At 41.2% G+C, this 280311-nt stretch overlaps 9 protein-coding genes, 3 long non-coding RNA genes and 10 other non-coding genes across 22 annotated transcripts; 15 read left to right on the top strand and 7 right to left on the bottom strand.

The window, feature by feature from the left end:
- Positions 1–2955: 2955 nt before the first annotated feature.
- LOC145429914 (uncharacterized) lies at positions 2956–4471 on the bottom strand. The gene is made up of 2 exons (XR_013910254.1): positions 3364–4471; positions 2956–3257 (listed from the first exon to the last, which is right to left on the bottom strand). It is a non-coding gene; the product is annotated as an uncharacterized LOC145429914 (long non-coding RNA).
- Positions 4472–4547: 76 nt separating this feature from the next.
- Positions 4548–9020, bottom strand: LOC113027221 (uncharacterized). Its single transcript, XR_013910255.1, has 4 exons — positions 8959–9020; positions 5903–6023; positions 5576–5652; positions 4548–5232 (listed from the first exon to the last, which is right to left on the bottom strand). It is a non-coding gene; the product is annotated as an uncharacterized LOC113027221 (long non-coding RNA).
- Positions 9021–13517: 4497 nt separating this feature from the next.
- Positions 13518–18887, bottom strand: LOC145429915 (uncharacterized). Its single transcript, XM_080304042.1, has 4 exons — positions 16510–18887; positions 15439–15587; positions 14576–14740; positions 13518–14498 (listed from the first exon to the last, which is right to left on the bottom strand). Exons 2-4 carry the CDS (start codon positions 15493–15495, stop codon positions 14409–14411), a joined length of 312 nt encoding a protein of 103 aa, XP_080160168.1. The 5' UTR covers positions 15496–15587; positions 16510–18887; the 3' UTR covers positions 13518–14408.
- A 74-nt stretch (positions 18888–18961) lies between these two features.
- LOC145429916 (uncharacterized) lies at positions 18962–26063 on the bottom strand. The gene is made up of 2 exons (XR_013910256.1): positions 21052–26063; positions 18962–21020 (listed from the first exon to the last, which is right to left on the bottom strand). It is a non-coding gene; the product is annotated as an uncharacterized LOC145429916 (long non-coding RNA).
- Positions 26064–49835: 23772 nt separating this feature from the next.
- Positions 49836–59010, top strand: LOC113025122 (uncharacterized). Its single transcript, XM_026172565.2, has 3 exons — positions 49836–50271; positions 53538–54172; positions 55994–59010. Exons 2-3 carry the CDS (start codon positions 53609–53611, stop codon positions 56579–56581), a joined length of 1152 nt encoding a protein of 383 aa, XP_026028350.1. The 5' UTR covers positions 49836–50271; positions 53538–53608; the 3' UTR covers positions 56582–59010.
- A 234-nt stretch (positions 59011–59244) lies between these two features.
- anpeplb (alanyl (membrane) aminopeptidase-like b) lies at positions 59245–79836 on the top strand. The gene is made up of 20 exons (XM_026172566.2): positions 59245–60824; positions 63070–63212; positions 63335–63483; positions 63639–63759; positions 64308–64462; positions 64716–64829; positions 64923–65066; positions 65152–65217; positions 67148–67213; positions 67607–67773; positions 68289–68371; positions 69153–69286; positions 70283–70338; positions 71422–71569; positions 71728–71819; positions 72751–72861; positions 75085–75252; positions 75371–75511; positions 77219–77282; positions 78804–79836. The coding sequence occupies exons 1-20, from the start codon at positions 60196–60198 to the stop codon at positions 78963–78965; spliced, it is 2913 nt and encodes a 970-aa protein (XP_026028351.2). The 5' UTR covers positions 59245–60195; the 3' UTR covers positions 78966–79836.
- A 231-nt stretch (positions 79837–80067) lies between these two features.
- On the bottom strand, positions 80068–93168 carry arpin (actin related protein 2/3 complex inhibitor). Its single transcript, XM_026172568.2, has 6 exons — positions 92933–93168; positions 87737–87812; positions 87413–87545; positions 86792–86998; positions 83904–84067; positions 80068–81208 (listed from the first exon to the last, which is right to left on the bottom strand). The coding sequence occupies exons 1-6, from the start codon at positions 93022–93024 to the stop codon at positions 81200–81202; spliced, it is 681 nt and encodes a 226-aa protein (XP_026028353.1). The 5' UTR covers positions 93025–93168; the 3' UTR covers positions 80068–81199.
- A 523-nt stretch (positions 93169–93691) lies between these two features.
- fam169b (family with sequence similarity 169 member B) lies at positions 93692–107846 on the bottom strand. The gene is made up of 9 exons (XM_026172569.2): positions 107678–107846; positions 105728–105858; positions 103373–103475; positions 103205–103290; positions 102407–102557; positions 101687–101869; positions 98425–98550; positions 98239–98309; positions 93692–95441 (listed from the first exon to the last, which is right to left on the bottom strand). Exons 2-9 carry the CDS (start codon positions 105851–105853, stop codon positions 95076–95078), a joined length of 1212 nt encoding a protein of 403 aa, XP_026028354.1. The 5' UTR covers positions 105854–105858; positions 107678–107846; the 3' UTR covers positions 93692–95075.
- Positions 107847–108550: 704 nt separating this feature from the next.
- Positions 108551–158653, top strand: ldhd (lactate dehydrogenase D). The gene is made up of 11 exons (XM_026172570.2): positions 108551–108712; positions 112266–112378; positions 150927–151068; positions 151210–151351; positions 151986–152145; positions 152227–152426; positions 153875–154003; positions 154436–154563; positions 155428–155518; positions 156014–156125; positions 157913–158653. Exons 1-11 carry the CDS (start codon positions 108620–108622, stop codon positions 158091–158093), a joined length of 1491 nt encoding a protein of 496 aa, XP_026028355.2. The 5' UTR covers positions 108551–108619; the 3' UTR covers positions 158094–158653.
- Positions 109194–109264, top strand: trnag-gcc (transfer RNA glycine (anticodon GCC)). The gene has a single exon. It is a non-coding gene; the product is annotated as a tRNA-Gly (tRNA).
- trnag-gcc (transfer RNA glycine (anticodon GCC)) lies at positions 109522–109592 on the top strand. The gene has a single exon. It is a non-coding gene; the product is annotated as a tRNA-Gly (tRNA).
- On the top strand, positions 109821–109891 carry trnag-gcc (transfer RNA glycine (anticodon GCC)). Its single transcript has one exon. It is a non-coding gene; the product is annotated as a tRNA-Gly (tRNA).
- Positions 110109–110179, top strand: trnag-gcc (transfer RNA glycine (anticodon GCC)). The gene has a single exon. It is a non-coding gene; the product is annotated as a tRNA-Gly (tRNA).
- On the top strand, positions 112888–112958 carry trnag-gcc (transfer RNA glycine (anticodon GCC)). Its single transcript has one exon. It is a non-coding gene; the product is annotated as a tRNA-Gly (tRNA).
- On the top strand, positions 115370–115440 carry trnag-gcc (transfer RNA glycine (anticodon GCC)). The gene has a single exon. It is a non-coding gene; the product is annotated as a tRNA-Gly (tRNA).
- Positions 119128–119198, top strand: trnag-gcc (transfer RNA glycine (anticodon GCC)). The gene has a single exon. It is a non-coding gene; the product is annotated as a tRNA-Gly (tRNA).
- On the bottom strand, positions 119721–122710 carry LOC113013702 (uncharacterized). The gene is made up of 2 exons (XM_026154836.2): positions 121851–122710; positions 119721–121714 (listed from the first exon to the last, which is right to left on the bottom strand). The coding sequence occupies exons 1-2, from the start codon at positions 122660–122662 to the stop codon at positions 120787–120789; spliced, it is 1740 nt and encodes a 579-aa protein (XP_026010621.2). The 5' UTR covers positions 122663–122710; the 3' UTR covers positions 119721–120786.
- Positions 147728–147798, top strand: trnag-gcc (transfer RNA glycine (anticodon GCC)). The gene has a single exon. It is a non-coding gene; the product is annotated as a tRNA-Gly (tRNA).
- Positions 149526–149596, top strand: trnag-gcc (transfer RNA glycine (anticodon GCC)). Its single transcript has one exon. It is a non-coding gene; the product is annotated as a tRNA-Gly (tRNA).
- Positions 150135–150205, top strand: trnag-gcc (transfer RNA glycine (anticodon GCC)). Its single transcript has one exon. It is a non-coding gene; the product is annotated as a tRNA-Gly (tRNA).
- A 3368-nt stretch (positions 158654–162021) lies between the features above and the next one.
- On the top strand, positions 162022–225842 carry znrf1 (zinc and ring finger 1). Its single transcript, XM_026172571.2, has 5 exons — positions 162022–163892; positions 207251–207346; positions 220267–220372; positions 222894–222985; positions 223169–225842. Exons 1-4 carry the CDS (start codon positions 163499–163501, stop codon positions 222949–222951), a joined length of 654 nt encoding a protein of 217 aa, XP_026028356.2. The 5' UTR covers positions 162022–163498; the 3' UTR covers positions 222952–222985; positions 223169–225842.
- Positions 225843–231549: 5707 nt separating this feature from the next.
- gins3 (GINS complex subunit 3) lies at positions 231550–241817 on the top strand. The gene is made up of 3 exons (XM_080304043.1): positions 231550–231882; positions 232477–232710; positions 241002–241817. The coding sequence occupies exons 1-3, from the start codon at positions 231712–231714 to the stop codon at positions 241230–241232; spliced, it is 636 nt and encodes a 211-aa protein (XP_080160169.1). The 5' UTR covers positions 231550–231711; the 3' UTR covers positions 241233–241817.
- Positions 241818–280311: the final 38494 nt, after the last annotated feature.

The following is a 280311-nucleotide window of genomic DNA, read 5'->3' on the forward strand; positions in this document are numbered from 1 at the left end:
CGTGACTGCGCTACACACTGAAAGCAACCTACTGATAAGCTTCATAATTCGGTTACAAGAAACGTTAAAGCTCCATAAATGCATATCTTTGCCTAATAACAAAGGCATAAATGTGTTTGGGTGTTTTTTTTCCCCCCCACGTTATATCAGTTGCACGGAAGTAGCTGGCAACGCAAGTAATCCGGGCGCTGCAGCTTTAAGCAGCTGCGCGCTCCCGCGGATGGCAATCAGTTTCTGGCAGACAAGGAGGGTTGGGCGTGGGGCTAGCAACCCCACCCTTTAAAAACTCCAACTGCTACGGAAACAGCAAGTGAATCTCATTATCGACTGAATCAGGGCGAAGATGATCGGCAACCCTTAATGACGGCAGTGGAGAAAAGCCCTCGGGTCGTCCACTGCCCGACGCGTCGACCAATTTTCGACCCAAAAGAAACTACTCGTTATGGAATATGGAATGTACGGACTCTGTACCAAACAGGTAAATTGGCCCAGCTTCTATATGAATTTGGGCAAAAGATGACAGTCAATAAAAATCTAAATGATAATTTCTTAATACAATGATCCAAAAATGAAGGATTAAACAGTCCAGTGTCCCACTTGAGTACAAAATAAAACACACAGTCCAAGGCCAGAGCCAGCTATCCCACAAGCCAGTTGCACTTCACATGTCGACCACTTTAACAGGAATCAGCAGTTGTCTTCCAGGACCCACCACCCTGTAAGTAGAAGGCCAGTAATCACTCCGGCCTCAGCAACTCAACTCTGCCTTTAGGCTGCAGCATGTAGTAGGATAACAGAGTAACAAACTATCCATCATAAACATATCAGGTCATCCTAGATTTGGTCATATTACATACCTGCACAGAGAGACAAAATATCACAGCAGTGTTTGTAGTGTGGGCTATAAGTAGATTAGAGTATCAATGTAATCAAATACACTTAACTTCAGTTGGTCCAACCTCATCACAGCAAATGTGACACACAAAACCACTGCCAAACCAGTACAACTTCACACAATAAACATGGAGATGAATTAACACAGGCAACACTAGTCCACCATGTTACACTTACCATGCACTGGCCATTTCCTCCTGTGCACTATAAAGCAGCTGTTAGTATGCTTTAGCTCTCCATTTAGTGTTGGATGATGATGTTGAACAGCTTTAAGCTCAACCCCCAAAAGGTTGATTCTGTTCATCTGGTCGTAATGTTTTCAGTGGGAGAAACGTTTCGTCACTCATCCAAGTGATTTCTTCAGGTTTCCCTAACCTTATAAACAGTACATTGCATAATGACCGAAGGCACCTAAAGATAGTTCCAGCCGATCCAGGAGAAAAGGGCAACCGCTGCCTAAGCGAAAACTCGTAGTCATCCTGTATCTGAACAGGATGACTACCTGAACATCTCAACTGTTCAGGTGTTTCGGAACAGTTGAGATGCATTTGAGTCTCTGTAGCTTTTAAACCCCAAAACACGCTGCGGCAAAAACCGGTCCTCCTCAAGGATCGGGTCCCCCGACACAGTAATATAGTGGAGGATTGCCAGGATTTGTACATCGGGGAAACCAAACAACCTCTGGTGAAGCAGATGGCACCCAATCAGGCCAGGACTCTGCAGTCTATTTACATCTGCAGGCCAGTGGACACTCTTTCAAAGATGAGGATGTACACATCCTGGACAGGGAGGAACGCTGGTTTGAGCGCAGAGTCAAGGAAGCCATTTTCGTGAAAAGGGAAAGACCATCTCTGAATCGAGGAGGGGGCCTAAGGGTACATCTTTCGCCATCTTACAATGCTGTGATTGCAGCCGTTCCCCAACTCTCTGTGAATGGTAGTGGTTGTTGACCAATAGTCATGAGAATTTGCATTTTAATGATCATCATAATTATGATGAAGGAACTGACCTCCCAGCCCATTGTTCCTTCAGTGGGCTGGTTTCAGTCATTATGCAAATGTACTGTTTATAAGATTGAAACCTGTAGTCAGCTGAGACTGAAGAAGTCACCTGGATGAGTGACAAAATATTTCTCCCACTGAAAATGCTGCGTCCAGATGAACAGAATCAACTTTGGGGGTTCTGTTTACGTTTGTTAGCCACTTGGATATGATAGTAAACAGTAGACAGACAGTAGACACTGATGTGGCTGATTGAATCTTTTGGACTGTGTTCAGCATAATTAGCCATTAATTGGAAGAGGTGTATTGTTGATTTGTCAGCTATTCTCAATGTATGATGAATTATAATGGGTGTTTGTTATCTATTTGTATACTCACTATGGAGAGAGAGTGTGTATTATTGTCATGGTGTGGTGTGTGAGAGTAAGGAAGCAAGATGCAGACAAAAGACTGTGATGCGAGTGAGCGTTTATTTACAAAATGTGAGACTATTAACAAAGTGAGGGCCACAACGGAAACTAAGAAAACAAACTGCAGTGGGTGAGCTAGCATCAGAGGGAGGGTTCGCCCAGCGCATCAAAAAGGCCAGGACCGCCCCTGACTGTATATTTATTTTTTGTTGCCCTAACTTAGTCATCGTAAGTAAGCCTTATTTAGTTTTTCAAGGCAACGAGTTTAAGTTCTGGGAACTAATTAGATTTGACAGCGCTGGTGCTCAGTTTGGCTTATACCTTTAGTAGTATTGTGAAAATTAACTATATACCAGGTTTTTATTATTGTGAGCTCAAATACAGAAATTTGCAGGAGTGCTGGACTTTTTAAAAAATTTTAACAAGCTAATTATAATAAATGATAAATTGTTTATTGTATCTGTTACAAACAGAATTGTTTTGTATTGACTAGAATTTGGATTTTTGTTTTATTATGGTTTTAATGGTTTTATTATGGTGATATGTTCACCTTTATGGACTAAATTTAGTTTGGTTTGTGGTTGTGGCTCACATCTTTGACACAGAGAACAAGAACACATGGATTTAAATGCAGACTCAGACGAGTGACACAAGTTTCAATGATTTTTATTATAAGTAAAAGATGGCACAGAGCCAGAGGATCCAGTCCAGCACACACACCAGGAAGGAACTGAGAAGGAGACAAGAATCCAAAATAAGGAAACTAGGAGAGTTTCCTTCTACAGAGAGGTGATGTAATCCTGATTTACTGCTTCTGGAGTGTAAAACATCGTGTAGGATGGAGGAGAAACCGATGTTTGAGCACACTGCTGGTTGTTGAGAGCAGGTCTGTTGACTGAACTCCACCAGCTGATGGAGCTGTGCTCACTGGACTGGAGAATCCTGCCACTCACTAACACACAAACCAACAGGAGGAGGCAGCAAGACAGAGAACAAAGATGAGATTTTTCTGTTCCAAGCTACAAGATATTATTACAGTTTATAACTCATCAACTCACCTTTGGTGTGAGCAGCCTCGGCCATTAATGATCAGCGCATCAGCTCTGCTACCTCGTAGGAGTCCTCGTTGAACACCTCCAGTCTCAGCTCCAGATTCAGCCACAGATCCACGTGAGCCCCTCGGCACGCTACAGTCACCAGGCTGTTTGCTCTCAGAGTTCAGCTCCCCTGGATTACTGACTACCTGACAGGCGGCAAACTGCAGTCTACGGCTGTTACTCTGGACGTATATAAATATCTATTAAATTATATATCTTATGATATATAATTTAAAAAATTTTTTTTTAAGTATTTACGTTTTCATTCACTTTGAATGAATTAAGTTAATTTTAATTTATAATCCATTCCAACCTATTATATTATGTAATAAAATTCTTTTTTTTTCTTTTTTCTTTTTTTTAATATTCATGCTTAATATGCCTCCCAATCTAAATGATTCAGAGGAATATGGCAAAGCTTTAAAGGACTATTGTTCCCACAAGAGGACTTCAGATTTTGGTAAATAACTTCAACTACCGCAACATTAAAATCCTTGGTTATTTGTTTTATAACATTTGATTTGGCACAGTCATTCACAAGTGCTGACCAATCGTCTAAAAGACTGTCTCTACATGCATCTTGGATCATTGGGGGAAATACGAAAGAATAAATTGTGTTTTCACCACATTGTAAATGTGTTTCACGTGAACAAAAGGAAATTTTTGCCAGTGTTTTCAGCACAGACACGTAAAATTCAATTTTCTTACGGCAGCTGTGTTTTTCTTCTTTTTTAATAAGTTTCCTGATATTTTGGAAGATTTTACTGTTGACCGTGAAAGACTTCAATTTGAAGGGATTGCTCTTGCATTTGTCAGTACTTTCATGAAAAACGCTCTTTGGATCCAACATGTTGGTATATGAGCAGGTAATATTTTGAAAAAAGTCTTGACCACTCAATCCCCAAAATTGTGTGAATCCTACAGTTGTTGAAATTCCATATTCTCTGTGCCAAGAATACGCTTCTTTACTGAGTACAGACATACAGTTCAGGCAAGGACTATTGAGCGTATAAACCAGAATTCTCTCCACAAAGGTTCCAAGCTGTTGCAAAATAATTTCAACCTCTTGACATAAAAGTGGCTCAGTATGTGTGTCATTTTCATAATCTACCTCAAATTCCGGTGAAACAAAGACGGTCTTACTGCGTTTCATGAAAAAAATGGCCAATGCATATTGTTTACGTTTATGCATCTGCAGATAATCTTTGAGGGAATCAAAAAATTTATTTGCATCGACACTTGGAATTTTGTCTGCCTCTCTCTGCATTTCTTTGATTTGATGATAACAGTCCTCTTTCTTTTTCTTTTTAAATCCTCGAATCAAATCACAGTTTTTCTTAAACAGTTCAATGTTTTGCTCGAATTCCAAACGGCAAGAACTGAGTTCATTGCGTTTCAAATTTGGTAAACCGTTTAAGTGTGGCATTTGAAGTTTTGTCAGTATCTCCGAATAATCATTACAGGTTTCAAATTTAGGTAAAAAAATGATCTGATGACCGGATATGTTGAGAATGTTTGAAGTAAGAGGATTCACGGAGTCTGGGTGTGCATGAGATCTTTTTGGTTTCTTGATAGTTATATACTGATCTGGGAATGAGTCTTTCCTTTTGGTCGAGTGATCGCCTTTGGTTTTGGAAACAAAAGAAGCCGTTTGTTTATTATAGCGATTTTTAAAGAAGATAATCTTTCTGATGTTAAATTGGCATTTACACGATAATATCTTTGTTTTTTTGCTATTAAACATCCTGCTTTCTTTTGGTTTATTTAAGTCATATTCTTTGTGTTTCAAGCTCGATTTTATTTTCTGGAGCCAGTGTGCTCTTCTTTTCACTAAAGAAAGAGAGGAAAAAAGGCACAATTTGTGAATTTACAGCTGTTAAAGTCGTGTTATTTAAAAAACGTGGCTGGTCCAAATTACAAATAAGATATTCTGTTTGGCATCTCACAGTAAATAAAAACACAATCCATCAATTTGCAGGTAACTGAAAACACTACAAAGATGGAACATACAGTGTTGAAGCAGAGGTATTTTGCTGTGTTTAATTTACTGACTTTTAATTTGCTGCCAGTAAATGGCCCCGAAATACCCGCCTCTAGCGTTCAGCCCAACCGCCCCAAAAACAGAAAAATTGATTCATCACATTTTTCCAGTTTTATATAAGCATTAACTCACCTTTGGTACGAATAGCCGTGCAGCTGTAACGGGCCGACTTTCTTGTCTTTTTCAAATATTTCATTAACTTGTCTGACCTGAAACAGGACAAATAATTGGGAAAGAATGAGTTCATCTTAACCTGGGAAAACTGCATACAGTCAGATCTGTAATTATTTGGATAATGACTCTGTAAGTATAAAAATGGCAGTAATTCCTAAGCTGCAACATTTGTGTTATGTCCAAATACTTAAGGACCTAACTGTATGTGCTACACTTGGAATCCAAAAAGTATTTTTAGAGACTGTTACAGTTAATATCCAGACTGACATGATGTAAAATACTTGCTTTTTATGGATGATAGACGGTTTTTTCTTTGCCATGGCAAACTCTCAGATGATTTGTGGTTTCGGTTGTAGTTGGTTTGCGTTGATTGGATTCTCCCAAAAAGTTGTTAAAATTTTTCAATCTAAACAGAAAAAAAATATTACCTGTATTACCACAGCATGTTAGATACCACACACTGAAAGCTCTCATATCACATGGATACTCTTGTATCCATGTAAAATTACATGCAGCAGGTATCTGACCTACTTTTATAGATGTTTCTTGTTTTTGTCCTCTCAACAGTTTCAGTTTCTTGTGCAAGGAAAGTGTTGTCCTATCAGGCTTTCTTTTAAAATTGCCCGAGGTGATTAATGTGTGTGCATATGCACGTATACATATTAGTGATGCGCGATACCACTGATTTCCTTTCCGATCCGATACCAAGTAATATTCAGGGTGCTGATCCGATACCGATACTTTTTACAAAAACGTATTTTATTTATTGTATCTCAAATGATAGCGTCATAATGATTACAGAACATCAGATTACTTGTTCTTATCACTTAATAATGCAGAGTTCATCACATAGAAATAAAAAACTGAAGTTGTGCGCTATTTGAACACCTTGCCTGCTTGCAGCACTAAAGGACTCCATGAGAGAGGTCTGTCTCGCCCTAGCACCACCTGTCCCTGTCCTCCTCTTCAGTTCACCTCAACATACGCTCGTCATATTCTGTGATGTGATTTACTCTGAGGTTAGTGATGTTGCCACAACCATACATGCCAACCCTCTCGATTTTTCCGGGAGAATCCCGGAGCCACCATTCTCCCGAATTTCCACCTGGACAACAAAATTGAAAAACCATATCGCAGAATTCCTATCATGGCCCAGCCAATTCCAGTTTCCAACAATGGCGGCAGCTACTTAGTTTTAATATTACTCTTATTTCTCTTTCTGGGTCGCAAAAAAACCAAAAAAAAAAAAAAACCCCAAAACATTTTAACATATTGTCAGGTGAGAATGTAGCTGTGGAAACTTCAAATATCTGAGCCGACCGACACATCGTCTTCAAACCCCCGCGGGCTTTCGCTACTCGGGTTAAACATGATATATAAGTCACTTTGATAACTTAAAAATGTTATTGTTTGCCTTTTTCAGTGTTTTATTTGTTCGTGAGTAAATCGGTTTGGCTGAGAATAAATTTATTAGATTAGATTAAATTAAATTTAACTTTATTAATCCCTCGGGTGGGTTCCTCCGGGGTTTTCACACAGCTGAATAAACATCAAACAGAAAACTAATTAAAGAAAGTCTGAGACGGTCGAGAGTTTACTCCAGCGCCCGGTTATATTTTAGATAGCAAGGAGCAGACGGCTGAGTTTCACTCCACCGAGGGATCCTGTGACGTACTACCCGGCTTTCTTTAGACCGCGAAGGCCGGGTCCTCAGGTGGAAGCAGCCTCTGAATTTGGACACCCCCGCTGTTTCCGGGCCGGTGTTGTGCCAAAAAGTGATTGTCTGCCAAAAACTGATTTCCGGTATTTGCCAAAAAGCGATTGCTCATATTTAAAGTGCTATAAGTAACTTGTTGGGCTATAATATGTTAAACATATGTCAAATGCATCCCTTATGGATGACATAAAGTCATCTTGAGCCACAAACAACATTCGTGTAGCAAGATACAAGCCGCAATCAGTTTTTGGCAGCGACTTTTATATAACCTTTATTTATGCAGTAAAAAAAATCTCATTTTCTCACTTTGAATGACGCTGAAAGCTGCTAGCCCCATATCATGACAGACACACCTCGTTGTTTTGCATCATTCACTGTTGTCTGCATGTCCAAGCAGGTTACCGCCCTGCAGTTTTACAGAAGTTTCCTGACTCAACTTCCTGTTCCTCTTAAGGTCTTACACAAAAGAAACTGAATGCCGTGAGATGACTTGTTGGGAATATAAATGACGCAGTCATGTTGTGCCATTCATATTCAAAATGTAATGTAGTTTTACCCAAATACTGAGTAGTCCGTACATCTATATGAGAGAGGGTGTCAGGAGCATCCTGAGCTTATTGCATGTTGCTCTTTGTATCATATTTGTATCGAGTTTTTTGGTTTTTCCTTTATTATGATTTATTCCCTGAGGTTTCTCTTGTGTGTTTGTCTCCTCCCCGTGTGTTTGCATTTGTCTCTCGCCCCTCCGTGTGTCTTGTGTCTCCATGTTTTCATCTCTTTTTGCCCGCTCTGTGTCTTAGTCGTGTCACCGTGTTTAGTCTCACCTGTCTTGCCCTGCTCCTCTCCTCGTGTTTCATCTTTTCCCTCCCTGTTCATGCCGGCCACTGTGTCAAGCCTGTGTGTTTCCTGTTTTATTTTGACAGTCTTGCGTCCCATGTTCAATGTAATTCCCCGATCACCCTCTTGTGCGTATTTATTGTGTCAGTTTCGCTTCGGTCTTCGTCGGTGTGTTGTGTTCCTCCCGGGAGTTGTCTGTGTTTCTTCCAGTGAATCCCTCCTCGTGTTTCCGTGTTGCCTCCAAGATTTTTCTAGTGTTCCAACTTTTGTGTTTACTTATTTAGTTCTCACAGTTTAGGTGTTTCTCGGTTTAGTTTTTTGTTATTTTGGATTTTTCCTGTCTGAGTTCACATTTTGAAAATCTGCCTAAATAAACAGCACGCCCTTAGTTAACCACTACCTTGTCTCCTGCGTTCTATGTTTGGGTCCTCGTACAAACCTCACACGATCTGCACTCACCAAGAGATCGTGACAGAGGGACAGAGCTCTGTATTCATATAGACATATAGAGAGATTTATAGCTGTATGAAAAACTAACACATTTACATTAATAGTTTGGCTTCTTTTTGTCTAATAGCTTTAACCCTGAGTGTTTTGTGCTGATTCAGCCACGGTTTTTTTTTTTTCATCCGACTGTCTGAGCTGCCCCACAAACTCTTATTTGTATCTTTAACCCTTGTGACATTTCTCTAGTAATTATAGTCACAAGAAGGAATAAGTCAGATTATTCCTTCTTGTGACTGGATTATAATTCAAAGAAAAGATTCAAATAAACAAAGAAACTTACCTTCGAGGTAGCAGAGCTGATGCGCTGATCAAAAAGGGCAGTTTTGGGAGGCCGGACAGAATTTATGAGGATTCCTGATCATGTGGTCAGCCTAACTCCTCCCCTCCTTCCTGGTTTTTTCACAACTCTCACAGCTTTCTAAACAGCGCTGTGTGTGTTATGTGATCACTTCTGCTAACCACTGAAGGCGTATCTACTATGTAGGACTTTATTTCAGTAAAAAAAAAACCAGACATTACATGTTTACAAGCTCTCAGCACTCAAACCAGGAAACCTTAATGTACAACACTCTGACTTTCAGTTTTGTTTCTCTGAAATCACTGTCGTCATTGCAGGAACACTCTGGACATTCTTAAGTGCTTTGTGGGCAAACTGAAAAGTGTTATATTGCCTTCATAAGGTCTACTTTAGAGCTGGGGTGAGTCAATATTAGTGTACACTCTGCAAAACACCATTGTAATGTTCTGGGTGAACCACAATGAGTCTGAAAAAAAGAGTTTAAATGTTACTTTTAAGCTGCCATCAGCAGGTTTAAACAGAATGCAGCATGACAGTGATGCTCACACACTCTTTGTAGTGTTGTAGTTCTGTATAGATCTCGTAAGTAGTTTGACTGAACGACCAGCAGAATTGAGAGCTACGACTGTCAGTTAAGCAAACGAGCTGCAGCTCATGAATTAATATTTTAAAACAAAATGAGAGCAGCACACAGTGCACACACAGTGAAGTGCACTAACACCAACACTACATTAAAGCTTTGGAGATGAGGTCGAGGCCTTTTTCAGGTTCAAAAAGTCATCTTTGATTCATCACCTTCTCTTATTCTGTCCAAATGATCACGTTACACAGATTTAATTTAGTGAAGCTGAAACTTTAGCTGAAATGCTCTGTAACACTTCAACTGCTGAAGAGATTAAAGGGAACAGGTACCTGTGCTTAATTGAAGTAAATGAAACTGTAAAGAAATTTGTCCTTTGTCAATGGAAACTTGTACTTAGTAGTCAGTATAAGCTTTTAATGATATAAGTTTACATGTGATAGAATACTGCATGATGACCTTTTTATGACTTGTTCTGTTTTATAAATTCTTTCCCACAGAGATAGTTTTTTCACTCCCTACCAGGAGGAGGAGAGCTGGACACTTTTATCTGCACTCCCTAACAAGAAGAGGAGCCGCGTCCTTCAGAATCACACACACACACATGCATACGCACTAACATTCCTCTGTCTATCAATAGACATATTCACCGTTGTATTATTTTTGTATATAAATAAAGACAAGTGCAAGAACAGAGTGCACATCGCAGGGCCCCCACTCTGGTGTGAGCGCTCTGCAAGTAAAAACTGCAGCGTGTGTGTTTCTACTCTCTGACTCTCAGCTGAAGAAGTGTCTTTAGAATAAATCTCTTGACATCCTTTTATACTACAAAGAAGAATCAGCTGCTGAGGAGGATTAATGAATGATGCCAGGGACACGTTTCTGTACTTGGTCTCCATGGTCTCCGGTTCATCAGCTGACAGGAAGTAAAGATGCTCTGTGTGGTGAAGTATCTGGTTCTGTAAAGGTTCTGTAGCACCAGCTGGAAACCTTCGACCAGTCGATATGAGGACAGTGTTGTGCAAAAGTCTTGACCTGCTCCTCATTTCTTTATATATATATATATATATATATATTTTTTTTTTTTTGCCAACCAGCCGTTCTTGTAAATTTTTTAAGTGGTCTTGAGTAATAGTTCATCAGGCTTTCTGAAGGTCTTTCAATTTTTTTTATTTTTTGGGTCATTGGCTGCTTTTTCACTCATTCTCAATCCAGTCCTTTTATCATTTTCAGATTAATTTTTTTAAGCCACTCAGCATTAAACTTTGAATCATTTAAGCATTCAAAAACACACCAGATATTATATCTTGATTAGCCCTCAGTGAGAATTATCACCTGAACCAGGAAACAATAATGTACAACACTCTCACTTTCTGTTTTGTTTCTCTGAAATCCCTGACATCATCACGAGAAAAACCTGTGTGGGTGTGCTTTAATGCTTTGTCAGTTATTTGAATAGATAAAGCTAAATGTGTTCCAAAAGGAAGAAGAAGGATATTTTAACTTGAACTGCGAACTGCAGTGTAGAAAAGTGCGAGAACCTCAAATTTGTAATGAGGCACAGCCGAGTACTTGAACAAATCGGTGAGGCTGAATATTTAACCTCAGTTTTAATGGTCTGCTGTAAGTCCATCAAAGTCCATCAAAGAAAGTTTTGCATTCTTCCTGACAGACACCTCAGAGTCTGCCTGACCTTCTCCTCATTCTTCCAGGTAACGACTTCCACAAAGCAGCAGGCTGGAAGAACCATCAGGTTTTGTGTTCTTACAGCATGGTCAACATGACATGTGAAATTAAATATATTAAAGATGAGCCCACCTGGCTTGTCTTGGGTTTAGCTTCTTGGCAAGTGAAGGAACTTGAGGTTCTTACAGTTAGTTCAATCTAGGAAAAGCCTCTCTGCTCCCTCTGGGTGGATCTATTCCTCCAGAGCCACCGTGAGTAGGTTATAGTCACCCACCCAAAGAGGACTTCATACAATTTTCCATCTTTTTGACAAACATTCAGGCTTTTGTTTTACTATAGATTTTTCATACCCATTCTCTTTGCAATTTTTGCCTTTATGGACTAAATTTAGTTTGGTTTGTGGTTGTGGCTCACATCTTTGACATAGAGAACCAGAACACATGGATTTAAATGCAGACTCAGACGAGTGACACAAGTTTCAATGATTTTTATTAAGTAAAGGATGGCACAGAGCCAGAGGATCCAGTCCAGCACACACACCAGGAAGGAACTGAGAAGGAGACAAGAATCCAAAATAAGGAAACTAGGAGAGTTTCCTTCTACAGAGAGGTGATGTAATCCTGATTTACTGCTTCTGGAGTGTAAAACATCGTGTAGGATGGAGGAGAAACCGATGTTTGAGCACACTGCTGGTTGTTGAGAGCAGGTGCACTCAGAAAAATAAAGGTGCCAACTGGAACCAAAAGTGGTTCTTTAGACTGATGCCATAGAAGAACCTTTTTTGGTGCCACAAAGAACCTTTCAAACAATGGTTCTTTGAAGAACCATTTCTTTCAGTGGTTCATTGAAGAACCTTTAAAGGTGCCCCAAAGAACCATCAAGAAATGGTTCTTTGGGGCACCTTTAATGGTTTTTCAAAGAACCTTTTTAAAAATGGTTCTTTAAAGAACCATTTTTAAAAAGGTCCTTCAAATGGTTCTTTAAAAGAACCATTTGAAGGACCTTTTTTGAGTGGTTCTTTAAAAAAACATTTTAAATCTTTCAAAATAAAATGCATCATAAATTGAATTTGAGTAGGGTAAAAATAAATACGAGCACAGCATAGACATATATTAATGGTTTATTATCATTTTGTAGTTACCAAAAGACAAAAAGGCATTTTAACCCTCAGCACAACATCACTACTAATACATGTCACATATTAGTGTTTTAAACAGTAATAATTAAATATATTTGCTATACTATAAATAAATATATATATAAATACTATAGCTACAGATAACACAACAATACATGTATTGTTTAATTAATAAAACATCAGAAAGTGATAAAACACATTAGAAATAGCAATAGCTTCATAACAGACCAATAAATCAACACATTTTCATCAGCAGATGTTTGCATGTTTAGTAAAAATATTTCAACAACAAGTTTATGATTAAAATGATCAATGAACTTTAGCATTACGCCATGTAATGTACGTTTCATGTTGTACTCATGGTCCTTTGTTAGTCCAGTTTAGGATAATGTCTCTGACGTATGTTTCATATCAAATACAGGGAGTGCAGAATTATTAGGCAAATGAGTATTTTGTCCACATCATCCTCTTCATGCATGTTGTCTTACTCCAAGCTGTATAGGCTCGAGAGCCTACTACCAATTAAGCATATTAGGTGATGTGCATCTCTGTAATGAGAAGGGGTGTGGTCTAATGACATCAACACTCTATATCTGGTGTGCATAATTATTAGGCAACGTCCTTTCCTTTGGCAAAATGGGTCAAAAGAAGGACTTGACAGGCTCAGAAAAGTCAAAAATAGTGAGATATCTTGCAGAGGGATGCAGCAGTCTCAAAATTGCAAAGCTTCTGAAGCGTGATTATCGAACAATCAAGCGTTTCATTCAAAATAGTCAACAGGGTCGCAAGAAGCGTGTGGAAAAACCAAGGCGCAAAATAACTGCCCATGAACTGAGAAAAGTCAAGCGTGCAGCTGCCAAGATGCCACTTGCCACCAGTTTGGTCATATTTCAGAGCTGCAACATCACTGGAGTGCCCAAAAGCACAAGGTGTGCAATACTCAGAGACATGGCCAAGGTAAGAAAGGCTGAAAGACGACCACCACTGAACAAGACACACAAGCTGAAACGTCAAGACTGGGCCAAGAAATATCTCAAGACTGATTTTTCTAAGGTTTTATGGACTGATGAAATGAGAGTGAGTCTTGATGGGCCAGATGGATGGGCCCGTGGCTGGATTGGTAAAGGGCAGAGAGCTCCAGTCCGACTCAGACGCCAGCAAGGTGGAGGTGGAGTACTGGTTTGGGCTGGTATCATCAAAGATGAGCTTGTGGGGCCTTTTCGGGTTGAGGATGGAGTCAAGCTCAACTCCCAGTCCTACTGCCAGTTTCTGGAAGACACCTTCTTCAAGCAGTGGTACAGGAAGAAGTCTGCATCCTTCAAGAAAAACATGATTTCCATGCAGGACAATGCTCCATCACACGCGTCCAAGTACTCCACAGCGTGGCTGGCAAGAAAGGGTATAAAAGAAGAAAAACTAATGACATGGCCTCCTTGTTCACCTGATCTGAACCCCATTGAGAACCTGTGGTCCATCATCAAATGTGAGATTTAAAGGAGGGAAAACAGTACACCTCTCTGAACAGTGTCTGGGAGGCTGTGGTTGCTGCTGCACGCAATGTTGATGGTGAACAGATCAAAACACTGACAGAATCCATGGATGGCAGGCTTTTGAGTGTCCTTGCAAAGAAAGGTGGCTATATTGGTCGCTGATTTGTTTTGTTTTGTTTTTGAATGTCAGAAATGTATATTTGTGAATGTGGAGATGTTATATTGGTGTAACTGGTAAAAAGAAATAATTGAAATGGGTATATATTTGTTTTTTGTTAAGTTGCCTAATAATTCTGCACAGTAATAGTCACCTGCACACACAGATATCCCCCTAAAATAACTAAAACTAAAAACTACTTCCAAAAACATTCAGCTTTGATATTAATGAGTTTTTTGGGTTCATTGAGAACATGGTTGTTGTTCAATAATAATATTCCTCAAAAATACAACTTGCCTAATAATTCTGCACTCCCTGTATATGTCATATCAAAACAAGCCCACACCTGCAGTTGTTTCAGTTTTTCACTGGTGTTTCCTGTCAGCTGGTCAACCTCACATCCATATCAGCCAACCAAATGACAAGTTCCTCCCTTTGTGCTTCAAATCCCTCCCACTCTGAGACAAGGAGCTGAAAGAGATCGAGAAAAGAGTCAATTATAAAGAAGAGAAAAGTGAAACCCTCCTCAGAAGGTCTGACTCGCATACCTGCAGTTGACCTGTGATGGACTCCAGTTTGGCGTTCACGTCATCCCTCGCCGATGCCAGCAGCCGAGTCTGCAGGGTGCCCTGGAAGAGCTCAGTTAATGTTCGACTCCTCCTGGTCAGGCTCTCCAGCTGGATGAGCCGAGGTCTCCCCTCTCGCCGCTGCCTCTGAACACAGAAACACAAATTGCATCTGAAGCAGGAGGTGCAGATTTTTTTGCTATTCTTTTCTAAATCCAGGCTAGATCACGTGGAGGTATTTGGAAAACTTTTTTGGCCAGCGGACAACTGTTGTCTTGCAGAAAGTCAAATCAAACATATGCGATACACAATCAATTCACAAGAACACATAAAAAAATAAGTCCAGTTCTTGCCTGATTTCAAGTGAAATCTGCATCAAAACAGGGTGACAGAAGTAAAACGAGAGCACAAAGCCTCACTTTTTACAAGCCTGCTATTACAGTTCTCCTCTATGCAGACGACTTTCCTGTTTTCAAGGCACAACTTGGATCTGCTGTACGAATCTTATGGATACACACTAAATGAAACAATAGTGTGCATGACTCCAGATTCTGATCCCTCATCCTAATATGGTCCCAACATAGCAACAGCAAGAAAGCAAATGTTGAGGCTTCAAAATACAAAGTCCATAAACCAATGGCTGACATGGGTTTTATCATAAGGGTGATAAATATACAAATTTCAGTCTGTCTTAGAGATTTGATGTTCATTTACCTGCAGATGCACTATACGTACCTGCTCCATGGTTTTTCACAACATTTTGCACATCACTATTTAATACAGGAAGTAGGTGAACTAAAACAAGTCATCGTTCTTTGTGAGAGGACCATATTAATGAAACCAACCTCAATGACATCATAGGGATCCCTAAAGATGCTCCTGCTGCTTTTCTTCCTCCTCATCCTAAGCTTCCTTCTCCTTGTCCTCGCCTTCCATCCAATTGTAATTCAACCTAATTGTGTTTCTCCCCCTCCTCTTCCTCATTTTGTTGGAGCTGTGAACACAATTAATGTGAATCTGGATTAATTTGTGCAAACAAGAAAAATCTACAGCTTTTTGGTTAGAGGTGCTCTTGTGATTTAAGCCGGGTAGAGTAGATTTATGTGTTGATGCTACCTGCTTCAGCTCTGGCTGCTGAGTGATATTTACACCCTGGCTGGACTACAAACTTTAACCATGTGCTGAACTTTGGCCCGGCGTTGATACCTCTTGTTAGTATAACGACCTCTTCTTAGCTTGTATGTATGATGTATGATGGTGGATAAATGAAATATACAAAAAAATTAACTATATTACAAAAGAACATCTACCTTGGAAACATCAAATGACCGGAGCATAACTTGTCAACTAGTCCGAAACTAAGTTATGCAGGAACAGTCAAAGACACACCTTCTCATGTCACATTTCTATTCATTTCTATATAATTCGATTAGACAATAAAGAGTCATCTAATCTAATTATTCATTCAAAACACTTATGCATAGCTGTATTTTATACAGCTCATACAGAATTCAAAGTACAGGTTCATGTGAGTATTTAATGTACGGCTCAGATCTACAGAATTTCAAGAGTTTCTAGAGCAGACACAGAGCTCACATCACAACAGGCTTCAGGCGCCATTTTAGTGACTTTAACAATATATTAAATTTTAATTTCGGTCTAGCTGACATTAGGTTATGTACGCAGCACGCAATTGAACCACATATTTTAGAAGCCAAAGGTTCAAATTAGCTAAGAGCACCTTCACTTAATTATAACAGTGGTTTTGTTAGGAAAACCGTTGGATACTAAATTGCGTTGACCTCAACGGCTAACGTATCTAGCTAATCGCTACTGTTAGTACAACATTAACAGCAAGCTACAATGACGAGTAACAAAAACAAAACAGTAATAAGGTTTTAATGAAAATGTTTTACCTTTTCTAACAGTCCCAGAATCCACAGCTTCAAAGTCCAGCAGGTACTGAAGACTGTTATCCGTTTCGCTGTCACCGTCCGTGAGTTTTTTTTCCCGAAGGTCAAGGCCCGCCGCTCGCACACTCTGTCTGCGCATGCGCATCCCAACGACTGACCCCCTCCGTCTGCTCCCGGGAGGTTACAGTATGACCTGTTCTGACGTCACTCTCTCTCTCCCTGTCATTTATTTGGCTCGAAACACATATTAACAAATTGATCAGTGATGAACAACTACTCAGATCATTTACCTAAGCAGTGTGCTTTGTCAAAACGAAGTCTGTGTCCATTACACTGACATTCTGTTCTGCAATTGTGTTGGGGGAAAACTCTGTAAAAGACCCAGGAGAAATAAAGACACAATGAGACAAAGTTACTTTCTTTATCAAACGTGTACACGGGTGAGCTGCTAAGAACAACTCACACCATGCACAGTGGCTTGGTAATTTTTATAGGAAAGACAGTGAGAACAGGATAAGAAAATACAAAACAAATAAAATAAACAACTCCATATGTGGCGCTAGTCTCGTCAGCAGAGAGCTGGGAGAAGGCTGTGAGAGATAAAACAATCTAAAACAATATGTCCCAAAACAGTATGTCTTTGCTGAGAAAGTCTAAAAAGATAATTCTAAACTAATCTAACCATAGGGAGAGGGCAGACAAAAGGCATCTTTGTACATTTAAAAGAAGGTAAAGAAACATAGAATCATTTTTCCTGTAACATTCCCTCCTGTTTTAACTTATTTTAAATGTATACAATAATTGTCTGTGAAGGTTATTTATTAAGTATCTTAAGCAATTTTTTAATTTTCAAAATGTCAGCATAGCAGAAATGGAAATCATTTGGTCTAAAGATTAAAACAAAATAAAATAATAAAAAGAAAAAGAAAAACATAGTAAATGAAAATCATAGTAAATGAAATAACAAGTGGAATAAACAAGAAAAAATAATAAAACTAAAACTACAAAAAATAAAAGATAAAAACCTTATATTTTAAAACGAAAACTACAAAAAATAAAAGGGTGAAAAGTAAAATGAAAACTTTATATTTAAAAATGATGAAAACCTAATATGTAAAATGAAAACTTCAAAAAATACAAGGATGAAAACCTTATACTTAAAATGATGCAAACCTTAAATTGAAAACTTTATATGTAAAATAATGAAAACTTCATATTTAAAATGAAAACTTCAAAAAATAAAGGATGAGAACTTCAAAAAATAAAAGGGTGAAAACCTTATATTGTACCTGCATAAACTACTAATGTGTTAATCAGTGCATGATCACTTGAAAAAGGCAGAAGTCATTTTTAATCACCACGTCATTCATTAGCAGTTATTACAAGTTCTCCTCTAACAGAATTGCAACGGGATGTTGTTCTTCTTTAGGCACGGCAACATAAGCAGTCATTGTAGTTGTTATCATCTTTGAAATCATTACTCTTAGACATGGCGGTGTAGCTGCTCCAGATGTGTGGTCAGTGACATATTTTTGCAGAATGGACAAATTCTGCAAAGTTTCATAAATGTCTCCTCCAGTTTCGTATCCATCAGGGATAAAAGTGCAACATGTTTCCCCGATCAGCTTGCAAACTCCTCCTTGTGATGCTGTTAGCAGGTCTAGTGTCAGTCTGTTCTGCAGCACCATCGTTCTGATGGCCTGCTGTTCTCCTGCTAAGGCGGTTCCAGGGCCTTAGTTAAGTTGATGTGTCGTAGCAGAGCATATCGGTTGATTTCCACATGATCCCGCACCTCGGCAACTCCAATGCCGGGGATCAAGCTCTGTAAGAATTTCACTCCTCCTCAGATGCAAAACTCTGGTTCCTTTACTGCTTGGTGCCGTCCGTGCACATCCTGTCTGGTAATGAGTCTTTGTTTGTAGTATCATTCGGTAGCTGTAGTTGGAGCGACAGTTGAGGCTCATCAGTGTCGCATTACTGGCACAGGTTTCGTTGAGTGAACAGTCCATACACTTCCTCTCGTTCCTTGGTGGGCAGAAAGTGTATATGTATTTGCATAGCAGTCAGTTTTATTATTCAAGTAAGCTGTAGTGTTCATAAACTGCCACCAGAAATTAGTGGCATAGCCATGGGGAAACTTGGTGTACTTTCCTTTGTCATACAGTGTCTGCCTTTTCTCCATATAACGTGACTTGTTGTCCCTCACGGAAGCAAAGGTGAGGAGCCCGGCCATGGTCAGGGCCGCTGCAGTTGTTAAGAGCCACCACCTCATGACGACGGGACACACCCTCCTGTCGCGAGTAGACCCCCCGGCCAGGAAAGCTGACCCCTCCACCGGGCGAGATCACAACAAGTGGGCGAGCCTGCCGTCAGCTGTGTTTAGATGGTGTTAAGATTCATTATTGAGGAAGGGTACAAGAGGTGATCGAAGAATAACCACACCGATCCGGCCGGGTGAAGTCAAACGATGATTTTAATGAATACACGCGTGGGAAGACACTCTGTACGCAGACAGCCAGTAGTCTTCAACTTAATCAAAGCATGAACAGATATTTTATAGCATCAGGGTTTGTTTACTGACGCCCCTTCATACGTCACATACATTTTATACATAGATCAGATCAACATCATCCTGACTTTTCACCTAGAAAATCATCTTCTATTTTCATGGCGTGGTACTTTCCGTTCTTATCTTAAAATGAATTGTTCCTCTTTCTTGCTGAGACAACAAGGACGGTTCCTCTAAATAAATTTAACTCTATGTGTGTGTGTCACGACCTCACATGCTCTTTCTCAATTCACCGGTTGCACTTCTGACCTTTTACCAGACCAGAAGCTCACTGAGACTATGTGTATGTCTTCTACTAAATAAATGTTTTAATCAAGAACCTCTACTAAAACCTTAATATAAAATGATCTGATCTTAAGGCCTTCTTAAAGCTATCTGTTACATTGTTAAAGCCTCGTCTTAGCCTGCGGCTCAAAATAACTTCCTGGTTTCACTTCTGCATACAACTTCCTGTCAGCCTGCAACTCAGTCTTTCTGAAAGAGACACTGTTTAAACCTTGGAATGCAATATCCATGCTGCAGATTATATTATTAATGCAATGACAATTATTTAACAATAGCAGTAAAATAATTTCCCTCCTCGACACTCCCCCTTTTGACCTCTGGAACACCAGAGGTCACAATACATTGTGTCCTCACGCAGACCCTTCTCTGGTGGTCTCGAACCTCGAGATCTCCAGGATCCTCGCCCCTCCTGTGGTCGCCGAGATCTTCTGCAAAGGAAACAAAACACCTTTTCTTGCATCTCCCTAACTTATCCTATCTGGGACTCTTTAATCAAAAGCATGATCCTAATTATGCTCTTAACTTATTGACTTGTATTTATGTATACTCTTCAACGTTACTCATCACTTTAAACTCTTTGAGCGCTGGTTTCACATCCGGTTGCTCGCTCTATTTTCCCTTATCTGATCATCAACATCCTGTGCACAAGTTGTCGCTGCTGCAAGTTAATCTACTCCAAAAGAAAACAACCACTTTAATCAATTAAGTTCAAGCATATAAGCAATTACTCCTGTATACATTTCATCATAACTAAATGCTGCCTTGAAACAACTCCTATGTGTTAACACTAACTTCATTTTAAAACCTCACATTTCCTATGTTATCACCTGTTTCGGTATAGCCTTTTTATTTCATTTTGCTCCTTTTAATGTAACAATACCTTCTAATTCTAATGTATCAGACTTAACCAAAACATATGCTTTCCTTCCTCTTTGGTCCTTCTTTAAGTTCAGTTAAAAGCTAAATGAATTTAAGGCCTTTTGCCTGGAATCAATACTGTCATGTGTGTTTCTTAACTCTGTGTCTGTAAGCGTGTGCAATCCTTCATGAACTCATATTATCCTCACAGTAGATTGGCTAATCATAGCGCTAGCCAAAGGCTCGTGACCCTCCAGAGACAAATTTGAGCCACAACTCCTTTAAAAGCACAAAATGCAATATGTATAAAAATCATTTCTATTTATAAGCTCCCCCTTTTATCCTAAAAATACCTCCTATGTAATATCTGTATGTGTAAGCCTACATTATAACCACTTCTTCTAAAGATCAAAAAATCAAACCTGTTCTACCCCTTCAACCCTCACTAATTTTCCCTCTAAGATTTATTCACAGCTTTGAAAAACTGGCATTGTATCTTCTAAACAGGATTCATGGTCCTGGGCCATGTTGGCCCAGCATTCTTGGTTCCTTGTATTTTCGCTCCTTATTTAGGCCAGGTTTTCTGAGGTGTCCTGTTGTGGTGTTCCCTAAGTGTTTTTTCCCTTTGTGACTCTTACCCCCTTGTGCCCCTCTGTCTATTTATGAGCTCTCGTCTCTCTTTGTGTTTATTCCATGTTTCCCCCAGCCTGTTATGTCTGTGTTCTCCCCGTGCTCTGGGTGTATTTAAGTTGTGTCTTCTGATATTGTAGTTCCTGGTTCGTCTATATTGTTTCCCCTCGGTCTCCCTGCGTCTCTTGTGTATTTCCCCGGACCTCCCTGCATCCTCGTTTCTGGTTTGTGTTATTAGCTTACCCAGTTTTCCGGTTTCTTGTTTTTCCACCAGTGCTGTTTTGTGCCCACCGTTGTAAATAAATATTCACCTGCACCAGAGCTGCCGCCTTTTGGGTCCTTTTCTACAACTCCACACGGCTTGCCTCGCAAACCGTGACAAGTTCACTTTTAATCCTTTAACCTTAACTTAAAAATACCAGTTTCAGTTTTACCATATCCAAATGATCAAAAACCCAAAAGGTCCTAAAATGATCCTAAATTATTAAACAATTAAATTATTAAACCCTAAACCCCCCTTTATCTTGATACATTTCATGTGTCAAGATACTATACAAAACTTAAAACTGCTCAGTTTTCCCCACTCATGATCCAATCTATGTCATAAAAATAAACTTAAAACAGAACAGTTATCAGTCATGTGTTTCTACAAGTAATGGTAACTGAGTTACATCAAAAAATATTTCCCCTTTAGCATTTGGCATTCTCCCAACAATATACTATAATCTCATAATCTAACCCCAGTCAACAAAGCAAAACAGAAATTTTTCTGGTAAAAGCAAATTGTTTGTCCACATTAATTCATCCTCACTCACATACAGTCTCACATTCACTCACATGCAGTCACACCATGTATTTGCTAATGGTGGAGCTTCCCGCGTCAGATTCTCCACCCTCAGCAAAATGAGCTCCGTCATGTTTATTTTCCATAGGAAAATATTTCTTCATGCTTTTGGACTGGATTGACTCGCATAAAATCCTTTTTACAGGGACTTACGACCTTGATCAGTCCCCACAGGTAGCTCTCCTCAGCCAATTGTAATCTGGAAAGCCCCCTTATATTTGCTCCTCCCGAGAATTTTCAGCGCCGTTATTCACTGTTGCAGGCCTGCTTAAAACAGAAATGAAAAATAGAGCTGATTGTTAGCTCATAAAAACAAAACAAAATCACCTGACAGGTTTTCTTTAAGTGCACTGTTACAAAATAATGGGCCCAATTTTTTTTTGACATGTCCATGTTTCCTAAAACTCCCTCTATTAAAAACAAAACAACAACAACAACCTACCTGACAGAATCAACCCATCACCACAACAACCTTAAACACACAAATCTTGCCACCACATAATTTCACCTCCTCAATACACCAAAAGTCTCATTAAAACCACACAATTTGCAAACAAAAATCACCCCCTTATACTCTTAAATTCAGCATAAGACCCCTTACGACATCATATAATCACTAAACTATAAATTCCCTACCCCAATCTGCACTTCTCGTCTCTGCTATGCTTCCTCTTCCTGAAAGTCACAGTCACACACACACTCCAGCTAATTTGCATACTGAGTCATCTCTCAAGAAGCTGTAACAACAGAAACATATGTTTAAACATTCCCAACTCATTAAATCATTTTATTTCTTCCAACAGTGATCACTAGTGTTGATCACTCAGTACGAGAGCACTCCTAAGTCACTCTTTTTTAAAACTACTTTAATCCCTTTTTCGTTTTCATAACTCCCTTTGTCATATGGCTTATTCTATTCCTCAATTACAAACTCAAATGTATTTTATTAAACATTCACACCCTTGTATCATTCATACAAAATAGCAAGCTGTTCTTCATTGCCTATGTTTGTGTTCTTAGCCAGGTTTAATCAGTGTCTATGCATTAAACTCCATGAGCTTGTCTTGTCTTTATAAGTTTAATGCATTTTCTGTTTGTGTGTGTGAATTTGCATATGGTGCTTTTACAGTGTGTCAGACTCCTTCATAATTTTGCCTTTAAACAGTCAATTTTCTCCTCCCCAAATTTACTAACCCAAATTCTGATTTCCTACCTTAAATAGCAGCATTCCTTGTCCTCAGCCAGAAGGTAGGGCTCCACTTGCCACTTTCCACCTCCACCCTAGCCCAGCGGCCTTACCCGTCAGGTCCTGTCTTCTTACTGAAGCCGAGTATTCGTGACTGTGCCTGCCTTAGGTTGTCCCAGGGTTTCGAGGTGGGATCTTACCCGTCATGGGCTATCCAGCCTTCCATACTCGCCTGATACGGGGCCCAAGTGGGCAGGGGAGGGAACACACTGGCTCTGGGAATTAAAGGAATGTAAGCTGCTTCCTTCATTGCATCTTATGTTAAACTATCTCTATAATAAGCTATCTCAATTCTGACTCCTTCCTAGAATAATTTCACATATGGCACTTTGTGTATGTGTGTTTTCTATTCATTAATGTAATTGTCAGTTATTTTCTCTCCCGGTCAGGGAACCACATTATTTTCTCTCTTCATTTTACCTTCTTTTGTTTGTTTGTGACATTCTACTTTAGCTCTACTAAACCTTGATGTAAAAACAATACTCCCTTATTTCACGCACACACTCTGCCTTTTGCCTACGCACACACTTCTCTCTCAGACTTCCTCTGTTCACACATCACCTTGCACTCACTCTACTATCAACTTTCATAGTGTTATTATTATTTAGTATTTTGTACACCTCACACAGAATCATTCAAATCGAGTACTCACAGCATTCACATCACAACCTTCAACTTTCACTTTCGATCCTGCAAGACGCAGAGATGGACATCTCCTTCACCTAACATAAAACTAAATTACCATATCAACATACAATTACTGAAATTCAAACTCAAATACACCGTTTGTTTTAATAAAGTCAAAGAGTAAACCGGTGTACCAAGTGTATGTACTTATGTGTTTTAAACTGAAAGAAAAAGAAACTCAAACTCTTATAACATCACTCATGCCTCTCTCAAGTTAAAAACACTTCCGAACTTTAAGACATCCTACTTTACATCACCAAAGAAATACCTCTCACACCTTTATTCATCATTCAAAACCTTCTAGTCACCGCATTCACACTTAAACTGTGACTAGAGTTAAGGAATATAACTCAACACACTTTCCTAAGAGTATTTTAGACATGCTTGTCATAATCAAAAAGAGCAAGTAAAAAACAAACAAACAAAAAATTGAAACCTCCATTAATTCTCACCGCACACACAAGAAATTGAAAAAATAAAACCCACCAGCAACTAATGCTGGAGAAAAGTTACTACTGAAAGTGATGTGTTAGTCTTAAGTATATACAGTGCACTCAATATATTTATATATCTACATCCAAACTCAGTCAATTACTATACATCCACTACGGCAACTCAAAACTTTATTTATAGTCCTCTAATAAACATGAATGGCATTTTAAACACACACTCAACAATGTTTGCAGCAGTATTTGTAAACCCAACTGTGGCTTAAACAGTTCACTGCTTACTCATTTGCATTTTCACTCACACACACCGTCTAAAAATAGCAGCAGCATTGCCTCAGACTCCTTTCACACAGAGATCTATTATTTTATATTCACAAAGACGTCTTATATTTACAACTGCACAGATTTTATGCCTTTTAACACCTACCGAATTTCGAAAAATTTAAGTTAACGGTCTAACCGATAAAAGTCCAACTTTTTGTAATCAATTAACCAGTATCTGTCCAACAGTTTCTGGCCTCATCTCTAAAGTCCCTAACTCAATTTAAAAGTGTCCAACACCCAAGGTCCAACCTTTGCTGCCCAAAAAAGCGCAGATACCGTTCCAAACGGTAAGGAGATTCTAACTCCTAGTTATTCTGGAGTGCCCCAAACTCCACAGTGACCAACTGACTATCCCTCTTCGAGGACAATGTCTAAGCGTCCTTGACATTGGCAAGCGTTACCTCTGAGCACTGCGCTTCCTACCAGTCCAACTGGCGTTCTAGAATAATTTATAATACTTTGAAACAACAATAAAACACCCAACAAAGTGTAAGACTGAAGCAGGTCCAACCTTATAACCAAAAAATAACCAAATTCCCTAACCTACTAAAATCATTTCCAGCAGTCCAACTGCTTCCCGCGGTCCAACCGCATTAAATCCTTTCCAGCAGTCCAACTGCTTTAAATCCTCAGTACTGTCATGAGATTCTCATCAAAATCAAAACAGACATCCACCAGTAACTTCAGTGAGTAGACTTAAATTTTATCATATCCAATTTGGCACACTTTGGAAATAATTCAACAGGTAGTGCCTTACCTTTTGGATAAGCCGGCTTATGCCCACTCACTTAGACCACTGGAATTCATGTCTGCCCGTCAGACCACCTAAGACCCCGGATTTCTCCGTCTAAACCTCCAACTCTCCCTCCTCAATAACCGGACGAAGCCCCCAAATGTTAAGATTCATTATTGAGGAAGGGTACAAGAGGTGATCGAAGAATAACCACACCGATCCGGCCGGGTGAAGTCAAACGATGATTTTAATGAATACACGCGTGGGAAGACACTCTGTACGCAGACAGCCAGTAGTCTTCAACTTAATCAAAGCATGAACAGATATTTTATAGCATCAGGGTTTGTTTACTGACGCCCCTTCATACGTCACATACATTTTATACATAGATCAGATCAACATCATCCTGACTTTTCACCTAGAAAATCATCTTCTATTTTCATGGCGTGGTACTTTCCGTTCTTATCTTAAAATGAATTGTTCCTCTTTCTTGCTGAGACAACAAGGACGGTTCCTCTAAATAAATTTAACTCTATGTGTGTGTGTCACGACCTCACATGCTCTTTCTCAATTCACCGGTTGCACTTCTGACCTTTTACCAGACCAGAAGCTCACTGAGACTATGTGTATGTCTTCTACTAAATAAATGTTTTAATCAAGAACCTCTACTAAAACCTTAATATAAAATGATCTGATCTTAAGGCCTTCTTAAAGCTATCTGTTACATTGTTAAAGCCTCGTCTTAGCCTGCGGCTCAAAATAACTTCCTGGTTTCACTTCTGCATACAACTTCCTGTCAGCCTGCAACTCAGTCTTTCTGAAAGAGACACTGTTTAAACCTTGGAATGCAATATCCATGCTGCAGATTATATTATTAATGCAATGACAATTATTTAACAATAGCAGTAAAATAATTTCCCTCCTCGACAATGGCTTCACTTACTGGCTCTGATGGATGCAAGATGGTCGTTCCGCTATTTTGCAAGCTCCAGTTTTTCCTTTGGAGCACTTTGATCAGAACCCAGTCACCGGGCTGTGATCTGCAAGACACTTGATAGACATCATTACATTCTTCGTCATTTACAATCATCTCTTTATTTTCCTACAACTTAGACATACATTTTGCTACTGAAATTGTATCTGCCTTTTTCACTGGGTAGATTTCTGGCCACTTTGAGAATACATCTATAACCACTAGGGTGTATTTTTACCCTTGGCATTCATTTAGCTCAATAAAGTCCATATGGATTGTGTGGTCTCAGGTTTCCCTGAGCATTACATTTTTGACACGTCATGCATGTTCTGACAAATTGTTTTGCTGAGGTTTCAAAATTTACAGTGTAGAATTTACAGTGTAGAAATGAGAGTATTGTGTAGAATTTACAGTGTAGAAATGAGAGTTGACAATACTGGTCAGTCCCCCCGTTGACAAATGCGTACAGCCATGAGTCACTAATGCCGCCATTTTGTGGAGGAATTTTGGCAACACTGGCTTGCCATAACACATCATTAAGTCGTTTGTCAGAACTGCACCGTGTTTTAGCCATTTTGCCTGCTCTGCTGTGCTTGCTGCTTTTTGTTCATTTTTCAACACATCCAGTGGAATCTGATGTGTGTTTACTGCCATCAATGTGATGTTTGCCTGTTGTGCCGCCTATTTTGCTGCTCTGTCAGCAAAATTGTTGCCTGTAGTAATGAAAGAGTCAGTAGGCGTTGTAAGAGGTTGGCATGGTGAACTGGTTTGCCAGTTGGTGTAATCATTCCTCTGGTTTTCCAGATTTTTTGCAAAATGATGCACAGCAGAGAAAACATACTGGCTGTCTATATAAATGGTTATTTGTTTATCTTTGTGTATTTGACATGCGCAACAATCTCGTGTGAAGTGACCTTCCTCTCCACGGTTCTAGCAGGCGTTGTCTCTATGTTATCTGCTGTTTCTGCGTGGCTGTCTGCGGCCTTGGTGTTTGTGACTTTGCTCGCCTCTCTGTTCCTGATAGCCACCTGCGAATTAGTGTTTTAGTCTGTTGTCAACAGTCAGCCTTATTTTTAAGTTACAGAATGCTTCTCCCTTTTTTTGTTTTTTTGTTTTTTTTGTTTGGGAGAATAGATGCAACTCTACATTTTCACTTAAGGCAGTTTAAGATAATTTCTAGTTCTTCAAACAATGCATGGATCTCACACATTTCAAACTTTCAAGTTAGGGTTGTTTCCCATTTATACAAATATATATATTTAACTTTGCATTGCTCACAGCTCATAGCTCACAGCTCTAAACCTAGGCATTTTTCAATCATATGCCTAATCACTATGTGTCACTGTGATTCTCAAGTATGGTCACAAGTTCGTTTAAATTCATTTCCAAAACCAACAAAATAATCAAACAAAACCAAAAAACATAAACGTGTCAGGACACAAAAGAAAAAAGAAAAATGCTGCCACCCGAACAAGGCAGAAGTCTGCATATGTTGGCTTTTAATAGCATGCAGCTTGTAACATAGTAGACTAATGTGCCTGTGTTAATTCAGCTCCATATTATTGTGTGAAGTTCCACTGGGTTGGGAGTGGTTTTGTGTGTGTCACATTTTTGGTGAGCCAATGGCTGGAATGAGGTTGGACTAATTAGAGGCAGGTGTACTTGACTGCACTGATACACTGGTCTACTTATAGCCCACACTACAAACACTGCTGTGTCGTTTTGTCTCTCTGTGCAGGTATGTAATGTGATGAAATCAGATATGTTTGGGATGGACGGGTTTTGCGCTATGAATTTTATATTAAGTGTGTCGTTTTGTCTCTCTGTGCAGTCCAGGGCCTATTATATGCCACAGCCTAAAGGCAGCAGAGTTCCAGAGGCTTGAGTGACCACTGACTATATGCTTGCAGGGTGGTGGGTCTCCAAGGACAACTTCTAACCCTGTTAAAGGCAACATGTGGGGTGCAACTTGGCCGTGTGGCATAGCTGGCTCTGGCCTTGGGACTGTGTGTTTTTATACAATTCTTAAGTGGGACACTGGACTGTTTTATCTTTTATCTCTTGATATATTTTTCGTCAATAAATTATCTTTTAGAATTTTATTGACTGTCATCTTTTTGCCCACGACTGAGACGGTTGGTGAGACCTAGAGTCTTTCTTTGGGTGTGTTACAGCAGCTTCTGCTCTAAAAGAAACAAATAAATAAAAAGAAAAGAAAATGTGGAACATGCTCATCAGCTTAGCAGTGTCTACATATTTAATTCAGCTTCTCAATCCTGTAGTTTTAGCTGTTGTCTACAGGGTTTTGCTTATTGGTTGTTATTATAGGTGTGCTCTATATCTCAGCAATGTGTCATTCTAGGATGATAGGTTTCAAGCTGGTCAAGTGCCTCTATGCACTTCATTAGTTTAGTTATTCTCCGTATTGTCTTCATCTCACATGTCATTACACTGAGTTTCAGCAAACCTTAAGCTTGATGCAGACTACTGTTTAACAATTATCCACCTCACATCATAACCGATTAAGGTGCCTCTTCATATTAATATTGTCATTGTTAATATTATCCTCTTTGTCTTATATAACAGCAATAGCATATTATAATATTTTATCAGTGTGTACCACTATACTACTCCTGAGCCAATTTGTTAGTTAGGATCATCTTATTCAGCAAACAGATAATTTAGAATTCATCCAATCTACGGTCACATTTGTTCTCTCTGTTGCATGGCGGACCAGGCAGTTCTATTATAATATATTATTTATATTTTATTTTGTATCCATCAAGGGCTTCAGATGACCTGCAGTATCATCCTTTTCCCAGGGTGGAGACAGTTACTTTTTCGCACACTGTCCTTGGCTGAACAATGACACAGCCTTAATATACTTTATTTATGTTATTAAAATATTTTCGTGTGAATTATTTGCTTTATATTCATTTTATACATGCTGGGCATGGTCATCATGCCAACTGTGTTTCATTGTTAATATCACTTTACAGGTTGTTATCCTTGCTATTATTAATTTCAAATACTCTAAAGATCATTTCTACTGTAATTTTCCCTTTGTTTATCTTTATTTCGTACTTTTTATATTTATATCTACTCAGTGGGGTCTGTTTTCAACCCTTTTAAACTACCTCAAACTACTGTGATCTCTAGTTTTCACTTAATAAAGGATTATTATGTTCTTCCTGATATGGGTGGTGCTGCAGATGCGGCTGCAGGAGTGAGTGATGGTTTACTAAAAGGATTGTGGGAACTGCACAGTGTCTCGTCTTCTGGTTTTACTAAACTGGCAGTTGAGTTCTGTTCTTCTGACTGTTTATATTTTGTTTTCTTAAATCTCTCAGTTTACAGACACTGTTTTTGTCCGGCGTCTGGACTTTTCTTTTCTCACCACTGCTCGTCAGCAGGAATGAGTTTTAATTTCACTTGCTTGATTACCCATCTTATTTATGTATTTACTTATTTTTGTTTATTAAGTAATATATACACGATACAGCTGCTATCACCTTCGCTGGTATTAGAGACGAGAGTGGTTGCTCACACGCCCTTCTACTTTCGGACTATTTCCAAAAGCGGTGTGAACTTTACGAGACGGAACTCGACCGTTCTCTCAACTCACCAGCACGTCAGTGAATAGCAGTAAAAGAAAAACACAGTAGGAGCAGCTCAGTCTCTTATTGGACCGTGAAAATTCAGCTTGCTCCGTTAATTAAAACAATACACACACACATACATTCACATTCACACTTATTCGCGCGATCGGAACCCTTATCATAAGGGGAGCTGCCAGTCTTTCTGTAGACGAGCTACTTATTCCCTTGACCCAGCTGGGGGAGCTACCCAGAGCTCCAAACCTAACCCACAAGAGTGGGGAGCTTCCAGTCGACGAGCTCCAAGCTACCAGCCGACGAGCTACTTTAAACCCACAGAAGTGGGGAGCTTCCAGTCGCGACGAGCTACTTTCGCTATTTTAAATTCCCTGAATTTAAAATACGATTTTACGCAAGATTGTGTCAGTGTGTCTGTATCTACCTGGTCAGTGTCGCCGGGTCTGGTCCACCTCGATCGGGCCCCACCACCGTGGGTCGCTTTCTAAGAACGTTGGCCAAGACTCGAATTTAACGCCCTTGGTCTTTGACCACACACCTAGTGTGTGGGCTGTCGACAGACGAGCAACGTGGACTGGTCACGGAGATGGGACACGATGGAGGCGCTCCGGCTCCGAAGGACCAAGAAATGTTGGGGGAAAACTCTGTAAAAGACCCAGGAGAAATAAAGACACAATGAGACAAAGTTACTTTCTTTATCAAACGTGTACACGGGTGAGCTGCTAAGAACAACTCACACCATGCACAGTGGCTTGGTAATTTTTATAGGAAAGACAGTGAGAACAGGATAAGAAAATACAAAACAAATAAAATAAACAACTCCATATGTGGCGCTAGTCTCGTCAGCAGAGAGCTGGGAGAAGGCTGTGAGAGATAAAACAATCTAAAACAATATGTCCCAAAACAGTATGTCTTTGCTGAGAAAGTCTAAAAAGATAATTCTAAACTAATCTAACCATAGGGAGAGGGCAGACAAAAGGCATCTTTGTACATTTAAAAGAAGGTAAAGAAACATAGAATCATTTTTCCTGTAACAAATTGTTATTTACTTGTATTTTATAATTTGACTTTACATACTGCTGGGTGGTTTGTAAAGTTTACAATAACTAGTATTATCATTATGCTATATTTTCAAAAATATATAATAATCTCAAAAGTAATGCCTTGGAGTAGAAAATAGTAATGCTTTATTAAAATTTAAAACTAAAGTACAGTATTTGAATGTGTGTATTGTGTCTATTGTTTGCAAATATTTCTAACTTTTATTTGAATATTCAGTTTCCTACCATCTTCTCTTAAAGGGTAATTGCCAGGTATCCCGCCCTTCCCCTTCGCACACACATGCACACAAAGAAAACACACAGTATAATTCACAGCCTCATTATAGTGAATAAATATTTATGCCATTTACACCATCAAACTTAGATTGCTAAGGATAAAGAACCTTTTGTTCTTTAAAGAACCATTTGTAATAGCTGAAGAACCATCCACAAAATAAAAAGGTTCTTTGACGTATGATGGTTCTTTAAAGAACCATGAAGACATCTGAAGAACCATTTAAGAACCATAATTTTTCTGAGTGTGTGTTGACTGAACTCCACCAGCTGATGGAGCTGTGCTCACTGGACTGGAGAATCCTGCCACTCACTAACACACAAACCAACAGGAGGAGGCAGCAAGACAGAGAACAAAGATGAGATTTTTCTGTTCCAAGCTACAAGATATTGTTACAGTTGATAACTCATCAACCCACCTTTGGTGTGAGCAGCCTCGGCCATTAATGATCAGCGCATCAGCTCTGCTGCCTCGTAGGAGTCCTCGTTGAACACCTCCAGTCTCAGCTCCAGATTCAGCCACAGATCCACGTGAGCCCCTCGGCACGCTACAGTCACCAGGCTGTTTGCTCTCAGAGTTCAGCTCCCCTGGATTACTGACTACCTGACAGGCGGCAAACTGCAGTCTACGGCTGTTACTCTGGACGTATATAAATATGTATTAAATTATACATCCTATGATATATAATTTAATGTATCTTTTTAAAAATGTTTTCATTTATTTTGAATAAATTAAATATGTTTTTAATCTATTATATTATAATTAAATTTTTGATTTAAAAAATACAATTTTAGATTTATAGAGATATAATATCATCAATTTAAAGGGCCTATTGTTCCCACAACTACCATAACATTAACATTCATGGTTATTTTTTCTCTAGTGTTTGACATGGCACTGTTTTTCAACAGTTCCAATAAAATTTTAAAAGTTGTCTCAGTGTTTTTGATCAATGGAGGAAATTTCAAAGAACAAAGTGTATTTTTACCACATTGTAAACAAATCTCGAGTGGACAAATGTCTGCTTGTCCAGCAGAAGTACAGCCACCGAAGATTCAGTTTAGTTATAATCATTTTCCCCCCTTCTGTTGGCAGATGATGTGATATAGAAAAAAAGTCTATCCATAAAATTGTGTGATTGTAGTTGTGGAAAAGTAGCGATGTACAACCCAAACAAGGACCACTGAAAGTATAAGTCAGAATAGTTTCCACTAAAATTTAGGTTCAGTTTCTTTGCATTAAACAAGGGATTTCTATGCTTTGTAATGCTATGTATTCTGTATAATCGAATTTAAAATTGCAATTATAATTAAGGGATTTGGTAAAGCTTTAGAGCGCTGTTGTTCTCACAAGAGGACAAGAGGATGTTTTGTTAACAACTTCAAGTAACCTAACATTGAAAACCTGTTCTATTTGTTTTATTATATATGACTTGGCATTCTTTTCAACCAGTTTTTTCCAGTCCGTTAAAAACTTCTTTTGGATATATGGGGGAAAACTGAAAGAAGAAATTATGTTTTCACCACATTGTAAATGTGTTATACAAAAGAATTTTGAAGCCAATTCATTCAGCTTGAACACACAACGTTTCAGCTTCTCAGCACGTATATTTATTCTTCCTTTTCCAGTGATATTATTGATATATTTGTCTATTTCAGTTTCAGTTTCAGTTTCAGTTTTAGTTTCCTTTTTAAATTGGTCCAGTTTGAAGGGATATTTGTTATATTTTTTAATAAAACCATAAAATACACCCTTTGGATCTAACAACTCTGTAATCGAGTAGTTATTTAGTTTTGATTTTACAAACCTTCGACCTAAAAATGGATAAAATTTTGTGAAAACTATAGTTGTTGAGAATCCATATTTTCTGTGCCAGGAATTATTTTTTTTATTGAGTAGAGACATACAGTTGGAGCAAGGACTATTGAATGTATAAATCACAATTCTGTCCACACAATTTCCAATCTTTGTTAAAATTATTTCAATTTTATTGCATAAAGGTGGCTCAGAGTGTCTGTTATTATTGTCATATTCTACCTTAAATTCTGGAGAAATAAGGATGGTCCTATTATCTTTCATGAAAAAAAAGGCAATGGCACATTGGTTATGTTTATGATTTTGCAGATATTTTTTGAGCAACTGCTGTAATATTTTTTCATTTACTATTGGAATTGTCTCTTTTGGCATTTTTGTAATTAGATCAAAATATTCTTTTCCATTTTTCGTACTGTGGCTGTGAATGTTTGCGAATATGTCATTCTCAGACAGTTCAGTGTCTTCCAAATTCTGAGTACTGGGTTCATTGGGTTTCAAATTTGATAAATTTAATTGCATTTCAAGTTTTGTCATTATATCTGAACAGTCACTACAATCAATACAATTTTCAGATTTGCATGTGATCTGATAATAAGAAGCATTTTTTTCATCACAGTCATTTTTAAAAAAGTTAGTTCTTTTGATGCTAAATTGGTGTTTAATGTATTTTGTTTTTAGATGATATTTTATTTTATATTTTTTATGGATCCAGAGTGCTGTTTTTTTCACTAAAAAAAAAGAGAGTGAAAAGAGCATTGTTGTCACAGGTGTTAAAAATGCATTATTTTAAATGTTGGCTGAAAAAAAAGAGCTTTTCTGTATTAGTTTTCAACATTGTGTCTCATGTGCAGAACAGAGAAATATAAAGAGATAAAAATCATCAACCAGGACAAAAACCAAACTTTAGCATGGCTCAGAATGTTAAAATGTAAAAAGGGGATGTAAGTCTTGCTCAGTCTCAAAGACAAATTTATATTCATTAACTCACCTTTGGTACGAATAGCCGTGCAGCTGTAACGGGCCGACTTTCTTGTCTTTTTCAAATATTTCATTAACTTGTCTGACCTGAAACAGGACAAATAATTGGGAAAGAATGAGTTCATCTTAACCTGGGAAAACAGTGCATACAGTCAGATCTGTAATTATTTGGATAATGACTCTGTAAGTATAAAAATGGCAGTAATTCCTAAGCTGCAACATTTGTGTTATGTCCAAATACTTAAGGACCTAACTGTATGTGCTACACTTGGAATCCAAAAAGTATTTTTAGAGACTGTTACAGTTAATATCCAGACTGACATGATGTAAAATACTTGCTTTTTATGGATGATAGACGGTTTTTTCTTTGCCATGGCAAACTCTCAGATGATTTGTGGTTTCGGTTGTAGTTGGTTTGCGTTGATTGGATTCTCCCAAAAAGTTGTTAAAATTTTTCAATCTAAACAGAAAAAAAATATTACCTGTATTACCACAGCATGTTAGATACCACACACTGAAAGCTCTCATATCACATGGATACTCTTGTATCCATGTAAAATTACATGCAGCAGGTATCTGACCTACTTTTATAGATGTTTCTTGTTTTTGTCCTCTCAACAGTTTCAGTTTCTTGTGCAAGGAAAGTGTTGTCCTATCAGGCTTTCTTTTAAAATTGCCCGAGGTGATTAATGTGTGTGCATATGCACGTATACATATTAGTGATGCGCGATACCACTGATTTCCTTTCCGATCCGATACCAAGTAATATTCAGGGTGCTGATCCGATACCGATACTTTTTACAAAAACGTATTTTATTTATTGTATCTCAAATGATAGCGTCATAATGATTACAGAACATCAGATTACTTGTTCTTATCACTTAATAATGCAGAGTTCATCACATAGAAATAAAAAACTGAAGTTGTGCGCTATTTGAACACCTTGCCTGCTTGCAGCACTAAAGGACTCCATGAGAGAGGTCTGTCTCGCCCTAGCACCACCTGTCCCTGTCCTCCTCTTCAGTTCACCTCAACATACGCTCGTCATATTCTGTGATTTACTCTGAGGTGTTTGACAAGGTTAGTGATGTTGCCACAACCATACATGCCAACCCTCTCGATTTTTCCGGGAGAATCCCGGAGCCACCATTCTCCCGAATTTCCACCTGGACAACAAAATTGAAAAACCATATCGCAGAATTCCTATCATGGCCCAGCCAATTCCAGTTTCCAACAATGGCGGCAGCTACTTAGTTTTAATATTACTCTTATTTCTCTTTCTGGGTCGCAAAAAAACCAAAAAAAAAAAAAACCCCCAAAACATTTTAACATATTGTCAGGTGAGAATGTAGCTGTGGAAACTTCAAATATCTGAGCCGACCGACACATCGTCTTCAAACCCCCGCGGGCTTTCGCTACTCGGGTTAAACATGATATATAAGTCACTTTGATAACTTAAAAATGTTATTGTTTGCCTTTTTCAGTGTTTTATTTGTTCGTGAGTAAATCGGTTTGGCTGAGAATAAAGTTATTAGATTAGATTAAATTAAATTTAACTTTATTAATCCGTCGGGTGGGTTCCTCCGGGGTTTTCACACAGCTGAATAAACATCAAACAGAAAACTAATTAAAGAAAGTCTGAGACGGTCGAGAGTTTACTCCAGCGCCCGGTTATATTTTAGATAGCAAGGAGCAGACGGCAGAGTTTCACTCCACCGAGGGATCCTGTGACGTACTACCCGGCTTTCTTTAGACCGCGAAGGCAGGGTCCTCAGGTGGAAGCAGCCTCTGAATTTGGACACCCCCGCTGTTTCCGGGCCGGTGTTGTGCCAAAAAGTGATTGTCTGCCAAAAACTGATTTCCGGTATTTGCCAAAAAGCGATTGCTCATATTTAAAGTGCTATAAGTAACTTGTTGGGCTATAATATGTTAAACATATGTCAAATGCATCCCTTATGGATGACATAAAGTCATCTTGAGCCACAAACAACATTCGTGTAGCAAGATACAAGCCGCAATCAGTTTTTGGCAGCGACTTTTATATAACCTTTATTTATGCAGTAAAAAAAAATCTCATTAACATTAAAAATGTATTTTGTAAGAGTAAGTTGCCCAACAGGACAGCAGAAATGGCAGCAAATATTACAATAGTTCTGTAAAAATATTTTAAGTGGGGATAAAGGACCGGATTGGTTATAATGTAAGTACAAGTTGTAAAGATACTTAAAAAACAGATAATTTTTTAATTCTTTATGTAACCCCTTTGTATCCCCTGTTCACCGAAGTCTATTTACGAACATACGTAAAGATATTACACATAAAAAATACACAGAAACACTGGAAATCAGTTTTTGGCAGACAATCACTTTTTGGCACAACACCGGCTAACAATAACGGTGACATATAATATCGACATTTTAATGTGAGAATTGATTCTAGAACATAAATGACTGCTATCGGAGGAATCGATATTTCAGGATCGATCCGCACATCACTAATACATGTAGCTGTAAGAGACAGAGAGATCCATATCTGTGTGTAGACAGATAAGATAACTGCTCTACGGTACTGAACAGGTTTACTTCAAGAAAATATCTGAGCCAAATAAGCTGATACCAAATCATTAGGGTTTGTTGTGTTCTAATAGTAGAGTTGAAAGCTGAAACATGCTTTTTTGATCCATAGAGTTTGTTACATTGTTCACCTCACTGCCTAAGCTGCCACAGAAACTCAGATTTTTATTATTAACCCTAATATGTATCAAAAACAACACACAAAGAACAAAGAAACTTACCTACGAGCAAGGCTGGACTGGGACAAAAAATCGGCCCGGGCATTTTGACTAGAGACCGGGCCACCAGGATAAAGATTGAAAATGTGACGTCATTCAGGGGTAAAACCGCAAAGGATTCTGGGAACTTGTGGCAAGAGGTACTAGCGCACGCAGGCTTTCAATTGAACTCAGTTACACAGCGATAAAAAGAAACACAAAAAATGTCAAGAAGCTGTTGTATTATTAACTGCAATAGCCGGTCGCATGACAGCCACGGGAAGCCGACGGGTAAAGAGATCGTTTTTTTTTTAATCGGATTACGTTGTTGAAGAGAAATTTTTTAAGCCATGTTTCCGAAGTAAGAGCAGACGGATGGTCTGGATATGCCGAATATAACGTCCCAGAACACTCCAGCTCACATGTTAGTCTGCTCCAAGCATTCCCACAAAGGTCAGAGTTTTGTAGTAGTTAATGCGTCATTTTTATAACATAATTGGTGATATAGGTTACAAGCAAGTCTGGCTCTGAACAGAAATTGTCGCGCTATGCTCCTTTGTTTATTGTGCATAAATAGTAAATTGTCCTGACACAATATTGCGCTTCGCTTCTGTTATTACCATGGTACATTGACAAAAACATATACTTTTATTCACAGGATAAAACAGTTGTTTTGTATCACTAATTGTCCAGTACGATTACAACATACAATATTATTGTCACTGCTACATTTCTGTGATGCTACCAGAGATTATTTCCACTACTAATTAATTACCGTTGAGCTCAAAGGTTATATTAATAAACGGTTAACGAATGTGTATTTACCTTTGTTCGTACGATGGTCTTTCGTTCTACACGGTGCATTTCAAGGTCCTGTACCCATCCGTCGGCAAACTGTACCTGGGCTTGTTGCAGTGACCTGAAGTTACTAAACTTCATGAGTGTATGCACTCACTCCAAGAACTGTATAATTATAAATCTGAGCGTGGTGAAAGTTGGGCAGCACGCTGACATCTTTTGTCCACTCTGTGTGCTCGTAAGGGTCTGACCCTTTCACTCCTTTGATTTTTCCTCGTATCTTTTCTTTGTCTTTTCGTCAAGTCTGTCTTTGTACGGACCGGCATTGTTCTCCTTGTTTTGTACATTCCTTTTTTGTGCGGCAAAGAAAAAAAAGAAGGTATTGGAACCGGAGAATGAACGTTTTGCGGTGCTGCAAATGCTTGCATTTGATGCGGTACTTGGATTGTTTTGCCACGAGTTCCCGGCATGCAATGCGTGAAAGCCACGTGATTGCTAAACAAGGGGGAGGGTCCATCCGGCCTCCTCGGCTGTAATTGGTCCAGCCCAAAGTCGATCATGACCAACTGGCCAATCCAACACCTTTCATTATATATACCCTTCCTATATATATATATATATATAAAAAAATCTATCGGCCCATTAAAAACAAAAAATCACCAGCGGCCCACCGGGCAAGTGCCCGGTATGCCCGATGGCCAGTCCAGCTATGCCTACGAGGCAGCAGAGCTGAGCAGTGGTAAAGTAGATCTGACACGATTTTATAACCATACCTGAGCATGTGACCACTCTAACCCCTCCCCTTTCCTACCTGATCATATTACATTTATACTGACACAAATTACCGTAAATGGTACCCTAACCAGGGAACAATAATCCACATCACACCCACTTTCAGTTTTCATTACTCTGAAATAGCACTAAAATTTTTCATCATTTAATTGAAAAGTGTTAATAATAAAGTCTATATTTTATTATTTCATTATATAATATTTAATATATCATATATTAAATCTATGTAACAAAGTCAGCCTTTATAATGTCTATTTTAGGGAGGTACAGGAGCAATGTGTCGGTTAATGGACTTATTGTAGTATCACTACAGTGGTTGATAAACTGTTTACTTATATTACTTACTAATTATTATTATTATTACTTATTGCTTATTTATTATTACTTATTTATTTATTTAGTAATATTATTACTTATTACTTATGTATTTCAAATATGAAACAAAGTAATCTTGATTACTGTGAGTGTTATCTGAACCAGGTAGCAAAAATGTACAACACTCACACACTCTCAGTTTTGTTTCTCTGAAGTCACTGTGGGTGTGCTTAAGTGTTTATGAGTTAACCGGAAAGTGTTACATAGCCTCCTGTCTGCCACACAGCGCTTCCTGACACTCAGGAAGACTGCAACAGCAATTACTTATGATGTTCAACATCAGGGAAACAGTCATGTTGCAATAGTGTGCAAAACCAGACCTAAGAATGACTGACGTAACAAGTTAACAGAAGTGACATTTATTCACTATAGCAAAAGTCATCTGTAATGAAATACACACATTTTATTTTATTTTTATTTTTATTTTTTCTTTCCTTATTCTTTAAGAGGACCAAAATGTGCCAAAACAATATTCCCAACAATATTCAGCCTGGACTGCTGAAACAAAGCCAGGCTGGTCAGTGGACTCATGCTGCTCATGCCAAATTCTGATCATCTGCAGCCTCAGTGACGTTTTTTCCTGTCTTCAAATCTCCAGTTTTACTGATCCTGTGCCCACTGCAGGCTCGGATTTCTGTTCTTGGCTGACACAGCCTTCTGCTGTTGTAGTCCATCTGCCTCAATGTGTTGTTTCACTCTGAGTTGCTTTTCTGCTCACCAGGGCTGCACAGAGTGGTTACTGAGTTACCATACTCTCTGTTGGCTCCAAACACTCTCATTTAACTCTAGAGACTGTTGTGAAAATCCCAGCAGATCAGCAGTGTTTAAACCAGCCCGTCTGGCACCGCCAATTACGCCACAGTCACCGAGCTCACATTTTTTCCCGTTCTGATGTTTGATGTGAGCATTAACCGGAGCACCTGACCTGTGTGTGCGAGATTTTATCAATTGTAGTACCGCCACATTCTAATCTGACTGGATAATCACATGATTATCCAGGTGTGCAGGTGTTAGCCAAGCTGTATTTTTTGGCTTTTTTCACAGCAGATGTTTCATAGCAGGGGAAGCACAGGTGTAACTGATTGCACCGAAAAACAACTGTGCTGTGTAGTTGAGGTAATTACAGGGTCGTGGTATTGTTCATGCTGGTTCACTGTCATGGCTTACTGGGATGTTTGTTGGAAATGAGCCATCGCTACCAAATCTGTTCCTGCTATGACAGTCAAAAAGTCTGCTGTGTACTGAAAAGGCTTCAATTAAAATATGGTGATGTGGTCATGTTTTCACACATGCTGCAATAATGATTAATGATGGAGAAATATACGTGCAGCGTATTTCATAATGTAACAGCACATATGCAGCATCACAATCAACAGATGTCCATGGGCGATGTTTCTGGGCTAAATCTGGCTGAGTGAGAAAAGTCTTTTGTTTTCAGACTGGTATAAAATATCTTTTTTAATTTTCTCTCAAACATTTGAAGAGGCTGAATGTTGGAGAGCTTAATCATGCAGGAGGGGCTAAGTGTACAACAATAGAAACCAAATGAGGCGCTTTGGGCATTTGACGCCTCCAAAATGTCAGGTTTTGGGTATGTTTTCTTTTTTTTTTTTTGCCTTTCCCGTTTGGCTCTTTTGCATCAGAATTGTTGTCTAAAGGCAAAGAAAGATGTCCAACGGATTTACTTTACCAAACTGACCATCCCAGCCTTGCCGTAATGGTCCATTTGATTCACCTTTTATTGTTTATTTTATTTTCACTTGCTGAATACGGGACAGACTTGACTGGGGGAAAGAAGGGGAGAAAGAAAGAGGGAAAGAGAAACAGCTGAGAAGAGGGACGGGGGAAAGGGCAAAAGACAAAAACCAACAGAACGGGCAGAGAAAAAAAAATGCATATATCAATCACCTGGATCACCTGCTGAGAAAGAAAAAAGAAAGCAAGCAGAAGAGAACAAGAGTAATAGAATAAACAACATCACAATGATATATGGGAATATGACAGTAAATACTAAATGTTAAACATTATTGTGCAGCACATAAGATCAACAGAACACAGTGTGCTTTGAGGTAGGAGCCAAAAAGGGTGTAGTTTGTGGGTGTGATCACCCGTGTGTACACCTGTGAGCATGGACGCGCTTGTTTTTAAAAGGTTCCTTCATGTAATGATCTGCTAGAGGGTGTGGGGGGGCCACTGCCCCGTCCTCCAGAGCATGAAGCAAGTATGGAGGAGATCAAAACTCCAGACATCCAGAGGCCCCCAGAACACAAGAGACCAAGGAAGACCAACAGAGGGGCAGCTGCGCCACTGTCCCAGAAAGAGCTGAGGAGAGTCCCAGATGAGGGCTCACTCAGCAGCCGCGGAGCAGAAGCCAGGGGGAGTTGCAATGACGCGCCCGTGAGCTCCGCCGGCAGCCAGCTGTGCCTGAGTGATCGAGCCCCAGGCCGAGAGGTCGGGGGCACCCCACCTCCGAAGTGGCCCGAGCGAGCCCCAGGCTCCAGGCCCCGATAAGCGGCCGCCAAGGAGTGAGCCGGTGTGTACCTGGACGCCCATCCCCAGACACAAAGAACCACCAACGCACCGATGTCTGAGGGAGTCCGCCACTGGCAGGGGAAGTGGTGGGGGGGGGGGAGATAGGCCTCCAAACCTTGGAGGGCCTGAGATGTCCCCAGAGAGGTGGCGCCTGACACCCAACCTGACATATAGACACAGACATACAGGCACACACAGACACAAACATCCATTCCCACCCTCATGCTCTCATTACCTCCACAAATACACACATTTTAGATGTAAGCACAGGAGGGAAAAATGAAAGCGGGATTGTTTTATTATTCTTAGAATAATAAAAGCAATTTAATGTCATTAAAGAGTGTCTATTCTAAAGAGTAGACAATTACTAGTCTACTCTCAACATTCTATTCTACAATACATATCTTTGTAATATAAAAGAGAAAACATAAATGTGATAAAAAAAAATTATGAGATAATTGAAAAATATAAAATAATGACATGTCCAGCTGGGATAATCACACCAGGGTCTTCTTGATGTGATGTTCGTCTATTTCTCTGGCCGCTGCATCTGTGGGGACGGCGTTCGCTGATCCATTTGTGATGGTTTATGGTACACATCAACTTTTAAATGCCCCATTATTGATGAAAATCTCACAGTCTAAGAAGCCTAACCTGCCACTTTTCATTTCCTCCCTGGTGAATTTGATGTGTTGGTGCACCAAGTTGATGGAATCAGGGAATTGTGGTACGTCCTGAGACTTGATTTTCACCCAGGTGTCAATGACTTCCAGGGTAAAATAACAAAGCCCTCTTTTCCACTTCTTCCATGTACAAATTGAGCACAATGGGTGAAACTAGGGAACCCATGGACATCCATGTTTCTCCCTGTACTGACCCTTGTATGTAAAACATGTGGAATTAAGACACTGTTCAAAGAACAAACACACTTGTTTGGTGCTGAGGCTGGGGTCATCCTCACGAACTACCTCCACTGCTTCAGTAATAAGTTTTATTAGGTTTCTGTTCTTAGAGTGATATTTTAATATGAGTCTAGCTGTATGGGCTTCCCCAGAAATGTGATTTACATCTTTAAACCTTGTGCTAACACTCTGAGAACTATTTCAAAAGAATCAGAAAAAATTTAATCTATCAACTATTTTGAACACAAATTATATTAAAATTGTACAAGTATATAAGACATGTTATTTGCTCGCTTCTTCTAATCACAGTCAGGCAGGAGTTTAATTTCTGTTAAAAAAAATATACAGACCTGATTAGCCCGTTATAAGCATCAGCACCTGAAGCAGGAACAATAATGCACAACACACACTTTCAGTTTTGTTTCTCTGACATTCCTGCATCACCCGAGGAAAATGAATGTGTGTGCTTTCACTGCTTTGAGTTGTTATGTAAAAGTTTTACACAGCCTGGATTCAAGGGAAAGAATCAGCATCACTGCAATAGTTCATAAACTTAAAACAGGTTGTGTTTAAAAAATGTTGCCTAGCTACACTCACCCTGTACACCACCTTACAGACTTCAGATTGCAGTGTTTGCATAAGATGTTGTTCACCTGCGTGCACCTTCCTCCACTCTTACAGTGTCATGAAAATGTATTTGACCCCATCCTGATTTCTGATGTCTTTTTTAAAAATATTTTTCACACTTTACATGTTTCAGATCAAACAAACATAATATTGATGGTAAATGGCCTGTATTTATATAGCGCTTTATTTTGTCCCTATGGACCCCAAAGCGCTTTACACATTCAGTCATCCACCCATTCGCACACTGGTGATGCCAAGCTACATTGTAGCCACAGCTGCCCTGGGGCGCACTGACAGAGGCGAGGCTGCTGGACACTGGTGCCCCCGGGCCCTCTGACCACCACCAGTTGAGCTATTCAGAGGTGGACTGTGATCACTGTCCTGCTGCATAACCTGAATGAGCAGTTACAGCAAGTTGTCCAGATCCTGAAGCAGCCCCAGACCATCACACTGCCACGACTGTTGGAATCTTGGCAGTGACACCTTGTGGCGAAAGAGTTAATTACAGCCACATGACTGGCTGCCCTTTGACGTATGGCAACACAACAGCATAGAAAAGCCTGATTTTCCAGATACCTGCTGCATTTTAATGTTTGACTTTGTGCTGACTTTAGAATAACCACCATGTTTGACTGTTGGTTTCTTCTTATGAAATGCTGCTAATTTATGCCAGATGTGACAGGATGTAAACCTTCCAAAACCTTTTGTCCCTTCAGTTCACATAGTATTTAAATGTGGAATATTTGTGGAAATATTTCTTTATTTTATTTCTTTACTTGGGCAGCGGTGGCTACCACCACAGAATTCATTTTTCAAGCCATGTGCCAATACAGAGCAGAGCAGCTACAGTTAGGTCCATAAATATTTGGACAGAGGCAATTTTTCTAATTTTGGTTCTGCACATTACCAGTAAATTTTAAACAAAACAGCTTAGATGGAGTTGAAGTGCAGACTCTGAGCTTTAATTGGGCCTGAACAAAACAATTACACAAAAATGTGAATAAAGCATTTGGACAATTTGCATTACTCAAAATAAAATGTTCATTTCTAATATTTGTTTGAAAACACTTTGCTGTAAATGACAGCCTGAAGTCTTGAACTCTTGGACATCACCTGGGTTTCCTCCTTTGTAATTCCACTACTTTGCTTTAATAAACTCCTCTGTGGAGGTAAGCATCAACGACACAGAGCTCTCAGTTCTCACTCCTTTATTCGTCTCCAACATCAACTGCGCATATCGCGCCACAAAACACAGGAACACACTTCCTATACACTGGGTCTGAGTGGAGCCCTCTAGTGGTCCACCACACATGCCCCCCCGAACACCCAGCAGAACTAGTCCAGGACCCGGGGCTTAAGCAAACGGCCGGAACGGCTGAACTGGGGGGGGGTGGGGTGGGGAACTGACAGAGGGCAACCCAGCCCGGGAGCGAGGCTGGCACTGGCGGTCAGAAAAAGCTGCAGACGACTCGGACTCCGTTGATTTTGGGTCGCTCCTGGGGGAAAAAACAGAATCCATCAGCCCGGTGGCAGGTGGGCGGCCGCGGCGAGGGGCCTGGGCCAGGACCACCTGATCCTCTTGCATAACATGTGCAGGCTTAAGTCTAGCAACAGAGACAACTTCCTGCCGACCGCCAAAGTCCAAAATGAAATGTTTGTTGCCTGGTTTAAGAACCCTGTATGGCCCGTCATATGGTGGACGCAGCGGAGTCCTATGGGCATCGTGCCTGACGAAAACGAAACGAGCAGAGTCCAACGAACTCGGAACAAAAGTGTCAGGCAGGCAGTGGTGCACAGGACCAGGAACAGGAAATGAGTCTCTTGGGGGGCGAAAAGGCAACAAAGAGGTATCGAAACATGGGGGAGGGCTCTCAGGTAAGAATTCCCCGGGGACCCGGAGAGGCTGGCCGAGCACCAGTTCAGCTGGGGAAACCCCGAGGTCTTCTTTAACCGCACTACGCAATCCCAGCAAAACCCACGGAAGACGGTCGACCCAGTCGCCACTTGTTAAGGAAGCCTGGAGCGCGGCCTTAAGTAACCGGTGAAACCGTTCGCACATCCCATTAGCTTGCGGGTGGTATGCTGTGGTGAGGTGGACCTTGACTCCCAGGCTGTCAGCCATAGCAGACCAAAGCTCGGAAACAAACTGGGGGCCCCTGTCCGAGGTAATGTCAGCAGGGGGGCCGAAACGTGAAACCCACGTTGACAAAAATGCCCTGGCCACCGTCGCCGCTGTCGTGGACGCCAGGGGTACCGCCTCCGGCCACCTGGTTGTGCGGTCCACCACAGTCAAAAGGTGCGTGAAACCCTGTGACTGTGGCAAGGGACCAACAAGGTCCACATGAACGTGATCGAAACGCCTATCCGGGACACGGAAAGGTTCGAGGGGTGCCTGTGTGTGCCGGTGGATTTTCGAGCGTTGGCATGGGATACAAACCGCCGCCCATTCTTTCACCGTCTTGCGAAGGCCCGGCCAAACAAACCTGGCGCTGACCAGCTTGACCGAGGCCCGGACGCCGGGATGAGAGAGGGCATGCACCGAGTCAAAAACACGATGACGCCACGAAAGGGGAACCACCGGGCGGGGGCGGCCGGTGGAAACGTCGCAAAGAAGGTGCGGACCGCCGTCCCACATCGGGGTGTCCTCCAGCACGAGGCCCATTTTTGTTGACTGAAGGGCAAGGACGTCCGGGTCAGCACGTTGCTCGGCGGCCATGGCAGCGTAGTCGATGCCGACATACACCGGAGAAACCAACACACGTGAGAGACAGTCAGCGACGTGATTGGACTTACCAGCCACATGCTGAATGTCTGTGGTAAACTCCGAAATGGCCGCCAACTGGCACTGCTGGCGTGCGCTCCATGGGTCAGAGACATTGGACATCGGAAACATCAAAGGTTTGTGGTCAACGTACGCAGTAAAGTTGCGACCCTCGAGGAAAAAACGAAAATGTCGTGTCGCGAGGTGCAGGGCTAGCAACTCCCTGTCAAAAACACTGTACTTGCGTTCAGCATCCCGGAGCATACGACTGAAAAAGGCGAGTGGTTGCCAGAGACCTGAAACCCGCTGTTCCAACACCCCACCCACTGCCACGTCAGAGGCATCGGTGGTCAACGCGATCTCCGCCGATGGAAGCGGGTGGGCCAGCAGGGCTGCGTCAGCCAGCGCAGACTTGGCTGCGGAAAACGCACGGACGCGTTCCGGCAGCCAGTCAACCGGATCTTTGGCTGTTTTACCTTTTAAGGCAGCATAGAGTGGCTGTAGCAGCTGGGCAGCTCTGGGGAGAAAGCGGTTGTAAAAATTTATCATCCCCAAGAACTCCTGCAACGCTTTAACCGACGTGGGACGCGGAAAAGCCGAAACGGCCTGGACTCTGTCAGGCAACGGAACCACACCTTCAGCGGAAATGCGGTGCCCGAGGAAATCCAGAACAGGCAACCCAAACTGGCACTTGGAAGGGTTGATGATCAGGCCGTGCGCTGCCAAACGCTGGAAAACCTGGCGCAGATGGGACTCGTGCTGGCTCGCTGAGCAGCTGGCCAATAATATATCGTCCAGATAAACAAAAACGAACGGCAGCCCACGCAAAACTGAGTCCATCAGCTGCTGAAAGGTCTGGGCGACACCTTTCAGGCCAAACGGCATGCTCAAAAACTCGAACAAGCCAAAGGGGGTGATGACAGCGGTTTTAGGAATGTCTTCGGCGCGCATGGGAACATGGTGATACCCCCGCACCAAGTCAATTTTTAAAAATCGACGTTCAGGCGAGATTGGCAGAAAAATCCTGAATGTGGGGGATGGGGTAACGGTCATTCTCCGTGGCATTATTTAAACGGCGGAAATCTCCGCATGGCCGCCACCGACCGTCCGATTTGGGCACCATGTGAAGCAGAGAGGCCCATGCACTGTTCGAACGCTGTACAATGCCAAGGCGCTCCATGGCTGCAAACTCTTCCCGAGCGACGGACAGTTTCGCGGGGTCGAGGCGGCGCGCGCGCGCAAACACCGGGGGCCCGACCGTGGGAATATAATGCTCAACCCCATGCTTCGTTACCGTGCTAGAGAAATTAGGGACAGACAGCGATGGAAACTCTAAAAGCAAACGCTGAAAAGCATCCCCGGAGGTCACTACATTAGCCCGAATCAGGGGCTCGGCGGCCCGAGTAAAACAGGGTAGCGAAGAAAACGAGAGAGCATCGATTAAACGTCTGTTAGCGACATCGACAAGTAGTCCATGAGCACACAGGAAATCAGCACCTAAAATAGGTACAGAGCTAGCAGCAACAACAAAGTTCCACTGGAAATCCCGGCCATGAAAACAAACAGTCACCAACCTTTCCCCAAACGTTTTGATGGGAGAGCCATTAGCTGCAATGAGCTGCGGCCCACAGTTCGCTGCTAGTCCGTCGGCAGCGGTAGGGGAAAGGAGGCTCTTCTGGGAGCCGGAGTCCACGAGAAAACGTCTCCCGGAGCGCGAGTCCTCTATGAAGAGCAGCCTTTCTGTATTGCCAGCGGTCGCGGCTGCTACGGCGCGCTGGTGGGTCCGTTGGCGGCAGGCCAAAACGCTGATGGTAGAAACAGATGCTCTTTCCGCGGTGCCAGCGTGTAGCAATCCCTGCCGTCAGCAAGGGGGCGGATGCTCCGGGGGAGGCAGGTGGAGGCGTGTCCGTAGCCAGGGCGTGAAAGTGCGGCTAGCCAGGAGAATGCGATCCGCTTCTTCAGCCAGGGAGCAATAATCCTTCGCAGGCAGAAGCGGAGAGTTTGCGAGGACAGCTCTCATGGCGGCCGGTAGTTGGCGGAGGAAGAGGTGGGCGAAGAGGAAACCACTGTCATCCGGCCCGAGCAACGATAGCATGTTCTCCATGAGCTCGAGCGCGGTACCGCCACCCAAGCCTGACAGGTTGAGGAGCTTTTCGGCTCGTTCAGCGTCGGAGAGGGCATAAGCAGCTCTTTGAGGGCGGCGTATTTCCCTTGGGCGGGTGGGTCCCGGAGGAGCGCCATCGCGCGACAGGTGGCCAGCGGGTCGAGCGAGGCCACCGCATGGTGATACTTCGTGTCGTCAGCCGAGATGCCGCGAAGGGTGAACTGAGCCTCCACGTGTACAAACCATGACGGGGGGTCATGGAGCCAAAAGTCCGGCAGTTTAAGCGCCACAGCGAACGCAGCTGCAACAGGAGGCGGAGGTCCGGCGGCCGCTGATGCATCCATAGCGGAGTCTGCGTTATCTGCGGCCCGTTGCATGCTCGAGTCAGGGGTCACCAATGTGGAGGTAAGCATCAACGAGACAGAGCTCTCAGTTCTCACTCCTTCTTTATTCGTCTCCAACATCAACTGCGCATATCGCGCCACAAAACACAGGAACACACTTCCTATACACTGGGTGTGAGTGGAGCCCTCTAGTGGTCCACCACACCTCAGTTGTTTTGGCTATATGTTTGGGTAATTCATCTGTGTTACAAAACACCACCCCATCAATGTGACTGCATTTAGCTGGATGTGAGCAGACAGTATGTCTGTTAACACCTCAGAATTCATTCGGGTGCTTCTGTCCTGTGTCACATCATCAATAAACAGTAGTGTCCCAGTGCCACTGGTATCCATGCTCGCCTAAGGTAGGCTTTGAATCATGAGCTGCTCCATGTTTTCTCCATATTTTTTTCTTCCCATCAGTGTGGTAGAGGTGGATCTTGGTTTCATCTGTCAAATGAACTGTGCTGACTTGCACCTTGTGGTGAATCCTCTGTATTTACTTCCATGCAATCTTCCCTTTGTGGTAAACTTAAATATATCTATACACCTACCTCCTGGACAGTCTCGTTTACTTGGTTGGCTGTTGTGAAAGGGTTTCTTGTCACCGTTGAAATGATTCTTTGATCATTCGCCAACAGTGGATGAGCCGTGGACCTCCAAGTCTTTTTTGCATTGCTGAGTTCACCAATGCTTTCTTTCTTTCCCAGGATGCAACAAACTGTAGATTTAGTCCAAAGATCCAGACTTGGAGGCAAACCTGACCAATGGAAGATTGGCCTTTATTTACATGGTAGCAACAAATCCACAGCAATAGTGAAAACAGCTCTGTAATGAATCCAAGAGCAAAACACAAGGGCACACAAACAGTACATCACAGAAAAGAGTTAAGAAAACTGAGGACTTAAATACACACAAGGTAATAGCTGGCAAAACAAGATCACATTTAACACAACTAGGACAAGAGATTATTTAAAAAAAACAAAAAACAAAAGAAAAAACAGAAAAAACAAATGCTGAGACTTGACAGGCCAAACTAAACACAAAGGCTAAACTGACTAAACATAAAACATATGACAGAAACACATTAGACATGAAGAACATAGGCGTGCAGGAAAAACTTGAGAATAACAATGAAATCGATGAATACAAAGGTATTTAAAAAACTGAAAACTACAAAAGTAGTAAATTCATCCCACTCCCATCCTGTTTTCTAGCTTCAGGAGCAGCAAGAAGACAGCTGTAGACTTTCAAAAATAATCAGGAGGCAGGTAAGGTACAAATAAGTGCAGAGGAGTCCAAAAGACAGTCCCCTTGTCTGTCACAGGCATCTCATTTTGTTTTGTTTTTTTACTCATGTTTAAAGTGCCTTTGGGTTTCTTACAAATCTAAGTAATTCATCAGCATCATCATCATCATTATAATAATAATAATTATTAATAATAATCATTAGTATGACATTCTCACTGTGGACTCCTCAGTCGTTCTCCTTAGGAACAATGGAAGGTGAGATGAACTGTGTCAGTGTGAAGCACTGAATTACAGGCTGATGTCAAAACAGGTGACAACTCTACTATTGGGGATGTTTCAGAGAAAGAGGAATCAGCACTGCTTCTGCCCCACCTGGAAATCCTCCTATATTTTGAATGAAAAATGCAAAATCTTGCATAAATATTTTTCTCATGCCTAAAGATGAATAAAAATACTTGAATATGAATAAAAAAAAATTTGTCCCCATAAGTGACTGTTGGTCCCCACAACCATAGTTGAGTGCTAATTTTTCTGTCCTCACAAAGATGTCTAAACATGCGCGCGCACACACACACAGAGCTAAGGCAGCCTGTCAGTACTTTATTTTATTACTTCCAGCCACCGGGGGGCGCTTGTTATCGTTTTTTCTCTGAAGCCAATGCCTCCGATCCTCAAATGCTTCATAAAATATCTTCGTAACTGTTTTGTTTACGTTTCATGATTCAGGAGATACGATATTTTAAAGATAGTTCTCTTTCTTTTCTCTTTTTTCCATTAAGCCCCGCCCAGCCGTGCAGCGTTGAGAAACAAAACGTGCGGCCGAACGCATGCTGATGACGACACCGTCGACGATCCACAACAACAAAACAACAACAGAACTCAGCTGTTTGCTAGCTAACTAGCCGGCCTGGTTGTTCAGCGCTGTTCTCGGCAGTTTCCCGTCACTCTTGTTTAGCCGCAGAAGTTTTAGAGCTGCTAATACGTCTGGCTATGAAATGGTTTCTAGAAAACCCTCAGTTATGTTCTGCAGTTGGGTTTAATTTTAACTTCCTTTGTCTCCTTTTTGCGGGCTTCTAGCTGATTAGCTTTACGATTGAGGACGGAAAGGAGGCTGTCTGCTCGCCATAAAGGTAACCACTCGCAACGCGCAAAAAACAAGCGCATAATGTCCAATGCGGTGTTAGTGCGCAGACTGTGAAATAGTCTAAATGTTGGCCTGTTGAATTTGAGAGAAGCTGGAAGCGAAGTATGAGTGATGGTGGGCGAATAACGGAACATTCAGCGCACCTGTGCTCAGGTTACGCTGTCACGTGATCTATCCTGTAACTTCACTCCTGCACGTTATCTGAAGTTATTAAATGTGGAAGTAGTAGCGTTACAAAAACCTGGTTGTTGCTCTATGTGCAGCACCTTGATCAACCTGTGTCGTTTTTAAATACATTTACTTGACAGGATTTCCCAGGAAAAGCAATAAAGTTGCACTTTAAAGCAAAAAGACAAATTAATGGGAACATGTTCTACGCATGTCTTTCTGCTCTTTATTTATTTTTAGTTTTTTAATTTAATTTGTGGACTCCTTTTCGCTTAAGGCACCTTTCTTATGATTGGCTGCACCAAGCAAAGTGGAGGCTTGAACGGCAGGTGGGTGTGGCACACGGATATCCTCATTCTGTCAAGGCGTAACAGAGCTGACCTCTGACCTTTTGGCTCACAGGAATTAGTTGTATGTACACTGACGTCAGTATTTGAAACTTTGTATTTAATGTGACAATACACTACTGAAAGAGCATGATGCATATGACAGATAAAATGATATTTTGGCAGTGCTCTTTTCAACTTACAGAATGGGTTGACTTTGTTCCTATTATATGTTGTTGTTTAAGGTGTTTCCTCCTGGGTTTACATTTCTATACTTTATACGTTATCATCACACAGGCACAGTTAATGGTTTATATCTCTCAGAAGTCAACTTGAAATGACCCACTGGCCAAATTTAGTTGGACAAAAAGCAATATCTTTAAGAATGAGCCTGGTATTTCTTTAAAAAATATCAGTATCCACAGCAGGGCTTATAAAACTGCAATGTTACATATTTGTAGTGTAGAAGTGGCTAATTATTTTGAGTGCTTCATTTGTATGTTACAAACTGATTAGGCCTCAGTCACACAGGCTTAGAAACAGAGTAATGATGTGAATTGCCTGACCAGTTGGCAGCTGTGCACCAAACCCTCCCTGCAGGCCTCGACTGGGACAAAAAAATCGGCCCGGGCGTTTTGACTAGAGACCAGTCCACAAAGTATTATAGGAAAAGCCATAAAGCCTTTGAATGAAAACAAATGCTGCTGTGACGGTAATGTACACGCTCTTGTTGGTATATATGATTTCTATACATTTTATATCAGATGACCACTTTGGTTTTAAGATTTAGAATTAATTATTTATTAAAAGCGAGATATTTTAAATGAGAATAAGAAAGAAAAGTATTTCTTTGTGCCCCCCTCTCCCTGTTAATACCCTACCTGGCCCCCTGGCAACACTTTGCCAGACCCGCCCCTGCACAGTTACCAGCTGTCAGCTACTTAGAAAAGGATCCTGGTGTTATTTGTCTCTCAGAAACAGTTCATAACTTCCCTTCATGTCACCTTAAAGGTAAACATGTTTCTCAGTCACCTGTTGATGATTCAGTAAGGACATCTCCTGGTTTCATCCTCATGTTTCCCTCTCACCAGATAACCAAACCATATCATAACCAGCAGCTTTTACAGCTGTGGCTCCAGCAAACATCAGCTGATACTAGAAATTAATATTAAATAAATTCTAACAACAGCTGATCAAGCTTAAACGTGCTGCTGTTGTTTAGCGTGACATCTGCTGGTTTCCTCTTTCTGGCACAAAGTGGGCGATAAACAAACAAGAGAGAAAAGCCGATCAGCTGATCATTGATCAGTTTCATGATTGAAGTAGCAACAGGAGAGGGAGGGGAGAGAATGAGAGAAGAAGAGGCAGCTGCAGCGTAAAGAGATAAATAAAATAAATCCAGATTTGTGTCTTTTTCTTTTTCATTCTAGCTGAAGTACGGGACAAATCGCGTTCCTTTCCACCTCAATACCATCTTCTTCTGTTTGTCTGTGATAAGACTGCTTTCAGAGCAAAGGGGAGGGTGTATCTGACCTCGGCTGTAACCACTCCAGCCCAGAGTCGATCATGAAACACTGGCCAATCCACCATCTTTCATTGTTTATACTGTTACAAAAAACAAAACATTGGCCCACCCGGCAAATGCCCAATGGCCAGTCCAGCTGTGCTTCCCTGTGATTGGTGACTGCAGTCACTTGTAGCTTGCATGGGAGGCATTGACTTGTCTGCAAGAACTCACCATTTACTCTCCAAGCTGCAGTGAAATTTGCAGCTGCCATCAGCCTCCTGTAACCACTCACTCATACACTTTTTACCCCTCAGCTGTAAAAGGCTGATGGGCGACAGGGACACCCAAGATTGTGAATGCGACAACTCGAGAAAATGGCAATGAAGGACTTTCAAATTGATACCATGTGTGTATCTAGTAAAAACAGACGAGTTTGAATCTTAGTGACATCGTCCTCAAGGTCAGGGGTCAGAGGTAAATTTTTCTGACTATCTTGAGAATGCGATAACTTGAGATGGAAGTCACTTAGGATTATTAAATTCATATCTACTAGCAGGCTGAGGGGTACCACTGGCTACTTGTTTCCTTTACCATTTGGTGGTTGCCAGCTGGGTCACTTATTGGTCTGTAGCCCTGGGTGACTGAGGCCTCGAGCAGCTTGTTTCATGCTCATGAACTCCAGCGAGTGTCATAAAACTGTTTTCAGTTACATTAAAAAAAATTGTGGGCATTGACCAGAGAAAACAAAGAGAAGGTGCTTAAGGTCTTAATCTACGTTGTCCATAAGATTCTGTAACACTGAGAAGGCTTTAGAGTCTGTTCTGTCCAAGGGAGCCCACGACAGATTTATTGGTGAGATTTAGGAAAATCAGCGAAGGTATTCACGTACTTGGTGAAGGCAATTAAGCCACAGTCTTTCAGGAATACTAAGGTTCAGTAAACAGCTCCACAAACCATCATCAGGCAGGCCGCGTTGTTAAGTTTTACCAGACTGGCAAAGACTGTAGCTGAGGACGTTTCCATGATGTTAAATGTAAAAACTCTTACTGACACTCTGAATTTAAGGAATTCAGCGAGAATATAAACATGAATATTGGCGTTGATGATGAGGATAAATGATGCGTACGAGACACATAGTTTAGTATAAAAATCACACAAACTAGCTCCTGCAGAGATTATTTTATTCCATGTTATCATCAGCAACTTGGAAAAAAAACGTATTTGTTTCTGCTTCATGTTTTTATCTTTAAGGCACTGATGCAACAATGTTTATGGCAAAGTCTGACTCCAAAACCAACTGGTGGAGATTCTGACCCCCACCAATGACCACGAATATTATTTCTTCACCGTTCATCATGTCCCCACGAAAAAGAACCCTCGTCCCGGTAAGCAGCCGGCGGAAAGCAGCGGACGACTACTTCCCCTTCAACTTGCTGCCGGTGGAGTGCCAGCTGCACGTCCTGTCCTTTCTGAACGAGGTGGATAAGTGTAGCTGCGCCCTGGTTTGCGCAAGCTGGAGCTGCCTCGTCCGCTCGTGGAAGCTGTGGCGGGTGGCCGACTACTCCCGTCGTGTTGGCTTCCACCTCGGTCAGGAGGGGTTGCTCGTTTCCAACCGGGAGTTCGAGAGGTGGAAATCCTGGGTCCAGCACTACACCTACCACCTCATCTCCCGCCGGGCCAGCCTGCTCACGCTGAGGGCCAGCTTCGACCTGGGGGATCGCTGCAACAAGTGGGGCGAGCTGCTGAGCCACCTACTGGACAATGTCCACTGCAGAGACCTCAGCCACCTCGACCTTAACTGGACTTTTACTCTTTTAGAGCCGCTCGACCTCAGGGTCCACTCCAGCCCCAGTTCCCACCAGGATAACATTACCAAAATGGACAAGGTAATTTGTTTCTACTGGTTTTATTTTCTAAGAACTGCCACCTTACACATTAGTTCAGGTAGAAAGAAATAAGTTTTCTTTATATCAAGCTAGAAAGCAAACAGTATATCAGGTATGAGTAGTCATTTTTTTCTTTATTTTGTGCTTTTTTGTGCTGTAGAATAAAAGAGAACAAGAGAAAAAGAATCAGGCATATTGTTGCTCTCTGGAGGTCTGAGCACAAACCCACGATTATATGATGTACAGGAGAGCATGAAGTCCTTATTTTTAGCAATCAAATTTTAACAGAGGCCATCCTGAAACAGGAAACAAGTAAATACCCCAAAACAGCTCCTCCTATTGTACATGTCAGTGCACATCCCACCTAAAAATCCACAGAATCCCATCTGACTTAAACAAATAACTACATGGTCTATAACAGATAGATATTTCTGTTAACTCTGCATAAGTCAAATCTTTTCACGTGGCTCTAAATGGGTCCCCAAACAGCTTTGCCTATTTTGCGGTTTCTACTGAAGTTTGCAGTGTTTTTTGACGTAGCGATTTCAGGCCTCAGTGGATGAAATAACTTCAACAAGGATCAACTTCAAGGCGACTACTAATTAGAGCACAGGAATCTGCTGATTGATATGTGATAAGGTAGTTCCTGTGTCGACGCCCATTTACCGAGTGTTCATTTTAGTCCATTTTTCCCCAAGCGAGGCCATTATCTTTGTGCCTTTTTAAAGTTTGTTCAGTTTTTATCATTAAAATATGGAAAACATCCTAACTCGGCAAAATAAATACAAAACCATAAAGATGGAAAAAAGGAGACAAATTACATTTTAAAAAATAAATAAAAAAAACCTAAATGTGATGCAATAAGGAGCCAGTCCAGTAAGTGATGCAGAGGGTGCTTCAGTTAGTGTTTATTGTCTTTTTGGAAATTCTATTTGTGGCAACTGTCAGGTGAACAAAAAAGACATCATATTCACAGACGATACATGCATCAACAACAGCTGGAATTTCACCAAGAGTCAGAGCATCACAGCGTACAAGCTACACACCTCATGTCACCACAGTCGTTCATTAGATTTATACTAGAAGGTAGAAAAGAGGTGGTTCCCTGTACCTGGGTCCTCATGATCGTAGCGCATCATACAGTCTTATTGAGGGTTTGGGGGGGGTTTCTTTATTATCTACATTAGCGAAAAGTAGCAGGCAATAAAACAGAGTCAGAAGCACGTAGGTTATTTGTCCATAATTGTTCGTGATGGCTGCAGCCGTTTGGATGAGCTCTGCGTTAGCTGATGAAGGAATCCAACCAATGTGTTGATTCAAAATGACCTAAAACAGCAGCAAGTTTGGATGCATTTCACGACAAGCAGATGAATAATCCAGGTAACAGAAACATTCCTCCACAGTAACGTGTCCGGGATTAAACTACAAACAGTGTAATCCCCCCACATTCCTTCTTGCAGCTCAGATTAACACCCAGCACCTTTAACTGCTTTGCAGCTGTTATAGGATTAATGCATTCTTATGTTGTGTATCGTGCGGTCCGTGTAACTGTAGATGTTTTATTTTCTTAAAGATTTTTACTCAGTTTGAATTTATGCTTGAATTTTTTATAAAGGGTGTGATGACATCAGTATTCAGATGGTTTTGAAGCCTTTTAAGGTCTGAAGCTCAAATATAGCATCTGCTGTCCCACATGGTGCAACACTGAGACGGAGATATGTTTTACATTTGGAGTACCAGTCCAAATATGAATGCAAGCATCCATGACCGGCAACGCTAATGTGTCACTTGTTTTCTTTTCTTTTGTCTTTGATTTGTCAGGTGACCCGCTTTCAGGAGCTGCTGAGCAAGCTGACCCAGAACTGCCCACGCATCTCCAAGATGCGCCTACATTTTGACTGGTCGGATTTGTCCGTGTCGCTGCTCACGCAGTTCCAGCAGCTCCGAGTCCTCGAGCTCAAATACTTCTGGGTCTTTAAATGCGTGACTCCCTCAACGCTGCAGATGCTCATCAAATCCCTGCCTAACCTCAAGTCTCTGACGTTAAACATCTTGGTGCCGCTGAGGAACCTCGGCATCTCCTACACCCTGGAGTCTCAGTCTCTGGAGTTTTTGGACGTGTCTCCGAGCCGAGGCTTGGTCTTCTCCTGCCTTAAGCTGCCAGCCCTGCGTGAACTTCGAGCCAAGAAGATTGTCCTGCGTGTCACGCTGGACCGCAGGACCAGGACGCGCATCCAGAGCCGCTGGCCCTGCCTGTACCACGTCCTCCGGGAGGGGACGCCGAGGCTTCAGGCTCTAAACAACGAGAGGCTCCTCCCTACATGGAGAGAGAAAAGTTACGGAGAGCTGACTGCTATCCTGGAACAGTCCTGCTACTGTGTTCAGCATCTAGACAGCTGGCTGTGGTAGTCAAACGCATGACATTACATGAAGTTCTTACATTTCTCATTTTATGGTGAAATCTATAAAGGAGCTAAATATTGCTTTTACGTCGCATTTTTTTATTATTATTGTTTAAAAGAACTGAAGACTCAGAATAACAAACTTGTTGCTGACAGAAGCAGATAAAAGCTGAGATTTGATAGAAAAGTAGTTTCCAACTCTTTAACAGAAAGCTGCTGTTCCAGTTGGAAACGCTGTCCAAATCCTGACAAGGCAATCACCCACAACACAGCTTTCTTAATTTTGTCCAGTTTTCTCAAAGCTTAATGTTAATTATGTGATTGAAAATCTGCTGGAAACATTTGTAACGCCCACAAGCGGATATGCATACATTGTAGCTACAACTACACCATGAGATGTGTGCAATGAGGCCCAATACCAGAAGACAGCGTGTACTGGTGACGATTAGAGAATAAAGGCAAAATGTTTTAGATTTATTTATAAATTTTATTCTTAAGAAATAGAAATCAATATGGGGGGAAAGCTGTCAGCACTAAATTCAAAGAAATGAAGGTAAGAAAATATTGACTCTGGTAAAGTCTTAAAGTATGACTGCTTCATTCTGAAATTATTAACTTTTGACTGGGAAAGACACTTTCTCCCTCATGAAAATATTTTAGCTCTATTCTATGAACATTACATTTGCAGATCTTACTCTAAAACTATTCTCTCGCTCCTCAGTATAAATACAGAATAGGCTTGGTTTCAATCCCAGAAATATTGTGGCTCTTCTTAATATATCAAAATTTAATTTTACAGCTAAAAAATTGCAGTTTTTATTTGTATTGTGTATATGTATGTATGTGTGTGTGTGTGTATGTATATATATATATATATATATATATATATATATATATATATATATATATATATATATATTTTATAATTCTATTTTTTTTTTAATTTTCTTTTAAAGACTTTGTACATTACTTTGCCTTTATTCTCAGCATCAGATTACCAGCATATTTCCTCCACTGTAGAAAGCAGATGGTTATTGTACTGTATTTTGTACTCAGTCGTTCCTTGAATTCGGTTGTATTTATTAGCGTCGATTACTAACTCAAACGGAAGACACATCGAGTCTTTTGCTAGAGAATTGCACAGATGAACACATGAGATCCGTGTATGAATGCAGTAAATGGGTAAGAGTGTGTGGGAGACGTGGTGCAGGACCAAAAATGCCAACGTGAAGCTCTTCTTCCTAAAAAGCAGCTGAAGAACATCAGCTGTTTCGGTGTGACTGCTCTGACTCGGCTGCTGATTGCTTTCGTTAAGCTGGTGTAATTCTGATCACAGGCTGCCGGGAATGCAGAAACAGTTCATTCCAGTGCTGGGCCACATTATTTTAATCTCGAGTGCCCCCTCTGTGGGCAGGTTTATTGTTGATGTGCATCATGTAAATGTGTTTGTCTGAAGAGGGAGCTAATGAGTTTCAGCAAACTTTACCCTGCCCGTCTTTAAAATTAGTCAGCTTCTGATGTCTCGAAACTTTTTGCACATTTCCTTTGCTGTCACAAAAGGCTGATTATTTCAAGTCAAATTCCAGCTGGTTTTTTTTTGTTTGTTTGTTTGTTTTGTTTTCAGCTTCATTTGTCTGCTTGTGACAGCAGAGACAGTCGAGTTAATGCACTTGCAGTTACCCTTCTTGTCAGCAGAGGTCCTTATTATCAAAGATTTGCCCTTGAAGATTTCTGTCCCTGTTTAAACCTGCACTGGTGTAACTGGTGGTTTACCTGATGGGCTCCTGTTTGTTTGTTTGTTTGTTTGTTTTTTTAATGGCTGAAAGAAAATGCTCCTGAACAATGTAAAATTACCAAGATTTTGCCTTGATTACCTGTAACACGGTCTGATTTAGATCCAAGTTGCAGTTATAATCTGAATGTGTTTCAACTGGACAAATGCAGAGTAAAAGTAAGAAAAGTCTTTGTAGCTGCTTATGAGACTGAAGCAGATGATTTTTACATTTTTCCTTCTACTTAACTCTTTAAGACCTCAGCAGCTCTTACCCTGTGGTTATCAGAATTTTTGTTACAATTTAGTCGTTGTAAGTTGTAACACGCATAAAATGATGTATTTTCCACCTATAACGTGCCTTTTTCTCTCTCCAGATAATACAGAATTAGAGTTAGACCTAACCCCAGCTGTGTGATGGATTGGGCCTTCAGAGCGTTTATGAGTGCAAAAATCTTGGTAATTTAATTAAAGCTTGTTTTTTTTAAACCAAATATCCTTGAGAGAATGTGTGTGTATATACGCGAGAGTGCTTGTAGTGAGAGATCTGGTTGACATTTCACAGATTTCTTCCAAAAGAGTTGTGCTCTGTATTGACACGTGAAAGTTCCTGTTGCTGCCTCGCTTGCACGCATCAATCCAAATTAAATGCATTATGAAACTGATGACCTACCTCTTCCTTTCTAAGGAGTAAATCTTGAACGTAAGAGCAGAAACCTGTGACATTCAGGCAGATGTTATAACATCTGGTTCACTTGTCTCACATAATAAAAATGACAGTTGAGTTTTTGGGTTTACTTGTTTTATTGTTGCTGGGGTCTTTATTTGCTTTGGTATCCGATGTTGATGTAGTTTTAATGTGAACAGGAATGTGGCCTTGCTGCCTCAGCTGCTCATCCACCTGACTTTGGCCTCAGGGCGCTGATGGTTGGTCTCCAGTGTTATCAATATGCTCAGGATGATTTGACCACCTTGACCCTCCAACAGCAACATCTGTTCTCAGTACAAATAACCAGCAACACTCCCATCTCCGGCCCTCTTTTCCTGCATTATTCCCATTTTGCCTATTAGTCTCCCTCCTCTTTCCTCTCCTGAGATGAAGAATATGTGCACAGTGGTCACGGTGGTCGTCGTTACCCGCGGTTGGAGCTTTCCAGGAAGTTCAGTGATGTACCAATCATTACGGTCTATGTTCTCCTCCGTTTTTTTTCTTCTGTTTTATTCAGCCCACTCAGCAGTCCTCTCTTTATATACCGTCTTGGTGGGAGAGACTTGCATGGTCTCTGTTTAGATAAGAACCCTTGGACCCCTCCTGCTGCAGAGACTTGCTTGCAGAAATTTAAGGAAGAACAGCTGTATTTCGAAACTTTGAACACCTCTTACAATCAAAAGCGGCGATGCTGGATGTGTTCCCCACTGAGGATTTTGTTGTGCCCGGGGGTGTTTGTGTGTGATTGTGATGGTTTGAGGAGTGTTCACAGAAAGGGAATGTGAGGAAGTGTGGGATGGGGTAGGAGAGTGCAGTGTGAGGACTTGCGGTTTACCTAACCCCAGCATTAGTGGCATGACCGCAGTAACCACCTCCAGATGTTTGGGAGCACAATCTGACTGATTATTTACAGTGAACATCGCCCTCTTCACACTGCAATGTGTACTCTTTGCTCCTTTGGCAGTGTCAAAGTTAATGCTTAATCCAAGTACAGACCCTTAATTGCTAAGGCCAAGCCCTGTTTATTGGAGGGAGGTTACATGCCTGTGAACAGATCAGACAGCACAGACCAGAGGCAGACTCACTCAGGGAATCATCTCTACCAGGCAAGCAGCAGGACGGACCAAAAGAAGCAGCTACAATGCCACTGAAGTTTGGAACGTCGAAGGCTATCGCCATCGCCTTTGGTGTTCTGACCGTCTCTTCCATCGGCGGCATGTTCACCATGATTATTCTGTTCAAGGCTCAGACCCAAAACATTACCATGACGCCACCTCCAACCCTGCCACCCACCACCATGGCCCCACCGCCAGACATGCGGCTGCCGAAGAGCTTGGTACCTCAGAAGTACGAAATTGTACTCGCAGTTCACCTCTACACTAAAATCATAGAGGAGGGGAACGGCTCCAATCCCAACATCACCACTCCGAACCAGACCATGATCTTCACGGGAAACTCGACTGTCCACTTTCAATGTGCCCAAAAGACGATGAGCATCTTTCTCAACAGCAGATACCTGAACGTGTCCTCGCCGGTGGTGTTGAACGAAAATACAAAAAGGAATATTAAAGTGTCTGGAATGAAACACCGCGATGATGAAAGTGACTTCCTCGAGCTCGAATTGATGGATCCCTTGGAGACAGGAGGGAACTACTCTTTGTTTTTGTCTTTCCACGGCGAAGTCTCGGATAATCTGGAAGCACTGTATCTAAGCAGATATACTGATGGTATCTTTGACTATGAAAGTGTAGATGATCCAAATGCGGACAGGTACGTATAAAAGCTCTGCGTATAGAATATATATCAATACATTTAATTATTTGTTGAATTTGGAGTTTCTAAAACAATTTCAGAGCTTTTCATTACTGCAACTTTAAAGTTTATGGTATTCCGTACAATAATCGGCAATTAGAGCTTAGAGGGTTTCTGAGAAAGTGAAAGAAATGTGGTCGTGTTTATTCCAGTTGGAAAAATAATCTATATTAAATTAAATCTATATTTAATTTATTTATTTTTTTTATCTGAAATCTATGAAAGTTATGTAAGTATTCTGTATTTAATGCTATTTTTAGGATTTCAAGATTCCAATTTTTTCTGGAGTGAAAAATAAATACAAAATTTAAATTTAAGTGTTTTGTTTTTTTTTATAAGAAAACTATTAAGGGAAAAATATTTGGAAAGGTTTCAAGGAAAAGGACATAAAGGCTGGATGCTAAATACAAACTGAAAAGAGTCAAAGTTATATTAAGAAAAATAAATAATTAAGTAATTTCTTAAATCGATATTTCAAGAAGATGCAACTCCAAATATTAAATGATTAAATAAGTAAATATATAAGCCTTATTTTTGATTTTTAGCATTGTTCAAAGTGTAATTCCCTTTTAATATAAAGGAGAGAAAAAAATATCTATACAAGCTTACAAACTTTATCACTCAGCCATAATAACTGTAATAATTCATAATAAGCCATAATAATATTCCATCAGGTTACAGAGATGTTCAAGTTTCCACAGTGAATTAATTTCTCAACTTGAGTGTTTTTTAGAAACAGTGAGTCATCTGGATGACTAAACACAGTGATAGCTCAAACACAAAGTCATTTTCTAATATAACAATGATGCATCCCACATTTTTTCAAATCACTATTTATTTTCCACTGACGTGCAGTTCTTTGTGTCAGTTTTAATCTGACATGTAAAACAATAACCCAAACTGACTGTTCATCGTACCCTTATCCTAGATGTTGCACAAACCCATAAAAAATAATTCACAGTGGAACTTTGGCATTAAAGTTACAGAAACTGCAGCCAGGACATTTTTGTCTTTTGATAAAACTGAGTTGGCTCAACTGATTTACACAGCTTAAGATGAGGCCTAATCAAAATGCAGTTAAGCTGGAACCAGTAAGTATCCAACAGAAAGGACAAACAATATCTTTCAGAATGAAAAAACCTGTAATAATAGTAAAATAATCCATTCATAATCAATGTTTGTTACAACACGTCGCTGGGGTAACATCACTGATTGGTTACATGTGTGCTTGCACCTGCAGTGGTGTAATAAGTATTTAGTTACAAGTAAAAGTCCTGGCTTTAAAATGTGCCGTAAAAAGAAGTACACAGGCAAAATTTGCAACAGTATCAAAGTAAAAGCAATCATTCTGCAATACGCTCACGATTTTTATAAATATAATCACAAAGATCTTTTTTCAATAGCATCTTAATCTAAAGACCAGTAGCTTCAAATAAATGTAGGGGAGGAAAAAGGTCAAATTAAACTCTAAGAATAAAAGAAGCTATAAAGCAGCAAAGAAGTTTTTAAAAAAAAAGTAGCTTATTGTTTTTCTGCCTTCTCAGTTTTTGATTCTTGGATATGGTGTCTCACATTGAACTTAAAGAGTTGTACACTTATATGTTTACACATTTACAACCTCTGATCACGCACTATTCTACAGTGAAGACAATAATTTAATACATGTAACCAGCCCGTTCAGGTGGGGACCTCAACTTTTCAACCGCTACACTTGTACTTCATGTATCCTTTCGTCTTTTTCTTTTTTACAAGAGTACTGCTCACAACTCTCTCACATCTTTTTGTTTTTACACATTCATACTCATATGAATTTGTGAGAATCAGGCACATCCAAAACCTAACCAAACCAAACCAAACCCAACATACATGAACACCTAGACATAGAACACAATGAACACCTTGGGATAGTTACACACACATCTTTTTCTCAGTTGTTGTTAACCAGCTACACTCTGTCTTTTCCATTTCTCACTCATTAATGTTTTTAACAAGTTATTGTGCATTCTTTAAATGGTACAATATGGCCACAAGATGATTCACTTGCAATTAATGTAACAAATTAGTCAAAAAAGTGCAGCAACATCATAGTCAAAGACCAATAAAAGCTGTTGATAAAAGCGATGATAAAGAATATGTTGGGACATTTTGATCCAATTAAAAGAGACCTGAACACTCTCTCGCTCTCTATTCCCTGTATGCTTAGATTCATTGCTGCCACCAATCTGCAGCCAACAGATGCCAGGAAAGTGTTTCCTTGTTTCGATGAGCCAGACATGAAGGCTGTGTTTAAATTGACCATCATCCACAGGCGAGAAACCAGAGCTCTGGGAAATGCAGCCCCTTATGGTAAAAACAAGTTCCTGTGTCAATACGCGATATAGGTCACCTGCTGAGGAGTCAAACATTAACTTTAACAATAGGAGTAAAAGATGTCCTCATTATGTATTTCCTTGTCTCCCTTCTTTCAGAAAGCAACATTTTAGATGACGAATGGCAATACACTATCTTTAGAGCAACACCAAAGATGTCCACCTACTTATTCGCCTTCGCAGTGGTCGACGACAGCTTCAAATCCATCACCTCTCCAAGCTCTGATACTGATCGTGTGGAGATAAATGTAGGCTACATGTCCTGCAGGATGAATCTGATGCAGTGTTATTGATGTTTTTGTTTTTGCCAGTACACTTTGAAAGTCAGCAAAACGGGGCTAGTAGCCAGTGAGGTTTTACTATTTTTACCACTCAGTGCCATTTCTGTGTTTTGTTTGTGCAGACGTATGCTCGTCCTGAAGCCATCAATGCAGGACACGCTGATTATGCCGGCGACATTGCCAGAAAGCTCCTTCGATTCTACGAAAGCCAATTTGAAATGAAATATTCAATGGAAAAAATAGGTAAACTATACCTACTTACATCTGTGAAGGGTCTCAGTCATCCAGGTCATTGTAGTCTAAGCAGCTTGGAAAGAAAGGTGTCTGGACTTCTCGGATGAGAGGTGAAACGTCTTCAAGAAACTTAAAGAAGTCCAGGCGCCTCTCTTCCCAAACTATACCTACTTACATTTCAGTCTTCTTCTTTTATCAGCTCACTTTTGGGGTCACCCGCACAAAACGGTCTTTGTTCAGTATGTTGCTTTTATTGTGGATATAAACTCCCATGAATTAAATGTGTTGAACCCACACTTTGACTTGTTATCCACATTTTATGGCTCACAAGTACTGTTTTTGATTTTTAGATGCATCACTTACTGCTTAATCAAAATACTGTATTGAGTAGCTCATACATGTCTCATAGGGGATAATCTGGTTTTTAATACTGAAGGGTCTTTATGCTCTGATATGAAGCACCTTAAATTATGTTGTTGTGAATTGGTGCTATGTAGACCGAACTGAACTGAACTGATTTGAACAGAATTGTGTCCATTTCTTTGTGATCTCCTTAGACCAGCTTGCACTGCCAGACTTATACCCTGCTGCGATGGAAAACTGGGGACTGATCACATACCAGGAAGGATTCCTGCTCTATCAGGAAGGCGTCTCCTCCCTGTTGCACAAGGAAGATATTGCCACTGTCATTGCACATGAACTGGCACACCAGGTTAGAAAGCAGTAAAACGAATAAAGCATCTGATTTCAATCCTCTGAGTCATTTTCCTGTTAAGACCACAGACAGGAGTAGCAAAACATATGGTTTTAGCAGCAAAAGTAAAGATCATTCAACATTTTCACATGATAAGAAACACCGTTTTGGATTAAGGAAGTTGTTTTTAAGTTTATTACAACTTTTACAACAATATTGAATAGCAATGCAACCTTTCCTGTGCAATGATTTATTTTTATTTTGTTGGCAGTGGTTTGGAAATGAGGTGACAATGAAATGGTGGAACGACCTTTGGCTGAATGAGGGCATTGCTACCTACCTATCTTACATTGCTGTGGACAGTGTGGAGCCTACGTTCAATATAGTAAGTCCAGCCTTGCAATATCTCTGGAGTTCTGCTAAATGCTCAGGCAAAATTGTTTAAGCTTACAGTCTCGTCCATGTTTGTTTTCTACAGAAGGAAATATCTATCATGAATGATCTCCACGATGCGTTTAGAGAGGATGCTTTGGCCTCATCCCATCCTCTCAGTCCTGCATCAAAAGAGATCAATACGACAGATCACATCCTTGGAATGTTTGATTCGATCAGCTACAGCAAGGTAGCTAGTCAAAGCTGTTAATACACAATTTGCCACCGTGTGTTTTCTACTAACAGGAACATGTAATCTGTGTTCACTTTGTTAGGGCGCAATTGTGCTGAGAATGCTGGCAAACCATGTGGGAGAAGTTGTTTTCAACAAAGGGCTCCAAGTAAGCAAAAATGATTTTCCTTTCAGGTCCTTCCCAAGGCTTAAACGATCGTGGCTCAAGAGTTGGCAGTTCATCTTGTAATCGGAAGGTTGCCAGTTCGAGCCCCGGCTCTGACTGTCTTGGTCGTTGTGTCCTTGGGAAAGACACTTCACCCTTTGCCTGCTGGTGGTGGTCAGAGGGCCCGGTGGTGCCAGTGTCCGGCAGCCTCGCCTCTGTCAGTGCGCCCCAGGGCGGCTGTGGCTACAATGTAGCTGCCATCACCAGTGTGTGAATGTGTGTGTGAATGGGTGGATGACTGAATGTAGTGTAAAGTGCTTTGGGGTCCATAAGGACTGAGTAAAGCGCTATACAAATACAGGCCATTTACCATTTAAACTTAAAAACAAACAATAAAACTAAAGGGTTTCACTTGACTGCCAGTCTGCAGTTGAAACTCACTTCTGCCAAGACAATCCAAATGCAGAATCCTGGAAACGTTTTCATGAGAAAATCCAACCATTTTGATGATGTCATGGCTCATGTATCTGGAGCCACGACAATATTGAAAGAGGACACAGATGTAGCAATCGTATGTTTGATGCTTTAATTAGCTATTAAATCTCATCTAATATGCATATAACTTGTTTGCTTTTGAAACCAAAGTCTTGGCAAATGTAAGGAAACGGAACATTTGTGAAGTCCCTTGTGTGCTACAAAACTCTGAGCGCCTCACAGGCTTTTGAGATGGATGGAAAGGAAGAGCAGATTTGGCTGGCCATAATTGGTGCCAGATATTGACACATAGGCTTACGTAGCCACAGCTTGTGGCATTACGAAATGAACTCACTAATTTTTGTCCACAGGATCAGGATTTGTCCCACTGTAGCTGTCATCCCTGTTAGTCTGACTTACTGAACTGGGCCACTTCAGCCCCCCTGCAACTCTGATGTTGGAAGAAAATAGATGGGTGGAATTTATGAATGCAGCTTAGCAACAAAGCTTGCAAGTGTTAGCTGATAACTTAGCACTCCAGCCTTTGATCCAAATATGGTAACTTCTGCATTTAAAAAAAGAAAAAAAGACACGGTGGTGGCCAAAATGCTAATAAGGCATCACAATCTGCACTCCAAAACCAGTGGGTGGTGTCACAGTGGTTACGCCCATCCTTTGAATACAGTCTTTGATCCAGCGGTGTATTGTTTCAGTTTAGTCGTGTAAAATGATCTTTGGAAACTTTTGAAACAACTGAAAAAATAATAATAACACAAAGTTGTAATTCCAAAATGGATCAGGCTTCATTTGAAAGGCAACACTTTCTAGTTTCATAAAACTTGTCTGTATATCATGTGGCTAAAATAATCCCAAACCCTCGACAGGTTGCAGGTAACCTGGTGTATTCGAAGAGGTTAACCTTTTTTTTTTTTTACCATCAATAGACACCAGCTTCTGTCATACATCCAAATTGAACATGTTGAAAATAAAGCCCTCAGTGCTGCTCTGAACGAAAGCATTCCAACATCTGGTTCGTGTCTGCAGAAATGGGGAAGGCACGCAGCTTTTGTCCACTTGTGTTTTCCACTGCCTCATGCAAAATGAATAAGGGTGTTGTGTTTTCCTTGTCAGATATACAAGGAAGAGGCTAAATGTCTGTTCAAACCTTCATTTTTGTAACACACCAAACTCATTGTGAATGTTCACGTGTATCCGGGCAGAAGACTAAAAACAAAACAAACAAAAAAAACAAGGAAAAACTAAAACGTTTTTTGCTCAGAGATTTATTACAACATCACATCTCCCTCAGGTCCAACTGCTCACAGCTGCAATTGAATCTTTTCACCCAGCTCTTATTCCAACAGCTCCACGGGGAAATAATTCTTTTTTTGTGCCTGATGCAACTGTGTCCACTGTTACTCAATCGTTCTGATTTGCTCTGCTTTCATATATTTCATAGATGTATCTCAAGGCCTTTCAATATGGAAACGTAGAAAAGGATGACCTCTTGAAGTATATACAAATGGTAAGATGATAAATTATCCAGGCTGTTTTATTCTGCCAAATTTCTGTTGCTTACTCTATGCGTGCCTTGTCATCAAAATCATTCCCACACTTTCATTGCCTGAGGATTAATCACAACATTGTATTTATCCCAGATTTTAAGTATTTTGGACAAATCATAGTTTTTGGTCTGTGTTTTAGCTCATTTAATTTAAAACAATGGCTAGCACATTAAAATGCCAAACAGCAGCTTTTAGAAAGCAAAGACCTGCGTGGTATATTTAGCTCTTTTAAAGCAAAGGGTTCGAAAATGTTCAGATACTAATGAATTCAGTTATCATAAATCATATTTACAAATACATCGGGTTTGGACTGCACATGGAAAGATATTCATTGGCTTGTTTAATGTTGGCAGGCTGCGAATCAGAACCGCGGTAACAAAGCTGTCCGCAACACTGATGACATCGCTGGATTCATGAACCCTTGGACCACCCAAAGTGGCTATCCTGTCATTACCATCAACACTACCAATGGACAAGTCTACCAGAAGCAGTTTCTCTTCAATAACTCTGCCAATTCCTCGTAGGTGTCTTCCACATCTTTCTACAAACTTGACCTAACTTTGTGTAAACCAACTATTTTTTTTCCAGCCTAGACAAATCTGTAATAAAATCATCTAGCTTGAGTTAACATTTTGTACCACTTTTAATGATAATACAGATTAAATAACCATCTGTGGTAAAAAGTCAAGTTATTCAATGAATAACTCACATCGTTAAGAAAGTATTGGGCCACAACTGATTTCATTGCTTTTGGATGCGCCTTTGCCTTCGAACTCCATGATGCTGCCATGATGAATCATACAGGGTCCAGACTGGGATACCTCCAGATCCTGGAGACTCTGGCATGATAGTGGCACAGATTAGGTTATTACAAAGGAAAATAGATTTCATGCTCATGTTTTTGTCTCTAAAATGCTTCTTTTCAGTTTGTGAGCTTTAAAAAGTCTGTAAAACTCACAATTATTGCTCACTTTATTTTCTGGGGCATGTGAAACTACATCCAGTGTAAGATCTACCTGTTCTTTTTCTGTTTAGCAATTCATGGACAGTGGAGATTGAGTTCATCTCAAATGCGTCGTCTAAATTCGAGAAAGTGTATTTGTATAACAACAAGCCAGGTAAGATGCAGGAGAACACAAAGTATTTTTTATTTTACATCTTCTGTTTCAAAGGGAACCAGAATAATGTTTTATTTTATTATTAATGTGGGATGAGACATAATCAAGCCATTGGTTAAAAAAACAAACAAACAAAAAAACCACAAGATTTTTCAGTGAAATGTTTATTTGCCCCAAAAGTTCTTAAATCAGCTACAAAGGCTTTAGATATTCCTGGAATGGAATTTTCTTTAAATGCACAAAAATAAAAATTGGCCAAAGAAATGTTTTGCATATATTTTAGGAGGTATGGAAAACCATTAATCACATACATCGTTAATCATCCTTAGTGTTGCTGAATTTGAATGACATTTGTGCATGTAATGTTGCAAACACATACAGTGTCAGAATAGTTAATCATACAAACTGACTTTCAAGACACAAAAAAGCATCAAAACAACTACAGATAAACAGATGTGAATCCCAAATGCCACCTGACGTGTCCGTGAAAAAATACAGAACAAAAGGAAGCGATAATGGGAATTTATCACAAAGAGTAAAAGAGTTGCAAAAATGACATCAAAGATATACGAACCAAAAAACGGAGATACAAAAACATCTGGGAGAAGCAAAATGACTGCACACAGTGCATCTGCTTTCAGTTTGGTTGTCTTCATGTTTTTACTTCTTAAGTCTCGTCTCAGTCTCTGTCAAGTTTCCTTTTTCTCCATTCAAGTGCTTCATTTTACTCACTCGCAAAAAAATTTAACACATTTTCAACTAATTGATGTCTCGTGAACAGTAAACAAAGAAGCTTTCATAGCTAAGAATGGTGAATGGATCCTGGCAAATATCAACTGCATCGGATACTACAGAGTCAATTACAATCCAGAGAACTGGGAACGCCTTCTAGCACAGCTGCAGAAGAATCGGCATGTAAGTACTGGGCCACTCCAGTTTTACACATTTTACTGGGTGATTTTTACTGGAAATATTACGACATCTTATCTTCTGAAGCTTCTTTGTTCCATACCAGGCAATAAATGCAGGGATTTTGTGAGTTATTGGTTAATTATCAAAATAAAATCTAATTACATTTATATAAACTGACAAGGTTATATTGAAGAGAAATAACTTATTGTCGAAGGCAGATTCATTGGACTGCAAAGGTTTTCTAGAGGCTTTAAAGAGCAACAATAAAAGCATCCAAGTTTGCTTCCTTTATTACACAGTGAAGTTTGATAGATTGTGTTGGAGGGTAAGCCAGAGATGCTGTTTGAACAAAGTAGACCAGACCAAGAATTGGCCTTGAACCAAAAGCTCAGAGGTTAACTCAATCCTTCAAAGCGAACATTTGTCGTCGTAGATCCCGAGTTACACAAAAAAGGCCTTACTTGTGCCTCACGTATAACTTTTACAACTAACCTGCTTTTTTCTGGATGTACGAGTCTGTAGTTCTATCAGCAATGTCGTCACCATGTTCACGGATTGTTTGGTTGGTTGATCTACCACTCAGTTGTTCATGTTCTGTCATCAATAATTCGCGGTGCAGAGAAAGAAAGCTTTCTTAACGCCTGTGACTTTCCATCCAGTGCAACGAACGGGGCAAGGGTTACTATTGTTACAGTTTCTGCTACAAAGCACACACTGACTAAGGCAACTCCTCTTAAACACTTGTCATAAACATACCTGAATTCCCTATGACACTGATTGGGGAACAAAACAAATGGTGGAGGGAGAATAATTTTGTGGACAAACACGGGATAGCAGGAGTAGAGAATTCCAGGTTAGTGGGTGGGAATCAGATGGCAAGGAAAGTCACGTTCAGTAACCTTTAAAGTCATTTTTAATAACTTTAAAATGGCAGCTCCCAGGTAAGAAAGAAGTAGCGCTCGGTGGCTCTCTAACTTTGAAACTCTTGTGTTTTTCCAGAGTATCCCGCTGTTGAACAGAGGGCAACTTATTGATGACGCATTTAACTTGGCAAGGTACTGACTGTGACCTGTTCATTTAATAAAAAAATAATAATGCTGTGCTATTAATATATTAGATATGTTAAGCGATAAGAGGAAACTAGAACGTCATTAAGAAGTCCACTTAACTTAACATGCAGCTTTGCATCAGGCAGTGGTTTGCTGAATATTTAGATCTGGCCTTTTGAAAAACTCTCTCATTCTTTCAGTATTAATCACAAACCCCCTTCCAAACCAAACAGCCTAACATTATTAAATGTTATTTGACATTTATTTTACCAAAGAACGTGGCTACTTTGCTCCAGTTTCTAGGGAAGGCATTTATTTGAGATAATGAAGTATATTATATGTGTTTTATTGAGATATTGGATTAGCTGGAGCCTGTCATGGTAGGCTACACCCTGGACAGGCTGACACGCTATCACAGAGCTAACACACGCTATTGACACCCTGCTGCTTATTGCAGCTAGCTGGACATTAACCCTGTGAGCTCTTGTTATGATCGGTGTTATCCCCAGCTCTAACCCTAGTCTTGGCAGTCGGGGTAAAAAAAAAAAAATCCTTGTAACTTACAGGCATTACTTACATTTTTCCCCCAAAAATGCCCTTTTGTTTTTCTCCAAAACTCAGGGTTAGACATGCCAGTGATTTCAACTCATACCTCAGAGAGTTAAATGCAAATAGATAATTTTCTTTAGACAACAACATTTGTCAGCCATCATTATTTTACTCATCCGGTCATCTGTCCAGGATAGGGTTGAGTTTTGTTAGAGCCAATTATTAAACAGGCAAATCCCGACAAGTCACAGCGGGCACTTTAAATAAAGTCTGAGACATTTTGCCGCTGCAGTATTTCTAAAAAAAACATTTTCCATTTGATCTGATGCTAACCAAAGACGTCCCAACCAAATTGTGGAGACTTAATTTTTTCATAACATTTAGCTGTAAGAAAATGTGATTGTAGAAGCAGTCCCATTGGAGGTTGTATAAATAAAAATGGCTAAAGCACAGGCGGTGTGTGGATGCTCCAATATTGCTTTTTTGTGAATTTTGAATAAATGGCTGTACTGACTGAGATCTCACTCTTGTTCTAATCAGGGCTAAACTTGTCAACGTGACTCTGGCTCTGAATTCAACCCTTTTCCTCACAAAAGAGACAGAGTTTCTTCCCTGGGAGTCAGCGGTCAGGAATCTCGAGTACTTCATCCTCATGTTTGACCGCTCTGAGGTGTATGGACCCATGCAGGTATCTGTCATCTGTTTTCACTAGTTGTACAACTTGTCTTATGTTATTATATTTAACAGGCTTAATGTGATCTTCTGATTTTGTTGATGTTCAATAATTGGAACAATGTGCAGAAAATATTGTATACATTGCCGAAACTCTGCCGTCTCTTCCTGCAGACATACCTGCGGGAACAGGTTAGAGAGCTGTATAACGTCTTCAAAAACGACACGGACGATGACCGCGTCCCACAGAACGATCACTCCTTACAGTAAGTAAGATCTTTATTTTTAAGACGGAATTCATCCTGAGTTAATCGTCAACAGATTTACACATGCTTGCATGTAGTTTACGGTTCATAAAATCACACTCGAGTCCAAAGGTGCTAATAAAAAGCAGATGTGTGAGTTTGTATTTTTGCCTTTGTGCTGTAACAGATGTGTGGTGTGGACTGTCAGTGTTGTTTTAAAGGAAGCAGTTCTCGTGTCATCAAGGATCATTTAAAGTGGTCTGCTTTTTTCTCATATAAACTGTTGCAGGGGTGGATGTTCATGTTAAACACGGCCAAGGTTTCAAATAATGACTTCATCAAAAAACACAGGTCTCAGAAAGAAAGAGTGGGGATATCTGTTAACTGGACTGTTCTAGTAACGTATAAGAATAAAACTGTAGAGCTGGAAGTAAGAATGATAAACTGTAAACTGATTATTTGATAATTAATCTTTGTTTATGTGGCACAACAATATGGCATTATAGGTCGACGTGATAATGAGGGTAGAATTAGTCTTAGTGGTATCATTTTCACCTTTCCTTAGAAATTGCCACTTGTTAGTCATTTATTCTTCTGTAACTGCACTTTAAGTGTCACTAAGAGTACATTCAGCTGCTGAAAATTACGCCCCAAGTTAGAAACATTTACCGGGTAAATGCTGAGCAGTCACTGGCTGTATGGCTAGACCACAAAGTGCTACCAAAAGATGACATAAAAGAAAGAAACTGGAAGCTTTCAATGAACGCGTAGGCCCTCTCGGTTTCAAAACCATTGGTAAAACAATTCGTTAGAGAACTGTCAGTGTTAGATGAGTAGTAAGAGTCCATTTAAGGGTTAAAAAACTCCTGTCTCCAAATTATTCTCATATTTGGAAACACTCTGGCATTTCATACCTTTGCATTTATCATACAAAATGTTGTTCCATCCTAAGGTACACCCAGCTCTTAGCCATAAAGCTGGCATGTTCCAATGGACTACCAGAATGCGTAGAGATGGCTAAGCAGAAGTATGCCGCCTGGATGGAGAGCAACAATACCAACAGGTGTGGACTTTTCTAGAATAAGTATCTTTGTTTTCTGTGTCACACTTTCTGGAATTATCCAATGATCATCTAACTGTATTAGCTTTCCATATATTCTGTAGCTTTGCTCTCCGGTAATGATTTAGTAAAGGTATGTGTAATCTAATCCCTCTTTCATGTCAGTTGTTGGTATCTGTGCATTGTGGATGTTGGTAAAGCTGCACTTGGTGGGATTTTCAAGCAATCTCACTCTAATTTTCAATTCCAACATCTTTTCCCAAGCAAGTGCTCTGGTGCGCTTACAGCTAGCATTTTTGAAAAGTTTCCAAGTGCAACTTTAAAAAATTGGGACTAAGACTGTATATAAAGGATGGACGTAGCCACAATGACATCACTAATTGGTTAGGGACCTTGAGGCGTGGATCTGACTAAGAACCTAAGGAACAACACGACACTCATCTGCAGTGTCGGGGAAAAGCAGACAGTGTATTCTCTCAACCCCAAACTGGTTGCAGTAAATAGCTGCCCCTCTCCAAGCCTGCTTCTGCTGCAGGTGTCTTTCTGTAAAAAAAGGAGTTCTTCCTTCCATGTTTCCACATGTTTGTTCATAAGGGATTGTCTGATCGCTGGGGTTTTCTCTGTAATATTTGTAGGACCTTCGATTTCCTATACAACAAGCTTTGAGGCTACGTCTATCTTTTATTTACAGTTAAATACGTTCACTGCATGTGCTTGTTACTTCAATGTGGAAATGCCTTTGTGCTTGACTGCAATACTGTGTGGATATGTATGCTCCATGTTATACTGTATACGCATTATAAATTAGGGCGGGGGGGCATATTCTGGATTTGTTATCTTGTGTTCAAGAAAATCAAAATCATCTTCAGAGAAGTCACAGAATAGTAACCAAAGTCTGACATCCATGGATTCTTTTATATTCTTTAGCCTTTATTTTGTCCAAAAATGCTCACTTGGGCCGTGTATATGTCTGACTTTGCCAGATGTGACAACAACTTCAATCTAAAATGAGTACATCAAGGATAAAATGAGATTTAATTAGATTTAATTATGTCAGACTTAGACATTCTGTCAGTTTCTTTTGCTATATCACTATACTAAAAAGCAAGACTGCAGAAAGACAAACAGACACTTGTCTCACACTCATGACTCCAGCATAGTGAACCCAGCACTTAAGCTCTCAACTTAATCACTTACTGTAAAACCGCTAAGCACACTTTGTCTTTTTAATCTGGGGGTGTTGAAAGTCAAGAGGTCGAAATAAATATTTTCGCCATGCAAAACCTGAACATGAAATGGGAATATAATTCAGATGTGGATACACATGAATACCATATTTCCTTTATCATGCAACTCAGACATTTATGATGGGATACAAATAGACTATAAAAGAGGCTAAAACAGGTCTTGCATGTAGCTGTGCCTCCAAGATCAATAAATGGCCTTCAGATTATTTTATCCCAGTTAATAGATTTCATGTTCCATAACAACAGCTTTTTGTATCAGAAAGAATTAAATAGCCAAAGCTCAAAGTGGTTTATATTTGCTTTATCGCTCCCGCATTCTTGGCCTGCATGTTACTGCAGTGGTTAGCACAGTTGCTGCAAAGCAGAAGGCTGTAGGTTTGAATCTGCTGCTCTGCACGGCGTCTCTACCAGTGGTATTTGTGGAGGTAGGGAAATGAGCACGATTCGTGATTTGTCTGTCTCTACGGCTCTGCCAGGATACCTCAATAACACAAGTTGAAGAAGTCCTTAAGAACCTGGATGGATGGGACATCATTTCACTTTTCAAACTAATTTAGACATCAGGGGACATTTTCTCTTTTAGCATATGGACTTTTCCAAATCTTAAAAAATCTAGCAGTGTTGTGTTTTCATTGAATTTTTGATGGGTGGGCAGATGTTGGACCATGCCATTGGATGTCTTCTTTTTCAATTGTCAACAACGTCAATAATTTGAGCATTTTCTGTGACTTCTGTAAACATCGATATATAAACCACATACATAAACTGACAATGTTCACAGTCTACTATACTGATGAGCCATTTCTATAAAGTATAATGGACTGCATTTTATTTTGGCGGGTAGAGTTTTTTCTTATACTGCTGATGAGATTCCTTCTGAAGCAAAAACATGTGATGTCAGCCGTCCAGCACAAAGAAAAAAATGTGAAAATTAGATGGTCCTGAAACAGGAAAAATAAAGTGTGTGTGTGTGATTCAGCATCCACCCAAACCTGCGGTCTGAAATCTACTGCCAAGCTGTGGCTGCTGGTGAGAAGGAAGAGTGGGAATTTGCCTGGGACATGTATCAGACCTCCAGCAACACCTCAGAGAAAGAGCAGCTCCGTCGTGCTCTGTCCTGCACCAAGAAGATCTGGTTGCTCAGCAGGTAAAGCATAAAATCCTAAAGTGTATGCCACATGTGTAAACTGTTTTAATAAAGCAGTTCCCAATACACATGGGTTTTATTCATTAGGTTTCCAGTAAGAGCCTTCCTTATCTTGCAGATACCTTGATTACACTTTGGACCCTGAGAAGATACGTCTGATGGACGTCGCTTCTACAATTTACTACATAGCCCAGAACTCAGCGGGGCAGGCGCTGGCCTGGAACTTTATCAGAGCAAACTGGGACTACGTCAGCCAAGGGTAGGTTACTATTTAAACTGCTTTTAGTCCCTCTCATATTGGTTTTTACAGATGCCATCTCATTTTCTGAGTCATCTCTTTTGCACTGTGGATTAGACAAACATACATGATGCCAGTATTCTTGGGTTGAGGTTGATGATAGGTCACATTTCCTTCAGTGATGAGTGTTTATTTAGCCTTTTTATTCCAACAAATTTACAAGGAGTTTAAGAATTCATGGCTTACCTCAGAACATACACTTATAAAGGTGGAGGAGTTTCCATAACACCCCAGTTAGATGTGTGAAAACTCTGGATGAGCTCAGTTTTTGGCAGTATGACCTCATTTCAGCTGGCTTGTAAAAATGTGAATTTGCTCAGTGGCTTCCTGTTGTAGAATTGCGAGTATATTTCAATGGTGTTGGCACAAAGCAACAAAAACAACCAACCCACAGCAGCGTGTTTCTTTTTTTTCCTCCTATTGATTTAGTTCAAGAAGACAATAAAATGCAGCACTGTTGCAACCATTGGTAGCTATGTTTCTGACTATTTAACAGGAGGGACAATGCAAAAAGAAAATATCCATATATGGGATTACCTGGCTTGGTGTGGATATGATCTTGTGGTGTCTGCATTGACCTTATGGCTCTAAGTTTAATGTGATTAAATATTATCTCCTTTTTAGATCTGTTTATCTATGATGGCCTTCTGGAGTGCAGTTTGAAGGCCATAAGTTTTCAGCCAAAAAATGACCTGCCTTTAAGAAGACGTGTAGCCTGTTTTAGGTCGTGGTTTCAGGTTTTTCCTCCTGAATTCGACATGTTCATTCAGTCTCAGCTGCGCCTTCAACCCACTTGCCAGCATCAAACAGACTAACCAAGACTAGATAAGAGAAATCTTTATTGGTGTCCACAGGGGAAATGTAGTTGCTTGAGAAACTTGAAGCTAATGAAGAGCAAAAAAAAACAACATTAACAGTACAAGTTTTGCTAAGAAACAAGCCAACAGTGTCAAGATAACTACAATATTTTTTCAGGATTGGGTGGAGACCAAAACTGAACTAACAAAGTAACGTTACCAGTTTTTGGTTGAAAATGAAAATATGGCGAGGGCTTGGGGTTATATGGCGCCACCACATGTTTCTCGATTATGTTTTGGCTTCTGCTTTATGCGCAGAGGAGACATATTTGCTGCTTCATCACAGAGAGTCGAGGGCCTCGGCTGGTTCAGGGGCCAGATGTTTATAGAGCACTTTTAGTGACCTGTGAACAAACTAGCTGGGCCATAAAAAAATCAGGCATTTATAAACAGTCGACTATAAAAATCCTGCACTGTGTCATCAAGTGCAAAGGTCCTGTTATTTAATCACTTCTTATCATTACCTCTCCTGTTTGTGCTGTTACCAGGAAGTTAAAATAAACTGTATCACAGTATAATTAAAGGGCGGCGGCGGGGGGGGGGGGGGGGGGGGGGGGGGTGTCATTTCGTGGCCACACTGACATGCGAACGTTATCTAAAGTAAATTATTTAATCAGCAGGGGATTGAAACTCAATTTTTCCTTGACTAATCATTACCTGTCATTACCAAGTTCATAATGTAAAACAAATGAAAACTAACTAAAACTAACCATCAGTATCAACTTACGGTAGTTGATACTGATGGTTAGTATCAACACTTATAAATGAATCACTTGAGTTTCACTGAAAACTGTTGCTAATATTTTACCAGGGACGGGGCGATGCTGATTGCAGGAGTGACCAGCAGATTCTCGACAGAGTTTGAACTGGAAGAGGTAATTTACCAGTCATTTTTATTGCTAAAATGAGTATGAGTATGCAGGAGTATGAGTTGTCTTTCTAATCACAATCCAGTAATCTGCTCACACCAAATCAGATACACCCCAATACTTCATTTATTTATGACTCCATAATTAATCTTACTTACCTTTGACAGATGACACAGAATTTGTGTCATTAGCTTTATTTCCCTTGTACTAATCAGCAGTTCTCAAAACTCTTCTTCATTAACACATTTAACACGGTCATTTTTATTTGTATGAAGTTAACTGCTACAAATGACACATTAGTTTCTGAAATCTCACTTGACAAAAGCTGAATGTCTTATTTTTCAACTACGTTTCAGCTCATATTTATTCAATTACATAACAGGTTACTCACATATTATTTACCTTCAGCCACCCTTTTATCTTTTTCAGCAAACATTTACATTTAGCCACATATCAACATTCTTTATTTTAACTTTATATTAATGTTACTGTTTTACTTTAGCTGTTCTAATCATTGCTTTTAGTTTTTTTTATATTACTTCCAACTATTTCAGATCTTTAGCTTTTTTTTTTAATTGTTGAATTTATCATTTACATTTAGCTTTTTAAACATTCATAACTTACTTTTAGATATATTTTAAAAATGGGAACTATTGCTTTTCACTTTTTCAATATCATGTCATGTTTCAGGTAATTAAATTATTAGCTGTTGTTTTAACTAAATTACTTCGTTGTATCTTTATCTTTCAATACGTATGTAACTTACATTAGTTAAATATTTTATTTAACCGTTTTTCATGATTATAAATATGACATTTTCTTTTTTAACCTTCTGAAGATAATTTTAAACATTTTACCTGCCAATACTTTTGGCCTTTAAACATTACTAAATGAGTATTATTTAAGACACTGTCTGTGGTGTTTTCATTATTTATGCTACTTATTTGAGCTTTTTCAACATTTCCAACATTCACAGCTGTTCAGAAAAGGGAAAGAAATGTAATTTCACATGCTGTTACTTTTAGCTATATTTTAACAGTGGCAACAGCTGCTTTTAGCTCTCTCTTTTAGCTTTTTTTTTTAATCTAAATGCTAATTACAATATTGTAGCTATTCTTTTAGCTAATTACTCCAACATATCTGTATCCTTTTCAATATGTGTAAATTAGATTCAATATTTTATTTAATCATTTTTTTCATGAGGGCATAATTACATTTTCTTTTTTATCTTTTAAGTTTATCTATGAATTATATTTTATTTTTAACTCCAAATATTTTAACTGTTGCACCAATTACTTTAGGCCTTTCAACATTGTTGAATTATGTTGAGATCATTGTTTTATTCACCGTCTATAGCATTTTCATAATTTATACTACTTTAGCTTATATTTCAAGTATTGTATTTAATTTAATAATGTTCAAAAACTGATAGCTGCAGAAAAAAGAACAGAAACGGTCTTTCACATGCTGCTGTGTCATGCCAACACCTAACTTTGTGTTTTTTTTCTCACCCCTTTGTGTCTACAGCTCATGCGTTTTCAAAATTACGACCTGGGTGGTGCCTCCAGGGCTGTGTCTCTGGCCATCGAGCAAACCCAAGTGAACATCCAGTGGGTCAAAGAGAACAAAGACGATGTTCTGCGGTGGTTCGAACAAAAAACTTCTTCTGTAAGACAAAAGGAGTACTAACAGGTTCAGAGCCTCTGATCTGATTGCCAGCTTATTCTCTCGAAGCTGCACATTTTTAGTCAATATGACTTTACAAGAAAAAGAATTGAATGTAATTCAATTCCAAGCTGAAATATGACTTGTGCAGCACATAGTATATTATAATAAGTACTAAGAGAAATGTTCAGTATTCATGTATATACTTCTGTGCATTATTTATATCATACACTCAATGAAAATGGAGAAATAAAAACCAATCTGTTCAACATTTGTGAATTTTGCACATAATGCTAATGAAGGATGTATTAGCTGTATGGCTGCATGTTAAAAAATTGCATTTATCCTAGAAAATCCATTGTTGCTTTGCATAATTGCTTTTTAGGGGTTTGTTTAGTTTAGTTTATTTTAAGTGAAAACAAACGTCTCTTTGTTCCATTTGCTTCTGTTGCCACTTTGTCGTTTGCAAAATCTATTAAATGTGCTATAATCAAGAAGCCAAACTGATCTTGCGTTGCTGAAATTGTTATATTTAATAATAAAATACACACGAGCCTTTTAATTGTGTTACTTTGGTTAATGGGTATTGCAACAATGTCACAACTGGAATGCTTTTGGGGTGTGACTGCTTACAGTTAGGAAAAACGAAAAGTTTGTTCCTAATATGTTTAAAAGTTGATGTCCCTTACCCAAAGAGACTATATGTGTGAAATTTAAATTATACAATTTTAGGGGAAAAAAAAAACCAATATAAAACTTGAAAATCGTCAAAATTTGTCTGTTTCTTAGTCTGTATCTGCAATACAGGCACACTCTCTGAAGTGCATCAAGTTTGGTCTCAGTAGTTCTTTCCTGAAAATATTGAAAGCATTAAAATAAAAATTGTTTCCCCAAATTTTGTTGCATTGCTCCTATGTTCTAAAATGCATTAATGATGTGAATGTGATTGTGATTTGAGGCTTTATAACTGACTTTCCCTGAAGAAGAACCCCAGCTGGGTTTGTGACATTAAGCTCTAATTAGGACACTGTATGTTCCTCTGCACACAGTGAAACTTTAATTAGCTGAAATCCCAGTTTTAGATCCCCACCTTAAAATTTGACACAAAAACAAAGCGCAATCGTCATTTAACACACATTCATTGGTTTTATTCAAAGCACAAAGTCATATTGTCCTTTAGCTCAACCACGAAGGAGTATTAGAGCCACATTAAGAAAAAAAGAAATTAGCGTTCATTTTGAGATTAAAGTCAGAACTTGTAGATGAAACTCAAAATACTAGTTTGAGAATAAAGTTGAAATGTGAAGATTACAATTGTTGTTTAAAGCCAAACAACTGCCACGGCTCCTGCAACCTCTGCAAAATGCCTCGTGTAGACGATTTAGTGAAACAACTCGATCAGCTGTCTCATCGTGATATGACATCCATCTTTATTGCATAGCCATCGGTATCCTTGCATGCGTCCACTGCCAGACATTGGTTCCGGTTTGTTTTTTTAACTTCTGATCAGCTGCAGATTTCTGCACCATCTCTTCAGTGTTTTTTAATTATCACCGCTCCGTGTTTATGAGCTAAAAGACAAATAACTTAACGCAAGACATTTTTAATTTCCACATTTCTTTCCTTTATTCTCAAAATATTATTTAAACTTTAATCTTAAAATTTTGTTTTTATTCTTAAATTGATCAATAATTTTTTTTCTTAACGTGGCCCAAATAGGTCCTTGTATTCAAAGCCAAAAAGCACTTAAAAAAAAGCCAGTTGAGAAAAACAGGTTTGCAATTTGAGGGCTCTCCACTTGTGTAGCATGCTGCATCTTTATTTAGAAAACCATAATGCTCAAGCCTGTGCTCTTTAATACTGCACACTGGCTGCACTTTAATATAACAGATGGTTGGAAACATCATGTCTATAAAATTCATAAAAGTTAAACAAAAATAATTTGTAAAATCGTCACATGAAAGTCACTTTTTTCTCAGTTAAAATTAGAATTTGTGATATTACAAACTTCATTACTACCATGAATTCTTTGCAGGCCTCCATATTCAAAAACATGAACATGCAGGTTGACTCATGTAAATGTGGTGAAGCATACAAGAGAAGAGCACAGTTTCCAAGACAGCTAGTCCCATACTGTAGAGGTGACGCGAGGTTTCCAGCCCTACGGCAACATATGCAAGATATAATAGTCAAAGTCCAGTCCATGCTGGAGATTGGATCGGGGCCCTGAGTTCAGACTGGTGGGAAACACAGTTTTCTCAATCATCCTGTGGATAAAACAAAGCAGGGGCAGTGAGTGCTTTCTGGTTTCTGTTTGTCTAAAGCTTCGATTATGTTCTGAATAACAGCCGCAGAAGGTTTTTGCTGTCCATTTCACGCCAGGCCAAATCATAGCTCGTTTTCCAGATCACACTATAAAAAGGTGGAGTTCCCCCATGCAGGCCTGATAGCTTGTGCAACTCACTGCATTTCTCTCACTTCCTTAAATAACTGATGTTATGAGTCCACAAAGCAAAGTTCTTGCAGGAAATCCTCGGCACAAAATTCTTGCTCTCCAGAAGGTCTTTTATACGTCTCATAAATTTTAGCAGGAAATATTGTTTGAAACCTTTAATCAAAGTCTGAGGCAGTAAAGAGGATTTGCACAGGTCAGGTTGAGCAACAGCCTGTCTGGTTCTGTTTGTACTAAAAAGTCAAGAAGGAAGTCAAGAAGCTAAATATGCATCTGATTTAAAGGGGAAAACCTGTTCTATCATTAAAGAACTCGTGGTCTTAACGTCCACCAGGTCACCGGTGACCCGTTAACAACCTGTTTTTAACTCTAATTTCAAAAATCAAAATAAACCCTGACCCTCGTGTCTGACCCACGTCAACAACGAGCAAAGTAACTGCTGAAGTATATCGACCGTATGTGCCAAAAGCCAGACTATTAATACTAGTTTTCCACCAGTGCGGTGCTAAAAGCTGGCTACAGTCAGCGACACAAAATTAAGGGACTCAAACCGCTGACCTCAGTGGTGATGGGAGAGGCAACCGCAAGAGAGGAGCCCTACAGATTCTTTCCGACATAACTTTGTTCTCATGGAAATTGCTTTAACGTTTTCGGTGTAACACTGAGTAACATGTGGGTCCAAAACCTGCTGACTGCTCCTCAACAGTTACTGAAACACAGCTAGCTTTGATTCAGAGGCTAGTAGAGCTTCTGTCATGTTGAAGCCGGTGATCCAGCTGCTGTGAGGCTGCCAGTGGAAACTGAGGGGCTGGCCAGATTTCTTTCTTCTCACATATTCATTCAGGAAGGCACCTAACTCAGGTCTACCTCAACAACTCTATGGATATCGAGCCATCTGCGATAGAGTCATGGGTTACTCATACACTAGTCTATAAGCGAGAGGTCTACAGTGTTGTAACAATCTGAAGTTAATTACTACTGCACATCATCTTAAAGCTTGATCAGATACACATGCAAACAGCGTTTATTCAGAGTCCAGTTGTGACACCTGTTGGCAGCGATACAAACTGCATTTCGCTATCTGCATACACTTTAGTATAATAGATTCAAAGGGCATCACCTACTGATGAGGCCAGTCTAAGGATGCTAGTGACACTTCAAAGTTGGATGCAGTGAGTCCAGGGAGGATGAGTATCAGATCTTTCCAGCCCCTCAGTTTTCACCACCAGCAGCACATAAAGTCTATGAAGCTCTGATGCACACACAGACCTGTCAAACCTCCAAACAGTCTTTTGTTTTTTTCCCCTTACATCCCTCGTCTGTGATGGCCTTCGATAGCTACACCAATATTCAATTCAATTTTATTCATACAGCACCAAATCACAACAACAGTCCCCTCAAGTAGCTTTATATTGTAAGGTCGACCCTACAATGATAAATACAGAGAAAAACCATCAGTTATATGACCCCCTATGAGCAAGCACATTGGCAACAATGGGAAGGAAAAACTCCTTTTAACAGGAAGAAGGTGTGTAATCAATGCACTACGATGTCTAAGAATATACAGTATTCATCTGTGAATCATCTGACCTGTAATTTCCAGCTAATTTCCTATAATTTAGTTAAAAATCAGCTTGCATTTGGCTGTACAATATCTCATAAATTCATACACAATGCATTACAAACAGAGGAAAATGAGTCTTTGCAGCTGCAGTAACTCGACCTTTTTGTCACAAGAACTTTCTTCCAGTAATTAAAAAGTAAGTAAATTGGATAGATCATAAAAGCAAACAATCCTGAGCACGTAGCACCTTAGCCTGCCAGCACCTCCCCCAAGGTTGCAAACTTTTTGCGAATGAGTCACATTGAACAGAGTAGAATAAATCTCCTGGAAGTTAAGTTAACCCCACGGCGAACAGATCCTGGTCACTGGGAAGTTTGTGCAGTGGAAAAATGGCTTATGTTACATGGTGGGCTGTGGAATTAGGCAGAAATATGTTTGTTAGTATAACTGCTGCACGACTGAAATTTTTAATAACGTTGGTATTTGAGAGCATGATATCATTTCCACTGCAGCTGAAAAAATGATTGTTTGAGGAAAGCCACAAAGCTCAGCCTTAGCTGCATTCCAGCCAGACCAGATCCTAATGCTCGCCCGCATCAGCTGACGGCTCACCTCATGCCCTGGGTAACTGTCATACAGGGCAATCAATTCAAGCTACTTCAGCCTTCCTGCAGTGGCTGCACATCTGCAATCAACTTTACAACGTACCCCCGCTCCTCCTTCACGTTGTCTCCGACTCCATGTCACGCCTGTTGTCAGAGATACCTGATCTGTTCTTGCGAGGGCCTTGGCGGCTGCTCTTTATTTTGAGTTAGTTTTCAGGAAATTAAAAGAAACTCTTTCAGGAATTTGTAAGAAAAGGAAAAATAAATGACAAACCACCGATCTGGGCTACATCCCTGATATTATGTGAGTCATTTCATTTGTTTAGAGATTTGGTCCTCACCCATTCGTCCTCCTCTGCTCCCTCGCCTCCTCCTCCAGGCTGCCGAGTGCTGCTGGTGTCTGATTTGTTGGCCATTATTTTGTCTGTCCATGAAGCTCCAGCCTTATCGTCTCCAGCAAAGTTACACTTGGTCACTGTGCCGCCATCAATTCTGGCCAAAGAGACTGGAATTTGAAGAAGGTAATGAAGTTATTTACGCATGACACAAAACAAAGAAGTACGTAAGGTTTTTAAAGGCATTTATAGAACTTAAACGAAGTGAGCTACCAACTTTGAATTCTACTCTTTAAGCTTTATCACCTCTGTAAGGATATGCCAACTTGATTATTAACCGTTCACTGACTTTGATAGAGAAGAAATCTGAAAAATCTGAGAAAGTTTTCAAAACTTTGAATGTCAGATTCATGTTTAAGTTCTAACTCTACACAGAATTAAGAAAGCAACAAGATGGAGACATCTGATAATAAATGTTCAAATATCCATCACATCTGAATAAATCCAGGCTAAAAACCAAAGGACAGGTATTGATATCAGTCTAAACCAGAGGTCGGCAACCTGCATGCGGCTCTTTAGTCTTTATACTGCGGCTCCGCCTGGTTTGGGGAAATAAATTACAAGTATTTAGCTAAAGTGTAATTTATTTCCAATTAGTTTTTAAAAGTCAGGTCAAGGCTCCAAAAGCACAAAGGCGATATGAGGGTGGTGGCTCACAACAGTTTTTGTTTGCTACATGGATCATTTTAGTTCAGCTGGGTGTCTTTCCTTTTGTTATCAAAGGAGCTTGCAAAGAAAAGCGTCTGGACTTCTTTAACTTGCTTGAAGACGTTTCACCTCTCATCCGAGAAGCTTCTTCAAGTCTAAGGTCAAATGGTGGAGAGTCCCAGATTTAAACCTAGTGGGAGTATCCCCCCAAAAAGGGGGATGGAGATGAAGCATCGCTGAATATGTTTCCAAACCAACTTCATTCTAAGCCAAAGACTAGAAAATATGGTGAAGCATATCTGCCCTTTGGCTTCACCTGCACAAGTACTGAGGTAGGTCTCCCCTGCACAATTGGTTTTTCCTTCGTCGGGAGCAGCGCTGGGCTGTTCAAATCACGGACTAACAGTATCCCACAGCTGTTTATGTTTTTAAACCCATTTTGCACAGAGAGGCATTTTTTGAAAAATGTATTGATAGCAATGTTGAATATTATTACACATGAAAAAAAAAAAAAAACTACATGTAAAATAATCACACCATGACGCCTCTGCCTTTGTAAATGGAGGGACAGTAACTGTATGTGTGTAAAACCTGCAGATAGTCAGATTAACAGTATTTTGTCTCCATCTGCTATTCTGCAATTCATCTCATGTAAAAAACTAACGTGTGCACAGCTGATGTGAACAAAGGCCCATACCTTTGACTTTTCGTGACCAACTCTGTATTCCTCGTCCACACGTAAACGGAAAAAAGGAGTTTTAAAAGTTTTCAGTGATTCGAAACGGCGTTTACATGGACTGCATTTTCAAAAATACCCGTGTAGGTGTGGACGCAGCGTAAAAGAGTTAGTAGCTTATTTTCTTACTACCTGTAATTTACTGCAGATTAGTTGTATTTGCTTAATTGTTTACTAAATGTTTGAGGTGTGAAATTAACCGCAATGGAGCAAAATATGTGCACGCGGGGGGGGGGGGGGGGGGGGGGGGGGGGCGAACATTTTTCTTGTAAAACAAAGAGGGCCCAGCAAAAAAAGTTTGGGAACCACTGTGTTAACCGACAGTTGCAGTCTTAAGGATTCTTTACATTTACAGCTCAATGTGACATACAGGGTGTCTCCAGGTACAATTAACTGAAGCATGATGTGAAATTTAGGACTAAACTTGTCATGGAAGCAGACAAACCAGAAATATACTTATTTAACCAAGTGAACACATGCATGCCACTTCAAAATGAACAGTAAAGTAAAATGAAAGCATTTGGTTAGGCTTAAAAACTCCAACTGTGTTAACTTAACTGATAAAGATAGACAAAGGCAGACAGCCTTGACCCAAACCTCCTGGCCGTAGGCTGTGAGAACATGTGGTTTTTGGCTTTGCTCTCCCAAGTCTTGGCAATCGGGAAAGAAAAAATAATAATCACATAATAACTAGAGCTATTCCAAAATAAACCAATTTCTCTTTCTGCAGAGAAATACAACCCGATGTTCATTTTTGTCCTAAACTATGTCCCCTCGTCCCAGTTTTGAAACACATGGAGCATGTTGCTTTGTATTTCCAGGCACCAGTTTCAACAAGTATTATTCGTTTTTCTTCTAACCGTTTCTTTAAGCTAGTGAGCAAGCTGGTGGAAATCTGAATCAAATTAAAGACTGTGAAGCTCTGAAGTGTCTTTTATATTATTTCATCTGCCTTTACAAAAGGATTAGATACACAGAGGAAAAGGTCTCAAAGCATGTGATGACAAAAGAAGGCAAACCTTGAACCTTTAAATCATGCATCCACACAATGTCTGCAGTTCATCAGTGACAGAACAGAGTTTACTAAAGCATACCACAGAAGGTGTAAATCAGAAGCTACCCCTTCCTGTTTTACAACTCCAGATGCAGATTCAAGTTCATATACAAGTCAGACAATAGTTACACAAACAAAGAAGACGACTGCTTATAAGCAGCTTTAGGTGTAGACAGTTAAGCAGTGATTCATTTCTATTAACTTGTATTTTTTACTACACTGACTAGCAGTTTACAGCATAAACAGACCCTTTGCTGGGCCGATGTCACCAAACTCAGACCCAACCCTAACCGCAGACAGCACAGACGGTGTACATGGATGTTAAGATCTTAGGCAGGACAATTCACAGAAAGGCTCTACAGGCAAGTAAATAACAAACATCAAGTTCAGACTCACATACGAAAGGACTGTTTCCTCTAGTCTTCAACCGTACATCCTGTCCTGTTTCCAGGTCCGTTTTTTCCATGTCTGCCTCCGGATACCAAAAGGCCCAGGTCCCAGCGGGTCTGTGCTTCTCAGTTATCTTCATTAGCTCGGCTTTGTTCACCGCGGCTGACAGCTGCTCCTCAGACAAACGGTCCGACTCCCCTTTAGCTTCTACCTCTGTAAAGACGGAAAACACAATGAAGACAAGTAAATGAAGGGAATTAAGAGCTCCGCACCCACGAGGCTTTTTCTTGTTACATATCAGTGGCGTATTTAAGAAACAGAGCTAGCATTAGCATGCAATCATCGCTGCTTGCCTTCCTGTAAAAGTCGCTGCATGAAGTTGGTGAATTGTAGGACAGGGTTAGACTTTTCAGGTTTGCATGCTGCACTACTGATCTGTTCTACTTCAGACCTCAACAAAAAAGTATTTATTACATCTCATCAATCAGACTGAGGAACTGAACTGCAGCTAGTTCTCGTCATACAAATAAATGGAGATTTCTAGAGTTTGCACCTGACCGCACCTCATGTCCTGCTCGGCCTATTCTGACACTGCACAGCCAGCAGATCCAACTCCAGTGTACTCACTGTAGGAGGACATGAGGAAACCAGTGTTGACCTTTTTGGTGTCACTGAAGTTGGGCTCCACTTCCTTTCCACTGGCATCAAACTTCCGCTGATGGATGCGGCTCGGTTGGATGTACAGCACGTAGAAACGTACCTGCAGGTGACAGAAGGATGAATAAATACCTTCCAGTGGTTTTCAGCTTTACTTATTTCTGCTTATTATCACCAATGCCTGCTCCTCGAATAGTGACCTGAAAACCCTCACAGTCTTTTTACAATTATTTGCATCTACTGAGAAGAAGGCGTCATGCTGGGCTCTTATAACCGATGGTTTTATTACTGTACCTTTTGATTGTTGCTGTCAGTGATTGCATGTCTGGAAACATCGAGCAGCTTCCCTTCTAAAAGCACTCCAGGGCCACTGTGTAGAAAAACAATAATGAGTATCTAAATGTGTACTGGCGAAATAAAGTGCTGTTTTATTGGGACTGAGTGCTGAATAGGGACTCAGTTAAACGCAGAACTAGAACTGCAGGGAGGATGATTCATAGCACACATAAATCCTACAGAATAAAGGCATTCAAACGTTTTTCAGAACAAACCAATGCAGTAAAAGTTCGACTGTGCTCTGAAACCCAAACTCACCATTTCCATTTGCTTTAGTCACATGACAGTAGTTTTGTTACTGGATCTAGCAAAGATCACGAACTGGCAGCTCGTCCACACACTGTGATCAAAGTTACATCACTTTACATCCAGCCAGCAGCAGGCAAGCAAAATGAAGGGGAAGTCTTAGCCCGGCATGTCTAAAGTCCCTGAATTTTACCACATGTTAGCTGTTATATCAAAACCTCAGGGGATCAGTCTGCAAGCTTGCTGTAGGCAGACAATATGTGCAGTTCCCAATATTACATTTTTCCCCTACTGGCCTCCAGCACCAGCAGTTTTACTGGCCACATACTGTAATATCTACTCAGAGTCATATAACTCTTTCCTAGTCTTACCGACTGAGTTTAGAATTACAAAGGAATAGAGCCTGACTGATTACCGGTAGACTCACTCACTTCCTTTAAAGTGAAAATATTGTCAGCAAGAAGAAAAAATGGCTTCTTAGATAAAATAAAAATAACTGAAAAAGTATATAGAACATAGAACGTATGTAGAACAAGTATAGAGAGCAGTGTTGGGACTAAGGCGTTATTAAGTAACGCGTTACAGTAACTACGTTATTATTGTGGTAACGAGCACGGTAACTAGTTATTATGCCAAAACCGGGAACGCGTTACTCGTTACTGGGATTTAGGTAGGCTCGTTATTCGTTACTTCGTGTGGTGGCTATCGCGGAGCTTCCACAAATTCAGTAACATTAGCAAGTGGTGGAGGCCAGCAGGTGGATGAAGGAAAAGGCAGGCAAGAGGAGAGACCCGAGGCGCCGGTCCGAGTGTGAACTGAACTTCAGGTAAGAAGTTATGACCTGCAGTCTCTCTGGGTCAGATATAAACCAAGTTTAGGTGGAGTTTATTTTCATTATGCTGACTTTTCCGTACTGCATACTAGCTAGCATGACGGAGTTTATACAGCTGGATGGGTGCTATGATGTTACTGATGTTGAACTTTATTTTGTTCATAAGGTTAATTATTAGAGTTGCCAACCGTCCCGTAAAAAACGGAATCGTCCCGTATTCAAAGAAAATATTACGCGTTTCGTATTGAGGTGAAAAGGAACATTTTGTCCTGGACTTCAGCTACAATGAAAAAGACACAAAGCTGGAGTTATTCTGTGTTTACGATGCACAGCTGCCTCTTCTTCTCTCATTCTCCCCCCCCCCTCTCCTGTATCTACTCAATCATGAAACTGATCAATGATCAGCTGATTGGCTTTTCTCTCTTGTTTGTTTATCACCCACTTTGCGCCAGAAAGAGGAAACCAGCAGATGTCGCGGTAAACAACAGCAGCACGTTTAAGTTTAATAAGCTGCTGTTAGAATATATTTAATATTAATTTCTAGTATCAGCTGATGTTTGCTGGAGCCACAGCTGTAAACCTGCTGGTCATGATATCGGTTTGAATATGTGATGAGAGTGAAACATGAAGATGAAACCAGGAGATGTCCTTACTGAATCATCAGAGATGGGCAGGTGATGGAGAAACAGGTTTACCTTTTAGGTGACATGAATGAGTTGAAGGAAAGTTATCAACTGTTTCTGAGAGACAAATAACACCAGGATTCTTTTCTAAGCAGCTGACAGCTGGTAACTGTGCAGGGGCGGGTCTAGCAAAGTGTTGCCAGGGGGCAGGTAGGGCATTAACAGGGAGAGGTGGGCACAAAGACATACTTTCTTATTCTCTTTTAAAAAAATAATTATCTGAATCTTGCAACAAACAATTGATAGATTGATGCATACAGTGGGGCAAAAAAGTATTTAGTCAGCCACCGATTGTGCAAGTTCCCCCACTTAAAATGATGACAGAGGTCAGTAATTTGCACCAGAGGTACACTTCAACTGTGAGAGACAGAATGTGAAAAAAAAATCGATGAATTCACATGGTAGGATTTGTAAAGAATTTATTCGTAAATCAGGGTGGAAAATAAGTATTTGGTCACCTCAAACATGGAAAATCTCTGGCTCTCACAGACCTGTAACGTCTTCTGTAAGAAGCTTTTCTGTCCCCCACTCGTTACCTGTATGAATGGCACCTGTTTGAACTCATCATCTGTATAAAAGACACCTGTCCACAGCCTCAAACAGTCAGACTCCAAACTCCGCCATGGCCAAGACCAAAGAGCTTTCGAAGGACACCAGGAAAAGTATTGTAGACCTGCACCAGACTGGGAAGAGTGAATCTACAATAGGCAAGCAGCTTGGTGTGAAAAAAATCAACTGTGGGAGCAATCATCAGAAAATGGAAGACATACAAGACCACTGATAATCTCCCTCGATCTGGGGCTCCACGCAAGATCTCAATCGCGTGGGGTCAAAATGATCATGAGAACGGTGAGCAAAGATCCCAGAACCACACGGGGGGACCTGGTGAATGACCTGCAGAGAGCTGGGACCAAAGTAACAAAGGTCACCATCAGTAACACACTACAACGGCAGGGAATCAAATCCCGCAGTGCCAGACGTGTTCCGCTGCTGAAGCCAGTGCATGTCCAGGCCCGTCTAAAGTTTGCCAGAGAGCACATGGATGATACAGCAGAGGATTGGGAGAATGTCATGTGGTCAGATGAAACCAAAGTAGAACTTTTTGGTATAAACTCAACTCATCGTCTTTGGAGGAAGAAGAATACTGAGTTGCATCCCAAGAACACCATACCTACTGTGAAGCATGGGGGTGGAAACATCATGCTATGGGGCTGTTTTTCTGCCAAGGGGACAGGACGACTGATCCGTGTTAAGGACAGAATGAATGGGGCCATGTATCGTGAGATTTTGAGCCAAAACCTCCTTCCATCAGTGAGAACTTTGAAGATGAAACGAGGCTGGGTCTTCCAACATGACAATGATCCAAAACACACCGCCCAGGCAACAAAGGAGTGGCTCCGTAAGAAGCATTTGAAAGTCCTGGAGTGGCCTAGCCAGTCTCCAGACCTCAACCCCATAGAAAATCTGTGGTGGGAGTTGAAAGTCCGTGTTGCTCGGCAACAGCCCCAAAACATCACTGCTCTCGAGAAGATCTGCATGGAGGAATGGGCCAAAATACCAGCTACTGTGTGTGCAAACCTGGTGAAGACCTATAGTAAACGTTTGACCTCTGTAACATAACCTTTGTTGGCAATAACAAAGTATTGAGTTGTATTTTTGTTATTGACCAAATACTTATTTTCCACGCTGATTTACGAATAAATTCTTTACAAATCCTACCATGTGGATTCATGGATTTTTTTTTCACATTCTGTCTCTCACAGTTGAAGTGTACCTCTGGTGCAAATTACTGACCTCTGTCATCATTTTAGGTGGGGGAACTTGCACAATCGGTGGCTGACTAAATACTTTTTTGCCCCACTGTATATACCATCAGAACAGTGAACATCACTGTCAGAACAATGTTTGTTTTCATTCAAAGGCTTTATGATTTTTACTATAATGGCAGCCGGTCTCTAGTCAAAATGCCCAGGACGATTTTCTGTCCCAGTCCAGCCCTGTATGCAGCTCATCTGCAGTCTGGTGTTACCTACATCTTCCTATTCAGAAGGCAGAATTTCCGAGTTCTGAGTACAATCGAAAGCACCACGACTGCAGTTTTTTTGTTGGATGTAAAAAGCAGGCTAGGATAGAATCAGGTGTGGGATTTCTCTCGTGGAAATGTGCACATTATTTTTTCCTTTCTATTGGTAGGTGGCACAGTGCACTTGTGGCAAGTAAGCAAGCTAGAAGACTGCAAAGTTATGGAAGCAACACATTAACAAGAGAATTCTGAGTAAAACCAAAGTTACTTTCCCTAGTAACTAGTTACTGTGAAAGTAACAAGTAACTTGAAGTAACCGAGTTACTTTTGATAGAAGTAACTAGTAATGTAACTAAGTTACTAATTTAAAGTAACTTACCCAACACTGATAGAGAGCATTTTATTGATGCATTCCCTCTTAGTTATGTTAATAACATACTAAGATATATTAACATGTTAATAACATACTAGAATTCCACGTGAAAGTTTCAAATTTCTTTGATGCTCTGTACCTCACATTAGAGCAAATATTTCCCAGATAATTACATCAAAATGCTGAAAAAGGCCCAAACGGGGTCAAGAGGTTCAGTCCAGTGACCCCTATTAGCCTGGCTTTGTTATAGTCAGGCCCCACGGTCCGGGCTCATCCAAAAAAGACACCGTGACCCTCAGTGGAATTATTAGTTTCTTTCTAACTATAAGTAAAAGGAAGCAATACAGTTTTGTAATAAAAAAAAAGTGAAACATCTAAACTGATGTTAAGTCACTCCAGTATTAAACCATGTTAGCTGTTTGGTTAACAGCTTAGTGTCTCTTTGAAGCTACAACGCAGTCACTTATCAGGCGGTGCGGCTAGCTTTGAAGCATGGTTTTCCTTGAAAAATGCAAAACAAATAGAAAAGCGTTGAGGAGGAGTTCACACTTGTGGCCCCAGCTGCTCTAGTGTGTGATGAGTTTGTTAATTCACTTCTGCACCTTGAGAAAATGCGTCGTGTTAGTTCTACAATGTCATCTAAAGCACTTCGATTATCGCAGCTACAATTTTACCATGAGTGAAATGATCTGTTTTTGTACCACGTTGCAAACGTGTTTGTTTTTTTTCCGTTTATGTTGAACACGGGAGTCAATACTGTGTCAGCCTCTAGTGGCCACAACAGGAAGTGCAGCCAGGGCGCTCTGATACTGCTGGTCGTACATCCACCTACACTGCGCTGTGCTGCATATACCCGACATAATTTCATTTTTAAAATGTTTTGAACAGTGTACAACTCACAGATCTGCTCTCTGGGAACACCGAGGGATTTATTGACGGAGTCTGGTGCTGCCCCCTCACAGGGGAAACACTGTAGCGTGTGAACGCGAGCACATACCTCTCAAACGCAGAGGGACACCACGCACGGTCAAACTTTTCACTGTGGACCGGCTTGTTCTGCAGAGACGTGTTGTGATAAATGCGACTCATCTTTCATAAAATCGTAACTTTTCCCTTCCCTCAGATTTTTCCTTTTTCCGGACTTCCTGTTCGTCCCTGAATGAGAGGTGCGCTCGGTTTTCTACACAGCAGACGCCGGCGGGTAATAGTGCAGAAGAGAATGCGTGCGGTGAGAGTGGACGGACAGCCCGGACTCTTCTCATTTATGCAGAAATTGCCTGCAGATCACCTAGGGGGCGCATGATGGCCCTCATTGAACAGCAGTGAATGCAGCGCAAGTACATGTAGTTTTTTTCTTTTTCATTACTAATTAGGCGCTAATTAGTATTCTTAATGTTTGTTAAAGTTGTTTCTCGTGCGGTCTTTAGTGAGGGGATCATCCTCTGAGAAATACCAGTATCTGAACAGGGACTCAAACCAGCAACCTGCAGGTACAGCTTGTATTTTCAGGTGTCTGCACACACAGCAAGTCCAGATTTACGCTTTATTTCTACACAAAAAGCTTTTACAAGTATCTGCTGATTATTGTCAGAACTGTTGATTTTACACGTTAAATGCAAGCATTGTGCAAACTGTTGCACCATTTCTGAACACCAGAACTACAAAGTTAGCAATGATTCAAGGGTTTGTACTCTCATTCCAGCACATTTATTCTTAGGAGGTGAAAGGAAAACTTGCACTCATAATCCAACAAGAATACAAACACACATAGATTTTTATTTAATCCCACTCTGGGGGAAATTCATTTATTACACCAGCACGAGGGAAAGGAACAAAAAGTGAATTAGAGATATATTAGAAAAATAAAAAACCAAGAAGAAACACAATGAGAACAGTGTACAAAAAAGCCGAAATACTATGTATATAGATGGTTGCTTTAAACAAGGCAAGGCAAGGCAAGGCAAGTTTATTTGTATAGCACAATTCAACAACAAGGTGATTCAAAGTGCTTTACAGAGACATTAGAAACAAGAACAAATAAAAAGCATGATTTAAAATTGATTAAAACAAGCAAATAAACTAACTAACTAATTAACAAACAAACAAACAAACAAACAAACAACAGTATATAAAACCAAAACAGATAAAATCAGAACAGTAGATAAAATCAGTAGTTAAATGTAAGTTTTGAAATTTAAGCTTAAAGTGTGGATTTGGTGCTTTATTCAAATGCAGCTGAGAACAGGTGAGTCTTCAACCTGGATTTAAATAAACTGAGTGTTTCAGCTGATCTGAGGCTTTCTGGGAGTTTGTTCCAGATAAATGGAGCATAAAAGCTGAATGCAGCTTCTCCGTGTCTGGTTCTGACTCTGGGAACTGATAAAAGACTGGATCCAGATGACCTGAGGGATCTGGATGGTTCATACTGGGTCAGGAGGTCACTGATGTAGTTTGGTCCTAAACCATTCAGAGCTTTATAGGCCAGCATCAGAACTTTAAAGTCTATCCTCTGACGGACAATACACCAAGATTTTTTCTTTTTATATGTACCTAAAGTGCAGTGGGCGAGATGATAATACATCTGTAGTTTTAAACAATTTTTCCTCCGTGAGCACATCAGGAGCAACTCAGGGTTTGGGATACTTTGGCATGCAGGCTGGAGCAGTCAAGGACCAAACCACCAACCGTCCAATGAGTCGACGGGTTGCTCTATCTCCTAATCCACACCAAGCCTCAGAAGCTGTGGTTTTTTATGTGATTAGTGCAGAAAAAACTATATTGTAGCTCTTTATTGATTGATCCTGTGCATTAATAGTTAAGCATAATAATCTGAGGTCACCGTATGAACCCCAACCTTGCATCTAAAATGGGTTGAAATGCTGTGCAAGTTGTACCCACGGAGCAAATGCATATGCTATACTCTAATAATAATCTGTGTGGATGTATTTATGTTTGAAGGCAAAAATCAATAACTCAGACACATGGTTCTTATTTAGCACAAACACTATTAAGTAGCCACAAAGAAACACGATACTACAAAGACACACAAAAAGGTTTATTGTGCATGTTTAGGTACATGCAGTCTGCTGTTCATTCAAAACTCACTTTGATTTGATGGATGAATGTGGATATGGTTTCGGTTAAGTGTCCGAACATTCTCTGCGGGCTCTGCTGCTGAATGCAGTCTTTGTGTGTACATGTTTCAACTCACTTCTGGCTCGTTTGGGAATTTTCTGCATGTCCTCTGGTTCCTGTCTGTGGTGCTTTGTAGATTTGGAAGCCTTGGATTTCAAAGCCTGTGCTGTGTTTAGGAGCCGGGTGGGAGGTCCAGATTGCACATGGATAGTTTGGGCTGCAGGGCTACATCCTGTTCCAGGGAGCTCGCTGCTCAGGGACCATCTTCCTTGGCTTGGCTCACATGATTTAAATTGCTGTTCAGCAGAGTCCAACACCACTGCGGTGTTTACACCAGTGCTTCCCAGTGTGCCCAGGTCCAGTATACAAGTCTGCATGGAGATAAACAGAATTGGATAAATTATTGCTGCTTACACAAAATAGCTACAGGAGACATTAAAAAAAAACTACAAAGAGTCACAACATGAGAACAAAAATCCACAAACCCTCTGAAGTGGGTGAGAAACATTCTCGGGGGGCATGAACGTCAATACAAAATCTCACGAAAGCATTTTCTGTGCCACAATTTGATGTGTGGTTTACACAAGTTTGAAGCTTATGGTGTGAACCTCCTACTGCTGGTAACTCTCACTCTGTTATTGACATATATGCTGGTCTCTATAAAGTTACATTGTAAGAGAAGATAAAATAGATAGCAGGACTCTCATATGGACGTCGTATAATACCAGATAATAATAATGTCATCTCACAGCATATGGTAAGATTATTGGGAGGAACATAGCATTTGTTCCTAGAGCAAGAACATGGTATGATATCATCTCGAAGAATCATACGCGGCCCTGATTGTCAATGCAAAATATCATAAAATCATTTTCTGAGCCATGAGCTGGTAGCTTGTTTGACGTTTAATATCTCAAATGTGCCAAAAGAGATGCAGGGCTTTTAGCCAGCAAGCATCTGGCCCTGTAGCAGTGACAGGACGTGGCATTGGTGGTTCAGTGGTAGATGCAGGAGACGCAGGGCCAATTCCCGGCCAATGCGCTGCTACTTTTTAACAGAATCAGGTAAAGGAAAAAAGTGTGCAAATTTACACACTCAGCCGTACTGGAACTCATTTCACTGCACTGTGTTGAACATGCCAGTTCTTGATACATGCAATCTCAAAGCATATTACATATTTGGGTCAAGAGCTGACAGACAAAAAGGTGAAAACCCACAAGTCTATGTCTGGTTTCACATTGTTTAAAGTCTGAAGCTCTGGGATTAGTCACTCTGCTTTCATAGTGCCACCAAGTGACTCAGTGTGATTCTCCTCACTGACACTTGCACATAATTCAGTTTCAGATCAATCTATAAAAGCACTGAAAGCTTTGAAATATTAATAATCTTGATTTCATCTCAAGTGATCAGTACAGTCGATGACATTCATCCTCTGGTGACCGTGAAAGTAGAAAAGTCAGAGGCTTGTTTTCACATCCTCTTCTGTTTAAAGCAGTATGTCTGAGAGCGGTCCCCAAAATAACTGTGCTTCCGTTGTTAAAGCCAGACGCGCTATTTTAGCCTTCTAGTGAGGCTCAGTGGTAGAACAAAGCGCCTCACAGTATTGTGAGGTAAAACCCAACAATTCCTCAGAGAGCAAGAACATGTAGCACCTAAATCTAAGCGTGAGGCCATACAGATCATAACAAGTCCAAAATCAATCATAAAGTCAAGCACTCGATACACTAAACTGCAACAATTACAAAATCTCATGGAATCGTTTTCTAAGTGTACCGTGTGATGTTTCGTGTCCATGAGGGTCTGCTTGGATCCCCGTTGGGCAGAGAGATGGAAATTTGTCATCAGAGACTCTTTCACGGAGACATTACAACGCACAAACTATGCAAGCACCCTTCAGGTGGACTCCATGGAAGTGTAACAGGAATGACTACAAGTCCCAAATGTCTGCAGCTGTCGACACACCAGAATATTATTCTGGTCATACCAAATCAGTAGTGGGTCATCATTGCTGCAAATTACAACATTTCTCTGGGAAACTAATTAGACATTAAGATCTCCTTAGCAACACTAGAATAGTCAGTAAAACAGGTAAATTCACTGTTAATAAAACTATAAAATATCAAACTAAGCCTTACTGGACGTATTTACTTTCATCCATTTATTTTCAAAACTATAAACCTCAGAGGAGCCTCGAACAGCCATCAGCTGAAATTAAAGTTTTCAATGAAAACGCCGGCTTCAACAAGCTCTTGATATAGCCATGAACAGTGTTGGTCAAGTTACTTGAAAAAAGTAATCAGTAACTAATTACTGATTACTTCCCCAAAAAAGTAATCCTGTTACTTTACTGATTACTTATTTTAAGAACCATGTGTCTGAGTTACAAGTAACGCGTTACTGTGGGCAGTACTGATCTCTGGCCATGAATGTGAAGTGTGTGACGAGTAGCTGTTTCAGTCTAAGTTGGCTGAAGATGTTTTTCAGTGTAATCGTGGAGAAACTGAGGCCATGTCCACACTAATAAGTTTTGGTTTGAAAACGCATCATTTTGGCCTTCCGTCCACACTGAGACGGCGTTTTCGGTCAAGGAAAACGCAGCGTTTTGAAAACGCTCTCCAAAGCGGATACATTTGGGAAAATGTTTTTGCGCGTCGCAGTGTTGACAGCGAACTTGGAGCCTTTTCGAAAACGATGACGATGCATGTTAGTCATGTGATGCAGTCATGTGACCAATTAAACTAAAATAGCAGAGGGCATTATACAGCAGTTGTTTTGCTTGCGCTCAATTTTGACAGCCCTATTAAAGGTTAATATCAGTCTGTACGTGCTCCAGAGAGCTTTTCTTCAAATTCTTTAATTCTCACTCTCTTTTACAACTTTGTACTTTTGTGTTACTCGCAGCAATAACTCCGTCTCATTGTTGGTCCATTTAAAAAACTCGGTGCTTTTCCTCAACGTTTTGCTGCAACGTTTCAAAGAGCTGAAAAGTAAATAAACAGCAGATGGATTTAAGGCAGGTTGAATCGTCTTGCGTATCACGCATGCGCAGTACTGAAACGCAAGCATTTCTGTGAAAACAAATGAAAACGATAGTGTGGAGGCGGAGCGTTTTCAGACGCCATTTTCAAATTCACCCAGGCTAGTGTGGACGTAGCCTGACATTCTTACCTTGTGAAAGGAGTCCTTGAGTGCATTTCTCTGTGTTTCTCCTGATATTGGGCTGCTCTCCTTATCAGTACCTAAAAGATGTGAGTCAGATAAGGACACGTGCCGTCTTCAAGACATTCCCACGTTAGCAATTCAATATAAATCTGAAAATATTCTTAAACCCATAAAAAACAAACCAATGTTTACCGAGGCAGTAGCGTCCGAGCAGAATGTTAAGCCAGATGTTTCGTCGTTGAGTCCAGCCCCCTGGAGCTTCCACCTCGTACAGACGCTCTCGATACTGCTGGTGCTTCTGCAGGAACCTTTTGAACACTGAACACACAAACACATGTTTTGTTGTATTTCTGTTGGAGCATGGATAAGTCTGAGTGATTATATGAGTAGATAATGAGGCTGAATGCGCTTAGAAATCCAAGACAGCATTTTGTCCTGCAGATTTTTTCTTTGCAACCTGTAGGAACCATGTTTTTAAGGCTTCACCACGGGATGGAAGCTTTGCCCTGTTGTCTACTTTGGGTATAAAATCATTTAATGATCTATTCTAAGGGCATTTTCTCTTCCTTTGAACAACTTGAACAATGAAACCCACTTTTTTGGGTACCCACAGGTCTGTAGCTTTATTCGAGGGATGACACCTCATTTTCCCTCTCAGCCTTTAACCCCACTCATTGAGACTCTTTTGCGTCCACCTCCAAATTAAAACGGTGCTGCTTCATGCAGCTATGAAGAATCCTTTATCTCCGGAGTGTCCCAGTGTTAACTATTCAGTCGCTTTGGGAGCAGGACCTTGGTAAGGAAATCACCCAGGACTTTTGGGAGGATATACTCTTCCGGGTCCACTCGTCATCTATTAGTGCCGGGCATACACTGGTCCAGTGCAAAGTGCTGCACCACACCCACTGGTGAAAACTCGCACTTTCCAAAATCTACCCTGATGCTGATCCTGTCTGTGATAGATGCAAACAAGCCCACGCCTCACTGATGTTGTGGTCCTGTCCCTGCCTTACTAGAGGTACTTCAGGAGCACTTAGATCTAAATGTGTCGGTCTTTGCTGTGACACCTGGTGAGACTGCTTTGCTAGCGTTGACAGATTTCGTGGCTTTTTTAACTCTTTTGGCCAGATCTCTGATTTTGCTCCAGTGGAAGTCAGTCACCCTCCTCTCTCTGAGGCCTGGATTACAGGTGTTCTTTTTAGCAATGTGGAAACGGTAAAACATACTCTATGTGGGTCAACGGCAATATTTCTGAATTCATGGAAACCCTTTTTCAACAATGTAGAAACAGTGCAGTTGTCATGGTTGGCTGTGTGGCAGGCAGGCAAGCAGGAGTGGTGGACCCAAAATGCAGAACTCAGACACGGAAGTGGGACTTAAAGCGCAGCTTTATTGCTGGGAGAAACCTCGTACTAAATAAACTCACTAAAAGACAAACAAAGGTCATAACAGAGGAACTGAGGACTGAAACACTAAACTGGAGCAGGTGACTAAACACTAGAGACGCAAAATACACAGCTAGTTGAGAGTACAACGCAACACTGACACAGAGAAACACAGGGCTTAAATACACAGATGGCAGTAATCAAGGGATGAGAGACAGGAGGGGAACACACCTGGGAGAAATCACAGCTGACGAGACAGGGGAAACGTAAACTGAGCACACTCACATAAGACACAGACCTTCACAATAAAACAGGAAACTCAGACACAGGGAACCAGACAAGACGCTGAACTGAACAGACAGAATCAGAATCAGAAAGGGTTTTATTGCCAAATGTTGAGCAGGTTTACAACATTAGGAAATTGCTGCGGTGCTTCAGTGCAAACATACTGTCATACAGACAGATTCACAAACAGACGGGGTGACACCATAGACAGACAGAGATACAGACTCAGAGGCAGACCGAATATAACACATAGAACTCAAACAATAATCATCATCATAATAATAAACTAGAAAATGATAATAATAAACTTAAAGCGCTGGGTCACCGACCCAGGACCATGACAGCAGTTCTGTGATATACCACTGTGAATCTGGCTGTCCCTATTTTATTGTACTTGGTTCTATGCTACTCTACTGCTTTTATTTTGTTTTGTTTTTGTTCACTCCTGACTTCTTTTGGTCATGAGGTACTCTATTATTATTCTGTTTTTTCTACCAAAGATAATCTTGAGTTGCTGTGGATATCCCGTACTGTCTCCACTCTGTGGTTTGCTGTGGGGACCGCGTTTATGACATGGTTAGGTTTCTTTTACATGTATAGCCACAATGTCACTTTGACCGGCACTTTTGGGCACAGCTAAGTCTTTTTTGTCTTTTTTACATGGTGTGCAATCACTCTGTTGTTGTACTGTAATTTGCTGTGATTCTGAAAAATAAAAAGAGTTTGGGAAAAAAAGGAATAAAAGAAAGCAGCAAAAGTCTGGGAAACAACGCTTTGCACACAATGAGCTTTGGAAAAATGGTCTATATCACCTTAATCTGGCACTTTAAAGGAGATCTGTGTAACCTTGTAAAAACCATTGTCATTAATCAGTGAAATGAAGCAATTAGTGAGTCTTCCCATGAGTGTTCAGGCTCTCTCTCCTTCAAAAAGGACGTTTTGGTCAGATTCAAGTGTTCCTTAAGTGTTCTTTCCAGCGCCTGACAATATCTTTAGTTCTGGACAGCAGTTTTTATCCCTGACCGAGCCTGAGCCCAGCCCTGCTTTCCTTTCCTGAGCTGCCGGACAGCTTGCCAGAACTTTCATGAGGCCAGCTAAAAAATCTGTTCTCCATGGTCTCCTCAGACTTTTCCAAACCCAAGTTTCTGCTTCTGTGAAGCTGCAAAACTTCAGCAAAACTCTTTGATACCAATCGGCTGTTTCAGGCGACCTCTGAGCCAACCATTCAGACTCCACATCCACAACCACTGCTGGGACCCAAGAGACACGATTATAACAGTTATGTGCCACCATACGCTTTAATATGGTGATTGTTACGGTCACCCGTGCTTAGCGCCAAGGTATAATAACAAAAACAGTAGAGTATCCTGACACCTGCCGGGCACATCTCACCAGGAGACACTCTGGGAAAAGCGACGACAAAAAACTTCAAATGAAACACTCATTGGTTGACCAAATGCCTTTCATTTAAATGAGGGGCTAAATCATCAAGTTCACCTCTGTTTCCAGTTACAGTCAGTGTCATCTTGGATTTCTGTGTGTTTCACTTGGGAAATGCAAATTCCACTATTAAAAAAAACCTATTACATTTTTTTGCGTCATGATGTACAGGTGTGTGATCAGCTTTTAGCTATAACTAGATCATTAGTGCGTGAGTCTACTGAACATTTCTATTGAACAAAAGCGAAGAAAACATGCAGTTCCTTGACCAGATACAGCAAACTGTCTGACAGAGACCTAAAGAAACAAGTATACAAACAGGTCAAAGAAGGACCCGAGCTGACCTGCAGCCATGCTGGGGGATAATGGAGAGCTGACTCCCAGAAACTCCTCCGTAGAGAAGGAGGAGCAGAAATCCTCCAGCATCTGAAGGCCGAAGCCTCTCCTCCTGCAGCTCCTCCTCACCAGCACAGTGTCCAGAACAGGCAGCAGGTAACAGCAGCTGCTCCAGCCGTCACACAGACTCCCTGAAACAGCAGAGGAGGACATGGATTGCATTTAAGAGGTGGATGTAGCTTCCAGGTCTGAAAAGCTAAGTCAGTGTAACTCCTTCAAATAGAAGGACAACAGAGGGTATGATTTATCCATAGAAAGAGATTTGTGAAGCTTCAAAGTGAACACCTTCCTAATAGTCATCTTGGCGTGATTAGTTAGGCCTGGATGTGATCAGAAAATTGAGGAATTGCTCGGTCCTGGAAGATCATCTGATGCAAATTCACATCCAACTCATCTATCTCATATAAGATATTTTAGATCATCCACACTTGCTGCACATCTGCAGGCCACTTTGCAGCCCGCCTCCACCCAGCTCCTAATTTCATGCTGTTTCTGACTTAATTAAAGTTTCAATCCGACTCAAGCCAGTCTTCTGCCCTTAACTTTGCAGCTTTCTTCACATTTGTCCAAACTCCTGCTGGACATACACAAAATATAAATCGCAACCTGCAGATGTGTATGTTCACTGATACCCTGTTTGCCAATCACTCTCATCCTCCTCTGCCCACCTTTGTGCTTCACGGTGTAAAAGCCGACCGCCTGGTTGTCTTTCCACAGCACTTTGCAGCTCTCTTTGGGAGGATGCAGGGAGAACAGTGAAGGCCTCTCCATTATCTGACTGAGCAGAAATACAATCACCCTCTCCATAACAGACTGGACCTGCGGACAACATGCAGAAGTTTCCAGACAGTCGGCTCTGGTAGATTAACGATTCAGCAAATCTTCATTTAGAAATTGATAGAACAGACTTTTTCTGTGAATTTACACCTGAAGCCTGTAAAACTATGGCAAGCTTCAAAAGCCAGTATAACATAGGTTCATGCGTTTTCCAGCTTCACACTCCACTGCACAGCTTGGTTGTATGTATTTATGGTTGTATTTATGTATGTCTTAAGACTTGGAAAAAAAAGAAGGCAACTTGACTTCTTTAAGTTTGTTAAGACATTTCACCTCGAATTCAAGAGGCTTCTTCAGTTCTAAAAACAAATAGTGGACTGTGTCAGGTATTTTATTCCTAATGGGGGCTGTCACCTCTAGAGGTGGTCCTGAGGGTCGTTGACCACTATTTTTATCTTGCACGTCACCATATTGCTGAGTCTGAAGTACACTGAGATGAGGTGGTTGGAGAAAATTCTCCCGAGTTTCTCCCGCAAACCCGCTGCATAAGCTGCTACCGACCACACCTACAATGCAATCTTGAGATGATTCTTGTCATGAGTAGACTGATTTATTCTCTCACTGTTCACACCTGTGTACGAGCCATGAAGTGACATAGTGTCTAGACAAATGTACTTTAACACAGTTACCGACACCAAACCACTTCTGGATTTGCTTGACGTTCGCAAGACGTCATCCAAAAGCCACCACTTCCCGTGCAGGTATAGGCTGACCACTGGAAGGTAACATCAGAGCAGAGAGCGTCAGTCTGTGTCTGAGGCTGGAACATCTCACAGAGCAGCGTGCTGAACCCAAACCTTGTGTTTGATCATCCGAAGGGTGCAGTGCCAGCACCGCGCAGGCAGGCTGGCCATCCTCAAACAGCTGCAGCTGGCTCACATTTGTTGCCGTTATTGCCACCTGAGCAGACAGGAAGATAACATCAAGCCAAATGTTGGTAAGGTGGTAAAAACACTTCCACCATAGTTCCCGTTCGAGAGTCACAGTAACCACACAGAGAGTTAATTCAGGGCATCTGCACGCCAAAACAAGTTAAGTTTAATGCTTTAAAAGATCTGTTGTGTATTTCAATACCAAAACATATGCATGATTAGGTGTTATTACATCCAACTCTGTTGTATTTATATAGCGCCAAATCACAACAGTCACCTCAAGGCGCTTCAAATTGTAAGGCAAAGACTCGACAATAATACAGAGAACAATGAGACGATCCCTTATGAGCATGCAGTTGGTGACAGAGGGAAGGAAAAACTCCCTTTCAACAGGAAGAAACCTACATCTACATAAGATTTCAAAGTTTACACTTACTAACTCAAAGTTTTGAGAAAATAACTTGAAATGTAGACGATAAAGTTACATTTCGAGTTACTAGGAGAACACAGTTAATGGATAATATGGATGCTAAAAGATTTTAGGCTCTTGATTTAAGAATGTGAAGCTGTTTATGGTTAGCTGAGATTTTTCTAGATTTTACTGTAGACTAAATAAACAAGTCCGTGTGAATAACTGCAAACATAATTTCATTTACAGCAGACCTTGAAGAATATACAGGGAGTGCAGAATTATTAGGCAAATGAGTATTTTGTCCACATCATCCTCTTCATGCATGTTGTCTTACTCCAAGCTGTACAGGCTCGAAAGCCTACTACCAATTAAGCATATTAGGTGATGTGCATCTCTGTAATGAGAAGGGGTGTGGTCTAATGACATCAACACCCTATATCAGGTGTGCATAATTATTAGGCAACGTCCTTTCCTTTGGCAAAATGGGTCAAAAGAAGGACTTGACAGGCTCAGAAAAGTCAAAAATAGTGAGATATCTTGCAGAGGGATGCAGCAGTCTCAAAATTGCAAAGCTTCTGAAGCGTGATCATCGAACAATCAAGCGTTTCATTCAAAATAGTCAACAGGGTCGCAAGAAGCGTGTGGAAAAACCAAGGCGCAAAATAACTACCCATGAACTGAGAAAAGTCAAGCGTGCAGCTGCCAACATGCCACTTGCCACCAGTTTGGCCATATTTCAGAGCTGCAACATCACTGGAGTGCCCAAAAGCACAAGGTGTGCAATACTCAGAGACATGGCCAAGGTAAGAAAGGCTGAAAGACGACCACCACTGAACAAGACACACAAGCTGAAACGTCAAGACTGGGCCAAGAAATATCTCAAGACTGATTCTTCTAAGGTTTTATGGACTGATGAAATGAGAGTGAGTCTTGATGGGCCAGATGGATGGGCCCGTGGCTGGATTGGTAAAGGGCAGAGAGCTCCAGTCCCACTCAGACGCCAGCAAGGTGGAGGTGGAGTACTGGTTTGGGCTGGTATCATCAAAGATGAGCTTGTGGGGCCTTTTCGGGTTGAGGATGGAGTCAAGCTCAACTCCCAGTCCTACTGCCAGTTTCTGGAAGACACCTTCTTCAAGCAGTGGTACAGGAAGAAGTCTGCATCCTTCAAGAAAAACATGATTTTCATGCAGGACAATGCTCCATCACACGCGTCCAAGTACTCCACAGCGTGGCTGGCAAGAAAGGGTATAAAAGAAGAAAAACTAATGACATGGCCTCCTTGTTCACCTGATCTGAACCCCATTGAGAACCTGTGGTCCATCAAATATGAGATTTACAAGGAGGGAAAACAGTACACCTCTCTGAACAGTGTCTGGGAGGCTGTGGTTGCTGCTGCACGCAATGTTGATGGTGAACAGATCAAAACACTGACAGAATCCATGGATGGCAGGCTTTTGAGTGTCCTTGCAAAGAAAGGTGGCTATATTGGTCGCTGATTTGTTTTTGTTTTGTTTTTGAATGTCAGAAATGTATATTTGTGAATGTGGAGATGTTATATTGGTTTCACTGGTAAAAATAAATAATTGAAATGGGTATATATTTGTTTTTTGTTAAGTTGCCTAATAATTATGCACAGTAATAGTCACCTGCACACACAGATATCCCCCTAAAATAGCTCAAACTAAAAACAAACTAAAAACTACTTCCAAAAACATTCAGCTTTGATATTAATGAGTTTTTTGGGTTCATTGAGAACATGGTTGTTGTTCAATAATAAAATTATTCCTCAAAAATACAACTTGCCTAATAATTCTGCACTCCCTGTATTATTTGCAATAATAATCAGTCACCCAAATGTGGTTAGGTACCTTTGAGGTCTGCGATGACTGAAACCACTCATTATCACAGGGGCTGGACTCCAGAGAGGACATGTACTGTTCAGACGCAGATGTCAGGTCATTGTGATCCACAGATGGCAGGTCTACAGGGTACATGGCCTCTTGGAGAGGATACAGATGTTTAAGATGTACTTACGCATTTACACAAGATACAAAAAATAGAAACAAAACGTGAGTCTTGACTTTATGGATCTGATTACATTAGTATTCTCCCGTGTGCGACCACCAGATTGTCTTTAAAACGGTTAATCTTTAAAGCTGTGTCCCCTTCATTTAACACTGCAAATACACGAGAGAATGAATTATGAGTCCGCACAAGCTGTCCGGTCCTCCCGGTAAAATCGGCGCATAAGTTAATGCAACGGTCCCCAGTCCCCGGGCCACGGACCGGTACTGGCCCGTGAGTCGTTTGGTAGCGGGCCGCGAGAGTTGAGGCTCGAGTGTGAAATTTAGGGGTTTTATTTATTATTTATTTTTTATCGTTAACTTGGTTTCCCTGGGTCTTTTCCCATGTGTTATGAATAAATTTTCTTGTTTTCTGGTACCGGTACTGGTTTTATTTTGTTGTATTTATCCGCGACACCTTAAAGGCTGGTCCATGAAACTCTTGTCGGACATAGACCGGTCCGTGGCGCAATAAAGGTTGGGAACCGCAGGGTTACAGTTTTTTACAGACTTAGGTCACTTTTGCAAAACTCTTCACACAATCCTCCTAACTGACCGTCAGCTTGGCAAAGCAGTTCATTTCACATTCAAAATGCACTACAACTACCAAAACACTTCATTCAGGTCTCAAATAAACTCATTCTTCCAGAACACTAGCAAAGGTTGACAGCCGACAAACACACTTTGTCACCCACAAAACAATGACCTAAAAAACACTAACAACATGTAGCATTACACAGTGTTTACTTGTGTAAAACAAGGACACATCTCTTTTTATAATTTCAATATATGTTACTGGAATGAATCAGACATCATGCAGAATTCGTTAATATTTGTTTATGTATTTTTTATTTTTTTGCACTAATTAATCCCAAAATACAAGAATTTGTATACACACCATCCACTGATACACATACAATAGTAATGCTAATCTACTCGGTCTTCTCCATTTGGCCACAGGTTCTCATCCACATCACATCTTATGTCATCTAGGGCAACACACCTAGGAAAGAATCTTCTGGCTGCCAGAATTGAAGGAGTTGAAAAATTGAAGGAGTAACACCTGTGTAGATGTTCATCTACAATGAGAATCAGCTGTGGCTGGTTAAACTGCATTTTTAGATTTAAAATATGTTTCAATAAAATATTGCTGTTGGATTTTGCTGTCTTTTCAAGTTTTGCATTGTGTTATTGTTTTGGCCATAAGTTTAACAGTTTTGAAAACAGTATGTAAGCACATGCAAAATGTCCTGTACGTACAAAGATTTTTGGCAGTTGTTGTGTCTGAGTGAGAAGATGATTCATGAAATTTGAGAGATGTAGTCATTGAATGCATTTTGTGCCAAAACAATGATAACTGGTCCTCAGTTTAGCCCACATAGACTTCTGTTGTGCTCACTGTGTGAGGAGTTTTGCAAACGTGACCTAAGTATTGGGAAATGTGTCCTAGCGTCTGTAAAAAACTGTAATGCAGATTTCTGCTAAACAATCGGTTCACACAGCCAAATCAAACCAACTCTTATCGGTGGATCTGAAGGAAACAAAATCAAAATGTAGCAGATAGCAACCTAAGAACTGTTTACTTCAATCGTTTCATAAAAAGGCTGCAAATGATCATACGCTGCTTGAGCTGCTTTTAATCTGAGTGCTGTAAACAGCTGTGTGAACCTTGAACTGCAACGCAAACAAGAACACGTCACGACAAAGGCTTCATAACAAACTCGAACATGAATTTATTTAATTTCGTTAACTTACTTTCTATGGACCGGATGAGCCCTTATTGCTTATCAGCAACGTCCCTACAGTCCCGAAATGTAACTTTGATGAGCCTACTCAACCACTAACATCTTCTTTTCTTCGGCCCGGAGCGCCATCCTCTGGTCACAGAGAGAGTTACAAAAATACACGCCATTGTTCGCGGTCTGACTCCATTAACCAATCACAGCAGAGTGTACCTTCGGCGATGACCCTTTGGGCGATGTAATTTAGCACTGGCATGGAATACAGGCATGACGGGAAATGCGCGTTGACGGTTTCAGAATAAAAGAACACGCTTTACCAAGCAAGCACAAAAGGACATTGTTTTTATTTAGCTCATGTTAAAATCTTGCAGTAACAGTCAATCTTCGCTATCTGTTATTAATTTGTAACTTTTTTTTTGTTTAACCTCCTAGGACCTGGCGTCCACATATGTGGGCATCACATTTTGGGTTATTTAGACCAAAATACTAAATTTTGCTCTGCAAGGGCCTGATATCCACTTACGAGGACATTATACTGTTACTGTCCTATCGAAATTTCAAACGAATATTCTTATATGTGGCTCTCATTTTCAGGTCCCAGGTCAGCATTGGTGGTTCGGGTCTCAGGAGGTTAACACTTAGAAAATCCTTGAAAAAACAGTTTTTACCCTAACTTCCCAAAAATGGCTGCAAAAATATTATATAGTGATATTTATTTTCCATTATAAATGACTCAGTCTTTTACAAATGCTTCATCCTGGAATATACATATTTCATATTACATAGTTTATTATATAGTTAGATGGTTATAGAGAGAGAGAGAGAGAGAGTGAGTTTTGTTTTATTTTGAAAACAGAGTCCCGGAAGCGGTATGCTAGAAGTAGCTTTTATGTTGTCAGCGGCAGTCTGCGTTTGTGTTTCGCCGTCGGTGACCTGTCGGTGACATTTGCAAACAATGCTCCTCGGGCTGACTAGAGGGCGGGTGCTGCCGTCTCCTTGGCGCTGCCTCCTGCATTGTCGCCACATTAAATCTGCAGCCACCGCTGCGGTGAGTGTTATTTAACGTCCTTCATGTTGGTCGTTTAACTTCAATGCGTGTTGTGCACGAAGTCACGTGCACAGCATGTCTTACCTGCGTGCACGGTACAACCTGCTAGCAAAGCATTAATTAACAAGGCTAATTATGAATAAGCATTACTTAAAAGGGTTAATAAAGCACGAGGCCCAATACCACCGTGTACAAATGCTAATTATTATCTCTGCGCATTAAACTTGAGTCAGCGAAACCTGTAAAAGTTTAGGCGGCACTAAAGGTCTTTGCGAAGGCTTTTTATATGTTAGCATACACTACAAGCGAACCTTAAATTGCAAAATACGGCGACCCGTATTTTTTTCCGAAATGAAATATGAAATTGTCACACCCTTCTGAGCTATTTAGACGAAATATTGAGTCCAGAAAAACAAGCAATTCAACCCTTGGAATGTGTCACAGAATTTTTCTTGATTCTTGATTATTCTTGTCTATGTGCGCATTGGTGGTTCAGTGGTAGAATTCTCGCCTGCCACGCGGGAGGCCCGGGTTCGATTCCCGGCCAATGCAACCTTCCTTTTTCTTTGTCAGAGGCGACATAAAAATTATGCGTCTACTTTCTCGAATCAAATAAATATGAATAAGTATTTGGATGCGTTCATAAAAGGTATAAATTCTCTAAGCCTATTGTAGAATGCACCGTTTTTCCTGTTTGCTGGAAATGTAACATTGATCTCTACCGTCTACTGAGTGTTGAAATAGTGTAAGAATTGCGGAAGGGGGCGGCAATCGGTTCTTATTCTGTTGTGCAAAAATCCTTAGTGTGCGCATTGGTGGTTCAGTGGTAGAATTCTCGCCTGCCACGCGGGAGGCCCGGGTTCGATTCCCGGCCAATGCAACACCTAATTTTCTTTTCTTTGTGTCATGAGAGGTGTGCAACTATAGCAACTTTAAAATATTTGACACCATATTTCTTTTTCTGAAAGAAATATGGTGTCATCTTATCACCCAGTAGGATTAGCCTGATGGTGTTAAAGGCACTGGAAATTTCAAAAAGCATAATGCTTAGTACATGCCGACTGACCCAGAAAGCCCTCCATTTCCTGTGCGAAAGTCACAGCAGCAAGCATTGGTGGTTCAGTGGTAGAATTCTCGCCTGCCACGCGGGAGGCCCGGGTTCGATTCCCGGCCAATGCAAGGCTAGTTCTTTTCTTCCGTGTGTGGGTATTTAGAGCAGCTATGAATATCTACGTTTAAAACTGCTTCTATACTTACTATATAGGACTGAAAGCTAGTGTGGTGAACTTTGGATAGAATGCAGGTTAAAGTCACTTTTGCATTTGCTTGCTCTTTGTGGCACAGAAATTGGCTGTGGGGCCATGATCTGTTTTCTGTTCAAAGGCCACAGTGTCAAGCATTGGTGGTTCAGTGGTAGAATTCTCGCCTGCCACGCGGGAGGCCCGGGTTCGATTCCCGGCCAATGCAAGGCTTACTTTTCATCCCCCTCTCTATTATTTATGTGTAGGCATTCAGACGGGCTATAAATTCTTTAACTGTCTTGTGGACAGCACACCTTAAATTCTACTTATCTGTTAGCCAGCAATCAAACTTTGAGAGATGCTGTACAGCTGGCTCATCTGCAGAACTGTAGGTGAGTCCCCGCCCCCAGTGTGTTCGCTTGAGAGGTAACATCTTCCTGAACTTGGCTCAAAATGAGCCCACAGACAGTTTGCAGTTATTTGAGAATAGGGCTGTGCGATATGACCAAAATCCCATATCCCGATATAAGACATCTATCGTCCGATAACGATATAAGTCACAAAAATGTAACATTTTCTGTAAATTCTGTGAATCTCAGGCAGCTCGACCTGCGTGAAATGTTTCCAGCTTGGCGTCGTGTACCTGGAGTCGAGTGTTTTAACCGATGCATGAAACGATACATTTTTAGACATAAGTTGTAACGGCCGTTGTTTTCTTTGTGAGTATTTATTACACAGTGTGCTACGGGGAAAAGCCTGTTCTAACGTTTGAGTCTAAGGTTTATTTTTTAGCACCTGACGGCTCCTTTTTGCTTCTCATCCGTAAACAGTCTGCATTCTCTTTCACATGATTCAGTTTATTTTGAACAGTCTCAACAGGATCTTGAGCTTTATTCTGAAAGGTTTATGTGGAAAATAAACAAGCGGACACATGGCGCGATGGTTTTACCGTCGTTGTTGTTAACGACAACACATAAAAACAGGCACTTGTCCGTCCGTGTGGTTATATTAAATATAAGAGAAAGAGAGAACTTTAAGAAATTAATATAGCCACTACAGTGACCATCAAAATGATGAAAAATATCGCCGTGAACAGTTTAGTTTATTTTGCGACATCACGAAACAAACGATAGCGTAAAATGAAACGATAGACGTTTTTATATCGTCATCCGATATATATCGTTATATCGAACAGCTCTATTTGAGAATGTGCTTGTTTTATTGATTGTAACATGGGAACATGTACAATCATACAGCTTGTTGGAGACACGCTTATTGGGGCACAACAATGAAATACAGTGGGAACACCTGATGTGGTCACCTGTACATCTAACACATCCTGACAGAGTGATAAAACCGCAGACAGTAAAAAAAAATTTTTTGTGTGCAGTGCCTTCTGGGACCGACAACCTGAACAGAACTTAAGGGGCACCTCTTGGTTGTCAACAGATGGGGAGCATCTCCTTGCTGCTAGAGTCCCTCCCCACTGAGCCCCTCTCAGCAGGAAGTCAAGTAGGCCATTTACATAAAAAGGGGAAGACCATCTCTGAATCGAGAAGGGTGCCTAAGCCCATTGTTTGTCAGTGGTGCTAGTTTCAGTCATTATGCAAATATATTGTTTTTAAGGTTGAGGAAATATGCAGTTAGCAATGGTTTCTCTGTTTCCATTGCCAGCTCCTTCAGTCTCAGGAAAACCAGGGCCATCACAGGTGACCCCTTGCACCCTACCCACCACTTGTTTGCCACACTGTCCTCTGGTGGGCACCTTAGATCAGTCAGGTTCAACACCTGCTGACTCCTTTCGATGTGTAGGAGCAGCAGTTACATCTATTACTATTACATCTGGTGCCAACTAGTGAGATCAATGATGGGTTTGTTGACTAGTCGCACACATCCCTAATATAGACAGTATAAAAGACGTAGCTACCACATTGTCATCCATTGATTACTGAAGCATTTCTGCTGTCTTGTTTTTTAAAAAAAAACTAGACAAAACAACAATGGGTGGGTCTTTCTGTGAAATGGCTCACTCATTGGCTAATGACCATAAGCATACCATGGATATCCTTTTTTCTAAAACACGATATGCCCAAGAATTAAAATACAGACAATTTTTGTTATCCAGTGTGACTCAAAACAAGTGACCGATTCCAGTAATGTAGCAGAAAAAATCTACAGAGGTCAAGTCAGAAATAAATACAGGGTATTTCATTTGTATTATTACATATTATCAGGCTATCATTATAACAAGTAGTGGATGCTCTTGGTATTGTATTGTGTGTAACTCTGTATTCATTTATGTGTCTGCACAGAGTGGTGTTGGAGACAGCGTGCTCTCTGCATTTAGGTCTATATGTGGCGAGGACGGCGTCTCATTGGGCGAAGCTGTTAGAGAACAACATGGCAAAGATGAGTCTGTACACAGGTCAGCATCTCCCATCTCACACACAAAAAATCAAACATTGACCTATACTGATTTACAGATAAGCAGAGGAGCTGCCATATTTCTTGTGTTTTTCTCCAGACTTTAACTTTTTTTCTTGTTTCTGTGTCTTTTACTCAGTATCAGAGTGTTTTGTCGTTTTCATACCTTTCTCTCAAACATGTATTGAGAGAGTTTTTGTTGTTGTTCTTGTTGCCGTGGAACTGTTACTTTCATTGAGGAATGGGACTGTGGTGTTTACTCTTTTGTTTTTTAAACTAAACTTTTTGTCATTGGCAGACAATCAAACATTGATCTGTACTGATTTAGAGACAAGCAGAGGGGCCACCATCTTTCTTGTGTGCTTAAGTTGCTGACTGTGTAGTTGGCCAATTTTAGTTTCACAGTCAGATCCACCCTTGGTCGTCCTACATGGGCCTGAAAACAATGCTAAATGTGCTAGTGGCCTGTGGGGCCATCATGTGTTTTCAGTGGAGAAGTTTCTGCAGCAAGCATTGGTGGTTCAGTGGTAGAATTCTCGCCTGCCACGCGGGAGGCCCGGGTTCGATTCCCGGCCAATGCAACACTAATTTTTCTTCCCTTTTTTATTATATATGTGTAAATCTGTTATAGAATCATAACTTTCTGTTTTCAGTGGATCACCCATGCTAGCACCATTGACCAACAATGGGCCAGCAGGTCAGTGTCATAATCATTAATATGCAAATTATCATGATCATTGATCAATGGCTATAGTACCATTCACAGGGAGTTGAACAATGGCTCCAATCACAGCATTATAAGATGGTGAACGATGTACTCTTAGAACCCCTCCTCCATTCAGAAATGGTCATTTACATTTTCACATAAATGGGCTCCTCGACTTCCTGCTCAAACCGCAAATCAAACAGCACCAGTCGATCCAATCGCACATTTTTAGCCAGTGAAAAATCACCTGATTACTTACATGTAACTGTCTGAGTGTGGGTTCGAGTTCTGATTGGGACAAAGCTTGTGTTACATTAACACAGTGGTTCCCAAACGTTTTTTGCTGGGCCCCCCTTTGTTTTACAAGAAAAATGTTCGCGCCCCCCACGCACAAACACATCCTCCAACCACACACACCTATATTTTGATCCATTGCGGTTAATTTCACACCTCAAACATTTAGCAAACAATTAAGCAAATACAAGTAATCTGCAGTAAATTACAGGTAGTAAGAAAATAAACTACAAACTCTTTTACGCTACGTCCACACCTACACGGGTATTTTTGAAAACGCAGCTGTTTCGTCCACATGTAAACGAGATTTTTTAAAAACAGAGTTCGTCAAGCAATGTCAAAGGTATGTGCCTTTTTTCACGTCACGCTGTGCGCCACGTTATTGTTTACATGAGATGAATTGCAGAATAGCAGATAGAGACAAAATACTGTTAATCTGACTATCTGCAGGTTTTACACGCTTACATACACACGCAGTTACAGTCCCTCCATTTACAAAGGCAGAGGCCGGGTTCGATTCCCGGCCAATGCAGTCTAATTTTCTTCTTCTTTTCTTTGTGTCATGAGACGTGTGCAACTATAGAAAATTAGACTGCATTGGCCGGGAATCGAACCCGGGCCTTAACAGCTTTTTTGTACTCCAAGTGCTTCTGCTTCAAATGATGAAATAGGTTTGTAGTGTTTCCGCTCTTCGCCACGACGGCCCGCTTGCATGTTCCACGAAAAAATTGTGCTTTGGTGGGTATCGGATGGACGAAAACCAAACCACTTCCACACCACCGAAGTTGCACCATTTTTACTGACCAATTCTGCTTCACCCGTTTCATTCAAAGATGCGCTTTTGTCCATGTCATTGTCCATCGCCGCCATACTTTTTCTGCCATGTGCGTATGAGCGTATAAAAACAAAGGCACTGCGCATTTTACCCATATTCTATTGCGATATTTCATTTTCTTATCGTTGCCTAACGTTATGCCAGTATTACCGTGAACGGTATAATGTGGCCCAGCCCTATTGCTGAGTTTTGTGAAGATGTGTAGGGATCGAAGGCAACGTGCTATGTTGTTAGCAAAAGAGGCTCTCTGTGTGTCCCAGGTTAACACGAAGAAATGGTTTGATAGTAAAGCACTAAAAAGGCAATTTCAGCCTGGGGACAGGTCTGTCCGTCCCTGCTTCTGCTCTTGGGCCCCTATTTTATAGTGAAGAAGGTGACAGGTGTTCACATTAAAAAAATAAGAGTTTGGCAAGGCAACAGTAACGTACCTAGGTAAGCAGGTTGGTTTTGGACAGGTCCACCCGGTGGAGGCAAAGATTGTCGCAGTCTTGAACTATCCGACTCCGACCACCAGGCAGGAGCTAAAGCAGTTCCTCGGTATGATATTACCGGTGTTTCTGTAAAAACTTCTCTGCCAATGTGGTTCTTTTAACCAGGTTATGTAGCCCAAAGGTACAATTGGAATGGTCTGTAGAGTGCCAGCATGCATTCGAGTGAGCAAATTCCTTCCACTGCAGCGCCCCTGTCTTAGCGGCTCCTGATTCTCTCAACCTTTCAAGCTAGATGTTGATGCTAGTGCCACTGGAGCTGATGTTGTGTTATTGCAGGATGATGAGGCGTGCGTGTGTCATCCTGTCTTGTTTTTTCTATATCAAGTTGAAATGCCATCAGCAGAACTATTCTACTGTAGAGAAGGAAGCATGAGCTCTGCTTCTCGCCCTGCAGCATTTTGCAGTGCATGTTGGCTCCAGCTCCTCTCTGGTAACTGTACTCACAGACCACAATCCTGTCGTTTTTCTTCACCGAATGTACAATGATAACCAACGACTGGGCACTGCTGGCACAGGATTATAATCTTGTGATTAAGCATAAGAAAGATACTGACAACATAGTAGCTGACGCACTCTCATGCAGCTCACAGTGAAGTGTTTTGTAGCCAACAATCCTAAATGTGCTACTGGCCTGTGGGACCGTCCTCTGTCTTCTGCGCAAAGGGTGCATTGGTGGTTCAGTGGTAGAATTCTCGCCTGCCACGCGGGAGGCCCGGGTTCGATTCCCGGCCAATGCAACACCTACTTTTTTTTCACACACACACACACTATATAACAATATATACACAGTTAAGTCTGTAATTATCCATACCCCTGGCAAATTTTGTCTTACAAAGTTACTTTTATTCAACCCGCAAATTTATTTTTTGTTTTGACTGGAAAGGACACAGGCAGACACTCACAACTAGAACAAAACTGTCTTATATACAATATCAACTGTTTCTTCCTCATTAGTTTTTTTTCCTTCCATCCATCTAAGTCTCTCTGTCTCATAGAAAGCAGACTCCTGAAACTCCTTCCAGGTCATTTCTTTGTCCATGCCTTTGTCTCTGTATAGAGTACACTTTCAAAGGGCAGCAAATATAGTTTTCCTGCCACTTCAGGGAAGCCCGTATGAATGTGTGGACTATTTGGTCCCTGTGGCTGAATCTGCAGAGGTAGCGTCCGGTTCCCTCTGGAAAAATTCTGTCTGAACAAATTCTTCAAAGGGCATTTTAGGGTTACCGATTCCCTCAGCAGCATAACTTTGATGTATCTTCTTTGAACAATAGAAATACGGCACAGGCCCTCGATGGTAAAAAAAAATAGTGGATGGAAGATCCACCTGTCTCATACTGGGACTTGGGCTGTCCACAGGCAAGACAAATCTTTCTGCCTTCCTTCCTCAGGTTGCTCCTGCTGTTGATTCTCTAAGATGCGTTCCACAATCTTCTCTATTGAGTCTTGTGTCAGAGGTGTAGACAGGGCAGGAGGAGGTGGGTTTAAGTAAGCTGGCTCCATGGTGACCACAGGAACACTGGTTGTCTCACTCCCTTCAGTTAAAAAGTGCCACAGTTGCTGAGTCTGCAGAAGTTTTTCTGGGCTTGTGTTCAAAGAAGTGTTTAGAAGCTTAGCCAAGTGTTTCACATAACGGGATATGTGTAGCTTGGATGTGGGTGCAGCAAGCTGTTGAGATCAGCACACTAGGTCCTGCTTCACAGGTGCAGACTTGTCCTGAAGCTAATTTTTAATTCTTGTATCTTCATCCGATGGGTCCTGGAGAAGGTATCGAAGTGGCTCCTTGTGGAACGCCACCGATTTTCCCTGAGTAGAATACAACTTTCTTGTGAATCTTGACATACAATCATCAATGGTCATGAAAATTTGCATATTAATGATAATGAAACTGGCCTCACAGCCCATTGTTTATTTAGTGGACTAGTTTCAGTCTGTGTGCAAATGTACTGTTCAGAAGTTTGAGGAAACCTGCATCCAGCTGAGACTAAAGAAGTCATTTGGATGAGTTACGAAACGTTTCTCCCACTGAAAACACTACGTCCAGATGTACAGAATCAACTTTTTGGAATTTACTTTCCGGGATGATTGAGCATACATCAAGACAGAATAGTTCATAATTTACCATGCCTTTTTATCACAGCTGATAAAATGTAACCGTCTTTAACCAAGTGATGGACGTTTTCTTACACTAATCAAGTAAATGAAATCACAGTGAACACTTCTCTTACCTTTAAAATATACCTGCAATTTTTAATCTATTGGTTTACTCTTATTTTAAACAACGTTTATTACCTTTGACGAATGAACAAGGATCGCTGAGATCTGTTGCAAGTGGTGCATAACTTGTCTTTTTTCCTGAAATTTAAAAGTGGAAATTGTTTAAAACTGCCAGGTCTCAAACTCGCAACAGCGCCAGAAGGGTCACAGTGGTGAATAATATATTAAATCCGTAGTTTAGCACTACCATAGAGAATGAATGGGAAACTGTTTAGACCTGTTGAGCTAAACAATCCCAGCCTCCCATGCAGAGGCCCGGGTTCGATTCCTGGCCACTGCAGAAATTCCTACAGCAAGCAATCCTTTTTAAATTCAACCCAGTAACTCCAAGTAGGCTGGTGTTACATCCTGTGAGACTGTGGTAGTGTGTGGGTGTGGTGTTGCTCTCTCTCTCCCCCTCCTCCTCTCTAGCTCCACCCCTCTCTGTCTCTTTTTCTCTCTGCCCTCTCTCCACGACGGAGCTGCTGCTCACTCCCTCATTTGGCACCAGGACCCAGTCAGCAATTAACTCTCAGATGTTATATAGGGTTGGGGAAGAACTGTGTGGTTTTGGGTTTTTTTTCTCTTCATCTTTGCACTGCTTTCTATTGAATGAAGAGGTCCTATGGTGTGGTTGTCCTTGCTGCAGTTTGGAGTTGTGAAAGCAGTGGGGAGGTTGCTACATTGGTAGCGTGGGCTTGTGGGCCTCAGCAGCAGTAAGGTGTGTGTTGCTAGTAATGGTTAGGGTGGGCCTGTGGGCTCCAGAAGTGCATTTTTCTTTGTTGTTTGTTTGTTCATCCTCCTTTAGACACATAAGACTTAGTTGTGACCTTTTTTCTTTTTTTTATCTTATTGATAAAGCAGTGTTGCCATCTCTTTGTGTTAGGATTGTTTGTAATAAAAACGTAATATTTGCCATACTGCTCTGTTTGGCTCCCTTCTCATTCTTTCCCGGTTCTATTTGTTACTGTTTCCCACGTCTTTGCTGAGACCTTATTTGTGGGGACGTAACAATGTGGGGGTTCGTCCGGGATCTCAGTGAAAGGAATTGAAACAGCTTTGTATGAGTTTTGGTGTCTGTATGTTGTTCTCGGGTTGCTTGCTTAACTCTGGTGTATTTGGAACTCTCTCCCCAGTTAGCGCAGGTGAGTGTCTAGCTGAGTGTAATCTCTTCCTTCAGACACTCGTTCTTTATTTTGCCTTTTTTATTTTCGGAGTAATCCCGGGTGGGGATTAGGTCCCTGTCGGGGGTAGGCTTTTCAGTGCTTTGAGCACTGAAGGTTCGCCTTTAAAGTTGCCTCGAGCCTGGTACACTCCAGAAGCTAGGTAGGCTAGCATTCGAGGGTAGGTAGGACTGAGGAGAGGTTCCATGGTATTGTTATTCATTGTTTAGCCCCAAGGGTATATGTTTCCTCCTTCCTTTGGAGTGTGTGTTACATGTCTCTCTTTTATTGGTATTGTTAGCCCTGAAGTATTGTTGATAAAGTGGCTAATGGTGCCTAAGAGCAGGCGCAAAGTGTGGTTGAGCCAGCTACTGAATCTGAGAATCCCTCCACTTACCCATCATTAGCCAAATGTCTTACCGCTGCGCCTGAAGATGATGGTACAAAGGGGGGTAAGTAGCAAACATGTTTGGTTTCTGACGGTTTGTTGATACACAGGTGGAGTCCAATGTCAGGAGACAAGTACAGTTCAGCAGATAGTGTTTCCAATATTCACCAGCAGGTGCTACGGTTAGCACATGAACATTCATAGTCCGGTCATTTGGGTGTTACAAGACATATGACCGCATATTGGAACATTTCTTTTGGCCAGCAATGAAAGCAGATGTGGTGCAGTTATGTAACACAGCATGCAGTTCCAGCATGCGTTCGAGTCAGCAAATTCCTTCCACTGCAGCGCCCCTGTCTTAGCGGCTCCTGATTCTCTCAACCTTTCAAGCTCGATGTTGATACATTCACCGAATGTACAATGATAACCAACGACTGATGCACTGGGCACTGCTGGCACAGGATTATAATCTTGTGATTAAGCATAAGAAAGATACTGACAACATAGTAGCTGACGCACTCTCACGCAGCTCATAGTGAAGTGTTGTAGCCAACAATCCTAAATGTGCTACTGGCCTGTGGGACCGTCCTCTGTCTTCTGTGCAAAGGGTGCTGCAGCGTGCATTGGTGGTTCAGTGGTAGAATTCTCGCCTGCCACGCGGGAGGCCCGGGTTCGATTCCCGGCCAATGCAGCACCTGTTTTTCTTTCCTCTTTTTACACACACACACACACACACACACACACACAAAATAACAATATATACACCGTTAAGCCTGTAATTATCCATACCCCTGGCAAATTTTGTCTTAAAGTTACTTTTATTCAACCCGCAAATTTATTTTTTGTTTTGACTGGAAAGGACACAGGCAGACACTCACAACTAGAACAAAACTGTCTTATATACAATATCAACTGTTTCTTCCTCATTAGTTTTTTTTCCTTCCATCCATCTAAGTCTCTCTGCCTCATAGAAAGCAGACTCCTGAAACTCCTTCCAGGTCATTTCCTTGTCCACGCCTTTGTCTCTGTATAGAGTACACTTTCAAAGGGCAGCAAATATAGTTTTCCTGCCACTCCAGCGAAGCCCGTATGAATGTGTGGACTATTTGGTCCCTGTTTCAGGTCCCTGTGGCTGAATCTGCTTTTCCTCCATCCTTCTCTTCTCCCTCTTCTTGGTAGCATCCGGTTCCCTCTGGAAAAATTCTGTCTGAGCAAATTCTTCAAAGGGCATTTTAGGGTTACCGATTCCCTCAGCAGCATAACTTTGATGCACCTTGTTGGAACAATAGGAATAGCGCACAGGCCCTCTCTGGTAAAAATAATGGACGGTGGATCCATCTGTCTCATATTGAGACTTGGGCTGTCCACAGGCAAGACAAGTCTTTGTCTGCCTTTTTCCCCTCAGGCTGCTGCTGCCTTTCCAAGATGCCCTCCACAATCTTCTCTATTGAGACTTGTGTCAGTGGTGTAGACAGGGCAGGAGGAGGCGGGTTAAAGACGGCAGGCTTTATGGTGACTACAGGGACACTAGTTGTTTCACTGCCTTCAGTTAAAGAGTGCCCCAGCTGCTGAGTCTCCAGAAGTTTTTCTGGGCTTATGTTCAAAGATGAATTGGTGTTGAGAAGTTTAGCCAAGTGCTTCACATACCGGGATACGTGCACCTTGGATGTGGGATGCAGCAAGCTGTTGGGATCTGTAGCAGAGCGATGGACCATGTCTGCATAATCTTGATCCACAAGCTTCAGGATGTCCTTCTTCCCATGGTGCTTTAGCAACAGATCATCTATTGCCTCTTTCATGGGTCGTGTCCAGCGTGTGTGGTCCAGCACAAAAACCTGTCCACCTGTCTTTATAGGTCCAGTGTGAGCACTCCTTGGTGAGGCCCGCATCGGCAGAGGTAGAGCTTTAGAGATTTCTGGGAAACAATAGTAATAGTTACTCATATATCATGTAATAATAATAATAATAATAATAATAATAATAATAATAATAGTAGTAATGACACGGAATTCTTTGACAATACCATTATGTTAACTTACCCATGACTGTTGTAGGTTACTGGGTGTCTTCTGATGCTAACTCCTGCTTTAAAAGTGCACCAGAGAAAGGGTGGGTGACAAGTGGTGCTGGTGCGCAGGATGCCACACCTAGCGGTGCCATGCTGGAGGAGGGTCCCGCTGCTGGAACCTGAAGTTGGGCAGCCACAGGTTTTGGAACCGAGGATGGGGGCTGAAGGGCAGCCGGTTCATCTTTTCTCAAGGTTTTGTGTTTGTCCCAGTTCAGAGTGACTGGATGGCAGCCTGGCTCTCTGTATTCAAGCCCAAATCGCTCACCAGTGTCTCTGTCAGAGAGGTGAAGTGCAGGGTCACTCTCCTGGAGGCTGCATTCAACTCCACCACTAGAGCTGGATCAAAAACAGAAGGGAGAATGACATCTGGCTGCTTACGGTCCACCAGTCTTTGGTAGTTCCATCGTGCCACCCCTGTCATGCCCTGGGCCTGGAATAGTTTAGTGGATACGTGAGTCCCGGTAATCCACTGGGCCTGGTGGAAATGATAACCCTCCTGCTGTGAAGTGCCTCGGACAGGAATCCAGATGGGGACCTTGGCACCTTCACCAGGGACATGGTTAAGCTGAAGAGTCCCACCGTACCTAAACATTACACCCTCTGAGAGCTCAGGGTCACTGAGGCAGCCACGCAAAATGTGGACTCTCTGAACGCGCCACGCCTTCAGCATGGTTGGCTTGAAGAGTGGGAGGTTGTTGGGGTCTGTGGCCAGGTGAAAATGGTTCAGGATCTTTTCCACTCTGTTCAGCAGTTCAGTGGGTTGTGGTATTTGGATCCTGCAGTGCTCCCGTATGTGTTGCTTTGTGGGATTAGCAGGATGGATGCCACAGAACTTATAAGCATGGAGCCTTTTCAGGTCTGCCTGATCAACCACTGAGAATGCAGCAGAGAGAAGCTGGCAGAAAGTGCTGAACAGAGGATGATGCTCAGAGGTGCAATCTCGCAAAAATCGCCTCAGGCAGTGGAACAGGTTCAGTTTTACAATAATGTTCTTATTGTAGTGGGTTCGAGAGGCACAGCTGTTTGCCACTGGTCCAGATGTGGCCGCAGCAATAACAGCAGGAGTAGTTTTCCAGGCATCCCACGATAGATTTTCACCAGGGATACAGTCTGGGTTCTTAAATGGAGCACAGCAATCCCTAAATGTAAAAAATACAAATACATGTAAGTATATGGAATATTATATGTGTGCATCAAATTGATCTTAAAAAGGAAAAACTCAGTTTGTCCAGACAGATTAGCAGTTTGAATGACAAGGATGATTACGGTTTTTACCTGTCCACCCAGTGGTAGCCGGCCTTTTCCACTCCTGCATCACTGTACCTCTTGGCCATTCCCTGGTACATGGGCTCCAAGGACCTTTCTGTCTCAGACTGAACCATGACCCACGAAACAATCAGCCAGTTTTCATTCATTATGGAATAACTGGACATGACCCCAGATGCCAGTGTGACTTTTCGTGCCGCCTTCCTGGTGTGGTCAGACCTGAAGATGTGGCCAAAAGTGCCCGGGCGGAGTTTGGATATGGCTGGATGTTGACGTCGGAATTCGTCGAGCAGGCAGTCTGTCAGGTAATGGCTGGACACAGAGACGCCACACCAGGCATGTGGGTCTTCATAAGACCTGAACTCCTGTGGCTTATTTTCCTTCCTCAGGAACTGCCCAATGGTCCTCTGTCCATGAGCTCCTGCCTCAGAATCCCAGACCGATCCTGTGGCATGGAGGTACGCCAGGTGAGCTCGCTCGTACTTGAGGTGCATGAGTTCATTTATTGGGTTTGCCATGTCTGCTGGAGGTTTGCCAGTCCTCCTGAGCTCATCCGTAACAGACTTGCAGATGGCCTTTTTGTATGTAAGAAAAGCAGGGAGAAGGTTGGTAAACCTTTTGGGCAGTTTCTCTAGCCATTGTTGATTGTCAGCAAACCAGTTCCTGCGACAAGCCCTGCAGCAGAGTCGTGAGGAGAGGATGTAATACTGACCACTGGTGCCAACAAGTACTCGTGGCCTGCCCACACCAGCAGAGACCACTTGTGAACGAAAGCAACCATGGATACATGGCAAGATATAATTATTTCTTAACCTGACCATGATAGCACTTTCAGGTTTCCAACTAAAGAAGGGGTGGAGCTGGAAAAAAAATTGGCGATGGAAGGTCAGCCACTGTATCTATGAGCTCAGGCTGTGGAGGGAGACGCCAGAGTGAAATCGCGTTCCCTGCGTGACGCACTGGTCGAGACCCAGGCCACAGTCCAAGGTCCTGAAGCTCAGTCTTCATCCACAGCTTCTTGTGCGGAGAACAATTCCAGCTGCTGAGGTCGTGCTCAGCATTTGACTCAGGTCTTTCTGTTTGACTGACCTGTGGTCTCCTTTAGTAGAAATGCCGGCTCCTGTGGGAGGGGCACAGGTGACTTCCTCGTCACACCTGAGGCTGCACTTACAGGTATAGTTTCCCCCCCCCCTCTTCTTCTTCTGCCTGTCCCGTTTGGTACTTTTGCCATCAGAATTATTGTCTAAAGGTGAGGAAAGATGCCCAACGGATTTACTTTACCAAACTGACCATCCCAGCCTTGCCGTAATGGTCTATTTGATTCATCTTTTATTGTTTTTTTTTTTTGTTTTTTTTCCCCACTTGCTAGATACGGGACAGACTTGAATGAGGAAAGGGAAGAAAGGAAGAGGGGGGGGGAAAAAAAAAAAAAAAACCAAAAAAAAAACCCCACAAGATTACTAAATAAGCAGACAAAAAAAATACATATATCAATCACCTGGATCACCTGTTGAGAAAGAAAAAAGTAAAACAAGCGGAAGAAAACGAGAGCAATACAATAAACAATATCACGATGATCTATGGGAATATAACAGTAAATACTAAATATTAAACATTATTGTGCAGCACGTAATATCGACAGCGCACAGTGTGCTTTGAGGTAGGAGCCAAGAAGGGTGTAGTTTTTGTGTGTGAGTGTAACACTTCTGGAGTCGTTACAGTATACTAGGACCAGTTAGGTTCGACTACTAGAGCAGTAATGAGTGTAGCGTGTAATAAAGACCACAGACCAGTAAATACGTTTAAATTGCTGGCTTGTTATTTTGTGAAGACAGAATAGACAGTTATAGACACATTACATAACACATTCAACATCACACATTTAAGGAAAACAAGATATTTTCTTTCCCCTTTTTAGTTCAGTATGTTCTGTTCGTTCATCCTATTTATCTCAAAACCTTTTATTTGGCTTTAGAAGGATGTTATTTTCAACCTAGGTTACTGTCTTATTTATTTCAAGTTCTAAGTTCAAGTTTATCCTATTCTTGAGTTAACACTGTGTTATTTTAAATCAAGTTCAGTTCTTTAGGCCCAAGATTTAATTTAATCTTGGTCTAGGTTCACCTTTAAATTTCAACCAGTTCTTATTTTGTTTTAACCCAACAAAATTATTTACATTTCCATTAACACCATTACAGCATTAAAATGTAAGGTTGACCAAAATAAATTACAAAAATAAATAAATAAATGCAAAACTGAAAACAATTCAGCAAAAGGCTGAATGAATCCCTTAAACAAACAAACAAAGAAACAAAAGAAAGTTTTCTTTGTGTCCTTTAACTATTAATCCTGGAATTACTCCAAATGGTTATCCAGTGCTTTGAAAGTCCGCTGTTCTTTTGCAGAGGTGTATGGATTATTCCTACCAGTTTTTTTCAGCGAAAGAGCTCAACGTCCAGCAGGGGGAGTTTTCCTTTTTTCCTGCTCGGTACAGTTCAATGGGTCCGTGGGTGGCTCGCCATCTTGTTTCTCGCTCAGCGGATCAAACTCCGATTCTAGCTCGGCATTTCCCGATCCAAACCTTATTGGCCTACCATAGCAACAAAATAAAGTGCATAAACATTCGAAAATAACACAAGGATAGCCCTTAAATAACAGTAAAAGTCAGTTTTTTCCAGCTTATTTATTTAGCCGTAAATGAGGTGACGCCAATATGGCGTGCTGAAACACCGTCAAAGACCTTTGAAGTACAGCCTGTGTGTCGGTTAAGCATGAATCCACCATTTTTAACATAAAACAACAAATCTGCTACCTTGGCTCTCCATTTGCATGAAATGAGCAATATAATACAACAAAACATTTCTTGCATGAAATAAAATACAACAATACAAATAAAATTTCTGAACTCACCAAGTCCCGTTCGGTTATGTTTACAACGTCACCAAGGCAAGGACAGGTCGGAAAAACAAAAATACATTCTCCAGAGTACAAAAATGGCTTTATGTAGATTTCTGGCTTGTTTTTACTATTTTTTCACTCATTTAAGCAGCAGCTCTGCAAGGACTGTCTGCATTTCTCTCTCTCAAGCATCAAAAAGAAGGAACAACCCGATTGGGTGTGGCTATCACAGGAGTCACGCTGCAGCGTGCCCTTTCACAATAAGAGTCTCAATACATATTTTAGCCATTTTACCTGAATTAACATAAAACACCATGAATTAGCAAGTTCTGCACCCTTTTAACATGTTTTTAAACACAAAAGAAATCCTATAACATGAATTATATCATTGCTGATGTTTTTAATGAATTTTCTAACCATTATGATCTATTTATTGACTATTTATCACCTGTAATATATTTCTTATGACTGTTTTTACTAACAGGCTTTTATTTATTGACAGCTATGTTAACCAGGGTTACATGAGCACCCGTGTGTACACCTGTGAGTATGGACGCACTTGTTTTTAAAAGGTTCCTTCACGCCCCCCAAGCGATAGAGTACATCGCTTGGGGGGCGTGAGGTCGCGGACCGGGAGACCACGTCCTATTGTGGCCAAATTCGGTCAATTCAAACAGAAGGAACAGGTGAAGAGTCGCGGCAGAGAGCTGAAAGGAACGGACTTCAGCGTGAACGACCAGTTCCCCAAAGAGATCCTGGAACGACGCAAGGTCCTGTTCCCAGTTCGACGTAGCTCCCGTGCTGTCATCGCCGTGGACCGGCTCTACGTGGACGGACAGCTGTACCGCGACCCCGGCACCACACCGTGGTTATATTGACTGCACTCCAGATAAGAACCCGCTACACTCTTTTCTTATTCATTCACACTTTCTCCTTTAACATGGGTTTAACCTAGTAATATCAGTATGATGTCATAGCAGATATAACACCGTCACCCTCCGTCATTACTTTAATTGGAATGTTTCCGTTTCGTTTCTTTTTTTTGTTGTTGCTCACAGTTCATGTGGTTTCTTTCTTTCTCTTGTCTTTCACTGCTGTGATCACCCACTTCCCCACTCACCTACAAACAACACCCTCTATTTCTCCATATTTTCACACCACGATCACGCAAACACATCCGCTCAACGGCAGCACATTCACAACAGCCTCACAGCACACACAGACTTGCAGGACACATAACACAAGCCACGCTTGTTCATATTAGTGAATATTCACACACATAGTCAGACTTATGGAGCCTCTCACCACACTTTTTTTTCCTCTCTCTCTTTCTATTTACAAACAAGGGATGTTTCCACATTCTCTCCACCTGTCTAAACGAAACACCCAGCATACTTCATTAGACATACACACACAATTATGGGCATGCTGAGGTTTGTCACATGGAATGTAAATGGAGCTGGCACCAGAGGAAAGAGGTTAAAGATATTTAACCAGCTTAAAAAACTACAGGCAGATGTTGTTTTATTACAAGAAACTCACAGACCTGTCACAGGTTTAAACGAACTTAAAACACCTGACGTGTTTGCAGCCTGTTATAATTCTAGACAACGGGGAGTAGCAATCTTAATACATAAAAATGTTAATTTTACAGTACTCGATACAGTTATAGATCCAGAGGGTAGATTTCTAATTATTAAACTATCAATATTGAACAAAAAACTATGTATTGTAAGTATATATGGTCCAAATGTTGATGAACCCTCATTCTTCCACGGATTTTTTAGTGCACTCTCTGAACACCTCGAATGCACACTCATTCTTGGCGGTGACCTCAACCTTGGACTAAATGAAGAAATGGATAGGCTCAACACAACAGGAACTCAGCGCAATTGGCAATCCACAAATATAATCAAACAGTATATGAGCGACTTTGGCCTTCGCGATGCATGGCGCTCCCTTCACCCCAACAGTAAGGAATATACTTTTTTCTCGCATGTTCATCACTCTTACTCTCGTCTGGATTATTTTCTGGTCAGCAGCTCACTGCTGAGTGACATTTCAGACACTGAGATTCATCCTATAGCTGTCAGCGATCATGCTCCTGTATCTTTAACACGAATGCACAAGAATAATACTACGCCAAGTAAAAACTGGAGATTTAATACATCATTGCTTAAAGATGAAGACTTTATTAAATATTTTAAAAAGGAATGGACTTCATATTTAGACTTTAATGACACTCCCGGAATATCTGCTTCTGTTCTATGGGAAGCAGGGAAAGCTGTGATGAGAGGTAAAATAATTTCTTTCTCATCACACAAAAAGAAAGAAGAAAACAAAAATATTCAGGAATTAAAAAAAACAAAAAACATCAAATCACTAGAAGAAGCCTACGCGTGCGACCAAGATCAGGAAACATTGAACAAAATACGCAAAACAAAACTAGAATTAAATGAAACTATTAATTAAAAAAAACAATTCCTTATACAAAGACTTCGCTTGCAGAATTTTGAACACAGTAACAAATCAGGTCGATTTCTAGCTAACCAGTTAAAAATAAATAAAGAAAAAACAACTATGTGCTGCTAAAGATTTATCGGGGAACACAATATATGACCCTGGAAGAATAAACAACATTTTTTGGGATTTCTATGAAACTTTATACTCACCACAAATAAACCCATCTAAAAAATGAAATTGATCTGTTTCTTGACAACGTAACTCTTCCAAAATTACTAGACAGTCAAGCAATGGCACTGGATTCGCCACTGACGCCAAGTGAACTCCAGGAAGCCCTGATAAGTATGCCCAATAATAAGGCTCCAGGTCCAGACGGCTTCCCTGCAGAATTCTACAAAGAATTCTGGACAATTCTGGCACCAGTATTCCACGGAATGTTGCAGGAAATCGAGGAAAATGGCAGACTACCACCAAATATGAATTCTGCCAACATTAGTCTCCTGCTAAAACCAGGCAAAGACCCTTTATTTCCCTCAAGCTATCGTCCAATTTCTCTTTTAAATGTAGACCTTAAAATAATCTGCAAAGCTCTCTCAAAGAGATTAGAGAAAATAACCCCCCTCTTAATTCATCCTGACCAAACTGGTTTCATAAAAGGTCGGCACTCCTCAAACACTCGTAGATTACTTAATTTAATAGACTACTCATACAATAAAAACATCGAAACCATAATATTATCCCTAGATGCAGAAAAAGCATTTGACAGAGTTAACTGGAAATTTTTATTCGCAACTTTACACAAATTTGGTTTTGGAAACTCTTTCATAAACTGGATAAGAATATTATACAACTCCCCTACAGCTCATATCAGAACAAATGACCAGACATCCTCCAGTTTCTGTCTCCTGAGGGGCACCAGGCAGGGATGCCCACTCTCCCGTTCACTTTTTGCAATTTTTATCGAACCTCTAGCAGCAGCATTTAGACAGGCTACAACAATTAAGGGCATAAAATGTAAGAACATAGAACATAAAATCAGTCTCTATGCAGATGATGTGTTGCTTTTTCTGCAAAGCACACAAACCAACCTCTCTGAGGTAATTACTCTAATAAACTGGTTTTCAAGAGTTTCAGATTATTCAATTAACTGGCCAAAATCTACAGTTCTCCCCATTAACTGCTCCTTCCATAATTCTTCCTCTGCCCCACTGCAATCCGGAAATATTAAATATTTAGGTATTAATGTTTCTCCTAAGCTTTCAGACTTAACTAAATTAAACCACATCCCACTTCTAAAGAAAGTAGAAGGCGATCTGACTAGATGGAAATCTTTACCCATATCACTCATGGGAAGGGTCGCCACTATAAAAATGATGATCTTGCCAAAAATAAATTACTTATTTTTGATGATCCCTAACAAACCATCACAAGCTTGGTTCAGATCTCTGGATTCATATATTTCCAAATTCCTTTGGAAAGATAAACCCCCGCGTATCAGCTTAAAAACGCTACAAAGAACCAAGGAGGAGGATTAGATCTGCCTAATTTTCACCAATACTTCTTAGCCAACAGGCTTCAGCTCATCTCAGAATGGTCAAAACATACCTTCTTAGATGAGCCCTGGCTAGATGTTGAACAGGCACTATGCAAGGATCTAGAGATTTCAGACCTACCATTTATTAGCTCAAACATCAAAAGACATGAATGCTTTAAAAGTATCAACATCAGCTTCTCTCTGACAGCATGGTGGGAGTTTCTAAAAATAACGGAGTCTTCATTAATCCCATGCAAACGTACACCTATCTGGAATAACCCTGACATATTACAAAACAATAATATGATTAATTTCCCAGAATGGAGTTGTAAAGGAATTAAATACTTAGAACATATATTAGAGGGAACAGAATTTATTCCATTTGACAGACTAGTTGCACAATATGGGATCAACAAGAAAAGATTTTTAGAATATCAACAAATTAAATCCATAGTAAAAAAGAAATTTAACCTCAGTCAAGTTTAATTACAAACACCACCAAGTGCGGCACATTTTCTTACTCTTAAATCCCCCAAATTATTATCCAAAATATACAGAACACTTTCTAAATTAGATGAATCAATATCCCTTCCTATTGCAAAGTGGGAAGCAGATCTATCAGTCAGTTTAGACAGAAACTTCTGGTCTCAGGTATGCTTAAAAACCTTTAAATTGATTAAAAATCCCAGTCTGCAATTAATACAATACAAAATACTACATAGAGTGCACTATACAGGTCATCGGATGTTCAAGATGGGCTTTACATCTTCCAACAACTGCTCACACTGTCAAGGCAATACACCAGACAATTACATTCACGCTCTTTGGTTCTGTCCACCAGTGCAAAAGTTTTGGCGCGAGATATGTGAAGACTTATCAAAGTGTCTGAAATGTAACATTCCAACTTCCCCCTTAGTGTGTTTGTTGGGCAGCTTAGATGTCACTTCAGAAAAGAATATAGCCCATATGGTTTTCACTGCCCTATGCATAGCCAAGAAAACTGTCCTCATGAACTGGAAAAATAAAAACAATCTTAATTCTAACCAATATAGAAATTATCTATTAGATTACATTAGTCTTGATTAGGGATGGGTACTGGTGGCACCGGTTCTGACATAAACTGTAGTAACCAGACCAAAAAGCAGCGCACATTTCGGTGCTTTTTTTTCCTGAGCTGTGATACACTTCTAGCCAATCATTTTACGTTTCCGAGGATAGTAGGCGGGGCCAGGTACGTACGTTCTTTTATGCAGAGTTACAGATTAAAAATGCCCAAGGCGAAGCGGTCAAAAGTCTGGCTGTACTTCACAGCAAAATATGCAAACTCAGCAGCCTGCAACAAGTGCTTTAAGATGATACTGTGATACTGTCAAAGGAAGTAACACCTCGAATCCGATAAAACACCTGGCGACGCATAGCATTTTTTTTTTTTTTTTAAAAGCCGAGAAATGCGCCGTATTTGATGGCAGCAGCAGCCGTTCTTCTCTGCGTGAGTAGCTTAATGTTGTTTGTGTGTAATTTACGTTGAGTAGGCTAACCACGTTATTACATTAATGCATGTAAGGTGAACTAGCAAACATCATCATAGCTACATGCGGCTGTCTTCTTGTTTGATGGCAGATACTCCCTTCACCCTGGCCAAAAAGGCTAAAATGACCAAAGAAAAAGAGGGAAACAGCTAAACATGAGAGGTTTTTGGACAAAGTTTGTATTTTTTCCATTGTTTAAGCACTGCTTCCAGCTAAGAGTGATACCATATATGCCCCATAGCTGCAGAAAAGGCTAACATTGTTATCTTTTTACAAAAAACCAGCTGAATATGAGAGGTTTTTGGACCAATTTTGTGTTCTCCATTCTTTAAGCACCGGTTTGAGCACCGTTTGAGCACCGGCACAGTTTCAAAAGTACCGATTTGGCACCGGTATCAGATAAAACCTAAATGATACCCATCCCTAGTCTTGATACAGCCTCTGCCACCACATCAGATCAATTGCTCTGGGCTCCTTTGATCAGCTCCATCACCTAGTGGGGGTGGGGGGGTCATAGTTTGGTCCCGCCTTCACTGTTGTGATTGGTGTGGGGGTAGGGACAGGCTTAGGGCGTCGGGGGGGTTCCCCGGAGGCATATTCCTTGGGGGGCTCAACCCGGGGTAACGGTCATGTCCGATTGGGGGCTCTTTTGGCTCTCAGGTGACCGTTTCCTCGTGGCTGTGTGCAGCGGGGCTAGGGGAGGGTCTGTGCTGACGGACGTGGGTTACTGACCTGGTAGCCTGTCTGCCCCTGGGTGGGTCCGGGATGGGCGTGAGGTTCTGGGGGTGCTCCGTCTCTGGGCTGGGGCCCTGGCCGGGCCTCGGGGCCTTGGGTCCTGGTTTGTGTGTTGCTGGGGTTGTGGGCGGGTGGGTGCATGGGGGCCCATCCCTGGCGCAGGGTGCCGCCGGTGCGTCGAGCCACCTGGGGGGCTCTTCAACTGGTGGGGGAGATTGTCACACCTAGCAGGAGCTTTCCTCTCCCCAGGAACTCTCTGCAGGAGAGGGGAGATACAGGAGAGGTGGAGGAAGATCTCAGCCTGGGCGTCTATTGTCTCATGTAGTCTGGAAGATGAGTGGATGGTGGGGTGGGTGCAGTTTTCTCTGTGGTGGGGCTGGGTGGACTGTCCCGGGCTCTGTGGGGCCGGGGGGCGCTGCTGCGCTGGGCCCTGGTCTGGATGGGCCTGGGCCCTTTCCCTGGCGGGTCGCGGAGTATGGGAGTGCCTACTGGGGTCAGCGGGGGAGCTGGCCCCAGGGAGGGGTCACCTGCCCCTCCCTTCCTTCCCTCGCCATCTCCAGCTGCCTCCCTCCTCCCGCTCCACCACAACCACCCACACATGCAGGGCCTTGGAGTAGGGGTATGTCACCAGGGTGCAGAGGAGGCTACCCCCCCTTCTGTCCCCTTCTGGCTGCCTCTGCCTCAATTTTATCCCACAACTTAGACATTCACATTACTCACACTCTCATTACACATACATATAGGATCTTGGGGGTGGGCACGATACACGGAGTCCAAATTACCATCAGGGTGTACACCTTACCCCTGGCGTCGTTGCCCACCTCTCAATTTTGAATACACGTAGACATTGAGGGCTAGCAGGAGGGACTATGCGCTTACCTGCTGCTCTCTGGCAGGTAGCTCCATGCCCTCCTGGGTTTTAATTGCACCTTAGAACACACATGCATCAACACTACAATGAGCGGGTGGAGGGAGGTTTGGAGTCTTCTCTCACCCCCGTTCTCTGCGGCCTGCTGGAGCGGGGGGCTAGGAGGAGTTGGCCGTCCGACTGCGGTCTGGAGTGTGGGGCCTCCCTGCTGCTGCGGAGTCGGGGCGGTCTGCCTCTCCCCACCGCAGGGAAAAGGGTAACACCACCTGGGTCTGGGTGCAGTTCCCCCCTCCAGGGGCAAGGGTACCTAGACCTGGTTCGTAGAGTACGCTTGGGGAGTGTGATCGTGTGTACAGCGTCTCTTTATGTCTGTCTCCACGTTGGTTGAGTGTGGAGTAAGTGCATATGAGAGCATGAGGGTGGGAATGGATGTTTGTGTCTGTGTGTGCCTGTATGTCTGTGTCTATATGTCAGGTTGGGTATCAGACGCCACCTCTCTGTGGACATCTCAGGCCCTCCAAGGTTTGGAGGCCTATCTCCACCCACCACCACTTCCCCTGCCAGTGGCGGACTCCCTCAGACATCGGTGCGTTGGTGGTTCTTTGTGTCTGGGGATGGGCGTCCGGGTACACACCGGCTCACTCCTTGGCGGCCGCTTATCAGGGCCTGGAGCCTGGGGCTCGCTCGGGCCACTTCGGAGGTGCGGTTCCCCCGGCCTTTCGGCCTGGGGCTCGGTCACTCAGGCACAGCTGGCTGCCGGCGGAGCGCGCGGGCACGTCACTGCAACCCCCCCTGGCTTCTGCTCCGCGGCTGCTGAGTGAGCCCTCATCTGGGACTCTCCTCAGCTCTTACTGAGACAGTGGCGCGGCTGCCCCTCTGTTGGTCTTCCTTGGTCTCTTGTGTTCTGGGGGCCTCTGGATGTCTGGAGTTTTGATCTCCTCCATACCTGCTTCATACCCTGGAGGACGGGGCTGTGGCTCCCCACACTCCCTAGCAGATCGTTACATGGAGAAACCTTTGGAATGCAAGCATGCTGATCCACACAGGTATGCACACAGGTGTACACACGGGTATTCACAGACGCGGACTACAGCTTTCTTGGCTGCTGCCTCAAAGCACATTGTGCGCTGTCTATCTTGCGTGCTGCACAATATCGTTTATTACTTAGTATCTACTGATATTTACTGCTAGCTAGTTTATTGTGATGGTGCCGTTTTTTTATTATGTTGCTCTTTGTTGTTTGCTTTCTCTTCTGTTTTTTTCTCTCTGTACAGGTGACCCAGGTGTTTTTTTTTGTTTTTTTTTTTGTTTGGGTTTTTTTTTTTTTCTTTCTTCCCCCCCCTTCTCACCGTCTCTTCTCCCCTTTGGTTTTCTTTCTCTCCCTCTCTTTCTTTCATTCTTTCTCCCTGTCCTATCCCCCAGTCATGTCTGTCCCGTTTGTAGGAACTGAAAATAAAATAAATTCATAATTATAATAAAGGTCAATCAAATGGACCAATATGGCAAGGCCATGATGATCCACTTGATAAAATAAATCCGCTTCTTTCTTGGCCTTAAGACAACAATTCTGATGGCTAAAGATCCAAACGGGACACACAAAAAAAAAAAAAAAAAAAAAAAAAAAAAAGGTTCCTTCATGTATGTCTGTGAAGGTTCTCAGTCATCCAGGTCATCGTAGTCAAAGGAGCTTGCAAAGAAAAGCGTCTGGACTTCTTTAAGTTGCTTGATGTAATGTTCCTTCATGTAATGATCTGCTAGAGGGTATGGGGGAGCCACAGCCCCGTCCTCCAGGGCATGAAGCAGGTATGGAGGAGATCAAGACTCCAGACATCCAGAGGCCCCCAGAACACAAGAGACCAAGGAAGACCAACAGAGGGGCAGCCGCGCCACTGTCCCAGAAAAAGCCGAGGAGAGTCCCAGATGAGGGCTCACTCAGCAGCCGCAGAGCAGAAGCCAGGGGGGGTTGCAGTGACGTGCCCGTGAGCTCCGCCGGCAGCCAGCTGTGCCAGAGTGACCGAGCCCCAGTCCGAGAGGCCGAGGGCACCCCACCCCCGAAGTGGCCTGAGCGAGCCCCAGGCCCTGACAAGCAGCCACCAGGAGTGAGCTGGTGTGTACCTGGGCGCCCATCCCCGGACACAAAAAACCACCAACGCACCGATGTCTGAGGGAGTCCGCCACTGGCAGGGGGGGAAGTGGGGGGAGATAGGCCTCCATACCTTAGAGGTCCTGAGATGTCCCCAGAGAGGTGGCGTCTGGTACCCAACCTGACATATAGACACAGACATACAGGCACACACAGATACAAACATCCATTCCTACCCTCATGCTCTCATATGCAATTACTCAACACTCAACCAACGTGGAGACAGACATAGAGAGACACTGTACACACAATCACACTCCAAGCGTGCTCTAAGAACTGAGTCTAGGTACCCTTGCCCCTGGAGGGGGAAACTGCACCCAGACCCAGGTGGTGTTAGCATAATGCCAGCATACAACTATACTATTAGAGGAACATCGCCAGAACACACAAAAACAAGAACAAGACAATATATAAAAGTTAAAGTTCAGGCTCAGCTTTGGAGAACAATTCATGTAAAACAATTGTACTCCAGTTCTGAAACCTTTCATTTGAAAGCCTGTGTTTGCTCCGGAAGATCCTCTGGGTGTGGACCCTTTTGCTGCTGCTGGCACAGTGACTAGTTATGCAGAGACAGAGGCATATGAGATAGAAACAGACTTAGCCATTATCACGTCTGACATTAGTAATAGCGCAGTACTTACAGCTCTGCATTTGTAGTTTTACAGGTGAGATGCTCAGCATTGCGTCCTCCAGGGCTTTATCCTCATCCATCCCTATGATGCAGGCAACAATTAGATAAATATATACTGAACTTATTTCACATCAACAACGTTATTAAATATTATTAAAACAATTTACCCAGGGGTTTAGTTGGAGGATTTTTGCAATCAGACGCAGACTGCTGCTTCTTCCGCAGGTACTGCTGCAACTTATGCATCCATGTTCCTTGACTGCAGCTCTTGCTCATGATAAAGGCTGCATAGCCGTCACCTCTGCCATCCCAAATATCCTTCCAGGTGCTCTTGGTTCGTGAGCCAAAGCCAACCAGCTGATCATCCTCAGAGGCATCTGCAGCAACACTCACTCTGCTGGTCTCGCAGTTCAGCAGAGTCTTTCTCTGTAAAGCTGAGGGCATACTGTACAAATGAATGCAAGCTCTCCTTGCCATGCCTTTCTTCCACAGAGGTCCCTGCAGCCTCTTCCTTCTGGAGATCTTTGATCAGGTACATGGTGTACCCGACATCATTCTCCAGAAGCCACCGGAAAGATTTCCCTTTATACTTTCCAAACTGCAGGATGTACTCTCTCCCTGCACTTCCTTCATGTCAGACACATCCCCTCCTCTCTGATAGACGTCAGTCAGAGCATTCTGACGTACAAAGTCCTCCCTCACAGGTGCAGACTTGTCCTGCAGTTTGGGGTCATTTTTAATCCGTCGAGCTTCTTTTGACGGGTCCTGGAGAGTGTATCCAAGTGGCCCCTTGCGGAACACCACTGAGATTTTCCCTGGATATGGCGCAACTTTCTTGTGCATCTTGACATGCAGTGAAAAAATAAACAATTATATTAAACAAAATTGATTCCAAACAGAAACAAAGACATTTCAGGTTATAATCTTGCTGCACATTGTGGCTGGGTTTAACAGCAGGATGCAGGAGAACAATAAAGAGAAAATCTGAATAAACATTTGCGATAAGTGTTTTTTCTCCAGGCAATACAAACTGTGTCGCAGTGTTCGTTTGATTTTGGGACCTGAAGCAGACGGAGTTTTGGACCCAGATTACTCTGCGAGGCTCCTGCCTACAGTAGCCGTAATGCTCCGGCAATCCACCAAGCGGTGCGCCTTCGTAGCTTACCAAAGTTGTACTAAAACATTGGACAGATTTCTGCGCGCCATGTACCATATAAAATCTGTTCGAGGTCAGTAAGCACAACCAGAATTCATACATAAAGCACACTGTCGATTTTTGAGAAAATTAAAGGATTTTAAGTTCGCCTTACAGTGTGTAAAATACGTTATACAGGGGGGGGGGGGGGGGGGGGGGGAGGAAAAAAAAAAAAAAAAAAAAAAAATCGCGATATATATCTATCTATTTTAGGCCATATCGCCCAGCCCTTGTCCATTGCATCGCAAATGATATTGCAACACATCTGTTATCTTTAAAATACACCTGAAAATTTATTCTGTTCGTTTATTCTCATTTCAAACAACGTTTCTTATCTTTGATCAATGACCAAGGAGCCGATGGTGCTCTTCGGGCTCGATCTCCTCCATGCCTCTTTCATGCCCTGGGGGACGGGGCTAATGCTCCCCACACCCCCTAACAGATCGTTACATGGAGAAACCTTTTGAATACAAGTGCGCTCATCCATACAGATGCGCACACAGGTGTTCACAGACAAACTACACCTTTCTTGGCTGCTACCTCAAAGCACATTGTGCACTGTCAATCTTGGGTGCTGCACAATAACATTCAATATTTAGTATTTACTGTTATTTACACTTAGCTAGATTATTGCAATGGTGTGGTGTTTATTATGTTCCTCTCTTTTTTGCTTGTTTTCTCTTCCCCCCCTTCTCTCAACAGGTGATCCAGGTGAGTTTTTTTTCTTCCTTTCTTTTAAGTCCCCTTTCTCACCGTCCCTCTTCCCCTCTGTTTTTCTTTACACCCCTCTCTTTTGTTCTCTCTTACCTATCCCTCAGTCATGTCTGTCCCATCTGTAACAACTGAAAAATAAAAATAATCATAATAACAACAACAAAAAGGTCAAATGGACCAATATGGCAGAGCCGTGATGATCCACTTGGTAAAGTAAATCTGTTGGGCATCCTTCTTGGCCTTCAGACAATAATTCTGATGGCTAAAGACCCAAACGGGACAGGCAAAAAAATAAAATAGAAAAAAAAAAAAAAAAAAGAACATAAACAAGGATCGCTGAGATCTGTTGCAAGCGGTGCATAATTTGTTTTGTCTTCTGAAATTTAAAAGAAAAAAAAAAAAAAAAAAAAAGCCGTATCTCAAACTCGCAAGAGCACCAGAAGACCATAGTGGCCAAAAATATATTACATCTGTAGTGGTTTAGCACTACCATAGAAAATGAATGGAAAACTGTTTGGGGCCGTTTAGTTAAGCAATCCCAACCTCCCATGCAGGAGGCCTGGTTTTGATTCCCAGCCAGTGCAAGAGTGTTTACACCAGTATAAAACACCTGTGTTTTTAGTGGATGGCCGACGCTAGAACCATTGACCAACAATGGGCCTTCAGGTCTGTGTCATAATCATTAATATGCAAATTATCAAATCAAATCAAAATTTATTTATATAGCACATATTAAAAACAACAGTGTTGACCATAGTGCTTCACAGTCAATAAAAACATGAGACAGTTAAAACAAACAATAGAAGAGGACAACAAACAATAGGTAACAACGCAACAAGCTAAAACAGCCAACTAGACAGAATCAAAAGCCAAAGTAAAAAAATAAGTTTTAAGACGTAATTTAAAAGACTGGATAGACTCGGCAGTGCGAATATGAACGGGGAGGTTATTCCAGAGTCTGGGTGCCACGGATGCAAAGGCCCGGTCGCCTCTCGACTTCATTCGAGTCCTAGGTTGTGCTAGGAGCCTATGGTTGGATGATCTAAGTGCCCTGTTGGGATTGTATGAATGGAGTAAATCAGAAAGATAACTGGGCGCTAAATTATTCTAAATATTAGAAGTGAACAAAAGAATTTTAAAATGTATACGATATTTAACAGGGAGCCAATGTAATTTGGCTAAAATTGGAGTTATGTGTTCATGAATTCTCGTACCTGTTAAAAGACGCGCCGCTGCATTTTGAATTAACTGGAGCCGGCAAAGAGAGGAGTGTTGGAGGCCCGAGTAGAGGGAGTTACAGTAGTCCAATCTGGATGTAATAAATGCGTGGATAAGCTTTTCAAGATCTTTTAAAGGAAGGAACGGCTTTGCTTTGGAAATCTGACGCAACTGGTAAAAGCTGTTTTTTACCACAGTGGACACCTGTTTCTCGAGTTTAAAAGAGCCATCCAGGAACACTCCGAGGTTTCTTACAGTGGACAAAAGATGGCTAGCGAGAGGGCCTAGGGCATCAGCTAACTGGTCTAGCGGAGTGTGACTACCAAAGACTATGATTTCGGTCTTATTCTCGTTCAATGTAAGAAAATTATGTGATAACCAAATTTTAACTTCATGCAAACAGTTGAACAGAGGTTGCAAAGAAGCAGTCACATCGGATTTCAAAGGTAAATAAATCTGGATATCATCGGCATAACAGTGAAAGGAGATGTTATGTTTTCTAAAAATTAATCCCAACGGCAACATGTACAAAGAGAAAAGAGCAGGACCGAGCACGGACCCTTGAGGCACACCACAATAAATAGGGGCAGAAGCCGAGGAGTGTTGCCCCATAGCAACAGAGAACGACCTCTCTGAGAGATAGGATTTAAACCAAGATAAAACCTTTGAGACCAACAACATGTTCCACTCTTGATAGAAGAGTGTTGTGATTAACCGTGTCAAAAGCAGCAGACAAGTCAAGTAAAACTAAGACCACAGAATATCCAGAATCTACAGTTAAAAGAAGATCATTAAAAACTCTAAGTAAGGCTGTCTCTGTGCTGTGGCGAGGTTTAAAACCAGACTGAAACTTTTCATTAATACCATTTGCATCTAAAAAGGCCTGAAGTTGTTTTAGAACTACCTTTTCCAATATTTTGGAAATAAAAGGGAGTTTAGAGATCGGCCTGAAGTTAGTGAGAGCATTAGGGTCAAGATTTTTCTTTTTCATAATAGGTTGCACAACAGCATGCTTAAAGACAGACGGTACACAACCTGATGACAATGATGCATTCAGCAGAGATAAGATACAAGGACCAATAACATGTAAAGCTTCCTTAAAGAAACAAGAAGGAAGAATATCATGCGGGGAACCAGAGATTTTGAGATGATCAATTATATCTTTTAAAGCAGAATAAGACACTGGCTCAAACTGTTGAAAGACAGTCAAGCATTCAGAAGCTGGAATTGGGTCTAAAACTGATGATGGGTGAGATGGATGAGAAGCCCTTAGAGCTGAGATTTTATCAGAGAAATACTTTAAGAATTTATCACAAAGAGCAGGGGAGGCATCCCTATAAGTGGTAGTGCGAGGGTTTATCACAGAATTAAAAGTATTAAAAAGTGCTCGGGGGTTGTGGCTATTAGTCATAATAATGCTAGACAAAAAGGCAGATTTGGCAGCTTTAACAGACTTTTGATACTTAGATAGACAATTATGGAGGATGTCCAGAGAGACGTGGAGTTTGTCTTTCCTCCATTTTCTTTCAGCACGACGACATTCACGCCTAAGGGTGCGAGTAGTATCATTTAGCCAGGGTTGTGAGGATTTGGCACGTTTAATTCTCAGAGGTGCCACAGAATTAAGGATTTCAGCGCATGTAGTATAAAAGAGGTTAGCAAGCTCATCCGCTGATAAAACCCCATTACAGTTAGCATCAGAGAGGGGAGAGTCAAGGAAAGCATCAATGAAGTGGGCGATTGCCGCACAGGGCCATCACTGTTCAAATCCACATCGCTCGCTACAGTATTAAACAAAACCGGAAAGTGATCTGAAATTATCATGATCATTGATCAATGGCCATGAGTACTACTCACCAAGAGTTGAACAATGGCTCCAGTCACAGCATTGTAAGATGGTGAACAATGTACTCTTAGATTCAGACTCTTAAAAATATTCAGCAGTCGATCAAAAACACAAGAAAACCATGAATCAACATGCTCTGCTTTAACTTTACCTGATGCTGCTGAAGTAGAGTTTTTATTAGAAACACAGAAATTCTTTTATCATGGTTTGCTGTATGGGAGGCAGGATGAAGGAACCAAATGCAGAACTCTGAGACACTAGGGTGAACTAAAAGAGGCAGCTTTATTGCGCTGTAGCAGAAAACGCCATAAAATAAACTTGCAACAAACTAACGTGAAAACTGGAAACTAAAACTAAACACTGGGAAGCTACAAAACTGGAAACGACAGACTAGGAACAAAGATAACAGTGAGTACTTGGGGACGGGGGGAAAAACAAACAAACAAAAAAAAAAACAAAAAAAAAAAACAACACACAACAACAACACAGATGTGGACCCTGAGACAGAGGCATGAACTGTGGGACAGGAAAAATAAGTGGAGTAGACATAATACGGACACAGGGAAGGCACATTGTTGTTCTAGCTTCTAGTTTCAAAAGAACTAAAACCATTAATAACAATACCCAAGAAATATAAATTAAACACAAAACACTGGGTCACACCCAGGACCATGATATTGGCATAAAAAGTTTACATTTCTTCGGCATTGAACAGCAGAAATTAGGATCTCTTGTCGGAGGTGATTTCTTTCTGTTCTTGAAGTACACAGAGAGAGAAAGAGCTGTGCACGAAGTGCGATTTTATCGTGGTGGAAGCAAAACGGCAAAAGTAAGAGTGAATTAATGATGATATTTATCAAATGTGAAGCTTAGTTTGGATCTTTTGCTGCTGGTTCAGTGAATTTTGGTTGGAGAGAGATAAAAACCTGCAGCTCAGAATCTGTGAGATGTCAGCTTTCAGCCTCCAGTGTGTCTGCGTACGTGCCGTCGGGTGAGAACGCAAACATCTTATAGATTCTGATGCATCGGGTGCGCACTCTCCTTTTACGTCTTTGTGTGGAATCCATTTACCTGCTCTCGTTTGCCGTTTTACCTGTTTAGCGGTTGTTGAAATAGTTTTGTGAGCTTTAACCAGAGATTTGGCATTTTTGGCAAAACACGCATGTAAAAATCGATCCAGGATTTAATGAATCAATATCGCTTTATTCAAATTAAGAGATTTAAAATCAATTATTTAAACCCACCCCTATGAAACAGACAGAAACATGACTGCTTGACTTTTAATATAAATAAAACAAAGGCTATAAAGATACAAACTGTGAGACCCCTCTAGAGAAAACATGGTTGAAATAATATATAAGATTTAAAGCCAGCACTCACAACTTGCTTAAATCAACTTTTTCAAAACACTGTATGCTTACCTGATGGTAAGCATACAGTGTAATATGAACATGTAGGTGAACTTTTTGCTGTGCTCAATTTAGGATCCCAGACTGTATCCTTGGTGAAAATCTATCGTGGGATGCCTGGAAAACGACTCCTGCTATTGTTGCTAGGGCCTTAAACCCACTAAAATAGCAGCATTATTGTGAAACTTGACCTGTTGCACTGCCTGAGGCGATTTGTGAGAGTTCACCTCTGAGCATCATCCATTGATCAGCACTTTCTGCCAGCTTCTCTGCTGCCTTCTCAGTGGTTGATCAGGCGACCCTGAAGAGGCTCCATGCTTATAAGTTCTGTTGTATACATTCTGCTAATCGCACTAAGCAACACATACGAGAGCACTGCGGGAGCAAAATATCACAACCCACAGAGCTGCTGAACAGAGTGGAAAAGAGTCCTAAACCATTTTTACCTGGCCACAGGCCCCAACAACGTCCCACTTTTCAAGCCATCCATGCTGAAGGTGTGGCGCATAGAGAGAGTGCATATTCCTTGTGGTTAGCTTAGTGACCCTGAACTTTCCGAGGGTGTAATGTTTCGGTATGGTGGGACTCTTTAGCTAAACTATGTTCCTGGCGAAGGCGCTAAGGACCCCATCTGGATTCCCTTCCGATGCACTTCACAGCTGGAGGGTTACCATTTTCACCAGGCCCAGTGGATCACCGGCACTCATGTATCCACTGAATTATTCCAGGCCCAGGGCATGACAGGGGTGGCACGATGGAACTACCAAAGACTGGTGGACCGCAAGCAGCCGGCTGTCATTCTCCCTTCTGTTTTTGATCCAGCTCTAGTGGTGGAGTTGAATGCAGCCTCCAGGAGAGTGACCGGTCAGGAGAAGTAATAATAATAATAATAATAATAATGGCGCTTTTCAAGGAACCCAAAGCGCTTTACAATACCACTATTCATTCACTCTCACAATCATACACTGGTGGAGGCAAGCTACAGTTGTAGCCACAGCTGCCCTGGGGCAGAAGCGAGGCTGCCATATCGCGCCATCGGCCCCTCTGGCCAACACCAGTAGGCAAGTAGGGTAAAGTGTCTTGCCCAGGGACACAACGACCAGGACAGAGAGCCCAGGGATCGAACCGGCGACCTTCCAGTTACAGATGCGATTCCCAACCCCCTGAGCCACGGTCACCTCTCTGTCAGACACTGGAGAGCGATTTGGGCTTGAATACAGAGAGCCAGGCTGCCGTCCAGTCCCTTTAAACTGGGACAAACACAAAACCCAGAAGGTGAACTGGGTGCCCTTCAGGCCCCATCTTCTGTACAAAAACCTGTCTCTGCCCAACTTCAGGTTCCAGCATTGGGACCCTTCTCCAGCTAGCCGTGGCATTACATGCATCAGCACCACCTGTGACCCAACCATTTTCTGCTAGTGTGCTTTTAAAGCAGGAGATACCATCAGAAGACATCCAGCAACCTACAGTCATGTGAAAGTTAATATATTAGTATTGTCAAACAATTTGTCATTATTATTATTATTACATGATATGAGCAACCACTGAACTATTACTATTGTTTCCCAGAAAGCTCTACTTTTGTCGATGTAGTCCTCGTCATCGAGTGCTCGCACTGGACCCATAAAGACAGGTGGACGGATTTTTGTGCTGGACCACACACGCTAGACACGACCCATGAAAGAGACAATAGATGACTTTCTGCAAAAGCACCACGGGAAGAAAAACCTTGTGGATCAAGATTATGCAAACAAGGTCCATTGTTCTGCTACAGATCCCAACGGCTTGCTGCACCGCACATGTAAGCTACACATATCCCGTTATGTGAAACACTTGGCTAAGCTTCTAAACACTTCTTTGAACACAAGCCCAGAAAAACTTCTGCAGACTCAGCAACTGTGGCACTCTTTAACAGAAGGGAGTGAGACAACCAGTGTTCCTGTGGTCACCATGGAGCCAGCTTACTTAAACCCACCTCCTCCTGCCCTGTCTACACCTCTGACACAAGACTCAATAGAGAAGATTGTGGAACGCATCTTAGAGAATCAACAGCAGGAGCAACCTGAGGAAGGAAGGCAGAAAGATTTGTCTTGCCTGTGGACAGCCCAAGTCCCAGTATGAGACAGATGGATCTTCCATCCACTATTTTGTACCAGCGAGGGCCTGTGCCGTATTTCTATTGTTCAAAGAAGATACATCAAAGTTATGCTGCTGAGGGAATCGGTAACCCTAAAATGCCCTTTGAAGAATTTGTTCAGACTGAATTTTTCCAGAGGGAACCGGACGCTACCTCTGCAGATTCAGCCACAGGGACCAAATAGTCCACACATTCATACGGGCTTCCCTGAAGTGGCAGGAAAACTATATTTGCTGCGTGAAGCTTGTGGATCAAGATTATGCAGACATGGTCCATCGCTCTGCTACAGATCCCAACAGCTTGCTGCATCCCACATCCAAGGTGCATGTATCCCGGTATGTGAAGCACTTGGCTAAACTTCTCAACACCAATTCATCTTTGAACATAAGCCCAGAAAAACTTCTGGAGACTCAGCAGCTGGGGCACTCTTTAACTGAAGGCAGTGAAACAACTAGTATCCCTGTAGTCACCATAAAGCCTGCCGTCTTTAACCCGCCTCCTCCTGCCCTGTCTACACCACTGACACAAGTCTCAATAGAGAAGATTGTGGAGGGCATCTTGGAAAGGCAGCAGCAGCCTGAGGGGAAAAAGGCAGACAAAGACTTGTCTTGCCTGTGGACAGCCCAAGTCTCAATATGAGACAGATGGATCCACCATCCATTATTTTTACCAGAGAGGGCCTGTGCGCTATTCCTATTGTTCCAACAAGGTGCATCAAAGTTATGCTGCTGAGGGAATCGGTAACCCTAAAATGCCCTTTGAAGAATTTGCTCAGACAGAATTTTTCCAGAGGGAACCGGATGCTACCAAGAAGAGGGAGAAGAGAAGGATGGAGGAAAAGCAGATTCAGCCACAGGGACCTGAAACAGGGACCAAATAGTCCACACATTCATACGGGCTTCGCTGGAGTGGCAGGAAAACTATATTTGCTGCCCTTTGAAAGTGTACTCTATACAGAGACAAAGGCGTGGACAAGGAAATGACCTGGAAGGAGTTTCAGGAGTCTGCTTTCTATGAGGCAGAGAGACTTAGATGGAAGAAAAAAAGAAAGAAAAAAGGAAAAGAAATGAGGAAGAAACAGTTGACACTGTACCTAAGAGTTTTTTTTCTCTAGTTACATTTCTTTTGTTTATATAAATAACATTGTAAATGTAAAAAAGTAAATTGTTTTCTGCAAAAGTATCACTCTTCTTTATAACCTGTTAGAGTTCACCTACATGTTTATATAACTGTATGCTTACCATCAGGTAATCTGTTTTAAAAAATAAAAATAAAAAAAATAAATAAAACAAATTGTTAGTGCTGCCCTTAAATCTTGTACATTATTTCTAAGTCACGTCATGTGATGATAACAATCACACTTTCTCTAGAGGGGTCTCACAGCTTTTATCTTCATAACCTTCTGTTTGATTTATATTATTAGAAACACGACTGCTTGTCTTTTACCTGTGTGACTGTACAGCCTATGTCAGACATGTCCACCAGACAGAAGAATCAATTCAGGACAATGTCTGAAGTTATCTTTAATACATGCAGCGAACAGCTGGAGATGGTCCAGACACTTTGGCTGTCACACACAACGCGCTCTGTTTAGACCCAGACCAAACAGTATTGTTTGACTGATGGCCTTAATATAAAGACTTAGGACTTTATGTTTCCCAATTTTTGCTTTAAGTTATTTTGTTATTTACATAATAATGTAAATAACCTAATAATTATCCTTATTGCTGTTTTAGAGGAGCGGTGCTTCAAAGGATAGTTGCAGATTTCTGTCAGAATCTGCAGATTATATAGTACAAATAAAATGTTCACGTTTCTCCAACGTTGTCTTCCCAACAGTTTCACTGACATCTACACTGGATGGCCAGGAAGCGTTCGCAATGTCTTATCGGCTGATAATTGGCATCTGTCTTGTGTCAGTGACGTAAAAGACGGATTTAATGCGACATGACCGTTCAAACAGCAATCGCTTTCTAAAACATCGGATATGTATCGGATTCAGTACCACATATGAAAGTGACCCAGATCGGATTTGTGCCGTTCACACTGTCATACCATGATCGATATGGGTCGCATTGGGTCCAAAAAAAATAAAATAAAATAAAATTCCCTTCCTCTGTAACTGCCCAATGTTCCCCTGTCCTTGTGCTTCATGCCTCAGAGTCCCAGACACAGTCTGTGGCATGGAGGTATGCCAGGTGAGCTCATACTCGTGGTGCATGAGTTCGTCGATTTGGTTTGCCATGTTTGCTGGAGATTTGTCAGTCCACCTCAGCTCATCCGTAAAGACTTGCAGATGGCCTTTTTGGATGTCAGAAAAGTTCGGTAAACCTTTTGGACAGTTTCTCCAGCCATCGTGGATTGTCAGCACACCAGTTCTTGTCAGTCATGAGGATAGGATGTAATACTGACCAGTGGTGCCAACAATTGGCCTGCCCACACCAGCAGAGACCACTTGTAGACAAAAGCAACCATGGAGTCATGGCAAGATGTATTTGTTTCTTAACCTGACAATGATAACACACTCTGGTTTCCATATAAAGAAGGGGTGGAGCTGGAAGAAATTTGGAGATGGTAGGTCAGCCACTCAGGTTGTGGAGGGAGACGCCGGAGTGAAGTGGCGTTCCCTTGGAGTTACGCACTGGTTGAGACCCAGGCCACAGTCCAAGATCCTGAAGCTCAGTCTTCATCCACAGCTTCTGGTGTGAAGAGAAAGTCCAGCTGCTGAGGTCATGCTTATAACCAGCCATAGCTGGCTGAACTGAAGGAGCTAAAATTTAAACATAAATATTTGAAAAGCAGTGTTACTCTTACATTGTTTCTCTTAGAATACATTAAAAAATATATAAAATTTTTAAAAATCAGCGTTACAGCAGCATCACTAGTGCTAAAAATCTAGGAACTTTTCACGTGCTGTACACGCTCACCTTCTGTCCACAAAGTGCTCACTTTTGAAAACAGCAGTGAAGATGTGCAAGCAGCATCTGTACTGGGTCCTGAAAAAAAATGAATGCAGTCTCTCTGTAATTAATTTGTGCAAATTCTGAGCGAGATGAAAAGATGAGAAAATGTAAAAGTGATTTTGAATAATTAATGATCTATGCATTAAGCAGATGTTTAAGTGAACATCAACCATAAATGAAAATGGAGAGAGACCGGGATTTGACTCAGGCCTGATTGAGCATGCATCAAGACAGGTTCATTCGTCATTTTCATCATGCCATTTTACCACAGCTGATTAAATCTAACCGCCTTTACCCAAGCGATAGAAGCTTCCTTAAACAAATCAAGTAAATGAAATCACAGTGGACACTTCTGTTACCTTTAAAATACACCTGAAAAGTTAATCTGTTGGTTTACTCTCATTACAAACAACGTTTCTTACTTTTGATGAATGAACAAGGATCGCTGAGATCTGTTTCAGGTGGTACATAAGTTGTCTTGTTTCCTGAAATTTAAAAGTGGGAAATTTTTAAAAAGTGCCGCATCTCAAACTCACAACAGCACAAGAAGGATCACGATGGTTAAAAATATGACACCTGAAGTTTAGCACTACCATAGAGAATGAAAAGGAAACTGTTTAGGCCTGTTGAGCTAAACAATCCCAAGCTCCCACGCGGGAGGCCTGGGTTTTATTCCCAGCCACTGCAAAAGTTCCTAGCGCGCAATAAGCAAGCAATACTTTAACTTCAACCCAGTAACTCCTAATACGCTGGGACTCATCTTAATGGTCGTGCATCATAACGGTTTCCTGATTCTTTTCAAAAGCTTCACTTTTTATATTTATCTTTCTGAGAAATCCTTTCATGTCCTTATTGATACAGCCCATATCAAAGTACATTTCGTGTGAATTAAAAAGCGTAGACTAAAGCAACGTCTACAAATTCATTGTTCTCTCTCACTGACAGTCCAAAATACAAAAGACTAAACGTGTTAAATGTCATGTTGTAAAAGACAATTGCAGTGCTGTAAAGATAATACTCTAACAAAATGTTTTATCTTATAACCATATTCAGTCAGTCAAGTTTACCAAACTTTACCATGAGGGATGTGACATTCAGTAACTTGGAAATTCTATTGTGACGACAAACGTTAGATCTGTTTAGTTAATTTGTTTTATTTAGTAGACTTTTGGTTATTGTACTTTCTCTCTAGCTTCTCTTCAGTTTTTCGGTTCACTGTCCAGTCAGCTAATCATTTACCTCCGTTAATGAACACTTTCAAAAGCTTAGAGCTTCCAGATTCTCTGAGTAGTTGAGGATACCAGTATAAATCCTAGGGACACCTCAGTTTTGTTCTGTACCCAACTGAAGTAGGATCCAAGGAAGAAATGTAGTATATGACGTTTGCCATTTAAGATTCATCAGGCATTGGTACAGTAGTGAGCACTTTTTGAAAGGTGTTCATTGTCTTGTGACTGACTGTGTTGTTAGCCAATTTCAGTTTCACATTCAGATCCACCCTTGCTCTTCACATACAGTTCCCAACACTTAGAGAAAACCCTAAACAACGTTCTACTGGACTGTGGGCCGTCCTCTGTTTTCTGTGCAAAAGTTGCTGCAGCAAGCATTGGTGGTTCAGTGGTAGAATTCTCGCCTGCCACGCGGGAGGCCCGGGTTCGATTCCCGGCCAATGCAGGGCTTACTTTTCTTCCCTCCATCTATATATTTTTAAATCTGAATCTATAAAATGCACACCTTTAAAACTGCTTCTCTCTTAGTCAGAAATCAAACATTGACAGATGTTGTGCTACCTAGGGGTTAAAATGAAGTGTAAACCTATTGTAACATTACCCTAAAAGGTCCAGGGGATGACGGGGAAGTAACAAAAGGTGTCCAAATTGAAAAAAAGGAGACAGGGAGGCAAATGGTTAAATTAAACTGAAAAAGAGGCAAGCCGCTATCACCTTTTAGAGAAGGAAAACAACAAAACCCAGATGTTGGTCAATAAACTGAACAGAACAAAGAAAAAAAAAAAAAAAAAGGGTTAGTCACCAAAACAGTCCTCTCCACAGAGCAGGGGAAACCAGTCACCATACGCACAGCTCACTAGCTACAAAAACCAACGAGGCCCTCTGGCACCCGCTGCATATGCAAAACCACCAGCATTGTGGAGGACCCCACACACCCCTAACATACAATCTTCAACCTTCTGGCAAGAGGTACCGGAGCAGTAGGGCCCTCACTGCCAGACAGCAAAACGGTTTCTTCCCCCAAGCCGTCAGACTCCTAAACAGATCAGTGACTGGACTGACACACACACACACACACACACACACACACACACACACACACGTCAAGTCACTTTTATCACAACCCACTGTTGTTGTTGCACTTTTCTATTGCACTGTCTAGTGTCGGCGTTATTCTGTTCTGTCTGGTGTTGTGCTGTTTCGTTTTTTGCACACTTACACTTTATGTAGTCCTTTGTTGATAGCCTGTTATATGTAGCACCATGGTCTTGGAGGACCGATGTCGCATTTCACTGTGTACTGCACGACTGCTCATAGTTAAAATGACAATAAAGCCACTTAATGTGGCACTAGAGCTCGCCTTAAGTACACTTAATTGCTAATTAGAGTCAGCTTAGGTAGCACCTAAGGCAGGAGAGATGGCAGGACACACCTACACGTCGTTCCAGACCATACTCCATACCAGTTGGTGGCGGTAATGCACCTTTCACTTGTTTGCCAACCGCCAATATAACTGTAAGAAAGAAAGAAAGACACACCCACACAAGGTCAGTTGGACAGGAGCCCCTGCAAGGGCCATAACACTATATTCTTATGTGAATAACTGGCCAGAGGGACCACTGTCTGTCTTCTGTGCAAAAGTTCCTGCAACTATTCCCCATTGAAGTAGGATCCAAGTAATCGTTGGTTTTAACTTACATCGAGAAACTCCAAGTAGGCTGGCTACACTGAGCTGTGGTTTGTCGCACAAATAATATGACCCATTGGGAAAACCCTAATGTACAGTCAGTGAACCAGGTGGAAACAATTATACACACCGCTGCCTGTCGTCTCTTACCTAGGGTAACTCTGGAGAGAAATAAAGTCCAGCTACTCTCCACGAAATTAGTTCTAGAGCCCAAGCTGTGTGTGATATTCAGTAACTTGGAAATTGTATTGTGACGACAAACACTGAATCTGTTTAGTTAATTGATTTTGTGTAGTAGACACAGGGCTGACAACAATGCTAAATGTGCTACTGGCCGGTGGGGCCGTCTCCTGTTTTCTATGCAAAAATAAGCTTATCACCCAGTAGGATTAGCCTGATGGTGTTAAATGCACTGGAAGTTTGCTTCGTACATGCCGACTGGCCCAGAAAGCCCTCCATTTCCTGTGCGAAAGTCACAGCAGCAAGCATTGGTGGTTCAGTGGTAGAATTCTCGCCTGCCACGCGGGAGGCCCGGGTTCGATTCCCGGCCAATGCAGTTCTTATTTTTCCGCTATATATGTGTAAATCTGTTATAGAATGCACCACTCTAAAACTGCTTCTCTGTTAGCCAAAAAACAAACATTGACAGATGTTGTGTCCCTAGTGTTAAAATGAAGTGTTTCAAGAAAGAAGACCTTAATCTATATACTTGCATGTGCAACTGGCCAGAGGGGCCACTGTCTATTTTCCCTGCAGAAGTTCCTACAGTAAGCAAATAACGGTGAGCGATAGAACAAATATACTTGATGTGGAAGTTTTTCCATGTACGATGGCAAACATGGCTTTATTGTAACCATGAGGTATAACAGGACCAGGATCACTGGGTCTCAGCAGTCCTTTTAAGGGTTATCTGAGCAGGTCTTTGTCTAGCCTCTAACATCACTAAAATGTCAGCTGTTCCCCAGTTTTAGTTTCACAGTCATAGTCACACTTAGTCTCATAATCCTGAAATACAGAGAATGCTTGAACAATGTGAAATACACGCGTGCCAGCCGGCTCACCCACTGTCTTCCGTGCAAAAGTTGCTGCAGCAAGCATTGGTGGTTCAGTGGTAGAATTCTCGCCTGCCACGCGGGAGGCCCGGGTTCGATTCCCGGCCAATGCAACTCTAGTTTTTCTCCTGCTTTGTGTTATATTATATAAAGCATGTAGTACCCAATAATCTGGAGAGGCTAAGTTGTCGAGGCCCCTCTCTCTGACCTAAGGCCAACACGTCGGTTGTGTCTGATGACGATTTTGACCGCACATCCTGTGTCGCGTGACGCAATCTTTGCGGCGTGTCAGTTGGTCATGCAACTTTTGCAACTGTTTAAAAACTTGAGCTTGTGGAAAGAACTTTGCAAAAACCTTGACAAAGTACTGGCTTCTGGTTTTGTCTCTTTCCCCTCCTTATCAGCACACATGCCACAATATTGTCTGAGTAGCGACCCCTTTGGTTTGGTAGAATACTGCAGCGCCTTAGTGGCAGGTATAAATGGCTGCATCTGTGTGATGACAGCATGGCGGTGAGCAAAGCGACCTCTGCAGCTAAATGCTGCCTCAGCACATTTGCAAAGGTGCGAGGAGTGAGCTGATCTGTACTGTACTGATTATAGCACGAGAACATGTAGATTCATACACTTTTATTGGAGAACAACAACGAAACACCTGATGTGTTAGCCTGAACATCTAACACACTCTTACAGGGAGACACAACCTGAGGCAAAAACGTGTGTGGTGAGCTGTGGTTTCTGGCTCAGCTGCTGGGAGCAGTGGGAAGAATGGGTGTGGTTCTTTGGAGAAGTAGAAAAAACAGAATGTGACACCATTGCATTATTTTTGTGCAGATGCCGTCCTCCAGATGTGGTGGTGTTTCCACGTTGTGTGGAGGAGGTCAGTGCCTTGGCAAAGGTCTGCCACAAGCACCGCCTTCCCATCATCCCTTTTGGCACTGGGACTGGCTTGGAGGGAGGGGTTGGAGCTATGAAGGTGAGATATTTGTGTGGTCATACTTTCTCCCACTTAGAACAGTTAACATCTTTAGTAACAACAATAACCAGCAGGATGTCATCTTGGTGATAACTGTCATAAGTCTTATTTCCTGTGTTTGTTTGTGTCATCATCCTTCAGGGGGGAGTGTGCTTCAGCTTAAGGAACATGGAACAGGTTCTGGATCTCCACCCAGAGGACTTTGATGTGACGGTGGAGCCTGGTGTGACTCGAAAGACTCTCAATGCATACCTGCGAGACACAGGCCTCTGGTTTCCTGTTGGTCAGTCAGGATGTTCACAGGGATTCACACAGATTAAGCATTAAGTCAACACTTTTGACATGAGTGTTCAGTTTAGGGGCGGTGGTCGGGGTCTTTGTGACCGTCATAGCACCAAGAGAACAGCTGCTAGTTATCTTGGCCTGTCAGCACAAGTTGTACCAAAAGATGAAAGAAAAACTACTGCACAGAATTAGTGATGTTGTATGATGTTGATGCTGATTTGTTAAAAAATATATTGATATTATATAATATAATAATATAATGTGATGATAAAACCCCCAACTATGATGGTAGTGTTAAAAGGAATGATGAAGAATACCTAAATAATACTTCAATGCAGGATGTTTTTAGGGTTTTTTCACATGCACAGGAATCTTTGCTTCTCTGTAAACAAGTACAAGAGAGTAGGTAGCAGCCAGATCATTAACTGATCATCAGCAACTGTGAGCATGTGCTACAGGCCTCAGTTAGCATGTTAAAATATTAAAGTTCATGACAGCTGCCCTCTTATTCACAAGTGGTCACTGCGGTTGTCCCAAGTTGTAAATATCTGGGTTATACAAAGTTACTGTCAGATTACAGATGTGTCCTTTTTTAATAATTGACCCAACCCTGGTTATGTGCTTTGTCTCAGATCCTGGAGCTGATGCATCTCTGTGTGGTATGGCTGCCACCAGTGCATCAGGTACTAATGCAGTGCGTTATGGGACTATGAGGGAAAATGTTATAAACCTGGAGGTAGTGTTGGCTGATGGGAGCGTCGTACACACTGCCGGGAAGGGCCGCCGTCCCAGGTACTCACCAGGCAAATGTGATGTATCGTTATGATCTTGAAAGCCTCTTACCTTTGCTTCTGTCTTGGTTTCTCTCCTCAGGAAGACGTCAGCTGGCTATAACTTGACAAACCTGTTTGTAGGCTCAGAGGGGACCCTGGGGATCATCACTAAGACCACATTACGCCTCTATGGCATCCCAGAGGCCATGGTGTCAGCGGTCTGCTCATTTCCTTCTGTCCAGGCTGCTGTAGACAGCACAGTGCAGACGCTACAAGCTGGAGTACCCATCGCTCGCATCGGTGAGCAGGAAACTTGGAAATAATGCAAAATAACGGCACACTGTGATTCAGAGGGCTCAATGTTAAGGGATAATTCTGGATTATTTTGAACTGTTAAATAAAATGATGTTAGCAAAATGCACTCAAAAACAAACATTTCAAACATTGCCAAAGTTTCACAGAATAAGGTCCGTGTATCAAACGTTGAGGATCCAGTACTCTAATGTAGAAAGTTCGAAATACTGTTTAAAGGTGAAAATGGTGAAAACATAACTGATCACTTAAATATTCCTTATTTATGTGTTTCTCTCAATTCTATTATTCCCATCATCATCTTCACTGTAAACGCATTGTTTCCTTTCTTAGCGTAAGCCTCAGTCATGGAGAAAACAGACACATAAAGATTTATAGACATAATGAGGAAGAGACAAAACTTTATTGCTCTTTTCAGAAACGCGATTTTTGCAGTGGTAGTGGTAAAACGGTCTGACCTCAGGGTCCAAACTCTGCTTCAGGTCCCAAAGTCAAACAAACACTGCGGCGTCACTGAGAGTTACAAATTTTAATAAAGTGATCAGTGTGTAACAATTAGGTTTAACATCCAGCCATCCATGAAAACAGGATTTATGAAGTTTAACGGAGTTCAAAGTTAGCAGGGAGTTAGCTCACTACTTTCCATCTAAACATAATATACTATGTTCTGACTGAGAGATTTCTGAAAAATTCAAACGTACAGCTCTGCTATCACTTCCAACATAAATGAAGACAGGAAACTAAACAGCAGTGACGTTTGTAGGGTTACTGAAGTTGGACTAGCTGGTATATAATGATGTGCTACGTGACTGCTAGTGACACAGCTATGTTAGCATAACATAAACACAGTAATGCTGGAGGATGAACGCTAACTTTTTTCCACTCGTTAACGTGAGGGTTCCCAATGATTAGGGACAAATGCAATCGCATGGCAGGATGCTGTAAACGGACCGAACTTCAGTCAGGAGAACAATAGAGATAATCCATCCACAATACGAGGTTAGTCATTCATATACTGCTGCATGGGCTGGGCTGTAGTTGCATTGTAAGGTTTTAAAAACTGAGCTTTAAAATGTATAGTGGTAATAAAACCCGAGAGAGGCCGACAGTGATCACTGACTGTTTTTAGAGGCTTGGTCAGATTAAATAGAACAAGATACAAAACATTAAAGCATGTTAAAACACAGCAGCCTTAATAAACGCAGAGTAGTTTAGGACCTGGAGGCAGGGTTCATACAGCATCACTTAAAAACCGTATAGAATCCAGGAGGGAAGAATTTATCCTCAAACTAGAGATGAAAATGAGATCAATACCAATTATTGACAGCTGGAACCTACGCAGCAATGATGCAAGTGAATGACTTTAGATCATCTTACCTACATTTCCTTTAATCGTGTGTTTGTCCTGTGTGTGTGTGTGTGTGTGTGTGATCCAGAGTTTCTGGATGATGTGATGATTGATGCGTGCAACAGGTTCAGCTCTCTGTCCTACCCCGTGACCCCAACTCTGTTCCTGGAGTTCCACGGCTCAGAACAAAGCCTCGAGGAACAGGTCAAAACAGCCGGTGTGTGTGTTTGCTGATATCAGACCAGATGTTCTCCCATTAGATAAAGCAGTTTCTGAAAGATATTGAGCTTTAGTGTTAGTTTCCCAGATATGGCCAGGATATGAAAAGTAAAGAGTCATGAAGTCAGTGAACCATTTGTAAACATTTCAGGGTCCTCGGTTTTGTTGTAGACTGTCGTAGATGTTAACAGTAGTCACAAATATTTGTCTGTGAGGGGATGTGTCCAACAAAGCTTATTATTATTTGTAAACTGGTTGGTCCATCCACTGGATCTCAGGAGAGTGCTTCTGAAAACTGCTTAACAGTCACATAACAGTAGTGTTGTGGAAGTGGGAGCAGATTTTCTCTCTTTGGTTAAAGTTTGGATGTAATGTGATTTATTGAAAGCAAGCAAACTCCCATTGAAGGTCAGTGTGTGTGTTTCTACAGAGGACATCACTCAGAGTAACGGAGGGTCAGACTTTCAGTGGGCTCGAGATACGGAAACACGGAATCGGTTGTGGAAAGCTCGTCATGATGCCTGGTACGCTGCTCTGGCTCTCAGACCGGGCTGCAAGGTAAACAAAGTCACCTGCTTCAGAGACCGGACTTCGAGCATGATTTTCTCTGTAGGTCGATTATTTTCATTTCCATCAAACAATGTGGCATCCTTTCTTTCCTAACACATTACCCAGTCCATATCATTATAGACATCCAGCACGATTTTTTTCCATTGAGGCCTCAAAGTGTTCCTTTAATTTTTGAGCAGTGAACTAAACAGTGCGTGGTCGTATCTTATTGGCTACTGCAGTTCTTGTTTGTGTTTTGTTTGCTTGGTATCTTGAGGTTAGAGGGTCCCGCCCCTAATAAACTATGGAAAAGGGAAAAAAAATGTGTGACAGTCTGTGCTGTGCCTTGTTTCTCTCCTCCTGTGCTGTTTCACCTCGTTTGTGGAATAAAGAGGTTTAATCATATTTTGACAGTTTGATTTAAAACCCACTGTGACAGAAAAGAGTGTAAGCGTCCAAACATTTATGGAGCTAACTGTACACTAAAACACCTTTCCTCGGCACTGACACTAAGGAAGGTAAAAAGAAGAAGGTGTATTACAGCGTGAGAGGGCTCTCGTGTTGGGCAGATGTAATATTGCTCCAAAGGGATTACACACAGCCTGCAGTGTGATATTATTATAACTTATCACTGCTGTGTGAAAACTCAGTACCATTCGAGTTGAGGTTGTTGGATATGTTGCCTTTTAATAGTGAGGCTTTGTGTGACAGCGCTGTGCTACACAAACACAGTCACTGCTCGGAGGCACTTTTATGTCTCACTTTATTAACGTTTTAAATCCTGAAGATTGCTCAAGACACCTGCTTGATGCCTTTCCAATATCGTGACCTTATCTTCCCTGTGTGTGTGTGTGTGTGTGTGTGTGTGTGTAGGCCTACTCTACAGATGTGTGTGTTCCTCTGTCTCGACTGCCTCAAATTATTGTGGAGACAAAGGAGGACCTGATTGAGAACAGACTTACAGGTGAGCACACATCCACTTGACTTCACGCTGAAAGCGCACCCACAGCTGAATTTTACACCATGTTGTTCATTCAAGGCACTTGAATCTCTCTTATTCCTCAAAGCATTCATCTTTAATGTTAGAAAAAAAATAATAGAAATTTATGAAAAGAAAATAATTTCTTTCTTTTTGGGATTTCAGTGAACCAGTTTGAGTGAGCTTTCTGGTAGCTGGTCAGCTGACCCGTGTGGTGGAGTAGAGAAGCTGCAGGAAGGTTGATTAAAACGTGTAGTTTGAGGTGCATATTTTAACTGAAGGAAGCACTTTGAGGTCTAAGGGATCAATGAATGAGACTTAACTCCTAATACTACAACTTTTAAATACAGGAACTCTTGTTAAGCTCCAGGATGTAGGGGTCATTCTGGTGTATCATCACAAGAGCACAGAAGAAGAACGTGATGTAAAAAGCTGATGTTTTTTGGCACTGTATTGAATGTGGATGGCTTCTGCCCTCAGGTCCCATAGCAGGCCACGTGGGAGATGGGAATTTCCACTGTCTGATGGTGGTGGATCCAAACGACCCCGAGGAGATGCACAGAGTCCACCTGTTCACTGAGAGACTGGCTAGGTATGGTGTCACCTCGCACTCACTCACAAATCTTCTACCAATCAGGATTTCACTTCTTTTTCTGGAAGATTGTCGCCATCCATCGAGCCGTTCACTGCTTCAGGGTTGACAACAACAGGATGTGAGGACACAGTTCATATCTGTGACTCATTCATACAAATAAATGTACAGTGTTTAATCAGCAGACATTTTATTCTAGTTTGTCATTTTTATTATGACAAACCTACAGTAAGCAGACCTCACTCTAACTGGAGTCCCTGTATGGACATATCTGATGGGTAATACAGTTGTCCAGGAAGTTAAGCTGCATCCATTTGAGGCGACTCGCACTGGACACGCTGCTTTGAAGCTGACAGTTGGTCACTAGCCTGACATATGTTGTCTACCCTCTCATGTTTTAGTCAAAGTTGTCCCACGCCCCCACTGGTAGTTGCGTCAGGCGCTTGCCTTGAAGTTAATAAAAGTTTATCTTGTAATGTGTGCAGTTCTCATTGCCAGTATTTTGTTTTTGAATGTTGTTGGCTATCTAATATGGCCTCTGGTATCGTTGTGCATTGCTTCCTATGTGGACTCTCCCACACAGCACATACAGTTCATGCCCACATGGACCAGCTTCAAGTAGAAACCAGCCCTGCATTCTGTGCAGCTCGAGGAGAGACTTTAAAGCTCCGCCCACCCCCGTGACTGAGCTCGCAGATGTCGTTAACATGATCAAAGTGATAAAATGATTACAGAGTAATCTTGACTGTTTTTAACGTGTATCTGAACGAACACTCTGAAAAGGTTATTATCGCATACAGTAGTAATCAGCTACATGGTAACACTAAAATTACCATTAAAAAACATTTATTGTACTAGCAAAAGACATAGACAGGAGCCTCGAACCACCTGACAGCTGCTGTAATGTTTTATTTATACTTCCTTCCCATCAAGCAGACACACATTGTTACTGAATACCAGATGTTCTTACTAACAGTAATCTCCTTTTTTTTAAGTCTTATTGGTTGAGCGCGTATGCCTCATGTACCTGTCAGGCAGCCTGGCCTCACTGCTCCATTTTAGCAACTTTCCTTGTTATTACCTTCATTGTCAGTCTCTCTTCAACACGTTTCTCTTCACCCTAATCCTCCCCACACTCGCCGTAATCCTCCTTACTCCGCTTGCTTATCTTCAAACAAATTCCTCCCCGTTGGAATCGCGCTCTCGCCCATCTCTCTCGGTTAATATTGATTCCAGAGGGCCAAACGTTTAAGTCTTGGGACTTGCAAAGACTTGTGGGCTGTCTTTCTATAGATGGAGGGGTTTAGCTATGTACCAATACAATCTTCTCAAAATCTGTTTTCAAAGACTTTAAACACCACCAGCTATGCCAGGGTCAGGCTCAGACCACAGAGGGTAATGGCATAGAGGATTAGATGGAAGAAAGCCACAGCTCACCTGAATTAGACCTGAGCGAAGGCAGCGGAGACTCCAATGCACAAAACAACTCTAACTCCCGTCCTTCTCCTTTTAAGCCATCTTTCTTCTGATTGGCTGCCCCTTTTCCAACAGCAGGTGGGTGGGGCTTCTGTGCTGTGGACCATGAATTGGCCATATTAAAAATATACACTCTGTATTGCGTCATATAGAGCCAAGAAAACACAGCCTGAAGCCTGAGCTTCTGGCTCACAGCGATTACTTTCGTATGAATGTTTGTGGATAGAAAGTGAAACATTTTGAAACATTTGTAAAGGTTTCAGAAAACTTTCAAACTTTTTGCTCCTAAAAAATGTATTTGCTTCTTGCAGGCGAGCCTTGGCCATGGATGGTACGTGTACAGGGGAGCATGGAGTGGGTTTAGGAAAAAGGGCGCTGCTGTGCGAGGAGATGGGGCCTGTGGGCATCCAGGTCATGCAGAGTCTCAAGGACGCCCTCGACCCAAACAACCTGATGAATCCTGGGAAAATCCTGCCGCGAGAAGAGCCATGAGCAGCGTGTCCATCTGAGTGAAGTTTGTGGACACACCTCTGTTAAAGGAGCACAAGCAAACATATGAAATCATTGAAGCAGTGATTTGCAAATTCAGTTAAATCAAGAAAGCTATACGTGTTTTGTGGGATTTCTCACGAATGTTCCTACATGCACCAGAAAACCTGACTCTTGGAAAATGATGAGTGTTAATAGAATCCTTTTTGCTAACTCCAAATTTGAGTTTTTAAGGAAGACCTGGTCTGTTGTTGCAGACCAGCAAGCATTATGTAAAGATTATCTTCCACAGATCCTTTCTTTTTGTGTCATTAAAATTAATGTCTAATATGTGGACTCACTCCAAGTGCTGTTCAACCTGTTTATTGCCTGCTGAATACATTTCATTGAAAGTAGACACTACAGTTTATTATGCTTTTGCTTTTGTAAACACTTTACCTAACTGCAGATGAGCATTTTGACACAGGACTCCATTATTCTATTGATTTGCATAGCTGTTTAAAGAGTATCTAGAATTCAGCGACTATATGTTGTATACTTTAAATAAATCACAGTATGCAATGGTTTCAGTGAAATCCTTGACCATGATGACCTACATAAAGAAACTGAAAGTTTTTGTTAATTCACAGAATGTAATGTAGGATGAATGTCCATGGGTGAGGTCTGCATCAGCAGGAAAAGCTGAAAAACCTGTTAAGATATATTTAAAAGTCCAAAATCTTTGCCCTCTTTCACATTTTTCAAAGCTATACAGTGGGACAGAGCCATCTTTGACGACCTGATTCTAGGCCCCAGGCCTTATCTTTGACCTCCCTGATATAGGTTGTCAGGAGGTCATTAATGACAAAAGTACAGTAACTTCTAATAATTTGGAGCGCTGCATTTGAGCGCTACAAAGTTGGCTATTGTTAAGAAGCTACATAAAAGTGAGAAAAGCAAACATGTTAGCTTTTCAGCATGTTAAATTCATTTCACTGTCCGCTAACCGGAATGGAGGCAGCTTTCAAGGAAGCGAGCAAACTTCAAGTAATTTAAGTTGCCATCATTTGGATTCACTGCGTTTTATGTCACAAACCATTAAACAAGAAAATTATCAGAGCCAAATGAACCTTCAGGCGTCTTTGTACCTGGATTTCTTCCTTCTGTCTGTGATGAAGCAACGCTCTACACCACCACACGGTGTCAGTGGTGCATCCTTGAGAGACAAACCTGCAGCGTGTCAGCCAGAAGATCAAAATATAATGCTCATTTCTGCCTCGGCAGCTTTGTAACTATTGTTTTCCCAGCTTGCAGCCACTAACTGAACATTAAGAAAGACGTGAAGAGCACTAACACACTCGCACAGCCACTGAGCTACAATCAAATCTCCTTTTAAATAAAAACACTGCGTGACTTTGTTATAGCTCACTCTGAGTTCTGTTTATTTTATTCTTATTGATTTGCATAGCTGTTTAAGCAGTCTACAGTTCAGTGACTATTCCCTGCAGCCTTTCTAATAAGTCATATTTGTTTTCCGTGAAATCCTTGACGATGGTTCAGGAGGCCTTTAAAAAAGATGCATTGAAACTTATAATTAATAACAACCACAAAATGATCACAAAGAGACCATGCATTCATTTAAAAAGACAAAAAGAAGAAAATAAATAAGTGCAATATACATTCTAAAGTTATATTTCATGTGGGTTTGAAAAAAATCCACACATGCAAAAGAAAAACGCTATTTTCTCCCCATTTTACCTGAAAAAAATATACAAATATAGCAGAAATGGGCTGGTAATCCAGTTTTCACCACCTCTGTTAAGTGGCCTTTTATGACTAAACTAACTAATGATGATATGTTGAGAATGTTATTAAGGGTGTTAATGAATCCTTTACTTCATTAGGGTATTTTTGGTAATCCACTCATTGAGAGTTAATGTTTAGTTATACTTTAATAAACAGATTTTTGACTCAGATTCTTCACAGCTGCGGACCAAACATGTCAAATTTGTTAACATTAAATAAAGTAAGAAGTCACGTTTCCTTTATAAATGTATTAAATGTATATGGGCAACTTGTTAAAAGGTGGCACTAAAATTTTCTTGGTTATGGATTCGCTGGAACTATTAAAAAGAAAACTGGCTGAGAACCTGCTTACACTGTGTTTTTGTGAGCTTGATTTTTTTTATTATACTGGTGCAGTGTGTGTGTGTGTGTGTGTGTGTGTGTGTGTGTGTGTGTGTGTGTGTGAGAGAGAGAGAGAGAGAGAGAGAGAGAGAGAGAGCATGAGAAGCAAGGGAAGCATTTTAGTTTTACTAACACGTTGATTTCTTATCCTCTGTGTCAAAAAGCAGTTTTTCCTCTTCTAATTTTTCCTGTGTGGAGACTGTGTAGCAAACCTTGTTTCTTTTATTCATTTTACATTCTGTGTGTGATGTTGTCTGTTATCAGTGTTACTAAGATCTCATGTTAAACCTCTACACCAGTGATTTCTACTCATTTTGGGCCTTTTATCCAGACCTGTCATATTAGTATAATCACCAACACACTGCTCATGTTTCAGTGTTTTATATTTATCTAACATGGCTCATTTTTTTTGCTTTGTTATTATATACTTTACATTTACTTAACTGTTTTTACATTTTGAATGCTGTCATCATAACTGTTTTAAGCGTTCATCCATTACCTTTATGAGCATTAATACTGAAAATCAAAACTACAAGTGAATTAAATATTTCATGTCTAACTGACTAATTGAATCCATATTTGCTTATTTATTACTTCTTAGTACTGCATTAGAGCCTATCACAGCAGCTGTAATGGGATGAGACGTGGGGCTATTCTGAAATTAATAAAATAAATAAATAAAAATCTTTATTTTCTTTGGAAGAAAATAAATTTTACATTTATATTTATTATTTCTGTATGTTGTTCTGGTTCCCATATTCCTTGAATTTGCAGGGTCTGGACAGCAGCCTTTGTAATCTTATAGAATATTCAGGTTTTTAATCTTCCTCTAAGATTTCTCAGTGTTTTATTATAAATGTATGACTTTAAGCCCTAAAAAACATTTTTCTCGAAATATTACCCCCAACTCCTTCTACCCAGTTTTTTTTAATTATTGTGAGTTCATGAGGAGCCCTCACAGTTTGTGTTGTACATGTACAATGACAATAAAGGGCTATTGTAGTCTATATTATTCCTTTATCTAGAATAGTCACAATATGTCATCATAACTTGGTGCCTTTAGATAATTATTTATTAATAGTAGCTAACCATGGAGCTGTACATTACCACTGTTTCTTTAACAATGTATTCATTAGCCTGATTTAATAATGTGGCCTGTATTTTGACCTTTGCCCCTCATTTCAGGGATTTTTTACTTTAAGCTGTATTTTTGTTTTTATCCCTTATTCCACTATTTTGCAGCGGTGCTTTAAATCAGCTGGAGCTGATTGTGTGTGTCTGGCTTTGTGTGTGTTTACATGCCTGTGGAGCAGAGAGGGATCCATTTATAGGCTTGCTGTCATTATAGCGGGATAGATTAACACCTACTGTACTGTAAGTACTCAACAATAGTTTACCTTATTGGGTAGTAAACCCAAGAAGGCTGCACGAGTCTGACTTTGTTTTACTGTGGAAGAACAAAGAGCCAAGGAGAATATAACCAGCCTAATTACACACACAGACACACACATGCAGGATTAAACGGAGCAGGCCTAATCCCAAACCAAACATGGTCACCAGTGATCCCAATAATTTAGCATACAGGATGGTGGCAAAATCTGTGAATAGCCTGGTAATGACATCAGTCTGCAGGACTAAAGACTTAAGGCCTGACCTTGTGGGGCAGCAGCAGAGGAGCATCGACGATGCAGAAGAAAAGGGGTTAATTAATGTTTTAATTAAGAATTTAATCTGAGAGGGGATTCACCAACCATTCAGATATATTCCCAGAATGTTTTAATCCAGACTCTTTAAGACCTGTGACTGTTTATATACAGTGCTTTCCTCCTCAGTGCATCATTGTAAACCATAGTTTTATAATGGTGAACACAAAAATATGATATACAGCTCTGGAGTTGTAAAAACAATAGAGTTCAAAGTTTTAACAAACAAGGACTCCCCTTCATAAACCTCAAAGTGGTTCGGTCCACATCCTGCTGCATCTTTTACCTTGCAAAGGTGAACTGAAAGGATGTCAGTGGAATTAAACATATTAATGCTGCTGTACGGACTTTATTCTGGAGGTCAGCCCACCATGAAAATCATCAGAACTTAAAGACTTGACTGGATTTTCAAATCATTTTCAGACTGTTTCGTGACATTTTTTAATTTCTCATATAGATAGTTATTCCTCAATTCGTCCAAAATCCAGCACGATACCACGATAACCATAAAGTGACTGTCTGATAATGTAGAAACTTCATAGCTAGAGCCGATATATCTGTGACAGGACAGATACTGGACGATAACTAACGAGCGATCAGAGCAGTTTAAAATTATTCTGTCTTTGTGTATTTTTATGTCAGTTCTTTTGTTTCCTTTGTTTGTTTGCTTTTTCTTTCGGCTACCTGGTGCGTTCCCCCTCCACCGCACCACACCTGTCCTGTCCTAAAATGCCCCATAATCCAACATGTGAAAAAAAAGAAAGAAAAACAGGCCAATCCCATGTCGGGGAATTAGAAACGGCGTGCATCTGTCTCCCATACTGTCTGTATTTATGATCCGAGCCTGCGCACTAAGCGCGTCCATTGTCTGGCCAGCAGCAGCAGCAGCGGCTGAGGCGGAGCGGAGAGGAGCGGAGCGCCGATCTGAGCGCAGGGGAGCGGCTTCACTGTGACCCCGATCTCCGGGGGGTGGGAAAAAAAGCGAGCCCACCAGACCGGACGGACGACGTCATTTATTTGTGTGTGTGCGCGCGTGTGTGTGTCAGAGACAGACCGTCGTTTTGCTGGCGGTCAGACAGACAGCAACAGTTGTCACGATGTCTGAGATCAGATGAGGGCAGAGCAGCGGAGGGAACACTGCGGCGCTGCTGTGATCCGGGCCGGCCGCCTGCGATGAGACAGCCGCGTTAACCAGCCGGGACAGCAGGGCAGCAGCGCAGCGCGCGCATCTGTTCGCGGAGCGCGGATTTCGGCGTCAGTCAAACGCTCTCCGCTCGTTCCTCCCGGTGGTGTGTGCGGGTGAGGTGAATCCAGACGTCAGGGCTGGCTCATGTTCCGCTCAGCAGGGAAACGGGCTGTTGCGTCTGCGGAGAGTCAGAGCTGACGAGCCTGCCGACACACACGGACGGATAGGCAGGCAGGCAGGCCGACAGACAGACAGGAGCGAGGGGAGGGGGGCACAGCCTGCCCTCTGCGGATCGAGCCGAGCCCCCTCCTGTACCCACCCAGAACCCCCACCCACTCCTCTCCCCGCTTTGGATGGGGGGAAAGCAGAGCACGGCGGGGCGGCCCCGGGGTGCTTTTCCCGGTGTCTCTACGGATGACAGCGCGGTGCCACCCTCGGCCCACTTTGGTCACTACCGGCCGAGCGGCACCATGGGCCTGCGGAGCCGCTCGGTGAGCTCCGTGGCTGGGATGGGCATCGAACACAGTCCCGCCGTGCCCTTCGGCTTCTACACCCCAAGAGGAACGGACTCGGATCGAGCCGGAGGGGGGTCAGGGGGCACTACCGCGGCCCCTCACGGGACCGGCTACCAGAACACTGGGGGCGGAGGGCACCACACGGACGGGGTGCTGTATCTGGGGTCCCGGGGGTCGCTGGCTGACACCTTGCCCCTGCACATCGCACCCCGCTGGTTCAGCGCGCACAGCGGTAAGGTCTGCAGGCTACACACACACACACACACACACACACACACACACACACACACACACACACACACACTGTTAACCAGCAGATATTCGGGGGACGGCTGACGGATTAATCATCACACAAAAAAGCACGAACACATTCCCACGGACACCTGCTCCTACTGCCAGACACCTACCTTGTTTACCTGCAGGTAGGCTGCTGAACGACACCAATGCGGTGCCCATAAATTTCACCGCCATCACGGGGAAGTTAAGCCCGAGGACGCACTCAGAAACAAGCAGAAAGGAGGCTTTTGTCTGAGAAAAATAAGACTGCCCTGTATGGAAAACATGTTGTGCTTCACGTTCTCTCCGCTGGCTGTAGGGAAAAAAAATCTGGGGCACTGGGATGAATTTTTTCAGCAAGAAACTGGAGATGTCGATGTTTCATCATTGGTGATGAAATGTGTTTAAAGCTCATTTCTGTGTGCGGATGTTTTGGGGAGAACATAGTCACCGCTGCGCCGTCTGCGTAGGTCATTGCTTGTTGTGTGAAATGACTCTAATAAGCCTGTTGCCAAATCTGGCTGGGTGAATTAGCCCAGCGATTATAGGGGAGAGAGGGAGGGAGGATGGATGGGGGGGAGGAAGGGCTGAGAGGGCTGTTCATGCTCATCATCGGCTTACCACCCTGCACAATATGTCTGTGTGCGCCTGAACACAGCTGCACACTCACAGGTATATGTAGGTCTGATGTCGGGCGCCTCCTCACACTCACAGTGAATATCAGTTTGGCTGTTTCCTGTGGCGCTTAGAAGGAACAGCAGCACTTCAGAGACGAAAAGAGAATCAGCTGGCACATAAATCTGATCCTTCTGAAATCTTAGAGGGTCATTTGCACTTAGAAATGCCAATCTCACCGCTTTCAGTGGTGTTAAAACACAATTTATTGTTATCATCATTATTATTTTACAGCTGGTCATGTAACATTATAAGCTGTGTAGACCTGCCATGTCAAACTCATTTGAGTTTATGACCAAATCACATTGGTTATACGTGATTTATGACCATACATAACAAATGTGATTTCAGTTGATTAGTAGTATGAACTGCACAAACTGAGTCATCTTTTTTAAATACAAGTGCAAACGTCTGGGGGTTTAGGGAGCCAACCTTACCCACCAGAAACAACGCTTAGCCACATATCCATCTTTGGATGTAGTATAACTTTGTGTATTCAAATATTTAATAAGTAATTGAGGAACCTTATAAACACTGTCTTCTCTCCATTACACAAAGCAGCCTCAGCCTGGTCCCCAGGCTCTCATTATCAGCGCTCTGACCGGCTCATGGAAAGAGAATAACAAGTTGGATGTCAGTATACATGTTGTTTGCACCTGGCCTACATTGTCCGGTGACTCCAATGTGCTCTCATAACCAGGTTGGAGGATCGGAGTGTAAAACTGGAGAAATGAGCAAAAATATGTAAATATTAAACAGACAGGAAGCAGAAGCATGGTCACGGCTGAACAACCTTTGATTTTCAGCAGATCTATTGGGTTTCTGTAGAGTTCACCAAGTTAAGCTTATGACTCACACCAGTACATTCACCATTACAATAAAGAATGGAAGGATTACTGAAGGGCCTGCTGTGCACAAGGCTAAGGGGAACATAGGTCCATTAGTCCACCACAAAAAACCACAAAGAGGTCCAAAGTGTCCATAAAGAGATGCAAAATCACTGGAGAAAGGAGAAACAAAACAACCATAAACATAAAGTTATGCAAAAATACAAAACGTCAATAAAGAGACTGTGCATAATAGCTACAGAGAGAAATAAGATGTCCATAATGAGATGCAAAATAACCATAAAGATATGCAAAGAGACACAAAACGAATGCACAGAAAAATAAAACGCCCACAGCTACAAATAAGCTCAAAATAGAGATGCAAAGCATCAATACAGAAAGTAGAAACAGTTACAAAGATATGGACAATAAATATAAAGAGATGCAAAAATGCCATAAAGAGATGTAAAAAAGCCTCGAACATACAAAATGCTCATAGAGAAGGCAGAAATCATGATAGAGAGATGGAGAGTATTTAAAAAGAGATGCATGACAGCTACAGACAGATCCCAAACTTCCATAACACAATGTAACGTGACTCTGAAGAGATGCAGGGTAGATGCAAAGAGCTGCAGAAACATGCAAAATTATCCGAGTCAGAAAACAGCTCCAACTACAAAACGGCAGAAAAAGTGACACGAAGGTTGCAAACTAGCATGTGAGGAAGGCAGCTCTGACCAAAATGTCACCGTTTTAATGCTGTAATAAAAAAACTGGTTGCTTTTGTTGCAAGTTTTGCTATTTTTCATCTGTCTACGCTTTAGCACGGCTTTTGGTTTATAACTTTTCTCGGCTGGGTTTTATTCTGGGTGTTTTTCTTGGCTGCATTTAGAACCACAATAGAGCTGTGTCAGAAAATCCAGGACCCTCATTTATTTCCACTGCGAGCGCACAGTGGGGTGCCACCGCAAAGGGCCCCGGCAAGAAAACGCCCGTAATCTGTCAGAAAAAGTCCATCCCGGTTCAAAATGATCAGCGTCACTGAGCTTTTCACCGTCAGCCAAAACCATGCGTGAAACTGTCTGTATTTAATAGACAAGATCAAAAGATCACTGTCGCCTGCTTTTTTAGCTTTTATTCTCATTTATTCATTGACCTGAAAATCTTTGGTCACAACTTGTTTTCAAAGGTTAGCAGGAACTTTTTTGTCAGGTGGGAATTTGTGTTTATTCCCGTCGTGCACAGATGCTTTATGTAATCACGCAGCTCGGAAACCGTTACACTGTCGTTCTGATCAGGACTCTCATCAGACCACATCCTAAAGTTCAATTAAGCTGTTAGCACGTAGCATCATGCTACATAATACTATAGTCCTAGTAGTGTAACTACATAACATTATTTTGCACAGTATGATTTGTTTTCTTCCTTTCTCTGCACATTTATTACCAAAAGCCTTGAACCATTCCAGCAATCAAAAGAACTGCCCTTGAAATCAGACAGCGTAAAGGATTTATTACTCTAATTACCTGAGGTCGACCCCATCTAGCAGATTCTCTTTCTTTGAAAACAGCAGGGTGACAAAAACATCACAATTAAATCTTAATGTTCAAAGCAGTGCGTCTCACCTTGCTGTCTGTAATCAAAGGCCTCACACGCAGCCGCTGGTCTGTAGGGAAAAATGGCTGTGACTGGTTGGTGCGTGGCTGGAGGTTGCTGCCATTAATTTGGTACTAAAGAGGTGTACAAGGCTGCCTGCAGATTGCTGCAGTTGGCAGCAGTCAGTATGGAAAATGACAACATGTCAAGCAGGTTGAAATCTCTTAAAAGTGTGAAAGCAGAAACGGAGAAGTTTGCTTTTGAAAATAAAAGTTCCGCCTTTTCAAATGCATTGGTTGCAGCGGTGCAGCACGCTCTTTGCAGCAACCACTTGGCAACTGGTTGGGGAGTGGAATATGTGTTTTTTCTTAGTGGCCGGTGTTTGCTGTGTCTGTAGTCTTCATGTTTCTGCACCTTTGGGCTCATCTGCCTCCATCTCACCCAATCCCAACATCCTCTCTGTCACGATAAACGCTCTGCCCGTCCTTCTTCCGTTGTATTCTAGGCAAAAGACGGATGCAACTGAATTTTAACAAGCCTCTGTGTGTATTTAAAAACTGCTGTCAGGGAGGCGCAGTTACAACATAGTGATGGGAAAACATGTTTTATCAGCTCACCATATTGCTCATGTATCTGTATCTGTTTTACAGCTCAAATTTAGGAAGGAAAATATTTAAATATAAAGTTTATGGTATACACTATTTATTTATTGACATGACTGGGATGAATAAAGTATTCTGATTCTGATTCTGATTGCTGCTGGGAATGCTAATTTAAAGTGTTATCAGAACAAGTCTGCAGCTCCCCCAGGGGGCAGCTCCCAGCTGTGAGCGTGGTGTAGAACTTTGGGTTTTTCCTGCAGGCTGTCACTCTAAATGTTTAGAGCTGCTTCTACAGTATTACATACAGTCTGGGAAGCACATGGATCCAAGCTACGATTACCTCGCACTAGTTTTTATAAGTAAAAAGCTGCGCCCATCCCGTCCTTGTGTTTGGACACAGGTTTTTACTTATTTGTGGCGCTATCGCTAAATCGAGTTAGTCGTTATTAAAATAAACTAGTTGTGTCAATTTTCTCAAATTTCACGTCATTGTTAGCTTTGCTAAGTTTCCTCTCACACCGACATCAACCTCACAAACTCTGTTGTTGTGATTTTCTGCTATATAAATAAAGCTGAATTAAAAAGATTGTGATGCAGGTGAAAAGTAGCAGTTCTGACAGAACATGAGTTACTTTGTTTTGATTTCGTGGACAAATATGGACAAAAGAGTAATTTTTAAAGTAAAAATAACGCAGTGCAGGAGCAGCAGAAATATATATATAGTTTTCATGGTGTTCATGGTGTTAACAGGTTTGGGTTAAAGACAAAGAGCAGACTGTCGGCTGATCTCGTTAGACTGATTTGCTCCATTACAAAATCACCAAGTTATGTCGAACTCTGTGCAGCATCAGCTCATGTACATGTTCTTCTTCAAACACACTTTATGATCCTTCAGCGATGATTTAGAAAATTTTTTTTTCCAAAAAAACAGGGAAACTCTTAAATACCAGAGCAGATAAAAATACTCACACTTCAAACGAATGCTCATTTGTGGCTTTTGTGGACCATGAAAATGCCACATTTCTTGGTAAAATGGATTACTTAAATTTTTTTATTATGAAGCTTAACTGTAGCATTACACAGATGCAATAATAAAATGGGCTTTGAAGGAATATCTTCTGCAAATCAGGTCTGTTTAGGTGTCTGAGACGAAAACATAAGAGCCACAGGTGCGACTTGGAAAAGCTCGATCGAGTTCGCCAGAACGGACTGACCATCTTTTTAAAACAGACAGTTTATGATTTGTTTGTTGCTCTCTATGAATCAGCTGTCAGATTTGCTGTATAGACGTTGCTGAAGTACAAGAGAACGTTTGAAGACACTACGGTGCCCCTGTGCCAGTGCAACAGGATTAATGGTTAATACAGATGTAAATATAAGAATCCTTCCATAGATTCCTTGAATCACTTGCCTCTTTTTATATGAGGGCTCTGCTTTACCACATTTGGAAGCTCATTTGAAGTTTGGGCTCCTTGTACAAATGTCCAGAGATGCAGATGTCATCATTATTTTACAAAATAGCCAACGACAGTGCTGGGATGTCCTTTCGGTCCTTTTAGCTACTTAGATAAGTCACCTTTTTTATTACAAGGACAAACATGTCTGTGCGCCACCTCTACTACCTTTGGTATCAACCTGGGACTGAAGTAGCAATCCTCACTTTGTCCCTCTAAGGATTGTATAGGAATTTCTTTTACTTATGTATTAATCACATTATTTTATTGTATGATGTCTTGGTGCCACTGGACTTTAACATGTCTCACACTCACACAGTAAGACAAATGGTGGGGGTCCAGTAAGGAAGTTGGGGGAAGCAGACAGCTCCACAGGTAGAGTCTTTTGTCTCTTTGAGGACTCTGGGAGGTAGCAAGGGAGTGTGAACCTTAAGGTGTGAAACAGCTGTGTACTGCCTTTTGTTCCTGAAGAAGGTATTTAACTGAGAGCCATGTTAGACTCAGGGAGACTCTGCTGATCGTCTGCCCCGCGGTCATGTAGGCTCTCCACAGGCTTGGTTGTCTGTTCTTTGTGTGTTTTGATTAAAGAATGTTAGCTATCGCTCACCGCACGTCTGCAGGCTTTATTTCATGGAAACCTTCCACAACAGGGTCCAACAGTATCTATACGTCTACATACACAAATCCTTGTTTTATCCTTCGATGAAAACACATCTGCTGTGGAAAATGTCTGTTAATCAGACAGGCCACACGTGCCTCCATCCCTTTGCCCTTGGGAGGTCGGTGTGTGTTTGTGAACACGGTAGAGAGCGAGCGCAGGGGGAGAGCAATGCCAGCCTCAAAATCATCATCACAAGGGAGAACAGATTGTGTCTTTGAAATTCAAGTAAAGGCCAGTGATAACGCAAAAGTGTGTGTGTGTGTGTGTGTGTGTGTGTGTGTGTGTGTGTGTGTGTGTGCGCTGAGCTATTCAGATGCTAAGAGATCCAGGCTAATGTTTATCATGACACAGTCCAGTACGAGCTTTGCAATTGCATTTTAATATGACCTCGCCTCACGTCTTGCCTCAAGATCGCGTTAGGTTGCTTCATCCTCGCATCCATGTTCGGTCCCCAGCAGGTGGAGGTCAAACAGGCCACACGCTGAGCCGCATCACGTGGCTTCTGCTTGAGTCTGGATTTGGGGATTTTTACAACGTTCATTCATGTTTTTGCAGCAGCTTCATCTCACTAGCCCTCTGCTGACAGAACACATGGCAACGGGCATCTGTGCGAGTCGGACCCCACAGCGAGGAACTGCTGTGTTGTGTCTGCAGCGGGTATTTGGATATTCAGTAACAAGCGGCGTGATGAAGTGTTTCATGTTTAAAGAAGAAGTGATCCTGCAAACTTCAAAGCAGATTTTGATAGCTGTTTAATGGCTTCATATATTTAAAAATAGCTCAAAAGTGCTTATAATATCAGCTTTTCTCAATCAATATTTGTGGGGTTGGATTTTAGGTCATTCAAACATGTCACAGATCACCTTTTTGATGTTTTATAGTCTGATTAAGGTTGGATTTCAGGAAGATGCTAAGCCATGTATGCATGTACAATACAGTTACAATAATTTAAAGTTCAACAATGGATAATAATTTGTTTTTTTTTCATGTGAAAAGTGCAAAGTGTTGCATAAGTTAGCACGGATACAATTTGAATATTAATATTTAAGTAAGTAAGTTGGGGAAAAATGCATTTTGTGTTCACTCCGACGTATCCAAGGCAGAAACGGTTTTTTATGGACATAAAAATGTGGCCTGCAAAAGTTAAGTAGCAGAAACCAGTCTTGTTTCATAACACTTGTGTTTTTTCTGCTTCGCTTTGGTCTTGTATGTAAAAGGCTTTCTTCAGTTCTTAATTGCTTTCATTACTTCCAACGTTCCACATCTGCTGCCAGTGAGAAGCATGAAAGGCCGAACAGTTTGAAAAGGGTTTGAACTTGGAGACCTTCCTTTAATGCTGGAGTGTCTGTAGTTAATATGTCAAAAAAACAGACAGATGTGACAGAATGGCGAGGCCAGAAGAGAGGCACACCAGACTGAATGAATCATTAAAGGAAACGGACAGAAAAGAATAAATCTGTTCATTGTTGTGAGATGTCAGCGTGATGTAACTGAAGGACAGCAGAGAGAGAGCGCAGGAAATGTTGTGACGAATAAAGACAGTTTAACTATTCAGTCCCCATTTTTACACTCATGCTGCTCTCATCTGTGTACTATAGCGGTAGCACAACTAAAACCCAAGTTATGACATCCATAAGCGCCGATATTGAATCTGAAATTGGTGGAGAATTTTGAACTTGAATTAGGTGTAGTGCAAAAAAGTTTAGAATGCAGTTAGAAAAATATAGCCTACTAATATTTAGCTAAGAGCACAAAAGGTAGGCTACTGATAAAAAGCTTCCGGTTGTTGTTCTTGTTGCTAGCAGGAAAAAGTAGAGTGCCCTCTGGTGGACAAGCCGTGCAATGTCAACACTCAGAGCACGGATGAAATCCTTACTTTTTAAATTAGAATTTGTCAGCTATTATAAATATTGATACTGATGGATGTTTGTGGAGGAGCGTGGGGATAGTTATAACATTTCTTAACATATTTTAATAATAACAGTAATTAATTAGTCATACAATTAATTAACTAGACCCCCATCCCTGAACTGGATAAGCAGAAGAAAATGGATAATGAGGCTTTGGCTCAGTGGCCCTGTTAGGATGTTGGTGGTCTTTATCTACTCGACTGACATAGATAGGTTAGAACCGTCTCCACCTAAAGCAAATTCAAAGACTTTATGTGAAGTTTGGTGAGGCACAGGTGTACAAGAAAATTTGCAAATCTCTCAGTGAAGTAACACGTCTGACTTCACAGTACAGCCTAGCGCTTTGGCGAGCCTTTTATTACTGTATCCATCGGTCAGAGTCACAGTCATCCTTAGACCAATAGGCCTCCCCTCTACCCTCCTGCCTCTTTATCGGCATAGCCTTTCAATACAGCATCAGTGCTTAATCAATACACCATTTGCACTTTTTTTCTGACCAGCAAGTTTAATCCCTGCCGGCTCTGACTGCGAATTCCCCAGCGGTAAATGGTTGCCAAATGGAGCGATCTGATTGGTCATATGGAGCTTGATCAAAAAAAAAAAAAAATCTGAAAATTTATCCTGTAAAATTATGTTTTTGGTTTTAACAGCTCCATTAAGAACAGGTGAGTAAAAAATATTTTTCACAAATTGTGTTTGGTGGTCTGCTGTGTAAAACCTTTACTAATATATTCATTGCCAGGGACGTCCCCATCTTTATATGGAACACATTCGATTATCTAATGCTAGCTAGCTAAGCAAATAACGTGAAAATGTAAAAGTAATTTTGATGATTTAAAATTTGATTTATTTGATGTATAGTAACAAGTGAAAGCTGCAGAGTTTGATCCTTAGAGGAGACACAAGTCAGTTTGAGGTTGCGTCAGGAAGAGCAGCCTGCGTAAAAATGGCAGGACAGAAGAATAAGACATTGCAATCATGTAGTTTATACTAAAACGCACACCTGGAGCGTACAGGCCTCTTAGTAGCCCAACTTTAAAGAAATTCTACTCGCAAATCTCATACTGGGTTTAGTATCTAAACTGCTTCAGCCTGCATACAGTTTCTAGTGCCTCTGCTGCTTTGCAACCCACCTCCACCTCACCTCCTTTGTGCTAGTTAAGCTGTTTTGGATTCAACAGTTTGTTGTCACTGATGCCTGTTTTGTTCTCTGAGAGGGTCTTAGGGACCTCTTCTCTGATCTTTTAGCTCTTTGAACAGGCGCCACACTTACAAACAGAACTTCAGTGATGTACATTCATACTATATTGGTCCTGACAGGATTATATTCCCTGTTATTGTTGACCATTAACAATAGATCTGTGCTGTTCACATGCAGAGTTATTAAGTATGAAATAAAGGTTTGTAAACTCGTACCCAAATCAGTGAGTGTAGAAATCCATGGGCAGAGGAAAACACAATTTCACACTTCCACAAGCACACATACTGCAAAAATGCTATTGCACTGTTATACACACTCATAATAGACACAAACACACAGGAAAACAAAGCTTTTCTCTCTCTCTCTCTCACACACACACACACACACACACACACACACACACACACACACACACACACACACACACACACACACACACACACACACACACACACACACTCTCAATGTCTCTCTCAGCTGGCCTAAACCAGGCTAGAGGATGACTCTTTTCACGACGCTGCATGTAATCTCCTGCCTCAGAGTTCACTCACCCATCTGAAATACAAAGCAATTACTCAGCAACCCCATCATTTCCTCTGACCCCTCTGCCCAGCCCCCCTCCCTGCACTCATCTCATGAGTGGATGTCTGCGTGCTATTGTTCTTAGATTACAGGCACATAAGCGAAGCTGTTGCCTTCATGGAGAGGTGCTTTTTCATTTAAATGTGATAAGCAGAAACATGCACACAACCGTTCGTTCCAAGACCCGCTCTCAGCTTAGACTAATAGGAAGGGTATTGAAAAAATAGGCGTGGCAACAGCAGAGAAGCACCTCCTACAGTCCGATCTGCCAAATCTGATTTTGGCTGATTTGAGTTTTCACTCTAAGAAATACAAATGAGAGCAAACATGAGTTGTGTAGTTTTTCTTGAAGGGAATTTTTATTTCGTGCCTATAATAAAACACAGACTAAATGAGTATTTGTAAATAAAAACTGAATGACAGCATGACGCTCTTTATCTTACATGTTTCCCACCTCTGTGTGGGGGGGTGTTGGGGGTGGAGCTTCTTACAGACACGTGTCAGACACAGGTGGCTGTCTGCTTCATCCCTTCATCCTCCGTGAGTCACAAACTGCTTTGTTTGTACAGTTGGGCCCTTTTGGAGCATTTTAATGAAATGATCTGAAATATTCTGGTGTTGCTGTGTGGAACAGTCCACACACGAGCGTCAGCTTTTGTGAGTGAAATTATGGTATTTCTTTAGTCTGTATGCAGCAGTAGATAACAGGTACATGCAGAACTGAGTGCTGAGTTTAAAGACCTCCAAACCTCCTCTGACAATAACATCAGCACATCGTTTTGATCTTAGAGCATCATGGGATGGATTTGCATGAACGAGGAGCTCCTGTAGGTGTAAAGTGTCGGTGCCCAAGCATTTTTTTCCACATAGTTTACTGAGTGGAACAATCCTGTTGCCGTGTGCGGTGCAGCAGTTACAGTTATGAAGGCGACAGCTCATGAACCACTCACAGTCAGTCAGCCAAAAACCAGCCGATTCTGTTCAGAGGCCACTCTGTCGGAGTAATAGTTAAGATTAATATCCAGGTATGTAACATGCAGCAAGTCTTATTTCTCCCCTTACAACTGTGGCAAAGTTAACTTATTGTTGTTTTTCTTACATAAGAGAAAGAAATTCAGTTTCTCTGACTAAACGCATATATTAAAGAACACAAATGGTTATGTAATAACTCCTATATTGTTTTAAAATGAGCTGAAAAAACAATGAAACGAGGAAGCAAGGAAACAGAAGTATGATGAAACAGATTTACAAGGATACAGACAACAGTTTGAGGGCTTTGTGTTTTTATTTTTACTAAATTTACAAAGAAGTGCGGTTTGGGTTAAATGGTTCTTTAACATAAGATGCGAGAAATGCCCAAGAAAAGACAAAATAATCACACATGTACTGGTAACGACAACAGAGAGTCCCAAAATGACCACAAAGAGACAAAAAGCAACCATAAAGAGACACACAAAGACACCCTGGATGGTGAAAGTGGCACAAAAGCCCACATAGACACAACATAAATGAATAAGAAAGAAAAAATAAAGAAACAAAAGCAAACTGAAAAAGTTGGAAATATGATTTTCTGTAATGGGTTTAGATTCTACGAGGCAAAAGGGAGTATTTCTATAATAACACAAAATACATAAAAATATGCAATAACACAAAAAAGGAGAGTGCAGGTTGAGTCTGGTAGACAGTGAGATTAGACGCTGCTGCTCGGGCCGGTGCTTGCATCATCATGTTCAGGATTTGGAGGGATGAAAAGATGCAGATTATTGACAAGTGTATAACGGCGTCCATACTCTGACACATGGATATGAAAATCTGTGAAGTGCTCCTTTGAACACTAAAATAAATCAGCACAGATCCTCCCACACATGCTTGCAGCAGCGCACACAAACAAATAAAAACACCACCCGCTGATGCACGGCGTACGTGGGACTCAATCAGAGCTGCTGCCGTCCATGCGATCGGTGAGTTGTGGCTGGATTTCACAGCAGAGGGTTTCAGAAACACGGGGATGGGGGGAACATCTGTGCCGCTGAACCGTCTGGTTGCGGGATTCGAGAATATAGGTCAGCACTGCAATTTATTTCTGTTTCCTCTGCCGCGCTCTCGCACACACTTCCCATCTTTCCTTGTCTCTTTCCTCTCTGTTAACTCAGCACACTGAATTCTCAGAGGAGGTTTGTAAGGACACACACAGACACACACAAATGCACACACACACACACCTACACACACAAACACACACAGACACTCTGAATACATGCAAGGACAGAATGAGATGACGGGGAATGAAGGAGAGTCTGCGAGGTTGGGAGATGGGATTTTTGTTGCTGTGACAACTACAATGCTGCCTATCGCTGTTGGTTGAATAAGCTCACTATGCACATGCACACACGCACACGTGTGCATGTACACACACATGCATGTACACACACATGCATGTGCACACAGACACGTGCACACATACAGCGTCACCTTTAGGAAAAGTTATCTCAATCCGACTATTCCTGAATTACTTTTGAAACAACCACAGTCACACACACACACACACACACACACACACACACACACACACACACACACACACACACACACACACACACACACACACAAACAGAATGCTACTTATCATGGCAGAATTACCCAAAGGGTCTAATGGGCAGAGGCCCTTTAGACACGTATAAAGGAACTAATAATATTCTTTTGTTGACCATAAAATAATCACAGTGAATAAAAAAAAGACCACAAAAGGACTTAAAATGGTTACAAACAGACAAGATGACTACAGTTAGACCACAATCAACCTTTGTTGTTACAGCACTTTGTGCACAACACAGCCATAAAAACAGAGAAAGAATCAGATATACAACTGTAGCACAAAACAAAAACTGCACCATTATTTAGCTCATTGTTCCTGACTAACACAGCCATCTTGTAACCTGACTCGGCTGCGATAGCTGGCACTGGGAGTGTGTAATTATGTAGAATGACAGCAAAAGGTGCTGTCAACACGTACAGTGCCAAAGCTTCGGGTCCATCCTCTAGTTTGTAGCTGAGTCCTCACTCTGAATGTTTAGAAGCATACCGGGCTTCATTCCTCCATGCACTCTGCATGGACATCTTTACTTTTCTGTACTGAATTCTTGGCCGAAGAATTATAAAATACTAATACTTGCATAACTAAATAAAAATTTGGTACATTACCAAAAAATAATTTACTGTTAGGTGAGATGAAGTGGTGGAGAAAGGTTTTTAGAACTATTACTTTAGCAATAAAACGGGATGAAAACACCTTACTACACATAAAGCTGTTGTGTTGGCAAGTTCTAGATAATGTATAAAAAATTAAAGTATTTATTCTGGAGAAAAATGTTCCCCAGCAGTGGTAAATGAGCTTGAGCTCATTTTAAACACGTCATACTCTAGTTAATCTACAGCAATTCATCTTATTCTATAAAGGATATAAAAAGAAGCTGCTAATGAGCTCAGAAACAAATGTCGAGGTCTTGATTTTTGAAAAATTATTTTAAAATATTTTAATAAAAAAAGAAAATCACTGCTTGTTAACTGTCAGATAAAAGCATTAATGAAAAATGAAGATGTGTTGGGAAAACTGCTTGTTAAACTTAGATTTATCCTATATGCTAATCTGACAGTGATGACTAAGGCTGCACATGTTCCACTGCCTGTTTTATTAGACTGGATTTGACCTCTTCTCTCCATCATCAAGGCTAAAATACAGAAGACATCCAATTGCTAATGCTAGCTCTGCTGGGACATGAAGCAGAAAGCAGAGCTGGTGACAGCTCGGTCCCCTGTCAGTCACTCATCAAAGATTGGAGGTTTATCCAGAATGCACATGTGGCCTCTCAGCTCCATGAAATGGAGACGCGCTACAGTTGCCAACAGGATCCACGGCAAGCGGAGCTTCCAGCGACAATAGCCAATTACAGCCACAAGATGGGAGTAATGTAATCGATGCAAACAGAAGCTTTATGACAGGACGCTATGCGAGATTAATGGACTAGAGAAGTTGGTGTATTTTAATTGATGTCTATTTTTCGATTTCGCTGGTCAAGCACTGCTTGCCTTGCTTTCCCTGACAGAATGCCACTGACTGAATGTAATTCAGATTTTGCAGAAAAAAAGTTTGTTGCCTACAGAGTGTCATGTGTGCATTTGTTGTTTGTCATGATAATAATGATCACGTCAGCTGTCAGACACAACTTATTTGCAACAAAGCAGCTCGTTTCCAGCTCAGTTCTGCTCACTTTCTGACGCTCCTGTATCAATAAATATCGACTCTCTGTCCTCTATATGCTCTTCTGGAGAGAAGCACACGCTGGAAATCTGTGCTGACTCTGTCCCATGTTTGTCACATTACAATTACACAAGCAGCACCTGTCTTGTTAGTAGATTATGTGCTCCCTTAATCAGTCTGCCTGTTTGCAACCTGCTAATTTGCGCTGCTCTTGGTACATTGTGATGGTCATTACTGAAACAAACTGCCTGCCTCTGTGTTCACAAAGTGGCGCTTTGTTAGTGGATCACATGCAAATATTCCACTATCATTGCTACAGTTTTTGATTGCAGCATCCTTTTAATTTGCTCGCTTAGTCATTCTCACACTGAGTAACCACAAAAAGAGAGACAAAACAAAGCTGCTGCTTTCACTGTGTTTGTTGCCCCTATAGAGGAAGAAGTACAAGGCCTGTAACGTGTCTGCGCACGGGCTTGGTGTTCCTATTATACATGCATTTGTTTTAAAAAAACAAAACAAATGAGCATAATGTAAGAAAAAGAGACAGAGCTAGAAAATAAGTGAGGAAGACACTCTGTTCTGTCCGCAAGCATTCATAACACCGTTTAAAAAGGTCATCAAAGGTTGGATCAGCCGTGCGGCTGCATGTCAACACCTTATGCACTGTAATTGCAAAGGCCTGGGCAATTATGAGCAGCGAGGGTTCAGCAGTCACCGTAGCAGTCAGTGGGCACGGCGACCGTTGCTATGGACAGCGCCTTAATGTCGTCACAGCAGAGCAAAGAGACTTTCTAAAGATAAATCTGTGACTTGGGCAGCGAGTGGAGCAAGGAAAGGCAACTGCTTACAGGCAACGAGAGCGAGATATGAACACTTAACTCAGTCATATAAAGGCACGCTTGGATGTAGTGGCTTGCTTCTGTTATGTTTTTCACAACAACCTTGCTGCAGCGATCGTACTTCTATCCTTTTAATACATTCATCAATAGAAATCTTACAGAACATGAATATCTTTAAATGGATATTAGTTGGTGTGTGCAAACATTTTCCTGTTGTGATAAATCACAGTGTGCTTCAGAACGGGCTTGCTTTCTCACGTATAAATCACTCCCCTATTAGCATCAAGTGTCTCTTGAGTCAGAGCCGCCTTCTGCCCCCATAAATGGGGACAACGCAAATCCTCAGTTTGAGGCTTCGTCCTCTATCTTTTATGTACAGTCTCTGGCCTAGTGTTTGTCAAACATGCAAAATATTTTCTGGTTCTAGCTTTTCAAAATGCAAATGATCAAAGTTGCTGATTTACTGATTAGTTGAGTGACAGAAAATGAACAACTGTTGTGTAACTGAAGATCTTTGAGTTTCAAACTGCAATCAGATAAGAAAACGTTAAAACAGAAGGACATTGAGGTCGTCGTTTTCACTGGAATCTGACATTTTATAGACTGAACATTTGTCTAGCTCACAGTTTAATCAATAAATTATGATAGACAAAATCATGGTTCACTTTAAACTGCACTGACGAAACAAACAAACGTGTCGTTTGCTGTGTGACATCGTTTTCATGTCAGCAGAGAGGCTTTTTGATGTTTCAACATTATTGCGATGTTACATGTTGTGTTAGTAAGTTTCAACTGTACTCTGAGACCTTAAACTTGTTGCTGTACTACTTTCACAACCGACAGATATTATCAGTGTTTTCTTTCTCTGGTTGCTGTGTATGAAATGGGTTATTATTACAAGAATTTGGTACAAATTCAAGTTAATGCATCCAATGGATTGCAATGGAAAACCTTTTTGAATATACGAACAGATCGTCTGCTCAGTTTCATATCGATAGTCTATCCAGTGCAAAAACTCCACTACCAGTGGCATTAAATATTTGAATAACTAGTGACGTTTATGAACTTCAAGCTAAAAAGCAGAAAGTAGCATTAATAACAGTCACTGGAGAATATTATTCAACCTTAAACTAGTTAAAGAGGATCAGACTGATGTGGTGTAGCACCTCAAATAAACAATGAGGCAGAAAGTGTAACACTCACCAGCCAGAGCGAGTTATTTAGCCCGTGTATTTTAAATGGCACTGGTTCATTTTAAATCTGATCTGACAAACTATATATAGACAAGACAAAGACACGTGTCAAATGGTGTAAACCATTTTAAGACACCAGCAGAACAGGAGCAATAGTTCTGTAATAGGAGTGCGTAGACAGCAAAATTGCAGTTTCTGTATGTTTCTGTGCAGGTACATGCTCGCACATATCTGATGAATCACGATGTGATGCACACTGTTTTTACACAGAGTCCAACAAAGAAAATGTTTCCAAGCTTTTAGTGGTTTTTACCAGATGGGGGAAAGAAGCTCAAACGTGATTATTGCACAGAGTCATTTCTTTCTAGCTGGAGCTGAAAATCAAATTCAATTTCTCAGTTAGCCGTCTATGGCATGAATTCTGAGGGGATTTTTGGAGAAGAAAAATATTTCCACTATCATTGCTGCAGGTCTTGATTGTGACATAATTTGAAATGACCTATAACTGACTTCGGATCTTCTAACAGTTACTCAAACTTGATTCTGGGCTCCGCTCTTACTCACTGTTATTCTTTTCAAGTTCACTGAAGAATGAGTTTAACTATCCAGTCACATCTGTCCTCCAATCAAAGGTTCTTGTGCCCATTTTCTGTAAGTTAGTACAAGTTTATGTTCGTGCATGGTTTGCCTACTTATCCTGCCACTCCGTGCTGTCACAATGTTTAAACAGAGATTCTCCTGTAGATCCCAATCCCTGCTGCAACCAGAGATGGGCAGTAATCTGATTACTTTTTTCAAGTAACGAGTAAACTAAGGGATTACTATTGCAAAAAAGGTAATTAGATTACCGTTACTTTCCCGTAAGCACGCTGCGTTACTAAAACCGTGATTTTTTTGCGACAGTGTCTCATGACAATGATGTAAGCGAGTGAAACGTTTGTGGCAACAGCTGTGTGCAGATCAACAATGGATCATGTATCGAGTGCGGCAGCGAGTATGAGCGTGCAGCGTTTAAAGCGTGGAAGTACTGACCTTATTTTGAGTTTGATTCCGTAAAAAGTGACAAAAACATTAGCGTCCGCTGCTCACTGCGTGGGAAGAAAACTTCTTTTACACCGAAAAAAAACAACTTCCGAGCAAGTACCGACAGTACGCTGCCACGGGAATGTGAAATCCACAGATCCTTCCACTGACCGCTACGACACACCTGCACCAGGGTAAACCTCCGCCTGCCCCACTCCTGCTATACAGGTGAAAATAGAGCAACAGGACCGCTGAGACTTTGATTTTATTTATTTTCTGCTGTGTTTTACTTGCATCTATTTGAAAGAGTGAGTGTAAACACAAAAAACTATTTTATTTTATGTGCTGGAATGTGCAGAAAATAGGTTTAAATGTTCAACAAATTTCTTCCAGTCAGAGAATGTTGCATATAATTAAATGTTTGCTTCATGCGTTAAGTTAAAAGATTAAAACTAATAAAACAATTTTCAAAAAGAGACTTTTTCATTTGATTACATTTTGTATGATGGATTATGTAGAAAAAATAGAATTGGGCTGAAAGCTCTATCGCTTTATCATCTATTCAGGCTGTAAATCATGTTTTAAAACAGAAACTAAGTAACTAATTACTTTTGAAAATAAGTAATGAGTAAAGTAACAGGATTACCTTTTTTGGGGAAGTAATCAGTAATTAGTTACTGATTACTTTTTTCAAGTAACTTGAACAACACAGGCTGCAACACACCTGAACCAACCGAACTGAGTATTTTGACCATATGTGAAGTGATTATAAAGTTAAACAATTAAAAAAAGACCAAAATATATTTTATTCCAGGCTCCAAACTGGATTTTAATGCCATTCATGTGGACATTTTAACCCTGGAGTCTATGAGGTTTGGATCTTTTGGAACTGGCCTCTAGTGGCCATTATGGGAACTGCTGGATCTGGCACTTCAGCGCTTTGAAATTCATAATCCTTATTTACTGGATGTGTAAGAAATGCAACATAATGAGAGGGAATGTAACGGGCATTTTTAAAAATTCATTTTTTGTTACCTTTAAAGTAATCTACAGATAAACTGACAGATTTAAAAAAGGAGGACGTTGGAGCCCTCACTGATGCGTCGCTCATCTTACAGCTCATCTACATTTAATCGGTGTTGGGGGAGGAGCACGGTGTGAAGCTGCTCTGCGAAGGCTGTTCAGAGCCAGTTATGTTCACTGTGTTGTTTACTGTTCCCGTTCAGGCCCACTGTGGTCCCCGGAGAGGAGGGCTCGGAGGGGTTGATTGAGCATTCAGGGACTCTCGTTGTTGCAAACATCCTAATTTAACCCCCGGTGACGCTGGATTGCACAGACCCAAAGCGCAGTCCGTGCTGTCTTCAAGCTGCGGCCCGTCCTTTGTTTTTCCACGGTATAATTATCCTTTTCTCTGTCTTCACCTCCATCTGAGGTTACATTACCTCCCCGTGTAACAAACAAAACACGTTTCTCGCTTTTCTCGCATTTCTCCTCACACCCCCAACATCCATCCTCTCCTCTGTCTCTCCATCTCTCTATTTTCTCTTGTTCTGTCCTGTTCCCATGGAAACTGCTGGTCTTTCCGGTAAGGTAAGGAGAGTTTGTTGGCGAGAGTTGCGTTAGTTGTAAGTTGTGATGTAATCAACCTAACAGTTTCCAGGGCTGCCGTTTATGGTCACGACAGTGGTAGGCTGCTGACGATCGGGCCTCCTCCTGTCTGACTGTGAGGCTCAGTGCGGTACAGATCCTCCTTTCTGATTCCCATTATGTCTCCTTTTGTGTGTTCTTTTTGTGGAACCTTCATAAATTCCCTCGTTCAACACTTTCTATTAGTTATAAACTTTGAGGGGGAAAACCACAAGCGAGCTTAACCTCTCTTCCATTGTCCTGTTCTTCACTCACACTGGGTTTTTCATTTTCCTACAGGTACATCTGTGCTGCAACGCTGTCTCTTTCTCATTTCCCCTCTTAGTGGTTACCTGTGCATCTTATATGCTTTCAGGCCTGTTCCTCCACTGTCCTCTGTCACATTGGCATATGGTATATGTAACAAATCTAGGAGCTTCTTTGACAAATTCAAGACTTGGATATATCCTTAGCCAGGTAGCCTAAAATTGGTCTTTTGACTCTACCTTAATAATGTTAGTGTTACCTGTCAGAAGGTCTTGAGGATTAATGTTAACCTAATTAAGTTAGGCATTTGCTTTAGTCCTTTGTGTGTCTTTTTTCTTATCATTTGCCTTTTTTGCTCGCAGCTATGCTTGTCTGGCCTCAAGTTCACATCTTGTCTCTGTATGCTACCCACAGTTCCAGAAACCACATAGAGCGTGTAGACTTGCAGAGAGAGGAAAAGAGGTGTTTTCCAGGTTGGATGTCCGTGTAGGTCCATTCCTGTAGCACGTCTGACCAGCTGATCTGCATCAGTACAAACATTTGAATTTTATTAGATCCCTGTAATGTTTTACTTGCAGCCCTGCACTGAAATTTAAGGTCTGGCAGATAAAGTGAGCACAGTTACAGTAGACTTTGGAGTAAAATTAGAAAGCCATGATACAGAAACAAAAGTCTTTATTAAGGACTGAGCATGAAAGGTCTTACTGAAGCTTTGATATGATACAGCAGTTTGCTTTAATCAGTTTCCATTTTTCATTCCTTTTTTTAAGCTCCTACCATCCTCAAAAAGATAGGAAGTGAAGCTGGGAGTGACCAGGATGGAAAAGATTAGAAATGAGTACTACTACTAGTACTACTACTAGTACTACTACTACTAGAAGCCTTATTATTTCATCCCAAATCTATCCCTATAGACCAGGGGTAGGCAACTCCAGGCCTCGAGGGCCGGTGTCCCTGCAGGTTTTAGATGTGTCCTTGAACCAACACAGCTGATTTAAATGGCTAAATTAGCTCCTCAACATGTCCTGCAGTTCTCCAGAGGCCTGGTAACGAACTAATCATGTGATTCAGGTGTGTTGACCCAAGGTGAGATCTAAAACCTGCAGGAATTGCCCACCCCTGCTATAGACTCTAACAACGCAAATACAGCTGCAAGCACCAATTAAGGTGCGGAGCAGTTCAAATGATGCAAGATTTGTGCAACCAAAGAAACACGTGGCTGTCTAAATGTTCTTTGATGAAATTTCGCTTGATGAAATTTTAAAGAAGTCTGAATACAATTTGACACCCATGAATGGTTTTTAACCTTCTGTTTTTAGGGATATGAACCCTATCTATTTAAACTGAGTGTAGGAATCATATCTTTGAGGAAAAAGCTCATTTAAAAAGCTTAACAGTTCATTCTTGCATCTTAAAACTTTGCAATTAAAACTGAATAATAAAAATATAATTTAAATATGCAAAAACTTGTAATGGTCACTCGTGCCTTCCTGTGTCCTGGTTAGATTACTATAAATCACAGTATTGATATCGTAGTCAGTACTCAATGTCCAAACAAGAACTTGTGCAGAATCCACCAAGCAGCAAATCTCACCACTCGGCAACAATATTGAAATACTTCCAGGTACATTTTTGAGCAGTCAGTTTGAAATATTGTCTAAATTAAGCTTAATTTCAGCGGTCACTTGGACCAAAAAGAATCACCTGTCAAATCTGATTTAAAAATTGCCTAAAATATATGAACTTTTCTGAAAAATCAGATTTCAAAAAGCTTTTCCTTTTGTTTGCTTCTCGAAGTTCTACATCTACAGCAGTCTTTGCTGTTGAAGACTTTTTCCCACAACCTTTTTAATGCAGGACTCTTTGAATGACTTCTGCTAAATCTGATAAAATATTTCCAAAATACAAACTACTATTTCATTAGCTGGACAAGCTTACACTATGTGGTCAACTCTGTTCAGTTTGGAAAAACAAAAAGTATACCTACCCCAACCTGGGGACCAGAATTGAAGATTAAAAGGTGATACACCTGAAGGACATGCATTTCACTCATTTGGTGTTTTGGTTTGTAAGGGAACAGGCTCCAAATACTACAGGAAATTGGTTCTCATTCTTTCCACCTGTATAACTGAATCAATTTCAACCCTTCATCTTTGGGACAGTATTGGAGGACGTGGATTTTCAGTCGGTTAAAATGACTTTATTGTCTGCGATCCTCCCAAGCACCAAAGCATTACTGTAGGCAGTGAAATGTAAAAGTTCAGCCGAAGGCTCGTTGTGTTTGGACACTTTGGGATACCAGGAAAAAACTGTCCAGCCAACATTGTGCTAGAGTGTGATGGGAAACAAAATGTGTGATAAAGAGCCTTCAGTGATCTGTCATACTGGGGGGAAACATTTTATATAATCTAGATTTAAAACACTGCAGCTGGTGACCAGCTTCGATCTGAACTGGGTGTCTAGTATTGATGGATTTCTGGTGATGCTCTCGGCCCACATTGTTACAGACAGGCCGGTCCCCAAGTCGTATTGCTCTATACTTTATCTATTGGAGATTAGAAACTAGGTCTGAGGTACAAAGATACAAATAAGTGCCTCCTGCCAGCGTCACAAGTCAGAGATATCTTAGATGAAGCCATCACAATGATAAAGACACAACAAGGCTGAGACTTACCTGAGACTTTGGGTAACTTTTGCCACATAACAGATACTAATCCTGTACAACACATTGACTAATATTTAAATTGAAGCACAAACAAAGCCCTTCTAGACTTGCTTACTTAATGGAAACCATTAACAGGTCACGAAAGGCGGGGAAACCAGTCATTTGTAAAAGATTCCAAAGGATGCATTATGATGTCAAAAATGCTGTGATCACAATGTATGATCTGTAGAAAGGGAAGAAATGGGAGTTGGGAAGGTCACATTCATGCCAGAGCAGAGTTAAATAGTAACTGACAGAAGTTTCAAAGGGCTTATTTCTGACTCGGTATCTTAGTATGAAACGAAATCCTCTGTTCCATCATCTACAAGAAGGCGGGAGGGTCATCAGCTTCCACTCGGGGAGAATAAGAACAAAATTGCCTCACTTTTATTTAAAGAGCCATTCTTACTAAACCACGATGTTATATATCATGTCTTTTTTAAAAACAAGTTAAAGTGCACATTCCTAAGAGTGTATCATCTTTGATATCTATTGATGAATACAGAATAGGTAAAGCTGTATTCTCCTGTTGTGCACCTCATGGGTGGAAGAGGCTTCAGAGCTCAGTTTATCTTCTCTTAGGTGATGTTTTATATACTGAAAAGGTTTAACATAAAAACTGTAACGGTAGAAAGAGTGTATGAGACTTTCAAAGGTAATGTTTTGAGTTTAAACTTCGGAAAAGTGAACCTAAATCCTCGGTTGCTTCTCTTTCTTCGAAGAAATTAGAAGTCTGGTAGATATGCAGAGGTTAAGATTGCACTGGCAGACCTGTATGTATGTATTTATGTGCATGTGGCTACACAGTTGGGAATTAATGTTACAACATTAAATGGACTGGTTCTTGTATGGTGCTTTTCTGCTCTACCTGCGCACTCAAAGCATTTTATACCCGACCTCCTGAGCCACAGCCACCATGCTCAACCTATGATGTAAAGATTAGAGGAACAGAAAAGTCGCATGTAATGTCATAAATGTGGAATTATATTTTTATGAGCTACACGTGTGTCATTACTGAAGATGAAGAGTCCAGGTTCTGCTCATCTCCCCTCCACGTTCTTCCTTGTAGCTGGTTCCTCTGCAGCGTGACAAGCAGTATGACTGGAGTTGCTCTCAGACTTTCCATCTGTAGTATTAATGGTGTCTTCTCTCTCCTTCTCTCTGATCTGTCTGCCTGACACCGCCTGCCTGGAGTGCCACTGTGTGTTAAATCTCCACCTTCAGTCTGCGATGCCACAGAGCTAAACCCCTAGAGTGGCTTTGTTGTGCTTCTGCAGTGGAATCTCTGCCTTCAGCCTGTCTGCCGTAGCTAAATCTCAGCATGGCTATGTGTGTGTGTGTGTGTGTGTGTGTGTGTGTGTGTGTGTGTGTGCATGCGCGTGCATCTGCAGCTGAATCGGTTTCCAACTTCTGCCACGGAGCTGAAAAGCTCCAGTGTCCTCGCTTCCAGAATTAGAACAGAAATTAGCAGAAACATCTTGAACTTGTGGAGCCGGTCATGTGCGCAGCTTACCGTTGACCTTACAGGCTCGCTACTGTGTGTTTGCTCTGTGAGATTTTGTCATTTTTAGTAAAATGTCTTGGTTTTTATGTAGCTTATTTAGTGGACCACCTCTTGAGAATTCAGTTCCTGAAATAATAACAAAGTATCTATTTTTTTAAATCACTTCTGTATTACATCGGGTTCATCAACTTTTTTCTGAATGCAGTTTTGCCTTTTTACCTGCTTCACCCATAGCCACTGTTTCATGCTCCACCACCTCCACTAAAGCATTACCATTACCTGTGAGTGTGACTTGTGGATGGTGACCTTTTGTTTTCTGCGGTGTCGCTGAAATTGCTGTGTCACTGTGTCTTAGTCTGCTGCCCAAGCCTAAACATCTCTTATCATCAGTTTTATTATCTTAATGTACCATCTCCAGCAGCGCTAAAACATTTTCTCCTGCATTGAGGGACCTCTACGGGTCCTTGATGTCCATCAGGAAGATCCTCTGAAAAATCTGTTTCTTTTAAATAATTATATGTAATTAAACTTTAGTGCAAACTTGACTTCTATTGTTTGGCTCCATTTGATTTCAGAGGACAGGAAACTACAAACTAGATTATGTATTCTGAGCTACAGGAAGGAAAGATTTTGGTTTGCTGTCTTTGACCAAATGAGATGGTGCACGTATGACGTCAGTATGAAAAAGACTTTCCCAGTATCCTGATAGTGAATACTAATTAAAACAATTAACATTTGACTATAAATTAAAGTGGTTTGCTTTGGAATCCGCACGCAACATTAAGTACAGCATTCCTGATATATTCTTTTGTACACTGGTGGACACAGTGGCCAGACGAATGGAAGGGCCTGGAGTCTGGAGACTGAAACATTTTTAAGCCAACCCTGGTCGCAAGTGACAGTGACACAAACTTTAAAGACACAAAAGCAGCAAAATAAGAAATGAAAACAATAACAGAGATAAAAAGGGCATGAAAAAGACAACAAATGATAACAAAGACACAAAAAAGATGTAAAACAACAGCCTGAAAAAATTTAAATACCAAGACAAGTAGAAGAGCATCAAACAAATGAAGTACAGCAGCAGGACTGCATTACACATAAGCATAAATGAGATTTTTTTTTCATATTATAAACAGCAAATATAATGATATAAATCAAATCCATTTGTTTTGTCAAGCTTAAAGATTCCTTTGAGGTTTCTAAGATGTGAAAATGTCATAAAGGTCCTCGTTAGTTTTAGTTTAAATATTATTTCTTTTCTATCAGAAGCTGAAAATGGCAAACGTACTGCAACACACTGAATAACTGTATTTGAAATAAGAAACATAGCTATAGATAATAAACTCAGTTCTTAATTCTGACCAGGTAGAAGCTTCAGGTGTTCCAGAAGAACAAGAAGCAAAATGGAAAATGAAGAGTTGGGCAGTTTCATATAAATATTAATCGTCAAAAAATACTCCATCATTTCATTTGTATGGATTCAACTGGTTTCAATTTTGGAATATATATAATATAATAAGTGTGTAAATAGAAAAAGAAGAAGCTTTCCAATTAAACGAAGAAGAATATAAACAAAAGTTTTAGCTGTGTTCTTCTTGTGCTCCAAAAAAAAGAGAAAGGTACAGGAAAGCCCCGTTAGTGCAGTGAAGTGGATGGTGAGGCTCATATATGATGTGCTACTTGACCACAAATCCAATGTGTGCAGCTCCTTTCCAGCTGTCGCTCTACACTTGTGTACTCTTCTTTTTCTGTTGTCAGGTATGGTGCTCGAGAAAAGTCATGCTTTGTGCGCGCTCTAAAGGCTGCCACTGACTTTGATGCTAATAACTGCTAGTGGTATTAGTGCCCTCGTCTTTTCAGCTTTGTGTTTGTTGGATGTCTTCTTTGGTAATTTGCTCGAGTTTTTGCTAAAATTTTCTGTCTTTAATCTTTTTCTCCCCCCAATGTTTCACTGAAGTCGCCCAAACATTAGCACAGTGGTTCCTACATGTCAGGTGCAGGTGTTGCTCACCTGCTATTCAAAACCTTTGTATAGGATTGGTATTGCAGCTAATCTGGAAATGTCGGGAGCACTGAAGTCCTCAGAAACGTTGGCACGATCAGCTAAAAAAACCTTTATTGGCGAAAAGCATTTACGTCAGCATTATCTTTTAATGACCACTGACTGCACTGATTGTTTACACTTGGAATACTTGCCTGAAATTTGCATCCTCATGGCTCGGAGAGAAATTACACACAAGCTACTGTTGAAAAATGTATGAATGGCCCAGCTGTCGTTACCGTGCGGATCAGGTGGTAGTTTGAGGAAACAGCCTGTTAGACGAGCTTGGGCCGATGGTCACTTGGCAGCTCGGCAGCAGCTTTATTAAAAGGAGAACTCTGATGCATCTGTCCCATTTTCTTTGCTTTCTGCTTCTTTTCACTTTATCCCTTCACTTTGATCCAACGTTTTTGTAATTCCTAACTCAACTGAGCACTCTTCCCCCTCTCACCATCCATCAATCCCATAATTCAGAGTCAATCTCTGTTCAGGCTTAGTTTTTTGCTTTTCTTTTTCCTCCCTATATGTCCCTTGCAACCTCTCTTTTTCATCAATTCCCACTTTCTGTCTCGCCTTCCTCTTTTCTCTGCTTTATAGTCCCCTCTATCTCTCTCTGTCCTCCCATCCTCCTTCTCACTTCTGCATCATAAAGTAGATGGCTGGATGATTCATGTCTGCCCCCGGACTGTTGTGATCCTTATTTTACTGCACAGTTAAACAGGACTCCCCCTTTCCTCCTCCGTTGTGTGTCTGTCCTCTGCAGCTACCGACACTTATCAACCAAAGCGTCATAGCGTTAACACAGATAACAGCCAGGACTGGAAACAATAAACGTGTCTTCATCTGCTGGGTAATTATTGTTCTGCAGATATTTTATGCGAGGACTGAATACAGTCTGGATTTTACAGTGCTATTGATTGGATCTGGGAGAGTTGTTTGTGCGACCATTAAGCTCCCAGGCACCAGTCTGATTTAGACTGGCTCCTCTCCATGACTCTGGGCATCCACAGTCCAGCTGTCTTTTTCTCTGCACTATTCATCATTATGAGAGGGACATCCATGTTTTAATCAGTTTGTCTGCTGCGGTATTACTACATATCGCTGTAGTCGTTCATTGCTCACAGGCAAGCGAGGTTGTTCAATGATTGATGTTATACATAGAATCTGTCAGTGAGAGTCTGAATGATTGAGTCAGTGTGTTTGCCAACGGATGTCTTTCCAACTCATTTAAAGTGCAAGTGTTTGATGTGCGTTGCTGCAGGGTTTAAGTTCAACTTATGCTCTCTTTTAAAACTGCATTCTCCACAACATTTTCTCCGGGTCTGCACTTGATATCTCACAAATACATTTTTAATAAATCTTTCCTCTTTATTGCTCACTTTCACTCCCCCGCCATTGCCCCGGTAAGCAACAAAACAGAGCACAAGCTTCTAAGTGAGGTTTCAGTCATTATCTGCAATGACCCGAGCTAACCCTAACTGCTGGTGTGCAGAACATGTAGATACTGGTTATTTTTCTTTACAGCTTTTCTGTTAATGCTCTTCCAAGCAGGCGAAACTTCTATAACAAACCCAAACTCTAAACATAACCCTAAAAGGGTCAAAAGTGACCTGGTGAATGATAACAAAACCAAGTAGAGACTACAACGGAAATGTCAGGATAGCATTTCTACATCTTTCAGCTTGACTTCTGATCATATTGGTGCGTCGTACCCACGTAAACAATCCTAGGTCACCCATACCCCCAACCTGTTGCAGCAGATGGCTGTTTCTCCCTGAGCCTGGTTCTGCTGGAGGTTTCTTCCTGTTGAAAGGGAGTTTTTCCTTCCCACTGTCGCCAAATTGTTTTCTCATAGGGGATCACCTGATTGTTGGGGTTTTCTCTGTTTTCTTTGTATTACTGTAGAGTCTTTACCTTTCAATATAAAGCGCCTTGAGGCAACTGCTGTTGTGATTTGGCACCATATAAGAAAAATAGAATTTAAATGAAATTGAAAAAGCTGTAATATTAATAAAAACATAGCTGATTTATTGTCAGGACAAGAATTGACCTCATTCCTTTTAAATGTACAAAAACTTTATCAAACTCTATGAACAATGCATAAAGAGGACAAAACTCTGTGCTTGAGCCCACACTGTCCCTTACATGCTGTGTGCTGCTGTGGTTTGGAGACACTCATTCCCTTGGGAGGAAGGTTCACTGCAAATCAATACAAAGCTGCTCTGAGTGATCATCATTGTCCTAACATGAAACATTTCCATCCTGAAGGGAGTGTTTGAGCATATTTTGCTCAAATGGTGCCCGGTCCTAATTTTAAGAGATAATGTTTGTAGAAAGTATATGAATCTTACCCTCAGCAAAACAAGCAAAGGAGGATGACGACCACAGATCAACCAAACAGTGGGTTCTAGGATTCAAGCTTCTTTCCCCAACTAATATCAGCAAAACTGAAGTAATAGCACCCAAAGTGAAAACACAACTGTAAGTGATTAACTCGTAATTAATAAACAAAACTGCAAAATCAACTGAGGATTAACGCTGGTGCTGATGGATGTGACAGAGAGAGAAAGAGGTCACCTCTTTTTTGTGTTTCTCAGTGTAGGCACCATAATTTACAACATAAAGATTGTGTGTAAGTCTTGAAACCAGCAAATGAGACCCAAAGGGCATGGATCAGTTAACTGTTAGATAATTGCCCGCCTTTATTTTGAAAGTTCAGTCACTGCTAAGACACTGCTGAGTCTGAGAATCTCTGTGGGGCGACAGCTGTTGTTTGCTCTGTTATTTACTGTCATGAAGTATATTTAGTATGATTTATTCATCTATTTGAGAAAATGTGAGGGCATCTCCTTTTGCAAGCATGCTGCTGAAGCTACTGCTTTCATTGATTTTGGTCTGTTTTTATTATTTTAGCTTTCGTTTTATGATGTCAGGGGCCTGATTGGGATGATCTGCAGTTCTGGCCCCTAGTGTGTTGTGTTCGTGGCTGCCTGTGTGTCTGAAGCGTCATTTGCCATTGCTCATGTCTCTATTTGCTTAAACCTTTCTCCTGCAGCATGCAAAGTCTGAAGAGCATCTGGACTTTAAGATGTTTCACCTCTCATCTAAGAGGCTTCTTCACTTCTAAAACCAAATGGCACTGGTCCAAGTATAAACCCTAGAGCAGGTTGTCCCTTAAGAGGGTCGTTGATCCACTATTACTCATGTGCATCATCACAATAGCCAAGATGGTTTCCGGTGAAACCACTGTGAGCTCTTGCCTCATCCTATCATGTGACCTGTTAAGATTACCTGACACAAGACGTGAGTGTGGGTTAAACAGGAATCAACAACCCTCTAAAGGGACAACCTCCACTTGGGTTTAAATACCTTGGACTGTCCACCATTCGGTTTTAGAACTGAAGAAGCCTCTCGGGTGAGAAGTGAAACATCTTCACAAAGCTTAAAGAAGTCTAGTTGCTTTCTGTCCAAGTTCCTTAGACTATCATGAACTTACAGAGACAGCACATTTTGTTTTAACAAAATCCTTTAATGCACATGTCCTGGGGAAGTAGAAGCATCTCAGAGTGAAGTACAAGATCTCACTGTCTTAGTCACGAATGTGAACAACACCAGCACAGACCTGACTGCTCTCACCAGCATCAAACACTTGAGTGCCCGCTACTGAAATGTGTAGCCAAGTTTCTGTTGAGCATAACAAATCTGCAAAGTACCTTGCATGAGGTCAGATTTCTATTACTTTGTTGTTTATTGATCTCAAATTTGTGAGTATCCTCAGTGGGTGCGGTGACCTTGTGTACTTTTCTCCTGACACCACCTCTCCCTCCCTCCCTATAACTTCTGCCAGCCTGTTGTCCTTTTACGTCTGGTAAATATCCTTATCTAAATATCCTGATGTCATCCACATGTTCGTAAGTTCAGCTGTGGGGGAAAACATGTCTTTCAGAACTAACATACAGTAAGACAAAAAAAGAACGAAAAACCCCGAATAAAGTCACCTGGACAGGTAAGCCATGCAAGTGTGCAAAGCACTTTGCGCAATTAGAAGTGAATAGGCACTATTGCTATTTTGTAATTTAAAACACAAATGATCAAGATAGTGAAAAAAGGATAAAACAGTTTTAAAGTTGACTTTTATTGGAATAATTAAATGACACATTATTACCTGCAAAGCTCTACTAATGAGACAGTTTGGGTCAGCCTGGCCTTGTGTGCAAAACTGAGGCCAAAAAGTGCCACAAGGCTTTGGCTTACACGTTCGGTATTGATTGTAGGGTACAGTAATTGAATGCCGCCTTACTGAGAGGTTTTATGAACTCAGAGCATCAATCACTATTACCATTCAGTAAACAGAGATTGTTAGAATCGCAGAGACTGTAGCACTAAACTGCAAGAGCATGGTTTCAAAAAGTGAATCCCCACTACCACCACAGTCTTACCTTCCAGCTTGCTACAAAATCAGCACACTGTTTCTGCACTGGCACTGAATGTTGGCTGCAGTGAGACACAGAGTCTTCCAGGATGAGTATAATTCCTAGAGCTGGTGCCATCCTTCAGCTCCTGGCTGTTATTGGAGGAACTCATATGACTCTCTTTGTCATGGAACCCTAACCCCGTGTTCTTGAGAGCAGTGAAAGTACTTAATTGGAAAAATAATAATATAGTTTTTGCTGTCAGTTAAGAGTGTTTTCTTCTGTCTCATTATTGCAAAAACTTGGGAAAAAAAATGTTCTGACAGCAGAGCGTTAGGGTCATCAACGATAATGACCGAGACATCAAAGAAGTTAACAAGTGAGTCAAATTCAAGTTCTGATGTGATGAAAACACAATAAAATCGATCCATCTATAATTGCCTGTGACACCAACCAATGGAAGGACACCGAACCTTAGGTAATTAAATGTTATCAAGGATGAGCTGTGAGCAGTGAGCCTGAGATTAATGGAGTATGTCCAGACAAGGTGATTCAAGACCCTGTTAAGGCTCACCCAAATTTATAGGCCTTTGATTCAATTTTTAATCAATTATATGTGAGACATATATATTACAAACTGCATCTGCATCCCATTGAAACATCTGTAATATTATATCTGAAAGTCAGAATGAAGTTTCTTCATATTTGGTCAAAAAAGAAGGCAAACGCTGTGAACTGTAATGCACTCACATTTAAGTAGCGCTTTTTTTTACTGTCTATTTAAAGTGCCTTAGATTACAAGTCACATTATACCCATACATTCATTAAGCACATTATTCTATGCAGATCGCACCTGTGGCCAATTTAGAGACTCTAATTAAGCTTACATGCACGTCTGTGGACCCAGAAACATACTGAGAACATGCAAACTCCACACATTTTGACGCCTTAATATTTTGTGACCACAAATGTCTCGAGAAAAATGATATTGTGAACCTTGGTCATTTCAGCTGTTATATTTATTTATTTATTTTGAATGGTTCCTTTTCTTTGTACATGATTCTTTCATTTTCTTAAGCTAGGCTTTCTCCTGCTCTCCTGCCTTAGCAGCGCAGGCTTCTCTCTTGCAGCACTGTCACCACTTTTGCTGCTTCACCTGGAGATAAATGTGTTTCCTTATATAGAAACTTGGGGGTGTGACAGCATTCAGATGGTATATTGCACAAGCCTGCTGGTTCAGAATAGTTTACCAACATACGCACAGTGATACAAGCAATATCGGCTGGAGCGCACATTTCATAAATCTGTAACAACTGTAAATTTTGCAAATGCACTTGTTTTTGTTGTGCAGGATAAGAACGTTCCACGCACATGTAAGTAAATGAGAAGCAATGTTCAGCTGGTTGTCAGCTGAACAGATGATGCTGGTGAGACTATCATCAATGAATTGTCCTTTTTCACTTCTTAGTCCTTTTTTAATTTGCTTCTTATATGATGTTGCTCACAAATAAAAGCCAGTGTTTGAAACAATTGCTTTTGTTTTTTCAATGGTCGTCTGCATTTTAACTGACTCAGCCTACTTCACACTTCTCATGCTGTCAAATTCTCGATTCATCAGCATCACAGGCAGAGGCAACTGGCTCTTAAGTACTTCCAGTATCCGTGCACATATCTGTGATTATTGGTAAGAATCTTATAGGGAAAAAATGTTCAGGACGTTCTTTAAAACTATCAAAATTACATATTATAGACATTAGCATGCAACCCAGACCTGAGAATCATCACACACAATAATGCAATCACCATTTTACACGGGTAGATTGGTGATTGCTGAGAGATGCACATAAAAAGTGAATTGCAATAATCAAGACGGGAGAAAATTAAAGTGTGTACAAAAAGTTTGAGATGATTGACTGACAGTAAACGTTTGACTTTTACAATATTTCTAAGATGAAGGAAACAAAACGAACCAGCAACTTGACAAAAACTAATTCAGGCTAAAAATGAGACCCGACATTTGAGTGAGACTTCTGATTCTGTTTTTTAACAAAGAATGTCGAAACTTAACATAAACACTGAAACTGGAGTGACGTCAGGTGCACAAAATAATTTGAATATCGACTTTTTTTCCCCATTATCTGGTTTGACAAAACCTAAAATCCAAGTCTGAATTTGCTACCCAAGACTTTCTGCTTTGGGCTCTGTGAGGGTCTCAGTGTCCTTTGACTTTTCAACACATAAAGTAGTGACGCCAACTTCAGTCACAGATATTATCAGGAAAGGAGGCAAAAAAATAAACATGTCAAAACACAACACATTGCATGCATTGTGTGCTTTCAGGTTTCAGGACATCGTCTTGCCTTTCCATCACTGATCTGTGGCCAGTGTCGGTGGTAAACAGCCAAAAACAGACTGATTAGTTTTCTAATCTGTGCTTTACGAGCTACAGTTACAGTTGTGTAAAAACATGTTTATATATTGTCTTCATCACCATTTCGGTGTCTTTCTGACACATGCAATTTGCACTGTTTTCAGTTTACTGCACCACTCGTTTTAGTGGTATAACTGACTTACAGCTCAGCATGTTGCACATATAAAATGCATTAATTCAGCACAGATCCTGTAGAAAAGAAGGAGATAAATGTGATACTTTCAGACAGTTACACACTAAGCTTGGAGACATGACACAGGAAACACAGACCTTCGGCTCCACATACCTTGCAAAACATTTAAAATTGCTGTCCATAAGTAACCTTGCTACTGTAACTGCTGTTTCCAAATCCACTTTGAGCCATTTGTTGCTGATGCAGTGTTTACTGTGGGGTTGCAAGGTTTTAACACTCTGCAACAAAGGCCAGCTGACTCTTGGATGTTTTTGTGACCTATAATGGGTTACTGAACATTGTGAAACAAGTAAGATACTCTGTGTGCACTCTCAGAATTGTCTTGAGCAGCAGGCGCTTCAGAAAGCCACATGCAGTGTGGCCAGTAAGAACCAACCAAAACTCATTTGTACCATCGGTTGTCGAATGTATGCATTTGTTCAAGTTTGGGTTATAGACAGTTTCTTTTTGAATGTATTTATTGCATTATTAGGTCTTCATCATTAATATTATTAGGACTAATTAAAAAGAGTATCTTATTTGTCATCTAATGTTAGTATTGTTCGCTAACAAGACACCAGCATCTTTTTCACTCAAGTGTTTTCAGCAGTCATATCACACATTAACCCTGACCCTAACTCTAGTCAGTCACAATATATAAATGTTTCATTTTTTGTTAATCTGCCAGCTACTAAGGCAGACTATGTGTGATGTTTGATTTTGAGAATGTGATCATTTCATGGGTTCACATGTCAAAACTGCTTTAGAGAACACAAGCATGAGACCCGAACCTTTTAATACGTATTCAGCCGTTCTCATTCAGCTCAGGCTGAAAGTAGCAGCCCACGCAAACATGTCATACATGTCAGTGTGTTGTTCGTGGCTTCCTGCTGACAGAGTTCAGCGTCAGTGTCTGTCTTGATGTCTTTATCAGTGGCCGGTGGTTATTTGGGAGCTGCAGCAGGGTGTCAGGCGGGGCTTGGCCACCAAGGCTCGATGAAATATGCATTGGCCTGAGATTGAGTTGACTGACCTTGCTCGGTTGTGTGTGTTGTCTGTGCTGGGGTTTGACAAGAATAAGTCTTTACTAGCACTCGGGCTCAGAGGGTGTGACTGCTCTATCTGTTCGGCCCCTTTCCTTGTTGTTACTGCATAGTCATGCAAGTTATGTGCCGGTGCTGTTTGTGTGTTTTTAGTCCATAAACAGGTGGACTGGAGAACAGATTGCCTGAAGGTTTGAATGGCAGCTTCAGTGCAGAGCGTCTCCATTTCTTATACCTGGATGGATTGTTTTGACAGAAGTCACGACCACGAAAAAACTGAAATGACTACAGTGCATGAAGAACTCAATTACCAAGCTCGGACCTGTAGGCCTTATTAACATCCCTCCCTGCAAAACTCGTTGACTTTGACCAAGAGGCTGTTGACCTGAGCCGTTAGTATCAATCATTTTCAAAGCGCGACACATACTAAGCTGTTTTGCATCACATTTTGTTTCATTTTGGGAAAAAAAGTATCCGTTATTAACATTTCCTTTTTGTGCTGACAGCCGACACCGGATTAGAGGTTCATACTTTGATTACAATTAAACATTGACAAGCATCTGACATTTTTAGATAATCTTGTCATGAATGTGCGATGATGTCATTGGTCAGAACTGGAAATGCAACCTGTGAGGAGTATTCATACAGCTGAGAATAATAATATTGATAAAGTTGCTGGTGTTATGATGTAATTGACCAATTTCAGAGCATAATCAGCTAATCTGAGACACATTGTGTTTTTTATGGAATATTTTTTAAAAACAACCATCCTTCAGTTTTAAAGAAGCACAAAGGCAGTAAGATGTTTTAGCAAGTGAACCTCTGTTTTGTAATTTCACTCGCTTCATGAGACGCAGTTACTGAGTGAAAATGTTTACCAGCTACATAGAATTCACTTCTGTGGTGCTGATTTAACTTATAATCTGATTTATAAGTCAAAGTAGAAACTTCTAGCTAATTGTGGTGGTGCCACAGGCTCATATACCGCAGCCTATGGCGCTAACGTCGTACATATAGAAGAGTAAGAGGAGAATGACTCAGAGTTGTTAGAGAAAAGCTTCAAAGTAGCACCAGGAGGCACTGGAGAAAAAGCTAACGGGCATATGGAACCGAACTTTTCTTTCAAAAAGAATACAGTTAAAAGCAACATTCACACTTTCTAGCTAAGCTGTCACCCAAGATAACGGCCCACGCTCTTTTAAGTATCAATCCTGTGAGCAGCACAAAGTTGATCGTTTAAGCAACTCTGTTACACTTCATTGGAAATCATAGGCACATTTAACATTTAGTTATTGGGCTGTTAGAGGAGCACTATCATTGTTGAGTGTGTGTTTATGTGTTTGAGCTGGCTAAGTTTGCTCAATACAGCCAGTTTCTCTTGTTCTCAGTCATGTCACAAATATGCTGCTGTATTGCACACAAGATCCATAGAGGCCGGGGTCTATCACACCAGGCAAGACCCCAGGTGCAGGCTGTGTAAAGATGCCCCTGAGACAATCCAGCATAACAGCAGGGTGCAAGATGCTAGCAGGCAGGGCATACATGGAACACCATAACCAAGTGGCCGGCATAGTGTACAGGAACATCTGTGCAGAGTATGGCCTGGAAGTCCTGAGGTCAAATGGGAGATGGAGAATTGCCGAGCTAAGATCCTGTGGGACTTCCAGATACAGACGGACACAATTGTGATGGCTAACCGACCGGACACAGTGGCATTAGAAAAACAGAGGAAGACGGCCATAGTGATAGATGTAGCGGTTCCGAATGACAGCAACATCAGGAAGAAGGAACATGAGAAGCTTAAGAAAATCCAAGGGCTCAGAGAAGAGCTCGAGAAGATCTTGAGGGTGAAGGTAACAGTGGTCCCAGTGATAATCGGAGAACTAGGTGCGGTAACTCCCAAGCAAGGCGAATGGCTGTCCAGAAGTGTGTGGCATAGAAAGAACTTAAGCTCAACTTAAGACGAACCAGGTCAGAGCTGTATTTTCAGGCACTAACTGCCTCCAAGTGTTGAAAGCTTCAGATAAATTCTGCAGAGCACAATTACAAAAAGTACCTTTAATGAAACTATTTGCTATCAGAAATTTTTATTTACACGACTTTATAAAAGTGTTAATAAGGCTGCCCCCTACATAAGAAACAATAAAATGCTGTACTTGGGTTTGAGTGGTGTGGTGGTTAACACCTTTGCTTTACTACAAGAAGGTTGTCGGTTGATACTTCCCGATCAGCTGAAGCCTTATTGTGCCACTTGTGTTCTCAGACAGTTTTAAAAGATTGTCTCGCATCATTAACTCGTGTTTGAAAAGAGGTGGTTGGTATGAACACAGAGAGGAAAGAGTTCTTTCTAAACTCCAGCCCAAACCAGTTTAGTTTAATGCTTAGCTATGAAGCGCTGAAAATCTGCACGTTCTTGTTCATCTATTCTTTGTCGCAGAGAATATGTGAAGAGTTAGCGTCACAATGACAGGATGGATGCAAGTCAGTTGAGGCTCCAAGAACCATCAACTTGTTTGCATTAATCCTGTATTATATCATAATTAGTAAAGAGCAATATATTTATGTCGAAAACAACATTAACGATTATTTTAGTCAACATTTCCTGCTGTGAAGTGTAATAATAATAATAATAACAAAGGTTATTAAAGGTCAGTCATTCAATCAGTCAGTTTATTAGTATTCAGCACCAATCAGCATGATTTTGCTGCGAGTGACTGATGTCATTAAGAGGATGAATGACTGTTAATTACAAGTGGATGTGTTTTAATTGCTTTAGCCGTAATCGGATGTTTCTGTTGTGATTACAAATTGATTTTCAGTGGATATACAGGAATTGATTTTCTCATCCCTTTTGTGATTGTTGAATGGAGCAGATTTCGCCCTTTTGATAGTTTGTTTCTACTTGAGGCAGGAGTGGCAGTACCCATCTGATAGAGAAGATTTTAAGGACCCATCTGCTGTTGGAAAAATCCAAGAGCAAAGATATCTGACAATGTTCTGCCAAATTAATGTGGGGTTTTTTTCTGCTTCAAGAACTGAGCTCATCTCCTACAGCGGCTGAAGACTCTTGGATACTGTGTTGTGCTAAGAAAGAGAGCGCAGAGAGAGATGTAATGAAATTAAAATGCAGGCACTGAAATTGATTTTGGCCCAAACTAAATAATCATCTGTTGGTGAGGACATTAACTCAGCTTCCGGGTGGTATTCCAGTGCACCCGTCACACTTCATGCATATTACATTCGCTTTGTCACAGTTTATAAACCGTCATCTGGTGTTTTAATGTGACCAATCAGGCGAGGCTGCCTATCATGTGGTGGTCCTCCTGACACAAATTTAGTAAGACGCCAGCAATGAGCCAGCTGCAGGGAAATCCCGACTGGAAGCTTAACAACAGATTTTGCATTAGGGTCCTTATCCAGCTTTGATTTCCACCGTTCACTGAATGCTAATTATTGTATCACAGCGTCGCGCTGCTCTTCTCTGCAACTTTGACACACAGATGTTTTTCATCACTAAAACATCAGAGAGGACTGACTGAGAAAACAGGATAACTCAGCATTCAGTTTAATTCAAGTGTTGGCTCTGAATGTAAAAAATGGTAATACATGCAGCACCTGCAGCCAGACAGAAAACACAAACACCGAGCAACAAGGTGAGATTTTCTGCACTTTAAAAAGAATCATTATTTTAATTTTCCATCTAAAAGTAGCAGCGCCAAAGGGGAGAATGTTCTTTACCAGTTATTAGTTCTTACCTTATAAAGATTTCAGTTTCATTTAAACTGGTGCGGTCTTCTGCTGCTGTACCACGTCTACTTCAAGGTTTGGCGCATTAAGCATTCATGCTGTTCTGCATACCTTCTAAGATAGGATAGATCAAGAGATAATTTATTGATCCCACAAGGGAAATTGTTGTAACAAGTGGTTATTTAAGTTACTACTAGGTTAAAGCAGTCTGGTAATTCCCTTCTGACCTCTGACATCAACAAGGCATTTTCTCCTTGAGAAATACTGCTCACTGGATATTTTTTGTTTTTCCAGTCTATTCTCTGTAAACCCCAGAGATGCTTGTGCAGGAAAATCCCCAAAAGATAAGTAGTGTCTGAAATTTGCGTATGAAAACAAAGGCACTGCGCATGCGCGTTTTACCCATATTCTATCGAGATATTTCATTTTCTTATCATTGCCCAACATTATACCGCTATTACCGTGAACGGCATGATATGGCCCAGCCCTACCAACAACCATGCCGTGTTTAAAGTCACCCTAATCGTCTGTTTGAACTTCAGCTGTTCAAAATGCACCGAATTGGTGGTTCTTGCTCTTGGTTCAAAATGAGTGGACGAGACAAGAAAAGAAATCAAAGGGACAGGCTTTGGAGCCGTACGGGACGCACAGCCTGACAATACACAGCAGCTTACATCCACTTTGCCTTTAAAGCTGGTGTGAAGGGAGGTTGAAGAAAGCGCTGAGCGGGTGCACCAAATAAATAAGGATCAATCAGGTCTCTTAGAACCCTAGAGTAAAAATATGGAGCTGGAGATGAGCACAATAGATTCTCTTTAAAGTCTTTTAATACAATCACCTCGTCCTGTATCCTAATTGAGATATACCAACAGAAATCCAGCCCAATTGTTTCTGAATGTAAGTTCATCCCAAATCAAACTGATATAAGAAATCCTTTGCAGTGAAAGATTACAGCTAAGCCAAGGGTGAAATCAGTCTTTGTTGCTTTCTAACAAACATCATCTAATGAACAATGGCTGCCGTATGTAATATGTTAGTAAGAAAAGAATTACTCAGTGAAGCTGGATATGAGCAAAGATTTGTATAAAGAGCCATTGCTGCTGAATGTTTATATGTAGCTCTATATTACTTTGAGTAATGCAAGGCAAACACATTTCACTTCTATTATTGTCAAGAGAACAACAGATACCTCTAAAACTGGACGCCTCACACTAGAATAATCTAGATCAGGGATGTGAAGCTCATTTTACGTTGTGGGTCACATACAACCCAGTTTGATCTTAAGTGGGCTGGACCAGAGAAACTACAGGATAAACATGTAAAGATAGATAGAAGGTTCTAGTAGTTCATTTAAGTCAGTCATTGTTAAGTCAGCGTATAATTTAGTTGTAAAAAAACTAGTGCTGTCAGTGTTAATCTCGTTAAAATGACATAACCGCATTAATGTGGCAAATCTCTGTTAGCGAGGGATTGCCCCGTGCATGGGGCTGCACGGTGTCAACGCGTTGGCGCGGTTAGCTCATTAATACGTTAGCACCGTGCAGCCCCACGCACAGGGTGATCTGCGTTTACTCGCTAATGGGGACTGCCGCGTTAATGCGGTTAACGAGATTAACACTGACAGGACAAAAACCCAGATAATTTCCCCCCGAAACAGATAATTTTCAATAGCAGATGGTGTAAAAACGGGAACCTTTCTCTCATTTGATTGTTTATTTCTGGCTTCATTACTTTGGTGTTTTATGAATGGCAGTTGGTGAAGGTGGGGGTGGGGGGGTTTATTAATAGAAAAAGGTGTAAAACTACAGAAAATACAGTTAAAAGTTGATTATCTGTGCACTTGTTCACATTTTCTAAAGCTGTTCAGTGGGCCAGATGGGAGTCTTTGCTGGGTCAATTCTAGCCCCTGGGCCTTATGTTTAACACGCCTGATCTACAGGTTTAAACATTATTGGCTATTACTGGCCAGATGAATATTAAATCAATGTTGCTATGTGGTGAACTGTCCACCCTCCACAGAAAACTGTCTGGACTTTTTTAAGTTTCTTGAAGACGTTTCATCCGAGAAGCTTCTTCAGTTCTAAGAGCAAATAGTGGAGAGTCCCAGATTTTAAGCCCTATGGGAGTGTCCCCAAGAGGGTCATGGACCCCTTTTTGATCACCTTGGCTCATGTGATTGCTCTTAGAACTGAAGAAGCTTCTCGGATGAGAGGTGAAACGTCTTCAAGGAAACTTAAAGAAGTCCAGACGCTTTTCTCTTTCTTTCTTCACAGACATGTCGTTCTCAGCAGCACTGAGAAATTTCTCCTCTTTGTCATTTGGTGCCAACCGTCCCACAGCTCGCGACCATAAAAGCGCTGTGTGGCATTTATCGCCACACCACCTGTGGTCCTAAGATGACACTGAAGGAAAATATTAGAGAAATGTGCCCGTTTGACACGAACCAACTCCTGTACAGTAGGACTGCAAAACAGGCCTGCGCACACTCACAGCACACATCTGTGTCCATGCTCTCACATAGGCACCAGTATAATTAATTTATGATCCGGCCCTGTGATTTATTTTCGTCCCTATCTGACCTTATGCGCTCCTTGAATACGAAATGTCCGCGAGGATTCGCGGTGCTTGGCTGAGTTGAAAGCGAACGCACACACAAGCTGCGCAGCTAGAGTCCTGCTGGACCACGTATCACAATCCTTCATTTCTCCTCGAAACGCTTCAGCTCTCTCACCTTCTTCCTGCACCTCTTTTTCGCTCATTTCTTCCATCTCCCACTCTCTGCTCATCCCTATGGAGTGTCTGAAAATAGCAGCTAAGGGAAATGTGGGTCAGCTGCCATGTAGTGTGTGTAGTGAACGTTTCTCTGTGTGTTTTCTACCTGCACCTCCTTAGCGTTTTTCACATTTCACAGAAATGAGCACCACGTATGTATGCTGCAGTTCTGCAGTGTTATTTTTGTTTTTTACTTTATTTTCCACTTGTAAGCCTGTGAATGTCTTAGAACTGTATGTGTCATCACTCCAGCAAAAACACAGGAGAAGCTCAAACCTTTGTTTAGCTTTAAGTCCTCTTCACACTGAAGGTCCCTTTACCTCAGCCAGGTACAGGGACCTGTCATTAATTTCCATTTTTGTCAGCTACCAATTTTCTATCATGGTAGCTGCCGTTTGTGGACTGAGGCTGCCTCGTATTGCTACAATTTAAATGGAGCATTTATTATGCCTTATTTCTGTTTCATCAAATTTGGTAGAGTTGCATCTAACCATCTTTAGAATGAGCTCCGTATCACCAGTGCTTGTTTAACGACTGTTATTTAGTGGCGATTTTATGGGGGAAATGCTTTTCTCATCCAGTCATCAGAACAAAACTGAGAGGATGTTTTGCTGCGTGGGTATAAAAAGTTCAGCATATGTCAAATGAATATCGTACGGTAAAATCTGATATTGTGGCAGAGAGTGAAATTATGTTTGACAAATATGTTAATAATAGCAACAATCTGACATTCACCTACAGAATGATCCACCATTTGGTGAAAGTGGGGAAGAAGAGCAAACTTAACTAGGGCGAGAGGAAAGAGAAACACACACAAAGTACAAGAACTACAGGAAAGAACGGGTCAAAATGAATGACATGCAGCAGTGGCATATGAATACATGATGACTGAAAAGAGGGGAGGGAAGAAGAAATGCCCATGTCATCACAGGAAGTCCCCAATATCATGAGCCTATAGCAACGTAACTAAGGTATGGTCACCTGAGTTTAAAGTAGAGATGGTGTCTGCCTCCTGAAGAGTCTGATAGTTGAAGTCTCTGCCACATATTCGAGTTTTAGAAAGTTTAGGAAGCACACGTTACCCTGTACACTTAAAGCAATGAACTCTTTTGGGATAACCTCATAGTGTTAAATAATATATATTAATATATGATCAAGCCTGATCATACAAGACATTAACAGGGAACTGGTGAGGGAAAAATACAACCTCTGTTAATACTCTTCTTGCAGAATTTGTACCAACTGAAAGCTCTTCTCCTCACAACTTTAACTTAAAAATTAATTTGGTCACAGTTATGTTATACGCACAGGACGCTGCCATGTTGCAGTTTAGTTGTAGGTGGGCTATTTTTTTTAACTAGAGTCGTCACATGTCCAGTGTTATTTGTAGCTTGCAGTTCCTCCTGCTAGACGGAGAAGCTCCTACTTTTAAAATAACACCCCATTAGTAATGTCTACGAGCTTTTATCGTTATCTATAACTGACAATTTGGTGTTAAGTATCATTTAGGAAGAGTAGAATAGAATAGAATAGAATATCCCTTTATTGTCATTGTACGTGTATAATGACACTGTGAGTGGTCCACACCAACTGTGCAGGAATAAAATATAAATAGTAAGACAGTGAATATTGTAAAGGTTTTAAAACGACACAAGCAAGACGTTTTACTGCCTAAAGCTAACCAAATGACATAAATGAAAATAAATGGTTACTGAAAGCTACAAAAGGGCCTCAGATCAGACCTGAACTAAACCCTCTTGGCTGAAAATGAGATTATTAGTTTCTTATTTGGAAGACTTTCAAACTTGTTGGCACCACAGGCACATCAGTGACCACCTGTCATAAATGTTTGACCTCTTATCAGAATATAGTGGTTGGGGATTTGGAGCGGGGACATCGTCCTGACACACCCAGCAGCGAGTTGGGAGTTATTTGCTTGCGCCTTGTCCCATCTCGTCAAGCAGATCCCAGAGCTTGCCTTCTCCACCTGGGTGGTGTCTGGCCCCCTGTAGCACCAGTTCCTGGAGATGATGAGTTTGCAGAAAAGCCTCCACTCCCACTCAGCGTCCCAACTTCTGTCCAAGACACGCTGCTTATCTTGACTGTGCGCTGCAGCAGTCTTGCAGAACTGCTGCGGCTCACATACCTGTGGACATTGTGGAGCTGATACTATTCCAAACTTTATTCCAAACTCCTTTCTCTGTAACATTTAACGAAACTGATTTTTTTCACAGCAGCAGTCCTGGCCACAGCAAGTTTATCTCACTTTACCTCATGCAGCCTGACCTTATTGAGAAACGTTGGAAGTTGTTGGTCTAAAACTAGCAAAAGACAAGAAAGGAAAGAGGAATTAGGAAAAGAAAAAGACAGAACATTACAAATTAAGAGGTCTAATACTTCCAGGATTAGTTAGCAACAGCGAAACGCTATGCACCTAAAACTTTTCCACAGAAAGTCTCTGAAAAGAAGAAGGGGAAAAATGCTCAGCAAGAATCAGTGTAATTGTTTATATATATGCAAATCTCATTAAACCACCAAACAACTGTAGCGTTACCTATCATATAATCAATTTTTAATAAACGGAAACCAAAAGGCAGTAAAACTGGTGGATTTTTCAAAGAATTTACACATTGAAATGAGCAGTTTTGTATTTTGTAAATGTTTTTTTTTAGCAGTTTGTTGGTACCAGTCTTGATTTGAGCAAAGGTACAGTAGAGTGAGCTCAGTAAACTGAAGTAATCTGGATACAAAACCCACTGGCCTAAAACCTGCTGAAACATATCCCATTCTCAGCGATGCTGAACGTGAAGAGTCACTGCCGTTTTGATTGAAGCTTCCTTTTGTCACAGTCGCAGCTGTTTTCAGCTCTGTGGCCCAGTGTTGACCTAATTATCTGGTATGTGTTATACTAATATAGTCAACCCTGATGGCTCCAAAGAGCACAAACAGAGAGTACTGACACAGCTACAACTTTACAGAACTTGGCAAAACAAGCACAGATGAGTGTTTTTAAAGTGTGCATTGGGGTGAAAGGGAAGAACTGGATAGCACAATGATAACGGCCTGGGTTCATTCTAATCAGTCTTCCATATCACAAAGTTTTATTTTAGTCAATGTTTCTTTCCTTAACTGATAATAAAGCAGTGGCTAATGATTCAGCCTGTTTGTTTTTTTTAGAAAGGCAGACCTTCTACTCCATCTGAGACCAATTTTTCCCATTAGTAAGCTGGATATGCTAATGGCCACGCTAATAGAAGCCAATAAGTGGGTTATTATTTTTTATCCATTCTCTTATTTTGAAAGTTAACTCAAAAACACCTTCCTGTCTTTTGTTTTCTCTTCTGGTTGGCTCACTTGTGGCGGTCCTTGATATCGTTGATCTCATTCAGCCCAAGATGGCGGCCATCCTGGGCTTCAGCTGGGGTCCGTAGTCCTTCCTACGGTGCGAGTTAGAAATGTGCTCTAACTCGAACATGCAGCAGGTGGAAAACCGGATCATGCGCTGTTATGATAAGTTCACTAAAGCTGCAGAGCAGAACAAAGAACCTTGCCAGCTGTATTCAAAGACTGTTTGGGTCTATTTGGGTATTTTAACATCAGAACGGCCGGGATTTCCTATTATCACATTCTTTTACATTACAAAATGACATTTTACATTTCGTTCCTTTGGGTGAAATGCACTCACAATGAAGCCGATGCTTGTTTATTTCACAGTCATGTGTGTGTATATATGTTTGCACTGATCTTTTACTTTGCTCCTCTTCTTCCTAGGATTCAAGTGTCCTGTCTGCTCCAAGTCTGTGGCGTCCAATGAAATGGAGGTTCACTTTATCATGTGTCTAAGCAAGCCTCGCCTCTCTTACAATGGTAAGAAACACCTCCTTCTGTTCTTTTTATGATCGATCTGGTAGAAATCAGGCTCGCTGTGCCAGGGAACAATGAGCTTGAAGGCCTTGAAGCTGCTGCGCTCATAAATATTCGTGACAAGGTGGGCGGGTCTAAAGACAGGAACATGTTATCGAGCTAGTCCTTCAAAAACATGATAAATATGAATGAGGGGCAATGAGGAAAATCATAAAAATTCATAACATGAATTTACACAACCCGACAGTTTCAGCCATCCACTTTGGAAAATACAAACACAGCTGAGGCTGCAAAGCCCTCGACTGCTGCGCTCTGACATGTGACCTCTTCAGTTTCACAGCTCTTACTGGTTCTGTGTGATTCTGTTATGCCTCTTGGGGGTTTTTACTTTTTGCTGTCATTCTACTGGAGTACTAAACTGTACTTGCAAGATCCAAGACACGCTGCTTATCTTGACTGTGGGCTACAGCAGTCTTGCAGAACTGCTGCGGTTCACATAACCTGTGGACATCGCGGTGCTGATACTACCAACCCTGCCTCGGTACATTGAGTTTTTTCTTTTATAATAACAGCCTACATTGAGTCTCAGCTATAAGAGTACAGTGTGTATTTAGTCTTCACTTTTATAGGTTTAAGATGAGTTGGTATTAAGCTGCAACCTCCAGGGCTAACAAACCAAGCCATAAACTGCAGTTTCTGAATTCCAAAAGCAACTCAGTCACTACTGACTGACGTGTCCAACTTTACAGTAGGCTTAAATATGTTTACAAACTGCTGCACAAACCCATGCATTTGGATACTGGTTAGGTTGAAAATTAGGGGTGTTTCTGCTTTGAGCAGGGCGCCAACCTATGCTTGTTTTATGGTACTGCAGTTGTTTTTGTCTGGGTATGAATTTTATTACAAATAGAAAACCAACTTATCATGAGCAAGTTTGCATTGGTTGAAAAACCAATGTACTATTGCCGGGTGTAGGTTGAATGGTGACTGGTTGAGAAGTCGGCCAGAACAAGGAAGAGACCAACAGGGACAAGGAAAGTCAAAGATGATCAAAAGCAGCATGAAGAGGACTTAGCTTCACTTCAGCTCTTTGGATGTTCTAACGCCGTTCTTCTCTGTGGCTGAAGGATCAGTAGCAGCACAAGCAAGACTAGCTCACAGACCAGTTGCCCCTCAGCACAGTACACAGCTACAACTTCAACTTCATGTCTTCAAAGCTAAGCTCTGCACACGAGCAACGCAAAAGAATGAAAGGCCACAAATTATCAGCTTACTCTAAGTGCTGCAAACAGTGTAGGGATGTGGAGCCGGGCATGTCAGGGTCTTTTGTTTTACTTCATTGACCATGTGGGCAGTGCTGCCCTGTGTCACTCTGTTAGCTCATCCCTCCCTGTCTGCTGCCCGGCTGTTTTTCTCCCTGTTATCTAACCAACAGTTATAACTGATCATCTGGGACTTGTTATTGTGTTTCTAAGGGATTACACCTGCTGTTGGTTCAAGTACATCTTGAAATTGTTCAGCCTTTGTTGGATTGATCAACTGATCAATGAGTGATAATGAGCTAATCCCAGTGTGGGACTGCAGCTGGGGAAGGTATCATACAATGCAGTTCTCCAACTGCTGCAGGATCAGGTTGGAGTGGCTTTTAAGCTCTCAGCAGATAAATACACATTATCAGCTGCAGCCCTTGACCAGTCTGGGGCTGTGTAGAGAGCCCAAGGGGACGTGTTTGCTGGGTGGACTGTAGGTATGTGAGGGTGAATGGTTTGCCTCTTGTTCCGTGTCAGCTGGGCTCCAGCCCCCAAAGTAGGCAAAGAAAATGTATTGAGATGGTAAGAGCTGTGAATAACCTTCGAAAAGCAACTACGCATGCACGGATCCATCAGTTTTCTTCCACTTGTCAAATTCAAAGTCGGTAGTGGAGGTCGGCAGTCTGTCACGTAGCTACGGCATAGAAACATTCACAACTACAGCAAACTTGGAATGATCACCTAATCTAACAAACATGTATTTGTACTGTGGGAGGAAGCCAGACTATGAAGAGAGAAACCACACATGTAAACGTCCCAGCAAAAGATTCAGATCCTTCTTGCTGTGAAGCAGCAATTCAAACTGCTGCACGCCTGCACACAACTAAACTTTCAACATAAGACCCACTGGATTGTCCCAGTGAACTGATGGTGAAATCCTTTGTTTTCTTGAATAAACTCTGGAAAAATATATTTGTTCGGCTGTTAAAATATGTGGGTGGCCTTCTAAGTAAAGTCTATGTTTACCTCGAGGTGTGGGCCAGTGTTCTGACATCGCACACATTTAAATACAGCATCGTTCCTAAGTAGACGACCCACAGGATGGTGAATATGCATTGGGAAATGAATTCACTCATGGTTTTAGGTAAAATTTGAAAAATAAAGCACAGGTTTTATAACACTGAGCTCTTTGGTCCATTTTAGACTCAGTTATAAATAAATAAATAAATACTGAATTTTACCATTTTTAAAAAGCCAGATGATTCCTGACTTGGGGGAATATTGCTGTGATTCTGACATCATTCATGTTTACTGTTACTCGGTGTCCACAGTGCTGCTCTGGGCTATTTATGAATGACATAAAAAAGTACATAAAGCTGCTGCAGACACACGGTCTACCTTCCAGTCTCCTGTTATTTCCTCAAGCAGGCTTCTGTTTTAATTATGGCCTCGACTGCCGCTCCTGGTTGCTTGGAGACACGCGGTCATCATGTCTGTTTGTTGCCCCACAGCAGTAAGTTGATTGACACTTACTTGTTTGACTGTGTGTCTAAATGGGTGACCTTGTAAAAGTCTGCTCATACGTGGTGCTCATGTTTCTGAGCGTAACAATAACTAATTGAGTGAATTTGTTAGAGGCTGACAGAGACGGACACGAGAAGTCTTCAACCTGGTCATCGAGGCCGGTGCAGTAAAAAAACTACTGTAAGGCCTGCAGCTGAATTTGGATTGAGTGACAGAGACAGAGAGAGGAGAATTTTAACTGTCTTAAGGAAGATGGGATCCAGAATGATGGAGGACCCTGATGGCTGATAACGGACGAGAGGAAAGGGCAAAAGGAGAAACACTCCCATAATTCCTCCTTTTTCGGCACCTCCTGTCCTTCCTGTCACTCTTTATTTCCAACAAATTACTCTCTCGTTCTCCCTCTGTCCCTCTCTCATCTGTGAGTCTGTCTGTTCCTGCTGTGTAATCTCGCTGTAATTTCTTTTTTCCCTCTATCTTCTTCCGTGTCTGTTCTCTTGGGTTTTTGAGGCCCACAAAATGGGCTGTGCTTATCTTGTTTCCCAGCATGCTCAGGGGTGTATTGTCAATCACCTGGACCGACTGACTGCCGCACATCGGCACATCACACACATACACTCACACACACACACATCTACTGTTCAGGAGATTCATGAATGCACTGATAAACCTCTAAAGTTAAGCTGACTTGCTTATAACCTGCTTTCAAAATGAAGTTTTTAATACCACATCATCTGCATACATTTGTAGTTTTGTAGCAGAATTGTCGGAAGTGCTTCTTCCTGTCAGGGTGTTGATAGGCATTACATACATTTCAAATTTGAAGCAGTACAACTGAGCAGACTTTATTCAGTTTCAGCGTAGAGTGCCTGTCTGCTGTGATGCACTGGATTCAAGGGCAAGGTTTCATAGCCTTTTGGTCGAACGCACAAGGTTATGGCACATATGGTCAAAGGACCACTTGCTTCACACCCAAATGAATAATTACACACTTTTGTCATGTAGAAACTTCACTAAGCAGGTTTAAATGCTTAGACCTGAACAAAATCACAAAATTCTTCTGGCTCATATCCTTTTGATACCCCTCTAACTTCCTAATAAAGATTTTATCGCTCTGTGAATGAGGGCTGTTATCGTTCTGCATCTAACTGTGGCTGGCACATCAAGAGGCTGGACTCAAAGGACACCTTGTACATATCTCTGAGCTACTTGGAGTCATTGGTCAGCCCTGGCTTGTCATTTCATTCTGGAATTTAGACTTGTGACTAAATCCTTTCTGCTGAAGCAGGCTTTTTACCAGGCTCAACCTCACAACAAGAAGGTTCCTGGTTCAAAGATGTTTGTGGCCTTTCTGGGTGCTTCAATTTTCTCTGGGTACACCAGCTTCCTCGCTTCAATAACAGTAGAAAAACATATATAAAGTACATTACATTACAAATGTCATTATTCAAAGTGTACATGTGTTCATGAATCTGCTTGGCTATGTTACTACATGGTAACACTATCAAGAGTTAGAATTAGAAACATATGGCTTAGTTAGGTAGTAAATGTGCACATATTTATTCAAACTGTGTCGGATTATCAAAGACATCATTAAAACCTTCTGGTTCTGATGCCTCAACACTGCCATTTTGAACAGCCTCATATTTTAGCATTAGCCTAGCCAAACATTTAGCTTCATAGTGGCCTCTGTTGATAAACTGAGCCTCTCCCACCCAAAGCCTGTAATTTTGTACTTTCTTCTTGAAACATCACATTATTTCACAAATGACAGAGCATTTTTTCATTTATAACTTCTGCAGTATCATAAAAGACAGGTCACTGTTGCAGGATTGTGGAGGAACTGTAAAATCTCACCCTACTTCATAAATCCATATCTTTGTTATCATATAGATTTAGTATGAGTAAGCTAATACTGGCAGTGAGTAATAACAGCATTCTAACAAAGCTTTTTAAGGGCCAACATAATGTAAGGGCGTCTTGTGGGATTAATTTGAAGTTTAAATCTCAGTACGTTGAAATAACGTCCTTTTTGTGTCTATGTGCTTACCCACCTGCCTGAGCAGTGCAGAAGCAGGTGAGGGTTGTAGGTAGCACGAGTCCACGTGAGCTGACCACCGGATCTTTTCTGGGTTTTGACTTTCGCATGATGTTATTTTAATGCCTTGCACTAAATATAGCTCGTTGCAACGAGGGTGAGAAGGGGCCTCGTAAAGACCTGGAATGTCAGGGGGAGGTAGCACGAAGACACAGACAGATAAGAAAAAGGTGAAGAGGGGGGTGCAAGGCATGCAGTTTGCCTCACGCGGATCAAGTCATTGGAGGATACACGAAGAGGTTAAAAAAAGAGAGTTTGGTGCTGTGATTCAGAAAGGCAAAGAGCACCTCATCTAAGTCATTATAGACGCCAAATATCTGTTTGCAAGTGTGCAAGTTAGGAGGGAAGCAGGCAGGTGAGGAGAGACTGAGTGATTGAGAGACTTGCAGCACTGACACATATCTCACATCACATTCTTCCATATTTGCATCACAGTCCAATGCTTTGGTGTAATTTGCACCGTAAAGTTTACTTTCATATCAGAAATACTTTGATTTTCGTTTCATTGTTACAGCTCTTTTTCAGTTGCATCTTATCTCATTATTATGAGAAGATGTCACGGTTGTTATCAGTCATTGCTATACTTGTGAGGTCAGGGCTGATGATGCCACCAGATTTAATATAATGGATTTGAGCTTTACTTTGTTATAATTATTTTTTTTAATCTGATGACGGCCACCTGGTTCCTGAAGACTTGATTGCCTTTGATGGTGGCGACCGATGTCTTTTTGGTACCAGCCAACAACTGCAGATGTTGCTGTTTGGTTTTTACAGCACAGATGTAAATGTGCAGAAATAAATTCCTCAATGTAAACTGTGACGTCTGCACAACTTAAAATGACCTTGTGTACATTTTTCCTTTTGACAACAGATACAAACCTGACAAAATTAACAAAATCACTAGAATGTAACTTTATCTGAGAAACATCTATGTTAAACTAGGGACGGGTTGTACTTTCCTGTAATACCATTTTATACCACAAGTTGGTACAAGGAGTCAATGTTATTGTTTTTTTTGGCTACAATTAATGTCAAATGTTTTTTAGTTTTTTTTTAAACCCACTGTTAAAATACTGCCCTCTGGTGGTAAAAGTTTACATTTTGTAGAGTGCATAAAACCAATTTGAACCTAAACTCCACTCTAAATGACAAACATTGATGTTTTACATTGTTTTTATGCAAGCATACATCAGCATCGTGTTTTTAGTACATCACATATTAGATTACATCAGCAGGCTGGTGTCTATAAGCTGTAACAATGTTAAGATATAATCATGCATTGTGTGATTTTTGCAAAACTTTATTTTGTCATGGTGACACCGGAGGGCGTTGTATTATAAAATAACAACTGTGTTGTACAGCTCTCTGCAGGCCCTTTCATTTGATATATTACTCAATATATTTCTTGAAAAAAGGTTTCAAGGTCAACCTTGACCTTGGGCACTAAAAAGAAAGGTCAAGGTCAAATTGTTAGTCAACCTAGTTACTCATGTCCCCAAAGGCCTAGTATATCGTTGTGAAGTTTGGAGACAATAAAAACATATTTGTAATCAAGTTTTAACAGATTTTTACATTTGGTGTGACCTTGATCCGATTTTCAACAACATTAACCTTCCTGCCTTCTTGGGACCTTTTTGTGCCACTGCTATGTGTTAAATGGCTGCCATTTCCACTGTGTTCAGTGGAATATAACCAAACTTGCCACAGGATAGTTTTTACCTGTCAATGTTAATATTCCAGTGTGAATTCCTTAAATCAGCCTAAAATGGCTGAGCAGCAGAAATCCCCACACCCATCACCCTGGGGACCATTTTCTGCCCATTGACTTCCATTATAAACGCTATTTTTCAACCCCAAATTATCATCATATGATTTTATTTTTTCTTCTTTTCTTGGATGTCAATGAAGACTCAGGGCCTTGAAGTTTTAATTTTTAAATTGCAAAAAAAATGCAAAAAAAATAATGGCAGGTCAAAATGTATGTTGGTGCCAATCTTTGGTCCATCTAAAGGCCTACTTATAATGACAATCACATATTACTTCAACTGGTTTTTTGTGGAAATATTTAGTTTCGTTTTTTGGTTTTTGGGGCTTATAACACAGGGCGCTCATGTAATAACACTGGCATTTGAAGGGTTAAAACAACGAAAATATAATTAAAACTTTACATGAATATTTCAGGGAGAAGTAGTTTTACAAGGTTGGCTAATTTAAAGTGGAATAAAATATGGATATATGGTCTTTTTATGGCGTGGCTGAGAATGGTCCCTAGGGTGATGGGTGTAAGTTTTTTAAAGGATGGCAGGAGGGTTAAATCAACTCGGATGGTTATTGGTATCTACCGTCATCGAGTGAAAATTGTACCAAAACAAGTACCAAAATGTTCCCTCCAAAATGTATACTTATTCAGAAACATTGTATTCAAACTGTTATAGCCTGTTACTGTAAAGTAACAGGCTATAACCTCCTGAGAGGTTATAGCCTGAGAGGTTATTACCTCCTCCCGAGAACCAGCCTATCTTTTAAATTATTTGAGCTACCCTGCTAAGTCCTGATGTACTAAAGAGAGGACATCCTGGGCTTTCCATTGATATCTTATGTGTTTGGGTGGCCTCTATTACGTCCAAAGAGGAAGGAAATCCCCAAAAAAGTTAAATGGGAAGATTCCTCGGTTCTCAGGAGGATTTATCAAAGTCTTTCTCCAAAAGTTGATTCTGTTCATCTGGACGTAGCGTTTTGTGGGAGAAACGTTTCGTCACTCATCCAAGTGACTTCTTCAGTCTCAGCTGACTGCAGGTTTCCCCAAATCTTATAAACAGTACATTTGCATAATGACTGAAACCAGCCCACTGGCCTGTAGGTGTGAATAGACTGTCCTGGCCTGACGACACTCTTTCAAGGATGAGGATGTACACATCCTGGACAGGGAAGAACGCCATTTCCCTTTTCACGCCATTTACGTGAAAAGGGAAAGACTATCTCTGAATCGAGGAGGGGGCCTAAGGGTACATCTTTCGCCATCTTACATGCTGTGATTGCAGCCATTCCCCAACTCTCTGTGAATGGTACTCATGGCCATTGATCAGTGGGTTTTGGTCAGTAGTTGTTGATCAATGGTCATGAGAATTTGCATAATTATGATTAAGGAACTGACCTCCCAGCCCATTGTTCCTTCAGTGGGCTGGTTTCAGTCATTATGCAAATGTACTGTTTATAAGATTTGGGGAAACCTGCAGTCAGCTGAGACTGAAGAAGTCACTTGGATGAGTGACGAAACGTTTCTCCCACAAAACGCTACGTCCAGATGAACAGAATCAACTTTTTGGAGATTTACTTTCCTGGATGATTGAGAATGCATCAAGACATTTATCAAAGTCATAACACACAATCGTTAATTATATCACTACATCACTATAGGTCGTTTGTACAAACAATGGCAACAAGTAATGTAGTTTTAAATAGCTCTGTATAGCATTATTATCACTTTGACCTTGAGATCAATCAGTTAACTTATATGACAAATTAGAGGTCAAATGTGACACAGTTTAAATCTTTATAAGGTACTTTCAATATGTTGACATAAGACAGCACACTTGTAAGAATCATGCAAGTTATAAGGCTTGTTGATTTTTGACCAATGTACCATAAAGTTTACCTTGCAGACCTTGGCGGATGTAAGTCAAATTTGAATGGATTGTTAACATGGTCCCACTCTACAGCCCTACAAAGTGTTATCAGAATTCATACAGACCTGCATGCAAACGCTACCAAAAACACAACCTCCTTAGCAGAGGTAATTATGAGCTCTCTATTCAGGAAGTTGTTTTCCTTTTGCCTAAACCCAGCTAAACCCTAACCCTGCTGTTGTTGCATCATAAAACTGAATTCCCTGCTCTAATCAAACAGTGTCATCTCTGGTAAACTGGATTCCTGTACAAGCTTTGGTATTAGAGAAGGTCACAGCACATTAATGTCGTTGCAATATTACGAAAGGAATTAAACGTTAACACTAAAGTCAGCTGTAAGATTCTCTGGGACTGTGGTGGTTTGCTAGAACAGAGGTGACAGGCTGCTGCCTGATATTTAAAAGCCTTGCAGCTGCAGCTGCGATCAATACTGAGACTTCTGGCTGAGGCAGAGCTGTGATGAGTTAGAGCGCTGGCTTCATCCAGATGACCTCATTTTTTAAAGCATTTCCACAGGTGAAGCTAACACAATTGAACAACCCTCTTAACTTGATTATCAGCTCAGGTCAGGTGTTGACTTTAAATTTAATACACTTTGCACTCATTTCCAAACGGGCAAAACTGTGTGGCTTAAAGGACTGTGCCGGCTTTTTGGCAGTTGATTGATTTCTGAGTTTTTCCTGGTTTGATTTGCAGGCTAATAAGAAGTAATGTGCAAGATGCTAAGAGGAGGACTGGATGTATTGTTATCAGACGCGATGTAGATTACTGCCACTTAATCCAGAGTGCTTATTCTGAGAGATCCTGGGTGTTTTTAGGGGGTGGATGGATGTGAACAATAGACAGGAGACACTATTTTTCAAAAGAAAGAAAGAGGGGAGGGAGGGATGAGAGGAGCAGGGTTATGGGAGTTTGTTGAGGAACTAAGCTGATTTGCAGTCTGAGCATATGCTGTCTCTTATTCCATCTCACAGTCTGCCCCCATCAAGTATCCTTCTTTTCGCTTTACTGATAAAAACGGGATCTTCTATCATTTTGGCAAATCCTCAATGCCGTTTTTTCCAGCCTCAAAGCAATGATGTGTGGCATTTCCACATGAATAATATTAATGTGGGTTCCTATGGTTGCGTAACAGTGACTGAAACTTTATCTAGGGTTAGGATTAGGTTATGGGGTTATGGCTGGGCTCAAATTCTACCTCCACTGACAATTTATGAGGCCTTATCTGTGACTTTATTTTACAGTTAAAAAACTTTTACAGGTCATTGGATTAGAGGATAATTCCTTATGACTTTACATATAATGTCAGGTCCAAATTCCGCACAGATCCCTGCAAATCTAATGATACTGTGCTTTACTAATGAACTCGGATCACATCTCTTGTATGCATCTTGTTGTTATATGTTGGTTATGAGATTTGCCAAGGATGGGTCCTGGACAGGCAATAAGTGCACCGTAAAAAAAAAAAATCTTTAAAAAACAGTAATATTCCAGCAGCTGGGGTGCTAAAATAATACAATATAAAATAACAGAAAAAAACTTTCCCATGAAAATACAGTTATTTTCAGTAATGACAATACAGTTTGCTGCCCTAATTTTACATGGGATTTTGCATTTTTCAAGTGCTTTTAAACATTAAATTAGAAACAATTTAATGTGATTAAACAATGAAATTACCTATAAAAAAGGTCAATGAATGCGGCAATATGAAAAATAATACCTAAATGTACAGAAATATACAGTTAGTTTAAATAATGATGGATTGCATTCATATAGCGCTTAAAGCACTTTACAATTCCACTTCATAATTCCCCTCTGACCATCACCAGTAGGGGGTAGGTGAAATGTCTTCTTGAATATATATATATATATATATATATACACACATATATATATATATATACACACATATATATATATATATACACACATATATATATATACATATATACACATATATATATATATATACACATATATATATATATATATGTGTGTATATATATATATACACATATATATATATATACACATATATTGTTAATCCTCTGAGGTCTAAGTCATGATTAATATTTAATTTTTCCTTTTATTAAATTGTTCTACTAAGTCTTGCCAATCAGAGAACTGTTCTACTTAATTAAGCTCTTAATTTATGTTGCTGCTTGCTGTGCTTAATATTTTGGGGTGTAAAACAGGATTTCCTAAGTTTTTTGGATGAAAAACCTCATCTGTCTCACCTTATCTTTTTAAGTACAACGTGACAGTGGTTGAAGACGGAGCACCGAAAATTAGTTTGAGACTCAGATTTAGATTCAACAATAAAACACATTAAGCTGAAGAATCATTCTGTAAAATATAAAAATAGATTGTTTAATTTTACTGTTATACAAATGTACAATGTCAGCAGCAATGCTCCTGCAGGCTGTGGCATTCAGACTATGATTGATCATTTTCCGGGGACCAAAGTATGCCAAGAAAACATTTCCCACCTCATTACACCAGCAGCAGCAGCAGCAGCAGTGGCAGTGGTGGCCTGGACAGTTGACATAAGGGAGGGTGGGGCCATGGATTCATTCTGTTGATGCTAAATTGTGGCCCTAACATCTGCGGCTTCAGCAGAAAAGGAGATCCGTCAGACCGTGGTGTTTTTTTTCCTTCATTCTTTACTGGTTCAGTCCTGGGGGGCCAGTGTCCACCACCGTCACAAATTTCTCTTCTTGGCTGACAGGAGCTCAAACCACTGTGACCTTTCATTCAATTCTGAGTAAACTCGAATTCTCAGGGTATCAGCAGTCGCAGAAATACTTACTATGCTGCAGTCGGTCACATGTTTGATGTTCACTAATGCTCCTGACACGTATTTATGTAGGCTGAGGAGTTGGCAGTTTCATTCGATTGTGTTTGTACTTGTAGCATTGGGCACAGGACACACCCAAGCCTGAGTAAAGTAAAGTATTAACTAAAGTAAATTAAAAACACTTTGTAAGGGCTTAGGTTTGCTTCCTCTAGTCGTCCTTTCATCATCACCATCGACAGCAGGTTATCTTGACCGTGTCTACATGCTTACGTGGACTGAGATGCTGCCATGTGATTGGCTGATTAGATGTTTGTTTGAAGAGCTGCTGAAATAGTTTATGTAAAAAAAAAAAAAGGCCAGTCAACGTATTTTTTCAGTTTTGATTGCCATTTATATCTGTAAAGCAACTCTTAGGGGGCAAAAAATAAAGTTTTCTGATTTTCTTTCATTAGCAGGGACATAATGTTGGATTACATTTTGTGCTTTTTGTTGTTTTTGGCATTTAAAGTGTTTTTTGAATCTACATCATTGTTTCCTTTGGGGAATCACTCTGAATGCTGACATATGTGTTGCTAATTGATGCACCACAATGAACTGGTTTTGAAACCTTTACAATAATAAGTTCTATTTGGCATCGTGTTGGGTTTATGGAACTGAAAACAGGGGGTGGAGGGCAGAGTTATTGGCTAGTGCTAGCGACTTTTTAAAACTAAGATTAAAAAAAAGAAAAAAAGAAATCACCATCTACAGTTTCTGAAGGGGAATATATTGCTGTATTTTGTTGTACCAGACTGTAAAGTTGGGTGTGTAACAGGAGTGACTTGATGTTACAACCAGCCTCAGCTGTCCATAAGAATAATAACATTTTTTGCCACATGTGGATTGGCTTATTTTTTGGCTCAGAGGTTGTAGCTTACATAAATACCCATGATAATAATCCATTTAATTTATATAAAAGTTTATTTTAGTCTATGGGTCTATGGGGTTCACTTAATCATTTGTAGTAAGCCTCAAGTGGCCATTTAAGGAACTGCAGTTTTTGGCACTTTGTTTTTATGGTTATTTATTTATTTTCATCACAGGAAATATGATCTTGACAGTTCTAATATTTGTCCAATATTTCAGTGCACCCCTACTTTTGTTTATGAGAAACCAGCACAGAGTTTCTTTAATGTTAGACAGAAACACTCTAAAAGTGAAGCCAGGTTTTCAGGGAATATGAATATGATCATACACTGTGGATGAAAGAACCATTCTGCATTGCTGGGTTACGCTGTATATTAGCATGAAAGCAGAATCTCAGCACTCGTTAAGCAGATTGAAGAAATCAATCCAGTTCCACAAGGAGAAACAGACTCGAAGCTCCTGATTCATCTCCAAACTCCTTCTCGTGCATGTTCACTGCTGCACGGAGCGAACGGTAACCACTAAGCTGTGTCTGCTGTGTGCGATGCACCAATCTGCTCCCCCCACTGCTCTCTACTGTGTTTGATATGCTCTGAAATGTTTTTGGTGCATACTGATTCGTCTTCTGCTGTGTGTGTGTCTGTGTGCGGCTGCCACCTCAGATGATGTGTTGGCGAGGGATGCCGGTGAGTGTGTGATATGTCTAGAGGAACTGCAGCAAGGGGACACCATAGCCAGACTGCCGTGCCTCTGCATCTACCACAAAAGGTGAATGACACACACACACACACACACACACACACACACACACATTTGAATCACTGCCCGTTATATAATTTTGCACTTCTTCTAATTAAATCGACTTACAGCATCTCGATAAAGGCATTCCTTAATGATGGACGGGTCCTGTGCCTTTGATTTAAAGGTTATTCATATTATACTATTGAATGATAGCATATCTAAACACTGATATATCACTGTCACATTATCTGGATGGCTTGAGATGATTACCACATACGAATGGAAAAGCCTTATGCAACTGCCTATTGATCCCTAGAAGTCCCAAAAGTCCCGGGTTCACTGAGTTTGTCACCGTAATGTAATCAGAATTATATTTTCAAAATAAAGGTGGCTATATAGTATATTACCCAGGAGAAGTACTCCGTCCATACATTTTCTACCAGCAGTGTAAGCAGAGAGCAACTCCTAAATGAAACTAAAGAACCGTTCTGAGAATCGTGTTTTGTTTCTTTTATTTTCTCTGTTTGTTTGTGTTGTTCCTCCCAGGAGAATATCCTCCATCATGACCTTAATAATTTTTACATTATATTGAGCTCATTTGTCATAAAGTTAAGCTAAACGCCTGCAAGTTTTTGCGTGTGTTTAGTAAATAACTGCAAGGCTGTAACTCATCATTAGCCAGCCATTAGACCCTAAAGCCCAAATTTACATGTCTGAATTGTTTTCTTGCGTCTAAGAGTTAAAAACTTTTATAATGCAGCTCAGCATAACTTCCAGAAAAGAAAAAAAAAACATTTGTTATTAATGACATCATTAAGTGAACTGCATTTACCATCTTCTTACACACATTAGCTTGTGCTCACACAGTTTATATAAGCTAGCACTGGGATCAGGTATACATTAGACTCCGGGTCAGTAAGTAAGCTGCTCAAAAAAATGAGTCTCACCTGCTTCTAGACATAAAAGCCCAGACTTTTGATTTTTATAAATAAGGTACTGACAATTCAAACAAGTAAAACAACATCTTAGCTTTTCTTACAGGGAAGCCTGTTTTTTCCATATGATGCATGCTGACTACGCAGTCATGGATTTACAACTGGATGCACTCTGATGATAGTGCCTTTTTCCAACCAATACCTCCAACAGATGTTTGAAGCGTAGCAAATGAAAAACAGAAACTACATATATATATATATATATATAAAAGAGGCATATCCAGGTGTCAAAACTGAAGCTAAAGGAAAAGAGCGGTAAACTAAGTTAACTACGTTTCTTTTCTTTATTGGCCAGCAGGGGGCGACTGCTGTGGTTCCAAAAAGACTTCTGGTTGTATAGAAGTAATAAAAAGGAGTTTCATCCAGCGTATGCTCATCGCTCAACAACTAATCACTCAGAAATTGTTAGCCAATGAGAGTGCAGTTTCACAGTTAGCTCCACCCCTGCCTCGTAGTGTCCTGTGTCGAAACACCGAGACGCAGCAGCAAAAACACTCTCCCCAAGGTTTCGCAATAAGAGTAATCATCATTCATACTGTGGATGATGGGCGCTGTTTGCTTTGTGATTGTGATCAAAATGTCACATGGGGCACATTTACTCACAGAATTTTCACTTTTAGCCTCTGAATTTATATATCTGGGGCACAGCTCCACAGGGCCACATTGATTCTGAAGTATCGTTTTGAAAACAGAAGTCAGTCATTTTAAGACAGCAATGCAATATATCAGTTTATTTTATTTTCCTTACTTTTCTCTCAAATCAAGTTTTTCCAGCAAATTATGTTTTTCAGTTCCAGCTTATATGTGACGTGTGTTAAAAACAGTGAATATTACCAATATGGTGTAAGTACGGTGTTTTGTTGAAAAATTCATACCTGTGTTACTGTTATAGCTGTTACCCTTCAAGTGTTGGATTCATATGCTCCTAAATGTTACATAAATCATCTTTTTCCTTCACTGTAGTAATTTTTAAAAAGGTACCATGCTTATATAAAATCCTGGTAAAATGCTTGGAGCTGCTTTGCAAAACAGCTGCTTTTTTTGGTTATTAAAAAACATTTTGATGGTTGCACCTCATGTATTTCTACTTGTAATGTAGCATTTTATACTTTACGGTGCTTAAATTGCTGCTTAAAACAAAAGATGTCCTTCCACCCACACACAGACTTATGGGGTGTTTTATTGCAAACTTTTCCATAAACACAGCGAGAATGTAAAATGTTACAAGTTGAGAAATAATGCACATTAGTGCCGCTCTTGTGTTCCCCCCTGGGTCTCGTTTACAGTATAAGTTGCATGTTGTGTATGTATTGCTAATGTGGGAGGATAGGGAGGCCTTCCAACATGCCTACGTGTTACTTTAGCAACAACCCTCTGTAGTATTGAATCCATCTTAGACTGCAGTATAATTCAATTGTGTTCTTATGAGCTCTCAACGCTTAATCAAATTTCTATTTTTATCAGCTGCATAGATCAAGTAATCGCACTAAGTTCACTCTGTGTTTGTAGCTGCATTCAGGACGCGGCGTCATGCCTTCTGTTTGTTTCTGCAGCTGTATAGACTCATGGTTTGAGATCAATCGGTCCTGCCCTGAACACCCCTCTGACTGACTGACCACCGGGCCCACTCTGAATACTGTTCAAGGTAAGAAACACACTCAGAAGGCCAAATATTACAGACGAAATGTGTGTACAGTGTGCAAAAGAGCCAGTGTTGTCTTTTTACTGCTGCTTAAATGGTGGATTTGATCAGGACAGACTGAAAATGAGGCATACATACCAAAGAGTAAAATCTCTTTCTGTTTCTTGACCTTCTTGTCTGTTACAGGACATCTCGTGGTCCTGCCGGGGATATCTGGACACAGGCGTAACCAAATCTGGTGAAACAATCAAAGTGATCAACACTTACGTATCCTGACAGAATCCATCATCCTACCAAAATAATTACTCCTTGAGAACTGAACCAAAAGAAAAAAAAAAGCGTAACTGTCGAACCATCGTTCACTCCCTCCATCTTACATCTGCTGATGATACTGCTGAGAACCCACCACCCTTCCTTTCATCCTTCGCACCTCTTCAAGCTAACAGAGTCCCTTAAAGGGCTTAGTTGGCCTCAGCTCCCCTTCTGACTCAACCGCGGCCAGCTGCTTCCCTGACACGCTCAGGTCCTCGCAGGCCTTACATCACATCTTTGGATTCAGGCTTGTCAGTTACTTGTGTCCAGCCCTCCCATGGCCTTAACTCGGAAGAGGAGTGGAAGCAGAGCGGAGGAAGGAAGAAGGAAGGGAACCAGTGATATGGAAGGAGGAGGAGAAGGAGAAAACCGGCAAATGGATGATTGTTGAGCTGCAGGAGCTCGCTATGAGAAAAAGACTTGTACATTAGTGGGTGGGCCTCTTATCTCAATAGGACGTCAACTTGGTGATGTCCTATCATAACAGACTGGCTCCCAGTGTGCTCTTTTCTCATAGTTCCTGCCTCAGTTCTGCACTCTTCCTCACCAATATGACTCAAATAATTAATTTAAAGTCTCCGCAGTGCTATTTAGATGTGGTTCACGCATACCTGGGCGGGCAGAAAGAGTCAAAAGTGTCAAACTGGGACGTCAGCTTGTCTTGTATGTATGGGTTGGTAAGAGGGACTGGGGGCTTGGTGGAAAGGAGCAGTCCTGACTGGGAGGCCAGAAGGAGCCAGCGATGTAGTTTATGCTCCTACTGTGTGATATGTGTGTTTGGGATGCTCCACTGTCAGGCTTCACCTGGTATGTGTATGTACACTATGTGGGTGTGTGTGTATGCGTGGACTGGTGACAATGTAGCTTTTGCTGAAGCCTTGTGTGTGTGTGTGTGTGTGTGTGTGTGTGTGTGTGTGTGTGTGTGTGAGTGAGTGAGTGAGGCAGCATGAAAGGTTATCGTAGAGGGCTGACTGAGACAGTGCCGTGTGTGTTTTGAAATGTTTACAGTGTAGCTGTCCATGTTCCCCGTGTGTGCGACTGGCAGTCCTCCCTTTACTTTGCTGATGTTTACAGCTACAGAGAAGCGACATGACATATTGTAAATTTCACTTGTAACCTCTCTCGGCTCTTTCTTTTAAGATCTGCCAGATTTTTCATGTGATCATGATTAGTCATTTTCTTGTGAGAGCCTCGAGTAAGAGCCAGTGTGAATGAGTGTCTCTGTGCATATGACTGTTTGCATGGAAGGATTTCTGAACAGGCCCACTGGGCACAGCACCAAGGCCCAAGGAGTCAGATAACCCCGGTCCAGAGTCTGTCTTTTCTTGCTAATAAATAATAAGAGGACTTGAAAATACTCAAAAAGACCCAAACAATTTGAAAATGGAACAAATAAATAAAAAGAAACTGAAAATATTCTAAAACCAGCTCCAAAGAAATTTGAAAAGATCCAAATCAGAGACCCACAGCTACCTAAAACAGCTACAGACAGACTCGACTGACTCAAAACAGCAACAAAGAGACTTAAAATGATTTAAAACTGCTGCAAAGACACTTAAACTAACTTCAGTGGCTACCAAATGACTGAAAACAACTACAAAGAGACACTAATGATTCAAAAATGACGTAGAAAGATTCAAAAATAACTCAAAACAACAGCCACGACTACCAAAGGGACTCAAAATGACCTGAAACAGCCACAGACAGATTAATGACACAAGAAAAAACAACTACAGACGCATAATAATTTATAATACTCAAAATGACTCAAATGAATCAAAACAGTTAGAATTTTTTTTAAATGGGCTCAAAATGTCTACTGAGAGACTAGAATGACTTCCAAACAGCCAAAAATTGACTCTAAATAATTTAAAACTGCAACATGGACATTCATAATCAATTAAATCAAAGAAATTCATAATTCCACAAAAACAAATGAAAATCAGAATTTCTAAAACAATTTAAAATGATGTAAAAAAAACCCCCAAGAATTTTAAAGAAATAAAAAAAGGACCAGGTAGAGAAATAAATGGACACAATGGAGGAACAAACGCAGAAGCACCCTGAAGACGAGCAGAGGTGGACAACAGCGATGACCGTGTCAGTTAAAGTCTTTTGTCGTTTCTTTGTGTCTTCCTTGGTGGAGGCCTTTTACAAGCCTGTGCCCGCGGGCCTGTTGGCTCACGATCCATCCATGACTGTTCGTGCATGTGTGCTTGCAACTGAAAAGGCGCCTCTTGGTCTTTGCGACTGTCGGTTCCCCACATTGTATTTCTGCTAGAGCAGGTCTGGCTGTCTGCGACGGGAGACGTGAGCCACTCAGACCCTTAAAAGGACTCTGTAGTCCCACTGTGGAGCCGCTGAACGGGGCTTATTTATTCATTTGTTCATATTTAACAATATTTGTTTAATATTCCAGTCATGTGGGGTGTTACTCACTCTTCAGAATGCCAAGAGCTGATGTGTGAAGACTACTACGAATCAACATACAAACTGCATTTACAAAGCTACTGTAAACAAATGGTGGAATAAATTGTGCTAGATGACAGACCATTTTCAGCTTTCATTCTGTGACCCAGATTCAACTTCTCCAGCAGGAGAAGTGGGTTTCATGGTCAACCTGCATGTGTTTTACTGGGACATGGTGTTGTTGCTGATCCCTTCAGGATAACACTCTTACATCGCTCAGAAATGTTCAGCACACAACCCCCCCCCCCCCCCCCCCGCCCTTCCAGGAGTTATTTTAGGACTGAATGCGAGGTATCTGCTTTCAACCTATTTCACTCTGTCATTTAACATTTAACAACATTTCCCAGAACCCAATCTGATAGTTTCCAGAGAGAAAACATTTAAAAGGCAATGAGTATGGGGTAAGAGTTTAAAATCTTTGTTTGTGCATTAGACTGCCTGAGTCATGAAGCCTGCAGGTCAAGAATAATGAGATAGGATTAGTAACTAACAATAAATCAACACTACGAGGTCTAATTTCATGCTGAGAAGTCAAACCCTAAACCTAACTATGTTGTAAATATAAACAACAGTTTATGAAACACTTTTTACATACATTTTTTCTTTTAGTTGCCACGACTTGCAGGAACAATTTCCAAAAGCCCCAAATTACATATTCTGATACCACAGGATTAGCATCAAGGGCTTTACTTTACTAGCCAGATAATGAAAACCACTGAAAACAGACAAATCCTTCATTTCCAGCCTGAACATAGAGGTGGTTCAAAACAGCAAGCCCAAATGTGTGTGTCAATAAAGTTTTAAATCAGTTCTGATTGACACATGTAGACACTGCAAGAAGCCCAAGATGGAAAAAGAGGCACAAAACAACAAGGAAGCTCAAGCAAAATGAAAGCTAATCTATATATCAAGGGAATATCAGAGCATGCAAGCACGGGACAACAAATAACCCACAATTCCATGCACATGTGCTGCACACCGATCAAGGCTGTCAAAGTCTAACGTCGGTAATAATCTGAGTGTTTAAATATATATGTATTTTTTTTCTACACCTAATATACTTTTCGAATTTGTAAAGAATTTCTTGGTGTATCTCAAATGAAGATGGGTTGAAATATTCACAGGTCTCCAGTTGGCAGCATAACTCAAGAAGTCAGTTTACATACTGTCGAGTGTGCCCAAAAGGACACTTACCACAGTTTATTTACACAAATGCATGGCGGGAAACATACTGAGCATGTTGCATAGTGCGGGATGTCAGCAGATGACTTTACAGAAACACAAAAAGAGCGCTAGTAGCTGCAAAACAGCTGCAAAGACACAAAAGACCAAAAATAACAATGAAAAAAGATCTGAAAGGAGCAGGAAAATGAACACAAATGGCCTGTATTTGTATAGCGCTTTTCTAGTCCTAAGGACCCCAAAGTGCTTTACACATCCAGTCATCCACCCATTCACACACTGGTGATAGCAAGCGACGTTGTAGCCACAGCCACCCTGGGGCGCACTGACAGAGCCGAGGCTGCCTGGCGCCACCGGGCCCTCTGACCACCACCAGTAGGCAACGGGTGAAGTGTCTTGCCCAAGGACACAACGACCGAGACTGTCCAAGCCGGGGCGAACTCCCAACTCTTGAGCCACGATCGCCCACAAGTAAACGCAAAGCAATTAACAGAAAGAAAAGCCCCTCTCAGGCTTCATCAGTTTGTTAAAGTGATGACACTTTGTCATGCAGACTCTTTGACTGGTGAGACATGACAGAATAAAACAGTACTTGTGCGATATTATGTAATATACATCAGTACACAAAATTTTCTTTTCTTGTCTTGCAATATTTTGACAGCTTTTTCATTTAAGAAGGCAACTTCCAGTATGTAGTCATGGAAACAGGTCCATATGCACTTGAGCAGACCTTAAATGGGTCAGGCAGATGTTCCACTGCAGGTTAAAAACTGCGACATACTGAACTTGCCACTGCTGTGCTGTTTGCATAACTGCATACTGCTCACTTCCTTTTGGAGACAGTCATGGGTCTGCTGCTGGATGATTCACCTGAAACACTTCTAGATGCAACCTGGAGCAACAAACTGATTGTCAGAGTCTTTCTGTCTTCATCACGGAAAGTCTGTGTCAGAAACGTATGATTCAGTCTGACATAGACGTTTCACTGCAGAGGAAATAAATGAGGTAAATTTGAACATATGTGAAAGCTTGGAAACATTAGTGTGGCCCCCTCCCAGCAATAAAAGGTATGTGAACTTTTGCACTACTTTTTTACACAGCGTTAAACAGGTAAACACATCCTGAAAAACAATAAATCAATCAAAACATGCATGCATGCATATTCAGACTTGATCCTGTGAACAGAAAAATAAATGGGCATCTTTGAGCCTTACATGAGATTATTTTGGGCAAAGTTAAACTATTTTTGATAGTTGCAGCACATAAAAGAAAGAGAAGAGCTGGCAGCGCCACGTGGGAGGCTTACATGTCTGCCTATTTACAGCTCCACCTCAGCTCCTAGAGTCCTTCCTCTTTATAGGGTTAAAATCCAAAAAACATAATTAATATTAGATATTTAAATTGCAGGCTGAAGCAGTTTTACTGTGTCATTTAAAGTGGAAAAAATGATTACTATATAATTCTTTTACAGCCATTTGTGGGAAGGTGGCATTATTTTCATTAGGATTTTTTTTCTCTGACACTGTTGAAAAAATAAGAATGCATGAAAATCAATGCTGCCAATCATTGACCCAGCTTAGGACCTGATAAAATTAATTGGATCATTTACTCCTTAAAATGTATTTTATGGAGATTACTTTTGGTTTGTTGTTGTTTTTTTTGATAAAAATTAGTGGAGCTATGTAAACATACTGGCCTTTAAAGGGTTAAAATCACAAAACATATGATTAAATACAAATAATATTTGATATTTATGTTTCAGGCTGAAGTAGTTTTAAACACCGAGTCATTTAAAGTGGAAAAAATATGACTTTATAAGAATTTTTACAGCAGTTTCTGAGAAGGTGGCATTTTTATCCTCGGGGTAAAAAGAGCTGGGATTTTGGGATTTTTAAGGTTGACAACAGGATCCTAAACTACGCTGACTCTATAAATAACTAAAGTCCTGCCAAAACCAAACAAAAAAAAAAAACCTTGCTAATAACCTAATTAGCAGCTGTGTGTAGTTAGTAGAAATGTACAGTTCAAAATGTAAACGAACAAGTCAGTGCTACCTAAAGGTGCGAACAACATTAACAACTGCAAATTTGATAAAGACATCACAAAATATGTCAGTTTTATGCTGTTTTTTCTGTTGCCTTTCCAAATGTACACATGTTAGCAAAGTTTCCTCTACAGCATGTGGGGATTATATCATTTTATATCATTTTATATCAGGTTGATTCTTTTACATCTTTTTATTTAGCTTTGAGCAGTGTCATTTGATTAAACATTTATTCCATTTATTAAACATACAGTTTCAATCAGTTTCAATCTTGTTTTTCAGTTTCATAATGTCCATCAAAGTGTTCCAGGTTCACAGCCGGTGCGCTCTCACTCATATGTAAAGTAATGCCATTTTGTGAAAGTTGCCAGCATGTCTCAGGGCCTCAGGATGTCCAGGCTGTGACTCACTGGATTGGGGTATTACTGATACTGGGCTGTCACTTTCAGCTGGTCACCAGTGGTTATTTTATGCCAAACCACGGTCCTTCTAAACCACATGCAGACACAAATTACTGAAGCAAGAAGATGTAAAAAACCAGAGACATCTTGTGCACAGTGCTGAGATGCAGGTGGCATGTGACAAAATACAGTGTGATGTACTGGGTTTAGAATTTATGGCAAATTTTTAACATTTGCCAGGTTTGTGTGGGTCACTTATATCAGGGTTAGGGGTGGGAGTGAGCTTAGGTTAACATCCATCTTGTTTTAAGGAACTTTTGCCTGTTTGCTTGAAAAAACTTACGGCAGCAGAACTGCAGGACCAAAATGTCTTCATGGTACTGTCTGGAAAGCAAATCTTAACCCTAACCTTAATGCTGAGTTCAAGCACCTCTCCTGTATAATACGTTTTGGTTAATTCTGGGTAGAATCATGTTACTTTGCGTAGACACAGGACCTCTGAAGGGTTCCTGAAGAGTTTGGCACTGAGACACTGACAGATGATGCTTTGGGTCATGTGGGTTGTGGGCTTCTCCATGGATCTGACTTGTTCACGCGCACCCTTCAGATTCTGGATCAGATTAGGAGTTTGGAGGCCAGCTGAAAGACTTTAGGCTGTTTCCCTGCAGCCATTCCTGGGCAGGTTTGCGGTGTAGTGGGGATACACTGTCATGCTGTCCGAGGCAGCTGCCATCAGGGAGCACCACTGGGGAGGAGTGTGCTTGGTCTGCAGCTATGTTGGGTGTGTGGTACATGTTGGTTAGGAGTCAAAACACCATTCATATCATGCCAGAAGTTTATCCCAGCCAAAAATTACATAATAATGACACAAAAATCCTCAAGTTATTTATTTGTGACTTTAACTCTGTTCCTGATTTGAGTAATACTTCACCTGTCAGTGTTTACGTGCTCACCAAATCAACCAGAAGTTTTTGTTGGGTTTTTTTTTTGCAGGAATTCCATTCCATATTTTACTCAAGAGTTTCTTCTGGAGCACCCACATTGTGTCACAATGCCTAATGCAGTGTTAGCGGAAAGTGCTACGAACTTCAGCACAAAGTGTTCAATCCCACTTGCGTGTTTTTCTAATATTAGAGCACTTGCGGTCATAATGTGGTTATGATGCCTCATGAGCGCCACTTCAAATAAAGTGTTGCAGGCCTGTTAGTGCTGAGATCATCCCTTCTGCTTATTATGGCCATGATGCATGGAGGGATTTCAGGAGAAGATTTTAACTTCAGCATTATGATGCATGGAACACAGAAAACCAACTAATAATAATAACTGCAGCTATTATTGCCTGTTTATGGGACACACAGTGTTCTCAGTCTATCATAGCCTGCAGCTAACAGAGGGGGATGATGTTTTGTGGAAATTAGTCAGTTTCTCACAGTGAAAAGTCCCTGCTGGCTCAGCTCAAACAAACGAAGATAGTACCTTCATTCACTACTGCTGCATTTTATTTAAATTAATGACTTATTTTACATTCTGAGCATTTGAATAATCACGTTTATTGTGGATACTAGCATGACTCATGACTTTGGTGTGCAGTATGCACATCCAAGGCAAACTGAAGGTACCCTTACTGAATGGAGAGAAGGAAGATTACTGAATAGACTTGCTGCAATTTTTCTTTTATAAACTCATCAATGTCATCAAGAGATATATAAAGAAGGTCAGAGGGAAGACAAGTTTGAAGTATGCTAATTTCACTTTTAAGTGTGCTTCACAGAAAACTTAGTGTTAACTTGGCATTCATAGTTTAAGATACTTATCTTCTTTTTACAATTGTAGATGTAATTATTACAATTGCAATCATTACAGCAAAACATTCTTACAACCTGATACAAGGTGACTTTACATTTTTAATGGTTACATTCTGACCTCTAATGGCTGAAATTGTAATTACAGATTGCTTTTTATGGACAAATTTTTTTATGCTTTTCTTTGAATGAACAACTTGTATTATAATAAGGGCTAAGCCTGTAATTTGTCCTTACATAATTTGAAAATGAAATTCAGCACGTTTAAAAAAAATCAAAAACACAAAAAACAAAAAAAGAAGAGAAAAATAATCGATAACTGATTTTCGTTTGATTTTCACTAGCAATCGATTGCTCTGGTCTTGAGCTCTCTGCCGCTCTGGTTGTTTCGTCATATTTTCTGGCGCCAAAACAGCAAAGGTAAAACAGACTGTAAACATAGCGGAGCTGGGTTGCGTCAATAACAGTTTACTAAAAGTATTTTTGTTACTGACCGCTTTACAGATTATTCAAACGTAAATGGACACGCAGTCGTATTTTCCCGTACCGCCTGGGGTGGGTATGGAGGAGAATTTCCTGTCTTTGGACGATATTTTGCTCTCTCATGAGAGACTTCCTATCCGGACAGAGTGCACTTTCCCTCGGCTTGGCTTTCTGGAGAAGTCGAGTGACACGCAGGACATCCCGGAGGTCGGTAAACACATAACAGTTAAAGTTTTGCGAATGTATTTATGCTAAAACAAGTAAACCAAAAGTACCGGAATCGCCCGTTTATCTTTTTCACAAAGCTACTTACATCTCGCTAAACTTCATTCATATTTTTGATACTTTTGTTTATGTCATTGTATTTATAAAGGGAGAATCTTCGAAAAAGCAGTTTCCAGCGTTCAAGGATAGACAGGACTCGCGTGTAAATTCGGCGTATTTATAAACGCGAACAACTATACCAGTATCAAAATTTCTAACTTGTGTATGCTTAAGCTTCAGCTAGTTAGCATCGCAAGTGTTCTTCAGTCGGCTACCAGAAGGTGGTACTAGTCTTAAAAATCTACTACTAAACAAATAAACTACATTTGAAAAGCAATATTTCTAAGTACATAAAGGAGCAGGTAACGTCAAGCCTTGCTGTAGGTATTACAGTAAAGTGAACAGTGCTTTAGTACATGTGAGGTCTTGGAGTTTTTAAAAAATCCGGTGTACACCAAAACACACCCCTGTAGCACTATTAGAGCTCCAGAGAGCCGGGGTATTGTTACTCCATCACTGTCTTTTGTTTCATCCCAGGGTACAAAGATGGAGCTTCCTCTGTGGCTGACCAAGGGCCTGTACGAGAGGAAGAGGAAAGTGGTCTCTGTGGAGCTTCCTAAGGTGTACAAAGAGGGTTGGAGGACCGTGTTCAATGCTGATCCCAACGTGGTGGACCTCCATAAGATGGGGCCCTACTACTATGGCCTGGGATCCCAGATGCTGCACTTTGACAGCCCAGAGAATCCTGAGATCGCACAGACTTTGCTGCAGGTAAAAAAAACAAACGTTAACATGGAGGTAATCAAGGATGAGAGAGACCAGAGTGTTATATACCTATGTGGTATGTGACTTTTGTTGCCATGATGCCAGGTCTCTCTTGGAAATGAGATTTTTAATCTCAATGAGATTTTTTACCTGGATAAATAAAGGATTAATAATAAAAAAAAAAGAGTAGATCTGCATCACTGAAAGTGCAAAATAATCCTTATTTATCTTTTACTGTCCTGCAGTGCCTGCTCCAAAGCATGTTAGGTTCGACTTAAGAAATTAACAGGTGTCTGGAAAATAGTGTCACCATCTTTCAGACCTCTGTCTGGACTAGGGCTGCCACAAACGATTATTTTGATAGTCGACTAGTCACCGATTATTTATGCGATTAGTCGACTAATCAGATCATCATCCACTGGACGTAAAACTACAGCTTATTGCACCAGCAGCATCTGCTCTTATATAACTATCATTAGCTTACAGCTTTAAGCTTTTAAGGTGCTAACTAAAAATAAAGACAAGATGATAGTTTATTCAATTTTAATGAAATTTGCAGATTGTTTCGGTAAAGTTTAATAAACTCCTTGCTATCTAAAATATAACAGGACACCGGAGTATATTCTCCAGCATCTCACACTTCTGATAATCAGCTGTCTGCTTGACGTTTATTCAGCTGTGTAAAAACTATAACTTTAATCTCAGCCAAACCGATTTACTCAGGAACAAATAAAATACAAAAAAAAAAAAAAGCCAAACAACAACATTTTTAATTTATCTAAGTGACTCATATATATTTAACCTGAGTCGCGAAAGACGGCGGTGGGTTTGAAAACAATTTGCCGGGAGTCCGGTGTTCTCACGGCGCTAGTGACCTAGCCCCCGGCTAGCTATCGAGCTAGTGGGTAACAGACGTCTCCGAAAACGTCGGAGCGCTTTTGAAAATATGTGGTGTCCTGATAAACTGAGCCGATATTTGAGGTTTACACAGCTACATTCTCGCCTGAAAATATGTTAAACGTTTATTTTGTGACCCAGAAAGAATAATAAGAGTAATATTAAAACTAACTAGCTACCGCCATTGTTGGAAACTAAGCTGGGCCGCGCTATGAATTCTGGGACACAGCTGCTTCTTCTTCTTCGGGGTTTAACGGCAGCTGGCATCCTTGTACATGCTGTGCTGCCATCTTCTGTTTCAGTCTGTTATTACACTCTTAAATCCTGCTATTATTCCTGCGTCTTTTGCGATCTTACAAAGCTTCAAACGACACGTCGACTATTAAATCAGTCGTCGACGATTTTGATAGTCGACGTAATCGTGACTAGGGCTGAACGATATATTGCATTTGCGATAATATCGCGACATGATCAAGTGCAATTTTCTAACCACAAAGGCTGCGATTATACTCTGGACATGTCCAAATTCTCCTGAGGCCGCATTTGTAGACCGATTACGTCACAGCGACGCGCCGAAGGCTGTCCAAATTACTACCATATCCCAGAATTCATAGCGCGGCCCAGCCAAACTCCAGTTTCCAGCAATGGCGGCCGCTACTAAGTTTTAAAATTACTCATACTAATCTTTCTGGGTCACAAAATAAACTTTTAACATATTTTCAGGCGAGAAAGTAGTTGTGTAAACATCAAATATCTGCTCGGTTTATCAAGATATCCCATATTTGCAAAAGTGCTTCGACGTTTTCAGAGGCGTCTGCTACCCACCAGCTCGACAGCTAGCCGGGAGCTCGAGGGTTACTGATGCGGCCGAGAACGGCACAACTCCCGGCACATCATTTTCAGATCACCGCGGAGTTTCGCTGCTCGGGTTAAACGTAATATATAAGTCACTTAGACAACCTAAAAATGTTATTGTTGGGCTTTTTTCAGTGTTTTGTTTGTTCGTGAGTAAATCGGTTTGGCTGAGATTAAAGTTATTAGATTAGATAAAATAAAACTTTATTAATCCCCCGGGTGGGTTCCTCCTTGGTTTTCACACAGCTGACTAAACGTCAAACAGAAAACTTATTAAACAGAAGTATGAGACAGTCGAGAATTTACACCAGTGTCTGGTTATATTTTAGATAGCAAGAAGCAGACGGCCGAGTTTATTAAACTCCACCGAGACAGCGGTGACGCTAATCAGAACTAGCCTTCTGATTCAGAAGGCTAGACCGTCCAATTTCACGCCTTTAAACTTTAAAGGCGTGTTTGTGTGTGTGTTTATACAATTGCTATTATGTTTGCACTTTATGTGTAATGTTACTGACTGCAGAGATCAGTAAGATGTGTGTATTTTTTATTTATTAGTTTTATTTATTTAATATTACTTTTTAATTGAATGACTGTCTAGTAGTTCACAGATGTCGAAAAACTGAGTGTGGTAAAGCCACTGATTTTGTTTATGTATATTTCTGCAATCTGCACATTGTACTGACTTTCATTTTAATGTTTACACCAGGGTTCCTTGTCAGCACTTTATGCTCAGGTGTTTGTAAGCTAAAAATAAACTATTGTGTATGTTCAAATATACTGTTGTGATTGAAGAAGTTAAATAAAAATGTCAGTCATCAATTCATGCATCACCTCATGTCATCATAACAGAGGTCTGTCTTCCAGGAAAGAACAGTTTAAAATTAATGTAATATAGTATTGGCCATACTATATGATGTATTGCTTGTCTTTGTTTAATAATACAGAAGACAAAGACCTTAAAAAATAATCGCATATCGCATCGCAATCGCAATATTGGGGCAAAAAATCGCAATTAGAATATTTTCCATAATCGTTCAGCCCTAATCGTGACTAGTCGACAAATCGTGGCAGCCCTAGTCTGGACACGGTATGAGTGTCTAAAGTCTTAAAAACATTATTGAGAAGAATAGATTCTTAGGAACTTAATTCTGCTGTTGTTGTTGTTGTTGTTTTTTTTTTTTTTTCATTCTTTGTTTTGTTTTTTTATTTATTCTGTAGGGAAATTTTAAACACTTTTATTGACCTATTGGCCTGGTTTTATTGATCATAAAACCAGGCACCTAAGCTGTGTCGCCGATCTTATATAAAATTTGTTAGTGAGCCTACTTACTTCTTTGATTTAGGCTTCTGTGTTTGTCCTTCACTAACTTGCCTTATTTTTCAGAACTGCAGCTGAAACAATATAGCCAACCTTATCTTAGATACAAGTAAATAACATTTTAATTGAACTAAATACAGTTTTAATTACAGTCACAGCCGCCTGTGTTTTAATGATAGAGCTGTGATTGTAAGAAGTATAAGCGACACACGTTATGTTTTTTTTACTCTTATTCCATTTCATTGGTCACGCACTCCAAATACTGACTCTTTTTGCGAATGCTAAATCGTGGCTTGTTGAGTTTATAAGCACCTTGGGGTGGATGTTGAGCCTGATCACCAATGTTTGGTTAAGTGATGCCAGCAGCTGTGGCTCAGGTGGTAGTTACTCCATTGGTAGGACGGTGGATCGATCCCCGACTCCTCCAGTCAGAAGTGTTCTTGGTCAAGATATTGAACCCTCGTTTGGCCCGTATGTGTTGAAGTGACTAGGGATAGACAAAAGGCCTGTGTGAATGTGTGTATGATTGGGTGAATGAAATTTGCAGTAGAAAGTGCTCTGATTACTCAACTGAGTAGAAAGATATTATAGAAGTGCCAGCTTTATCCTGTATATGTTAGTATTTGCCTCAGGTTTCATCATGTTTAGTATGAGCAGCCACCATTGTAACAGGAAAAAAGGAAACACAGACTAAGACCCACTGTAATAATAGCAGGTGTGTGCTGCACAGCCATGAAATAATACATATATAAATCAGACAGAGGTTTTTATTCCACATGACATGTGCAGTGATTGATTTCCTTCATCAAGGACACAGCATGTCTGCAGATTCGTGAAAACAGTGTGTGTGCGCGCGCTATGGGAGGTGAGGCAGACCTACAGGAGAAGTACAAGCCATTAGCTTCTTGTGGTGGCAGATATTAAGTGGACTCTTCATTAAAAGCTCAACATTTTAAAATGAGTGCATGGGTGGAATTTTAAGTTGCCACCAGAGTTTTGGATTGTCTGCGTATTGATCTTTGTGTACAGATGGTTTGTACCTGAGCAGCTCATTTTATTGCCACTCATAATATTTAAAAAAAAAAAAACTGAAGGAAAACAAATGAAAGAGTCCAGCTTAAGCTGTCTATACCGACGGCCCATTCTGACTGTCACTTTCTACTCGTGTTTTGCAAGTGAGGATAATTTCTGCACTTTGTATGAGGTGGAAGATGGAAAAAAGAAATTGGAGCCTGTGTTTGGTCATCGTGACTGCGATTGCCTTTGAAACATACTGTCACTGAAGCCTTTGCATGGCTCTTGTATCTTTTCCGTTCCTGCTACACCTTTTTGTCCTTGTCTTATTATCAAAGTGTCTGAAGGTCTCAGAGTATCTTAAAGCATTCATGTTGTTTTCCTAAAACCTCCTAAATGTGGTGTCTGACTGCTGCTGGCAGTAATGCTGCTTAATGATTTCCAGGTAAACTGATCCTTGTGTGATGTAAGTTTAATATGCAGGCTTGAAATAACTCCATCCATCTTTTACTGTAAAAGTGCTTCCATTATTACCAAAAATGCTTCCTCCAATAGAAATTCAGGGTGTATATAATTATAGTTATCGTGTATATCATGACTATTCAGACTCAGCTGCTGAAATATTATATAACATGCAGATTTGGTAACTGGACTGACTCTTATGGAGTGCTTTTCTGTTATGCCTGAGCACTCAAAGAGGAGCAGTCTTTACTGAAAGCCACATTCACACAGTGCCACTGAGCACATGCTGACTGTCACACACACCGGTCGATGGAATCGGCCAATTAGAGTTCAGTATCTTTGCCAAAGAACATTTCAACATGTGGACTCAAGCAGCCAGGAATGGAACCAACAACCTCTGTTTGGTAGACAGCTCGCTCTACCTCCTGAACCAATTTCGACACTTTTTCTGTAGTTAACCAGAATGACCGAGGCCATATTTCTTAGCAAGCTGTGCAGATGCTTATAGAGAAAGCTGTGCAGTTTTAACCCATTTCCAATCAGGAAGATATTACAGATTTACTTCAATTATTCATTTTTTTAAGCTATTAGATAACAAGAATATATGACTGCTTGTTTCCTTGGATGGCCTAAACCTCTTTGAGGGTGCAGGAATTAACTGAAAAGTTTGAAACAGTTGTGTTGGATACTTCTGAATTTTTCTAAAAAGTTATACTTTGGATACAACAGTTTTGTTTTCCCGCTGAGGAACACCTGCATGATGTTTTTCAGCTATGCATGTGTAGCTTTCTAGATTAATTGCTAATCTGAATGAAGAGGTTAATGTACAGTTTTGTTAAAATTGCTCCCAAAACAGATTTTTGTAACTTTTGAACACGAGCAGAACCATTTGATTAAACACGTGAGTTACTAAATGCAGAGGGTGATAAATGGCTTAAAAGGAATGTATTAATCGTGGACATTTGTACAATGTTTGATGGAGAAAAGGTGCAGAGTGGTGCATTAAAAACTGTCCAGAATTCACGAAATGTGGTATCTGATTTCCTCCCCACTTGATGAGGCACAGAACGTTTCTCTGTTTTAAGCCCTGTTTCAGTCTTCTCATCCTCTGAGGTGCTAAGCCCTCCAAATAAAGGATTTCTGCTGGATTAACACCAAGATCAAACGCGTGCTGATGGTATGTTATGCGTTCCTGGACCAGCAGGGGCAGACCACTGTTCTCTCTGCAGCCAGACATGAAGTTTTTCCTTGTAAAGAGGTCACAGTGTTTCATGGCTCTGATGTCACCTTCTGTGTCAAGCAGAAATCTGAACGTGAGATTTATTTGTTGCATAAATGAACAGATATGAGATTAGAAAGTGAGTCTTTAACTTTGTGCATGTGTTACTGCACTCTTTAGTCTTGTTTAAGGAAAGAGGATTTGTCCTGGTGTAGCTGACTGACAGAAGCAGCAGCCCAGACGTTTTATTAAAAATGCTCACAGGACACACATTCACTGATAAACCAGTGTTACTCTCTTCATCACAGCTAGGGGGTGCAGTCAGCTCAGGAAGTGTTACAGTGCTGCTGTTACCAGGCAGACTCACTTTAACCTGACTCTGACACACAAACAGAAACACATGTTCAGAGTTCTTTGCAGCCTCTCATAACTCAAACTGTTAGAAGCTGTAAGATTATTTTTAACGTGAGCACAATAGCTTAATCTGTCGTGTTGAAATTTATCAGTTATGAATAGGGATGGGTATCGTTTAGGTTTTATCCGATACCGGTGCCAAACCGGTACTTTTGAAACGGTGCCGGTGCTCAAACGGTGCTCAAACCGGTGCTTAAAGAATGGAGAACACAAAGTTGGTCCAAAAACCTCTCATGTTCAGCTGGTTTTTTGTAAAAAGATAACAATGTTAGCCTTTTCTGCAGCTATGGGGCATATATGGTATCACTCTTGGCTGGAAGCAGTGCTTAAACAATGGAAAAAACACAAACTTTGTCCAAAACCTCTCATGTTTAACTGTTTTCCACTTTTTCTTTGGTCATTTTAGCCTTGTTTGCCAGGGTGAAGGGAGTATCTGCCATCAAACAAGAGGACAGCCGCATGTAGCTATGACGATGTTTGCTAGTTCACCTTACCTGCATTAATGTAATAACATGGTTAGACTACTCAACGTAAATTACACATGAACAACATTAAGCTACTCACGCAGAGAAGAACGGCTGCTGCTGCATCATCATCCGTCATCATTTCTGCTACACTGACAGGGCTAGGGGCCAGGACTCTCCTCTTCGTGTTTTTGGGGGATGTTGCTAACTCCGGGTCCGATAACAGGCAACCCACCCGCAGTAGATGTGCTCGGTGTGAGGTCTCGCAGCAAGCTATCAAATACGGCGCATTTCTGGGCTTTTAAAAAAAAAACGCTATGCGTCGCCAGGTGTTTCATCGGATTCGAGGTGTTACCTCCTTTGACAGTATCACAGTATCAGCTTATAGCACTTGTTGCTGCTGAGTTTGCATATTTTGCTGTGAAGTATAGCCAGGCTTTTGACCGCTTTGCCTTGGGCATTTTTAATCTGTAGCTCTGCTCTAAAAAAAACGTACGTACCTGGACCCGCCTACTATCCTCGGAAACGTAAAACGATTGGCTAGAAGTGTATCACAGCTTGGGAAAAATAAAGCACCGAAATGTGCGCTGCCTTTCGGTCTGGTTACTACCGTTTGTCAGAACCCCTAGTTATGAATAATGCACGACTGCATTCTGACTGAAAAAATAGAAAACTAAAGGTGGCAATCAGTCTGGTGGCATAGTGATTGACAGAAAAATAACAGTTTGTTGTTTTGTTTTTTTTAAATTGTTTAAGTTTCTTGTTGAAATAGTAATTTTTTTCAATGTTCGAGTCACACATGTTAGTATTGATCTATATTGTCACAGCTGGATCTATAATATATTTGTGTGGCTATCCTTCTGTGCTAGAGATGCACTGACCCACTTTTGTCCAAGTCCTATCTGATATCGATACCATTACTTCAGATATCTGCTGATATTGAATCCTAAATTATTTCCTTGGGAATTAATAAAGTATTCTGATTCTGAAATACTAGTAATGAATTAATGACGTAATCATCCCCGTGACAAAATCACGTGCAAACTCCACACAAAGGCCTCGGCTGGGGTCGATGCTGATCGCTGTGACACCTGCCTCCCAACCTGTAACCCGGCCTTTGGAGTAAACTAAATGTTTATTCCAAAAGCCGGGTTAAATTAAAATATCCTGGGAACAAACCTTAATGCTCATGTTGACGTACTTGGATGACCCACAATTTCATTTTGTTCTTCCTGTGAAGTTGTTTTTTTTTTTTTTTTTTTTTTTTTTTTAAATGTGAAATAGAAAAAGCAAATTAACTGTTATTGAAAATAATCATTTATCTTTTTTAATTTAATGTTACAGCTCAATGTAGCAGCAACGGGGAGAGCCATGTTTAGACACACTCTGATGTTACCGCCAATATTTTTGAGATCAAGTTTTTTTTCTTTTTTTTTTCTTCTTTTTTTGAAGCTTTGAAGTTTTGCCTGAAAGTTGAAAACATGAAATTCTACATGTCTGAAGTTTAGCATTAAAATGATTATCAAAGGTGAGCTGTGTTGCACAAACTGGGTCACTCTGATTGAAAACTTTGCAAGCATGCCTAAAATGTAAAATACATTCACTGCTTGGTGAGTTTCTGCACATTAAACTTTTCCTGCTGTCCTCCATCCAGACATTTATCGCTCGCTTCAGGCGAACCATGGACTCCTCCCAGAACGCCTACAACGAGGACACGTCAGCGTTCGTGGAGCGTCTGGACTGTCTGGAGAAGGCTCTATTCAGGTCTGGCCAGAGCGGCCTAAACGGCTTCCAGAGCTGGGAGAAGGGGCAGGCCTCGCAGCTCACTGCCTCCAGCCTGGTTCTCAACTACCGCAAGAGGAAAATCACTGATGTTCAGCCCTAGCCCTGCTCACCCGCAAGACTCTTTTTAGTGCCGTCTTTGTCCACGGACCGCTTCTTCCCCTCAGCCTGAGCCATGCAGGGAGTGTTGAGACGTGGACCCTGTAAGGAGTATAAAGACATTTCTATTTATTTGTCACATTGCGTGCATTAAGAAGCTTCTTTGTGACATTTACACAAGTAAAGACTGTTTTTACCAGTAAAGATTCAAAACATTTGCTACTTTCTATCATTACAAGGCGAGTTATAATATCTTCTACTTTGGTTTGAATTTTTAAAAATCTAAAATCAAAGCAACGTTATGAAGATATTCATCCTAATATCTAAAGGCCTGTTAATAAACTTGTGATATTGGTATTAGAGCAGGGCGATATGACCAAAAATATTTATCACGATATACATTTGAAAATTTGCGATGATATAACTGACAATATAATTGACACCAGACAAAATACTTTACAACTCCACAACTTTATTAGTGCAAAAAAAACAAAACATCATTGTGTTTTCACTTAAACAAGCAGCTGGGTTTTTTTTTTTTTTTTTTTTTTAAATGTGCATTAAAGTTATATAAAAACTGTAAATAAAATTTCTTTCAAATTTTTTTATGCCCGCAGCACTTAAAAGGGTGAGCCAACACTTCAAGGTTCACCTGTATCTGAGCGTATTTGAGGAAAATTCAATTCAGTTGCTGTGAGGTGTTTTCTGTTCTAAGCTAAAAACCATACAATAATATAGACAAAACCTCAACAATCAGATGACCTCATATGAGCAAGGCGACCGTGGGAAGAAAAACTCCCTTTTGACAGGACGAAACCTCTGGCAGAATTGAATTGAATTTTATTTATACAGCGCCAAATCACAACAACAGTCACCTCAAGGCACTTTATGTTGTACAGTAGATTAGAGATGGCACGATACCACTTTTTTATATCTGATATCAAAAATTTTGATATCTTCCGATACCGATATGAATCAGTTATAGTGTTTTTTTTTTTTATATCTTGCTGATTTTTGTATAAGTTCATACTCAAGTTACAAAAAACAAACAAACACTAAAGTTATTTTGTTATACCTGTATGCAAAAAAAATATACTGCACCCAAAATATTTCATAGTTCAGAAATACTGATCAAAACCTACACCATCCTCCCTATTCTGGTATTTTAAAGAGTAAGCAACCTAACTAATAGGGTTGCAAACTCAAGCAAAAAAAAAAAAAAGAAATGGGGGAACCCCCCACCCTCCACCTCATGATGCTTAATCGACGTAATCAACTTTAATTTCATGCAGTGTGGGGAAAAAATGGACAGAAATAAACTATTTTTCAAGAATAATTAAATAGATTCAGCATCTTTCTTCAACAGAATTGCAGACTGCACAGATGGAAAAAGTACTATAGCTTACTAGGGTATATTAGACTTAATAGTTACTATATACAGTAATTGACTTCTATACATTTTTCATCAGATTAAAACTTTGGGTGTAAGATTCGGATAATTATTTATTAAAAGCTACACATTTTAAATGAGAATAAGAAAGAAAAGTATGACTTTGTGCCCCCTTTTCCCTGTTCATGCCCTATCGGCCCCCTTGGCTAAACTTTGCTAGATCCGCCCCTGCACAGTTACCAGCCGTTAGCTGCGTAGAAAAAGATCCTCGAGTAGAAAGTAATATTAAATAAATTCTAACAACAGCTTATCAAGCTTAAACGTGCTGCTGTTGTTCAGCCGCTGGTTTCCTCTTTCTGGTGCGATGTGGGCGATAAACAAACAAGAGAGACGGACTTGCGACAGAAAAGCCGATCAGCTGATCACTGATCAGTTTCATGATCGAAGTAGCAGCAGGAGCGGGAGGGAGAGAGAGGCAGTCGCTCCATATATCGGTTGTTAAGCTTAACGCGGGAATGCTTTACAAACATTCAGAGATTGACTTACACACTTGCTTTACTTCTCTCGGGGATAACTTTGTCAGAGATGAAATGCCGGGTTGGTAGCGAGGCTCCAAATGCTCAACCAGATCGCTGAGAGGTCTCGCACGCCACAGCCGCTCTATCACGTGACGCATACTGCTCCGATGTGCTAAGGTTATGAGGCGAGTTACGGAGTGTTGCAAGTTTTTTGAGGTGCTTTTTTGATATTTAACGGATCTGATTACATTTTTTATTTCTCTCTGATATCCAATCCAGTAATTTAGGTCAGTATCGGACCGATACGTAATATCGGATCGGCCCATCTCTACAGTAGATCCTACAATAATACATACAGAGAAAAACCCAACAATCATATGACCCCCTATGAGCAAACACTTTGGTGACAGTGGGAAGGAAAAACTCCCTTTTAACAGGAAGAAACCTCCGGCAGAACCAGGCTCAGGGAGGGGCGGGGCCATCTGCTGCAACTGGTTGTGGGTCAGGGGAGGGAGACGGGACAAAAGAGATGCTGTGAAAGAGAGCCAGAGGTTAATAACAACTGATGATTACCTTACCACCCCAGCTTTTCAGACACTTTGACACAGTCTAGTAAGCTGTTACGCTGCCCATGCTTTCTGTCAAAAGGGCTGTTTAGTTTCTTTGCATGGTAACTAACCTCTCCTGACAGATGATGCAGCTGAGGGCTCCCGCAAGATCTACATGATGTGGTGATTGACTGCACTTGTGGGTAGCTGTGATTTGCTCCATAAAGGCGACTGAACAGTTTTTCCCTCTAATTATCCTCCTTGCTGTCAATCAGTCTTTGATGTCACACTTCCACCATCCAGAAATGAGTCAGTCGAGTCTTTTTTTTTTTTTTTTTAGATAATAATTATTATTTATCCCTGTATTTGTACAGGAAATTCATGCATTAAAAGGTATAAAATAAAGTGTCTTTGCATTGAATTGCATACTAAGAATCACTAGTTAGCCTAAAATAAATGCAATCAGACCGTTGGAGGAAATCTGTCAGGCATGAGTAGAACAAAAGACCCAGAGCTGACTGTGAGGAAACATACTAATCTCTGCACTGTTAATACAGAAGGCAGAAATGCTTTGCATTTTGTTTAAATATAAGAACAGTAAAATCTTTAAATATCAGGTGACATTGTGCCTGTAGGAAAAGAAATCTAAACTGTTTCGAGTCCATTTTCTGCTGCTTATCTGGACGCCGAGCAAGCCAAGACATCACTCTCCCGAGCAGTGTTTCCCTGCTCCACCTTAGGGATCGTGTGGAGTTAATTGGCTAGATGGGTGTATACTGAGGTATCCTACTAGTTGGATGCACTTGAACATTGATAAAAAGTACCCAGAATGCATCTTGATCAGATGTCTGTACCACCTCAGTGTGAAGGAACAGGGACTGTTTGTCCTCTTCTCACCTCGCCTCACCACAAAGAGCCAAGACTTCCTACAGTGGAAACTCATTTAGATTTTTCTCCGAGCGCAGTCATGCTCTGCTATCTGTCAACCATATCGGTGTGGGACAACGCCGCAATTTCTGCTGACTCTGCACCGATCTACCGTCACGCTGACTCTTACAGTGATTAACAGCATTGATTTCCTGACCTCAAATGAATCCCTGCTCCCCATGCAGGCCCGTGTTGTGTTTATTATAAATCATTGGCTTTAAAGAGAATTCTTTGTATTTGGGCTACGCATATCTGACATTTCTTGGTTAATGATCATCTATAAAATGTATTAAAAAATATATAAAAATCACAAGTTGAGAGAAAAGTTTTCAGAGAAAAACATTTATAGTGTAGAATCATTCTGGATGCAGCTAATGAATATTAGCTTTAACAGAGAATCATGTGATCTCTCCAATTTGGAAAACACACAAAGACAACAGTGCCAAAATTCCCAAATACTCAGGAAGAAGCTCAGAATCTTGGCATTCTCATTATCGTTCATCCTGTGCTCAGTTTGGATGTAAAACTGCTTTAAAATGTTATATTACAAAGGTCTTTGGTCTTCAACGTGACGGGAGGCCTGCAGGCACTCGAACAGTGAATACTGCACAGAGAGTCTCCACAGTGTGCAGATTGAGGTCACATCTATGCCAACTGTTGTACACAGTGAGCCGAATCTGTAATAACCACCTGCCGGGCACCAAATGCTCTTAAAATGTGTCTTTGGTAGAATTACCAGCGAGGGTCGTACACCTTGCAAACCACACAGTCATGACAAGACTTTCAGAAACAGTCTTTAGCAAAGCTGTGGTAACACTCCAAGGAGCTAAAAGTTGCTGTTGGATCCCTACAGATCCTCACAAACCAAACCAAACAAACCAGCGCTCCATGGAGCTGAAAGAAGGGGTTTATTTAAAAAAAACATTTAATCACTTATTAACCATTAAAACACTTTCTTTTATGCTAGTTCATTTATAGTTAATATATAAAAAGTTAAAAGATCAAGCATATTATACAAACATGAAACAAGATATTTAAAAGTCAAAAAACAAAACGGTAAAAACAGAGAAACGCCCACTCGCACAGACACATGAATATACAGTGTTCAGCATAAATGAGTACACCCACTTTAAAAAGTACGAATTTAATCAGTAGGTCAATGAACAAAAGGACAATTTCCAAAATGTTCACAAGGCTGAGTTTTATTGAACACTTGTTTAACTCCATAACATGAAATTAAGCTTATTAATATAACTTAGATCACAAAATCTTCAGTTTTACTCAAATTGGTTAAAGCAAAAATGAATACACCCCGCAACAAAAACTACCACATCTAGTATTTTGTATGACCACCATGATTTTTAAGGACAGCACCAAGCCTTCTAGGCATGGAATGAACAAGATGGTGACATATTGCAACATCTATCTTTTTCCATTCTTCAAGAATAAGCTCTTTTTGAGCCTGAATGCTGGATGGAGAGTGATGCTCAACTTGTTGCTTCAGAATTCCCCACAGGTATTCGATTGGGTTCAGATCAGGAGACATACTTGGCCATTCGATCACCTTCACCCTGTTCTTCTTCAGAAATGCAACAGTAGCTTTAGATGTGTGTTTTGGATCATTGTCGTGTTGGAAAAGTGCACGAAGTGATGGCAGCATCTTCTCCTTCAGTATAGAGCAGTACATTCTTGAGTTCATGATACCATCAATGAAATGCAGCTCCCCAACACCAGTAGCACTCATGCAGCCCCACATAAGGACACTGCCACCACCATGTTCCACTTTAGGCACCATTGTCTTTGAAATGCATGGTGCACAGGTGAGTCTAATGCATCTCATTAGACTCACCTGTGGTTGAATGCCTGTTAATTCGAATTTTGTAATCTTAATTGTGGCTTTTCTCCTAAGACTATAATTGGGGTGTACTCATTTTTGCGGCATGGGCTTGAATGAATTTGTTAGGAAAATCACTTTTTTGTGTGCGCAAATTAACAAATCTTATTTGCAATCAATGGCCCACATTTGTGGGAGTATTTTGTAGTATGTCATAGAAAATGTTGATTCTGAAAGGAAACTAAAGTTTTTCTGACAAATGAAGCAGGGTGTACTCATTTATGCTGAGCACTGTATGTACATTTGTATATACAAACCATGGTTTTATATCCTGTCTCTTTAGTTCAAATTCTTTGTGTTTTTCTTTCTATCTTAACTTCCTGTATTGTTCCTTTCGATTTCTGCATTGATGCACTTTGTAGGTTTAACCATTTCCTGGTTATTTGCTTCACTCTATTTATTCTCAGCACCCTAAATACTGTGTGATTAGTGTTGATGTGCAACAATGAACATAATAATATAACATTTTCATTACCTCGACCCCCCCCCCCCAAAAAAAAAAATCAATAATGTATCAATGAAATGAATCTCAGTTGCTTCCTAGTTAAATAAATGTTAAAGTAAATTAAAATGAGATGAAATTAAAGGACGAGTTGGGAGACGATCCGTAGAAACCGCCTTCCTGTGGAACAACGCTGACCCCAGCTGGTGGGGAGTATCCTCTGTTTAAAGGTCTCAGATGCCAGCATTTACTGAATCGTCTGTGTATCCACAGCACGATGTAGCGCTGTCGTCCCTCTAATCAAAAATTACTACATTTCCCTGAGCCATGATTCATTGTGAAAAATCCAGTTATAGGCGATCTGAGCACCAGTTGCCACAGAGTGAGCATTTTCACTGGAACTGTTACTACATTCATCTGATTCCCATTGTAGCCCGGTTAGTGTTTTAACAGATAAACAAGCTTAAAGATAAAATAAAAGTTATTTTATTAAATGTGGGACTTTGCACCTCAGACCATCTGGTGTTTTATATTAGACGGTTCACAGGTGGAACTCATAATGTTAAGGGTGGGGTTGTTCAGTATGACAACGACAGGGAGTTTCTAAACATATCAGGGGCTGAAACTGGTTCATCTCCAGTAAGCAGTATATTACACAAAATTCCTTCACTGAACAATGAGAAAGAAGACGCTGAGAGAAACACTCAGCGTCGAAGGAGCTTGGAAAGAAAAGCGTCTGGACTCTCACCTCTTAGACTATGATGACCTGGAGGACTGAGAACCTTCACAGATTAACTGGACACTGCAGTTTGGGCTTTTGAACCTCGAGCTTCAGAAAATGTCCAGGGGCATCTGGGTCCAAATTGTCTGGGAGTGGTTTTTGCGAAAGCCTCGTTAGAGGAACTGGCCCACATATTTTAGCAAATTTTCCCCTGACTTCCTTTTTCAGCCTGGAGGTTGATGCTTGGTGTCGATGTGCTCTACTTTGCCCTCTTAAAGTTACTGCATTTCACTGCTAATGCAAACTCAACACTTACAGTCATCTCTCCAAATGAAAGATTGTAGTGTTTTAGTAGACAGAAATTCTTTGTCAAACAGTTGGATTAAACTAAAGAAATGACGTGATCTGTACTGGATAGGTGTAATAAAAAGCCAGGCTTTCTTTGAGTTAGCTGGTGTAACAAAAATGAAATCTCAGTCGGAGATAACAGCTATCCTTGGTAGTCCAAGCTTACTGCTTTAGGTCATTTGACTCCTCTTCTTCACAAACTGAACCTACAAAGACATGTTGAGCAAATTATCACCAAGCATAAAAACATATTTATGCATTTTCTACATACCCAGGTGGATGCATACAAATTGACATGACAATGTGACAGTTTGCACAACTTACTTTACTGCACAACTTCATTAGGTGGCATTATTGACACACAACAGGTTGCAGGTATAAAATGTAATTTAGAACATGTCATAAGGACAGAATGAGTCAGTAGTACGGTGCCTCGAGATACCAAAACTATTTTATATTTTTTATATTCTAGGCTTTTAGCCATTTATATAAAAAAACAGTAATAATGTATAAACAAACAAATAAAACCACCCAGTGCTTGATTTAAATAGCAGACTGCATGATACAGATTGTTTTTACTGGATTACTTTGTGCACACAGGTAAAAGTGTGTGTGAGTTGGTGTGAGTATTCAGCAACATCCAGCTGACTACTGTAACGGGTCATGCATCAATTTATGTGAAAAAAAAGATGCATGTGAGCGTGTCCTGGCTGCAGTGCTGCCCTGAAGTGTTAGCCACGGGTCACATAATAGGAGTCAGAAGATAGGTCAGTGCTGATGAAGATATTGACATTGCCTCTGGGCTGTAACTGTTGACCCTGCTGACAGAGAGAGCACTAAACAAAGAGCCTTCACCACATCATTGCTCGATGAACCCGAGGTGATTTGTGTTCAGTGTCTGTTCTATTTTCTCCTGTGACATAACTCAGTTTATGTGGTTGGCCAAACCACTCATTACGACTGCTTTGATGGCATTTTCAGATCCGATGCCCTTAGGCTGCAGAAGGCTGGGAAATGAATATAAAATTAGATTCTTAATATAATCTAGTTGAGATGAATGATTCTTTCCCAATGTGGGTCAGTCAGTGATGACAGACACATAATGTGTGACATAAAACCAGAGCATGGAGTCAGATTTAAGCTCTTGTGGAGCTGCTGGTGCAGTGGGGGGAAATGACTCAGCTTAAAATAACTGCTGAATGATTTTGTGCTGTGACCTCCAGGTTTCTCTTTGCACGCTGGTTGCAATCAGCTCACCTGTGTTGCTGCGGCTCTGTGCTTTACTGCTCTTTGTAGAACTGCGAGTTTTGATATATGAGCAGATGTTACATGAGCCGTCATGGCTGCTTTCCAACCTTGTGGAGGGGGTGGAGTTTGGTCAGTGCAAATAAAGAGCATCATCAGCTTGAATGCCAGGCTGTACCAGTCCAAAATAGTCCATCACTGTAACCTGAACCACAATAATAACAGCAGCACATCATGTACAGAGCAAATAACGATTAAGACATGACATTTCTTCTCCTTCTTTTAGCTGCTCCTATTAGGGCTGGCCTTGGCAGATTATCACACCATATCCCAGCATGCTCCTCTGTCACACCAAACCTCTGAATTCCCTTCTTCACCACATCTATGAATCTTCTCTGTGGTCTTCCTTTTTTCTTCCTGCCTGGAAGCATGCTTTGTCCAGTTTATCCACTTTCCCTACATCACACCTTTCTCATGCACTATGTGTTAACCTTAAAAACCTCTCTGCATTGAATCGTACCTGCTATTAATCTCCATCTCTCTTCCACAGCATGTCTTTATCCTGTCTTCCTTCTCCCACCCTAACCGGTCGCAGCAGATGGCCCCGCCCCTCCATGAACCTTGTTCTGAGTTTTCTTCCTGTTAAAAGGGAGTTTTTCCTTCCCACTTTCGCCAAAGTGCTTGCTCATAGGGGGCCATTTGATTGTTGGGTTTTTCTCTGTACAATATAAAGCGCCTTGAGGCGACTTTTGTTGTGATTTGGCGCTATATAACTAAAATTGGATTGAATTGAAGTGAATCATAGGCGGTCTTACTACCATCTTGTAAACCTTCCCTTTCATTCTTGTTGCCCTTGCTGACCCCAGGTATTTAAATTTATCTAACTTCGCTACCTCTGATCTTTGCAGGTTTACTGTCACACCTGTCTAGGGATGGGTATCATTTAGGTTTTATCCGATACCGGTGCCAAACCGGTACTTTTGAAATGGTGCTGGTGCTTAAACAGTGCTCGAACCGGTGCTTAAAGAATGGAGAACACAAACTTTGTCCAAAAACCTCTTATGTTTTTATTTTTAGAAGTCTTTTTTTTCTGCAAAATGATAACCAATTTAGCCTTTTCTGTTGATACAACATACCTCCTTTGGTTGGAACTGGTGCTTAAACAATGGAAAATACAAACTTTGTCCTCAAACCTCTCATGTTTAGCTGTTTTTTTTGTAAAAAGACAACAATGTTAGCCTTTTTTTTGCAGCTATAGGGCATATATGGTATCACTCTATCAAATAAGAAGACAACCGCATGTAACTACAACGGTGTTTGCTAGTTCACCTTACGTGCATTGATTTAATAACGTGTTTAGCCTACTCAACGTAAATTACACACGAACAACATTAAGCTACTCGCGCAGAGAAGAACGGCTGCTGCTGCATCATCACCCGTCATCATTTCTGCTACACTGGCAGGGCTAGGGGCCAGGACTCTCCTCTTCGGGTTCTTGGGGGATGTTGCTAACTCCGGGTCCGATAACAGGCACCACACCCGCAGTAGATGTGCTGCAGCAAGCTATCAAATCCCTAAATTCCTTCGGGATTAATAAAGTATTCTGAATACGGTGCATTTCTCGGCTTTTAAAAAGACGAAATGCGTCGCCAGGTGTTTCATCAGATTCGAGGTGTTACCTCCTTTGACAGTATCACAGTATCACCTTAAAGCACTTGTTGCAGGCTGCTGAGTTTGCATCTTTTGCTGTGAAGTACAGCCAGACTTTTGACCGCTTTGCCTTGGGCATTTTTAATCTGTAGCTCTGCTCTAAAAGAACGTACGTACCTGGCCCTGCCTACTATCCTCGGAAACGTAAAATGATTGGCTAGAATCCAAAGTGTATGACATTTCAGGAAAAAAAAGCACGGAAATAAAGCACCGACATGTGCGCTGTCTTACGGTCTGGTTACTACCGTTTATGTCAGAACCGGTGCCATAATTGGCACCGGATACCGGTACCCATCCCTACACCTGTCTCCCTCTCATTCACAAACATCTACTCTGTGTTCCTTCAACTGATTTTCATTCCTCTTCTCCCTAGTGCATACTTCCACTTCTCCACGGTCTTGTCACAAACATGTTGTGTGCAAACATCATAGTCCAGTTTATTACTTAGTATCTACTGATATTTACTGCTAGCTAGTTTATTGTGATGGTGCCGTTTTTTTTATTATGTTGCTCTTTGTTGTTTGCTTTCTCTTCTGTTTTTTTTCTCCATATAGGTGACCCAGGTGTTTTTTTTGTTTTTTTTGTTGTTTGGTTGTTTTTTTTTTCTTCTTTCTTCCCCCCCTTCTCACCGTCTCTTCTCCCCTTTGGTTTTCTTTCTCTCCCTCTTTTTCTTTCATTCTTTCTCCCTGTCCTATCCCCCAGTCATGTCTGTCCCGTTTGTAGCAACTGAAAATAAAATAAATTCATAATTATAATAAAGCTCAATCAAATGGACCAATATGGCAAGGCCATGATGATCCACTTGGTAAAATAAATCCGCTTGGCATCTTTCTTGGCCTTAAGACAACAATTCTGATGGCTAAAGATCCAAACGGGACACAAAAAAACCAAAAAAAACCCCAAACAAACAAAAAAAAAAAAACCCATCATAGTCCACAGAGTGACCCACCTGACCTCAGCGCTTTCTCATGTAAACCTTCCCCCAACTTGAACCAATTATCCCAACAAACTGTCTTTATTTGTTATGACATTAGTTTGTTTGTTGTATTTCAGAACCCCACCCACCCCATTTTTGTTTTTCCTCCACTTGAAAAGCTGGCATATCTGAGCCTTTACCAAGTGTTTTTCTTGTTTCCTCTCCTGAGAAGTGGTTCATAGATGTTAGCCACCCTCTGAGAGCACCACAGGAAAGCCTTCTATTCTCAGGATTTTCCCTGACTGGAGTCTTGTGTTCTGCATTTAGTTAACTCTGTGCCTGATGAAGTTGCTATTCTATCTTTCAGCAAAACAAAACTGGATGTATTGATCCTCTGTTGATGTCCTTACTTTTGCTCAGCCTGATGGTGCTTTGGGAAAAAGTGACCCAGTTTCCACAGTGCTTTAGAGCGCTATGTACTCCCCCCTTAGCAACCTTCAGTGTAGCCATGATTTGGCAGTGAGAAAATCCTTTCTCTTTGCTCACTAGGTACGCTGCCCACAGTCATTAAAAAAAAGCAGCTTGCTCTTTGGTGATGGATTTGTTATTGGCTCACTTCTGTTAAGCATCTACTTAGTGTTACTAAAACTGCAGTTGTCAGTCCCCTGCTGAAAAAAGTAAATCTGGTTGCTTCAAAACAACAAAACTCACAGCCTAAAATCTTCCCTGCATAACATCAAAGAGAATTTTGTTTTATTACATTCAATAATTTCTCCCTTCTTAACCAAATTTCTGCTCCTATTAAAGCACTGAAACTGCACTCAAAAATTTAAAGTGACTGAATAATGATTCATGGATCCAACAGTATTGGTGAGTTACTACTAGATAAATGGATTAATTGGGTCAGCCTCTTGGGAATTGTCGTGAGGTGGCGGCTCTGTGGGTTATTTTGAATCCAAACAAACTGTTATGAGGTGCGGGGTCCCACAAGGATTAGCCCTTGTGCCCCTCCTGTTGAAAGTTATGTTACCAAAGACTATAGAGCTCCTGCTTTTAACTCTTTCATTGAATTCTAGACCCACCAGTACGTGAACACAGGGCTCTATAGCAGGTTTTAGCAGCTGTCAACTGCTCAGCGAGGTGAGTTATAGTTGCACCTAATGAAGCGGAATTTTCTGGACAAAAGTTTTACAGTAAGTCTAATAAACTTCCACAAAGCTTATTTTCAACATGGCTTCCCTTCATTGGCTCCCTGTTAAATCCAGAATTGAATTCAAAATCCTGCTCCTCACATACAAGGTCTTAAATAATCAGGCCCCATCTTATCTTAATGACCTTGTAGTACCATATCACCCTATTAGAGCACTTCGCTCTCACACTGCAGGCCTACTTGTTGTTCCTAGAGTATTTAAAAGTAGAATGGGAGGCAGAGCCTTCAGTTTTCAGGCCCCTCTTCTGTGGAACCAGCTTCCAGTTTGGATTCAGGAGACAGACACTATCTCTACTTTCAAGATTAGGCTTAAAACTTTCCTTTCTGTTAAAGCATATAGTTAGGGCTGGACCAGGTGACCCTGAATCCTCCCTTAGTTATGCTGATATAGGTGTAGGCTGCTGGGGGATTCCCATGATGCATTGAGTATTTCTTCTTCATTCAGTATGTGTTAACAGACCTCTCTGCATTGAATCATACTTGTTATTAATCTCTGTCTCTCTTCCACAGCATGTCTTTATCCTGTCTTCCTTCTCCCACCCTAACCGGTCGCAGCTGATGGCCCCGCCCCTCCCTGAGCCTGGTTCTGCTGGAGGTTTCTTCCTGTTAAAAGGGAGTTTTTCCTTCCCACTTTCGCCAAAGTGCTTGCTCATAGGGGGTCATATGATTGTTGGGTTTTTCTCTGTATGTATTATTGTGCGATCTACTGTACTATATAAAGCGCCTTGAGGTGACTGTTGTTGTGATTTGGTGCTGTGTAAATAAAACTGACTTGATTTGAATCTAAATGCTCATTGGAAAAACCTCACTCACCAGGGCTGGACTATGACAAAAAGTCAGCCCTGGAATTTGTGGTCCAGCATGCCCACCATGATCACTAAAATACATACAATGTATACATATTTTGTATGTATACCATTTGACCTGAATCTTTTAATCTCTCCCTCCCTAAATATGTCCTGCCATCTAAGCACAGAATTCTTTATGTTGATGCATGTGGCTCTTGTGGTTCTCCATATCTATACTTTAATTTCATCCTTTTCCACCTTTCATCACTTCATAATCACTAAACGTTTTCTGCAAGCTGCGTTAGTAGACATCGAAGGTAAGGAAGGGGCTGGACGCCTTAAGAGATTTTATTGGGTAATCCAGTGTCAGTAATGAAAATGAAAGAATGGGTTGCTGTCAGTGCTTTTATGGCCAGTATGCCAGATTACCAGTCCAGCTCTGCCACTCAAGTTCTGTTTAGAGAATCAGACCAGTGCTAACTTCTGGATGGTTCCTCTGGTACTCAGTTTGCCAAGCTCTAACCTTATGTTTTAATTTATCTGAATGAATCATTATGATACTGACATCCACTACCTCTATTGATAATGCCATGTTGTTATCAGGCAGCAAATGAAGAGGTTGGCAGGTTAGCTTAAGAGGGAATAAATATCCCATTCTAAATTTTTGCAAATGCAAATAATAAGTGTGTGAAATAAGTGTGACCACAGCCACCTGAAACCCCTCCGCTCAGTTAATTTGAAACATCTAAATTCCCATTAATCTCAGTGATCACCAGTGTTGGTCAAGTTACTTGAAATGGGTAATCAGCAACTAATTACTGATTACTTCCCCAAAAAAGTAATCCTGTTACTTTACTGATTACTTATTTTCAAAAGTAATTAATTACTTAGTTACTTAGTTACTTAGTTACTTTTTAAAAACACGATTTACAACCTGAGTAGGTGATAAAGCGATCGATCTTTCAGCCCAATTCTACTTTTTCTGCATAATCCATCACACAAAATGTAATCAAATGGAAAAGTATCTTTTTTTAACTTGTTTTATCAGTTTTAATCTTTTAACTTTATGCATCAAGCAAAAATTTAATTATATGCAACATTCTCTGACTTGAATAAATTAGTTTAACATTTAAACCTATTTTCTGCACATTCCAGCACATAAAATAAAATATTTTTTGTGTTTACACTCAGTCTTTCAAATAGATGCAAGTAAAACACAGCAGAAAATAAATAAAGTCAAAGACTCAGCGGTCCTGTTGCTCTATTTTCACCTGTAAAGCAGGAGTGGGGTAGGCGGAGGTTTACCCTGGTGCAGGTGTGCCGCGGTCAGTGGAAGAATCCGCAAGTTTCTCTGTGAGTTTCCCATTACGTCGTAGCGCACTCGGTGCTTCCTTGGAAGTTTAGGGGTTTTTTTCGCTGTAAAAAGTTTTCTTCCCACGCACAACGGACACTAATGTTTTTGTCACTTTTTATGGAATCAAACTCAAAATAAGGTCAGTACTGCACGCTGCACGCTGAGCTGCATGCTCATACTCTCTCCCACAATCGATATGTGATCCATTGTTGATCTGCACACAGCTGTTGTCACTAACGGCGCACTCGCTTAAGTCACTGTCGTGAGACATTCTCGCAAAAAAATCACGGTTTTAGTAATGCAGTAACGCAGCGTTCCTAATTACCGATTTTGCAATAGTAATCCCTTACTTTACTCGTTACTTGAAAAAAGTAATCAGATCAGTTACAAGTAACACGTTACTGCCCATCTCTGGTGATCACCAGCACATAAAAACTGCATGTGCAGACTCAGTCTGCTATCATAAAAATCACAGTTTCGGTAACTTTTTCAGTCTAAAGTTCATGATGAGAAATGCAAGCAGGCTTACTGTCTGATTGATTTTGTGTGAAATTAGATCCATCACAAGCCTTTCAATACATCTGTCTGTGCATCCTGTTGGGCAGTCTCAGCCAAAGATTTGGCTGAAGCAAAGGACAGACTGAATGGGAGCGTCCAGCAAGCTGACATACAAGACACTAATGCTGCCTCTGGCCTCTGTCTACGTTGAGGGCCTCTGACATTTGGTATTTGTTGGAAAGCTATTTCTATAAAATGCTGAGAGGAGCCCAAGGCTTAATCTCTCTCTCTCTGTGTCGTGGCCTCTCTCACTCTGCTTGTCTCTTATTTTCTACACATGAGTACATAAATTGTTGTGGCATTACTATTCTATTGTCATTTTACCACTGTCACTTCGATCAGACTTACAAGTAATATAATCACATAATACTTATCACAGGTTGTATTACAATTATCCATCCATCCATCCATCCATCCATCCATCCATCCATCCATCCATCCATCCATCCATCCATCCATCCATCCATCCATCCATCCATCCATCCATCCATCCATCATCTTCTTTGGCTTATCTAATTCACAGCTTATGAACATAACTCCTGTGATTTTACTCTAGCTGTGATTCTCTGTAGCTCACATGAAAACATTGTAAAGCTGCTGATTCCTGATCAGCCACTGATTTCTGGTTCCTGCTGTAAAGAGCTTCCAGAGGGACACGTCTCTGGGATCTGTGATTTCTTTGCTCGTTAAAAAGAAAAACTCCGTTTTATTTTGTCTATTAGCCAGATTAGTTTCTGCCATTGTGAAGTGACAAGATAGTGTATAACCATGGAGACATCAACTTACGTAATAGATCCAGCCCCCAAGGAAGTGCTGGACAGTGAGGCCGAGAGTCTACAATTACAGCTGCAGGTGGTCAGGTGGCCTCTCATCCATCCATCCATCCATCCATCCATCCATCCATCCATCCATCCATTTTCTCAACTGCTTTTCCAGCAGTTGATTTTGGAAATAAGTTGATTTTTATGATTCTTCATGATTACTTTTTAGTGCTCCTTATTACTGCAGCCATCAGTCACCAGCTTACTGGGATCGATCTGATTTTTATTTTTACCTAAAAGAGCCCTGAGATAACTGTCCTTGTGAATCGCTGCTGCATAAATAAAACCAACTGAACTGAAATGTAAGTAAACCAAAGTGAATGTATGAATATAAAACAGACCTGTTCCACCCCTGAGTTTGCCTGAGCTGACTTTTTTATTTATGCATTCCAACACAACACTGGAATCAATTCTGGTTCTACATTTACACCTGCTGTTGCCATTTCTTTCTGTAAAGTCTGGTCTTCACCTTTTGCAAAACAGATAATGCAGATTCACATAGTCAGACACATACGTATATCAGCAGCTACCAAATAGTTTCCTATTTTTTCCTCTCGGCTGCTGGCCACCTGCTACAGATAATGAAATGAGGCCTACAGTGTGCTGGACTCCCTTCCACTCCCAGCCCGGACAACATGGCATTGTATGAGCTGTTGCTCTTGTGCCAGCTTGGGATGGGGGGTGGGCGGTTGAGGAGGATATAATACTCATTTGGAGAGCATTGCTAGGGCGTTGCTTCAGATACAGCTAATCCTCACACCTCATCACAGGGATGTGGGGGGCTGCTGCAGCATTTCTTTACCCTTGGCTTTTTTCCCCTCCTCTCTTCACACATAAGCCCTCTCCCACTGTGTTTTTTCATCTCTAAGCCCTTTTCACATTTTCCCTTTCCTCTCCGGCATCATTTATCCTCTTTTCTGAGGCATAAGGGCTAAAAAGGCAGTAGAAAGAAGGAGGTAATAGAGGATTTAGTACTAGACAAGACTGGCTGAAAAGAACTGAGGACAGAGAACAGCAGGGATCAAAGCATAAAGTAGACTCTGCATTTGGTTCTGAGCTCCATTAAACGTTAAAAGTGTATTCATAAAATTCCAAGAATCTGCCATAGTTTTAGTGCTCATAATAAATCTTATAATAAACAACCTTTTCAAGCTGTTTAAGCATGCCCACAGTTACTACACATATACAAGCCACTTTGCAACCCACCTCCACCACAGCTATTCCTTTCATGCGTTACCTAAGTTAACCACTGTTATGTTGTAGTCATTCACAACTGCTCTGTTCTGTGCTGACATTTTTCTCTATCTAATCACATGCTCACAGAAAGTTGTTTGTGAGGAGGCAGAACACAACTATGCCACTAAACATAAACCTGGCCAACTTCCCACAGCTTCATAAATATATTCAATATACACAAAAATGTTGGTCCACACCTCTTAATCTTTGAATTCATGTTTTTTGGTGTCTGTCTTTACAAACATTTGTGAAAGAACATGTCAGTGAAGCTCACTGAGTTCTTGTGTGGTACTGCAATAGAATTTCACCTCTGCGACATGTCTGTTTGTGAAATGTCTTCCCTTTGTGATATTCCACATTCAGCTGTAAGTGGTATTACTGCAAAGGGAAAGTGTGTAGGAACCACAGCAACTCAGCCCCAAAGTAGCAGACCATATAAAGTCACAGAGGGAAAAGTCACCAACAATCTGCCGACTCAAAAACTCCAAAAGTTCCAAACCTCCTCTGGCAATAACATCAGCACAGAAACTGTGTGCTGGAAGCTTCATGACATGGAGTCTCACAGTTCAGCAGCTCCACTGTGTAGATGGCCCCATTCTAACTTTATTATTCTTACTTTATAAATGTTCCTTTTCCAGTCTGTGTTCGTCTAATAAATAGAAGGATAGAAGGATGTAGCACATAGTGTCACTTTTATTTAATTTGGGAATTTTTCACAATGCTTAATATACCAAATAATATGGTGATAATAATGTTAGTTTCCAAATTTGTTATTCCAACTTTATTTTCTTGTGCTGGTTTTTTTATTATGCCAGATCCTTTTAAGGCACTTTTTGATTTCCTGTTTGTTTCAAAATTATTGTTTTATCTGTTAATAATGTAACTTTTTTCTGAATGATATTCTACACTCACCAGCACATTATCCTGATAACCGTGTCATAAAGCTCAGGCTCATCTTAGAGTGCTTTCTTGAACATGACAATGAGTTCACTGTACTCCAGTGACCTCCATAGTCACCAGTGGTGATAACTCTCTGACGTCTGACCCTAACTATAGGAAATCAAAATATGTATTTGTATGCCACCTATTGTGACTCTGACCTCAGAGGATTAAGACGCTATGTTAATATCAGTGAAAAATGGCAAATGGACGTGTTGTCATATATCGCTTTCTACTCTATCAGAGCACTCAAAGCACTGACTTCTGTTTGGGAAATGGTGGTTAATCTAAAGCTTAACACTGAACACCAGTCGGAAAGATCAAAACATACTAGTTTACCTTCTTATTTGTAAAGTTATGATTTGTGCAAAACAAATAAACAAAACAAAAGAAGAAAACAAAACAAAAAGCTGCGGCAGCTGAAAGAAAACATCATTTTAACTGGAGCCCTCTAAGAGAGCTTCATCCACTTTTCAACAGTTGCTTCCAAAACGTGAGCTCTGGGGTTCCTGGTGTGAGCTCAGGTGCAGCCCTGAGGTTTCAGCAAAGGTTAAGCAATTCAATCTCGGCCAAAGTAGTGACATTCACGTCATTAGGATTCAATTCATCGAATGTGGTTCTCAAAATTAAACAGCTTAGACCAGATGGGTTTCTATGTGACATTTGAGGCAATCAGTACTTTGGCACTTTTTGGAGATTTTATAATACAGCTCACAGGCACAAAAACCAGAGCAACACATTCAATTACATTATTTTGTTTTGGTAGTATGACTGGTAAAATTACATAACAACATGATAAATACTAGGTAGGAAAAGGAGCTGAGCTGGGGGAGAATTGATATATGGCACACGGGAATGAACTCAGGATATGCTCAGGAAGCAGCTGCAGTATTTTTCATTAATCCATTTGTTTGTCAGCGTTAACAAACTGCAGCTCATACAGGTGTACAGACCTGTGGACCGTATCTCAGGAAGTGGTTCTAATGACACTTTTGTTGAGCCAGTATGACTAAAGGAAAGAAGAAAAAAAGAAACCCCAGTCTTGAGCAGTATACACATAGTGTCCATCACTAAAAACTGCAGAATACTTTCAATTTGATGTGTGTTTGTGCTTTTCAGACATTTATGAATTGGTGTTCTTAGATAGATTTAAAAAAATGTCTTTGTGTGTTGTTGCCAAATGTATATTTGTACCCTCTCAACACCAGTTAGATTAGAAGTTGTGGTCAAAATGAAGAATATCCACTCATGAATGTTCTGGTAACTTTAGTTTTTAATGAATTCCTTGAATTGTTCTTTTTCCAGTTTGAAATGATTATACAGAATCAATTTCTTAATGGCTTAAAAGAAACAAGAATTTGAGTTTGAATTTGTTTTGGATTTTCTCTAAATCACACAGAACATTAGTGTCATGATCCGGCTGTGTGCAGGCAGGAAGAGGACCTAAATGCAGACTTAGATGTAGGACGTGAACTCAAAAACCCCAGTTTTGTTGCTCGATGCAAAACAATACAAAACTAAACTGGAAAAACCTAAGAATCTAAATCCACAGGGAGAAACACAGCCGTGAGGGAGAACGCAACACAGAACGGAGGGAGATGCTGACAAACGTGATGGAATAAAACACAAGGAGGGAAAACAAGGCACAAGAACTCAAACAACTATATAAACACAGATGCACAGACGGGGACACAGAGAGCAAAGAGACGAGGGGAGCCTAAATGTACAAAGCTTAACACAGAATAAACTCAGGATTACCACTAAGAATAATAAACCATAACACAAAAGGTCATAAAAACACAAGAAACATAAAATGCTGAGTCAAAAGGACCCAGAACCATGACAATTAGTAAGGTAAAGTAACTTGTTTCACTGCCCACTACTCTTGATGGACTTTCCCTCCCACTTCTTGCTCACGATATGAACATCTTCATTCTGGTCTCCATTCTTTCCATAGTACAAAAACAGCTCTTGTGACCACCTCTCTCATGGTTCACTCTACTTCAGTTAATTGGGGTGTGCCCCAGGGGTTTTCTCTTTATTATTTATCTCCTATCTCTGCAGTATTTTAGGGAATATAATATTCAGTTTCACTTTTATGCAGATGACACCCAGTTCTATTTCTTTTCCAAACCCTCTCCCATTTTCCTGCCCACTAGGGCTGGGCCATATCATACCGTTCACGGTAATACCGGTATAATGTTGGGCAATGATAAGAAAATGAAATATCGCAATAGAATATGGGTAAAACGCGCATGAGCAGTGCCTTTGTTTTCATACGCACATGGCGGAAAAAGCATGGCGGAGAATGAGAAGGGCGAAAGCGGATCGTTGAATGAAACGGATGAACCAGAATTGGTTTGTGAAAATGCTGCAACTTCACTGGTGTGGAACTGGTTTAGCTTTCGTCCATCAGATATACAACAAAGCACTATTTTTGGTAGAGCATGCTAGCGGGCCGTCGTTATTTTGGAAAATACGGCACACTTAAAATCAATCCTTTGATTTTTCTGAAAATCGACAGTGCCCCTTATAATCAGGGGTGCACATAAGTGGTCCGCAGGTGCGCATTCGCTGTCAAAATAAAAGACGTGCACCAGATAAGAAGTTGCAACGCGCGTTACACTAGTAGTAGCACAGGAACAGAGCCGGAGGGAAAGAGAGAGAAAGAGACACAACAGACAACAAATACATTGATGGGGTTTTTTTTTTTGCACTAATAAAGTTGTGGAGTTTAGTATTGGAGTAAAGTATTTTGTCTAGTGTCAATTATATCGTCAGTTATATCGTTATCACAAATTTTCAAATGTATATCGTGATAAATATTTTTGGTCATATTGCCCTGCTCTACTGCCCACACCCGCTTCTGATCGTTTAAAGGAAATTAAAGTCATTCCTTCCCTTCAGGTTTAGACTCTGGGTGTCATCCTCGACAGCACTCTTGTCCTTCATGGCAGAATTCAGCTGACAACATTATATCCAGAACCAGAACATATAACACCTGGAGTAAAGTGGCTCCATTGGGTTCCAGTTCACCTAAGCATTAACTTCAAGACCCTCCTTCACATTTTCAAACCTCTTCATAACCTTGATTCTCCACACTTGTCTGTTCTCCTGGATACATGCTCGCCCTCTTTGACACTTCAGTCCTCTTCAGCTTTTCTTTTCTTTACTGCAGCTGCTCACACGACTACTGTGTCAGAGCGTTTAGTCCATCTTTTGACCTCTCTCTCTCTCTCTCTCTTTCTCTTTTTAGCAAAATTGGTAGAGCGTATTTAAACTCTTTTGCACAAACCAGGCTTTATAAATAATGTCCACTAATTTTTAATATTGTTGAGGTCAGAGCTTTAGGAAGGCAATTTTATACCTTTTATTTTAAAGGTATAAACGATGGGCTTCACACAGCTGAGATATTCAAAATTACAGTGGTAAGGTAAATCTACAAACTGCAAGTTTGTATTCATACATTGTTTTGGTTAATCAAGATAATCAGCTGATGATAAAACTTTCTGCCCATCACTGTTTCTGTGTGTTAAAAAAAGTATATTATCTTTTCAGGTTGCCTTGTTTAATTAAAAAAGGAACTAAATTTGAAGTATGTAATGACCATCTGAGACCATTAAACACAGCAGTAATAGGTTATAACACAATAATTTATGTTGCAGTTGTACCTAACACCATCACTTTAAAATAATCCTCTGAAAGGATGTCTCAGGTTGTTAAATGTTCTCAGCTCGTCTCTCCTCATGTCCCGAACTCGCCTCCTTGGCTCACATTTCTGGTGGGAATCAGAAGAAATTAGAAAGGAGGTGTGATATGTACACGCAGAGCGGATGAACAATCGAACAGGTGAACCTATTGAAAGCAGCACAGATAGCATGAAAGGAGGGAAAACACCAGACATGCACAAGTTAACTTTACAAACTAGACCAGAAAGCAAGTGGAAAAGACAGAAAGCAGAAAATCAAAGAAAAGCACAAAAGGCACAAAACAAATAATGCCGGATAAAATGAAAGTTACAAAAGAGACAGTTGTACAAAGTACCACAACCTTGTTGGGTGCTTGTTATAGTTGGTTGTGACCCAAATTAAAAACTGAATAAATAAATAAATAATAAGAGAAGAACACATTTATGTTCTAGGCCTGGTCATTCAAAGCCATTTCCTGCATCTGTGGCTGACTACAGAACGCCTGGCTCTGTCTCTTTTGTAAACTATACAACTTCACAACAGTTACTAGAAGCAGTTGATGCCTGTAATGACCCCATACTGCACAGAAACACTTTGGCATACATATCTTTGGAGGCCAATTTGCAGCATAACAGGCAGATGAGTCACAATAATTAAAACAGCAGCTCACTTCTCTCAGAGGTCAGTCAGTCTGTTGGCAGCAGACGCTGTTTGGGCTTCTGTGACGTTCGTGCACAGAAAAAGTGCTTTTTAGACTGGATCAATAGGACCGGACATCTGGGACAGGCATGCCAGGGGATTAGCTTTGGGACTCATGCTTCGTTTTAATTTCCTGTCTGTGTTTGAACAGTTGTGCTTCCTAACTGTATGTCTTAAAGAGCATTTTAAAGGCATTTTAAAGGCACTGGGAAGTAGAGATGGCACGATACCACTTTTTAATGTCCGATACCGATTCTGATATCATAAATTTGGATATCTGCCGATACCAATATGGATCCGATATAGCGTATTTTGTAATCAACAAAACTGTTTTATATAACACTGATCAATCTAATAAATTTAAACCTACACCATCCTCCCTATTCTGGTATTTTAAAGAGTACTAACTAATAGGGTTGCCAACTCCCAGCAAAAATATCAGTGAACCACCCCCGCACTTAATCGATGTAATCAACTTTAATTTAATGCGTGTAAAACAAATGCACAGAATCAATTATTTTTCTACAATAATTAAATAGATTCAACATCTTTCTTCAACAGAATTGCAGACTGCACAGATGGTACCTTCCCAAAGGAAAAAGTACTATAGCTTACTAGGGTGTATATTACTATATACAATAATGGATTTCTATACATTTAATCGGATGACCACTTTTGTTTTAAGATTCAGATAATTATTTATTCAAAGTTTTTAAATGACATAACAAAGAAAACTATTTCTTTGTGCCCCCCTTTCCCTGTTAATGCCCAACCTGGCCCCTGACAAAACTTTGCTAGATCCGCCCCTGCACAGTTACCAGCTGTCAGCTACTTAGAAAAGGATCCTGGTGTTATTTGTCTCTCAGAAACAGTTCATAACTTCCCTTCAACTCATTCATGTCACCTAAAAGGTAAACCTGTTTCTCCATCACCTGTTCAGCTCTGATGATTCAGTAAGGACATCTCCTGGTTTCATCTTCAAGTTTCCCTCTCACCACATATCCAAACCGACATCATGACCAGCAGCTTTTACAGCTGTGGCTCCAGCAAACATCAGCTGATAGTAGAAAGTAATATTAAATAAATTCTAACAACAGCTTATCACTTTTAAACGTGCTGCTGTTGTTTATCCGCTGGTTTCCTCTTTCTAGCGCAAAGTGGGTGATAAACAAGAAAGACAGGACTTGCAGCAGAAAAGCCGATCAGCTGATCATTGATCAGTTTCATGTTTGAAGTAATAACAGGAGAGGGAGGGGGAGTGAATGAGAGAAGTAGATGCAACTGCGCAGCAAAGACAGAATAACTCCAGCTTTGTGTCTATTTTTTAATTCTAGCTGAAGTACGGGACAAATTGCTTCCTTTTCACCTCAACATGGAACTCCGATGGCCAGTCCAGCTGTGGCTCAATATATCAGTTGTTAAGCTTAATGTGGAAATACTATGCAAACATTCAGGGATGAACTTACACACTTGCTTTACTTCTCTGGGATAGTTTTTGCCGAGATGAAATGCTGCGATTAGGAAGCATGTAGCGAGGCTCCAAATGCACCAACAGACCACCGACAGGTCTGGCAGACAACAGCCGCTCTGTCACGTGACACATACTGCTCCGATGCGGCGTGCTAGGTTACGCCAAGTAGCGCATTTTGTGAGGTCATTTTGTGATACTCGGATTACATTTTTTTTTATTTCTCTCCGATATCCGATCCAGTAATTTAGTTCAGTATCGGACCGATACCGATACATAATATCGGATCGGTCCATCTCTACTGGGAAGGTGGGTGAAACAAAGATTTTGGTGTTTCCGTTCATATATTTGGCAAGAGAAGAAAAAGCTAATTTAACAGACCCGATACAAACAATCTGTAACAGATTGACAGCCATGCCCACCACAGCTCTGTGAAGCTGTGATGCACTTCAGTACTAATATCAGCTTTCATGTTTTTGACATGTGTTAAATGAGGATGAAGGCACTAGATAAGCAGTTTTTTGATTAGAAATGTCATAATTTATATTGTTTCAGTTTATAGCGATCCATCCAACAGTTGCGGAGACATTCAAAACCACAAGCCAAACCTCATCATAGCAATAAAGGAAAATTTAAATGAAATGAAATAAGGACTGACTGTATGGGGAAAACTGTGTAATAATTAATAGCAGATCAAGGTGCTAGTTTAAGGTCACCAAAACCATGTAAATGACTCTTCTGGAGAGGTTGCATAGAACAATTTGAATGAAAACCCAAAACACATATTTCATAAACCTAATGGTGCGAGTGAAAGAACAAATTAAGTCAGGAGGATTAATTGATTAGTAACATTAATTATCAACATGCAATCGAGTCCTAGTTTATATATATATTGTGGTGGACCACTGGAGGGCTCCACTCACACCCAGTTCTCAGGAAGTGTTGTTGTTGTGCATTGGAGGGAAAGTGTTCAGTTCTGTGGTGATGAGTAATAAACGAGCAGTGTTTATCGAGAGCTCTCGTGTCGTCTGTGTTTACCTCCACATTGGTGACCCCTGACTCGAACATGCTGCAGTCCAATGGTGGCGCCGACTCCGCTCTGGATGCATCAGCAGCCGCCAGCCCTCTGCCTCCGGCTGCAGCTACGTTTGCTGTGGCGCTCGAGCTGCCGGACTTTTGGCTTCACGATCTCCCGTCGTGGTTCGTGCATGTGGAGGCTCAGTTCGCCCTTCGTGGCATCTCGGCTGACGACACGAAATATCACCATGTGGTGGCTTCTCTCGACCCGCTAGCCACCCGTCGTGCGTTGACTCTCCTCCGGGACCCACCCACCCGAGGGAAGTACGCCGCCCTTAAGGAGCTGCTTCTTCGGCGCTATGCCCTCACCGACGCAGAGCGAGCTGAGAAGCTCCTCTCCCTCTCAGGCCTGGGTGGCGGTACGGCTCTCGAACTGATGGAGCACATACTATCCTTTCTCGGACCAGATGACGGGGGATTCCTCTTCGCCCACATTTTCCTCCGACAGCTGCCGGCGGCTGTGAGAGCCGGCCTCGCCAACTCTCCGCTTCTGGGCACGAAGGATTATCGCTCCCTGGCTGAGGATGCGGATCGTATTCTCCTGGCTACCCGCACTTTCCACGATCACGACCTAGTTCCAGCCTCGTCGGCGGTGCCTTCCACTTCCCCGCTGACCTGCCACGACGTACCCGATCCTTCGCTGATGGCAAAGATCGCGGCACAGCGACACCACGGACGGGACCTCTGTTTCTACCATCAGCGTTTTGGCGCCGGAGCACGCTGCTGCCTGCCGCCTTGCGCTTTTCCGACCCTGGGACATGGACCCCGCAAGCGCGCTGTAGCGGCCGCGACCGCTGGCGACAAAGAAAAACTGCTCTTCATAGAAGACTCGCGCTCTGGGAGACGTTTCCTGGTTGACTCCGGCTCCCAGAAGAGCCTCCTTCCCCCGTCCGGAGCCGACAGTTTAGCAGCGGGCTGCGGACCGCAGCTTATTGCGGCTAATGGCTCTCCCATCGCAACGTTCGGGGAAAGGTTCGTGACTGTTTGTTTTGATGGTCGGGATTTCCAATGGACCTTTGTTGTTGCCGCTAGCTCTGTACCTATTTTGGGCGCTGATTTTCTTTGTGCCCACGGACTGCTGGTCGATGTCGCTAACAGACGCTTAATCGATGCACTGTCTTTTTCTTCAATGCCCTGGGTTGAACATTATATTCCGACGGTCGGTCCCCCGGTGTTTGCACGCGCGTGCCGCCTCGACCCCGCGAAACAAATCAAACGTTCCCAAATCAAAAACCCTGGATTAACGGAGATGTTCGCGCGGCACTGGCGGCACGGAGCACCGCCTTTGCCTCCGCGAACACATCGGACTACAAACACGCACATTACCAACTCCGGAAGACGATCAAAGCAGCCAAACGTGAATACAGGGACAGGGTGGAGCAACAGTTTGACAACCCTCGGAGTATGTGGCAGGGACTAAACACGATCACAGACTTTAGAGGGAAAACCAGCACACCGCAGACCACGGCCTCTCTGTGTGAGGATCTAAACGTATTCTACGCTAGATTCGACACAGCGAACACCATGAGACCGGACAGTGTGCGCACCGCGGATGACGTCAGTGCACACACTGTGTCTGAGTAGGATGTGCGGAGGTGCTTCAGGAAGGTGAACGCACGCAAAGCTACTGGTCCGGACGGGATTCCCGGCCACGTCCTCAAGTCATGCGCGGCTCAGCTGGCTGGAGTGTTCACGCACATCTTCAACCTTTCCCTCTCTCTGTCTGTACTCCCAGCCTGCTTCAAAATGGCCACCATCGTCCCTGTACCCAAATCCTCCACCATCTCCTCATTGAACGACTGGCGACCTGTAGCCCTGACCCCCATCGTAAGCAAATGCTTCGAGAAGCTGGTCAGGAACTTCATCTGCTCTGCACTACCCGACTCACTGGACCCTCTACAGTTCGCATACCGCCACAACAGGTCCACTGATGATGCCATAGCCCTGACACTACATACTGCCCTGTCACACCTGGAGAAGAGAGACACGTATGTGAGAAGGCTGTTTGTAGATTACAGCTCAGCATTCAATACCATCGTTCCCTCGAAGCTGGACAGGAAGCTGCAGGATCTAGGACTGAGCAGCTCCCTCTGCAGCTGGATCCTTAGCTTCCTGTCTGACAGACGCCAAGTTGTCAGACTGGGCAGCATCACCTCATCCCCCATCACACTGAACACTGGTGCTCCACAGGGGTGTGTACTGAGCCCTCTCCTGTACTCACTCTACACCTACGACTGCACAGCCACTAACAGCTCCAACATCATTGTGAAGTTTGCGGACGACACTACAGTGGTGGGTCTCATCACCAACAGTGATGAGACAGCTTACAGGGAGGAGGTCAGCGCCCTGACCCACTGGTATCAAGACAACCATCTCACCCTCAACGTCGCAAAGACAAAGGAGTTGATAGTGGACTTCCGGAGGTGCAGAGAAGTACACACCCCCATCACCATCAACGGCGCTGCTGTGGAGAGAGTGAGCAGCTTCCGGTTCCTTGGTGTACATCTGGCTGAGGATCTTACGTGGTCAGTACACACAAACAAAACAGTGAAGAAGGCGCAGCAGCGCCTCTTCTTTCTCAGGAGACTGAAAAGATTCGGCATGAGCCCCCGCATCCTCAGGACCTTCTATCACTGTGCCATTGAGAGCATCCTCACTGGATGCATCACCACCTGGTATGGCAACAGCACCGCCTACAACTGCAAAGCTCTCCAGCGAGTAGTGCGGTGCTCTGAACGGATAATTGGAGGTGAGCTTCCCTCCCTCCAAGACATCTACAGGAAGCGCTGCCTGAGGAAAGCGGGGAGGATCATCAAGGACTCCAGTCACCCCAGCCATAAACTGTTCAGACTACTTCCATCAGGAAGGAGGTTCTGCAGCATCCGGTCCCGTACCAGCAGACTGAGAGACAGCTTTTTCCATCAGGCCATCAGACTGCTGAACACTTCATAGACACCTCAGCTTCACTACTGGAACTTTAACATTATGCACTCCATACTGTACAGTAACGCCACTGTTTTGCACATGTCTCACTCTGTATATTTTATTTTATATATTTTATTTATTGTTTACTCTATTTAATTTGTAAAATATGTGTACACACACACACACACACACACACACACACACACACACACACACACACACACACACGTAGAAAAATATTTAGTATACACATCCAAAAATGCATATACTATTATATATTGTACATATATTTATTAGTTTCAGATGTAGCCATTATTGTATTTTGCACAACTCTGTTGCTTGTGAAGCTCGCACACAAGAATTTCACTCACATGTGCTGTACCAATGTACCTGCACATGTGATGTGACAATAAAAGTGATTTGATTTGATTTGAAACTCTCCGTCGCTCGGGAAGAGTTTGCCGCAATGTGCAGCGCTCGAATAGTGCCTGGGCTTCTCCGCTACACATGGTGCCCAAGTCAGACGGTCTGTGGCGGCCGTGTGGGGATTTTCGCCGTTTGAATAATGTCACGGAGAATGACCGTTACCCCATTCCCCACATCCAGGATTTTTCCGCCCACCTCGCCGGCACCTCGATTTTTTCTAAAATTGACTTGGTGCGGGGGTATCACCAGGTTCCCGTGCGCGCCGAAGACGTCCCCAAAACTGCCGTTATTACCCCTTTCGGCCTGTTTGAATTTTTGCGCATGCCGTTCGGTCTGAAAGGCGCCGCCCAGACTTTTCAGCGGTTGATGGACTCTGTTTTGTGCGGGCTGCCTTTCGTCTTCGTGTACCTTGACGATATATTGGTGGCCAGCTGCTCTGAGAGTCAGCACGCGTCCCATCTGCATCAGGTTTTCCAACGCTTGGCGGAACACGGCCTGATCGTCAACCCCTCCAAGTGCCAGTTCGGCTTGCCAGTTCTGGATTTCTTGGGCCACCGCATTTCCGCTGACGGTGTGGTTCCGTTGCCAGACAAGGTCCGGGCCATTTCGGCTTTTCCGCGTCCTACGTCCGTTAAAGCGCTGCAGGAGTTCTTGGGGATGGTCAATTTCTACAACCGCTTTCTCCCCAGAGCTGCGCACCTGCTGCAGCCTCTCTATGCTGCCTTGAAGGGTAAAACAGCTAAGGACCCGATTGATTGGCTCCCTGAACGCATCCAGGCATTTTCTGGGGCCAAGACCGCGCTGGCAAACGCCGCCCTGCTGGCCCACCCGTTTCCGTCGGCGGAGATTGCGTTGACCGGACGTGGCAGTGGGCGCAGTGTTAGAGCAGCGGGTCTCCGGTGTCTGGCAACCGCTCGCTTTTTTTAGTCGCACGCTTAGAGACAGTGAGTGCAAATATAGCGTTTTTGACAGGGAGTTGCTTGCCCTACACCTCACCATACGGCATTTTCGTTTTTTTCTCGAGGGTCGGAGCTTCACTGCGTACGTCGATCATAAAGGTCTCTGATCTGTGGAGCGGGCGCCAGCAGCGCCAGTTGGCAGCCATTTCCGAGTTCACAACTGACATTCAGCACGTGGCTGGTAAGTCCAACTGCGTGGCTGACTGTCTATCCCGTGTGCTGGTTTCTCCTGTTTATGTTGGCATAGACTTTGAGGCTATGGCTGCTGACCAACAGGCCGACCCGGACGTCCTTGCCCTTCGGTCTGCGCAAACGGGCCTTGTACTGGAGGACAGACCCGTGTGGAACGGCGGGCCTAGCCTGCTTTGCAATGTTTCCACCAGCCGTCCACGCCCTGTAGTTCCCCTTTCGTGGCGTCGTCGCGTTTTCGACTCCGTACACGCCCTCTCTCATCCAGGCGTCTGGGCCTCGGTCAGGCTGGTCAGCTCTAGGTTCGTTTGGCCAGGCCTTCGTAAATCGGTGAAAGACTGGGCAGCCGCGTGCATCCCATGCCAACGCGCTAAGATCCATAGGCACACACAGGCGCCCCTCGAATCCTTCCGCGTTCCAGGGAGGCGTTTTGATCATGTGCATGTGGATCTGGTTGGTCCTCTGCCGCAGTCACAAGGTTTCACGCACCTTTTGACTGTAGTGGACCGCACAACCCGCTGGCCTGAGGCAGTGCCTCTGGCGTCCACTACAGCAGCAGCAGTGGCCAGGGCATTTTTGTCAACGTGGGTTTCACGTTTCGGTCCCCCCGCTGACATTACCTCAGACAGGGGCCCCCAGTTCGTTTCCAAGCTTTGGTCTGCCATGGCTGACGGCCTGGGGGTCAAGGTCCACCGCACCACTGCGTACCACCCGCAGGCCAACGGGATGTGCAAACGTTTCCACCGGTCGCTTAAGGCCGCATTCCGTGCTTCTCTCACAGATGGCAACTGGGTTGACCGCCTTCCATGGGTTTTACTGGGGTTGCGCTGCACGGTTAAAGAAGACCTTGGGGTTTCCCCGGCTGAACTTGTCCTTGGTCAGCCCCTCCGGGTCCCCGGGGAATTCTTTCCTGAGAGCCCACCCCCGTGCTTTGCTCCCTCTGTGCTGTCTCTCCGTCCCCCTAGAGACTCGTTTTCTCTTCCTGGCCCAGTGCACCATTGTGTGCCCGACACCTTTGTTCCGAGGTCGTTGGACTCTTTGCAGTTTGTTTTTGTCAGGCATGACACTCACAGGCCTCCGCTGCGTCCACTGTATGACGGCCCCTTTCGGGTTATTCAACCGGCCGGAAGCATTTCCTTTTGGATTTTGGGGGTCAGCAGGAGGCTGTTTCTATTGACAGACTTAAACCAGCACATGTGCTTCTGGATGACCAGGTGGTGCTGGCTCAGGCCCCCCGCCTTCCACTCCCGCCTTCCACTGGACTGGACAACCCTGCTTCTTCCTCTGGGAGCTCCCCCGAGCTATCTTCAGTTTTTCCTGACCGCCCATGCCAGCCTAGCCCTCAGGCTCGTTTCCCCTCCGCCAGCTCTCCACCTCCCCGGTTCAGCCGTTCTGGACGTTTAATTAAAGCAAGGGTTCTGGACTAGGGGATGACCCTACTGGGTGTTCGGGGGGGGGGGGGGGGGGGGGGGAGTGTGGTGGCTGTGTTTTGGAAAGTGTTCAGTTCTGTGGTGATGAGTAATAAACGAGCAGTGTTTATCGAGAGCTCTCATGTCGTCTGTGTTTACCGCCACAATAATATATATATATATATATATATATATATATATATATATATATATATATATATATACTAGGGGTGCAACGATACTCGTATCGATATTGAACCGTTCGATACAGTGCTTTCGGTTCGGTAGGCATATGTATCGAACAATACAAAATTTTTTATTTATTCTATCAACTTTCCTTCTGACGATGCTGTCTGTGTTGAGCGCTCAGTGCAGCCTAGGCGGAGTAGTCAAACGCAGATTCACTGAGTGCAGGGCAAACTAGCGAGACAGAAGCTAAGCTCGTTGCAACATGGCAAATTGAAGCTCCCCCACCCTCATTCAGATCTGGCGTTTGGAACTATTTTGGTTTTCATGTGACGTATGACCCAGAAGGTAAGCGCGTCATGGACAAAAGTAAAACAGTATGTTGGATGTGCCACGCAATGCTCAGTTACATTGGTGGGAACTAGTGTGTTAGCGCAGTTAGCTCGTTAACGTGTTGGCCGTCCAGCCCCACGCACGCACGGGCGATCCGCAGTAGCTCGTTAACGGAGATTTGCCGTGTTGTGGCGTTAATGTCATTTCAACGAGATTAACGCTGACAGCACTAGTGGGAACACAACGAATATGACTGCACATTTACTCCGACATCATCCTAGTGCAAAGACAAGTGGAAGCAGACAAAAACAACAAGCACGCATGCTACAAACTTTACCCGAGTCATTTAGACAGCCGTTAGCACATGATTCTCCTTATGCTGGGCAGACTGTGTGATTTTTTTTGCTCATTTTGAGCCCATCTCTGAGTCGTGCGACCGTTTTGGCGATCGGCCCGATTTTGCCTTCATCGTGCGTCGTGCATCGTGTAGTATACGTGGGGTAACGAGAAGCGATTAACACCTCACGACCAGCTCCCGATCATCAATCGCTTGGTCGTGAGGATTTCGCGACTGTCGTGAGGCTGTCACCGCAGTTTCTCACACTGCGCACACGCAAAGACAAATGTCAGTGAAAAAGATCTGGACACAAGCGATGGAGGCACAACTTGTAGAACTTTGGAAAGCTCATCCGAGCCTTTTCGATGTGGCCTCACAAAATTATCACGACCACAACAACCGTGAAAATAGTTGGATCTACATCGCTGCTCAATCACAGCTGCCTGATCAATGTTTTTTATTAGCAATTTAGCAAAGTTGATGGTCTGTGTGAGTGCGAGCGACAGAATTTCTGTTATAACCTTCATTTTATGGACGCACAGTGTGAGCACTCGGGTCGCATCAGAGCATCGGGTCGTACAGTGTGAGACCCTGCATTGTGACCTACGAACTTCTAACCCCTGCGAGTCAATCGTACAGTTTGAGCAGGAGCTGTATCGCACTAAAAAAATCGCAGTGTCTGCCCAGCATTATAGGAACCTGATATGTTTAATATGCTGCTGAGAATATAGCCCAGAAGAAGCGTATAGTATAGCTTTTATTTTGGAAAGAGCCATTTCTCTGTAATAAACTCTCTTTTGCAAAGATGTGGGATTTCTCCATCAGATAGATTTATTTTTTTTATTACTTTGTTGTTTCAGCAACATTAAATTTAAAAACTGTACTTTTGAGTTAAAATGTATATTTATAATTTTAATAAATGACAAATTAAAAATGCTTGAACATTTTTTTTTGTATCAAAAAAATATCGAACCGTGACATCAAAGTATCGAACCGAACCGAACCGTGAATTTTGTGTATCGTTGCACCCCTAATATATATATATATATATATATATATATATATATATATATATATATAATATATATATATATATATATATATATATATATATATATATATATATATATATATATATATATATATATATGTGTGTGTGTTGAGGCTTCACAGGGAACATGCTGTTTATCCAGTTTCTTGGCTGCAGGTTCCAGCTACTGCTGTCCGACTATGTTCAGACATAGAAGTATAGTTTAGTTATAGCTATAGTTACAACTAACACTTCTCATTATTGCTGGAAATTCCACCGTTGTGTGACGAGCTCATTGTCAGGTTGATATCACAAAGCCTTGATATTTGTGTATGTGTTGATTATAGAGGATTAGTTTTCCCAGTGGATTCACTGATGCAGCTTATATTCTTTTGCTCCCTATAAGAGGGAAAAACCAGGTATGCAAGCACCTTCTATAAAAGGTCCTCCAAAAGTGCCACCAGGTGCATTTTTGTTCATCTGTTGTTATTTTTTTCTTTTTCAGCACATTTTGAAAGGATGAAAAATTAAAACTGGAATCCTAAAGGGGCAATGAACCACAGGCAGAATCATTAAACATAATAAATATGCTGTTACTTTCAAACAAAGATTAATGTAAGGGTTAGAGGAAATGATTAATTCCAGCTCTACAGTGTGGGAACAGTTCCCTAATACATGAAAGCATCAGCCTATATTGCTCTATTATTATGAGATTATTAAAGTCAGTATAAAAAAAAATTCAAATACACAGATGTTACCATTTTATTGCTAGCATACTGTTACCAAACTACTGGTTTACTAACTGGTTTTGCTCTGGCACATTTCTACCTCCAGTTTCTGACCCTTGTTCCCCAGTTACATACATTTCAGCGTAACATTACTCAGATACAACATTGTTGATACAAGATATAACTTGGCCATTACTTGGATATTACTTTGGTTATTTAGAAGTAATAGCTTGCTATTTCCATATTATTACATTCTTGTTTTCATATTATTACCTCAGTATTACAGCATTATTACCAAGCTGGAATAGACACTTACACTGATGAGCTCTTTGAAAAGTTATTCCTCCATCCTCACTGTTTATGTGCTTCTAAATAAGATTTTGTAAATGAATGCATCTATTTTCTATTTTAATAAGAATGGTAAATGGCCTGTATTTGTATAGCACTTTACTCAGTCCCTATGGACCCCAAAGCACTTTACACTACATTCAGTCATCCACCCATTCACACACACATTCACACACTGGTGATGGCAGCTACATTGTAGCCACAGCTGCCCTGGGGTGCACTGACAGAGGCGAGGCTGCCGGACACTGGCGCCACTGTGTCTCGCCCAAGGACACAACGGCCGAGACTGTCGGAGCCGGGGCTTGAACCGGCAACCTTCCGATTACAAGACAAACTGCCAACTCTTGAGCCACGTTAGCCCCAAACCTCTTAATAAAATGGAAAATAGAGTTAAATTGAAAAATCTAAATTTAAAAGAACAGCAATGAACATCCCAAAAAAACACTTAAGCACTTAATTAATTAGCCATAAGAACATAAAATTAGTGAATATTGTGACCTGTTATAAAAATATGTCATTCATATCATGCCTTTAACGGCTCTTTCAATGTCATTTTGATTTTTTTCTTCATAGTTTAATGAAGCCCCTATAAAAAAAAGTTCACCAGCTGTTTATCTTCATGATTCTGAAACTGTAACGTAGCAGTGAACACAAACATGATAAAAAATAAAATGCTGCACAGACCAACTGAACAGATGAAATTCAATTAAAAAACCTTGAACTATTAAGACAGCGCTATTTCTTTGGCGCGCTCTCCACACAATCCATGCATAGTTTTAACCCTGTGATGCCAAATTGCACTGTACAAAAAATGCCAGATGTAAACAAAAAGAGTACAAATAAAAATTCATATATGCAAATTTCTATTTAATTTCCTTAAAAAAAATGACAGAGGGTAAACACTCAAAAAAATTGAATTTTCTAGCAGTTACAATCACACTTAGACTGAACATGTTACATACCTCAGTAAATTGCAGTGTTATGTATTCAGCGGTGTGTTAATGATCTTTATATTGATGTTATGCAACTGTCACATTTAATCCCGGACTGACTCTGACTGCAGTGGCAAAGTCGGCTGCAGTTCGACGTGCGGTTAAAACAACCTTTGAAGGGAAGTCTGAGTTTGCTCGGCAGTGAACGAAACAATTTTCAGGTTGCAGTCTAAAAGCTTCTGACACGTGTCAACAGATATCAAGTAACTCCACATGACACAAATGTGTCAGGAAAAGCTGCTGCTGGATGTCACAGGGTTGATGAAGAAATCTCATCTGTTCTTTACATTTCCTTTTTTCCTCCTGAGGAAAGTTGTCACATAGCGGTGCTCAACTCTTTTTTACTAAAAAAACCTTGAATCTTTAATTTTAAAGTTCGTGCACTCGGCTGGCATCTCAGCGCAGAGGGATTTGGAGTAAGCTGATGGGGTCTAAGTTTTTTTGCTCTAGGATGTTTTTGCTGGATACATGACTGTTGATGGACACATTGGGAGATTGCAGAGATTGAGCCTGTGGCGGTCTAGTTAGAGAACAGTTAAGGTCTCCAGCCTCGCTGTAGGGAGCTGACTGGTATTGAGTCATAATGAGATTAGCCTTTTGGGTTATACCACAAACTCGTTAGGCAGCATTCAGTCAGTGAATACAAATTATGTAAATATATATAGAAAAATTGCTAAAGTATTCAAATATTTATCACCATTTTCCATTACATCACTGACTAAAATGTTTCGTTGTTCTTCAGCAGTAAGTAAGACTGCAAATACACTTATTTGTCAGCTGCTGATAAGCTATGGTTTTTATAATAAACAGTTTCTTAATGTAAATACTTCAAGGGCTACACTGAAAGCAGCACTGTTCTCGTGATAGACCTGGTGACTGGAAAAAAAAGGACAGTTACTGGTTAATAAGCCTACGTTAGTGTATTTATACACCACACGCGACAACCGCCAAAGCTAAAAGATGACGGCAGAGCGGAAATTTTCAAAAACTTGTGAACCACAATGAAATTATGTTCACAGCTGGTACAAAACTGGCCTATATGAACAGTTTCTCCCTTAAAAACAACATTATGCTGGGTGATTTTTTTTAGTGGTTTACTCAAAACCAATGATGTCATGTGAACTGGGTACACCTTTTAAACGTCGTCTATAATCCAAAGTGTTTTCACTGTACAGCTGGTGCCAGAAAAACAACCAAAGAAATCATAATTACTAAAGATTTGTGTTAATAAAGGAACACAGTTTGTGGGCAAAGTACATCTGATGATAATTGTGATTAATATCAGAGTCTAATGCCCAAACACATTTGCAGACATATCAACTATCTAATAACAAAATATATCTGATCTGTAATGCAGTGGGATAAAGTGATCACATAACAAACTGTTCTGCATTTTGTTATTACTGTGAACTCTGTATGAGAGGGCAGGCTGATTATTATTACAGTAATTACTCTCATTTGCAAAACCTTCTTTATCCTGCCAAATAGATATTTTTTGAAAAACAGGCCTGAGTTGCCCACCTACACTCCACTCCCTCACCCCCACCCCCCACCCCCCTCCTCACTCCCTCCCCCTCCTCAAATATGACTCATCTGTGTGAAATTTTAATTCATCCTCAGGTGGCACTAAAATGAATGAAGATAACTTGGTGGGGGTAATTTGTTGAAGTGTATTGTTGATGAATCATGCAATGTATGTAATACTGCAGAAAGGCTTTATTTACCTTACAACTTTGCTCACTAATTACCACTTATATGATGCTGAATTGTTCCATCTCTTGCGGCATCTCTTTGATTTGTGATTCTGGGCTATTAAAATAAAACTGAGCTGTCTTTCGGCAAATAAAATCACTGCAATTAAAATGTCTCAACTTATTAGTGGCATTGTTGTAAATGCTCTCCACTGCAGCAGCACTAAAGGAAGCAGGTATGAGAAAAAAGTGGCTTCTATCGCTGTCTGAGTCTGAAAGAAAGGAGAATCTCATCACAAGCACCATATGGATGCCAAATCTGCCAAATGCTCTAAATTTGCATGTGATGACGTAAATTGGACTCACATATGTCTTTAAAAGCTCTATCTGTATCACATTTAGTGCTTTATTGAATGACACAGCATAGCTTTACATAATGACGGTCTGAGTCATGCATCCCTTTAAACCGAATACATTAAATTTAAATTGGACTCAGAGGAATTCTTAAATGCTGCTCGATCAAGATGAGTTGTGAGAGTGCGTTGGCAAGATCGCCATCAGTTTGGACGTGCTGTGTAATGGGTCAGCTCAGGGTTTGCTACATAGGTTAGACTGTCTGTGACAATAATACGATCCTCATCTTGCCCCGATACATCAGATCCTTTAGTTGCTTCCTTTTTTAAATTTTCTAACCAGTTATTTACAATCCAACAATGAAGACGACAATCCTACAGCCTAGTAACAACAAACATTTGATGAAAGCGCTCTGACAGCGAGGTTATGGGAGCTGCCTGTAGACACAGATGCTTGTGATTAGATCATAAATGTCAAGTGTTTCAAGCAAAATGTGATATGTTTGTATTTTCTGTTATTATCTAATATTTTCTATTAAGAATGATATCATGTTAAGCAGCCACACGGTTTTGGTAACAAGAACAGACCACTCATTTTATCATCTAATATATGTGTACATGGAGTATGATGATATTACCAGCAGTGTTTAATGTTACGTTTTATCGTACTGTCAGTATTTATAAATATACATTCATTATGTGTCTTATTATGTCTTTCAACAAATTGATACATTCTCATAAATACTAAAAATGAACAAAAATAATAAATGCATAATTCTATTAATTAAAAACTACACAAGATAAGGCTGGTTTGTTGAATTCAGTGGTCGAATACAGTCGTATGCACGTGGCCAGACACAAATGCAGAACACTGAAGCTGGAGAAGAAGGGAACTCGTAGGCATGTGTGTGCCGTGGAGGCATATTTTGTTTTGTGTCTGCACCTTCAGATTCAAGTTATGCAGGACCATACCTATATTTTATCATCTGAGATAAAACGCGAGGAAAGAGACGGCGCCACCAGCACCTGAATACCACGTGATCCTCTTCCTCCTCACCTCATCTCCTCAACTGAAGTCAGGGCTTTATCAAAAACATTATTTATTAATTATTCCTGATCTTGTCGCAATTACTTATTGTCAGCAAATTAGCCATACAACCGTCCTGTAAGAAAACAGGATTCCCTTGACTGAAATCTGTAATGCGCTGACATCTAGTGGTGAGATTTTATGCACTGTAACTTTAACAGATTAATCCTAATAAAGTATGAGAAGAGTAACTTACTCTACCTTTAAGTGTAACGATTTAGTGCATATCAAGTTGATATTTGCAGCGTTTCCTTTATCATGTAACCAGCAGCAGGCATGTTAATTCTCCCACAGAGGGACAGCTTCTGCCAAGCTAAAAGTTTAGCCATTGCTGGAACGCTGGCATCATTCTCCTCCTCAGTTTTCTTCAAGTGTTGTGGATCCTCGTGCAGGTGCTTCTTCGTAATCTCATTAGGGCTCTTAATGCACACGACAGACGTACGAGCACTGTGCCTTAAATCTACTTTCTTGCTAATGGCCAACAGATGGTGTTTGGGTGTAAAAGAAAATTACTCGTTGGCTCTAACTTGCTCCGTGACCCGGCGTTTGTCATCTCATTGAATGAAACGTGCTTTTCATTTAGCCTATTACGGTCGAGTACCTCAGGCCACGCTTGGATTCCAAAACACCAAGATGACAATGCCAAAAACATGGAACCAAAAGGAACAGCGAATGGTATCTAAAAGTAAAGAAACAGTAAAAATGAAGTGGGAAACGAATGCTTAATGTCACTAGTTTTAACAAAAAGTAATTGGAGAGCTATGATGAGTTTCTTTTCATTGCCCCATCACTCACACTGGTGCTTGCTTCATCTGTGATTGTCTCTAATGTTTAGGCACATCAATATCTGGTAACATCACAAATGTGAGTCGTGATTCAGATGTCAGGAAACAGGTCGGAGCTACCCAAATCTTTAAATGTTTAAACAATATCAGGCTCTGTTTATTCTCGGGCCGGCAGCGATGTAAGGTGCCCAAAAAAGGGGATTATGTGACCGTCCCATATGCTCTCCAATCCTGTAAACAACACACTCCCATCTCTGGAACACGGGGTTACAGATGGAAGGTGGACAAGTTTAAATTGCAGGCCTAAACTTAATCTTTTCTTATAAACAAGTCTTACTGTATTCAAAGCAGAGCTGAAGTCAGTGCTCTGCCAGAGACACATGGATGATGCCGCTATCAGTGCCCCTATCACTTCATGCCCCAGTTGCCCAAACATGGTAAGCTCCTCTGACGCTTGCTTTACCCAGACAAAATAGCTCTTCTGTTTGCCTGTGGGCTGTTGGGTTGAGTGTGTGTGCGTTTGTGTGTGTCTGTGGGCGTGAAGACGTCTGAGAGCCGTGTCAGAATTGGGCGTTCAGAAAAGGATACGTTCTTCCAGATTTGGATGGATGTATTTTCATTGCTTGGTTTCAAAATCACGAGTAAATTCAAAGCTTGCCAGCTCAGGGCTGCAGAACGGCACCGGTGCAGAGCCTGGCTGGTTCTATAGGTACAACTTACACGTGTGTCACATGTAGGCAAACAAAAACGAAACAATTACACATTTACAGACTCTTAGTAGTTCTCTCGAGAACCACTAATTGAAAC

This window comes from Astatotilapia calliptera, chromosome 7, assembly GCF_964374335.1.
Source record: "Astatotilapia calliptera chromosome 7, fAstCal68.1, whole genome shotgun sequence".
Lineage (NCBI taxonomy): Eukaryota > Metazoa > Chordata > Actinopteri > Cichliformes > Cichlidae > Astatotilapia > Astatotilapia calliptera.

Bases quoted from the DNA above. Each gene is read 5' to 3' on its own strand.
- LOC145429915 (XM_080304042.1), bottom strand. From the start codon at position 15,495: ATGAGGAGGAAGAAAAGCAGCAGGAGCATCTTTAGGGATCCCTATGAT. The intron at 14,741-15,438 runs GTTGGTTTCATT...TTCTGTGTTCAG, and splicing joins ATCCCTATGATGTCATTGAG to AGGCAGCGGCGAGAGGGGAG. The intron at 14,499-14,575 runs GTATGCGAGTCA...GATCTCTTTCAG, and splicing joins CCATCACAGGTCAACTGCAG to CTCCTTGTCTCAGAGTGGGA.
- LOC113025122 (XM_026172565.2), top strand. From the start codon at position 53,609: ATGACCACGAATATTATTTCTTCACCGTTCATCATGTCCCCACGAAAA. The intron at 54,173-55,993 runs GTAATTTGTTTC...TTGATTTGTCAG, and splicing joins ACATTACCAAAATGGACAAG to GTGACCCGCTTTCAGGAGCT.
- anpeplb (XM_026172566.2), top strand. From the start codon at position 60,196: ATGCCACTGAAGTTTGGAACGTCGAAGGCTATCGCCATCGCCTTTGGT. The intron at 64,463-64,715 runs GTTAGAAAGCAG...TTTTGTTGGCAG, and splicing joins CACATGAACTGGCACACCAG to TGGTTTGGAAATGAGGTGAC. The intron at 65,067-65,151 runs GTAGCTAGTCAA...TCACTTTGTTAG, and splicing joins ATTCGATCAGCTACAGCAAG to GGCGCAATTGTGCTGAGAAT.
- arpin (XM_026172568.2), bottom strand. From the start codon at position 93,024: ATGAGTCGCATTTATCACAACACGTCTCTGCAGAACAAGCCGGTCCAC. The intron at 86,999-87,412 runs GTGAGTACACTG...CCGTCTTTACAG, and splicing joins TTTCCTCATGTCCTCCTACA to AGGTAGAAGCTAAAGGGGAG. The intron at 84,068-86,791 runs GTGAGTCTGAAC...TTCAAATTCCAG, and splicing joins AGGAAACAGTCCTTTCGTAT to TCTCTTTGGCCAGAATTGAT.
- fam169b (XM_026172569.2), bottom strand. From the start codon at position 105,853: ATGTACCCTGTAGACCTGCCATCTGTGGATCACAATGACCTGACATCT. The intron at 103,476-105,727 runs GTACCTAACCAC...CTGTCTGCTCAG, and splicing joins AGTCATCGCAGACCTCAAAG to GTGGCAATAACGGCAACAAA. The intron at 98,310-98,424 runs GTAAACATTGGT...CACATCTTTTAG, and splicing joins GCTCGGACGCTACTGCCTCG to GTACTGATAAGGAGAGCAGC.
- ldhd (XM_026172570.2), top strand. From the start codon at position 108,620: ATGCTCCTCGGGCTGACTAGAGGGCGGGTGCTGCCGTCTCCTTGGCGC. The intron at 154,004-154,435 runs GTGTGTGTGTTT...GTGTTTCTACAG, and splicing joins GGAACAGGTCAAAACAGCCG to AGGACATCACTCAGAGTAAC. The intron at 154,564-155,427 runs GTAAACAAAGTC...GTGTGTGTGTAG, and splicing joins CTCTCAGACCGGGCTGCAAG to GCCTACTCTACAGATGTGTG.
- LOC113013702 (XM_026154836.2), bottom strand. From the start codon at position 122,662: ATGGTCAGGTTAAGAAATAATTATATCTTGCCATGTATCCATGGTTGC. The intron at 121,715-121,850 runs GTAAAAACCGTA...TTTTACATTTAG, and splicing joins GGCTACCACTGGGTGGACAG to GGATTGCTGTGCTCCATTTA.
- znrf1 (XM_026172571.2), top strand. From the start codon at position 163,499: ATGGGGGGAAAGCAGAGCACGGCGGGGCGGCCCCGGGGTGCTTTTCCC. The intron at 207,347-220,266 runs GTAAGAAACACC...CTGCCACCTCAG, and splicing joins GCCTCGCCTCTCTTACAATG to ATGATGTGTTGGCGAGGGAT. The intron at 220,373-222,893 runs GTGAATGACACA...TTGTTTCTGCAG, and splicing joins CTCTGCATCTACCACAAAAG to CTGTATAGACTCATGGTTTG.
- gins3 (XM_080304043.1), top strand. From the start codon at position 231,712: ATGGACACGCAGTCGTATTTTCCCGTACCGCCTGGGGTGGGTATGGAG. The intron at 231,883-232,476 runs GTCGGTAAACAC...GTTTCATCCCAG, and splicing joins ACACGCAGGACATCCCGGAG to GGTACAAAGATGGAGCTTCC. The intron at 232,711-241,001 runs GTAAAAAAAACA...TCCTCCATCCAG, and splicing joins TCGCACAGACTTTGCTGCAG to ACATTTATCGCTCGCTTCAG.